Source organism: Equus przewalskii, chromosome 4 (assembly GCF_037783145.1).
Source record: "Equus przewalskii isolate Varuska chromosome 4, EquPr2, whole genome shotgun sequence".
NCBI classification, from domain to species: Eukaryota; Metazoa; Chordata; class Mammalia; order Perissodactyla; family Equidae; genus Equus; species Equus przewalskii.
Window position 1 is genome coordinate 83,970,571 of NC_091834.1, and position 288,358 is coordinate 84,258,928.

General features: G+C 40.7%; 3 protein-coding genes, 3 long non-coding RNA genes and 1 pseudogene across 35 annotated transcripts; 5 read left to right on the plus strand and 2 right to left on the minus strand.

Annotated features, from left to right (window-relative positions):
- Window positions 1-1,066: 1,066 nt before the first annotated feature.
- On the plus strand, window positions 1,067-169,857 carry AHCYL2 (adenosylhomocysteinase like 2). 23 transcript variants are annotated; one of them, XM_070616569.1, is made up of 20 exons: window positions 1,347-1,449; window positions 1,673-2,026; window positions 48,718-48,864; window positions 112,486-112,567; window positions 122,967-123,078; window positions 132,383-132,526; window positions 133,696-133,796; window positions 140,454-140,556; window positions 142,215-142,309; window positions 145,160-145,266; window positions 146,386-146,502; window positions 149,834-149,897; window positions 150,266-150,354; window positions 152,966-153,036; window positions 155,271-155,365; window positions 162,280-162,378; window positions 164,062-164,130; window positions 164,254-164,332; window positions 166,025-166,145; window positions 166,797-169,857. In XM_070616569.1, the coding sequence occupies exons 4-20, from the start codon at window positions 112,511-112,513 to the stop codon at window positions 166,801-166,803; spliced, it is 1,530 nt and encodes a 509-aa protein (XP_070472670.1). In that variant the 5' UTR covers window positions 1,347-1,449; window positions 1,673-2,026; window positions 48,718-48,864; window positions 112,486-112,510; the 3' UTR covers window positions 166,804-169,857. The 23 variants fall into 23 exon arrangements, 22 of the variants coding, with proteins under 22 accessions (XP_070472674.1, XP_070472663.1, XP_070472670.1 ...); XM_070616572.1 differs by lacking the exon at window positions 112,486-112,567 and having other exon boundaries at window positions 1,350-1,449; window positions 122,970-123,078; XM_070616559.1 differs by lacking the exons at window positions 48,718-48,864; window positions 112,486-112,567 and adding an exon at window positions 156,085-156,237 and having other exon boundaries at window positions 1,422-1,449; window positions 122,970-123,078.
- Window positions 157,474-160,802, plus strand: LOC103546479 (ATP synthase subunit g, mitochondrial pseudogene; annotated as a pseudogene).
- Window positions 169,858-173,544: 3,687 nt separating the features above from the next.
- STRIP2 (striatin interacting protein 2) lies at window positions 173,545-217,223 on the plus strand. Of its 4 annotated transcripts, none has more exons than XM_070616579.1 (22): window positions 173,550-173,747; window positions 179,031-179,100; window positions 182,397-182,471; window positions 182,864-182,942; window positions 183,476-183,610; window positions 185,212-185,332; window positions 186,126-186,194; window positions 186,394-186,500; window positions 187,183-187,310; window positions 188,196-188,399; window positions 189,652-189,887; window positions 190,148-190,213; window positions 190,931-190,994; window positions 192,037-192,108; window positions 194,916-194,990; window positions 195,629-195,726; window positions 196,194-196,320; window positions 199,563-199,663; window positions 202,773-202,839; window positions 211,351-211,455; window positions 212,318-212,522; window positions 214,810-217,223. In XM_070616579.1, the coding sequence occupies exons 1-22, from the start codon at window positions 173,668-173,670 to the stop codon at window positions 215,058-215,060; spliced, it is 2,535 nt and encodes an 844-aa protein (XP_070472680.1). In that variant the 5' UTR covers window positions 173,550-173,667; the 3' UTR covers window positions 215,061-217,223. The 4 variants fall into 4 exon arrangements, with proteins under 4 accessions (XP_070472683.1, XP_070472680.1, XP_070472681.1 ...); XM_070616580.1 differs by having other exon boundaries at window positions 188,196-188,288; XM_070616582.1 differs by lacking the exon at window positions 182,864-182,942 and having other exon boundaries at window positions 173,545-173,747.
- LOC139082906 (uncharacterized) lies at window positions 205,497-208,626 on the minus strand. The gene is made up of 3 exons (XR_011539260.1): window positions 208,496-208,626; window positions 207,997-208,061; window positions 205,497-205,634 (listed from the first exon to the last, which is right to left on the minus strand). It is a non-coding gene; the product is annotated as an uncharacterized lncRNA (long non-coding RNA).
- A 3,670-nt stretch (window positions 217,224-220,893) lies between the features above and the next one.
- Window positions 220,894-222,403, plus strand: LOC139082907 (uncharacterized). The gene is made up of 2 exons (XR_011539261.1): window positions 220,894-221,034; window positions 222,239-222,403. It is a non-coding gene; the product is annotated as an uncharacterized lncRNA (long non-coding RNA).
- A 2,321-nt stretch (window positions 222,404-224,724) lies between these two features.
- On the minus strand, window positions 224,725-229,401 carry LOC139082909 (uncharacterized). Of its 3 annotated transcripts, none has more exons than XR_011539262.1 (3): window positions 229,206-229,401; window positions 228,394-228,728; window positions 224,725-226,061 (listed from the first exon to the last, which is right to left on the minus strand). It is a non-coding gene; the product is annotated as an uncharacterized lncRNA (long non-coding RNA). The 3 variants fall into 3 exon arrangements; XR_011539263.1 differs by having other exon boundaries at window positions 228,394-228,662; window positions 229,206-229,381; XR_011539264.1 differs by lacking the exon at window positions 229,206-229,401 and adding an exon at window positions 229,030-229,155 and having other exon boundaries at window positions 228,394-228,662.
- Window positions 227,638-236,100, plus strand: SMKR1 (small lysine rich protein 1). 3 transcript variants are annotated; one of them, XM_070616584.1, is made up of 3 exons: window positions 227,638-227,991; window positions 228,369-228,421; window positions 235,421-235,941. In XM_070616584.1, the coding sequence occupies exons 1-3, from the start codon at window positions 227,650-227,652 to the stop codon at window positions 235,422-235,424; spliced, it is 399 nt and encodes a 132-aa protein (XP_070472685.1). In that variant the 5' UTR covers window positions 227,638-227,649; the 3' UTR covers window positions 235,425-235,941. The 3 variants fall into 3 exon arrangements, with proteins under 3 accessions (XP_070472685.1, XP_070472686.1, XP_070472687.1); XM_070616585.1 differs by lacking the exon at window positions 227,638-227,991 and adding an exon at window positions 228,116-228,254 and having other exon boundaries at window positions 235,417-236,100; XM_070616586.1 differs by lacking the exon at window positions 227,638-227,991 and adding an exon at window positions 228,161-228,271 and having other exon boundaries at window positions 235,417-236,100.
- The last annotated feature ends 52,258 nt before the right edge of the window (window positions 236,101-288,358 follow it).

Genomic DNA, 288,358 nt, shown 5'->3' on the forward strand with positions numbered 1-288,358 from the left:
AGATGTCCAGTGGCCTTCCAGGGTTGTCAGGGCTATCTCTTACTCTCTGAACAACCATAAACTGTTAAGATCCCCTTTGCCTCAGTTTCTCTGAGAATAGAGAAGAAATAACCTACCTAATAATCTGTCCCCTAGAGTCGACTGCATTTTAATGTATTTTTCGCATAAAATCTTATGGAACGTGCAATTTGGTCTCCTGCTTTTTAGCTTGCTATTTTTATCATAAGCATTTATTTCCCTTTATCATTAAAAAAAGTTCTTGGCAAAATTAATTTTTTTTTTTAAAGATTTTTTATTTTTTCCATTTTCTCCCCAAAGCCCCCCAGTACATAGTTGTATATTCTTCGTTGTGGGTTCTTCTAGTTGTGGCATGTGGGACGCTGCCTCAGCGTGGTCTGATGAGCAGTGCCATGTCCGCGCCCAGGATTGGAACCAACGAAACACTGGGCCGCCTGCAGCGGAGCGCGCGAACTTAACCACTCGGCCATGGGGCCAGCCCCTGGCAAAATTAATTTTAAAGGCTGTACCCATTCTCCTACTGTTGGACATTAGTTTCAAATGCCTTTTTGTCATGAAAAATAAAACTGCCATACGTGTCTTCGGACTTACACTTTCTAAAATAAATGTAAAAATTTAAAGTAATACAGAAAAGTACAAAGTAAGTTAAAAAATCACCCCAAATCCCATCACTTAAGGAAATCACTATTCATATTTTAGTTAATATTCCTTTCTGCTGATATATTTATCTGAATTTCATATTATTTCTCTACTAGAATTAATAGGTCAAAAGATTTGGCCTCGCTTAAGGCAACGTGTAATTCCTTAGCCTTGAAATTTAGACCTAGCGATACCTACTTCTTTTTTAGATTTATTTTAATCTTTCAAACCCAGAATATGCCAGAAATCGCCACAGCAGGCAAGGCCGTATTTTATTCCTTCTAAAACCAAAGCCATTAAAGTTGAGAAAGGTGTTACGGTCTCGACTCCACAGAAGCAAAAAAAATAAGCCACTTTAAGCCCGAGGCCGGCGCTCTCCTCACGTGACGCAGGCGCTTTTCCTTTAAACGCCGGCTCACATGATGGCAGAAGCGCACACATGGAGGAAATTCACGCTGTCAGCGTAGAGAGTCATTCCTCCCCGACCTTCCTAACCCTAGGGTTTCTGGCGTCCCCTCTCCGGAAGCCACAATTCCTCTGGAGACTTGTCTTCCTCATCCCCTTCGTCGTGTCACCCATTCTCTCTCCTTTCCTTTCCGTTAGTCGCGGGTCCTAGAGCCCCTTCTCTTCTCCACTAGGACTACATTTCCCAGGAGGCATCGCGGGTCCCGCCCCCGGCAGCGCGCAGTGTAGGTCGGGGGCTGAGGTCCCAGTGTCACCTCGCCGCGTGCGGCGCGGAGCAAGCGCACTACAGGTTCCGTAGCGCCTCGCGCGCGAGCCGGGCCGGACCGGGTAGGTTTGGGGCGGGGCGGAGTGGGGCCGGGAGAGGCCGGGGCTGGCTGGCGGGCGGGCGGGCAGGCGGAGGAAGGGGGTGGGAGCGGAGGCGATGGAGGGGAGGAGTGGGGGAATGGGGGAGGGAAGGGGAAGGGAGGCGGGAGGCGGGGCCGAGCAGGAGCTGGAGCCGGAGCCGGAGTCGGAGCCGGCGGTTGCAGTGGAGGCGGTGATGTCGGTGCAGGTCGTGTCAGCAGCGGCTGACGCGAAGGTGCCTGAGGTGGAGCTGAAGGACCTGAGCCCCTCCGAGGCGCAGCCGCAGCTAGCACTGAGCACGGCGGCCGTGAGCGCCATGGCCCCCGCGGCGGGCGGCGGGGACCCTGAGGCTCCAGCTCCCGCTGGCGAGCGGCCCCCGGCCCCTGGCCCGGGCTCGGGGCCCGCCGCCGCCGCTCTCAGCCCTGCCGCCGGGAAAGTGCCTCAGGCGTCGGCCATGAAGCGCAGCGACCCTCATCACCAGCACCAGCGGCACCGCGACGGCGGCGAGGCCCTGGTCAGCCCCGACGGCACCGTCACCGAGGCGCCGCGCACAGTCAAGAAGGTACTGGGGCCAGGCTGCCTCTCGCGGAGAGGGAGGGAGGGGGACGGCAGATCCTCTCGGCTCGGCGGCACCACCCTCCACGCCCTCCCTTCCGATCGTGGGAGCAGAGAGACCCGTTCTCCCCTCACACCCGGTCTCCGAGAGATGCCCCCACCCGGCCCCAGTGCTGGGGAGCGCAGTGTCCGGGTGGCCCTCCGGTACTTCGCTGTGGATAGCGTGGAGGGAGCGCTCTCCCCTACTACTTGGAATAGGCAGGAGGAGGAGAGGCACCTAATACTACTCCTCCCTACGCCCCCGACATACTCTCGTGTGTTGTTTTTCAGACTATCCGGGGAGAACACCCCGATGGCATAGAAAAACCTTACTGCTTGTGAGAGTTCCCCCAGCAAAAAGCGGGGACAGATCTTTTCTATTTGGAGAACGAGTAAGCAGTAGTTCCCTCGCATTGGAATTCTCAGTTGTCTGGTTTCTGTGCAGATGATGACTTTCTGCCTTTCTGTGGCCACTCGCTTCCATCGAGCAGTACTGATGCTGTGCTCTTCATTCCACGTACTGCAGTATCCTGGCATCTTCTCTGAATGTAGAAGGGTGATGGAGAGATTCTCTTTACTCTTTTCTCTGGGGTTTGTCCTCTCTGCTCAATAGCTGGTCACCAGGATTGTTAGACTGTGTATGAAGAGAATGATTGTTCTATTGGTTCCTTTACTATGATCTCAAAGTGTTAGGAAGAAATGCTTCTACTTTTAGGAAAGGCGAGCCTAGTGGGGCTTTCTGTCTCAGCTGTCACCTTCTTTCAGACATAGTTTTGAAGAGGCAGTAACCTCAGAACACCAAGGAGTAAGAGTGCCTGGATGTGTGATACTCTCATGTTACTCTTACAGTGGCTCTCCCTGGGGTGTCTCTCTTCTCATAAAGCTGAATCAGCACAGAAAAAACGGGCAAATACTGGAAAAGACTGAGATGTGGGTCGTATAAAAAGAGATGATGGCTCTAATTTCCAAGGCACAACATGTTCCGAACACAGTGATTTATGTTTATTGTTGCGAATGATTTTTAATTGCGTTCTCAGAGCAGCAATAAAGTGGTGTAAAGTCTATATGGGTTTTGCTGTAGAACTCGGCTGGATTGGAACCAGCCTAACTTTTGTTTGTAATAGTCTCATGATTAAGGTCTAAAACAGATAACCCTTTCATTCTAATTACCCAAATATAGGTGATAAACAAACGATGTCAGAGGCAGGACTGAAAGAATTTTCTTAATGATGCAAAAGAACAGTGTTCTTGTCATTTGCAATATGAAACTCCTTTGGGAGGAATTATAGGAGGAAAGAGAGGCAGGACAGGCATCAGTGCTGATAGTACCTGGATATGAGTCTGGAAATCTGAAACATATTTCTGACTAGTTGAGTTGCTTTATAACTTTGGCCAGATCTTTTCCCTGTGACTAAGGGTCTTTTTGTATAAAATCTGTAATTTGATTAGATTTCTTGAGGGCAAGAATGTTTAACAAATTACTTTTAGAACATGAGATTTACAGTCAGGCAGACCTGGATTTGAATCCTAGTACCCTCACTAACTAGCTTTTGGGTAATTTCCAAATTCTCTGACTCTAAGTTTCCTCTTCTATAAAATGAGGATGGCAATACCATTGAGGATTAGAAATATTTGTAGAGAGCTTTAGCATTGAACTTGGCACATATAAGTAAGAGCTTAAAAAAGGATAGCTATTATTATTAAGAATTGATTTTATTTTATTTCTCCTCCCATCATAGCTTAAGTGGATGCCACGATGACCTTCTCTGAAAGGTACATACAATTCAATAAATTCTATATAAAGAAGTTAGAAAACCACAGGCCAGTGTATCAATCTGTTTCTCTTACTTCTACATGTACTTCTTGATTATTTTCCTTGTTGTTGAACCACCTCCTTCCTGTTTTTCCTGCATCAAAATGTAAGTTCTATGATTCTAGATTTACTCAGCAGCCTCAAGGCTATGGAAGACAGGGCTAAGCTTGCCTTACAATGTTAATTGCAACCGAAAAAACAACTTCTCTGCTGAAAGTTAAGCAAGTGAAGCTCTGGGCAAGGATGCAGCTGTATGACACAACTAAAGGCATTGCCAAGCTACTTTCTGGGGACAGAGTCTTTTACTTTCTTGATATTGAATTGGCTAAATTATAATAAGTGCGTGAGACTGCCCTTTTTCCCCAAGTTGAAAGTCACCTCACCAAGGGACTGCAATGTGATATTTTTGTTTGTTGAGCCTTTCTTGATTCTTAGATTGTTTATTTAAATAATCATTCTGACCTTGACTCCCTTTTGCTTTTTTTACAGTGTGTGTGGGGGGGTACTAGGGATTTGAAATACCTGCCTTTGGCTGTGTAATTGTTGACTGTTGCTTTTGTTTTGTAACTGTCATACACAAGCTTTTTTATCTTAAGTCACATTTCCATTGATGGTTTCCCTTAATGCATTTATGTGTCTGTCATCAGCTTCCTTAGTTTTCTTACTTTGCTCAGCCACAGAAGGGAAATAAACTTTTTACGAAAGTCGGAATTCCCAAGTACAGTAGTTAGTAAGAATGAACATTTGGTGTGCAGGTTATTCAGTCACATCTTATCTTTGTAACTTGTGGTGCTCTGGGGACTAGATCTTGTCATCATGGCTATGATGTATTTGTATATAGCATCTTTCTTCATAAGCTCACATCAAGTGAACCCAACAAACCAAAAATCTCTGTAAGAAGTGATTTGTGAAATGAGAAGATAAGTTCCACAGTGAATGCAGGAGTAATAGTTGAGAGGATTTCTTCCCTGAATTCTTGAAAATACAGGTTAATAGGAATGTCATAGCACAGCAGGGAAAACAAGGCAGGAGAGGATTTATTTCAGAGAAGTTAAAACTTTCTGAAAATAAGGCTGCGAGCCCAAGAACCGCAACTACTTTGTGCTTACGTCAGTATCAATAATGACTATGTTCAAGCAGATTCTTTATTTTTTCTTGGCACACGTATTAACCTTGCACTGGCTTTGTTGCTGTCAGCAGAGAATGAGTTGAGCCATGTTAGTGCTTTCTTGCCCTGAATTCCTAAGCTCTTGATTTGTTTAATTATAGATTACTCAAATGGAACCTTTTGGGTATAGGCATGGGAATGTGGGAGCAGTATGACTCGTTTTTGCCAGTTAGCAAAGTACTGCCCTGTACTATGTTCAGAAAGGCAATTGGCAGATTGACCCTAATAACAGTTACCATTAATTGGCCTTTTATATGCCAGGAATTGTTTTAGGCATTTTTCTAATCCTGACAACACCACACCAGTATAGGTGGCATTATCTCCATGTTATAGATAAGGAAATGAGGTCCAGAGAGGTAAAGTGCCTTGGCCAAGGTTATACATCTAGAAAGTCGCAGAAGTAGGACTTAAACCTCTGTCTTAAACCTTTGTCTGTTTCCATAGCCCATATTCTTTTCATTATGCCACACCAATTCTTTCTAACTTCTTGGTTGCTGGATTCTGGCTTTCTCCCAGAAGTCTTTCAGAATATTCAGTGAACTCTAAGGTATGTCTGTCTGGAGTAACGCGTTGGTCATCCCCAAACCAAAGTAAGGAGGGTCTGAGTCAGGGCTTTAAGAGGAGGATGGAAAAAAATTGTACAAATGTAGAACCTCAAAGAATTGTAAAATTCTTTGTAAAATTGTAAAAAAGAGGAGAAGAATATCTTATATACAGTTGGACATTGCTTAACGACAAGGATATGTTCTGAGAAATGTGTTGTTAGGCGATATCATGGTTGTGTGAACATCGTAAAGTGTACTTACACAAGCCTAGATGGTATAGCCTACTACACATCTAGACTATATAATACTAATCTTACAGAACCATGGTTGTATATGCAGTCCATCATTGACCAAAATGTTGTTATGTGGTGCATGACTGTATAGAAAAGCATTTCAAGATCTATGATGCTTTTTCACATTAGTAATTTACTGATAATCTGAGAAATTTATTCTTATTTTCAAAGTTATAAATAAATCTGGAGTGCCTGAGGAATATGCTCCTCCTTCCTGTCCAACTAACAGGTTTTCCCTGTTTTTTAAGTCCCACTATCTCTATGAATCAATTAGAGAATTAAACTTTTTGAAAATTAGAGGGGGCAGCATACTGTTATGCATTCCTGCTGTGTACCAGGCATTGTATTAGAGCCTTATATATACTATTTTATTTAGTCCTTTTAAGAACTCTCAGGGATAGGTAGTGTTATCCTTGTTTTATTGAGGAAGCTGAGGGTTGAAGAGATTAAGGAATTTGTCTCAAGGTTATACATTTAGCAATGTGATGGAGCTAACAGAACTCAAATGTGTTGGACTCCAAAGCTCAAACTCTGTTTCTTTTCAGTTGAAGTATTTCTCTGTTCAAAGCTCAGATTGAACCTTTTAAATCTTAGTTAATCTGTTTATTTTTTGTGGATGTTTTTATCTCACTAACAGGTAGTTTCTTTTTATTTATTGAACTTATTTAATGTCTAACCATACATTTACCAAATATTTATGAATTTTCTGAGAAAGCAGCTCTTATTTTATGTTAGCATAATTTGTTTTGTTTTATTTTGTTTTCAAAGGTTTAACTTTATTTATTTCTTTTGAGGAAGATTAGCCCTGAGCTAACATCTGCTAATCCTCCTCTTTTTGCTGAGGAAGACTGGCCCTGAGCTAACATCTGTGCCCATCTTCCTCTACTTTACTTTACTTTACTTCCTCTACTGGCCCCTATATTAGCATAATTTGTGAATTCTGTTCTCCTTGGACCTGGGAGAGATTGAACATTAAGTGTTTTTTTAGGGGGTTGCTCAGTGCTGAAGTTGCAATTGTGTATTTTACGTCTTAAGGAAGACTACTTAGGTCCTTAGTGTCCAGTTAATTCAAGAAATGGATAGTTCATGAAAAAGGGAGGGTGAGTTTATTATATCATTTCCTTGAAAGTGATCCTCTCCCTTACAGTGAAAGAAAAACAAAGGAGAGATTTTTGGAATCTTTATTCAGACTGTTGTCAAGTTGAGTTTATTAAAAATACGTAGTTTCTTTCATGGTAGTTCTTGCTTAAATACTTCAGAGAGGTACAACTGAGGTGAATGGGAGAATAGTCCTGGTAGTTGCCCTGGCCCTCTGCTGTGCCATCACGTTCAGGTGATAGGCACAATTAGAGGAGCTGAAATTCCATTTACCCAATAAGAGTTTAGTAAATTTGATCAGGTTTCTGTAGAATTTGTAGGAGCTTTTTTCTTTCTTCTTTTTTTTTTCCCTTCTTCTCCCCAAAGCCCCCCAATATATAGTTGTATATTCTAGTTGTAAGTCCTTCTGGTTGTGCTATGTGGGACACCGCCTCAGCATGGCCTGATGAGCCGTGCCATGTCTGCGCCCAGGATCCGAACTGGCGAAACCCCATGCTGCCGAAGCAAGCCTGCAGACTTAACCACTCGGCCGTGGGGCTGGCCCACTGTAGGAGCTTTTTATAGTCTAAATGACCTATGGCCTGAGATTCAGTGAAAGCTGAGCAGAGGAGAAAGCGGTGGATTGAAATTTCTTCTGTAACAGTTCTAAGTCTAAAACTATTTTTGATTAAATGACTTAAGACATATCATGTATATGATTTTCAGTCTCCCTCTTCTCCAACTATATTCTACAACAATTCAATTAGCCATTTTCCCCCTTGGACGCTGCATTAATAGCTTGTAATTTCCTATTCTTTTTTTCAAGGGTCTAGCCGTAGAAATGTGTCTGTTTGGGGCACCTGGTTCTTCTTAGCTCAGTACTTATGTTAAGGAAGGGTACACAGGTTTTAGAGCTACTGGTGGAGTTTCTGACTATGTATCAGGCTTTTCCTTAAAGCCCTTCTGAATACTGCAAAGCTGACATTGAAAGTTAACCTGAGACTAAAACTGGCTTCATCTTCCCTGCAAACTTATCTTCTGCAATGCTCTATTGTGAACCCTTTTGATCACTCTAAAAGATCTGATACTGTTGACTACCTTTTCTTGGAAACTCTTCTCTTGACTTCAGTTATAACTCTTCAGTTATGGCTACCGTTTACTGAATACCTACTGTCTGCTAGGCATCTCTCTCTCTCTCATCTCATTTAATCATAACTTTATCAGATGAAAATTATCTTTTTTCACAGATGAGAAAATATAAGCTCAAAGAGGATAATTAATTTGCTTGTGGCTTTGCCAACCTGTGATGCCTTTGGGATTAGTGAGATGAAACACTGCCAATAGCAACAGTGGGAGGCCTTGCTACACTGCCAACCCCCTACTTTTCTGACCAAAATCCCATGTGAAATCTGCTTAAGCTACTGCATGTAGGCTGCTGCTAAGGCCGCTCTGTGCACCCTTTTGGAGGGGAAGACTAAACCACCATACCTCATATCGCTGTTTACCTTGGTCTCTATGTGATGTCCAGTCATCCATTATCTTCCTAATACTCATTCTTTTACTACTCTCTTCATCTTCTCAGCTGATCCAATCCCCCAAAATCTTTTCACCGTCTTCTCTACAACTTGTCCCTCCCTTATCAGCACATGCCTATGCAGCGTCAGCCTCAGGCAGCAAGATCAAGTAACAGAGGCAACATTGGGGGTGCTGTTAGTGTGGCCCCTGTATCCAGAACATAATGGTGCAACCCAAGCTGCAGCATCTCCTGCTTGGCATTTGTAATCATGACATCTGCCAGGCCTGTTCTGTGTATGATTTTGGGTGGTGGTTTTTAGCTGTGTAGCCCTGAAGCAGGTTCTCTGCTCTGAAAGCTACCTCATATCCTTTCTGTAAATTCTTTTTCTGTTAATTCAGCCAGAGTTGACTTCTGCTGTTTGTGGAACTCTGAGTGATGTACTGGTTGAACCCAACCATCTGCCTTCTTAGTTGCTTGCATTGTTGGAGCAGAGAGTTGCTAGAGAAAATCAGAAAACCAGGCAGATTGATGTCACTATAAATTCATAACCATAGCCTCGTATGTGTAATCATCATTGCCTAGCAATGTTATGCATTTCTCTAGTAAGTTCACTTTACCACTCACTGCAAATGACTATTTCATACCATCTCTATTTATTTCTAATCTCACATATATGTATATTTTTTAAGATTGACACCTGAGCTAACCTATGTTGCCAGTCTTTTTCTTTTCCTCCTTCTCCCCAAAGCTCCCCAGTACCTAGTTGTATTTTCTAGTTGCAAGTCCTTCTAGCTGTGCTGTGTGGGACGCTGCCTCAGCATGGCCTGATGAGCCGTGGGAGGCCCACGCCCAGGATCTGAACCGGTGAAACCCTGGGCTGCCGAACTGGAATGTGCAAACTTAGCCACTTGGCCACAGGGCTGGCCCCACATGTGTTCTTTTTAAACCAGTGATATGCTTTATAGTCTATTATAAAAACAGAAACCACCAAAAGGTAATTCGCTCCTTTTTGTACCCCCCAAGTTTTGTATAAACTTAATTGCATCTGGGGCTCATCTTTTTCTCCTTCCCACCTGTTATGTTAGAAGAAGTATCCTTCATTCTATCAAGACCAGTCCCTCCACAGCTGCTCTAATCACATTCTCCTGTCTTCTTAAAGTACTTCCTTTGGTTACTTCCTCTTTCTACTACAGCCTTTCCTACTATTCCAACTTGCTCTAATCTCTCCCATTTGGAAAACTCTGCCTTCTGACCCCTGTATCTTTCTGCTATGATCCTGTCTTTCTACTACTCCCTTTCACAGCTAAGCTTCTTAAAGGAGTTTTCAGTACGTGCTATATACACATTTTTTTCTTTCCCTCAACTCTTTAACCCACTCCTACTCCAATGCTCTGACCCAGACAAAGCCCTCTTGTTAAAGTTGCTAATGTCCATCGGATTGGGAAACATTGCTGTCTTTTTTCCCCCCCAGCCCTCACCATATCAGACCTCTTGGCAGCATTTGACACCAACTTTTTTTTCTTTTGGCACCAACTTTTTACCAAAACACTCCCTTCTCTTGGCTTCCATGACACTGCTCTTTACCAGTTTTCCTCTTATTTCTCTGGCTGCCACTCCTCAGTCTTCTTTGTTGGCTCTTTCTACTTGATCCTGGGCCCTCTGCTCTTTCCATTGTGTTTTCTCCCTAAGTCATTGCTATGCCTTTGAATATCATCTATATACCAGCAACTCCTCAAATTATTTCTTTAGCCAGGATCCCTCTTCTAAATGCCAATCTTGGGCGTGTACAACTGCCTGCTTATAGTTGAACTTCAAAACTAAGATATCCAAAATGGCATTTTTTATCTCCCTGTCCAATCCCCAAAATATGTTCTCCTTGTTTTCTTCATATCAGTAAAATGCATTTATAGTATTTTTCTTTAAAACAATTGTTTTTAATTACAAAAGTAATACTTGAATATATTCTTGTGAAATAATTCAATCTAATAAAGCAGAGTCCTTCCTTGGCCTTTAGCTGGTCTCATTCCCCTCCCTAGAGGTGACCTTTGCTATCAATTTATCTTTTTGACCTTTTTCTCTGACTTTACATTTATATTGATACATAGAGAAATTTATAGATTTATAATAACTTGTACATAAATAAAAACACTATAAATACATTGTTTTACAGGTTGCTTTTTTCACTTAACAGCATGTCTTGGAGCTTTTTACATATCACTACGCATATCTCTATCTCATTCTTTTTAACTGCTGAATTGATTTCCAAAGTCTATACCATTATTATTTATTAAACCATTCTTCTCTTGATGTACACTTAACTTAATTTTTTTCTTTATAAAGTACTGTAGTAACTATCTGCATGCATTCTCTTTGTGTACATGTATAAGTGTTTCTCTAGGATAGATACCTAAAAGTAGAATTTTGGAGTTGAAAGATATCCACGTTTTGAACTTGATATATAATGTCATGTTGCCTTCAAAAATGTAGTACCATTTTACACATCAGCGAACTATATACAAGACAACCCTTTCACAAAACCTTCACCAATAGTGGATATTTTTATTTTTATTTTTATTTATTTATTTATTTATTTATTTGAGGAAGATTGGCCCTGAGCTAACGTCTGTGCCGGTCTTCCTCTATTTTGTACTTGGGATGCTGCCACAGCATAGCTTGATGAGCAGTGTGTAGGTCCGTGCCTGGGATCTGAACCCATACACCCTGGGCCACTGAAGTGGAGTGTGCAAACTTAACCACTACACCACTAGGCTGACCCTGGTGTTTTTATTAGCATTTTTCCCACTTATAATGAGGCTGAGAATATTCATGCATATATTGGCAATTTATTTTCTTTTTCTTGTAATTGCCAGTTCCTTAACAAATATTTATTGAGTGACTACAATGTGCCCAGTGCTGGGGATATAGCAGTGAACAACATAAAGATCCTTGCCCTCCTATTGACTTGTCTTTTTCGTGTCAGCTTGTAGGAATTCTTTGTATGTTCTGGATATCAATTTTTTGTGTATATGTTGCAAATATTTTTTCCTACTCTATTTCTTGTTGACTTATAACTTTATGATTTTAAAAGTTTTTATGTAGTCAGATTGGCCAGTTTTTTCCTTTATGGCTTAAACATTTTGTGTCTTAGAATGGCCTTTCCAACCCCAGGTTTATAAACAAATTCTTTTATATTTTCTTCAACTGTTTTTTTTTCTTTTGAGAAGATTAGGCCTGAGCTAACTGCTGCCAGTCCTCCTCTTTTTGCTGAGGAAGACTGGCCCTGAGCTAACATCCATGCCCATCTTCCTCTACTTTATCTGTGGGGCGCCTACCACAGCATGGCATGCCAAGTGGTGCCATGTCCGTAGCAGGGATCCGAACCAGCGAAACCCGGGCCGCTGAAGCAGAACATGCGCACCTAACCACTGTGCCACCGGGCTGGCCCCTCTTCAACTGTTTTAATGGTTGTGTTTATTCTGTTTTGGTCTTCAATCCATCTGGGATTTATTTTTGTTTGTAGTGTAAGATAGGGGCTATTTGTAATGTAAGAGAACTGGTTGTCCCCAAATAAAATTTAATGTTTTACTTTTTCGGGTTTGTACTCTCTTTCTTTCTCTTTAACTTGTCCTCCTTAACTGTTTTTCTTTCTTAAGTTTTAGCTAGACATGTAGAAGTCACTTTTGATTGAAGACTGTTATCTTTTTTTTTTTTAAAGATTTTTTTTTCCTTTTTCTCCCCAAAGCACCCTGCTACATAGTTGTATATTCTTCGTTGTGGGTCCTTCTAGTTGTGGCATGTGGGATGCTGCCTCAGCGTGGCTTGATGAGCAGTGCCATGTCTGTGCCCAGGATTTGAACCAACGAAACACTGGGCCGCCTGCAGCGGAGTGCGCGAACTTAACTGCTCAGCCATGGGGCCAGCCCCGACTGTTATCTAAGTCAAGAATGACACTAAAATTTGCCATTTTGGTAGTACCAACTTAGTGCTTATAATGAGTTATTCATAGAAGCACTGCTATTTTAGCAAATTCTACTTACTGTTTGTAAGTAAACATAGTTATTATTGTTTAGTGGGTATAGATTATTTTTTGATAGAAATTAGAGGGGCCAGTCTGGTGGCATAGCGGTTAAGTTTGTGTGCTCTGCTTCAGCAGCCCGGGGTTCGCTGGTTCAGATCCTGGGTGCGGACCTATGTACTGCTTATCAAGCCATGCTTTGGCAGGCATCCCACATACAAAATAGAGGAAGATGGGTATAGATGTTAGCTCAGCGCCAGTCTTCCTCAGCAAAAAGAGGAGTATTGATGGCAGATGTTAGCTCAGGGCTAATCTTCCTCACAAAATAAATCAATCAATAAAATTTTTTTAAAAAACATAAAAATCATTAAAAAAAAAGACATTGGAGCCTTAGCGATATCTCAAATATATATCCTGTGCAACAGTGGTCTGCAGAGGAACTTACCTTCTGCAGTTAAATTCTAAGTTGGAAAAATGTAGTACTGTGTGGTCCTTTTGCAAAATGAAATCTGATTTTTTTTTTTAAGACGTTGCCAAGAATTGAGTATGTGTGATGAGACAGTAGTCAGAGAAATTTTTGCCCTGATTAGATAGTTGTGTGTATCTGCCTTTCAAAGTTGACATTGCCTGCTCCAAGTTAAAGAAGGACTTCTTTTCCTGGCAGGTAGATAAAGTGTCTTCTTCAACAAAGCTTTGTTGGATAGAGCTTGACTGAGTTTAGTCTTGAGTCACTTTGCTTTGGGAGACAGAAATGGAACAGGAATTTTTTACTACATTCATGTCTGTTGTTTCTACGAGGGATAGATGCTAATGCTAGTTCCTTTTTAGGGTCTCTGCTGGGCTGTATTATAGAAATAGAGAAGAACTTTACTACTTTTGGATACTTGTCTAATAATCTCTCCTGACACATTGTGAGCTTCCTTTGTGCAAAAACCGTTTATGTGTTGTGTGCTAAACACTGATAAGAGATAGAGTTATTACAGCAGCAGAGTATCATTCTTGCCCTCAAGGAGAGAGTACGGAATGTAGATATGGAAATAAGTAAATACAGTATAGTTTGATATGAGCAATACTGGAAGCAGGAATTGTTGCAGTTTGAAGAGATCAGCATTGAAATCGAGGTGTATCACGTTAGGGAAACTAGTTGGTTGTCCACCCAGGAGGCTTCACAATGTAGTAGAACCTTTGTGAAGTTTCCATGTTCCAGCTTTGCAAATCCAGAAATTCACATTTTTAGTACACCTAGAGATCATTCACCTTTTAGGACTGGCTCGTTCAAGCCAAACTCACAAGAGACTCATATTTAAAACAAAATGATAAATTCTAATTTACGGTCAGGTGTATAACACTCAAGCTGATCTGATACACATGTCAGTAAGAGGATACTTCGGAAAATCTATCATGGGAAATCTAATTATAGGTAGAGGCAGTAGTTTGGAATCTTTTAGATCCTTGCCACTCAAGCTGGTCCATGACCAGAAGCATTGGCAACACCAGGGAGCTTGTTAGAAATGCACAATCTCAGGCAACTCTGGTTCTCTGCTAATGTATACCCACCAGAACCTCAGTTTCTTACTCATTGTTGAATAATGTTGACTTAGCAGTTGGTCTTATTTCATGTTTCTCTTCTATGAAACCTCAGAGTAGAGAAGTAAGAAATTCATTTTAGGGTTTTGTGGAAGGGTAGACATCTATAATAAAACTTATAAAACTTGTAATCAAATACTTGATAGACATAGAGACATAGAAACGCAGACAGGCACAGAGATGTAAAGACAGACACACAGTGATCCCTCACATACAGCAGAACCCCTCACGATCCCTCTATCCAGACCCTTCCCACACACAGAGACACACCCACAGAGACGTCCCACACAGACTCACACAAAAACGTAGAGACCCCACAGAGAGAGAGACACACATACACTAACACCCAATGGGTAATGCTTAAAACTCAAGATTTTCATAGGACTTGAGTAGTGTTCTCCATAGTTATTTTGAGGAGAAGGGACAAGTATACTCTTTAAGGTACTTTTTACTGAGTCAGAAAATAGAGCAAAAACAGATGGGCTGTCATTGGGTCTGCAGAACTTTGATTGCTATAAAGCCAGTTTTATTTGAATTCTTCTCTCTCGAACTGCTTGTTCCTGGGCATCATTTTCAGTTTGATGTACTCATCATGCTTGGATGGAAAGTCATTGTCCCCTTTCTTTCAGGAGCTTGCATCCTAGATTGCTGGTTAAGCAAAGTTCCATGCTCGGTTCTCCTTGGCACTAATTAAGACACTCCCTCAATGCTATCTGAGTCACATAAATCTGCCCAGGATCGGAAGATCCAGAAACACTGTACCTATGTGGAGTACTTGTACTGAGTCCCCATTGGGTGTGTGGGACTGAAGAATATAGGATTGCGAGGGAAAATTATGTTAAAATTAGAGAGAGAGCGAGCCAGGCTGATGATCTAGTGGTTAAGGTTTGGTGCTCTCACTGCTTCAGTGGCCCGGGTTTGTATCCTGGTTGTGGAACCACACCCCCTGTCTGTCATTTGCCATGCTATGGCGGCAGCTCATGTGGAAGAACTAGAAGGACTTACAACTAGGATATACAGACATGCACTGAGGCTTTGGGGAGGAGAAGATAAAGGGAAAGATTGGCAGCAGATGCTAGCTCAGGGCGTATCTTTAAAAAAAAAAACTAGAAAGAGATGTAATTTTGCGTTTTTTAGCTGTTGGCATTTGTAGTCTTAAGTTTTCGTAGAGACTTGTGGTGAAACTTAAGAATGATTTGGGAATAATTTAGTTATAAAAGATTTTTAAACTACGCTGATGTGGGTGGGGGATGGCACACTGATTGTGTTGGTTGATAGATCACTGGTATCCACATAGCCAGGGTTTCTAGTATCTTCAGCATCATTTTATGAAACAGATCTTGTTAGGGAAAAGAAGACTCAACTGTACAGCAGGTTTGTGCCAAAATACTTGAAAGGTTCTATCACACTGAGGGGGTTAGACCCCAGAGAGACATTAGTAGAATAGTTTTACAAATCTTGGTTCCAAAAAGAGATAAATATTTTTCTCTTGCTGCCTGGTACATGTGTGTTCATTTGACCAAAAGCCTGTTTAAAAATGATTTTTTCCAAGCATGTTGAAGAGTACTGAGAAAATTGTACTCACTGCTCAAACTAACAAATGTTAGTATTTTGCTGAATTTTCTGTAGATATTTTTTAAAGATAAAAAGCATTGTAGATAAAATTAAGACCCCTTTGTACCCCTTCTGTGTTCATTCCTTTTCTTCCCTTCTCTTCCTCCCATCACAGAGGTAACTGCTGTCCAAACTTGGCTGTTTATAATTCCCCTTCATATTTTAATACTTTAGCTATATATTGTTTATCAATATGAATTGTATATTGATAAACAATATATAGCATTGTTTTGTATGTTTAAAAACGTAGCATAAATGGTATTATAGAGTAGATGTTATTCTGCAGCCTACTTTTTTCACTCAACTTTATTTTGAGGTTTTTTTTTTTAAAGATTGGCACCTGAGCTAACATCATTTGCCAATCTTTTTTTTTTTCTTTCTCCCCAAATACCCCCGGTACGTAATTGTGTATTTTTAGTTGTGGGTCCTTCTAGTTGTGGCATGTGGGACGCTGCCCCAGCGTGGCTTGATGAGCAGTGCCATATCAGTGCCCAGGATTCGAACCAGTGAAACCCTGGGCCGCTGAAGCGGAGCACGCAAACTTTACCACTTGGCCACGGGGCAGCCTCTATTTTAAGTTTTAACCGGCCTGTGATAACGTGTAGATTTTCTAGTTGATTCATTTTAAGTACTATGGAGTATTTCATTGTATGAATATACCACAGTATACCCATTCTCCTACTAAATTTCTTTTCTTTTCTTTTAGTCTGGAGTGAACACCCTTAATCATGTTTCCTTATGCACGTGTATGATAGTTTCTCTAGGTTATATTCCGATAAGCAGAATTGCTTAAGATATATCAACTTTACCAGATATTCCCAAATTGCTTTGTAAATTGGTTTTATTAATTTCTGTTTTCTGAATCCTTACTAATATGTGCTGTTGTCAGATATTGAACTTTTGTCAGTCTAGTAGTTGTGCATTGATATCTTTGTTGTTTTAATTTGCATTTCCTTGGATATTAGTGAGATTGAGCATCTTTTAATATGTTTATTTTTAATTTTTTTGTTATTTTTCCTTCTTCTTCCCAAAGCCTCCCAGTTCGTAGTTGTATATTTTAGTTGTGGGCCCTTCTAGTTGTGGCATGTGGGATGCCACCTCAGCATCACGCTTAAGAGTGCGTGAACTTAACCACTTAGCCACAGCGCTGGCCCCTTTTAATATGTTTGTAGTACATTTGGATTTCCTTTTTTGTAAGATGTCATCTGTGTTTATGTTCTTTCCCATTTTCCTGTTGGAATTTCATTGGCTTTTCTTATTGATTTGTAAAAGTTCTTGGGATATACTCATTTTAATCTATTATCACATATATGTCTTGCAAGTATCTTCTGGCCTGTGGCTTTCTTTCTTTTTTTTTTTTTTACTTAAATTATGACTTTTATACAGAGGTTATATTTTTTATTTTAAAATTGATCGGGACCGGGGCCGTGGCCAAGTGGTTAAGTTTGTGTACTCGGCTTTGGCGGCCCAGGGTTTCACTGGTTTGGATCCTGGGTATGGACATGGCTCCGTTCGTCAGGCCACACTGAGGCGGCATCCCACATGCCACAACTAGAAGGACCCACAACTAAAATATACAACTATGTACTGGGGGGATTTCAGGAGAAAAAGCAAAAAAAAAGATTGGCAACAGTTGTTAGCTCAGGTGCCAAGCTTTACAAAGAGCCCAAGTTAAAATAAATAAATAAATAAAATTGATCAAGTTTTTTCTGTATATAGTTTGTCCGTTTTGAGTCTTGTTTTACAAACTTTTCCCTGTCTTGAGGTCATGTACTCTTCTATATAGTCTTCTAACGTGTTTAATTTTGTTTTTTCACAATTTGGTCTTTAATATATTTGGAATTTATTTTTGTTTATGGTGTGAGATGATGATCTAGTTTTATTTTATTTTTCCCTATGGATAAACCACTTGTCTCAGTCCTATTTGTTGACTAAGCCTATCCTTTCTCCATTGATATTCAATGCCACTTTCTGTCATATACTCTGTATCCATTGTGTTTCTGGGTTCTCTGTTTTGTTTCATTGATCTCTTTGTCAATCTCTTTACCAATACCACACTTCTAAGTGCTCGAATTTTATGATAACTCTTGAATTTGCTTGGGTAAATTCCTCCTAATGTATTCTTTCTTTATTTTTAACAGCTTTATTGAAGTAAAATTTACATAGGATAAAATTCACCCATTGTAAATTACAGCTCAATGACTGTTAATAAATATATTTGTAGTTTATTCACTGTGGTAAAAGATATATATAATGTAAAATTTACCACTTTAACCTTTATTTATTTATTTATTATAATAGCTATCCTAATGGGTATGAAGTATGTAGAGTTTTAAAAACACCAGTCCAGTTTTAGAACAGTTCTATTTCCACAAAAAGTCCCTTTTTTCCATTTGCAATCCATCCCTGCTCCCACTCTTCACCCCAAGTAATCACTGATTTTCTTTCTTTTTTTTGTTTGCTGAGGAAGATTCACCCTGAGCTAACATCTGTTCCCAATCTTCCTCTTCTTTTTTGCTTGAGGAAGATTTGCTCTGAGCTAACATCTGTACCAGACTTCCTCTCTTTTTGTATGTGGGTTGCTGCCACAGCACGTCTGCTGATGAGTGGTGTAGATCCGTGCCCGGGAACCGAATCTGGGCTGTTGAAGTGGAGCATGCTGAACTTAACTACTAGGCCATGGGGCTGGCCCCAGATTTGCTTGCTTTCTTTATAGATTTGTCTTTTCTGGAGATTTTATATAGGTGAATCATACTATATATAATCTTTTGTGTCCAACTTTTTCACTTAGCATAATGTTTTGAGTTTCATTCATATATCAGTAGTTTTTCTTTTTTATTGTTGAATGGAATTCCATTCTATGGATATACCATATTTTATTTATCAGTTTACTAGATGATGGACATCTTGATTTTTTCCAGCTTTTGGCTATTTTGAATAATGCTGCTATGAACAATCATGTTGGTAAGTCTTTGTGTGTATATATGTTTTAGTTTCTCTTGGGTAGATATCTAGGAGTGGACTTGATGGGTCATGTGTTAGGTTTATGTTTAATTTTTTAAGAAAATGGCAGACTTTCCCAAAGTGTTTGTATGATGTTACAGTCCCGCCAACAATGTATGTGTTTCACTTTCTCTACATCCTTGCTAACACTTGGCATTATCAGTCTTTTTGTTTATAGCCATTTTGGTGGTTGCATAGTGCTATCTTATTATGATTTTAGTTTATATTTCCCGTGACTAGTGCTGTTGAGCATCTTTTCATGTGCTTATTAGCCATTTGTATATGTACTTTGGTGAAATGTCTATTCAGATCATTTGCCCATTTTTAAATTGCGTTGTTTTCTTATTACTAAGTTGTAGGAATTCTTTCTGTATTCTGAATACAAGTCTTTTTTTGGATGTATGATTTCCAAATGTTTTCTTCTAGTCTGTGGCTTGTCTTTTTATTTTCCTAATGATATATTTTGAAGAGCTAATGTTTTTAATTTTGATAAAGTCCAATTTATTACTTTTTTAATAGATTGTACTTTTGGTGTTATGTCTAAAGAATCTTTAACTCAAGTTCACAAAAATGTTCTATGTTTTCTCCTAGCAGTTTTATAGTTTTAGATTTTACGTTGAGGTCTATGATCCATTCTGAGTTGACTTTTGTTTATAGGGTAAGAGAATGGGCCTAATCTTTTGCCCTTCATATAGATATTTAATTGTCCCAGGACTATTTGTTGAAAAGACTGTTATTTTCTTATTGAATTGCCTTGACACCATTGTTGAAAATTAGTTGTCTATAGATGGTGTGGGTCTGTTTCTAGACTCTGTAGTCTGTTCTGATCTGCTTGTTTATCTTGATGCCAATACTATACTCTCTTGATTACTTTAGCTTTATAATAAGTATTGGACTTGGGTAGTGTAACTGCTCCAATTTTGTTCTTCTTTTTTAAAATTATTTTGACTATCTTAAGTCCTTTAAATTTCCATATACATTTTAGGATAAGCTTGTCATTTTCTACAAAAGAGCTTGCCAGGACTTTGATAGGGATTGTGTTGAATCTGTAAGTCATTTTGGGAGAATTTCCATCTTACTGATATTGAGACTTCCAATCCATGAACATGGAACATCTCTCCATTTTTTCAGATGTTCTCTAATTGCTCTTAGCAGTGTTTTGTACTTTATAGTGTACATGCTTAGCACTTTTTTTGTTAAATTTATTTTCAAGTGTTTTATTTTTTTGATACTGTTATAAATGGAATTGTTTTCTTAATTTTTTAAAAAATTTTTTATGTTTTTTTTTGAAGAAGAAGATTAGCTCTGAGCTAACTGCTGCCAATGCTCTTCTTTTCGCTGAGGAAGACTGACCCTGAGCTAACATCTATGCCCATCCTCCTCTACTTTATATGTGGAATGCCTACCACAGCATGGTGTGCCAAGTGGTGCCATGTCTGCACCTGGGATCCGAACCGGTGAACCCTGGGCCACTGAAGCGGAACGTGTACACTTATCTGCTGCGTCACCAGGCTCGCCCCTGTTTTCTTAATTTTATCTTTAGCTTGTTTATTGCTGGTATATAGAAATACAAGTGATTTTTTTTACTGTGGTAAAATATGCATAACATAATATTTATCATTTTAACCATTTTAACATGTTCAAGTCATAGGTATTAAGTACATTCATGGTGTTGTGTAACTGTTGCCATTGTCTATACTCGCAGTTTTTTCATCATCCCCAACAAAAACTCTGTACTCATGAAACAATGACTCCCCTTTCTCTCCTTCTCCCAGCCCCTGGAAACCTCTATTCTACTTTCTGTCTCTGTGACTTTGCCTTTAGATACCTCATATAAGTGGAATCATACAATATTTGTCCTTTTGTATCTGGGTTATTTCACTTAGTATAATGTTTTTAAGGTCCATCCATTTTGTAGCACATATCACAATTTCATTCCTTTTAAGGGTTGACTAATATTCCATTGTATCTATATACCACATTTTGTTTCTCCTTTCCAGTGTTGGACATTTGGTTTGTTTCTACCTTTGGCTATTAGTAATAACGCTGCTATGAACACAGGTGTATAAGTATTTGTGTGAGTTCTCTGTTTTCAATTCTTTTTGATATATACCTGTTAGTGGAATTGATATTTGTATATCGATCTTGTATCTTGCAACTTTGTTAAACTTATTACTCTAGTAGTTTTTTGGAGATTCTTTCTATTTCTCTACATAGAGGTTCATGTCATCTACAAATGACAATTTTACTTCTTATTTTCCAATGTGTATGCCTTTAATTTCTTTTTCTTGCCATATTCAACTGTCTAGAACCTTTAGTACAATGTTGAATAGAAACGGTGAGAAGTGACATCTTCTCCTTGTTCCCAATCTTAAAGGAAAAGTATTCAGTCTTTCACCATTAAGTGTGATAATTAGCTGATAGTTGGTAGGGCAAATTTCTCCTAATACATTCTTTAATGTCTTAATTTTAACTGATTGAGAGACTGGATAAATTGGCCTGTATTAGTGGTATCACCTGCTTGACATTATCTTAGCTATAAAATTGACAGTCCTTTTATCTCTTGTACAATCAGGCAACCTTGATACCCTTTAAGTTTCTACTTTGAGTTATTGTTTTAATCAGTAATCTAAATTGGCAGCTCATAGGCTGCCTGTCCATGTTTAAGTCTGTGGTATCTAGATTGTGACCAAAAAAAGTGAAGCCTTTATATTCCCTGATGCTGTTTTAAAGTTCATTATAGTTTTCCTTCTATGGGGAGAGATTCTGTGATATTTTCTCTTTAATGTAAAAATATATGTGTTTGTGTGTAAACTAAACTACATGTCCAAATAATAAGTGTACTTTATTTTGTAGTCCAATCCTGTTGTTTCAGCTGTTCTCATAAGATCCACAGGCAGCACTCTTCTTCTCGTGGATGGAGACACTGAGGTTTGCATACCTTGATTGATAAGTTTATGTGTGATATTTCAATTAAGTGCCTTATCCCTTAGAGTAAACTCTTCAAGGGCTGAGACCACATCTTTCTCCTTCACTGTATTGTCAGCATCTGGCAGATAGTAAAGGTTTTGAATGAAAGAATGATGAAATCAGTCTGTTTTGTGATACTTGCATAAAGAGGAGTGATTAGTGTAAATTAGCTTGGCTTTAGGGTGAATTTTCATTCTCTAGTCCTCAAAGCATTTCAGAGTACGGATTGTTGTCTATTTAGCTTAAATAGAAAATTTTTCCAGTTTCCTCTTAGTAATTAAGCTAGATATTACTAAGTTTGTTGTTATGCTCTTACATATGTACATTTTAAAAAGTTTGAAACCTATCCCTTTTCCTTTACAGTTTGGTAGATTTCAAAGTAAATCTGTGCTATGGTTCTGGCAATTATTCAAACTATTTTCACATCATTTCTTAGAGATTTTAGGCCTAGCCAGATGTGACTCATTTTGGGTAATTTTGTAGGAACCTGCTTCAATAATTAGCTATAAACCTTTGGGATACCCAATTGTCAGAAAGGAATAGTTATGAATATCATTTGGGAAATTGATATATTTTTAGTAAAATGGCATTGTTCACTCCTAAATCTTTTCCTTTCAAGTTGGGTCAGCATTTATTAGTTGTAATTGATTTATAAATACATTCTGATTTTAACAGCTCACTTGGGTTGCTTGAAATGAAAAATTAATATTTGGGATTTGAGTCTTCTTCTCCATTTCTCTCTGGTTTGTTGACTAGGACCTTGCTACAACATGGAGAACTGTTAGAACTTGAACATCAGGAGGTGAGCTGAAGTTTTTGGCTCCCAGCCATATCCTTTGTCCTTGTGCGTCACTGATGCTTCAGTGAGCTCATTAGCCCATAATTTTTTCATCTGTATTTCTCATGCTGCTTGATAATGTAGAAGAAGGAAAATTCTTTTTCCTGCTACTCTCCTGGGATGGCTGGCTGGGGCCCTATAAATTGGACTGATAAAAGACAGATTAACAAGAGAAAAGCATACAGATTTATTTAAGGTAAGTTTACTTGACATAGGAGCCTTCATAAGGAAATGAAGACCTGAAGAAGTGGTTAAACCTGAGTCTTTTTACATTAGGTTTGATGAGATGTGGAAAGTCATGGGAAAATGTGATAGAACAAAAGGATATGAGCTAAGGGCAGTAAACTGGGGGTAACTTCATGAGGCCTGTTCGTTTGGATTCTTCTCGGCATCCCTCCATCTTTGGAGATAAGGGTGCTCCTTTCCTCCCTCTATAGTTACGTAAGGGCCTTTTGACCTGCTTCAGAGGACAAGGGGAGGTCAGAGAGTCCTTCCTACACCTACCATTTTTCATATCCCTTCAGCTTAAAGTAGTCAATTTGCTAAGGTGCCATATTTGAGGGTAATGTGTTCTGAATGCCATTATTCCCTCTGTCTAAAACTTTTCCCAAAAAGTTTCACAGTCCAGAAACTCGGTTGGTAGATTGTCCCATAACCCACTGAACCAATCTTTCAGTCTTGAGAATAGGTCAGTCCAGTTAAATAGTGGTATCTCATTTTAGGAGGCAGTGGAATAGGTGGGAGTAGGGCACACACCTAAGTTAAGCCTTTATATGGTGTGAGCAATCAGGCATTTAATGATGGGCATTTCTATAAAAACAAAAGAAAAACAAACGTTAATGATTAGAAGAAGCTTTAGGGGCTGGCCCGGTGGCGCAGCAGTTAAGTGCACACGTTCCGCTTCAGTGGCCTGGGGTTTGCTGGCTTGGATCCCAGGTATGGACATGGCACCGCTTGGCAAGCCATGCTGTGGTAGGCGCCCCACATATAAAGTAGAGGAAGATGGGCATGGATGTTAGCTCAGGGCCAGTCTTCCTCAGCAAAAAGAGGAGGATTGGCAGCAGTTAGCTCAGGCTTAATTTTCCTCAAAAAGAAAAAAAAAGAAGAACAAGCTTTAAACTCAATTTTTGAGTCCAGAGCGTAGTCAGTCGAGATTTCTAGATGTTAGTCTCGAAGCATCTTTAGATGATGGAGTGAGGACAAGCATCCAGCGATCTAATGAATTTCCTGGTTTGCGGTTTGAATGTCTCTGATGATGCAGTCGGTTGTTCCAGTAAACTTTATGAGTGATCCACACAGCAGCAGGCACAAAGCTTGTCCATATATGATCCATTGTGGTGATTTCTTTGAATGTTATATCAAGTTGTCCACCTTTGGCTTGCAGGGCTTTGGAAAAAGGGCAGATTTAGTTCTTAGTGGTGCGAAGTCAAGAGGGTGGGAGAGAAATTGAGACTTTTAGTTTGGAGAGTTGTAGATAGATATTTGAGGAAACTAGAAGAATTGAGAACCCACAGGAGTGCACTATATAGTATTCCATTCAACTGTGAAAATTTGTCTCTACAGCCACCCTCCTTGTTCATCAAAGAGAACTGAAGTGAGGTTATTTTTGTTTACGAAATGTCTGGTCTCATTAGATTTGGCCTGGTTATTTACATAAGTGCAACAAGAATGGTAATTGACCACACAGGCCTTTTTAAGTTTTCTAGAAGTTCTCATAAGGAATCTCAGATGAGATTTTTAAAAACCCCTGGAGGTTAGGAAGCCAAACTAAGAACTCAGCACCAGATTTCACTTGCAGCACCTGTAGAGTTGGGTGAATTCCTTTCTTTTTGAGGTCCCCAAGATATCTTAAGGTGACCTTACTCACCAGTGAGGCTGGGAACTCTAAGCTAAGTACCAGGCTGGTTTTTCCAAGAGGGCTTTGTAAGCATTGGCTCCATAAATCAATCTTAGTTCCTTAATCCTGTCTAATCATATCTGATTTTATGCACTGTTCTTAAGTATGATATTCCAGTCAAAGCCTTAGTAATATAACCAGTGTTTCCAGTTATATTCTGTTAACAAGGCGAACAGATTCTTATTGAACTTATTAAAATAACTGTATTGTCATGAAAATAAGAACACTTCATAAGAGTTTCCAAATTCTGGAGAGATCAGGCAGGGAGAAAAGGTAGATGTTCCATTTGTGTTTACCAAGATATAATCTATTAAACTGCAGTAAATTATATATAGCTTAAGAGAAAAGAGAAAGGAGTGCTTTATATGTGGAATATAGAACATTAAAGAACCAGCAAAGTTTCAAACACGAAGGCCGTAAAAAATTATAGTCTTTCTTCGTTGGTTCATTCAGTCCCATTTAATTAATTCCTGTTCTGCCTGATCTTTGGTTAGCAGTTTCGGATGTTTTCAGAGAGGAATCAGAGTAAAACAGAAACTGTCTGTGGATGACAAAAGACATAAAATGATTGAGGCTGCAGATGTGATGAAAATTCATTTGATAAGGAAACTGGGTTATTTCAGGGCACACAACATTTTAACATAATTGGACAATGAGAGTATTAACAAATTTCTGTGAGCCTCATACAATTTCTGGAATACCTACATTAGTAACATTTACCCATAAAAATGTAACCTATGGAAGCTTAAGTATCCCATTTTATCTGATAGTGTTTTCCATGCAATTTAATATATCAAATAAACTGAATTATTATTATTATTTTAACATTTCTCTTTATGAGGTAAAATAACAAATCCTTTGATATTTTCTAGGGCCCTGCTGGGAAATCTCAAGTTACTTTGAGGTTAAAAAGACTTCATTTAGAATTTGAGTTCAAGAAGTTTGTAAAAAATGGCAAAAGGTTTGAACATTTAATAGGGTCAGAGGTCACTATGAAACAATACTTATTCATCTAATGAAAGTGACAGTAAAAGATTTTAAAGGCAAATATAAGAAGTAACATAGCTTTGAAATAAAAACCTTAGCTCCTTCAATACTGGGAAGACTCAGTTTTATTTATTTATTAAAAAAATTTTTTTTTATTTTGAGGAAGATTAGCCCTGAGCCAACTGCTGCCAATCCTCCTCTTTTTGCTGAGGAAGACTGGCCCTAAGCTAACATCCGTGCCCATCTTCCTCCACTTTATATGTGGGACGCCTACCACAGCATGGCCTACCATGCAGTGCCATGTCCACACCCATGATCTAAACTGGGGAATCCCGGGCTGCCGAAGCAGAACGTGCGCATTTAACTGCTGCACCACCAGGCCGGCCCCTCAGTTTTATTTTTTAAGTAATCAAAGACGTGATAAAGGCAACATGAAGTGCAGGAAATTATTATTATTATTATTTTTGTTTTTGAGGAAGATTAGGCCTGAGCTAACATCTGCTGCCAATCTTGCTCTTTTTGCTGAGGAATACTGGCCCTGAGCTAACGTCCGTTTCCATCTTCCTTTACTGTATATGTGGGACACCTACCACAGCGTGGCTTGCCAAGCAGTGCCATGTCTGCACCTGGGATCCAAACTGGTGAACCCCGGGCCGCCGAAGCGCAACGTACAAACTTAACTACTGCGCCACTGGGCCGGCCCAGGAAACTATTTTGATAAGATACAAAATATTTGTTTCTTAGGCAGATTAATTAAAAGGCAAAGAAAAACATTTTTACAATTTCTTGATAAGAGCAGGTCAGTAATCCCTGAAAACTTTGTCATTCTAGTTTTGTGTCAGTATAGTTTTGATAAAGCTCATCATTTTTTTTTAACTTATAAATAAATCCATTCAATCTTAGCAGTTTGAGCACACTTAAAATTTGTTTTCTACAGACCTTGTACAATATTTTTTTACATCTGCTTAGTTTTTTAATTCATCTTTCTTATTTGGACAACCAGTCATTCTACTTTAGGACAGAATTACTCTCTTTTCCCCTGACAAAAATGCATCCTTCATACCTCACACTTTCCTTATTAAAAACACATCTTACTTGCATACAGTTGTTTTTTTCACTCTTATTATTCCTAGTAGCTTCATTTACATATATTTATTATAATTTTTAACCATTAGTAGCGTTTCTTTTACTGAGAAAATTAGGAAGTAGATAATGGTGAATTGCCTGTGACATACCAGTGTCCTGTAACAGATTAGCAAATTTTATGAATATGCCATCTCACATTTTTTATAGGTGTATACTCTTTCCTTATAGTATAATATTTCAATGGGTAAAGGTAAAGGGCATGTTTACTAGTGGACCCAATATCTTTTGTGTTTCTGTAAAAATTAAGAAGCCAAAAATAGGTCAACTTAAATTCAGTGATTAATGTTTCAGTATTTCATCTTATTTGGAGCTGGATCTAGATATTCAAAGGATATTCATTGTTTAATTTAACTTAGTATAGCTTTAAGGTTTCAAGTTACCAAAAAGATTTTGGAAACTATTTTTAAGTAACAGAAAACATATTTGTTGGGGAAAAGTTCACTTATAAACTTTTATCCCACTTACATCTATTTAATTTACTTGTTTTTAATAATTATGCTTACTTATTTTAAGAATAACTTTAAAATTATGAATTTTTATTTATTTATTTTTGGTGAGGATGATTGACCCTGCTCTAACATCTGTTGCCATTCTTCCTCTTTTTGCTTGAGGAAGATTGTTCCTGAGCTAACATCTGTGCCAGTCTTCCTGTATTGTTTATGTGGGATGCCGCCACAGCATGGCTTGACCAGTGGTGCTAGGTCTGTGCTTGGGATCTGAACCGGTGAACCCCAGGCCGCCAAAGTGGAGTGTGGGAACTTAACCACTACACCACCAGGCTGGCCCCAAATTATGAATTTTTTAAACAAAATTTCATGAGACAGAAAGCAAGCTAGCCATCATCATGTTATTTTTTTCTTGTTGACAAATAGGGCAATTATCAAAAAAACAAATCACAGAAGCAAGGAACCTAAAAAATTAAATATATGGCTTTGTTTTTTTTTTTTTACTGCCTTGTTTGACATACAGTAAGAAATTCATTTTTGTTGTACATTGTGTTCTTAGGCTGGATTTATAGTTTTATAATCCTAAACATCTAGTAGAGATAACATAAGCTTGTTGGCTAGTAAATCTAGGCAGAAAAAATTGTCTATCTGCATTGTATTTAATGCTGACAACTCTAAAGATATACCTGTTTTCATTAAACCAAAAATTTTAAAGTCTTTTTTACCAAAGATTATCCCAGATCACAAGAACTTCAAAAGAGCATTCGAATTTGTTTCTGTGTCTCTGAGAGTTTAGGAATACTTATTTTTATATAAGCATTCATTTGTCCCCTAGGCCAATTTGAATAAAACTCCTTTAAAGGATTTTATAAATTAATTTGGTAATGCCATGTGAAGGTAGGAAACGATTACAGATATATAACATACATACGCACATACATGAACATGCAAAAACATACAGACATTTGTAAACAGAGATATTATAACTTTCATTTTACATCTTAGTCATGAGTTAGGTATAAATACATAAGCACACAATTCACTAATTTATGTAAGAGTTGATTCTCATCTTTATTATTATTTTTTAATCCGAATGTGTTTCTGGCGGATGGAACAAGTTAAGGTTACCTGCTCAATGATTGCTAAAGCTCTTTTTTTTTAACCAATATTTGTGGAGAAGACTTAAGATTTGCATTTGTCCTTGATAAATACCCTTATGGAGGCTCTGGACTAAATTTTGGGTGTAGGACTCTGGGGAAACAGGTCAAGTAGCAGTTTGTTTCCATAAAGCCTCTTTCATTTTTTTTCGTTTGAGTTGGGACGGAAGAGTTATCTCCTTGGAAGTTTGCATTTCAGAGAGTTGGCTCTCAGGTCCTAGAGAAGATAGGGTAGAAAATTTACATCTCAAAGACACAGAGAAAGGATGTAAGTTTTCTCAAAGAAGGGATTCAGAAGCATATTTGCTTATTATCAGAAATCTAGGGTAATTATTATTTGTTTCTTTCTCTCTCTCTTTTTTTTTTGAAGTACAAAACAGTTGAATGAATTCTTTGCAGTGGGAGTCCAAAATATTGCAAGGAGCTTAGTCTGGGAAGGCCTGTACATTTTCTGAGCCTTTGCCAAAACTGTTTTCTGGCTATCAGTGTTAACATAAATCTTGAGCCTGCTCTAAGTCTGATCTTGCCTCCTAATCTTGTTAAGGGAATTTTTTTTTTCCTTCGGACCAGCCCAGGCATTTTCCTGTATATTTTCTTTTTCTTTTTTTTCACTCTTATCTTCCTATAGGTACCAATAGGACATTTTATGCTGTCTAAAAATCCTTTTAGAAATAAAAGTCCAAATTTTTAAAAGTATACCTATTTCAATGTCACTCCAGGCCAGTAAACCTTTTTATGGCTTAAATATGGATGCAAAAAGTGTCCCCAAAGAGGTTGCAAAAGATACAGACCCCTCCAAAATCCAGAATTACTTCCAAAGATAGGCTGAGAAAGTAGACTTGCTGTTTTTGCAGGTAGTGTAAAGAACCTCCTATGACAAAGTATACAAAAGACAGAGATACAATGAAGGAAAACAATGACTATTTCTGGGATGCTAAGGATCAATAACCCAAGGGTATCCAAAACCAAATTCATAAGAGTCACAATCCAAAGAACTGATTATTAGAAATGTTTTTCTCCTGCTCATCTGAATTTGGAAAAAAGGGACAAGGAGAAGTTCACCTTTCTCTCTTGAGCAGACACTGCAGACAGAAATCTGGGAGGCTGACTTTGGTAAGAATTCTTACCTTTCACTGGCTTTTGCCAGTTGTCCCAGGATTTTTAACTGTAGCCTCTGGGGTGAGTGGGGTCTCCTGGCTGTCCTTTCATCTTTGCCAAAATTGTAAGGGAGGAAAAATTATTTTTCCTTCTACCTTCCTTGGGTCTCTGCTTGGGACCCTGTAAATTGACCTGACAAATGACAGATTAACAAGAGAAAAGCATAATAAGGCATTTAATATGTTTTACATGAGGTGAGAGCCTTCATAAGGAAATGAAAACTCAAAGAAATGGTTAAACCTGAATATTTTTATACTGGTTTTGATGAAAGGTGAAAAGTTGTTTCAAAATGTGATAGTGATGCAGGGTCGGTGAGCCGAGGAGTCGAAAGAAAGGTTTCTGGGCTCTCAAGGTCTGGCAGTGGTGCTCTTTTATTTAGAGAATAGTACGGAATAGCACGGGGACAGGACCCATGGGCAGTAAAGAGCTGCTGCCTGGGGACAGGAGCCATGGGCAGTGAAGAGCTGCAGGCATGGGGACAGGACCCATGGGCAGTCAGAGCTCCTGCTGCTGCCCTGAGTTGAGGGTTAGGGCTAAATTTATAAGGCATGGGTACATGACTTATTTTTACTGGAAAAAGAAAAGATGATGTAAAAAGTCATTAAATGATTTCAGTGCAGATGGGGTCTGGTTATTGTGCGGTCATATAACTTTAGATACGAATCTGGCCATATAGATCGGCATGTAGGTGAGGATGCCCTGGGCTTCTCTCCCTGGGGCAGCCCTAATTCATACCATAAAAATCCACCAGGTCATATAGTTTGGCATGTAGGCCAGGTCACCTTGGGCTTCTCTAGCTGGGGCAGCCTTAATCCGCATCAATAGGACAAAAGGGTTTGAGCTAAGGGTAGTAAACTGGGGGAAACTTAGCAAGGCCTTAGATATTCAGTGTGCCAAGGTGCCATATTTGGGGGTAGTATGTTCTGAATCCCATTAATAATGATGATAACTCACATAGGTTGATAATGATGATATCCAAAAATAATTATTTCCTGTTTGAGTACACCCATTAATCTGCACAACCAATCCTAAATTCTTTTCCTGTCACACTGTCTTCTGAGTTATTATAATGGCTTACAAATTTTATTGTCTTTAGGATCCTTTGCATATCCCAGAAGTCATTGAGTGAGACTTTTTTCTCCTTCTCTTGGGGTAGTGTCTTTTAATGTCTTCTGTTTGGTTAGCTGACCTTTTTTTCATTAGGTATTGCTGTTGGTGGATCTTTCACAATTTAATGCTAGCACATAATAGGTACTTAATAAATGTTTGTGTTTATAGACCTGAACCCCAGTCATGGACCATTGGTTTATAGCGTACTTCTCTTCCCTTTGCAACTCAATAACCTCTGTCCTTTAAATGAATATAATCCCTGATGCAGTCACACACACAGAAACTTTAGTATTCTTTTCAGCTGTTATATGAATCTTGGTTAGATTCTTTGTCCTGTGGCACTGATAATTAAGCCTTTGGGAAGAGCCCATGGGTTTCCAGGCTCTCTGGCTAGACAGTGACAACAAGAACAGTGTGTAGTACATAGTGACATCATGATACTTGGCAATTCTAAAACAATACTGGTTTTATTCAAGAACATCGTGTTAAATTAGTTAAGACTCCTTTGGCTTAAAATCTACTTTGTAGATTTTACAATTTGATCTACTCTTTTTCTCCAGAATTGTTCTTTAAATATGTAGCAGAGATTATGGTAGATATGTATCTCCACTTGAAGACTGAGAGACTCAGCAGGAGGGCTGTTGGCTTAAAGGGAGCAAAGGTGATGGGTATGTTGGGACTCACAATTAGACTCCTGAAGCTTCTGTCCCAATCTTGGAAGAAAAGGAAGGGCACCCTAGGAATTTTGGATCCTTGCCAAGATGTAGCAGAGTATCAAAGAATACTCTCTTTAGAGCACTTATAAATGTGAATTAGTTTTTACAATAGCACTGTGGTAAGCAATTGTAGTTTACTAATGGAAAGGCCGAATAAAATGAAATTCAATTAATGTTTGTTAAATGCCATTAAGCACTGTACTTAGTACTTGTTCAAGGCTCCAGAGCAGACAGCTGTAAATGCAAAAAACAAATGCTGCATTTTGCCAAAATAGCATCTGAGTTTCTGTATCTGTAAATATAAATAATTCCAGAGTTATAAGATTATAATAAGGAAATACAGTCATGCACCACATGATGACGCATCACTCAACAACGGACCACATTTACAATGGTGGTCCCATAAGATTAGTACTGTATAGCCCAGGTGTGTAGTAGGCTATACCATCAAGGTTTGTATAAGTACTGTAGGGAAGGAAGAAATTTTCCTCTACCCTTCTAGGTTCTTCTGGCTGGTCTAAGAATTATATTGACATGACACAGATTAACAGGAGAAAAACAAAAGTTTATCAACATGTATACATGGGAGAAACCCAGGAAAACCAAGTAATTGGCCAAAATGGCCAAAGCCCTCAGCGTAAATACCATCCTCAGCCAAAGCCAAAAGAAGATGTTGGGGGTAGGGAGAGTCAGGGATTTCAAAGGGAAGGAAGGCAATTTACAGGTAGGTGCAAAGGAGAAAATGTTTAGAAAACAAATATTTGTTTAGCCACGCAGAAACAGAAGAGCTCAGAGGGGAGCCCAACAAACAGGCTTTTCTAGGTTCCTCCCTGTCAGCCACCTAGTTTATATTATGCTAAGGTGATAGCTCACTTCCTGAAGCAGGTTTTTTGTTTTTTTTTTTTTAAAGGTTTTATATTTTATTTTTCCTTTTTCTCCCAAAGCCCCCCGGTACATAGTTGTGTATTTTTAATTGTGGGTCCTTCTAGTTGTGGCATGTGGGACGCCACCTCAGCATGGCTTGATCAGCAGTGCCATTTCCATGCCCAGGATTCAAACTGGTGAATCAGAGCCAAAGCAGAGTGCAAGAACTTAACCACTTGGCCCTGGGGCTGGCCCCCTGAAGCAGGTTTTTAAATCTGAATTCTTTTAGGCAGTTAAGGGGGAGGTAACAAGAAAAACTTTCTAAGTCTTTTGTGTCTTAAAAATAATCAACCTAAAATAATCCTCATTTCTGGGCTGGCCCCGTGGCCGAGTGGTTAAGTTTGTGCGCTCCGCTGCAGGCAGCCCAGTGTTTCGTTGGTTTGAATCCTGGGTGCGGACATGGCACTGCTCATCAAACCACGCTGAGGCAGCGTCCCACATGCCACAACTAGAAGGACCCACAACGAAGAATATACAACTATGTACCGAGGGACTTTGGGGAGAAAAAGGAAAAATAAAAAAATCTTAAAAAAATAAATAAATAAAATAATCCTCATTTCAAAGAGATATATTGTGGGGTGGCAGATTTTGTTCCCCTTCAGTATACTCCATGATGTTCACACAACAATGAAATCTCTTAATGCGTTTCTCAGAACATACCCCCTCATTAAGCGATGCATAACTGTATTCTTGAGCAGAGATTAGAATGCAAGTGTTTCAAAATATACTTATCTAGGTTTTTATGTTTCATGAATTTTCAGAGGGGTAAAAAGTCAGAATTAGAAAAATAAGAAACAAACTTAGTTTATAGTTGTATCTTCTCTGCTTAAATATTATGATTTAGTCAAATCAAACACAAGGTAAAAAACTGAACTTGAGCTCTTGTTCTATAATACTTCAACCAAATGCTTATTTGACAAAAATCACAATATGAGCACTTGGTTAAAGTATTATAGAGTAAGAACTCAAGTTCAGCTCTTTGTCTTGTGTTTGAAATGTTAGGATAACATCTAAATGAAGAGGTCTTATAGATAGTTAGAACTGGAGTCAGAGTGGAAATGGGAGGAAGGAGTCAAGAAATCTTTTGGAAGTTATCATGAAGGTCCTAATCATAATGGTAGCTATACTTCGAAGGATTGAAGAGAGGACAAAGAAGGCTAGTGAGAGAAGCTTGGGTACCAACCATCATTAATGGACAGGATGAAGAATAGTATTGGCAAAATTACATTATTATTCTACAGTATTATAATTTTGCCTTTGTATCGTCCTTTCTATGTTTTAATCCAGTTAAATCCATCATTTTATTTGATAGTGAAATAGAGTTTGAAGTAAACTGACTTCTTAATATAACATTAATTTCAGGGAAGCTATTACTGTTTTTTTCCCTCAAAACTATGAGGAAAAAAACCTAGCTACTTTACATTGAATTATTTTGTGCTTGATTGGTACGTTGTTAATGTTTTTCAAAGAAATAGCAATTTTGTTGAAATTAGAGCCCAAGTCTCTTAATTTTCTATTTGGGTCTCTTTGTTGCACCAAACTACTGTAAAGCCATCAGTGTTCATTAAGCCCTGGGTCACTTTTCATTTAACCTGGCCAAAACAATTTTATCTGCAAGCTTTACTTAAAAGAAAATACAATTTTGTAAATAGACTTGAAAGCAGCATTAAAGCTACCCTTCTGTTTTTCTGAGGCTAGGTCATACATCGGCTGAAGAGGGGAAGAGGAAAAGGATTCAGAGTAAAATAGTGAAAATTTAAAATAGTGTTTTGTGGAGTGTGAGTTAATCAGAAATGCAGCAGAGTTCCCTAATTAATTAGTAAATATGGTAGAATTAAATTTTCTAGTAGCCACATTTTAAAAAGTAAAAAGAAACAGGTAAAATTTTACCAACATATTGTATTTAACCCAGTAAATCCAAGATGTTATCATTTCAACATGTAATCAATGTGAAAATTAAGATAAGTTACTTCTTTTTTCGTACTAAATTTTCGAAATCTGGTGTGGTTTATGTATTGGTAGCACATTTGAATTTGGACTAGCCATGTTTCAAGTGTGGCTAGTGGCTATCTGTTGAAGAGTGTTGTTCAAAAGTAATTACAGATAAATACATTATGAGCTGCATAGATACTATCATCTGTTATTTACATGAATATGTTATTTTTTCTAGCAGTTCTTAGGGATAAAGCAGTTCATTTGATAGACGTGGTTTGCTGAACTCAAAGGAAGTTGATATGAGTAAGAAATAAGGTGAGATCCAGTTAGAAGGAAATACGTTTGAAAGAAGAAGGCAGTGCCAAGACTAAATTTAATGTCATCATCCTGTGTAGACACATCCACCTTGCTGAGTGAAAGCTGCTTTCTTGTTACCCTTGAACTATTTTCGATTTCCTGATTACTTGAAAGAAATACTAATTGGAAGTCAGTGTGTTATAATCAGAATATGGGGGCTAGAAGAAACTTTAGAAGGTAATATAGGTTGTTAGTGTGGTAAATAAATTAAAAATTTTAGGGTGTTGGCCCTGTGGCCGAGTGGTTAAGTTCACCTGCTCCCCTTTGGCTGCTTAGGGTTTCTCTGGTTTGGATCCTGGGCACGGGCATGGCACTGCTCATCAGGCCATGCTGAGGTAGCATCCCACGTAGCACAGCCACAGGCACTCACAACTAGAGTATACAACTATGTACTGGGGGGTTTTGGGGAGAAGAAGAAGAAGAAAAAAAAGAAGATTGGCAACAGATGTTAGCTCAGGAGTCAATCTTTAAAAACACCCAAAATTTTAATAGATTATGCATGTCATGGTATAAAATTCAAAAAGATATAAAAAGATTATATAGCAAAAATAAACCTCTTGTCTTCTAGTCACTTGATTGTCCTCCTTAGAGGCAACCAAAATATTTAATTTCTTTCTTTCTTTCTTTTGAGGAAGATTAACCCTGAGCTAACTACTGCCAATGCTCCTCTTTTTGCTGAGGAAGACTGGCCCTGAACTAACATCTATGCCCATCTTCCTCTATTTTATACGTGGGACACCTACCACAGCATGACTTTTGCCAAGCAGTGCCATGTCTGCACTAAGGATCCAAACCAGCAAACCCTGGGCTGCCGAGAAGTGGAACGTGTGCACTTAACCACTGTGCCACTGGGCCGGCCCCCCTTTTTTGTTTTTTGAGGATGGTTGGCCCTGAGCTAACGTCTGTTGCCATTCTTCCTCTTTTTGCTTAAGGAAGATTGTCACTGAGCTAACATCTGTGCCAATCTTCCTATACTTTGTATGTGGGATGCTGCCACAGCATGGCTTGATGAGTGGTGTCTGGGTCTGCGCCTGGGATCCAAACCCGCAAACTCCGGGCCACTCAAGCAGAGTGTGCAAACCTAACCATTATGCCACCAGGCTGGCCCCAGAATATTTAATTTCTTTTTTCTTTTTTGGATTGGCACCTGAGCTAACATCTGTTGCCAGTCTTTTTTTTGTTTTTTCCTTTTCTTTTCCCCAAAGCCCCCCTAAGTACCTAGTTGTATATTCTGGTTGTAGGTACTTCCTGTTGTGCTATGTGGGATGCTGCCTCAGCAGGCTTGATGAGCAGTGCTAGGTCTGTGCCCAGGATCTGAACTGATAAAACCCTGGGCCACATGGAGTACATGAACTTAACCACTCGGCCACAGGGCCAGCCCCTGTTTAATTTCTTAATTTATCCTTCATGTGTCATCTGTACATATACAAGTGTATGTATCCTTTAAAAAAATACACAAAAGGAGGCCTGCCCTGTGGCGCAGTGGTTAAGTGCACACGTTCTGCTTCAGTAGGCTGGGGTTCGCCAGTTCAGATCCCAGGTGCAGACATGGCATCGCTTGGCAAGCCATGCTGTGGTAGGCGTCCCACATATAAAGTAGAGGAAGATGGAAGTGAATGTTAGCTCAGGGCCAGTCTTCCTTAGCAAAAAGAGGAAGATTGGTGGCAGATGTTAGCTCAGGGCTGATCTTCTTCAAAAAAAATACATACAAAAGTTAGTATACTATAGACACCATTCTGAATCTTGCTTTTTTCCCCACTTTCCAATATATCTTGGAGCCACTTTGTTGTTTTTAAAGTCTATATAATATTCCATTGTATGGATGTACCGTAATTTATATAATCATTTGGGTAGTCATGGTTATTTAAGTTGTGTTCAGTATTTTGCCCTGACAAACAAAGCTGTGATGAATATCTTTGTATATATGTTTTGGACACGTATGTGAATATCTGAAGAATAAATTCTAAAAAGTGGAATTTCTGGTTCAAAAGGTATGTATATATTTTTATTTTATGGTTATCGCCAAACACAATAGAGGTTGTCCCAGTTAACACTCCCAACTGGTAATGTGTGAGTAAACCTTTCCTTAAACAGGACTGATTCACCAAACTGACTCTTAGGAGAAAACAAAATTTATGGATAAAAAGTTTTTATTGTGCTGTTGTAATTGAAGAGGCGTAGGTAACTCCCTTTTATCTTGAGATGATCCTCTTGAGCCACCTCACAGGTGCCCCTAGTGTTCCAGAATATAGACTGAAAACACTGATTGTAATCCAGCTCCCCTTATTTTATGTATGAAGCAAAGAGTTCTGAGAAATGGAGCTTTTCCTCAAAGGCTTCCCAAAAAGTTGAATGAAAATAGACTATAGAATCCTCAGAGAAAAATAGGAATGGCTCTGAAATGGATACAAAAGGAATTTTGTAGTGTTCTCTGTAACCAGTAAACCTCAATTAATGACTTTTTGAGAATTAAACCTTCTTAAAATAAGATTTGCTGAGCTAGCCCTGGTGGCCTAATAGTTAAAATTCGATGCTTTAACTGCTTCCCGGGTTCATTTCCTAGTCGTGGAACCACATCACCTGTCTGTCACTTGCCATGCTTTGGTGGCGGCTCACATAGCAGAACTAGGAATTACAACTAGGATATACAGCCATGCAGCGGGGTGGTGGGGTGGGGCGGGGGAGGAAGATTGGCAACAGATGTTAGCTCGGGGTGACTCTTTCCCTGCCACAAAAAAAAAGTTTCATTTAAAAAAGTAATAAATAAATAATGAAATAACAATTGCTGTTTGATTTTTTCATAAGCTTCGTGATTAGTCGAGGCCTTGGCAGCCTAAGGCATCATTAGAGTAGAATAGGGAATTTGATGGACAGGGAAAAGCAAGGGAGGAAGTCTTGGCTTCATTTTTCTGAAATGGTGACAGCTGATATGAAAAGCAAAAAGGGCAAAGACTATCTGAAAAGGATGAGGTTGTATAGGAGAAAAAGGATTTAGAGTGCCTAGTCCAGTGCCTGGTAAGTAGAGGCTGCTCGGTTACACTAAGTTCCTTGTTGGTGGAAGTGTAGACTGGTCTAACCATTTCGGAGGGTAGTACTTAATCAGACTATAGTATTAGCTATACCCCATGATTCAGCAGTTCTTTTCCTAGCTATACATCTGAAAGAAATGCTTACATGGATCCATAAGTGGTCATTTGTGCTTATGGAAAACAGTCTTGTTGTCCATACTCTTTCCCCAATGATGGATAAATTCTGATAGATTTATACCACAGAGTATTATCTAGCAGTTTGAAGCAATGAACTAGATGTGCACATGGTAACATGGTGGATCTTAAAAACAGTGGTACTGAATAAAAACAGAAACAGACTGAAATATCTAACACAACAGTATTTATATAAATTAAAAAATGTATGTAAGTAAAACACATTACACAGTTTGTGAGAAAACATGTAAACATGTTAAATACATTACAATGATTGCCTAAATTGAGGGTGATGGTAGTGGGGATAAAAGAGAATAAACAAAATAAATATGTAAACGTGACACTTCATTTCTGCAGTAAGGTGCTCTTTGAAGCATCTGTTGGCTGACTAGGAGGTTATCTACAGAGTCACTACCCTTATGTCTCCCAGTTTTGCTACCTTTGGGTTTGGTCTTTATTTCCTTTCTTTACTTTTTCTGTTACTATGTGTTCTGTTTTGTTGTTGTTTTAATACAGAATATACTAGTTTCATTGTTTATGTCTGGTTTAGGTACTCCTTGTATAGTCAGTACTATATGTTGTCATTCTTAGAAGATAATAGTGATGAGTCGTAAGAGAGACTTTTTGTTGTCCTTTTAGATAATGGCCTTTTTAAATTTAAAGCAAGGGAAAAAATATTTGGCATAAAGCAGTCACTCCTTCGATCCATTCCTTATCCTTTACAAAATTTGTTATTTATCTTGCTTTTCTTGCAAGAATCTCTGGTTAGGGCAGATGAAAATACTGACTCCTGGAGTTCCCTGAGGCAGCAGTAGGGTCTTGGGCAGAATAGAGTGTAGAAACAAACAGCCCCTACCTTTCTGCAATTTTTGTTGCTAGAACTACTTTCCTTTTGTAGGTCATGAACTTTTGGGTAGCCTGAGATTTGAGTTAGCGTCAATTGAGGTTTTTGGTTCTTAACTGTACCACCCAGGCTGGTGCTCCAGATTAACAACTGGAGAAAGGAGCTGTGAAGGAATTAAAGTAACCTTGGCAACCATTGTGATGCAAATGAGCCTCCTTGGGAAGGAAGTTGAGAGCGTGGGCATTTGTTAAGGCATTCCTTTACAGCTTTTGCAACTGGAGCTGACTAGCATTTTGCTTTTAAAATCGTGATATAGCTGCTCCTTGGACACAGTCGAGTCCTATGCCACTCCAGCCTTCCTTTAGTTTTCTGAGAAGCTAACAGCATGTTTTAATATGTCTGTAAAACAAAATGAATCTCTGATGTGCTTATCCTCTTTATACACACGAAGACTTCTTTTTCCTTTACTAACATTACCTTTTTCTCACTGCCTTCTGGCACTAACATTGCTGCAGCTCTGCACCAAATCTATGATGCATGAAGGAAGCCACTTATGTTTCCAGAGAAACAGTATGGTGTGTGCCTAGTATACCCTGTTGGCCAAGATTTGGCTTATGGTAGAACTGATAGTGCCAAGTCTACTCTTTAAGCAGCACTAAAGAGACAAATCCTTGGTTTCAATCTTAATTTTTTGTTTTAGCCTTTAAGCTTTAAAAAATAAAATTTTCTATATGTTTAAGACTTTTAATGTAGTCTTACTCTTTGTGGATTTAGCGATTGAATGACTAGAGGGGAGTAATAAAAGTGAAACCAAAATATTACCAAATGGGTTGAGTTTGCTGCGTTAAGTACTGTACTTGTTTACTACCTCCCTAATGAGTCCAGTGGTTTTAACAAAGAGCTTGTGAGTGAAAAGCTTTGGGTTCTTATTCAAGATTAACCATTGTCATGCTGTTGGTGCTAAGCAAATAGCTTCCATCAGCCTCAGTTTTCTCTTTGTAAAGGAAGAGTGAAAACAATGACTCTTTCTGTTGTGGGGAAATATTTACCATAGGAAACAAATATAACTAGTGGTATGGCCAAGAATATCATCTGGTGTAAGACAGAAATTCTAAATTTTAGGATAATATGCCTCAGTTATCCCAGGTTGCCTGCTGCAGTTAAGGCTTTTAAATGTTTTTACTTTTGTTTTTAAGTTTCCTTCTTCCATCCTTACCCTTTTGTTGAATTGTGGTTCAGATCACATCAGATACTCCTGTATAACAACTGTCTTTGTTGGCTTAGCTGTCAACAGGTGAGTTGATCTGGCATTTCAAATATTCAAGCATTTGTTATTTGCAAAACTTGGAACTCTGTGCATAGGGAATGGATATAAAATATTTAAAAGCGTAACTCCTGCCCTTGAGTATAAGAGTCATTCAAATACTTGGAAACAGTTCTGATGTTACTTTTTCTACCTCAGATCTTCTCTGAGGAAATCATTCCTGGTTCTCTTAGTTGTTCTGGATTTATTATCTGTGCTCATTGTCACTTACAAGAAGTCATATTCCAAATTCTCATATTCTGTAATTCTCAGGGAATTGCCTGATCCCAAGTGATTTTCTTCTTTGTTCAGGTCACTGTACCATTATTTTATTAACTGAATTTGTGTAAGCTTTTAAGCTGACACTTCACACTGAAGGCTCATCTCGGGCTTATAGTCAACTAAACTCAACTAATCATCAACTAATATTAAAATTGATTTCTTACTAGTATTCTAGTTGATTTCTTACTAGAAGCCAAGCTTGACATCAACTAGGCAGGAATGTCTAATCCTCCACCAGGGAGGTACAGTGAATATTTTGAATAATAATAGAATCTATTTACATGTATTGAATTTTATTTTTTTGCTTTCTGGGATTACCCTGGAGCTGCTGATGGCTGTGTTCCCAGTAATTTAAAGTAACCTGAGGGAATGAAGCTAGTAGTGTGCAGAAAAATGAGAGACCAGAAAATGTCCTGGCAGCTTTAGTTTTTGCACTCCTTATGCTGCCCTGATTCCTGAAACTTTTTCGTGTCTCTGAGTTGATAGGAGAGTGCCATGATCGGATTCGCATTTTAGATTACTTTGGATGCAGTATGGAGAATGGGGAGAAAGCCTCAGGGTAGAAGCAGGAAGAACAGTTAATACCTTATGCAGAAAAAATGATTACTAATCTCTTTCAGATATGGAAATACAAACTAGAGACCTGGCAGTGGGATTGGAAAAATCTAGATGGACTTTTTAGAGTTTCTCCAGAGGTTGAATTAATTCCTGGTTATTGTGGGGAGGAGTGAAAGAGAGGGAAGAGAGTAATGGCCAGTTGGGACATTTAGGTGGATGGTGGTGCCATTCACCAACATAGGAGGTAAAACAGGTGGTTGGAGAAGATATCTTAATTTTAGGCGTGCTGAGTTTGAGGTGTCTGTGGAATGTCTAAATGGAAATGGCTAGTAGACAAATTGGATATACTGGTTTGGAGCTCAGAGGATGTAAAGAGGGTTATTAAAATGATTCAGGGAGTGTAAGGGTAAGAAATTATGGATAAGAAGGAAAAGGAATAAAGGAAGTGGCTAAGAGATTGAAAGTAAAAGGATCAGTGAGCTAAAGTCAATGTAAGAGCATAGTAGGAGTACTTAAACAAGTAAGCTAAAAATAGAAGTCAGAGAGCAGGATACCCCAAATTAGCCATTTTGGAGATGGAACAATTTCTATGATGATAAGATCTGGGGTGTGGTTGCCTTGGTAGTGGTTAGCTGAGGTGGAATGGAGGAGAACATCATTAGAGATAAGATGAAAGAAATTGAAGGCCAAGGTCTTCACTGGTCACCCATATGCCTTGTTGAAATCACCAAGTGTTGTAGAACTTCTAGTTGCCTACTCAATGCATTTATGATATTTATTATATACTGAAAAGTTATATACATGATTTATTAATTCTAATCAACTGTAACCTTCAGAATGTACGTACTATATTTTATTTATAAAGAAATACATAGGGGCCGGCCCTGTGGCAGAGCGGTTAAGTTCGTGCGCTCTGCTTCGGTGGCCCAGGGTTTTGCCAGTTCAGATCCTGGGCGCGGACATGGCACCGCTCATCAAGCCATGCTGAAGCAGCATCCCACATGCCACAACTAGAAGGATCCACAACTAAAAATACCCAACTATGTACGGGGGTGCTTTGGGGAGAAAGAGGAAAAAATAAAATCTTGAAAGAAAGAAAGAAAGAAAGAAAGAAAGAAAAATACATAGATAAGCCTTACAAGCTTGGTTTGGTAGCTCCACAAAGATTAGGGACCCAGACTCCTGTCATTTTGCTCCATCATTCTTAGTTTGTTGCTTCCGTCCTTAGGGACGCTTTCATGGTTCGAGATGACTGCTGGAGATCAAGGCATTATTTGTGTATTACAACCAGCAAGAAGGAGGAAGAACAAAAGACAAAAAAGGGCTTTCCCAGAAGCCCCACCCAACATCGTCCACTTACCTTTCATCTGATAAACTCAGGTTAATGGTAGAATTTAGGATGACTAGAATCTGAGAGAGAGGAGTTTAATAGATGGCAGTAACATGATTGGAAGAGATGACGTAGTTGAATGGCATGACCTTAAAGGAGCTACTTTTTATAAGAGAGTGAAGAAATAGTTTTCTGGCGGAAAGTATGGCAAGTGCAGAGGTTCTGAGGGGGGAGTATGCTAGTATATTTTAAGGAATAGCAAGGAGGCGAGTGTGGCAGGAGTAGAGTATGAGAGGGGGAGTTGTAGAGATGAGGCCAGTAGGTAACAGGGATACAGATCATCATATATGGTCTTAATAGGCCATATTAAGGATTTTAGGCTTTGGCTTTTACTCTAAATGAGATAGGACACTGTTGGAAGGTTGAGCAGAGTGACATGCTCTGACCTAAGTTTTAACAAGATCATTCTGGCTGCAAGGTTGAGAATAGACCAAAGGAGGTTGGGGTGGTAGCTGAGAGACCACTTGGGGGTTATTGCAATAACTAGATGAAATGCGATGATAGTTTGGACCAGATGATAGCAGTGAAGTTGGAGAAGTGGTTAGATTCTGCATATATTTTGAAAGTGGAGCAAATAGGATATGCTAATGAGTTTGATGAGTGTTTGAAAGAAAGAGAGAAGTTAAGGATGACTTCAAAGGCTTTAGCCAGAACAACTGTAAGGATGAGACCAACAGGAAAAAGTTGTCCAAAATGAGGATAATTGTATTGGCACAGTGACCTAATGTAAGTGTAGTCAATATCTTCCTGTTTCAATGTATTATTGTTTCTTGTCTCTGTATCCTTTTCTTCCTTCTCAGTGCACATTTAACTGGCTTTCAGTACATTCGTTCATTATTTTGCTCAACAAACAAGTGTCTGTCGAGAGCAGTTACAAAATGTCCCAGCCTTTATCAGTCAGGCTTCTTGGTTGCAAATTGACTAAAGCGAAAAAGGAAAGGGATGGGGAGGCAGGGAGGAAGGAGGATACTATAAGGATAATAGGAGTAACTCACAGAATCACAGGAAATGCTGAAGAATCAGACCTTTGAAGAGCCCTGGACTCAAGTGTTATCTCACAGAGGTCTAGGTAGCATGATGGACATAATATTTTTATCAGGGTAACCCTATCTGGATAAATGACTCATATCATTGAGTATCTAATAATGATACTGAGCTAGATGCTGGAATGGGAATGGTGGGGAGGAGGCATCCAAAGCTGAATAAAATATAGTACATACTATAATAGAGTAGAATTAATAAATTATGTAATAATTTATTTAAATTAGGATGTAATAAATACTATAAATGCTATAAAAGGTAGGAAACAAAGATGATTTTGTATTAACAGGGATAGCATAGTTTTACTTTTAGATGTAAATAAAAGTTTTAAAGGAAAGATAAGCAAGAGAATGTGGAAGAGAAATTTTTTTGTAATTTTTAAAGTATGAGAAAGGAGAGAGTGAGAGTGTGTGTAAGCCATCCAGTTTATTGAGTTCACTTGAGCCTTATTAGATTTGAATGTTAGAGTGGATAATATATTGGAAGTGGGGTTGAGGCTAGTGTTGAAGGCAAAGAAAACAGTCAGGCTGTTGTAGTTCAGGAAATAGAGAAAGAGGAGATCTAATAAAAGATGATAGAGTTGATGGAATTTGGTGACATTTCTGTGTTGGGGTGGGTGCTGTTTGTGATATGAGAGAAGGATGAGTTTCTAGTCTTATTAGATGAATGCTAGTACCACCTGTTTATTTCAGTCCCTATGATGTGGGAGAAAAAGCACTGAAAATGTCAAATTATCTGTTTTAAGAAAAAATTGATGAAGGGAAATACCTAGAGAGAGAAGAAAGTGAGAAATAATTTCTTTTGAAGACCTTTTAGAAAAACTTGCTATTTTGATCTACTCCCCTTTTACTCTTAGTTCTAATTTAAACTAATAATTTCGTAGTCTGAATTTAGCAATTAATAGGATGATTTTTAAATCCCTATGCTGTCTTGAGGATCTTTTTTTTATCAGCTAGACCCTAAAGAAGTTCAACTTGGCAGAATAGTGTGATATATAACCAGGTAGAAAGATCTAGGTATGAAAATGCTGCAGTTTTGAAGGAGACATTAGGGAGTTTTGGAGGGTTTGTGCTTTTTTGGAGACAGCATTAATGCTGGGCTTGAATCTTTCCTTTGTTTAAACACACAAACAAAAAAGATCTTGAAGATTTCTTGATGGCTGAATTCCTCTTTCGGTAGAATGTTCTAGCTTTTTGAAAATAAATAGACCTCTTGACTTTTTAAAAGTAGCTTTATTGAGATATAATTTCATACTATAAAGTTCACTCATTTAAGATATACAATTCAGTGGTTTTTTTTGTGTATTTACAGAGTTGTGTGACCGTCAACATAATGTAATTTTAGAACATTTTCAGCATCCCAGGAAGAAACCTTGTAGTAGTCATTCCCTACTCCTTACACCCCACCCCAAGACAACCACTAATCTATTTTCTGTCTCTATAGATTTGTCTGTTCTGGACATTTCATATAAATGGGATCACACAATATGTGTAGACCTCTTGACTTTTAAAGTTTTTCCCTTCCTAAATGATTTTTGTGTGTTCTCTATTTTCAGAGGTCACGTTAAATTTTATAGTGTTTATAACTCTATCTTGCCTGATAAATTTGCTTGATTCTTATTTTGTATTTATATCCTATCATTTAATACAATGCTTTGTACATAGTATATATCAAATAAATAATTTGTATTGTTACATGGATCTATGGACTATTGAAAGATGTTCTTTGTTGATATTGTCCCAGTGTCTGAATTTCATCTACTGTTTCTTATTTGCATTTTCTCCCCTAAACTACTCACTTTCTAGCTAAATAGTGTTTATATTTACACTACTGATGTAAAGTTTTTTTTGTTTTGTTTTTATTTTTTTCCTTTTGCTCCCCAAAGCTCCCCGGTACATAGTGGTATATTCTTAGTTGTGGGTCTTTCTAGTTGTGGCATGTGGGACGCTGCCCCAGCGTGGTTTGATGAGCAGTGCCATGTCTGCGCCCAGCATTCGAACCAACAAAACACTGGGCCGCCTGCAGTGGAGTGCGCGAACTTAACCCCTCGGCCACAGGGACAGCCCCTGATGTAAAGTTTTTTTACTGAGACCCTCTTTATTCCTGCAGATTTATGTAATTAGACAGTAGTTGGTAGGAGAGGGGTCAAAAGTTTACTGAAAAGAAAATGAAGACCATCAGGAGACTGTTAGGTATATCTTAATACTTCATTTCTCAGTTCCTTTAGACCCTTCCTCATTGTATAATCTGGGTCACACTTACTGAAGGATTCTGCCTTCCTAACATAATGTCAGTTTTGTTTAGAACTGCCTTGGTATACCTACTTGATTAGTGTCCTCTTCCATTAGTTACCAAAGAGATTCAGATAGGATGGTAAAGTATGTGCATTCCTTTAGTTAGAGTCAATCTTCTTAGTGCAGATAACCTTGGATCTGAGTACTTTGTCCTGTCTGTGATAAAAGGCAGAAAATTTTTAATTTTTTTCCTCTCTTTGAGTTCCTCTTCCTGTGGCCTTTCGGGTTTTTTTCCTGTCATATGTGTTACATTTGACAAAAGGCAAAAAGGGCACTCAAGATTCCTAGTCAAATGCCAGATAAAATACAATAAATGTTATTTTAAATTTTATAGCTGTGCTTTTAAAAAAAAAGTAAGGAAAATCCTCAGGGGCAAAAAATGAAGAGAGAATTAAAAACCAAAGTGGTGAGTACATAAACTAAAGCTGTGGCTGCCCTGGGTAACTAAGAGGCTTCTGTTTTAACAGCCATAACAGGAACAGGAGACAATCCTGTCTCCCTCTAGAAAGCTAAGTTCCTCAAAAGGTTGCCACATCATTGAATAGATGGTCTAGAAAAACATCTGTCCAGTGACACAGCTGTCAAGGAAGTTTGCCACACTCTGTGAGCTCTAGATGAAACAGTTTTTTCTGAGAATTTATTACCATGTACTTGCTCTCTTGTAACTTTGTTTTAGAATGTTTTTCTTTCTCTGCAGTTCAGGAAACCTAAAACCAAGTAATTAACATATAAAGTGTTCCTGAATCAGCGACACTCCTTTGGCATCAGGCTGAAGTAAACGCAAAACTTCATAGGAATATTCTCAATCTAGGCTACATAGAATTCCTACAGCTAAAGGTGCCCTAAAAATGTTTTTTGAAAAATAGAACTTTAAAAAATATAGTCATTAAAATTTAGAACTCAGTGGACAACATCAATGGTAGAATGGATAAATTGTGGTATATTCATGAAATACTGTAAACAATGGAAATGAATAAATTGCTGCTATGCACAAGATCATGGCTGAATAAAGATAATGATGAGTGAAGGAAGCCAGACACAAAAAGAGCACCTACTATATGATTTCATTTATATAAAGCTGAAAACCCTAACATATGATCTTAGAAGTCATGATAGTAACTTTCTAGAAGAGAGAAGGGATAGTGATGGGGCGGGGGGAGGGTTTCTAGGGTGCTGGTAACATTGGATTTCTTGACTTGGGTGATAGTTACATAACTGTCTCATTTTGTGATAATTCATTGAGCTTATAATTTATATACTTGCTCAATATAATGGAAAGCAGGAAAGGAAAATGGGATAAATATTATAGAAAAGATAGGATAAATAAAAAGCACAGTAAAAGACGGTAGAAATAAATCTGAATGTATCTGTAACCATACTAAAATAAATGAATTACACTTACCAGTTTAAAGACAGATTGTTGTAACACGTTTCCAAGATAGTCAACGTTAGTTCCTTTCCTCTACATGTACACCATCCTCCCACCTGGAGATCGAGTTTATTTCTCTACTTACTTTGAATATCAGCTGGCTTTGGTGACTTGTTTGACCAATAGATAATGCCAGAAGTGACATTTTGGAACTTTCAAGGCTAGGTCATAAGAAGTTTTGTAGCTTCTGTCTAGCCTCTGTGAACATCTTTTTTGGAATGCTCTCCCATGGAACATTCAATCTGGTGACCTAGTTGCTATGCTATGAGAAGCCCAAGCCAGATGGAGAGGCGCAGCTGAGCTTCCAGCCAACAGCCACCATCAACTGCCAGCCATGTGAGTGAGTGAAGGAGTCGTCTTGGACATTCCAGCCCTAGCAGACATCATGTGGAGAAAAACCCAGGCACCAGGCATAGGGACCCAGTCTAGCCATCTTCAGCCATTAGAGCTACCCTACCTGAGGCCCCAGATGTCATAGAGCAGACACAGACCATCCCTGCTCATCCTGCCTGAATTCTTGACCCTCAGAATTATAAACATAATAAAATGGCTGTAGTTTTATGCCATTAAACTTTGGGGTAGTTTGTAGTGACAGATAATTGAAACAGAATTAGGTACCTGGAAGTGAGACACTGCTATAACCTAAAATTTGGACTGGCTTTGGGACTTGGTGGTGGGTGGGAGCTGGAGGGACCTTGAGAAGAGTATTAGTAAAGTGAGAAACACAGTGAGAAAAGTATTACTGGAGGCTGGATACAAGAGAACCTTTGTTAAATAGTGGTATAAGGCTTGTTAGCACTGTCATGTGTGGTAACACGGAAGATAGAAAATGTATCTGATGAATTTGGTTTTCTGATGAATTTGATTTATCTAAAGAAATTTCTAGGCAAAATGTTGAAAAGTGTTACCTGGCTTCTTCTAACTGCCTATGATAAGGTACAACTAGAGAAATGAATGAGCTAAAAAATGAACTATTACATTTTTAAGCAGAACTTGGGAATATTTCTAACGCAGGATCTATTGTGTTAGAAAATGAAACATTTTCTCATCCCCACTTGCTCCAGATGGCTAATGACTTTTAAAGAAATGGCTTCAGAGCAAAGATAAGATTCATGATGCTGCCAATAAAACATGGCCTCAAAGTAAAGATCTCAAGGGTGCAACTCTAAATCCCTTTGTTAAGACTTCAGTAAGATTTAAGGCAGTGCCTCAAGAACCTTTCAACTAGATAAAAAGATGTCTAGGGGCTGGCCCTGTGGCTGAGTGGTTAAGTTCATGCACTCAGCTTTGGTGGCCTGGGATTTTGCTGGTTTGGATCCTGGGCGTGGACGTGGCACTGCTTGTTGGGCTACACTGGGGCGGTGTCCCACATGCCACAACTAGAAAGACCCACAACTAAAATATACACCTATATACTGGGAGGATTTGGGAAGAAAAAGCAGGAAAAAAAAGTTGTCTAAGATCTTAAGGGAATACCTTAGACCCACTCTTTTAAACTATAGGGCTTTTAAGGATCTTGAGGGTGTTTTCTTATAGTAGCCTCACACAGAACTTAAAGTGAGTGTTGCTCTGTCTACTGGAGTGAATCTCTTATAAGATTCATAGGAAATCTAAAGGTTTTAAAAAAATTTTAAGAATAGAGGCAGCTTCAGCTTGGATTAAAAGAAACAGAGACAGTAAAAAATGAAAGTAGGCCTTTGGACTTCCAGCCATCTACAGGCAGGAAGCAGGCTGAGAAGGCAATTCCATTGCAAATACTAACCATCTCTTAATGTAAAAAGAAGTTTGACTCAGAGTGGAGCCAAGAGTTATGGAGAATCACTCTCAGGGAGTAGGACTGGGCTGTAATCGAGGAACTGGTGATTTGTGTCTGCTTAAATTTCAGAATTGCTATGGACCAATAACTGCTATGTGTCTCCTGTTCCTTTTCTGTTTCCTTATATTTTGAATGAGAGTATCTATTGTGGTGATCCTGAGTCAGTCTCACTATTGTATGTTTGTATGTTGGGTGTGTGGGAGCAGATAATTTGTCTCTTTATTCAGATCAAGAGGAACTAAACTCCAGTAGCTGTACCTGAGGAACTACATCTGAGGAGCCTCAATCACAACTGGACCTGAATTAGATATCAAGATTCTGGACATCAAGCTGATGCCATAATGAGATGAGACTTTTGAAGGTCTTAGGAGAGGGTGAGTGTATTTTGCATGTGGGAGGGACTTGTTGGGGCCAGAGGGCGGTATGTGGTAGCTTGTCTCCAAAGTGGCCATCATCAGTTTCTTCCCTTTTTGCTGTTGAGAGGTGGAGTCTATTTCTCTTCTCCCCTTGAATCTGTGCTGGGCTTAGTGACTTGCTTGACTAGTTGAATGTGGCTTTTGGGGACTTCTGGGGCTAGATCATAAAGAAGCCTTATAGCTTCGGCCTAAGCTTCTTGAAATTCTCTCTCTTGGAGTACTTGTTCTTAGAACCCAGCCACCATGCTGTGAGAAGCCGAAGCCAGATGGAGAGGATACATGTAGGCACTGGTTGATAGCCCTAGTGAGGTACCAGCAAACAGCCAGCATCAACTAACTGTCAGCTATGTGAGTGAGTGAAGGAACCATGTTGGACAGTTCAGCCCTAGCAAACACCACCTGGAGATATCCCAGCCATCTTCATCTATTCAAGTCATCCTATTTGAGGTCTGAGACATTGTGGATCAGAGACATGCTGTCTCTGCTGTGCCCTGCTAGAATTTCTGGCCCCCAGAATCATGAGAATAATAAAAATGGTTGTTGTTTACCACTAAGTTTTGAGGTATTTTTTTATGTAGTAATAGATAACTGGAACATTGTCAGATTGAATAGAAAATAATCTAGCTCTATGCAGCTTATAAAGAGACATACCTAATAAAACTTAAGGAATCAGAGAGATTCAAAGTAAAGGTATGAAAAAACTCTCTATAAGAAAGTTAGTATAGCAGAGTAATAGTAGGCAAAATTAACTTGAAGGCATAGTTCATTATTAGAGTTAAACATCATCACAAAAAATTATAAAAGGAATAATTGATCAGGACACTATAATAATTCCAAATCAGTATGTATCCAATAGTGTGGCCTCAAAATATACAGATAGAATACAGGAAGAAAATACATAGATACAGTTAAAGGAAAAAGTTGGTAAATCTACAAAGCAGGAAATTTTAATATCTCTTTCTCAGTAATTGATGGTCAAACCCAAAACATTTGGGAGGACTTGTGCAGACAACCAACAGTCTTGATTTGGTGGGCCTACACAGAGCCCTGTACCTAGTCGGTGAGAACGTACTTTCTTTTTAAGCAGTTTTTAAAAAACTGAACGCATGCTGAATTCATACAGCCAGTCTCAAAAAAACCAATGAATGAGTATTATACAGACTATGTTCTCTTCAAAAGATGATCAAAATAATTCATATATTTGGAAATTTAAAAGCACACTTCTAAGTAACTCATAGGTCAAAGAAGAAATAATAATAGAAATTAGAAATAAAGCTAATTTACTAAAACTGACTCAAGAAGGAATAAAAATATACCTATAATCATTAAATATTGACCTGAATAGACCTATAGTGATTAAGTATATTGAATTAGTAAAAATCTACCCAGTAGGAAGGAGGCACAGATGGAATTTTTAAAAGTTTTATAAAGATGTAATTGACATATGATAAACTGTTCTTTTAAAGTATACAGTTTGAAAAGTTTTGACATAGGTATGGTGCTATGAAACTGTCATCACAATTAGGGTGTAGAACATATTCATTACCTCTAAAGTCTTCTGCCTCTTTCTACCACCTAACCTCTTCCCTAGGCCATCACTGATCCGTGTTATGTTACAGTAGATGAGTTTGCATTTTCTAGAATTTTACATAGATGGAACCATGTAGTATATACTCTTTTTGGGGGGGGCGGGCTTATGCTTCTTTCAGTTAGCATTGTTGATTTGAGATTCATCCACGTAGTTGAGTGGTCAAAGGTTCATTTCTTTTCGTTGCTTAGTAGTATTTGTTTGTGCAGCTAGACCACAGTTTGTTTTTCACCTGTTGACAGGCTTTGGTTTATTTCCAGTTTGGGGCTATTATAAATAATGCTGCTGTGAACATGTGTGTACAAGTATTTGTAGACATACGCTTTTATTCCTCTTTGTTAAATATCTCAGAGTGTAATAGTTGGATCATATAAGTGTATGTTTAACTTTTAAGAAATTGCCAAGCTATTTTCCAAAATGATTTTGCCATTTTACATTCCCACCAGCAGTATAGGAGATTTTGAGTTCCTCTACATCCTTGTCACCATCTGGTATGGGCAGTCTTTATTTTTAGTCATTCTAATAATTGTGTAGTAGTATATAGCTTTTGTTGAGTTTTGCCTTATTAATGCATTTGACAATCGCTGTCTTTCAGTTGACTTGTTTGGACCATTTATATTAAAGTGGTTATTGATATGGTTAGGTTTAAATCTTGCTATTTGTTTTCTGTTTGTGCTATCTGTTCTGGTTCCACTTTTTCTGTCTTTCTGTCTTATTTTGTATTAATCATTTTTTATCATTCTCTTTTATTCCTTTGTTGGCTTATTTGTTTTGTTTTGTTTTGATGGTTGCTTTAGGATTTGTAGTATACATCTTCATTTGTAGTATACAGTTTGCCTTTAAATGATGTTATACCTCTTCACCTATAGTATAAAAAGTTCATGATAAACTAAAAAAAAAAAGTTTACAATAGTTCTTAGACAATAGAAGGAATACTCTTCTTTCTTGCCTCTCAGCCTTTGTGCTATTTTTGTCATACATTTTCTCCTTTTATTATGAACCCCACACCATCTTGTTATTATTTTTGTATCAAGAGTAAACTCTCCTAGAGACTTAAATAATACAGAAAAAAAATCTTAAATAAGTACCCATATAGTTATTCTTTCTGTGGCTCTTTGTTCCTTTGTATAGATTCACATTTTCATCTGGTATTATCCTTCTGCTCAAAGGACTTATTTTAACATTTCTTCTAGTGTGGGCCTGCTGGTAATGAATTCTTCTGTGTATCTGAAAATGTCTTTATTTTACCTTTGTTTTTGAAAGATATGTTTTTGCTGAGTATGGAATTCTGGGTTGACATTTTTCCTTTTTCATTACTTTAAAGCTGTTCCTTCACTGTTAACTTGCTTGCATTGTTTCTGATGAGAAATCTGCTGTCATCCTTATCTTTGCTCCTCTATACATTACGTGTCATTTTTTTCTGGCTGCTTTTAAGATTGTGTTTTTTACAGTGATTTGAACAATTTGATTATTATGTTATTGATGTAGTTTTCCTTGCATTCTTGTTTTGGGGATTCATTGAACATCTTGATCTTGGGCTTATGGGTTTATTGTTTTTATCAAATTTGAAAAAATGTGGCCATTATTTTTTCTACTATTTTTCTGTCCCTCTTATGTCTCCTTCAAGGGACTCAAATTACATATATATGTTAGGCCCCTTAAAATGTTTCCACAACTCACTGATGGTCTTTTATTCCCCCTTTTTTCCTCTGTGGTTCATTTTGGATAGTTTCTTTTGTTGTATCTTCAAGTTTGTTCCATCTCTTATTTAGTTTTGTCTAGTTTGCTGTTAATTCTATCCAGTGTGTTTTTCATCTCAGACGTTGTGCTTTTTATCTCTAGAAGTTTGATTTAGTCCTTTTTATATCTCCCATATTTCTACTTAGTTTTTTAATATAGAATACAGGTATAGTAACTGTTTTAATGCCCTTGTCTGCTAATTCTAACATTTGTGCCAATTCTTTGTTGGTTTCAGCTCATTGATTTTTCCCTTTATAGGTCGTATTTTCCTACTACTTTGCGTGTCTGGTCAATTTGCTTGGATTCCAAACATTGTGAATTTTACCTTGTTGGGTACAGGATCTTTTTCTTTTTCTTTTTTTTATTTTTGTATCACAGTTAAGTTATTGATACGATTTGACCTTTTCTGGTCTTGCCTTTGAGATTTGTTAGGTGGGGCCAGAGCAGTTTTCCACCTGGGGTAATTGTTCCCTAAGACCCTTCTGGCTACTCCACCCTCTCCTCTGTAAATTATGGGGTTTTCCATTGTGGTTGGTAGGAACAGGCATTATTCCTGTTCTATTTGACTGCCAGTTAGTGTTCTCTCTAATCCTTATGTGTAATCACTGATGAGTACTGTGCTGAATACCTGAAGGGTGTCTACCGCGTATCTCCAAAGTGTTCTCTCTGTGCAGCCCTCTCCTCTCCAGCACTCTCTCCTGCAAACTCTGTCTGCCTTCATCTCTTCTAACTCTCAGCTCCATCTCCTCAACTAAGACAATCTGCTGAACTCTACCTGGGTTCCTCATCCCTGACCTGTGCCCTGGTAATGGTCTCAAGGCAGTAAGCTGAGGCATTCACAGGGCTCACCTCACTTGTTTTCCTGTCTCTCAGGGATCACTGTCCTTCATTCATTGCCTGATGAGCAGTGTCTTTAAAACCATTGTTTCATATGTTTTGTTTGGTTTTTTGTTTGTTTCAGGCAGGTAGGTAAATCATGCACCTTTTCCTCCATATTGTCTGGAAATGGAAGCCCCCTTATTTTCTATACATTTTTTTGTGCTTAAAATGTTTCATAATAAATACATAAACCAAACAGGTATATTTGTCAAGGTAAGGTAGAATTAGAAATTAGAATTTTCCAGACTTGAGTTAAACTTGACCTTCTTCAAGAGACTTAAGTTTTATATTTTAAGTGTTTTTTAGGTAATTCTTTTTGCTTTTTTTCTAGTAGGGTTCAGTGATTATCTTTAAAACAAAGAAATTTGTTATGTTCTATGACTGTGTGAATAGAATAATACTTATACTACAGGCTCAGAAACCTGAACTCACTATCACTATCTTGTTTCATATTAGGTTCCAAATATCATCAGGTGGTCATTTTTTACTTTAAAACCAGTCTACTAATCTGGTTTGATTTGCTCTTGTGACCTTGGGGAAGAAACCTCCCAGGAATAGAATAAAGAAACATTTTACATCCTGAGGCTTTAAAAAACAAAATAAAGATCCAAATATTAAAACTATTTTAATATTTTTAAATCCTTCTACAATGGAGTCATTTAAAAAAAAAAAAGATCACTGTCCTCTAGCCTAATGAATTATTTAATTTGAATACTATTGTATTATAAATGATTTATTTCCAAGATTTCCTAGGGTAGGGAGACTGTGTTCTAGCTGAATAGTTTAAGGGAAGTGAGAAGGACATGAATTCTCTTGGTGGAAGTAATAAAGGAAAGACAGATAGGGAGATGGGGTTGATTTTGAGTAGGGAGTGATTTTGAAGTTAAGATGAGAGAGTTCAGCAGTCTTCTCAGAGAGGAAGTAGGATCACCTGACAAGAATGAGGAATAGGAAAATTCAACCTCTAGGTGGGTTAGAAAAAGCTTGAAATCACTGTTGGGGGGCTATCCTGAGGCAGTGTGACCTCTCCAAGGATGAGGAATGAGGATGAGGAATCCTCTTGGAGGATTCTAGATTGTCACTTTCACTCTTGCTTTATCTTTTCTCTCTATGCTCAATATGTAATTGTTAATTAATTGGAAAGGAGCAGGAATGAAATTTTTTAAAAAGAAACTTTTTTCAAAGCAGGAAAGTATATCAAGAAATAGAAAAAGTCAAATGATTAGTTTCTGGAGCTTTATTTTTAGCAAATTGGAATAGTACAGGTTTTTTCTGTCAGTTTATGGAGTTATAGCTCTTAGAAGGTGGGCCATTTTCACATTTCTTCCACATTATTTTTATAAATGTGAAATTCAGTTAAAATGTTTTGGAGTGTAAAAGAATAGAAGATGTGATACAGAAGGGTCCAGTGCTACTCAGGGGTTAGGGAGGATGGGGCAGCCAACTCTAGATGTTTGCATTTATATGTGTGTAAGTATGTATTTATAGCTAGAATTGGCTATGTTTAGTGCTGCATTCTTTTCTTTCTCTCCCATCTGTGGTCTCCTTGTCATTCCTTCAAGAGCTCACCCAAGTTTGTTGAACTGATTTAAACTTCAAGTTTTTGTTAGAAGTACTGGGCAAAGATCAGTTCTTAGAGATTCCTAAAGAAGAATCCACAAGGCAAAGAAATGAACAGTTCTCTGTGTCCTGAGATGACCAGCTTTCCCCAGCCTGACCAGGAAGGATTGTTTTGCCAAAGTCTTCCAGTGGTGTCAGGGAACTGGGATTAAGGACTTCCAGCACTGGCAAGTCTTAATGAAAAAGAAAAAAGATCATAAAAGAAAGAACTTAGGTCCTTGGACTTAATGCCAACCTCCCTCCAAAGGGAAGTGTTCTTCCTGACCTTGTAGAATGCATGTGATTTTTCATATTTTTTATAATTGTGAGCAGTAATCCTCTCTGTTTAAACCAGGACACCCTCCACCCTCCAAATAAATTTTGGGTATATCAAACCAACTAGTTTTAGAGCACAGTGTCCTTTGTAGGGTAAAAATGAAAGAATTGAGGCTATGCAACATAAAAGATAGTGGTAATGTGAGGTGGTATAGTGACAGACATAATCAGACAGAATTGTGTGTATTCTAGTTCTCAACCTTCTTAGTCTGAGAACCCCTTTACACTCTTAAAATTTGAGGATCCCAAAGAGCTTTTGTGTATGTGGGTTATATCTATCAATATTTACTGTATTAGGAATTAAAACTGAGAATTTAAATTTATTTTATTTAAAATAACAATAATAACATTATGTGTTACTATTTATTTAAAACTGAGAAATTTTAAAAATATTTATGTTTTATTTGAAAATAATAAGCCCATTACATGGTAATATAAATGACATTTTCATGAAAAATAATGGTATTTTCCAAACAATAAAACATTTAGTGGGAAGAAAGGCATTGTTTTATGTTTTTGCAAATCTCTTTGATATCTAGCTTTATTAAAAACAGCTTGAAATTTCATATCTGCTTTTTCATTCAGTCTGGTGCATCGCCACACGTCATATATCATCTGGAACACTTCACTGTACACTTATGATATAATGAGACTGAAAAAGGAAAAATATCTTAGTATTATCACAAAAATACTTTTGATCTCAAGCAACTCCTGAGAGTATCTTGTTACCTCCAGGGGTTTCTGGACTACAATTCCCAAACTATTTATGTGTAGGGAAAAAGAAACACAAGAGTTATCACCGTTGGGTAAAGCAAGATTTCCCACGTGTTTAATCAGTACTGGCTGTATAACCTGGTAATTAAGCAGTATGACATCCAGACTCCAGAATTGAAGTGGGTGATATTATAGCCGAAACTCCAAGCACTGGACTGGGAGTCAATCCCAGTTCATGTGTTTTTTAAAAGTAGTAGTTGTTCACTGTTTTTGTAGGCTATTGTGAACCAGTGGGAGAACAAAATTGAGCCAGATCCCTGGGGAAGGACTGAAGAATTTTACAGATAAAAATGACCTTTAAAAATGATCTAGTCATAGAATTTTAGACTTTCAGATTTGAAAAGTACCTGAGAGGTCATCTAGTCCAATCCGTAAGCTTTATAATAGTTATGACTAGTACTTGTGATGCATAGGCTAAGTGCTTTACATACAGTCTCACTTGTGCTCTCTCATCATTTTGATCTTTACTGTTTCTTTTCATTGTTTTTAGTGGTAGAAAATGTCAAACATGTACCACAATTGTTAATTCATGGCCAAATGTTTCATGTATACACGTACCCACTCCACCATTCCTCTGGATTATTGTATGCAAATTCTCAACATTTTATAATTTTATCTATAAACATATCTATGTATATCTCTAAAAGATAAGGGCTTTAAATAAATAACCACAATTTCATTATCACATTTAAAAAATTAACAATAATAGCATCAAGAACCCAGTGAGTGTTTATATACCCCTAATTGTGTCATTCATACATTTTTTTTCAGTGTGTTTGAATTGAGATGCAAATAAATTTTGTACAGTGCAGTAGGTTGATTTGTTTCTTAAGACTCTGGATGTCTTTCTGTCTCTCTCTTATTTTCTTTCATAATTTTTTGTTGTAGAAACTGAGTCATTTGTCTTGTCTGACAAGTCTGAATTTTGCTGATTGTGTCTCTATGGTGTCTTTTAACATGTTCTTTTGTCCTCTACATTTCCTGTAAATTGGTACTTAGATTTAGAAGTTTGCTCAGTTTTCTTCTTGAATGGTAAGTACTTCTGTCAGGAGGTGCATTCCTGTTTCTCTTTTTGTGATGTCAGTAGCTATTAATAATATTGGTTTAGATCAATTAAATCATTAAGAGCTGCAAAATGGTGATGTTTCAGTCTATCATTCTTTATTTATCAGATGGAATACTTCTATAAACAGAAACTTCCCCTTATCTACTATTTGATTACCCAGTGGCATAGTTCATATAGAAAAGTCAGCATGAATGCTTAATTTTTTCCTTTTATTTTCCAATTTTCAAAATAGTGAACTGGTTAACTGGCATTCTCCAAGAGTGACTGGTTAGGGTTTTTGTTTTTTGTTTTGTTTTTGGTGTCATTATTAACTCCTAGGTTTAAACATTTTGTAATATGTTTAATTCATTGCTATTATTATCACACAGTATTCCTTTTCTAGTAATTTTACATATTTTCTTCTAATAGACTAAGCTTGAAGATGTGGACATGTCTTGTCATCTTTGTGTCCCTGATGACTGGTGCATGGCTTTCAATAAATGTTTGTTGAATGAATGAGTGTTCTGAGCAACATTTAAAAATATGAGTTCATTTTAGAGGCATGACAGAGGAACAGTGTCAAGTTTGGCTTCCCTGCTTGATCTGAAAAAAGGTGATATAACAGTGAAAAATATTCTAGGTGAATGTGAAATAAATAGGTGTTTTTTAAAAAGTGAGTGTTATTTAATTGCTATTTGTTAGCAGATATGGAGTTGTTTACTCCATTGTTTCTGGTGAATCTTTTCACAGTATTTTTATTCAAAGGAATAAATCAGGATCTTTGTTTTTACTTCTCTTGCTATAAATAAATAATGTTTAAAAGCATCCCCCCCCCCCCCCCGTTTTTTTCTCCCTTAAGAGAAATGGCAAAGAACATTCATGTCATCATACACATGTTCCCCATGAGTTTATCCAGTTATTTTACAAAACCTAAAAAATTTTCGCAGGAAACTAAAGAAAATTAACTTTACTCATAATATGATAGGCACTGTTCTGAGTACTTTTACATGGATTATGTATATATCATTTATTCTTACCACAGCCTTGTTAAGTAGATAGGATTATTATCATCTTCCATATTTTATTTTATTTTTTTATTTACTTTTTGGTGAGGAAGATTAGCCCTGAGCTAACATCTGTGTCCGTCTTCCTCTGTTTTGTATATGGGATGCTGCCACATCATGGCTTGATGACTGGCACATAGGTCTGCACCTGGGATCTGAACCTGCAAATCCCAGGCCGCTGGAGCAGAATGTGCGAACTTAACTACTACGCCATTGGGCCAGCCCCCCTCCATATTTTATAGATGAAGTAGTTGAGGCGCAGCGATTAGGTAACTTGCCCAAGGTCACACAACTAGTGAATGTTAGAGCCAAGATTCAAATCATGGATTCTTTCTCCAGAGTCTGTGCTGTTAAATTACCTTTAGTAACTTTACTACAGACTCTTTGCAGGATGAGATGGCGTTCATAAAAAGATTTTATGGTCAAGAAATAAAATTACTCATTTATTATTGTATAATGATAAGTAATCATGGCTAAGGCAGTTTTTTTGTTTTCTTTGTGTTTTTTTTTGTTTTTTGTTTTTGTTTTGTTTTTTGCTGAGGAAGATTAGCCCTGAGCTAACATCTGTTGCCAACCTTCTTCGTTTTCTGGGTTTTTTTTGCTTGAGGAAGATTAGCCTTGAGCTAACATCTGTGCCAGTCTTCCTCTACTTTATATGGAGGTTGCCACCACAGCGTGGCTGATGAGTGGTGTAGGTCCACACCCAGGATCCAAACCTGTGAACCTAGGCTGCTGAAGCAGAATGTACCAAACTTAACCACTACGCCACAGGGCCAGCCCCCAGTTGTTTTTTTATAGTGAAACTTTATCCCCAGAAAAATGAATCTTATTTTTTTTTCCCTAGGTCATCATTTCATAGGTAATATTAAGGCAAATAAGTATGAACTATTAAAGAGTAAGTTCTTATGATCCTCTGTCTTATTGTAAAAAAATTAGAATTCATAGAATTTATAAATCTTAAACATTTTTAGAAGGAACGGTGCTTGTAACATAATTTGTTTGCCATCACTTTTCCTTTGATTATGTGATTATAACTTGTTTTTTGTGGTTACTAACATGTTCATGGCATTCTCATATGTGAGCCCTAAAGAGGCAGTTGTCCTAGTTTCCTCATCTCTCCTTGCTTCCTTCATTATTATGAATTTATGCGTGACAAAGAGAAAATAACTCACAAGGACTATAATAATCAGTGAGTGTCACAGCTGAGGCTGTAGCATATATACAGTAGAGTCTTCTGGTTGTGCAATATTCCTTGCAGACTGGCTATATGTCACTCCTTCCTCTCCTGTTCAGTAAAATTGGATGTCATATGAGAATGAAAGTGATGTTAATAGGGAAAGCTTTGAATCTAATTTAATTTATTTGTTAACAGATACTTGAGTTATTACTAGGGATAAATTCTTGGGGAGATAGTTTTACAACTTGAGTTCTAGATTGAGGAACATTACTACTTTTCAAACATCTTGCTTAACCACTTTTCATCAAATTGATACAGCAAACATATCTAGTAGCATTATTTTCTTTCTATCTTTGAAACTTTACTTTTGGTAAGCTCAGTTTTAATGGTTGAGGAAAAGGAATTTTTAAAAAAGAAAACCAAGAAATAACAATGCTAAATTTATTATAATAAGTAATATCTTGCTGATTTCCCAAGACTGAGAGGTAAAAAATACTCTTGCAGTACATGAAAGTTAGATGCAAATATATGTATGCCCCTTCAACTAATATCAGTGTCTGCATATGGCCTTGAAAATGTTCTAGTAGAAGCTGTGGATTGATTATAACCATGGAATAAAGCTTGTCTGGGGGCACTCAACACACACACACAACTTTTTTCAAACAGGAAAACATTAAAGCAGTAACAACAGATGTAAGTTCTTATAGGTCAGGGGCTTAACATGTTGAAGTCATTCAAATATTTATAGCAATTATCTCTTAACAGTCTATTGAAACACAGTATAATCTCAGGAAAGAGGTGGCTTAGTATGGATTTATATATGGTATTGAGAATAAGTCTCAGATGTGATTTATTCTAAACTAGGAAATTCATTTTAGAGACTGTTAATTCACTTTTAGGAAATTATTTCACAGTGAACATGATTATTGATTGATTGTGAAAAGTGCTTTATCCCATTTGGCTTGTTTGGTACTAGTGGAGAAAGATTGTTTAGATTAGTGTTCATACTATTTCTCTTTATATGGATCTAACTAGTTATTTTGTAAGAAAAGTAACGTTAATTCAGCTCTTCTTTGTTGGGAGACGGAATGGTAAATTCCAGCTGGCATTCAAATATATGTTTAGTTGGTAGAACAGTTACTTTGTGTGCCCGTAATAACTGTTATTTATTTGGATACATTTGCCTTTTCCTATTTTTATCTTAATTGGTTTGACTACATCTCTAAAAGCTACTAGTTAGACTACAGCCAATAAAGCTCACGTCTGAGGAAAGTGCCAGGAAAGTGTTAATGCTCTACTTTCCCTACTAATCTCCGTCCTTCAGTTTTTAGGGATCACTGAAATCAGATGAGTTAGACGCTCTCAAGAGGCTAGTGGTCTGTTTAGGACTGTTCCAGAGAAGGAAATTAATATTTGAGTGCCTTTTATGTATCAGGAATTTAACTTGTGCTAACTCATTTAATTCTTAGAATACTGTGAGGTCGGTGGTATACTAATTTTACAGATAAAGAAATCGAGGCCAATTATCAATTTATCCTAAGTCATACACCTTAAGTGGCAAAACTGTCATTTGAACCCATCTCAGTCTCCAAATATCACTCTTTCTACTACAGCACATAAAGCTATATCCAGTACACCACTACATCACCTGAACATGTTAGTAAATGTTTCAGTAAGTTGGGGCAGATAATGGAATTAGTAGACATACGAAGGAGATTGCAAAGATATGTAAGTGTAGGAAATCACAGGATTATCAGATAACATAGGTTAGAATTTTAGATCCACCACCTAACATGTGTATCTTGGACAAGTGATATATGCCTTTGATGCAGTTTCCCAGTGTGTAAAATGAGGATGGTATCTGTTCTGCCTTCCCACTGGGGTGTTGAGAGAGAGAATGAACGAGAGAGAGAGTTTGTATGTTTGTGTGTGTGTAAGCTTTGAAAATTATAAAACTTTACAAATGTAAAGTGTTATGGATTATGGAGAATCATGTAGCTTGGTATCATTCTTTAAACTAAGGAACAATTAGTTGATGTTGGCAGTAGGCCATTGGGACTCAAAGAAATAGCATCTGTCGATCACAGTCATTTCTTGGAAGGAAGAATTAAAAAATGGCACAGCAGTTATTCTCCTTGACCTCTTTCTCTGAAAGAGAATTTGATTAGGCAAGCTGGTTTCATAATAGAGTAGAGCTTCTCTCTTCTCTCCAGGGAATTAAAGCTGAGCAGCCAGACTTGTTCTGTGAAGCTAGAGCAATCTGGTTTTAAAGGATTTAACTAAATTTATTGTGATTAAGGTTCTATGAGGATGTGCACTGCAGAGCAGCAGCTTTAAAAATGTTATATATGAGTCAGTCTTTCCTGAGATTGAGAGCAAAAACTGCAACTAATTTAAGTTCAGAGAGTAGTAGTCCTCAACAATTCCATAGTATTTTAAAGAGAAGCCTAGATTGTGAAAGCAGAAAAATAAGTAATAGGGGGACCAATTGTAGGGATTGAGTCCCTGTTTAGGCATTATTTGGTATTTCTCCAAACCTTTGTTAGTGAGCTGACTCAGGGACATTTTCCATTATATAGAGAAAGAAAATTAAAGCGCAACACTCAACACATGGTAGGTACAAAATAAGTAAGTGTATGAATGTTTAGTAAAAGCAATTAGAATTATGCCTAATTATTTTCTTAAGGTGAAGGCAGCAAATGGCCAGAGAAACGACTTGAAATGAGTTTCTGTAACTACAAGCATCCCTGGAGGGGTTACCACACTCCCTGGTGGAACTCAAATTGCCTCTAACTAAGAAGATCTTGCTTAATCCTTTATTCCAACAAATACTGGTGTTGCTGGGGGTTTGTGTGTATATATGCAGAGATAAAGCCACTGGTTTAAGTAATTTGGCCAAAGTCAGGATAAAAGATTAGTTAGTCTTTCTAAAGGTTGTCTACATTCATACTGTTGCCTTTATTTGCTAAATTGATTTTGGATAAATATATAGCTGATTTTAGACCCTGGAATCCTAGGTACCTTAAGCCAGCCTCTTAGCTCTGCTGCTCTACTCTTGCCCCTCCCGGTGTGTGTTACTTCAAGAAACTGATGGAGACTTCAAAGTGTGGTTATGAGAGTCTCATTTTGGGGAATCGTTTAGGGTTACTCAAAACAGATATTTAGTTGAAAGCATAAAAATCAAGGAAATAATAGGAAGAGGAGAGGAGAGGCTACCTAAAGGGAGTCAATGAAGAACCACTGTATCCCTTAATATACCATCAGCCACAGACTTTCTTTCCAATTAGGTACTTTTTCAAAAGAGCAGAAACATCCAGGGAAGAAAGATAAAATTATTTTGGGGGGCCATGTTGGCTTTGAGTGGATTTAAATATTTTGGCTTCTTAGGGTGGTCCATGCAATTGATAAGGAGTAAATGCCTGTATTAATATGGAAAGATTAGGATGCTTACACCTATATTTCACATGACCTGAAAGGTAAAATAAAAATTTCAGGACCTTCTCATACTAGGTGGTTTAGAACAATACTCAAAAGAAATGGTTTCTGAAAATAGCCTTGTAAAAGAGGTGAATGTATAGTTTGATATTAAACTAAACTTGCTAAATTAGAGTCCTTATGCTTGCCTGAAGAGTCAGAGTTTTTAGAGGCTTTAGTTTGTGTTCTTCTTTCTAAGATTTAGTATAAGATATGTCAACTTTTCTGGAGTAGGTATCCCACTTGTCAAGACTGTGTGTGTGTGTGTGTGTGTGTGTGTGTGTGTGTGGTATCCCTAGCACAACGTGTGACTATAAGTAGGGTGGTTGGAGAGGTGAGACATCACTGTTCATTTATTTCAATTAGAAATTGTCTGTACTGCCTATATCTCCTGGGTAGTGATGGTGGCAGGGCTTGCCTGTGAGCCCTTTGCATTTAGTATGCTTTACTTCAAAATAAGCAACATCTTAAAACCTGGCTGGATTGTGCATACTACTGAAATTAGAGGTACTGACAAAAGTGTAGGATAGACCAATCCCAAAGTGAAGCTCCTGTTGGGAGCTTTGGAAAGCTAGTGAACAGCTCCAAAGCACTAAGTGCTTGGGTAGCAGAAGTGTCAGGAGTTGAGATAGGAAGTTTAGAATGCTTTTGCCTGAGGCCTGATAGAAATAGCCTTCTTCCTCCTGCGTACTGCTAGAAATTGCCTTGTAGCTCTAGACTAGTAGCCCAGAAATTAGAATCATGATTCTGTTCCTATCATTTGCAGTATATAAAAGAAATATATATTTTTTTTTTTTTGGTGAAGGAAGATTAGCCCTGAGCTAACATCTGTGCCAGTCTTCCTCCACTTTGTATGTGTGATGCCTCTACAGTATGGCTGATGAGTGGTGTGAGTCTGTGCCCGGGATCTGAACCTGTGAACCCTGGGCCGCTGAAGTGGAGGGCACTACTCTAACCACTGGGCCACAGGGCCAGCCCCTGAGAAACTTTTTTTTTTTTTAAAGATTTTATTTTTCCTTTTTCTCCCCAAAGCCCCCCAGTACATAGTTGTGTATTTTCAGTTGTGTGTCCTAGTTGTGGCATGTGGGATGCCATCTCAGCATGGCCTGATGAGCAGTGCCATGTCCACGCCCAGGATCCAAACCAGCGAAACCCTGGGCCGCTGAAGCGGAGTGCATGAACTTAACCACTTGGCGATGGGGCTGACCCCCAAGAAACTTTTTTCTTGTTTATGACATGAGAAAAATCTTTGAAAAGGGTATTATATATTTTTTAAAGATTTTATTTTTTCCTTTTTCTCCCCAAAGCCCCCCGGTACATAGTTGTATATTCTTCGTTGTGGGTCCTTCTAGTTGTGGCATGTGGGACGCTGCCTCAGCGTGGTTTGATGAGTAGTGCCATGTCCGTGCCCAGGATTCGAACCAACGAAACACTGGGCCGCCTGCAGCAGAGCACACGAACTTAACCACTCGGCCACAGGGCCAGCCCCGAAAAGGATGTTTTTTTGCGAGTGAAGGTAAATAGTGTTTGATAAGGTGCTTTGGAGCTCTTATCAAAATCGTTACCCACAGAATAGTCAGTTATTCCCAGTTTAAATAATCAAGTAGCTAGAGAGTAGTAGAGAAGGCGTGAGGTTTGATTTTGGAGGAAAGATGGCTAACCTCATTGAGAGTAAATGATCAAAAAATAGTCGTTTTCTATTGGTAAGTGAAGAAAAACCTTGATTTATTCTAGCTGATAAAGTAGGTTTATATTCTATAGGGAATGGAATGTTCAACAACGAGCCTTTCTATTTCTGATCCCTTAGTGAAGTCTGATTTAGGAAGTATGAGGTAGCCTGGTTTTACTGTTGAACTAGGAGAAAAATCACTTTGTCCCATCTAGTTAACTAAACATTTCAAGATAAGGATGGAAGATAGTTTAAATTTCCACTGCAACTCAGTCAAGTTTTGCTCCTCTAGTTTCGTAGTTTGGTTAGAAACTGTCTCCACCTACTGGCCACAATTCACTTGACATTTTATGAGGACACTTGCTTTTTCTGTTTTGTTTTGTTTTCCTGAAACATGGAAATATGACAGCTATGGAAGGTACTTAGGTAGGATTGTAGTGACTAAATACTATACCTTTATGTAGCTTTTCCTAAAAATCCTGGAGGAGTTTTTGAGAGTTCTTACTTAGGGTTGCTTGGGGAATAATTGAAGAGAAGCAGGGAAGGGCTTACAAGAGCTAAACCAAAGATTAACTCTTTTAAGTGGCTCATTTGCAGTAGTATGATTGATATCTGCATTTTACCAATGGAATTAAAACTAATTTACTTATTAAACTGTTTAATCTTTGTTAATTTTGATTGAATAAGGTCATCATTTTTCAAATTGTTTTGTTCAAGCTCTTTTGCCCATTTGGAAACAATTGTCACTGTCATCACTGAGTTATACAATAAAATAAGCCCCTTTTTTTGGTCAGGGCTCAGCAAACTTTTTTCGTAAAGTGTCAGATAGTAAGTATTTTAGGCTTTGCAGTCCACACAGTCTTGTTGCAACTACTCAGCTCTATTGCTGTAGCACAAAGTAGCCATAGACAATATGTAAACCAATAAGCGTGGTTGTGTTCCAATAAAACTTTATTTATGGAAACTGAAGTTTGAATTTTATGTAATTTCCATGTTCCATGATGTATTGTTGTTCTTAAGGTTTTTGTTAATGATTTAAAAATGTAGTAACCATTCTTAGTTCGTGAGCTATACAAAAATAGTCAGTGTGCCAAATTTGGTCTGTGTGCCATAGTTCACTGACCCCTGCTTTCTATTCAGAAACGTTTAAAAAATCCATTTAGAAGCTCTCATATCTCATGGAAGTGATAGTCCAGAAGAGAACTTCCCAACTTTTAGGAGTACTTTCGTGCTCTTATGACTTGTCTGGAGGGTGTTGTACCTGTTCCCCATTATCGCCAACCACATAGTGTAGAAGTATAAAACTTTGTGTGTATAGAAGATAATTTTTTACCCACACATATGGGTAAAAACAGATCTGATCTCTTCTGGTTTTATTATGTTTCTACAGTTTAGAGAATTTAAGTCTGAAACCCCAGAATGATTTTTCTAAAGGATGTTTTAGTACATAATTATATATATATGTTGGAGAGGATTTTTAATGTGAGTTTAAAAGCCAGAAACATTCAGATAATGGAATTATTCTAAAGAGATTTCAAAAAATAAACCGTTATCATGATGAAGAATAATTTGCTGTGATGAGGGGCATGTGGTATTGGTGCTGGGGCACGTAGGCCACATGATTTGAGGGAGACTGGTGTGTATCATTACAGTTTTGCCATGCTTTATGGTCATGTAATGGTTCTAAGTCTGCTACGTTTTGGGAGATAAGTATTTTAAAGCATTGAATTACAAATGCTGGTAGTGACAAATAGTTGATCATTTCAGTTAGTCACCTGTAAATACCTTCAACCTCCTTGGCTCTTATCCTCTACCAGTCCCCAAATTCCTGGATTATACCTATAGTCTGCCTTCTCTGTTTCTGTCTGTGCTTATGTGACTGAGTACTGTGAAGTTATAGAATTGCTGCCTTTCTAAATTCATGTCTCTAAACTTCAGTCTCGTTTTTTAACAGGCAAGAGCTAACAGATTGGGATAAAAAGGTCAAGTTTCCAGAGGTGTTGAGGTCAAAAGAGTAGATATAATGGGAAAAATAGACTGAGAGACTGGCAAAAAGATTAGCAGTTGTCATCAGAGTTAAGATACCATAGTTAATTGATTTTAGAAGTATTTTATTTTCCATTTTAATATCTCTGAGGTTGAAATGTCAGTTTAATTGGTAACACTTTTATCTTATTGGTATGTGAAATAATGGCAAGTCTTCCAATTGGTGGCATCTTAGATTTGATGAAATTTGGTATCTAAATTTTAGATTCCAAAGTGTAGCAGTTATGGGTACTGACAAGGTTAGCAGGGTGTGGCCATTGGAGAGGGTAAAAAGGAATTGAGGTGACGCATCTGATTAGACATGTCATACCCTTGAACTTTGAAGACCCACACTCATGAGCTAGTTGTGAGCTTTCAGCAGGTGAGATGAAGCAACTAGAGGTAGCAGGTGACAATAGAGAGGAAGATAAGAACAGCTTCACCTTTAGGTCATCCTTCAGGTCTCAAATGTCACTTTCTCAAGAGACCTTCCCTTGTGTCTCCTCCCTCAAGTCTAAATTAAGTTCTCCTCTTATACGGCCTCATAATACCATATACTTTTTCTTTTATGATTCTTTATTGCTTTCTAATTATAGATTTTATTATGTGATTATATCACGTCTCTCTTCCACCAGATTGTAAACTCATTGACTGTAGTATTACGTAAAGTGCTAGCACATTTTAGGTACTAGTTTGTATTTCTGAATAAATGAATTGAAATAGAGAAAATGAGGCTGTCTGTAATTAGGTTAAGCATATATTCTGGAATAGTGTTCTGGAAATCACAGTGACAGTACAAAGGATATTTTACTAAATTTGACTCTTTGGTAGTGGTTTATTTGTTGCATTTTTGACCTTTATTTGTTTTCCTGGAGCCCCAGTTTCCTCCTATGTTAGATTAAGATGCTAGTATCAGGGGCTGGCCCTATTGCCAAGTGGTTAAGTTCGCCTGCTCCCTGGTGGCCCAGGGTTTTACCAGTTCGGATCCTGGATGCAGACCTAGCACTGTTCATCAAGCCATGCTGAGGTGGTGTCCTGCATAGCAGAACTAGCAGGACCTACAACTAGAATATACAACTATGTACTGGGGTGCTTTGGGGAGAAGAAGAAGAAAAAAAGAAGATTGGCAACAGATGTTAACTCAGGGCCAATCTTAAAAAAAAAAAAGATGTTAGTATCTGATGCGGGCTCCGTGAGCCAAAGAGTTGAAAGAAGGATTTCTTGGACTCTCAAAGTCTGGTAGTAGTGCTCCTTTATTCAGAGAATAGCATGGGGACAGGACCCATGGGCAGTGAAGAGCTGCAATGTGTTGAGGATTAGGGCTAATTTGTAAGCCATGGGTATGTGACTTATTTTTACTAGGCAAAGGAAAGATGATGTAAAAAGTCATTAAATGGTATGAGTGCAGGTGGGGTCTGGTTATCAGATGGTCGTATAACTTTAGGTATGAATCGGGTCATACAGATTGGCATGTAGGCTAGGACGCCTTAGGCTTCTCTCCCTAGGGCAGACTGGATCCACATCAGTATCTATCTGACAGGGTTATGGTAACCATTAAATGACATAAAACATGGAAAGCACATAATACAGCACCTTGTACATAGTTGATGCTTAGTAAGTTATAGGCTGAAAATAGCTGTCTTGATTTTTTTCCTCCTGAAAATTTTCAAATTTAAAGCCCTTACATCTCACCTGGACTATTGCAGTTAACACCTGACTGATTTTCTTACCTCTGTTCTCCGTCCTTCCGTTTTCTTTTCTACACTTATATTGAGAGATTCTTCTAAAACAGTCTTCTTTTTTTTATATATATATTTCTTTAACCTCTTCTCATTGCTTACATGATTAAGTCCAAACTCGTTTGCTTGGGATTCAAGGCACTTCAGGGTCTAGTACCTTGGTTCTTTTCTAATTCCCTACTTTGATCTCCTGTTATTTCTCCCTTCTCTGCCCTTTATGCTCTGGCAACATCACGCTATTTGTTTCCCAAGCATTTCACACTATTCAACATTCTTTGCCTTTGTTCTGGAATATCTCTCTGACTGGAATGTCCTCCTCCTCCTGGGTCTGATGGATTCCTATTCATTCTTAAAGTTACCACCTTACCTGACCTTTGTAGTTTGTGTAATCTTCCATTATTGCATTATTACACTGTATTATAAATATATATTTACATGTCTTTATTTCAAACAAGATTGTGAGCTTCTTGAAGGCAAAAGCAGTATATTGATCTTTGTCCACAACACCTGTATCTAGTGGGTGCTTAGTAAAAGTTTATTGAAGTAAAGGAACTATGGAGAGTATACAGTCTATTTTGTTTTAACTAAAACAGTTACTAGGAGAAGGATGTAGGTTCAAGTGAAGATTTAACAGGGAAAGAGCTTAGGTAGAACCCAAGAGAGAAACCTCAGTTACGAAAATTATCAATAAGCAATTTCTGCTACTAATGTCAGCCAGAATATGAGCAATATTCATTTGTCTGGGAAATTAGCTTTAGGGCACAATTCTACTCTTGTTTGGGAGGCTGAAGAGGAGATACAAGAGATCAGACAGGAAAAAAAAAAAAGAAACCCCAGAGGGCAAGGAGAGGCTTGACAGGAATGGCAGATAACAAACTTGGTTTGGGTTGAAATGTGATCTGGCAGTCAAAGGAAAGGCACTGCTATTCTAGGCAGCGAACAAAGAATTGTGCCACGGCATGGGGAGTTGGCAAGAGCCCACTGGGAGTATTACATTTAGCACAGTGTCAGCATGATAGAAACAGAAGATGGTGAGCTCTGAGAGCAACTGTAGCACTGAAAAGGATAAATAGATGAATTTATGAAGATCAGCTAAAGATTTTAAGCATACAGGATTGACTGAATTCTAGTAACTACAAGATCCAGGAGAGAAAGAGACACTCCCAAATATCTGAAGGGTGTTAACATTAGAGCAAGGGAGGAATTATTTAGACTGGTTGAAGGAACTTTGTAAGAAGGTGAAACTAAGGGTAGGAGAATTCATATCTCTAAAAGGAATGCCCTGATGTAGTTTTTGGGTGATTGTGTCCCCTTCATCTCTCAGACCTTTTTATAGTGTGAAACTATAAGGCCAAAATGTCAGATTTAAGAAACTCTTTCCCTTGAAAAATTGCTGAGGATTGTTTTGGTCTGATGAATAAGGAGAGTTTTTGTCCTAGAAGGTATGTTTTGGAGGATTGGTTTAGTATTTATTAGCCACACACAGTATGTTGAGGACTGTATACAACAAGGCAACATAATTCTAGAGGTTGTAATGTAAAACCACTGGTCATTATAGGCTTTTGGCATTCTGAATTTATCTCAATAATTTAGAAACTTTGGTGGATTTCATAACGTTGTGCCTTTGGACCAGAATGACGGTAGAAATAAGCTAAATGTGAACTTAAAAAAACTACGAAAGAAATTCTACTTAAACGAATGTTGCCTGTCACAAGATGGCATAACATCTATCCTTGGGTTGAGATTTTCCTTGGTGATGGGGATGAAGAAACCTTGGTCTGATAACATATTTGTTCTTCAGGACATTTTATTTATTTATTTTTTGTTTTTATTAAAGATTGGTGCCTGAGCTAACAACTGTTGCCAATCTTTTTTTTTTTTCCTGCTTTTTCTCCCCCAATCCCCCCAATACATAGTTGTATATTTTAGTTGTGGGTCCTTCTAGTTGCGGCATGTGGGATGCCGCCTCAGCGTGGCCTGATGAGGGGTGCCATGTCCGTGCCCAGTATCTGAACCAGCGAAACCCTGGGCCACTGAAGTGGAGCATGCAAACTTAATCACTCGGCCACGGGGCCAGCCCCCCTTCACGACATTTTAAATGCCTGAGAGTGTTGCTACTGCCTTCATTGCTGGCCAGATCTCTGAGTTATTTCACAGTTCAAGATAGGGCAAAGAAAAGTATGGTGCTTAACTTAGAGACAGCTCTGTTTCCTGAGGCAAATGTATTTGAGTGTTCAAGTGAAATAGCTGAAAGAGCCAACAGTATACTGAGATTAAAAACAAAAAGAAAAACTGACATCTCTTTCCTCATATCTGGGCTCCATAGCTTCCAACTACTTGTCTAGAGAAGCATCCATGATGCAGCTTTAAACATAATGTTGGGTATGAAGAATGTAGAGGCAGGTCTCTTATAAACAAGGAGTTGATTCTTTCCTCAGTTAACTAAATTATCTTATGCTCCTTATGTCAATGTGGATTTTCCAAGAGGCAGATGTCCAGGCAGGCTTAGAAGTGCAAGATTTATTGAGGGAAGCACCTGTGAACTACAAAGGGAAAGAACTTAGGAGTAGGCAGGGAGAGCTTTCAGAATGTGTTGCAGGTCTAAAACCTATAAAGGGAGACAGGGAAAGAAAGATGGATAGGAAAAAACCTCAGACCACAGCACAATACAGAAGATCTCAGCCAGGCAGATGTGCAGTCCCCAAGCAAAAGTTGCCTGGTAGGGTAATCCTATATAGGGCAGAATTACACTCCAGCTATTAACGCTCCTAGAAACCCATCCAAGAAAAATGAAAGCATATGTACATATAAAGACTTGAACGTAAGGCTTTTTCGGTACCTTTTCAGATGATCGTGTGGTTTTTCTTTTTTAGTTTATTAATAAGGTAAATTACATCAATTGATTTTCATATGCCAAAACAACCTTTCATTGTGAGATAAACCCCACTTGGTTGTGATGCATTATTCTTTTTATATAGTGTTGGAATTTATTTTCTAAAAATTTGTTAAGAATTTTTGTATCTGTGTTAGTGAGAAACATTTATCTATAGTTTTCTTCTCTCACTATGCCTTTGTAGAGTTTATGTAGAATTTGTATTATTTCTTCTTTATTATTTGGTGGAATTTATCAGTTAAGCCATCTGGGCCTATTTTTGTTTGTGTGTATGGGAAGATTTTTAACCACAAATTCAATTTCTCTAATAGATATAGGGCTATTCAGGTTTATTTGTTTCTTCTTGAGTGACCTTTGTGTCTTTCAAAGAATTTGTTGAATTTATTAGAAAAAGTTGTTCATAATACTTTCTTATTTTCCTTGTAGTATCTATAGAATTGTAATGATGTCACCTCTCCTATTCCTGATATTGTTCATTTGGATCTTCTCTCTTTTTTCCTCATCAGTCTGAAGGTTTATTTATTTTATGCATCTTCTCAAAGTACCAGCTTTTGGTTTCATTGATCTTCTCTATTACTTTTCTAGTTTCTATTTTATTGATTTCTGCTCTGATATTTATTATTCCTTTCTTCTATTTACTTTGGGTTTTATTAGCTCTTTCTTTTCTAGTTTCTTAAGGTAGAAGCTGAGGTTTCTTACTTGAGGCCTTTCTTTTTTTGTAATAGAAATGTTTAGTGTTATGAATTTTTTTTTTTTTTGAGGAAGATTAGCCCTGAACTAACTGCTGCCACTCCTCCTCTTTTCGCTGAGGAAGACTGGCCCTAAACTAACATCTGTGCCCATCTTCCTCTACTTTATACATGGGACACCTACCACAGCACAGCGTGCCAAGCGGTGCCGTGTTCACACCCGGGATCCAAACCAGCGAACCCCAGGCTGCCAAAGTGGAACATGCGCACTTAACTGCTGCACCACCAGGCCGGCCCCGTGTTATGAATTTCTAAGAGCTGCTTTAACTGCATCCTACAAATTTTGATATGTTGTGGTTTCAGTCTGTTTAAAATATGTCTTAAGGGGCTGGCCCTATGGCTGAGTGGTTAAGTTTGTGTGCTTCGCTTCAGAGGCCCAGGGTCTTGCTGGTTCGGATCCTGGGCACGAACCTAGCACTGTTCATCAAGCCATGCTGAGGTGGCGTCCCACGTAGCAGAACTACAATATACAACTCTGTACTGTGGGGCTTTGGGGAGAAGAAGAAGAAAGAAAAAAGAAAATTGGCAACAGATGTTAGCTCAGGGCCAAATTTAATTTAAAAAAATATGTATATATGTTTTAATTTTTTGTTCTTTTCTTTTACTCATGGGTTATTTAGAAGTGTTATATTTAATTTCCAATTGTTTGGGGGATTTTTCAGACTTTTTTTTTTTTTTTTTTGCTGAGAAATGTTTACCCTGAGCTAACATCTGTGCCAGTCTTCCTCTATTTTGTATGTAGATTGCCACCACAGCATGGCCACCAATAAGTGGTGTAGGTCTGTGCCCAGGAACCAAACCTGGGCCGCCGAAGCAGAGTGTGCCAAACTTAACCACTAGACCCATGGAGTTGGCCCCTCAGATGTCTTTTTGCTACTATTTTCTAGTTTAACTTTACTGTGGTCAGAGAATATACTTTTGTGACTTGGATTGTTTTAAGATTTATTTAGACTTGTTTTATGGCCCCAAATGTTACATTTTGTTAAATGTTCTACGTACACTCGAAAAAAATGTATTTTTTGCTCTTGTTGGGTTGAGTGATAAATGTCAGTTAGGTCAAGTTGGTTGATAGTGTTGTTCAAGTCTTCTATAATCCTTTCTGATCTTCTATTGATTAATAAGAGAGGGGTATTGAAATCTCTGGCTAGAATTGTGGATTTGTCTATTTCTCTTGGCAGTTCTATCAGTGTTTGTTTCATGTATTTTGAAGCTTAGTTATCAGATACAGAACCACTTAGGATTATATCCTCGATGAATTGACCCCTTTATGATTAAGAAATGATATCCTTTATTCCTGGTAATATTCTTTGCTGTGAAATATCTTTACTTGATATTAATATAGCTATTTCAACTTTCTGGAAAGAAGCCATGTTTTAATTTCTAAAAATGCACACTTTTTAAAAAAGCAGCAAAATAGTATTTTGAAACAATCATTTGGTTAAATTTCCTGAGGGAGGGATGTTCTAGTTTCTGTATATGATGAAAACAAGTTAAAATATATAGACTGATAAAAGGAATTTACAACTCTGGGATTTTTCCTCCCAAGAATAATTGCTTAAGGATGGGAGGGGGACACTGTGAGGGGTGCCTTTATCACTTAAGTTTGCTGTTTTCAGGAATTATGTACCACAAGGTTTTGAGGCTGAGAGGCATCCAGTTATACACTAGGTTTAAATGTTGATAAATCATAAAAAAAGACAATTTTTTTTTTTTGAGGAAGATTAGCCCTGAGCTAACAACTGCCAGACCTCCTCTTTTTGCTGAGGAAGAGTGGCCCTGAGCTAACATCCATGCCCATCTTCCTCTGTTTTATACGTGGGACACCTACCACAGCATGGTGTGCCAAGCAGTGCCACGTCCACACCCAGGATCCGAACTGGTGAACCCCGGGCCACTGAGAAGTGGAACGTGTGAACTTAACCCCTGTGTCACTGGGCTGGCCCCAAGACATAATTTATATAGGGGGAAATGCATTCAGTTTCTTTCCCAGAGTAAAGTATGCATAAAACCTGCTTAAATGAGACATAATTTTTAATGACTCAAGCCTTTAATCCTCAGAAATGAACTAAGTGTGATAAATAAGGTGGAAGCTGGTAAATACTGTCTCATCACATCATCAGATTTGAAATCACCTGAGGATATGTATGAAAGGTAGTCATTTCAGCTTTTTTTGGTTAGTATTAGCATAGTATATTTTTTCCATTGTTTTTCTTTTAGTATATTTGTATTTTTAAATTTATTTCAAGTATATTTCTTGTAGGCAGCACATAGGTGTGTTTTGCTTTTATCCAGACAATCTCTGCCTTTTAATTGGAGTGTTTAGACCATTGACATTTGGTGTGATTATTCATATGGGTGGGTGTAAATCTGCCATCTCGCTATTTTTCTGTTTTCCCCATCTATCCTTTGTTCTCCTTTTCTTCTTTCTTTTGTATTAATTGAATATATTTTAATCATTCACGTTTTTTTCCGAACAGGCTTATTAGCTATAACTCTTCTTTCCTTTTTTTTAGTGGTTGTTTTAGGGTTTATAGCGTACATCTTTAACTTAATCAGAGACTATGTTCATATGATATTATGGCACTTCACACATAGTATTTCAATCTTGTAATACTATACTTCCACTTCTCCCCTCCTATCCTTTGTATTGTTATCATACATTTTGTTTGTGCACATATTGTAACCTCCACAGTACCATTTAATTTATTTATTTGCTTTAATAGGCTATAAACTTTTTTCTTATAAGCATCTTTATTACCTGTATTGGTTTTTATTGAAATATATTTGACGTATGACATTATATAAGTTTAAGGTGTACAACATGTTGATTTGGTACATTTGTATATTGTGATATGATTGCCATTGTAGTGTTAGCTAGGACCTCTATCACATCAAATAATTATCATTTCTTTTTTGTGATGGGAATAATGAAGATCTAGTCTCATAGCAAGTGTGATGTTTATAATAAAATATTGTTGTCTATAATCACTATACTATACATTTAATCTCTAGGTCTTATTTATCTACTAGGTGCAAGCTTGTACCTTTAAACAACCTCTCTCGTATTCCCCTACCCCTCTGCCCTGGTAACTACCATTTACTCTGTTTTTACGAGTTTGGCTTTTTGAGATTTCAAATATAAGTGCTACCATACAGTATTTGTCTTTGGCTTATCTCACTTAGCATAATGTCCTCAAGGTTTATCCACATTGTCACAAATTGCAAGACTTCCTTCTTTCTCATGGCGGAATAGTATTCCATTGTATATATATACACCATGTCTTCATTATCCATTCATCTATTGATGGGCACTTGGGTTGTTTCCATATCTTGGCTATTGTGAATAATGCTGCAATAAACATGGAATGCATATATCTCTTTGATATCATCTTTTCATTTCCTTTGGGTATATACCCAGACATGGAATTGCTGGATCACATGGTAACTCTTTTTTAATTTTTTGAGGAACCTTCATCTTGTTTTCCATAGTGACCAAACCAACTTACATTTCCACCAAATGTATACAAGACTTTATTGAAAGAAATTGAAGAAGACACAAACAAATGGAAAGACTGTGTTCATAGGTCAGAAGAATTAATATTGTTGAAATAGCCATACTACCCAAAGCTACCTGTAGATTCAGTGCAATCTCTATCAAAATTCCAATAGCATTTTTCACAGAGTAGAAAAAACAATCCTAAAATTTGTTTGGAAACACGAAAGACCCTGAATAGCCAAGAAATCATGAGAAAGAAGAACAAGGCCAGAGGCATCACATTTCTTGATTTCAAATTATATTACAAAGCTATAGTAATTAAAACTATATGATACTGGCATGAAAATAAGACATATAGACCAATGGAACAGAATAGAGAGCCCAGAATTAAGCCCTTGCATATACAGTCAACCAATAATTTGACAAGGGAGCCAAGAACACCCAATGGGGAAAGGATAGTTTCTTCAACAAATGATGTTGGGAAAACTGGATAAACACATACAGAAAAATGAAATTGGACCCTTATTATACACTACTCACAAAAATTAACTCAAAATGGATCAAAGACTTAAAACATAAGACCTGATACCATAAAACTCCTAGAATAAAACATAGGGAAGAAGCTCCTCAACATTGGTCTTGTCAATGATTTTTTTGCATATGACACCAAAAGCACAAACAATAAAAGCAAAAATAGACAAGTGGGACTACATCAAACTTAAAAGCTTCTGCACAGCAAAAGAAACAATCAACAAAGTGAAAAGGTAGCCTACAGAATGGGAGAAAATATTTGCAAGCCATATGTTGGATAGTGGGTTAATATCCAAAATATATAAAGAACTCATATAATTCAATAACAAAACAACCAAACAATCTGAATTAAAAATAGGCAAAGGGGACCTGGCCCAGTGGTGTAGTGGTTAAGTTCACATGTTCCACTTTGGTGTCCCAAGGTTCACTGGTTCAGATCCTGGTGTAGACCTACACACCACTAATCAAGCCATGCTGTGGTGGCATCCCACATACAAAATAGAGGCAGATTGGCACAGATGTTAACTCAGTGACAATCTTCCTCAAGCAAAAAGAGGAAGTTTGGCAACAGACGTTAGCTCAGGGCCAATCTTCCTCACTAAAAAAAAAATAATTAAAATAAAATAAAAATCGGAGGAACTAAATAGGTATTTTTCCAAAGAAGACTTCCAAATGGCCAACAGGTACATGAGAAAGTACTTAACATCACTAATCATCAAGGAAGTGCAAATCAAAACCACAATGAGATATTACCTCATACCTGTTAGAATGACTATCATCAAAAAGAGAAGAAGAGCTAACCAGTATTGGCAAAGATGTGCACACTATAAAGGTTTAAAGAGATCTATTAAATAATTAGAAAAAATATCTTATATTTACTCACGTAGTTACCATTTTTGTTGCTCTTCATTTTTGTTTAGATCCATCTTTCCATTTTCCTTGTGCCTGAAGGACTTCCTTTAGCATTTCTTGTACTGCTGCATACCTATTTTTCTTCTGTTTTGTCATATTCCCCGTCAGTATTTCAACTTTGAATGTTTACGCTCATATTTTGCTTAGATAATTCACTTTTCACCTTATCTTACCATTTTTTATACATGGAAACAGTCTTTGATTTTTCTTTTTTCTTCCCCAAACCCCTAGTGCATGGTTGTATATCTAGTTGTAAGTCCTTCTAGTTCTTCTACATGAGCTGCTGCCACAGCATGGCTACTCAGAGACAAGAGGTGTGCCTCCACGCCCAGGAGCTGAACCCAGGCTGCTGAAGCAGAACGCACCAAACTTTAACCACTAGGCCACCAGGGCTGGCTCGAGAAAGTCTTTGATTTGAAGGTGGACTTTTTAAAATGAGATATCTGCCTGCTATACCCTTTGGAAAACCTAGGCCAGAGGATTGGGTTCCAGTGATGACCAAAGTTTCATTGTCAGCCCAGTGAGAGAATATCTTGCAGGAGTTGGTCCTAGACCTGCTATTAATGTTTTTCTATTACTTTCTTAGATAGTAGCACATAATTATGATAATCATGTATATAGATATGATATTAAACTGTGGCAGGAATGAAGTCAGTCTTGATTTGTTGAAAGGAGAATGGGATCTTTGGAATCTGTAGATCTGGGTTAAAATTCTAAGTTTTAGCCTTTGCTAGGCTGAGTAGCCTTTGGAAAGTTCTCTAATCTGTTTGTCCTCAGTTTCTCCATTTGTAAAATGGATGGGATGACACTCACCTCGTATGTTTTTTTGTGAAAAACAAATAAGATGTGTAAAGTATAAACGTCTTTACCTACTTTTATTGTTGTTCTATTTCATGTTAGAAGATAGGGACAGAATTTGTTATAATGTTAGTAAATTGGAGAAGGAGCAAAGCAAACAGGGAAATTCAGTAAGAATAGTTCTAAATAAATACAAATAACAATGTAGGGTCAATGAGGTATAAACATTTTTTACTTGGCTGTTCAGAGTCTTGGGGATAGGAAAGCAGTTCTTAAACAAGACTCTGAACAGCCAAGCAAAAAATGTTTATACAAAAAAGAATGCTATAAACAGGGCTGGCCCGATGGTGCAGCGGTTAAGTTCTCACGTTCTGCTTTGGCAGCCCAGGGTTTGCTGATTCGGATTCTGGGTGCAGACATGGTACCGCGTGGCACGCCATGCTGTGGTAGGTGTCCCACATATAAAGTAGAGGAAGATGGGCATGGATGTTAGCTCAGGCCCAGTCTTCCTCAGCGAAAAGAGGAGGATTGGCAGATATTAGCTCAGGGCTGATCTTCCTCAAAAAAACAACAAAAAAAGACTGCCATAAACAATGTTGAAAATTAAGTTACAGACTGGGAGGGAATGTTTGTAATATATATGATAAATATGGATATCCATATTATTACAGTATTTCTACAAACTAGTAAGAAATAGACAAACAATCTAATAGAAAGATGGGCAAAAGATATAAACTAGATTTAGACAGATGAGAAGTTACAAATGGCTACTAAAAATTTGAAAAGATACCCATATTCACTAGTAATCAGAGAAATGTGAATTAAAATGAGATACCATTTCCACCCATGATACTGGAAAAATTAAAAAGATTAATAATATTCAGTCTTGGCAAGGGTATTAGAAATGGCCACATTCATACACAGTTGATAGAAGAATAAATTTATACATCTTCTTTGGAGGACACTTTGGTAGTAGCTATTAAAATAGAAAATGCTCATGCTTTTTTGATGCACCAATTCCATTTTTTAGTATTTACCCTAGAAAAATATTCACATAATCCATAAAGGCCCTAGTACAAGAATTTTTTACCGCAGCATTGTTTGTAATAGTGAAAATTTGGAAATAATAGAGTAACAGAGAATGATTAAATGAATCGTAGTATACTCATACAATGGAATATTATCCAGTGTTTAAAAAGAATGATGTAGATTTATGTATTTGGACATGGAAAGGTCTCCAGGATACTCTGATAAGTTAAAAAAAAAAAAAAAGGAAGTCAGCAAACTGCTTTTTGTAATATGATGGTGTATAACCACATTTATATTTAAAAAAAACAACTGTTGGGGCTGGCCCCGTGGCCGAGTGGTTAAGTTCGCACGCTCTGCTGCAGGCGGCCCAGTGTTTCGTTGGTTCGAATCCTGGGCGCGGACATGGCACTGCTCATCAAACCACGCTGAGGCAGCGTCCCATATGCCACAACTAGAAGGACCCACAACGAAGAATATACAACTATGTACTGGGGGGCTTTGGGGAGAAAAAGGAAAAAATAAAAAATCTTTAAAAAAAAAAAAAAACAACTGTGAATGTGTCTGTTTGTAAATTCATAGGTAAAAGTCTGAAAGGATGAACTTTAATACTAGCAGTCACTGCTGGGAAAGAATGAAAGGTGAATTTCACTTTTAATTCTTTGTATTTGTGCACTGTTTGAATTTTTAATAAACATATGAATGTTTATAAACATGTATATAAACATATAATGATTAGCTTCTACATTTTAAGCATACATAAATAAAACCAGAACTATAACAGTACGAAAGAAGCCGTCAGTGATTATTTTCTAAATAGGACATAAAACCCAGAATTCATTAGAGCAATATATTTGACTACGTAAAAATTAACCTCCAAATAGGGAAAAAACTGGAGCAAGGGAAACTTTCACTTCCAGCAGTTCTGAAACGATGGAATTTTCTGTCAGAATTCTATATTTTAGAATTCTAAGACATAGTTATAAAAAGATGTATAATATTTTTAAAATATTTTTTAATCTCTACATGGATGAAAGGGTGAAGAGATGAACATTTTTATATATGCATATGAGACTATAAATTGGTACAACTTTTCTGGAGGCACTCTGCCATAGAGAACAGTTACTCCTTTTGATTTAGAATTCTACTTCTAGGAATTTAGTTTAAAGAAAAAAATCACAGACATGTAAAAATTTAGATTGTTGCATTGCTATTTGTAATATTATAAATTTAGAAACAAGTTTATTTTGACAATAGGAGATCTTTAATAAACTAGGATACATTTATTCAGTGGAATACTAGCCACTTAATAAAATGCAGAAGTACAAAATTTATGCAACACGTGTTATATGTTGAGTGCTCATTATGTATTAGATTTGTTCTATCTATTATCTATTATTTAATCCTTAGAATAAGCCTGTGAGTTAAGCACTTTCAAGTTCCATTTTATATATTAGGAGACTCAGGCATTGAGAGAGGTTAAATGACTTGTTGAAAATCACACAGTAAGTGGGAGAGCTGGGACCCAGTTATATCTGTCTGACTTCAAAATCCATGTTCTCAATTACAATATTTAATGATTTTATAGACATTAAATATATAATAATATACATTACATGAAAAAAGGTTATCACATGATCTCATTTTTTGCCTAGAAAAATTTACCAGAAGGATGTATTCTAAAATGTCAATAATGATAATAGTTGAATGTTGGGATTGTGGTTGATTTTTGTCTCTTTTTTTGTTATTTTTTCCAGCAATGAACATGAGTAACTTTTATAATTAAAATTTTAAAAGATATTCATTTCATAGCAGAGGGGTGGGGTGGTTTAAAAAAACAATCATTCCCTCTTCCCCTCAGTTTCTGAAGAGAGATATTTCGGAGTTTGGGTGTATCCACTCTTGATGTTGCCTGTAATTTCCTCTTGGCACTAGTTTATAAAAACCAGAAGGTTGAAAGGGCAGTGTTATTCTGAGATCTGAAGATGTGAACAGATGAAAGATCTTTAAATAATAATATTGTAACCATTATTCAGTTTGTTCCCTATATCTGGGACCATGGCCACTAGTAACAGGATTCAGAAACTGGAAACACAGTACTCAAAATTTTACACAGTTAGCAATTCCCCAGCCCCATTCTTTTAGCTTTTCACTAGAAAATCCTTCACCTCTCCTTTCTCCCAATTCTTTTTACCTGGGTGAAAAGAATTTGCACCAGTCATAAACAAATAGCTCTCTTTTGTGCCTGACGTTTTGTGCATTTCTGTTGCCATGTAAACCAAATAAAACTAGAAGAGTAAATTAGCTGCTGCCTGCAGCCTCCCTCCCTAGAGGAGGGAAAGGATGATGAAGGTAATTGGAGAGGACGAGAAGAAAGGGTAGAAATTGAGGGAAGAGAGTATTGTGTTTACATTCCTAGTCTTGATTCTCGCTCTGTTTCTTTAAGTATGAGATTAGAATGTTACCTATAGCTGTTTGTGTTGGTCGTTAGTCATTTCCCAGCAGCTGAGAGATGTAGCTGACTAATAACTTCTTCTCTGTTTGCATGTTGGAAACTGTTGCTATTTGGGGGTAGAATTAATAGATTCCATTTTTCAGGACTGGAAAACCTAGGAAGATGAAAGGTTGTAGGGCAGGGCATAGGGTTTGTGATTTGGGGTTATAAAGGGTTACATTTTGGGGGGTTGGCATAAAAAAGTAGTTCCAAGGTGTCTAATCAAATGGGCACTGGAGCCACTATGAAAGACTATATATAATAGCTGGTCAGTAACTTCCAAGCATTTACAGTTAGAACTGGAGGGACAATAACAGCTGAAGCCTAAAACACATGGCACAGAAACTAGGTAAGTCCTTGGAATCAGGTAATAAGGTGTTTATTTAAATTGTAAATATTGATTAGGGGCTAGGGGAGGTAAACATAGGGTGATGTATGATTGTGGGAAGAGAAAGTGAGTGTGGCTATTACTCATCTATTCCAGATCTGGAGAAAAATCATCTCTTCTCCAATCTGAGGAGACTTTGAAATCAATCAGCATCATTTCCTCCATCCTCAGACCCTATTGTGCCATCCACTGCTAAATTAAGCATTCTCATCCAGATGGTCCTGTTTGTCCTTAAGTTAGGAAAGAGTGGAGTTATTTAAAGTACTATTATAATGACCTTAAGTTACTGGGCAGTAAGGTTGATAATGAACTTACAAGTAAGTAGCCAAAACCTTTTTTTTCATGGCCTTGTCTTCATTTCTTATTATTTCTTTATGTACGTATAAGTAATATATATATATTTATTTATTTATTCTTATCCCCCCTTTTTTACACAAAAGGGTCACATAATATGAACCTCTGTATGAGTATTAAGAAGCTTCCTCTTTTTACAGGTATATAATATTCCATTCTTTGAATGCAATCACAACACTGTTGGTGGACATCTGGCAGGTTTTAAATAGTAAGCTGGAATTTTAGTACCTTTAAATGCCTTTTATTTGCATCTCACTTTGAGGCCACGCTACAGAAGTTAACACATAGAAACCAGTAGAATATAAGTGAAAAGTTACAAATCCAGCTGTAGTTGTAATCTGGGCTATGGGAAGATGTCTGCATAACTTCATAGTCCTGCAACTTCCCTCTACTTTGTTTTTCTTTCCTCACTATGTTTCTCTTGTGCCATTTGTTTTTTTTTTTTTTGTCTTTTAATTTTCTTTTCTCAGTTGCTTTCTAGACCTATCTAATAGACCAGCCTCCCTAACTGCTAGTTAGACATTTGTTAGGAAATTTTTAGACTTGCAGATGACTTTTGCATTTTACAGTCACCAAAGGATAGCAGTTTTTAGTCCAGGTGAGGATGAGATTCTTGCTGTCTTCTTTGCTGAAAGCTCTTTAAGTCTTATTACTCAGATAATGATCTTCTACTATCATTGTTCCCCTGTTACCAAGGTACACTTAGTAACAAATTTGCATTCTATTGGTCATAATCCGTACACACTCACCAACTACTTTGAGGCTGGCGCCTTACATTGCTAGAGGCTCAGCAGGAGTAGAGACAAGCAGGACTGGGAAATGCTCTTTAAATCCTTGAGTGGTAAATAAGCCTAGGCTCTTTGGAGGGAAGCATAAAAGGGTGATCGATTGATATTATTTTGGCTGTCCTGCAACAAGGAAAGAGTGGAATAAAGAAAGGAAGGAGAAGATACAAAGAAGTTTTGGCTAGGAAAAAAAGCACTACATTGAGAATCAGGGTGCATGGGTTTTGATCTATCTTCTATTATTAATTTGGTCTGTGATTTCACTTCCCTGGGCCTAAGTTTCCACACCTATGAAATGAGTGGTTTGGAGTTAAAAAGATGTATATCTCTGAAATTTTAAGGCAAGAATAGAAAAAAATGTAAAGCAAAGATGTCTTCAAGATGCCATATTGATTTCAAATAGTATAAAGCCAGCCCTGGTGGTCTGGTGGTTAAGAGTCTTCGTGCTCTCACCGCTGTGGCCCGGGTTTTTTTCCCGTCAGGGAACCATACTGTCTGTTGGCTGTCCTGTGGCGGCTGCATGTTGCTGTGATGCTGAAAGCTATGCCAACAGTATTTTAAATACTAGCAGGGTCACCCATGGTGGACAGTTTTCAGCCAGAGTCTCCAGACTAAGACTAGGGAGAAGGACCTGGCCACCCACTTCTGAAAAAAATTGGCCACAAAAACCCTCTGTGGAGCATTGTCTGATATAGCGCTGGAAGGTGAGAGGATGGCGCAAAAAGACCAGGCACTCCATGGTAGTAACAACAAAGTATGACGTGGAGAGCTTGTCTACTACTGTGTAATACCTATTACAGTTAGTATTGTTGTATAACGAATGACTGGCAGAATTCAGAGCTTTAAAATAAACATTTAGTTTGCTCACAATTTTGTGGTCAGAATTATGGCAATGGCTCAGCTAGACAGTTTTTACTTGGAGTCTCTCTTTTTTGGCCCTGCCAGTTCATAACTTTTAGTCAATCAAGTAGTAAATTTAAGTAGATATTTATGCTGTATATTTAGTTGTTTCCAGTGGGAGGATAATTCAGTGCATTTAGTACTTTATACTGTTGAACTATAAGTCGCTTTTACAAGTTACCCTTATAGATAGAATTAACTAAAAGCATAGCATATAATTCTTTGGTACCACTTACCAGAGAGAGAAAGGAAGAAAAGAGATACAGGAGGAGGAGAAGTGGGCAGTGGCAGCAGTTGGGGGAGGATGATGGGGCCGATGAGGATGGAAACGGAGGACTGAGTACCTGTAAGTTATTGAGAGCAGTACAAGTGACTACTGTCCTCAAAGCGCTCTTGTGGAATTCTATGAATTTATAGGGTGGGAATGACATACTCATGATTATCATATAAAATGTATTATGGGTAAGATAGTGGAAATAAGAAATATAAAATATGCCTATAATCTTGAGAATTTACTGTGAATTGGGAAGATTTAAGTACTTAAAGGGAAGAATATCAGTGTAAAAGAGCCTGGGCGGCAAGCCAGTTAAATGATACAGGCAATAATTACAACAGAAGTTCAGAAGAAAGGATTATCTCCAAGGATATAAAGGTAAAGCTTTAGATAGAAAGCAGTATGCATTTTGGCATTAGAAGAAAAGTAGGGAAGCAGAATGGAAAGTAAATAGAGTATATAGAAAGGAGACCGAAAAGGCATTTTAGACGGAAGAAATTGTGTAAGTGCAGGGAGAGCCTTATAAAATTCCTTGTCATTGTTAGTGCCATCATTCACCCTATCAGCAGGTAGCAGAGTAGCAGAAACCTCAGAGTCATTTTAGGCTCCTCTTCCCTGATAAGTTAACTCAAAAATAATATCAAGAAGAAACAACATTTTTGGAAGGAGAGGAAGAGTAATAATGACTGAAATTTTGAACTTAAGTTATTAGACTAATAATAGATTTTAAATGTTTTAAAAAAATAGTAGTGAGATAGGGGCCTGCCTGGTGGCACAGCAGTTAAGTTTGCACGTTCCACTTCAGCAGCTGTGGGTTCGCCAGTTCAGATCCCAGGTGCGGACCTACACACCGTTTGTCAAGCCACACTGTGGCAGGTGTCCTACATGTAAAGTGGAGGAAGATGGGCATGGATGTTAGCTCAGGGCCTGTCTTCCTCAGCAAAAAGAGGAGGATTGGCGGCAGATGTTCGCTCAGGGCTCAATCTTCCTCAAAAAAAAAAAAAAAAAAATTAAAAAATACTAAAGAAAAGAGAAGGAGGTAGTTTGAAAGGAGCGATGAGGAGAGAGACCTCTTCCTTTAAAATAGGAAGGATGAAGGAAAAGGTAGGTGAATATACCAAGAAATTTTCATTAAAAGATGAAGAAACTTTCAGTAATCTGTCTTCTAAGTAGAAGGCTCATTGGCTAACTGAGGCTAGGACTCCTCAGAGGTGGAAGTATATATAGAATTAGCAAAAAAAGCTTTGGGACTCAGCAGGAAATTCTTCAAGACCTACTGGAAAATTATGGTATTCCATTTGGAAAAATGACTTTAGAGCTAATAGCAGCTTAAGAGGCTGCTCAAGAATGAGTTTTTCAGAGAGCAGACATTTTGAATTTCCTCCTTCAGATCCTGGAGGCTTTGTGGGGATATGGAAATATTTAAAGGATTAAATTGTTGAGCAAAATTGATATTGAAAAGTACTTTAAATTTATTGTTTTTCTCCTTCTGCATGGTTGAGAATGCTGGAGGTTAATGTAGCTATGTACCCTGTGGGACCTAACAAGAGTTAGTTAATTATAATCAACTGTTGGGAAACAGACTGTTCTGAACAAAGCATTATTCACTTGCTACCCATTTTGGGGGTTCATGGATAAGCATATAAAATTCTGTTTCACTGTTCCAAAATGATTGATGTACATTTTGTTTGTTTGTTTTGTTTTTTTGGTAAGGAAGATTGGTCCTGAGCTAACATCTGTTGCCAATCTTCCTCTATTTCGTATGTGGGGGACTGCCACAGCTTGGCTTGATAAGCAGTGTGTAGGTCCACACCCAGGATCCAAACCCACCAACCTTGGGCTGCCAAAGCAGAGCACACAAACTTAACCACTACACTACTAGACTGGCCCTTGATCTACATTTTTTAAAGAGCATTTATTATATATATTTAAAATATATAAATGTATAAATCCTCCCTTTCTCTCTCTTCACCCCTGGTCCCACAGATAATCATTGTTTTGACAGCTTCTTGTACTCTATTCCAGAAAAATTTGTTGTGTGTTTAATATTAAACATTATTATGTATATATTAACATATGTATCTTGATAGTGTATTTAAACTATATATCTTGAAACCATTTCACTTACATCCTTGTTCAATCAGTTATGTGAAATCATTTCTCTTTTCCTCTGACCTCTGGTCCCCATTTCCTTTGCATAGGGAGTATACTATGGGAATACAAATTTCAAACACCTGTTTGGTTTTTCTAACCAAATAAAATTCTCTGTTTCATTGTATTCGCATTGGATTAAAATAGTGAAGGATTTTAATTTTTATTTGAAGTTTTTTGTTTTAAAAAGAGTGGGGAGAATAAGTGAAAATATTAATCACATTTGTCGGTATTCAGTATTCCTCTCAATAGTGTTCTGTTAGCCTCTCTCTCCCTTGTTTGGCATATTTCTACAGTTTCTCCCCACTAGAGGGCACTAGGATATTGTTTGTTTTTAGTGGCTGTTATTAGTGAATTTAGAATTAAAACTTTCATATTTTTCTTATTTATCCTGCATTGTAATATGAATAAAATCTACATCCTGAGATCGCTCTATGTTTGGCATATATGGACAATTATAGTACCTTCTGTGCTAACAATTTTGACTTTGAATACTATTTTGTGCTAAATGCTTAAAGAAGAAAAGGTGGGGGCCGATTCCGTGGCCGAGTGGTTAAGTTCACGCACTCCGCTCTGGCGTCCCAGGGTTTCACCGGTTCAGATCCTGGGCGCGGAGATGGCACCACTCATCAGGCCACGCTGAGGTGGCGTCCCACATGCCACAACTAGAAGGACCCACTACTAAAATATACAACTATGTACTGGAGGGATTCTGAAAAATTCTGAAAGAAACAAAAATTCTGGAAGAAAAAATTTGAGAGAGTTCTCTAAAATTAACTTCTTTTCAGAAGACACAGTTAAGTAAATAAAAAGGCATGCCACAGAATGGGAGAAAATATTCACAATACATATACCAGACAAAAGTCTAGCATCTAGAATATTTCAAGAACTCTTACAATTCAATAAGATACACAATCCAGTTTTTTAAATGGACAAATGATTTGAACAGACATGCCTCAATAGATACTATATGAATGCCAATAAGCACATAAGTTGTTCAACATCATGAGTCATTAGGGAAATGCACATTAAAACCACAATGAGATACTGCATACCCACTAGATACTTTTAAAATTTAAAAGACTGACAATACCTATTATCGATGTGGATATGGATCGGTTGAAATGGTCATACATTACTGGTAGATGACAGTTTTCCAGTTTGTTATAAATTTAAGATACACTTACCAAATGACCCAGCAATTCTACCCCTACCTATGTTTTTACCCAAGAAAATGAAATCCTATGTTCACGCAAAGACTTGTACACTGTTGTTCTTGGCAGTTTAATTCATAGTGGCCCCAAACTGGAGAAAACATCAAATATCCATCAATAAGTAAATTTATAGTACATCCATATAAAGGAATACTACTTAGTAATAAAAAAGAGTGAACTACACATGGAACAATATGGATGAATCTAAAAAATGTGGATGAAAGAAGCTAGACACAAAAGAGTGTATAGTCTATTATTTCATTTATATGACATTCTATAAAAGGCAAATCTATCTATAGTGATAGAAGGTAGATCAGTGGTTGCGTAGGGCCATTGTGGTGGTGGTGGGGCATCAATGCAGGAGAAATAGACAAGTGAGTTAACCAAAAAATTGCAAATTATGAAGGAAAGAAGGCATAGGCAGCATGTACAAAGGTCCTAAGTTGGAAAAGAAGATTGATTTCTAGAGGAGTATTATGAACAAGAGGGTAAATGGAGGAGATGGATTTGGAGAGATAAGTAAGGGCCAAATCATGTGGAAAGAGTCAGTTCCTTAAGAACTTGAGGGGGCCGGCCCTGTGGCCGAGTGGTTAAGTTCGCATGCTCCGCTGCGTCAGCACAGGGTTTTGCCAGTTCGAATCCTGATTGTGGACATGGTACTGCTCGTCAGGCCATGCTGAGACGGCTTCCCACATGCCACAACTAGAAAGACCCACAACTAGAAGGACCCACAACTAAGAATATACAACTATGTACTGGGGGGCTTTGGGGAGAAAAAAGGAAAAATTAAAATCTTTAAAAAAAAAAAAGAACTTGAGAGGGAATGGACTTTAGAGCACAGGGTGAGACCTTTACTTCAGTGAAATGGGGGAAGAAGGAGAAGCTGGGCAAATGAGTATACCTAGTAGTTGGAATGTGAGAGAGTTTGTATCAGATATTTTCCTGTTTTCTTATATTTACTCTCTTTTTTCTATATAAGGTAAGGCTGTCACTTGAAAGTGAGGGTAGAAGAAGTTTGAGGGGACAAACATGAAGTGTTCTTCCTGAGAGGAGACAAAGGAAGTATGTACTACTTAAGAAACTTCATAAGGTGACGGAGGCACTATTGGTGCTCATTTGAGGTTTGGGAAGATGAATTTAAAGTGAAACCAGTCAGCCTGGTCATGTGGTTTTTCTCTTGCAAAATTTAGATGCTTGGGCCCAAACATGGAATAGATGGATTGGTAGGGGTCATCAGGATTGAGATTTTGCATGGTAAAAATGATGAAGGGAGAGAGGGAGTGAAATTATTTATGAGAGTCATGTTCAAGATGGACAATTTTTTTAATGAGTTGGGCTACATCTGCAAATGAAGTGGTAGGATAGGAGGAAGTAGTCTTAGGATGACTTTGAGGTTTCTGAAATGGACATCCACTTACTGGGATAGGGAATTCAAGAGGAAGAGGATCCGATTCAGGGGTAATATGATGAGTTCAGTTTTGGACACGCTGTATTTGAGGAACCCATGGGATGTCTAAGTGGGGATGGCCAGTGGGTATTTGGATATACAGATCTGAGAGATCTGGGCTATAAATAGAAATTTAAGAGTGATCAACACATAGGTGCTAACTGAAACATGGTGATGGTAGAGATTATGAGAGGGAATTTGTATAATAAGAGAAGGGGAGGGTATGTGGTTTCCTTTTTTCAGAACCAGAATGGTTGTGGTGGTTATTGGTGTTTTGTTTTGTTGCCTTCAGTATTCTGTCTCCTTTTCCAAATGAGTCCTAGCAAATACAACATGGAATGGTGGTAAGAGCAGAGTTTAAGTCCTGGCTTTGCCACTTCCTGCTGTATGCCTTGAGCAGGAAAATTTCTGAGTCTCAATTCTTTTATCTGTTAAAAACATCTGTATCAAGAGAATGAAAAGGCAAGCCACAGACTGGGAGAAAATATTTACAGAAGACACATCTGATAAAGGACTATTGTTCAAAATATACAAAGAACTCTTAAAACTACGTAATAAGAAAACAAACAGCTCGATTAAGAAATGGGCAAAAGAGGGGCCAGCCCAGTGGTTCAGTGGTTAATTTCGCATGTTCCACTTCAGGCGGCCCGGGGTTCGCTGGTTCACATCCTGGATGTGGACATGGCACCACTTGGCAAGCCATGCTGTGGTGGGTGTCCCACATATAAAGTAGAGGAAGACGGGCATGGATGTTAGCTCAGGGCCAGTCTTCCTCAGCAAAAAAAAAGAGGAGGATTGGCAGCTCAGGGCTAATCTTCCTCCAAAAAAAAAAAAAATGGGCAAAAGACTTTGACAGACACCTCACCAAAGAAAATATACAGGTGGCAAATGAACATATAAAAAGATGTCCCACATTATATGTCATCGGGAAATGCAAATTAAAACAACAATGAGATACCACTACATACCTATTAGAGCACAGGACTTTTATTAGGACCTATTAGAGTGACCAAAATCCAGAACACTGACAGCACCAAATGCTGGTGAGGATATGGAGCAACAGGAATTCTCATTCCTTGTTGGTGGGAATGCAAAATGGTACAGCCACTTTGGAGTACAATTTGGCAGTTTATTATAAAACTAAACATATTCAACCATGCAATCCAACAATTGCACTCCTTAGTATTTACCCAAATGAGTTGAAAACATATCCACACATGGATGTTTATAGCAGCTTTATTCATAATTGCCAAGACTTGGAAGCAATCAAGATGTCCTTCACTAAGGGAATGGATAAATAAACTATGGTACATCTAGGCAATGGAATATTATTCAGCACCAAGAAGAAATGAGCTATCAAGCCTTGAAAAGACACAGAAGAATCTTGAATGCGTATTACTAAGTGAAAGAAACCAATCTGAAAAGGCTACATACTGTATGAGTCCAATTATGTGACATTTTCTAAAATGCAGAACTATGGAGACAGTAAAAGATCAGTGTTTGCCAGGGGTAGGAGGGTGGAAGAGATGAATAGGCAGAGCACAGGACTTTTAGGGCAGTGACACTATCCTATATAATAATGTAATGGTGGTGGACACATCATTACACATTTGTCAAATCCATAAAATGCACAACCCCGAGAATGAACCCTAATGTAAACTGTGGACTTTGGGTGATAATAATACGTCAATGTAGGTTCATGCATTGTAACAAATGTGCTACTCTGCTGCAGGATGTTGATAGTGGGGAAGCTGTGTGTCTTGTGGGGCAGGGGATATATGAGAGCTCTCCATACTTTCTACGCAATTTTGTTGTGAACCTGAAAGTGTTCTAAAAAATAAAGTCTATTAAAAAGAAAAACAGCTGTAATAAGAAACTGCTTGGAGACAGGTCAAATATTACAAGACTACTGGTCTAAACTTGAAATCGCTGAGCTAATACTCACTCTAGGCTTCATGGGTCTTTGTTTTCAGTTGTTGTTTGCTGCTGCTTAATGGGAAGATTTTGCTTCCCTTCCTCACCTTCACTACCTCTGTCAAGTTTTTCTTTAAAATTATTGCGAGTGAACAATTACAGTCCTTGGAAAGATATAATTACAGTCTAATGAATGTATAGATATAAATGTCTGGATTTTTATATTGCTGGGGGAGAGATGATGAGGGAAAACATTCAACCCAATTATTTATTAATAAATAATTAAAAGAAATTTATTTCACTAATCTAACAAATATTTGAATCTCCTTTCAGTTGTATTTCTTACCTTGTTTACTTTTACACCCAAGTACCATTTCATACTTGAAAACTTTTCAAATAGATACATTAATCTACTTTGAGTACCAGGGCCTCCTTCCTCTTTGGGGTCCAAAACAATTTCTGAAACAATGGGAAAGGGGTCTTGGGTTATACCCATTATACAGAAAAGCCTGTAAAACTAAGGTGAAGTAATTGGCTAGCTTTTGGCTGGTGGATACTCTCCCTTCATTTCTTATTGCATGCAGATTTGGTGAGGAGGGGATGGCAAAGTCATTTTTTTCCACAAAGGAGAAGAATAATACTTCTGGACATTTATCCTATAGATGTTCTCACACATTTGGAAAATATCATATATAGAAGAATATTCATTATAGCATTATATCATGGTAATAGACAAATAGCAAAAAGAAGGAAATAATCTAAATGTCCATTGGTAGGGGATTGGTTAAATAAATATTGGTATATCTTAAAATAGAATAATGTGCAGAAGTTAAAAAGAGTGAGACAGGTCTATACATACTGATATGGAACAATCTTAAAGACAGTGTTGAGAGGGGGAAGGTATAGAACCGTATGTATGATGTGCTACCATTGGTGTAGAAAAAGAAACAAAGAAACCCATATGCGCTCGTGTGTGTGTGTGTGTGTGTGTGTGAGTGTTTATGCTTTTATGCAAATGATATCTCTAGAAGAATGCACAAGAGAATTTTTCTTTAGAATAATCAAGTGTTGAAGGAGTAGAAAGAGAAACTTAGTTTTCACAATATACTCTTTGTAGCTGTTGAACTTTGTCCTGTGAACCTTTGTTACCTAGTTAAAACAAATGAAGAAATAAAAGAATAAAATCCAGATTTAAAAAACCTATTTTACAGGATTGGCTGAGGATGAAATGAGTCATGTATAAGTCTCCGGCAGTGCTGCCTAGCACATAGTAAGTATATTGTAAATGATAGCCTTTGCTCTTGCCCTTTTCCCTCCAGTTCTGTAATTACTGTTTGGAGGGTTCCCAGGATTTATTTTCTTCACATAGACCAAGATGAATTCGGATTGTCAATCCAAATGGATCTATGAACCCTTTGAAATTGTGTACCAAATTTTGTGTAAGTATGTGCAGATGCCAGACTCTAGATTCTAGTCTGTGACTTTCATCAGATTTTCTAAGGAAATCTGGCCATGGCCCTAATGAGGTAAGACACATTGTTCTAAGCTGCTTTACTATTTTTTTTTTTTTTTGAGGAAGATTAGCCCTGAGCTAACAGCTGCTGCCAATCTTCCTCTTTTTTTTTTTTTTTTTTTGCTGAGCAAGACTGGCCCTGAGCTAACATCCATGCCCATCTTCCTCTACTTTATATGTGGGATACCCACCACAGCATGGCTTGCCAAGCAGTGCCATGTCTGTACCCAGGATTCAAACCGGCGAACCCCTGGCCGCTGAAGCGGAACATGTGTGCTTAACTGCTACGCCACCAGGCTGGCCCCTGCTTTGCTATTTTATGTTTCCTTCCACTAGAAAATACTCTGCTATCAGTTAGTTCTCTTGCTGGTCTTTTTCCCTCATAACTATCTTTTCTGGATCCATGTGTTTTCTAATTATGTCATATTTTGGAAAGTAACTTAAACTCTCTGGATCTCAGTTTCTTAACTGTAAAATGAAGTGATTGATCTGGATAAACTCAGAGCTTCCCTTTATCTTGAAAATGTTATGGTTCTATCTAGATATACTATGTATGGGCTTTAAAAATTAGAACTATTGTCATAAACCAAGAAGAACCCTTATGCTAAGAATAACCCTTAGACAGAGACCAAAATCTGAAACAAGGGTTTTGTGTATACGTGTGTGAGAACCCATGTAGGCTCAATCCCAAACTGAATAGCTATGATTTATTTTCCTACCAGAAGTAAAGCTCCCTTACTAATGAGATAGGGCTGTGTAAGATGCTCTGGTGGCCCTGTGAGGCAGAGGTGATGTCTCTGTATAACTTCTCCCTTCTCAATGACTTCTCTGCTTTGTTTATGGAAAGGGGAGAAAAGTAGATACAACTCTGTGAGTTGTAGTTCTATACTAATAAGAATTTCCTTGAACAGTATTGATCATTATCTGCTACCAACTTTCATAAATTAGAATTATAACCTACTAGTTTGACCTCAACCTGCACACTTTACCTCAGTTGTTCATTTAGTTATTCATACTGTTGCACAACCCAATTCCTCAGAATCTTGTATCCCACATCTTTATGGTGGTCAGCTATGTTTACTTTTGTCTATTGCTTCAAAAGGCTTAAAGAGAGAATGGGATTCTTGACCTACAAGGTAGATCGGGGTTAATAAGAGTTCATTCAACAAGCATATGAGGATAAGGGCATTTCAGATAAAGAGGGCAAAGACACCTGGATTCCAGTCTTAGCTCTGTCTGTTATTTGTGATCTTGAGTCAGTTACTTAACTTAGCCATACTTCAGTTTTCTTAGTTGTGAAATGTGATAAAAGCACCTACCTCATAGGTTAGTATAAGGATGAAATGAGATAATACATGCCAAAATACATAGTATTTGGAATATAGAAAGTATTCAATAAACGTAGTCCCTTTTTTCTTATTATTGATGTTAAAGGCATGGAGATGTGAGGCACCATGACAACTTTGGAGACTTAAAGAGTTAGGTATAACTTTAAGACCCAAATCTAATATTTTTTCCCTAGTGTAGCCTTCCCAGATCCCACAGGTGTTGAGCTGTGGTCCTGCAGCCACTTCTTATTGTAAACTCTCTTTGATACCGAACTGTTAGGACTTCCGTGGTGGAAGCTGCAATTTTCAATGAGTATATATTGAGTATCTGTATGTATCAGGCATTATGCTAGATGAACAATACAGATAAGATCCCTGCCCTCTTGAAGCTTAAATTCTAGAATGGAAAAGCAAAAAAAAAATAATTTCAGATAGTGATAGTTAATTGCAGGAAATAAAATAAGGTAATGGGTTCAGAGTGATGGGGGCAGGGCCAGATAGGATGATCAGGGAAGGTCTTTAAGAGGTAACATTTGAGCTGAGACCTGAGGGATGAATTCCATGGATCATGTGTAACACTTTTTATACCTCAACTTCACCCCCTTACAATCTTGATTGTGTTCATAGTCATTTCTTTCAGGTTGCTTTAGAATGGTGATTGCTGAATTTAGTTTGTATACACATTCTGTATTTGTGTTGGGCTCTAGCTCTTCTGCTTTCCCTCCCTCTCTCCACGAGAGTGAGCTCTTGAGCTGACTTGTTTGAATCCAGCAAGACTTTTCTTCTTTATCTGTCCATGTTTTAATTTGATACACAAGGTTTTATAAACCGAGTACTACCATCCCTAGTCTTTCCTCTTGGGTAAAGGTGCTGTTCATTTCCTCATTACTTTCTCTCAGTAATAAGTTTGAAGCAGTCTTCATTGTAAGCATTAGGGACATATTAGTCACCGTATTAGGTGATCTGGGAATTCTAAACAGTAGTCAATTCAAAAATTTCTCAAATATTATTGACAAAAGGAAAAACTTTCACTGAAGAGAATCTAGCCCTCCCAAAGCTAGGTGGCACCTGGAAAAATGTCGTGCTCTCTTTTTGCCATGTTCTTGGTGGCATAATGATGACCTTCAAATTACTATTCTTTTGAGAGCTAACCTATTCTGTTATCCTACAGTCAGAATATCCTTCATGATTTTGGTGACTGCTTTAAGGAAATGGCCCTCTGTTGCACTTGGTTAGTCAGAGATGTAGGATTCCATTTTCTTGAATTGAAGGCCCTCACTGGAGGAGTAGGTCAGAGTGCACATTTCTATAAAGAGACTAGGTTCCCTGGATTCCACAGTGAGGTGTAGAACAAGTAGATAAGGAGTTGAATAGAGTTGTCAGTTATCAGAATTAAGAGCCATTTCTCTCCCAAGATTACTTTGTTGCATAAATCCCACAGTAATGATGTCTTTCTGAATGCCCATGCCTTCTATTGTTTTCTTGACAATAAAGAAAAAAGAAAAGAAAAGCTGTTCAGAATCAGGTCTCAACCATTGGATCTCTTGGCTTTCAGATTGCACTGGCTGCATTGTTTCTCTGTAGGTTTGGGCTTCCCACCTAGAAGGGTCTCATAGTTTTTGTTTGTTTCTCTCCTTGTTTGGTATCTATCTGAATCACAATTAAAGGAGATTCTTCTTATGTTTAGAAGAACAGTTGGCCGCTTTACTAATTATTTCATCATTTATAACTCCTAGGTAGACTCTACCTCTAATCCTAAAGGTTTATCTTTCTGTTCTATTCAGTTTATTCTGTTCTTTCTGTCTATTCTGTGGTTTTTCTGGGAAGAGTTCAGGATAACTGACATTTAAGAGGTGATTTGGGATCATTTCATCTTTGTATTGAGTCAGTCTTCATGTTCTATTACATATTTTAAAGAGCTCATTATGTTTCTGTTGAAAATATTTAATTCCTTTTTCTTTTTTTTTTAAAGATTGGCACCTGGGCTAACAACTGTTGCCAATCTTTTTTTTTTTTCTGCTTTATCTCCCCAAACCCCTCGTACACAGTTGTATATCTTAGTTGCAGGTCCTTCTAGTTGTGGGATGTGGGACGCCACCTCAACGTGGCCTGACAAGCAGTGCTATGTCCGCACCCAGGATCCGAACCCTGGGCTGCCACAGCGGAGCTCGAGAACTTAACCACTCGGCCATGGAGCTGGCCCCTAATTCCTTTTTCTTAAACTATAAATAATTAGTCTTGGGGCCAGCCCTGTGGTGTAGTGGTTCACACTCTCCACTTTGTTAGCCCAGGGTTCCGTGGTTCAGATCCTGGGCGTGGACTGACACACCACTCATCAAGTCATGCTGTGGTGGCATCCCACGCAGGAGAACTAGAAGGACTTACAATTAAGACATACAACTATGTACTGGGGCTTTGGGGAGAAAAAATAAAGAGGAAGATTGGCAACAGATGTTAGCTCAGGGCCAATCTTCCTCACACACACACACACACACACACACACACACACACACAAAATTAGTCTCAAAATGATGCACCATAATTCTATTCAAAAATATTCTGTTGCATAAGACAAAATAAGATAAATTATGATCAACTTTAATTCTGAGGGAAATATAGATTTCATTATATTTTCATTTTTTATTTACAAATTTTCTCCGGTTCTTTGGCAGTAGATTCTTTATTATTTATTTATTTATTTAGGAAGATTAGCCCTGAGCTCACATCTGCTGCCAATCCTTTTTTTTTTTTTTTTTTTTTTGCTGAGGAAGACTGGCCCTGAGCTAACATCCGTGCCCATCTTTCTCTACTTTATATGTGGGATGCCTACCACAGCATGGCTTGCCAAGTGTGCCATGTCCGCATCCGGAATCTCAATCGGCAAACCCCTGGCTGCCGAAGCGGAATGTGTGCACTTAACCACTGAGCAACAGGGCCAGCCCCTGGCAGTAGATTCTTATATGAGTCAGAGAACTCTTTGATATGTTAGTTACATCTTTTTCAGCATCTTTAGATATAATGATGTGACTGTTGGTTGAAAAAAATGTCTTCTGATCTTCTTCTTAAAAGCAAATAATTCATCCTTAAATGTAAAAAATGTAAATAAATTTTTATTTTAGACTATTAAGTGATTGGAAAATAGAGAATTGGAGAGATAGTGAGCTTAGAAAGCCAAGGAGTTTCACTCTGAAGTTAAGTACAGAGAGCAGTTGCTGAAAGAGGAAGGTGAAGATTTATTTATTTTTGGCTTGGGAGAAACCTGAACATATTCTCTGCTGATGGGAAGAAGTCAGTAGAGGGTGAAAGGTTGAAGAGACACAAGTGAGAGGGGATGGTTGGTAGAGAGCAGTCTCTGAGAAGGTGAGAGAACATTTATTTGATCCAGCACACTGGTTGGAGACGGTGTATTAGTCAGCCCTGGTGGTCTAATGGTTAAGATTTGGAGCTCTCACCACCACTGCCGGGGTTCATTTTCTGTCAGGAACCATACCATTCGTCTGTGGGTTGTCATACTACAGCAGCTCTGTGTTACTGTGATGCTGAAAGCTATGCCACCTATTTTTCAAATACCAGTAGAGTCACCCTTGGTGGACAAATTTCACTGGGGCTTTCAGACTAAGATAGACTAGGAAGAAGGACCTGGCCACCCACTTCTGAAAAAATTGGCCGTGAAAACTGAATGAATAGCTGCAGAGTACTGTCTGATACAGCACTGGAAGATGAGAAGATGGCACAAAAAAGATCGGGCAGGGTTCAGCTCTGCTGTATACGGGGTCGCAGGAGTCAGAATCAACTCGATGGCACTAACAAATTAGTCTACTCAGGCTGCCCAAACAAAATACCACAGACTAAGTGGCTTAAACAACACAAATTTATTTTCTCACAGTTCTGGTGGCTAGTTCTCAAGACCAAGGCGCTATAAGGGTTAGTTTCTGGTGATGCCTCTCTTTCTGATTTATAGATGGTTTATAGATGATTGCCTTCTGCCTGTATGCTCACGTGGCCTTTCCTCTATGTGCTGCAGAGAGTGCTCTCTGGTACCTCTTCCTCTTCTTATAAGGACAGTAATCCCATTGAGATTAGGACCCCACCCTTAGTGAGCTCATTTAACCTTAATTACTTCCCGAAAGGCCCTATTTCCAAATACAGCTGCATTCAGAGTTAGGGCTTCAACATATAAATTTTAGGGACCACAATTTAGTCCATAACAGATGGGAAGAGAGAATCCTCTTCCATTAAAACAGGAGGGAGACAAGATAGATGTGGGTAAAGTTGTAGGCTTTGGTGTCAAGAAGTTGAAAATTTTCTTTCCATCTAATGGTTTTATTTCCTCTGTGAAACAGAAGTATAAGTAATGTACGGAGAATGAGGGTTAGGTGTTATAGTTGGACATTTGAGAAGAGTAGAGAACTTTTGACGGCTGGTATAGAGGTGGGAAAAAGGGGGTGAGTAGGGGAACATGGCAGAATTACTAGGTTGTATTGACCTATCTGTGTGCCTGGGTGGTTTCAGCAGCAGAGTCACCCAAGCATAGCCATGCCTATTTGGTAGTGGTAGTCTTGCATGTCTGAGTATGACCTCTTATGAGTCTTCATTGTGTGAAACCTTCTTTTGCAACCAGGTATAGACTCGTGTTAACACTACACGTCAGTATTGCTTTAAGAAGATTGAATTCTCTTCCACTTTCTCTGTCGCTGCTAGACTTGGCAGAATACTTTGACTGGAGCATTTTTATCTTGTAGAGAGCTGCACTTAGAAGTAAAATTGAGGTGATTTATAGTCCTCAGGAAGTATTTACAACATCTGCAGGCAAGAATTAACTCATAATCTTCAAAAATCAGAGCAAATTTGCCCAGGAATCATCTGGAGCAAGTGAACACAACAGCTCAGTCGATGCCCTTATTCTAGGATTCTGTATTTGCCAATTTGCCTACTTGCTGAAATTTATTTGTAACCCCAAAAATCAATACTTGTGGTGTTTTCAGTGGTCATTCATGGACATGCACAAAGTGGCAAAAAATTTGAAACACCTCACGTATGTTCCCAGCTAAAGTCAAACAAAACAGTGCTCTGCCTTCTTGTTTAAGCTCTCATACTCTCATCCAAGTGTCCTATTTGCGGTCTTAATGTTATGTTTTTTGCATTTTTATGCTTTTTCTTGGTGATTTCACTATTTAGAACATCCCCCAAATGTAGTGCTGAAGTGCTGACTGGTGTTCCTAAGCGCAAAAAAAAAGCTGGATGTGTTTTATAGAGAAAGTATGTGTGTTAGGTAAGCTTCATTCAGCTGTGAGTTATAGGGCCGTTGGCTGTGAGTTCAATATTATTGAATCAACAATATATATTAAATAAGGTGTCTTTAACAGAAACACACATAAAACAACGTTATCTGTTGATCACTTGACAAAAATGTTGTGATCAGAGGCTCACAGGAGCCTAACCCTCTAGTTTCCCATAGGAACATTTCTTCTGGATTGGCTAATTCAGTATTTTTGGTGACTTTACAGAGCATAACTACTATGAATAGTGAGAATTTACTGTATTTTATATATTTTTCCCAAAGACTTTAAAGTATCTTACAGACATCAGCTCATTCATCAACACAACTTCCAAAAATCGGCTGCTAGACGTTAGGTTATTTGTTATGTGGAGGAGGTAGGGGGCAATCCACTTAATAGGTTTTCTTTTTTTTTTTTTTTTAAACGGTCTCTCTTTTTTTTTAAAGATTTTATTATTTCCTTTTTCTCCCCAAAGCCCCCCGGTACACAGTTGTATACTCTTCGCTGTGGGTTCTTCCAGTTGCGGCATGTGGGACGCTGCCCCAGCGTGGTCCGATGAGCAGTGCCATGTCCGCGCCCAGGATTCGAACCAACGAAACACTGGGCCGCCTGCAGCGGAGCGCGCGAACCCAACCACTCGGCCACGGGGCCAGCCCAATAGGTTTTCTTTAATGTTCAGATTCTAGGACAATTTTGCTTCTTATTAGGAATCTTTTAAATATATAATATCCTGCCGTTGGATGTAAAAAATATCTGCTTCCTAATCATGGTTATGGTTGATTGATTTCCATTGGAACTCATTAGAATATTTCCTATTTGACTTTCATGGAGAAAGGTGAAAAGACAAAGGATTTTGGAAAGCAGAACTCTTTGATACAAAAGTGCCAGGTAGGGAAAAATAATCATAACGGTTATTATCACAAACACAAAAGTAGTAATGATGTAAGTAGCTGAATGCGTGAAATTTGAATGTGTTATGTTGAAAATGGCTTCTCATACATATATATATATATAAATAATATGAGCTTTTCTCTCCTTCAACTCTGCATCCAGATCTTTGTCTAGATCCTGCTAGTTCTCCCTTTATTTCTCAAATTTGTCCTTTCTTTTTCATTCATTTAGTTGTAATCTAGAAATCTAGACTTTAACCATCTTCAAGGTTGACCTTAAAGTTGCTACTATTTCTTTCAGCCACATTCTTCTTTGAATGCATCTTTCCTAAGCGTATTTTTGTCATATCATTCTGTAGAGAAGAACTGCCCTACTTAGAAACTTTCAGTGACTGCTAGTTGTCTATTTTTAAATTACTATAAACCATTTCTCTTCACTCTTTTTAATTCTCCTACCGCCCTTCCTCCCCTCCCCACTTAATTGATGTTATGTCATAATTCATTGTTGGGAGGCCTCTTAGATGTTAATTCCCTCATCTTATTACCACCATCTATAAAGCTGCCTATATCTATTCCTTCTTTTTCCTTTCTATATCAAAGAAAGAAGTATTCCTAATCCTAACAAAACAATTTCTCCACTTGTGCCCTGGATCCCCGTCTCGCTTACCTTCTCAGACTTTTCTTCTTGATTTGCTCCTAAGGTTGTCCGACTTGGCAAAAACAACAACAACACAGAACGCAGTTAAATTTGAAGTCAGATAACAGTGAATAATTTTTAGTATAAGCATGTTCCATGCAGTATTTGGGACATACTTATTCTGAAAAATTATTTGTTTATCTGAAACTCTGGGCATCCTGGATTTTTTCTGGCAACTGCATTTACCTCTCTCTCTTTCTCTGTTTACTCCTCTAAACACACACACACACACACACATTTTCATCCTCCCTTCTGTTGGATCATTTCTTTCAGAGTTCAGTCAAGCTGTAGTAACCATCTTGTTAAACAAAAGCACACATGAGCCAGCCCCAGTGGCCTAGTGGTTAAGTTTGGTGCACTCTGCTTTGGTGGCCTGGGTTCGGTTTCCGGGCTTGGACCTACAGCACTCATCTGTCAGTGGCTGTGCTGTGGTGGTGGCTCACATATGTAAAAAAAAGAGGAAGATTGGCAGCAGATGTTAGTGCAGGGTGAATCTTCCTCAGAAAAAAAAAAGCACACATATACAAATAGTCAAAACTTCCTTTGACTTGTAATGTCTCTTTAGTTATTTCCATATCTTTCTGCTCTGCTTCACAGCCCAGTTTTTCAAAAGACTTGTCTGTTCAAACTGTCTATCCTACTTTTAACCACCTAGTCATCCTTCAGTTTTCCCTAATCCTGCTTTCACCCCTATCACTCCCAAGTTACCAAAAACCTCCATGTTGCCAAATCCTAATAATTATTTTCAACTGCCATCTTATTAAACTTCTCAGGAGTGTTTGAAATATCTGACCACTCTTTCCTTCTTGCAATAATCTCTTTTCTTGATTTCAGTGACACTGTTCTCTTTGGATTTTCCTCTTTCTTTTCTGGTGGTTGCTTTTCAAATTTCACTTGCTAGCTTTTCTTCTTCTCCTACCTTGTATAATGGATCAGGGCTCAGACTTGAATCCTGTTTGTTTGTTTGCTTGCTTTTTTCCCCTCTCTTGGCAGTTTTATCTATTCTCATGGTTTTATATATCTGTGTATGCATGGGATTTAAATTATAGAAATGGATGAAATCAGTAACTCCTAATTTTATGTTTTCAGCCTAGACTTTCCTCTGAGCTCCAGACTCTGTATTCAGTTGCTATTTCAATTCCGCTTGCATATCTCTTAGACATCTCAAACTTAACAGGACCAAAACTGAAGTCTTGATATTCTTCCCACATCTATTTTTCCCCTGTTCTCCATTTTAATCAGTGGCATCCCTATTTAACAGTTGCTTGAGCCAGAAACCTGATAGTCATTCTTGACATCTTCCTCACCCTTCACGTTCAATCTATTACCAAGTCCTGTTGAACCAACCACCAGCAAACGTCTTTTTTTTTTCTCCTGCTTGTTCTCCCCAAAATCCCCCCAGTACATAGTTGTATATTTTAGTTGTGGGTCCCTCTAGTTGTGGCATCTGGGACGCCGCCTCAGCATGGCCTGATGAGCGGTGCTAGGTCCACGCCCAGGATCCGAACCAACGAAACCCTGGGCCACCAAAGTGGAACGTGGGAACTCAACCACTCGGCCATGGGGCCAGGCCTCAACATATGTCTTAAATCCTTTCACTACCATTATCCTAATCCAGGCTACTATCACCTCTCATATTTTAATAAGCTAAGTAGTCTTCTCATTTCCATTCATGTTCATTCAGTTTTTTCTCCTTACAGCAGTCACGGTGATCTTCTAAAAACATAAATCTCTAGTAGTTTCCCATTATTCTTAGAATAAAATTAAAACTTTTCTGTGGCCTGCAAACCATATGTGATCAGTCCCTGCCTACCTCTTCAGTCACATCTCTTACCACTCTCTCGTTGACAGTGCTCCAATCATACAGAACAAGGATTTGGTAAAAATGAAATCTTATTCTCAAACACTTTGTAAAATGTTAGTCATTTTATTGTGCAGAGTTTTAAAATTTATGGAAACATTTCCAACCTAACCTGAGCATGCATGAGTAGTTAGCTGAAAATGATTGAGATATTTAAGACCAAACACCTAATCTCCCCACATCTTAAAATTTCAAAGCCTTCTTCTGTTAATTTTCTATAGCTTAAATAACACAAATGTATTAATTTACAGTTCTAGAGGTCAGAAGTCTAAAATGGGTCTCAGTAGACTAAAATCAAGATGTCAACAGTGCTGCATTTCTTTGGGGCTCTAGAGGAGAATCAGTTTCCTTACCTTCTAGATATATTTCTGTTTCCAGCTTCTAGAGGCAGCCGGCATTCCTTGGCTTGTCGCCGGTTCCTCCATCCTCAAAGCCAGCAGTGTAGCATCTTCACATCTCTCTCAAGTTGTTACTCTTCTGCCTCCTTCTTCCAATTATAAGGAACCTTTTGATTACATTGTGCCCACCTGGATAATTTAGGATTATCTCAAGGTCAACCAATTAGCAATCTTAATTCCATCTGCAGCCTTACTTATGCTATGTATTCACAGGCTCTGGAGATTAGGACATGAACATGTCTGGGGGCCATTATTCTGTCTGCTACGCATTTCTTTTCTCTTATTACTAGAGCAATACATCCTCATTTTAGAAAAATTAGAAAATAAACCAGCAATTCAGGAGCTGTTTTGGCGCTGTTAATTTCTTAATGGAAATGGAGAAACTTATTTCGTCTTACTTCATGTTGATTAAGAGGAGATGGTCTCTCAGCATGGGTGGACCTTGAGGGTATTATGCTAAGTAAAATAAGTCAGAGGGAGAAAGGCAAATACCATATGATCTCACTCCTAAATAGAAGATAAAAACAACAAACAAACATAGAGACAGAGATTGGATTGGATTGGTGGTTACCCGAGGGGAAGAAGGGAGGGAGGAGGGCAAAAGGGATGATTAGGCTCATGTGTATGGTGATTGATGGTAATTAGTCTTTGGGTGGTAAATATGATGTCATCTACACAGAAATAGAAACATAATGATGTACATTTGAAATTTATATAATGTTGTAAACCAGTGTTACCTCAATTAAAAAAAAAAGAGAGGGTCTCTGAACACTTAAGGCATTTAAGCACTACAGAAGTCTATCATAATTCACAAACAAGAAAAGTATTACCTTCCAAATGAAATCAATGGGGAAAAGGAGTGCTGTAAGACTTTGGCTAAGTAATTTCTCTAGGTCTTGATTTCTGTATCCTTAAAATAAGAAAATTGAATTAGCTGATCTTTAAAATTATCTCTATTAATATATAAAGTTGGTATTTCTAGTCTACCAAAAATTAATCAAAAGAGATGAATAGATAACATCATCACAAGAAAAAAATTGTAACTTTGTAAGGTGATGGATGTTAACTAAACTTATTGTGGCAATCATCTCACAATAAATACATATACCAAATCATTATATTGTACACCTTAAACTAATACATTATTATATGTCAATTATATTTCAATAAAACTGAGGAGAAAACTGAAAAAAATTAAGAAAAAGAGATGAATAGGTAATACACGTTTGTTTTTTTAGTCTAGTCAATGCACAGCTTTATTGCAGGATTCAATCAACTACCATCGTGAGGGTCATGAAAGACAAGGAAGGGCTGAGGAGCTATCATAAACTGGAGGAGACTAAGGAGACATGACAACTAAATGCAGTGTGGGATCCTAGATTTGATCCTGGAACTAAAAAAGGACATTAGTGGAAAAACCTATGAAATCCAAGTAATGTAGTTTAGTTAATAGTAGTGTACCAGTGTTAATTTCTTAGTTTTGATGATTAATCTGGTTTCACAAGATGTTAACATTAGAGGAAGTTGAGTGAAGTGTATATGGGAACTGTCTGTATTATTTTTGCAAATTATCTTTAAGTCTAAAATGATTTCAAAATAAAAGTATTTTTAAAAGACAACGGTAAGAGTGGAAAAGCAAGCCACAGAGTGGGAGAAGATGTTTGCAAGATTTATAACCACAAAGAACTCATAACCAGAATATCTAAGTAACTCATACAGATCAATAAGGGAAAGATTGACACCCCAACAGAAAAATGAGTAAAAGACTTGAAAGTCCATTTCATATAAGAGGATATCAAATGGCCAGTAAGCATATAAAAATGTGCTTGGCACTACATAAGGGTTCTAGTTTGTCCAAGTTAGAACCCTTGTGCGTTGCTGATGGGGATGTAAAACGCAGCTGTTGTAGAAAACAGTATGATGGTTCCTCAAAAAATTAAAAAGAATTACCATATGATTCAGTAATTCCACTTCTGGGTATATGCCCAAAAGAATTGAAAGTAGAGCCTCGGAGAGATATTTGTACACTCATGCTCATAGCAGCACTATTCACAATAGTCAAAGGTGGAAACAACCCAAATGTCCATGAATGGATGGATGGATAAACAAAAGGGGGTATATACATACAATGGAATATTACTCAACCTTAAAAAGGAATGAAATTCTGATACATGCTACAACATGGATGGACTTCAGAAACATTCTACTGAGTGAAGTAAACCAGACACAAAAGGACAAATATTGTATGATTCCACTTATGTGAAGTACCTGGAATAGTCAAATTCACAGAGACAGAAAGTAGAATAGTGATTACCAGGGGGTAGGGAGGGGGAAATGGAGGGTTATTGTTCAATAGGTATAGAGTTTAAATTTGGGATAATGAAAAAGTTCTAGAGATGGATGGTGGTAATGGTTGCACAGCAATGTGAATGTACTCAATGCCAGTGAACTATACATTTTAAAATGGTTAAAAAGGCAAATCTTATGTATATCTTGCTACACACACAAAAAAATGTTACAGGCCATTATCCCTGATGAACATAGATGCAAAAATCCTCAACAAAATGTTAGCAAACTGAATTCAACAATACATTAAAAAGATCATACACTGTGATCAAGTGGGATTTATTCCAGGGATACAAGGATAGTTCAGCATTCACAAATCCATCAATGTGGTACATCACATTAATAAAATGAAGGATAAAATCATGTGGTCATCTCAGTGGACGCAGAAAAAGCATTTGACAAAATTTAACGTCCATTCATGATAAAAACTGAACAAAGTGAGTATAGAGGAAATGTGCCTCAATACAATAAAATCCATTTTTAAAAAGTGTGCTCAGTTGTGGTCGTGATGGTAGTGGTGGTGGTGAGATGCAGATTAAAATCACAATGTGACACCCTTACCCAGAATGCCTAACATGTAAAAAGACCAAAAATACTAAGCACTGGAAAGGATATGAAGCAACTGGGACAGTGTTATCTTGCTCCTCGGAGTATAAATTAGTGTAAATACTTTGGAAAATTGTTTGACATTGTCAACCTAGCTGAACATCTACATACCTTATAACCCAGCAGTTTAACTGCTAGATATATATCCAACAGAAATATTTTCATATGGGTACCATATGACATATATAAGAACATTCATAGCAACGTTATTTTTTATGGCCCCCAAACTGAAAACAACCTTCAACAGGAGAATGGATTCAATAAATTATGGATATTCCTGCAATGGGATACTTTCCAGCAATGAAAATAAATGAACTTCTGCTAAACGCAACAAACTTAAATAACTTTTAGAAACATATTGAGCAGAAAAAGAACACTTAAAGAATACATCTTTTATGCTATTTATAGCAGGTTCAAAAATAGGCAAAACTGATCAGTGGAGATAGGAATCAAGATAAGGATTATCTTTAGGGAGGAGTGAGGTTAATGACTGAACGGGGACGTGAGGGAAGGTTCTAGGGTGCTAGTAATAGGGTTTTATTTCCTTGTCTAGGTAGTGGATAGGTGTGTTGACTTGAAATTTTATTGAACTGTAACTTTTTGATTTGTGTACTTTTTTTATAGTAGGTTGTGCTTCAATAAAAAATTATTTTTAAGAAAAGAATACAGTGAGAAGCCCACATTCTACATTTATTTAATAGCATTGTGCTTCATTATTTTACCCTATACCCTTCCCACAGCACCCCCCCCCCCCAACTCTATGATAAAATTGAGGGCCCTGAATCAAATTCTCTGCTCTTACTCTGACTGTTTTCAAGTTTAAGCTTGACCTCTCTTTGAGGACAGTTTTAGCTAGAGGCGCTAACTGCAGCAAGCTGAACTCTGACCTAAGTGGAGCTCTATTAGCTGTGTCAGAGATATTGAGGATTTAAGTCCACATTCCACTCCCAGATTCTAGAGGACTTACCAGAGAGTGCAAAATGTGGCTCGGTGCCTGCTTTTAGTGTACTTTAGTCTCCGTATTGCTTAACTGTTTACCTGAGAATTGGATTAGTCTGTGGCAAGGAGGTACATTTAGCTGTACTGGGCATAATTTTGTTATAGTGATGTTTCTATTTATAGTTTTTTCAGTTCTTACTCACACCTGATTCCCTTTTCCTCCCTTTTACCTTTCAGGTGCCTGTCCTATATTTTACTCATTTTTGGCTTTACTCTGAGCTAGCTGTTCTTTGATTAAGTCATTTTTTCGTTCAGCACATATTCATTGGTTGTTTACTACATGCTGGGCATTTGTAACACAGGAATAAGACACATAATCTCTGCCCTCAAATTGCTTGCAGTTCCAGTGTGGAAACAGACAAATGATATAGTATCAACATTGATATGTGCTATGATAGAGATGGGTATGGAGGATTACTCAGTAGCTTGTAGAATTGATTCTTAACCTAGACCAGGAGCTGGAAATGTGTACTAAAGGAAATTACAGCTAAGCTAAATTTTGAAAGATGTGTTTGTGTGTGTGTGTTCAAAATGGGGATGTGGGGAAATTCAGAGAGCTGAGGATCAGGAGGTACGCAGAGGCTAAGTCATGAAGGGTCTTGTGTGTCATGCTAAGGAGTTTGGATTTTATTTTGAAGACAGTGGGGAGCTATTGAGGCATTATGAGCAAGAAAATGATGTGATCAGATTTTAAAGTGATAATGCTAATGATAATCAAGTATAAGTTAAATTTAACAGACTGAAGTAGGCTATTAGAGGGATGGAATTATCTAGGCCCTTGTCAAAGCATAATCCCAGCAGTATTGGCATCCTCTGAGAGCTGTTAAAATGTAGAATCTTGTGACCTGTTCCAGACTTACTAAATCAGAATCAGCATTTTAGTAAGATCTCAAAATAATTTGCATGCACATTCAAGTTAAGAAGCACTGATTTAGGTGAATATGATGATGGTCAGGCCTTAGACAGCTGGTATGAAGAAGGGACAGAATGCAAGAGATCGAGTGCATCTTCTTCTTTTTATTTGGAATCCTCTTCTCAATCCTCCTCCTCACCAAGGTACCCCTTACTCATCCTTGACTTTTCAGCTTACATAGAGCTTCTCTAATGCCACATGACTGGTGCTCTTGCCACATACTCCCATAGTAGCCTGTACTTACATTATCATTTTTCACACTTTTGTTGTAATTATTTAATTGCCTGTCTCTTTGCCTAGACCCTAAGCACCATGAGGACAGGGACTGCCTTTCTGTGCTGCCTGGCACAACAAGATAGGCACCCAGTAAATATTTGTGGTTTGATTGAATGAATGAATTCACCATTCAAGAAGAGAAGATGAATTTGAGTGTGTTGGGGGATGTACATGTTATATGTAATATCAATAATAGTAAATTTTAAATAGCACTGTTCTAAGTATGTATATTAATTTATTTGATCCTCTCTGCAATCCTACAAGATAGATACTCTTAATATCCCCATTTGACAGATGAGAAAACTGAGGCACAGGGAGGATAAGTAATTTGCCTAAGGTTACATAGTTAGTAAGTGGTGAGTCAAGATTTAAACCAGACAGTCTGGTACTACTATGCTGTGTCTAGTTTTGGACAAAATAGCTTCCTGGCACTATGCTAAGTGCTTTATATGTATTTCTATGTATTATTTAATCTTTATAACATCAATGTGAAGAAGTTATTATTCTGTATTTTGCATGAGGAAGTAAAGGCTCAAAAAGTTACATAGCTTACCTAGAGTTACACAGCTAGTAAGTGATGGAGCTAGCCTTCAAACCCAAGCCTATCCAACTCTAAAGCCTGTACTATCCTTTACCGGTAATGATGATATCTCCATGTTGAGTTTGAAATACCTGTGGGATATGAGTCTTAAGATCACTGAGGAACTGAAAGTTAGGATGCCTAATATTAAGGTTGCCGGGTAGGGGGAGGGTTTAACAATTCCAGTTGCTCTGGTAGCATTGGCATTTCAAGATTGAAGGGGAAGGGAAATTTAAGGCCTAGCAATTCCAGCCATCCACATAATCGACCAGATGGAACTTTGAACTCAGGTGATTAGGAACCTTGGCCTCTACAATAAGCTGTAACTTAGGTGACTAAGGAGTAGTTATTGCTTTTTCTTATAACCTCAGAGAATCCAGGTGGATTAGAAAATACTGAATGTCAGAACTAGAAGGAACCAGTTCTAACCTTCCACAGTCCACTCTTACCTACCTCCCCCTCATTTTATAATAAGGAAACTGAAGAAGAGAGTAATTAGGTGACTTGCCAAAGTCTAGTAAAACCAAGTGACAAACCAAGAATATAGAGGACAGGGTGACATTCTTGTGTTTTTTTGCCCTGTGCCTTATGACTCACCAGGTTATAGATTGATCACCTCCTGTTAAAACTGTTTTGCCATTGTAGTTACTTCTTCACCACTGCCTGGTTCTTTTTGACTTTGACCCGTGGAAATATTAACTTCTTTCCTTTCTGCTCTAGCTCCTAGCACGTACTCACGCTGGCAGGTCATCCAGCTTGCCCTCGTTAATGGTGATACTACCATTAAGTCCCCACTGGTAGGGACACGACTGGCACATAGAGCTTCGAGTTGTTCTTCTTCTTGGAGTGAAAAATGAGATTCTTTTGAGCTTTTTACACACTTGGTCAATTCTTGTGAAGCTTAAAGGCTGTAGGAGTGGGTGCAGTTTGTGTAACTTTCTTCAGAAGTTGCAAACTCCTCACTGAAATGTTAAGAGTGACTATTATAGATAATTGTTTGCAGTGGTCTCACTCCTGCCCTTGCCATAGGTATATCTTCTAAGGCACATTATGGTAAAATGAAATTAGATTGAAAACAACACCTATACCTTATTGCTTATACAGTCCCATTCAGTTAATAGACCAAATGTAATAACTGCTGTTTTATTTTTGTTTCAGAGTCATTATAGAAAGATGTAGTGAGATTGCAGTTTTCAAATGAAGTCCATTTTGGTTAAAACCTACATTAAAAAAACCAAAAAAAACATAACACAAGTAAAATGACATTTAGTTTTGCCTGCCAAAATGGTGTATTTTACATGTGTTTATTCTTTTATTCCCATTACTGTCTTCTTTTGAAGTCATTTTCTTCCATGTTTTGACACCACCATGAGGCAAATCATCTTCCATTTATTTAATAAGTGATTGCGTAAAAACATCAACAGGAGCACCAATAATCTAGTGATTTGCTGATCATTGAAATATTTTAAGAGTTGGGCTCCATTCTAGCAGTAAAATAGTCTTTTGGCCTTGATTTATTCCTAAAAGCTTCATTATGATACAGATCATAATGGGTTATAATTGATGCAGATCAAGCAATGGAAAGTGGATTATATATTCCTGCTGACGTAATATTATAATTAAGGATTAAAACCCTACTAAGAACTCACCACAAATAAGTCAGAGTTGTGGTCAGTAATAGATCTAAGCCTCTGTATATATAAAATAATGTTCCAAATCCTATAAAATGGACATAAATATATTGAACACATTGACTATGCAAGTTACCTCCGGAGTACTATAAGGTGTACATACAGCATAGAAAATTTGACAATTTCTTAAGCCTTTACTGTATGCTATGCACTGTAGGCAAATAGAAGCTGGCTCAACCCCTGAAGAGCCTGGAATCTAACATCTGTACACAGTAGCTATAATTTGAGGAGGGGTGAAAATAGTGATGTGACCAAAGAACAATAGTAGAGGAAAGGGACATTCCTGTTTTTAGGTTAGATTCCATGGCAGAATTATCATTTGAGCTGAACCTTGAAGAATTTGAATAAATGAAGATGATGAAAGTGAAGGCAGAACAAATGCATTTCAACATGAGAAGATGGCATGAGCAAAAGCCTTGAGGTAGAAGAGGACACAGCATAATGACATAAGTAAGAGCTACCATTTATGAAGTATTTAGTGTATGCACACTTTTTAAATCCTTGCATCAATCCTGTGAGATGGCTATTATTATTTCCACTGTACAGATTAGAAAATGGGAGGGATAGAGAGGTTAATAACTAAGTGGCAGAGCCAGGATTGTAACCCAGGTCTGTTTTATTCCAAAACCAGTACTCTTTGCTGCTGTGCTGTGTGGTCTTCACGTTCAGGAAATAGGCAGTAATACTGCTTACCTGGGGACAGAGTATATATAAGGATATGTAGCAGAAGATCCTCCTGGAAAGGGTTTATAGAGGATTTTTAGGAGGCAGTGAAAATGGACAGCGAGGGATAGATGAGAGGCTTGGTAGAGGAGGGCTCAAAAATAATTGGCAACTGGTTGTTCTGGGGACGAGGGAAAAGGGGGAAGTCAAAGATGACTGAAGTTTTCTGTCGTTGAGGGAACAGAGGTAGAAAAGTGAGAAGAAACTGTGGTTTGGAGGGTAGGGAGAAAGGAAAGGTGAAGAAATCATTTTGATTTTAGATACGTTGCCTTTAAAACACAGATGAAAGATACCGTTGGAAATTTAGGCAGCAGATATAACTTCTCATTTTATTAGGAAGTTTGGATTAAAAGACCGGAGGACAATAACTGGAGCTTGTTAAGAGCTAAGGCTTTATCAAAATTGGCACCCTGACCTCAGAGGGCCTTATCACCCCTGCATTTCATCAACTTTCTGTGTCTTGTCATCACTCAAAATTGCTTCCCTCCATAGCTCCTCTGTGACCACAGCTTCCTTTATTTCCACCTCTGCTGTTCTCTCTTCTTATTGCATCTGATCTCCACCTGCCCTGTGATCTCTAATCCTTTGATACCTCCACATTCACCTGGTCCAACAGTCCCCTTCTGTTTTCACTTGTCTTTCTCTCTAGTCTAGACTTCCAGGTCAGTCATTTGAATTCTGCCCTCTTGGGCATCTTACAATACCTCTTCCCCTAGACATTACCTCCCTCTCCTCCATTCCACATCCAAAGGACCATTCTCTTAACCAGTGAAGGCAAGGCCCTAAAGGGCAATGAATCTATAATCCTAATTATAATACTATGACTATCAGCTCCAAAGAAATTATCCTCTGCAATGGGAATTAACACTGTTAAGAGTCCTTTGAAGGGGACCAAAGCAGGCATATCTTGTTGGGCTTCTTTTGTTTCTGAAATCTACAGTACTCTAATTGGGTAATATGCTCTAGGAATGAACTAAGCAGGTAAAATAGGTTAGGTCACCTCTTTTTCTAGTTTTGTCTTATTTCCACACTTATTAAGTGTGCAGAGAGGAAGGAGTTGGTATGGGGACATAGAGAGGAAACAGCTTCTGAGGTCCCTTAAGGTGATAGTGTATAGAGCTACTGTGTTGGCATCCTGTTTCTTCCTGAAACTGGACCTATTGAGTAAAAACCAGCATTGGATAGGGACTTTGAGGCAGCACTAGTCTTGATTGAGAAAACCCTGGCTTTCTCTAAACCTACACTGTGGTAGCTCCTGACTAGACTCAGGGAAGCAGCTAATTTACAATTGGCACCTATATTATTTCTGCTGCTTGAAGGCTCTTAGACTTTCATGTACACACAGGGAGCCAGTAGAGGGAGTTGTGGTCCCAGAACTTTCTTCAGATTTTCTAAGAAGTTCTGATTTTGCAAGAGATCTTCCCTGGCTCCATCCAAATCTCCCATGCAATAAAAATTTAACTTGAGATATGCCTTAGTTTGGTGCCAGACCCCTAGTGTGAACAGATGGGGAGTTTCTGCATAGTTGTTTAAACTTGAAAGCCATAAGGAACTTTTGATTTCAAGGAAACGCCTGTTTACTGTACTGATCCAAATCAAGCAACTCTTGAGAAATGGGAGTGCCTTCTTGACCTCCATCCTTATTGATCTTGGTATCAGCACTTCCAGTGACGCATCCTCTGAGGGGCAGGAGAAAAATTAACAAGTGCCTTACACACAGGAAAAGAGAGGAAGCATGACTATTGCTGCTGAAAGTCCCCACTGGGGAAGTGGGGGTAGAGTGTTTGGTTAGTGTTAAAGAGAGTGCCTGGGTGCAGGACCTTGCATCAGCTCTGATTTTGAATCAGAAGCAGAGGTTTGAAGCTGGCCAGTAAGGGACTTGTCAGGCAGTCGACTAATGATGTTGATTTGAATAGGAAACCTCTGTAAAAGGGGATGCAGCTTCTGCTAGGCATTGTGAACTTCTGAATCACTAGGTTTGGTTCTGCTTTTGGGCACTCAAAAAACCCTGGCATTTCCAAACCAGGTTTCCCTTTTGCTTCAGGACATATATTACAGAAGCCTGCACTATGGAGAAGTGGGACAGTAATGAGGGCACCTCAGCTTTTCACGTGCCTGAGTGGATGGTGAGTTCTTTGGTCTCTTTGCTTTTCCTTCTGTTTTCTTGATAATGAGGCAACCATTTCTGACAGGTGACAGGGATCACCTGTGAAAAGTCCCTGCCAAGATCTGTGGCTGGGAAAACAGTTATTACTCTAATTTCTGATGAGTTCTTATGTCCTGGGTCACCCCTGTTTCTTAATTACGAGTGAAGCTGGGGAAGGTCTGAGAGCTGCCTGGCCAGAGGCAGCTTATTGCCTGGTTGTCTGGGCTGGAGCTTCCCTATTGCTGCTGGTGTACTGCCTACATTGTGTTATCCTGTGAGTGCTTTGCAATCTATTTGCAAGCCGATGCTTAGTTTGTTTCTCATGGGGGTAAAGAAAAAGAATAGTGAAAAACCCCCCACAATTTATAGAAATGGTGCTCTTTCAAGTCTCTAAAAAGTGTTTCTCCCCTACCTGCCCTTTTTTTTACCCCCAGTCAAAACTTTCCCCGACTGTTCTTTAGATGTATGTGTCTAAACAGCAGGAACTATAGCTCTTTTGGCACCGTTCTTCAAAATACCATATTTACCTAATAAATACTTTTAATATAATGGTAATAAGGATTTATTTATTGATAAGAACTAGCACATAAAACCTAATTCATCTTATGATGTAAAAACAGCAACGATCCTTCTGTTCCTAACTGTGGTTTCTTCTAGATTTAGCCTGATTTCTTACAGTCTATACTGGTTTGTGTTTTTTGTTTACAGTCATCCCCCCTTATGCATGGGAGACACATCCCAAGAGCACCAGTGGATGAGGGAAACTGCGGATAGTGCTGAACCCTATATGTACTATGTTTCTTCCTTTACATGCATACCTATCTATGATAAAATTTAATTTATAAATTAGGGGCAGTAAGAGATCAACAACAATAGCTAACAATAAAATAGAAAAATTGTAACAATATACTGTAATAAAAGTTACCATAGATCTTAGCAATCTCAGCATAGGATTTTTTTCTTTCCTTATTAAGTTGAGAACTTTCATCTTTTTCACTTAAAAGAAACACTTTACGGCTTCTCTTTGGCATGTCAGAATTGCCAGCATTACTACTCGTGTACTTTGGGGCCATTGTTAAGTAAAATAAGGATTACTTCAACACAAGCACTGTGATACTAACACAATCGATCTGATAACCAAGATGGCTACTAAGTGACTAATGGGCCAGTATCTTATATAGTGTGAGTATCCTGGAGGGAGGGAGTGGGATGGTGCGAGATTTCATCATGCTTCTCAGATTGGCGCACAATTTAAAACATGAATAGTTTATTTCTGGAATTTTTCACTTAATATTTGGACTGCAGTTGACCGCGGGTAACTGAAATCGTGGAAAGTGAAACTGCAGATAAGAGGGGACTAATGTATGTGTATATTTCTCTATGGAAAACTGGTTAGACTATATACAACGCATTCCAAGTTCTTTTCATGTTTATGGAATTATGGATTTAAAGAAATAACCATCAATAATGAGATTGATCCTATAGTAGTCCTAACAAACTGAGGAGCCTACATTTCAACTCTTATCACAACTGTTGTTTATTATTTTCGTTGAGGTTATTGCTGTTGTTGTTCTTAGTGTTGTTTCAGAACTTTTTGATGAGTTTGAAAACATTTGATGGAAAAAAATCCTACCCATCCACAGGTTTATTTCAGAAAATGTAATGTTATAGAATTAACGGAAAGGATTCATATAATAATTCTAGTTGGGTTTTTAAATCTCCAACCACTCACTAATATCAAGAAGTAGGATCAAAAATTTCGGTTTTCTCAGGGGAGGGACTACATTAAGATATTAAACTTTGGTACTTCTATAAAGGAATATTGCAGAAGAATTCCACCGAATATTAGTGTGGTCAACTCAGAATCAATAAGAGTTTATAGTAACGCTTATTCTCATAAGTAGTAGTCCTCACTGTCTTACTTGCTGAGCACATCCTCTCAAGAGGAACTCCTACTGAGCTTTTACCTCCTTACCTTCTTTTTATTTGTGTGAACAAGAAAACTGTCCTAGGGGCTGGCCCAGTGGCATAGTGGTTAAGTTCATGTGCTCCGCTTCGGCGGCCCTGGGTTAGAGGGTTCAGATCCCGGGTATGGACCTACATGCTACTCATCAAGCCATGCTGTGGTGGCATCCCACATACAAAATAGAGGAAGATTGGCATAGATGTTAGCTCAGTAACAAGTTTCTTCACCAAAAAACCCCAACAACGACAACAAAAACAAAACTAAGCAGAAACAAAACAAAAACACAAAAACTGTCCTAAAGGAGTTAGTGTGATGTTGCTTAAGAGATATGACCTAGGACTTCCCAGCTTTTAGAAAACATTCTTTATTAAAGCACAGCTTTGCTTTGTTTTCAATATGGCATTTCTCTTATTTGGTGATTTCTTGGCCCTTCTTTCTCAAAAACCAGGAAAATACCTTTTATCAGTAGATTTTATTTTTTATTTTTCCTTCTTCTCCCCAAAGTCCCCCGGTACATAGGTGTGTATTTTAGTTGTGGGTCCTTTCAGTTGTGGCATGTGGAACGCCACCTTATCATTGCTTGATGAGTGGTGCTAGATCCACACCCAGGATCCAAACCGGTGAATCCCTGGGGTGCCAAAGTGGAGCACATGAAATTAACAACTTGGTCACAGAGCCGGCCCCAGTATATTTTTTAACAGCAGCGAGAACTGTAGGGAAGGCCTTTTCATCTGCTGTCTTTTCCTTGCCAAAGACTAACTCTTGATCCTTTCTTTTAGGTACCACATAAGTCATTGATTTCTGACCTGGTCTGGAAGTGCTTCATTAGGTTGCCATTGATATCCACTTAGCCAGCAAAGAGAGCCACTGAGCACCCTCTAGTGTATTGCCTATAGATTTCCAGATCTTACCTGTGAAATGTTAGTGCATTTTAATTCCCAAGAGCAAACTCTACAGCCAGCTCCCATGTTGGGCCAAAATTTCAATTTAAGAAAGCTTTAGCAAATATCTGACTTATGTTCCAGTTTACATATTAATATAATGAAACTTCCACTGAGACTGTCCTTGCCTCCAGAGGAAATATGAGAAGGCTCTCAGATCTTCTTTCAGGAGGAAAATTTAGCAGGGAAGGTACATTCTAACACTTCCCATTTTGTTAATGATCAGCAAAAATGGACTTGCATACCCCTCAGAGACTAGGACTCAGACCACAGACAGCAGCTGACAGTACTCACATCTCTGATTCCAAGCAGGGAAATAAACCGGATGAAGTCTGAAGAACCCCAATCTCGAGAATTGACAAGGTAGACCTCCAAGTTAATATTCAATCAGTCGCTGGAAAACTTCTGCTGGAGCCTCTGCTCCACAGCTATTTTCATTTGAAGTATTTTCTTAGCCTTGTTTAGGCAGTCTTATTGCTAAAAGGTTGGGGAACACATCCTTTTAAAGATTTTCCTTATTAATAGGTTTTTACTTCCCCTGAGAAATCTTGAGTCCTTACTTGTAGGTGAAATACCTCCTCTTATGTGCGTGGAGATCAGCAGTAACCTTTTTTTAAGTTCCTATATTTTAATATTTCCTCCTCCCACCCAAGCTCTGTGCAGTACTTGGTAATTTTCCACAGGAAATCTGATTGATTTTCTTGAGTACTTAGCCAGCTGGTTACCCGATTTTCTTTTGGCTAGAAGTAATCCTTTTTATAGGTGAAGAATTTGTTCAAGCGGCTCATTTGACTCAGAAGGGAGAGATGTCTCTAAGAATGCTTGAACCATATCTACTTGGAAGTGAGACAGAAACCTTTAAGGTATCTGATAAATGGTGGTAGAGATAGCATGACTATAACTCTGGGTCAGGATTGACACTTAAAGCAGAAACCCATTTGAGAAACTGATGAAGACGATGGGCCCTTTCCCCAGGAAAATAGACTCCTACACAAAATTTTTGCATTCTGTTTTAAGGAGGTCTAGATGTCCATGGACGCTAGATGAAGAACTTTTGACCTTCTAAAAAGAATAGAAGTGTTAGTATTTTATACTTGTGTATTGTTATGTAGTCTTTAAAACCTTTTCACATACATTATTTTCTCAGCACACATTTGAGATAGGCAAAGTAGATATTATTGTCCCCATTTTATAAATGAGGATTACAGATTGTTATGTGATGGAAATGTTAAGAAATAGACATAGGGTCCAGCCCTGGGGTCGAGTGGTTAAGTTCGTGTGCTCCCCTTTGGTGGCCCAGGGTTTTGCTGGTTTGGATCCTGGGCACGGACCTAGCACTGCTCATCAAGCCATGCTGAGGTGGTGTCCCACATAGCAGAACCAGAAGAACCTACAGCTAGGATATACAACTATGTACTGGGAGGCTTTGGGGAGAAGAAGAGGAAAAAAAAAGAAACAGACATACAGAGAGAGAGTACCTCCAATCATCATCCTTTGTTGTACTACTTTATGTACTTGAAAAGGATTTAATTGGTTTCTTTTGGCCTGATCTTCTTTAGGGTAAATAGATCTTCTGTCCTCTCCATGAGTCCAATTTTTCTTAATGTATTAGCCATCTATTCTTAAGAGCCTTAAGTTGTGGAAATCAGAGTTAAACCCAGTTCTCTTTATACTTTGGTTGAGTATAAGAAAGGATCACCTCATCTATTCTCTGACCTTTCAAATAACCTTTTCTTTTCTGCCTGTGAATATACCTCCATGGTTGTAGCCACAGATAGTATAAAATGTTTGGCTAAGGAAAGAGTGGAGAGAATTAGGGCTGCTTTATTCATACTTGAAGAAAGTGTTACATAAGTGGTTCTCAAAGTGCGGTCCCCAGACCACCAGCGTCAGCATCACCTGGGAACTTGTTAGAAATGCAAAATCTTGGGCCCCACCCAGGTTTACTAAATCAGAAACTCTGGGGGTGGGGCCCAGCAATGTGTGATAAGCTCTCCCGATGATTCTGATGCACGTAAAGTTTGATAACTCTTTTATTAGATAAATTTGTTAACTGTTAGGGCTTTTCCTATCAATAATAGTATCCTAAAATGTCTTCTGATTTTATTTGGTACAGACCTGCAGCTCCTTCTGGCTGAGGTCCAGTGACTTAAGCCATTGGACCAAGAAGTTCCTTATCACCTGAGTGAGAAAGACTAGCTGAGAGTGTACAAGGGTGAACATCCTTGGTTAGGAACAGCAGAAGTTTAGAGATTCATCACGCAAGCAGAAAAAGATTAGTCTGTCTCATTTCATGAAATTATGAAGTAAGAGATTAGGATTGTCATGGGTTATAGTGAACATCAATATTTGAGTCCTTTTCAATTTTTGGTAGTGGTATTGGAAAAAGTTGCCAGTTAAAGGGCTGTTAGATTTCTAATTCTTATATAATTAGCCATTTCAGAATTGTGGTTTGATCAGGGGCCCAACATCATCTAGGGTGATGTCATTTCTGAGACCCAACCTGGTAACAAAGTAAATTTAGAGAGTAATTTTAAGTTAAATAAATTAAAGATAAATTAAGAAGAATGAGGTGGGACTAGTGTACCTAAAATTAGGGCAGAGGAGTTTTTGGTCTTCTGATTAATATCATAGGTGTGGTATAGTGGAAAGAGCTTCGGCTCTGACATAAACACAGGCTGGAATTCTAGTGCTGTCACTTATTTGCTGTGAGACCTCAGGCACATTATTTGTCCTTTCAGAGCTGCACTTTCCTCATTTGTCAAATGGGGATAATAATGCCTACTTTTTAAGATTCTTATACTGGTTAATAGAAGCAACGTATACACAGGGCTGTGCATTATAGGCGCTTAATAAATATTAATTCTCCTCCCCTTATTGTGTTCTTCTAGAGACCTTTTCTCTCCAAATAAAGATTATCCTAAAAAAGAATCTAGCATTTTATGTTCTTTCTTGTGCTCAGCAAGCAGTCTCTTTTTTTAGGAAGAATTTGAATCACATTCCCAGCCCTGTCTCTGTAACATATAGTTGAATGTAGCTTTCCTACTCACTGGGTCCCTTTCAGGAATCAATAAATAAATAATTTTATTCTTTGCTCTTTCATTTGACTCATTATTTGATATGTAACAAGGTCCTTGCAATTCTCGGGACTCGTGAGGAACTAGGAAACTCCCCTTTGTAGTCACACTTTCTGCAAAACACAGGTTTTGAAAAACTTTTTTGAAAAAAGCACAGTCACTCAATACCTAGTCAGCAACAATCTTGAGATAGAACTAGAAACGAATATCAAACCTGTATAAAAGATGCACAATTAAGAGTAAAGCAACAGACTAAGTTGATTTCCTTGGTGACAGAGCTGAACCAGTGTCCCCAGTCTGACTAACCCAAGGACACAGAGTGTAGGGTAGGGACTGCGTAAGCACTTGGCACCATTATTTTTTTCTTTTTTTCAGTCTTAATAAATTCCCTCACTGTTGTTGTGACTCTGTAGTTAATTTTTTTCTAATGAGACTAGGTTAACTAAAATCATCTGACAAGGAAAAGGAGGAGGTAAGGTTAAAAAGGAACCTAATTAGCAAGTTAATTATAGCAGGCCAAAAAGTGCACTGGTTATATAAATAAGCTATTGTTATGCGCATGCAAGTTGGGCCTTGTCAAGGGACTTGTTAAGGTTTAGAGGTCAGAGGATCCATGTAATTAGGTGTTTAGGAAAAAAATAATAAAAGCAAAGCAGCCACCAGAATTAGGAATGGCTGATGAGCCACTAACAGAAATGCCTTATTAAACTGGGCTCTGTTGCTGGAGGGGTTGTTGGAGCTGCTTCAGGGATTCCAGGGAAGGGTAGCCTCCCTACCAAAAAAAAAAAAAAAGGAAAGCCAGCTGAAACCAGAGCCAACAGAATTGCTGATGAGGAAAGTTTAAAGGCCTTGCCACAAGGGTCCCTGGACCGGAGAGGTGGCAGTAGGGCTGGTAATGTCACTATGCTGAGCAGCAAGAAGAAATACATTGTCAATGACAACTCTGGGATTAAAGCCCAGGTGAGGCTAAGCTCTTATTTACTAGTCTTGCTGCCCCTGTAGCCATTATTGTAAAAGGCCAGCTGCTTTTTCCCTCCTTTCCTGCTTTCATCCCTCCTTCTGGCATAAGGTGAGCTGCTCCTCTCCGAGCAGTCTCTTTCCCTCCCTTGCCTTGCTGCCTGTTGAGTTAGGCAGTTCTCTCTGAAATGGAAAAGGACGGTTACCTTAAAGGACTCTTTGATTTCAGCCAAAGTAGGAATGTTAGGGATAGAATCTACCAGAGTCCCACAACTGGGGTGCAGGGCGGGGTATGGGTTGGGTAGGTTACTACATAACGAGGTGAACTGTTGAGTGAAGAATGTAATGGCATTTAACGGTTGCAAGGGAGGTGGGTACGAGGGATGACCTGATTAAACCGTGTGTTCTGCTTGTCAGTAAAAGGTGAACATTTATTTCTTGGAAAAATTGTATAACGTTCTATATAAGTGGTTTGTCTCTTTCTAATATTCTTCCGTCTTAAAGAAACTTGAGTTCAGCATCTAACAAGTAAACAAGATTTAGAATCCTATGTCTTTGAGTGGAGAAAGTCTACACAGCCTGGTCTTCTTTAGGAGCCAAAAGATAGCCTAAACTTAACCTAGATGGGAAGAATTACTGTAAATGGAGAAGACTTTATAGAGAAGAGAGCGCAGCCTAGGGAAACTGGTTTGAGATGATGATACATTTAGATAGCTACATGGTTTAGTGTTAGTGGGGTAAATGGGTGTGTACCCACCCATCCCGATCCTACAATCTAGAGAAGTAGAGTGACTGGCCCCCTCTAGTGGTGTGTGTGGTGGTGGTGGTGGGGTGTTGCATATCTAAGGTAGGGTTTATCGTTACTCTTTTTTAAAAGGAGGCAGTGCTGAATTAGTGACTCGTGGTCTTTGGAAAGGCAGTTACTACTGTTTTTCCTACATGGTCCTCTAAAAAAGAATAAAGAAATATCACTGTCTTGAACAAGTTTGGTGAAATGGAAGCCAGAGTTTTGAGCCTGACTGCTGTACCCCTCCCCATCTTCTCACTTACTTTCTCTTTCCCAACTTTTTGTGCCCGTAAGAATTCTTTTAACTTTAGACTTGGCTTATGCTTACCATATTTACTTAATATTCAACCAAGGACAGACAGTGAAGATAGAATAGGCTACTTTAGATTCATGGCTTCAGCACATGATTGCCTACCATGTGTCAAGCATTTGTGCCTAAGGATATAAGAGTGAATAAAGATACACAACTCCTGCCTTTATGGAGCCTGTAGCTTACCCAGGATTCAGGTAGATAGTTATGTTCAGTGTAATAAGTGCTGTGATAGGAGAAGTAAGGTGGATGGTGGAAGTTCATGTACATCCAGTGGGAATGCATAGAAAGGGCACTTTATCTTTTTGGAATAAATTGCTACTTTAGCAAAATAATTTTGTGAAGAACTTTTAATCCAATGAATTTTCCTATTGCTGAAAACAATTTGTAAACTCTGTAAACAACTACACAGGCTTTATTTGTTGTTATAGCTATGGAAATGCTATGAATTCCCCTAAAATGTATGCTAAGCTAATTCAATTTGGCACCGGTCTCCTTATCTCAATACTCAAATGACTCAATAGTTATCTCTAACTGCAGGAAATGTAGCTGTCAGTTGCTGCTTTCATTCTAGTATGTTGTGTCTGCCTTCTGCCCATCAAGGCACTATCTTTTTATCATAAAAGGTAGAATCAGTTGTCAAATCTTTGATCTTTCCTGCCTCTATGCCACGTTGGATCCAGAATAATCTAAGCAATTATGCAAACTTTCAATTAGGGAAAAAGAAAAAAAAGTTATTTGTGTGGTTTTTTTTTTTTTTTGAGGAAGATTAGCCCTGAGCTAACATCTGCTGCCAATCTTCCTCTTTTTGCTGAGAAAGACTGGCCCTGAGCTAACATCCGTGCCCATCTTCCTCTACCTTATATGTGGGACGCCTACCACAGCAAGCCGTGCCATGTCCGCACACAGGATCCGAACTGGCGAACCCTGGGCCGCCGAAGCGGAATGTGCTCACTTAACCTCTGAGCCACCGGGCTGGCCCCAGTTATTTGTTGAATAAATGATATGGGCTTTGATTCGTAAAATGTTATAAAGTATCAGCTGGAACCTCCAACATTAGGTGAAAGAGAGAAAATTCAAGAAAGTCATTATCATATATTGTCCAAAATGCAACCTCCAGTGTATTGAGGTTTATACATACTCAGTCCAGTCATTCACTCCTTCTAGATCTGTTATATTATAGTTAATAAATGATCAATCTTGTGGTTTTTAGGTATTTTATAATACCAACATTAAAAATAATAATGTTTACTATACTTTTTAGTACTGAAAAGCTAATTAATATATTTTAGAAAGGCTTTTAAAAGCTAGAGTGACTACCTGCAAGAGTTATAAGAACACTGAACTGTAGGGGTGGGAGTTGGGGGGTAGATTTATTGAATTTTCTGCTGTGTTTCACAGTTTACCTACATTGTTTCATTTAACTCTCTAAAACTTGTGAGGTAAGTACTTTTATCTTTGTTGTGTTTATGAGAAAATGAGGCTCACAAAATCATCTTCACCAATATCACATAGCTAATGAGTGGCATAGTCAGGATTTGAATGCAGTTCCAGAAAGTTCTGTCCTAATGGAAAGCCTATTTTTTTTCCCCATTATACCATGCCATTTCCTGAGAATCTTAAAACCTCAAGGCAAGTCACTTTACCTTTCTGTACCTTGTAGTTTTCTCATCTAGATATATGAAGATTGAAATAGATAGTCTCAAAGATTCTTTCCAGCTTTAATTTTCAGTTAAACTGCTATAGAAAGCATTTCTGAATATGATTCAACTTTCTAAATTTATTTTATTTTAGCCAGAATTTATTTTAACCAGAACGTCCCATTCTCTCTCTCTCTTTTTTTTTTTTGGTTACAATTTTATTATAAAAGGCATATAGTCAGACAGTAGATCAAAGATTCAAATTTGATAGAAATATAATAGGTACAAAGTGAAAAATCAGGGGCTGACCTGGTGGCGCAGTGGTTAAGTGCGCACGTTCCGCTTCGGCAGCCTGGGGTTTGCCGGTTCAGATCCTGTGTGCGGACATGGCACCGCTTGGCACGCCGTGCTGTGGTAAGCGTCCCACATATAAAGTAGAGGAAGATGGGCACGGATGTTAGCTCAGGGCCAGTCTTCCTCAGCAAAAAGAGGATTGATTGGCAGCAGTTAGCTCAGGGCTAATCTTCCTTAAAAAAAAAGAGTGAAAAATCATTCTCTCCAAGAGTCTTAACATTCCAGATATGGGTAGGCACAGTCAGATCAACTGTGACAGAAGGTAAGACCCTTTAATGCAAGCCTTGAATTGCTGTCTCAGAAATGGAGGTTCTTTTCCTTTATATAACAGGTATTCTTTTTCTTAGCAGATCCAATTTGCTGACCAGAAGCAAGAGTTCAACAAACGTCCCACCAAAATTGGACGTCGCTCTCTGTCTCGTTCCATTTCTCAGTCATCTACTGACAGCTATAGCTCAGGTGAGTATTGAACTGCTATGGAGGCTAATTAAGTATGACCAATGGAACCTGCTGTCTATCCAAGGCCAATTAAGCATGAACAAACCTGTGCTTTGGAATAAACACTTTGACTCTCAGTTGAAATTTAGACCAAAATTCTGGATGAAATCTTTGGATTCCTCTTGGAGATTCGGAGTGGAGCTTAATAGAAGCCTCCTCTTCCAATAAAGGCAGAAGAAAGTGATTAAGGAAACAGTTCTGAGTTATTCAGAGGGCGGAAGTATGTAGCTCACTGATGATCTTCACTGAACAGCATGTGTAAAGACTTCTGTTTTTTTCATTCTTTGGAAATAAAAGAGGGGTTCCCCATCCCTTCATCTGGTACTTGCAAATTAACAGGGAAACCTTAATTGCCCCAAGAAACAATGAAAACATTGTAGCTAGTTCAAGTTTTAAGTCCTTTTCCTTCTCTTCTAAATTGTGACATTGTATTGCTTGTTACTCTTTCCTTCTTTTGCAATGACATTCCTTCAAATATATGGGCCCTGGGGCTGAGTTATCATTTAATGTCAGATGAGCTATTACTGTGTGGAACCCCTTGAAGGCATTGACCATTTGTGCAACAGTGCCCAGTATGTGTCTGATCTAATATGGAGCTATTTTATTTTGCTCTTATGTTGGAATGTGGTAGGAAGCTGAGTGTTTGCTCCAGTTATCTCTTCACATTATAAATAGTAATATTCATTAGAAAATTTTCATTGTGACCTGAAATTTTATTTGTTCCTCACACAAATAGGGAAGTAGTATTTGTTATATAAAGTTGAAGAAAGCTTGTTTCGGAAGCTGTAACTTTGGGTAAATTGGGTAAATTGTTACTTTTTACATTTCTCTTTTTATTCCCCCCTCCCCCCACAATAACTGAAGGATTTAAATAAAGCACATGACATAAACCCCTTTGCATTTTTGTCTAAAGCTACCAAATTTTGTACCTATCTTGTTCTGCTGAAAAAAACCAGTGTTGAAAATTCGTGAACCGGTTAATATAACTCTGGAAACCATAATAATAACTATGGCAAATTTTAACTCAAGCTCAATCTCCTCCCTACATGTTAGATCCACATTTCCAACTGTGTTCCTGCAGAAAAAACAATGCCTGCCTTCCCATCAAACCCCCATATGCAGGGAGGGTACTTACAAAATATCTCTTTACCTAGAAGAGTGTGTTTGATGCCCTTTGTTTCTAAGTGAACGCATAGTGGCCTGGTGTTGCTCATTTGTGAGTGATATTGACTGGTGTTACCTGGAAAACTTGGACCTTTTTGGTCGAACTATATGAAATTGCCTTTTAATTTTTATTTATTTATTTTTTTGAGGAAGATCAGCCCTGAGCTAACATCTGCTGCCAATCCTCCTCTTTTTGCTGAGTAAGACTGGCCCTGAGCTAACATCCGTGCCCATCTTCCTCTACTTTATATGTAGGACGCCTACCACAGCATGCCTTGCCAAGCGGTGCTACGTCTGCACCTGGGATCTGAACCAGCAAACCCCTGGCCGCCGAAGTGGAACATGTGCACTTAACTGCTGTGCCACCGGGCCGGCCCTGTAATTGCCATTTTTATAGTCAAAAATGATCAACCTTATATATCCATTTAAGGATGTTAATTTCAGGATCATGAAGTCAAAATATCCTGTACATGGAAAATAACTTGAAGATCAGTTATTCAGCTTTTCACTGGTTGCTGGAATTGCTTTGATTGCATCCCTGACAAATGGCCATTAGGCCTCTTTGGGAGCATTTTAGATGATAGGGTGACTCTGCTTTATCTAGTTATTTAGCTCCTGATAAGCTCTTACACATTCCCTGAAATTTAAAGATTTTACTGGAATAAAAATCACCATTTTTGGTTGCCTGATTTTTGGAGCATCCCACGTCCTGGTTACCTCATCTGGATATATTCCAGATTAAGTGTCCTTTTAAAAATATTATGCGTATGAATATAATATTCCAGATATGGTCTGAACTAATCTATAGGAAGTACTATCTCCATAAACTCAGTGCTTTTAAAATGAAACCTAAGATTATTTTTGCTTCTTTTGTAACTGTGTCACTCACCCTGTTACCTCATTTTGTTTTGTTCTGTTTTTTCCAAATGAACAATTGTCAAACCCTTTTAAATAAAGTGTGAATGGAGATGCCTGCTGCCTTGAGTCTTGGACTGAGAGTTAGGAGAGACCTAGTTTCTAGGCTTTGATCCATGTGTGATTTGTTGTGTGATCCTGGAAAACTCTGGCAACCCTTGATGTTCATAACAGAGGCAATGGGAAGTTATACGAGGTGATACAGAAAAAACTCCATACCCCTCAAATAAAAAGCCAGGAATAACAGAACTGACTCACAGCTTTCTAAATATGGGAAGATATGCAGATGCATGTCAATAAGAACTTGAAACCCTTTTCAGCATATATTATAATCTAATTGACTGTAGAAATTAACATTGGAGAGCCCCGAAGACGGAACCTTGGACCTCTTCCCTTCTCTGTTTCTCTCTCCCCAGGTGAACTCATTCGGTCTCATAGTTTAAAATACCATGTAGTATTGGCATTTGATTTTAAACTTTAAATCTCTCCACTACACTCTAGATCCATATATTAACTGCCTGCTCAGTCCTTTCACTTGGATGTTTTATAGGCATCTCAAACCTCCCATGTCTTAAAAACTGAGCTCCTGAGTTCCAACCTTGCCCCTCTTCAGTCTGTTCTCAACACTACAGCTAGATTCATTCTTTTAAAATAAGTCAGGTTATATCACTTCTCAGCTCAAAACCCTCCAGTGGCTTCTCACTCTCACTCTGGGTAAAGGCTAGATTAGAAAGTTCTCACAGTGGCTTACAAGGCCCTATTCCATCCAGCCTCCCATTTTATTTCTAATCACATCTCTGCTTTCCCAAACCTCACTCTTCCCCCAGCTGTTTCACTCCAGTCATATTAGCCTCCTTACTGTTACTTTGAAACATGTCAGGCACTCTCCTGCTTTATGGCCTTTGCACTTGCTCTTCCCTCTGCCTGGAATGCTCTAAGCTACCCTGGCTGTGTATCTTACCTCCTTCAGTTCTTAACCAAAGATCACCATCTCATTGGGGCCTACCCTGGTTACTTTTAAAATTGTACAAATACCCCAGCCAACAATCCATATCAAATTTTCCTCCTTTATTTTTCTTCTTGGCACTTATTATCATGTAACATATATTTTACAAATTTGTTGTTGTCTTTCTTCTCATAATTGAATATGAGATCCATGAGAGCAGAGGTTTTGTCTGTTTTGTACTGCTCTATTCCCAGCACTTAGAACTGTGTTTGACACATAAGCAGTGCTCAATAAATAAATATTGGTGAAAGGTGTCCAGAGACATTATTATACTTTACCCCCTTGGTCAGGTCTCTGATACACTCTATGTATGTACACAGCTAGAACAACATTTATGACATTTCAAAAAAAGATACCTTCCAGTTCAAAGTGCATGTTTTGCTGAAGATATGTAGAGGCTTACTTAGGCTGTGGCCTGCTCCCTTCCTAATGATCCTAATACTAAGTTTTGCCATGCTTTCATTTAGGAACCTCTACCAGATTTTCTCAAGTGGGGTTCCTCATCTGAGTCACAGAATGTAGAAAATGATTTGAGAGACTGATTTCTCAGTTCTTCAAAGGATAGTTCATAACTAGTACCCTTCTAGATGCATAGGAGAGAAGTTTATTCATATATTCAGTGGGTGCGTCAAGGCATTAGGGTTTAATTATAGTGAAACCCAGGTTGAAAAAGTCTGCATTAATCTCTGAAATTATTTTATAAAAAACAAAACAAAAACAAAACAGCTCTTTCCCTAAGCATAAACCTCATGAAAACAAATTAATAGAAGAGACTTTTCTTCAAAGTTAGATCATTCTTAGTGATATATTTCTGAAAAGCTTTCTTTGCAGTGAGTTAATTGGTTAGGGATAAGAAAGGAGAACTGAAGTATCTTAGTTCATAATTGGTTCTTATAAAGTTTGAAATATTTTCAGATTTTTGCAAATAACAGAGTTTTGTTTGTTTGTATTTTCGTTGCTAAGATAGCTTCTCACAGATTTCTAGAGTGTCATTCATCAGTAAAATCTGCTGAACATTGACACATAGGGCCCTGTTGTTATTTACATTACCAAAAGAATAGATGGAGCCCAAGAGGAATTGCCTGACTTAAAATAGTCTAGTAGGACTAATTCAACCAGGAGTCTGACTGCTGCTTCTCCTAGCAAGAACCCACAATATCACTGCTGCTAGGAGGTAAGGATCAATCCAGCCTGAGCCACAGAACGTAGGTGTGCATGTTCTGTGGGATAGATTGTGGATTACTGATTCATCGTTATGTTTTATTCTGGGATATCATGAAACAAGAGAACATCCCATGGAGAAATTATATTGTACTTTATATTACTTTTCTACCTAGAAGCTGAACCCTTTTTAGGTATTATTTCATTTATTCATAAGATTTTCTGGTGGTAGTTAGAGGAAAGGGAGAGCATGGGAGAGAGAGGATCAGTTAGACTCTCTATTTTATAGTCAAATAAATTGAAAATTAGTCACTTAACCAATTAGAGGTAAAGCTGCAACTAGGTCTCAGGCCTGTGTGTCAATTGGTTATTGCCTTGGTTATCAAGTGCTCATTTTTGATTAAATTATGACTCTGGGCTTTAGAGTGTGCCAACAATTACAAAAACTTTAGAAACTATTCAAGCATGTGTATACATATGTGTTGAGTTTCTCTAAATTTTCCTAGGAAAAATCTTTAATGCTATGTCAACTATTTTCTTGAATATACTACTTTAAATGTAGTGGCAGAAATGAGTATGGATTAATAAATAAATGTCACGCTGGTTCAGGAATAATCTTTCCACTGGCTTTGCAGAAATAACACTCTCTCGGTCTGGATCTGTCAGCCATTTTGCATTCACATTAATCTAGACAGCTCATACTTTTGATTCTCACATGATAACAGGTCTGTATAAAGGACTCTTTGAAAGCAAATCCATTTGGCTCAAAGAAAAACATTGGTTGAACTAACTATAACCAGTTGACTACTGTAAAAAAAGTAAAATACCATTTTTTCCATTTAGACTAGAGAAGTGGTATAAATAATTTCTTTTCTTTGAGTTGAAAGAGAACAATTCAAGCCAAAACTTGGAGTGTTCTCTTGAGGAGAAATTTTGGGGTTTTTTTTGTTGTCGTCTGTTTTTTCCCTGACTCATCCTTAGAAGCTGAAGAGGCACAGGGGAGGAGAGCTATGCTGAGCCAAGTTAGGACTCCAGTCTCAGCCTTTTTAATCACTGCCAGCCAACCGCCTGCTGCTTGGGTAGATTAGTAGATGACAGAGGTAGGACAAAAAGAAACTGCTACATAATATTGTATGTATGTCATTTCTTTCCTGTTCAAAATCCTAAAGCTGAGTAAGAATCCTTAAGGATGTTGTACTTGATGTTGAATTAAAAATATGTGCAAGAGCCGCTATTAATATCAGGTCTCAGTTACTGAGTGCTCCATTACTTTACACCAAGCATGGCACTAAGCACTCTGCTTACATTGTCTTATTTAATCTTCTCAACAACTTTACTCTGACAAGTCATGTCTGCCTGTTATACACTCTGCTTCATAGCACATGTTACAACCAACTGGAAAGAAAAACTCTAAATAATTAATTTTATAATTAGTTATTTCATGTCTGACTCACCTGCTAGACTGAAAAGTCCATGAAGATAAGGACAATCCATATCTGTCTTGTATCCCCAGCACTTATACTGTGCCTGGTATGTAGTAGATGCGCAATAAAAATTTATTGACTGAACAACTGAATGTGTGAATGAGTGAATAAACAACCCTATTAAACAGGTTCTGGTATCACCTCTACTTTATATACCCAGAAACAGAGACTGAGATTTCAACCAAAGTCTGTCCGACTCTACAACACATAACTACTATGTTTAAATGGCCATTAGGGAGCATAAAAATCATCATGGCTCTGGAAAAGGATTTGAAATTTCAGGATATTCTGAATGTAAGCACTTTCTTTAAAAGGAATTATCCTATAAATTTGGATCAGGACTAGGGATGGCTATTATCTTTCTTTTCTCAAGTGGTAGAAGCATGATTCCCCTAAACCTCCAACTTCTGAGCTATTTCTGAGTATTGGTTAGTGAAACAAATGACTGCCCAGGAAGCTGTTTCTGGCCTCTTGCCAAAGGTGCTTTGAGCTCTCGCTGACCCTAGGAGGGCAAACCACAAACTTTTTGTGCGGATTAGCTCCTTTCAAGAACAAAAGTCCCTTTGGGGATTTATTAATTCCCCCACCTCCCCTGGTGCCCATGTTCATTCTTGTTGTCTCGTGTTAGGACTTTGCTCTAGGGCAGTTTTCCAGCTCCAAGAGAGATACTCAGGCCCCTGCTGCCCAAACATTTTGTAGTGCCATGCCTGATTAACTGGACAAGGTCAGACTTGCCTTTTACAGCCCTCCAAGAGGTAGACCCTTTGCTAAGAAATCCCAGAAATGTCTTAATTCCCTGGATATAAGTAGATCAGAGCACTGTAGACCCTAGAAGCTTTGAGCTTTTGCAGCTTTCTTCCCTCAAAAGTGATGGAAATACTTATTATCTCATTGAGAGATATATAATGCCTTAAAGACAGTGCTTTATGTCTCCCAACCTTCTTCCCCCCAAAACCTTGAGGACTACTTAGGAGGAAACTATGCTCAGAAACTTAAATGTAAATCAAGGAAGGAAATTAATTCAAATCATCCAGCAAATGATTAGCAACTACAAAATATATGAAAACTAAAAAGAACTCAGCTAAACATGGGAATAGCAGCAGCAGCTGCATGTTAGCCACAATGAAAAGTCTTAGACCTTCCACCCTCTAGTGTATATCGCTAAATGGATTAGTCATCAGAGCATTTTATTATACCAGAACAGAATTTATCCACTTCTTTGGGAATCTGAAATGCCTAATGCAGGACCCATTGAGGCCAGCAAGAAGGCAGAGCACACTGAATACTTCATTGTCATGTCTAATTGGGTCTGCAGGCATAGTTCAGCCTCATCAGAGCCAGTCTTAAAAAAGAAAGCTCTGTTATGTCAGACAGACACTTGTTATGTGGTTCTTAATTACTCTCCCATGGGTTCCTTGTTTTCTGGGCCCTATCTGTTCGGTTATTACACTAGAACACAAATTACATCAGACATTTAAGCAGCAGACAGAGATGGGTAGCTAGAATCCCAGAAACCCGTAGGTTAATGACCATGCTCTTGCATTAAGAACTTTAACCTATACTACCATGGTATAACCTCTCTTTTTTTGCATATTCAATGACCTCTGAATGTTCTGAAGATGAAGTTAGCCCAAGTTAATGCTGTCTTGAGGGAATGTCTTTGTCAACCTCTCTGAGCTTTCTTTTTCTGACCTGTGGATAGCACCTTTTTTTTTTAAATTGGCACCTAAGCTAACAAGCGTTGCCAATCTTTGCTTTTCTTTTTTTTTATTGCTTTTTCTCCCCGAATCCCCTCAGTACATGGTTGCATATTTTAGTTGTGGGTCCTTCTAGTTGTGGCATGTGGGACACCACCTCAGCATGGCCTGGATCCAAACTGGTGAAACCCTGGACCTCCAAAGTGGAGCGCGTGAACTCAACCACTTGGCCATGGGCCTGGCCCTGGATAGCACTTTCTATAAGAGATGATTGAGACAGCTCCACAGTTCCATTTAGGTGCTTTCCAGATGTAAATTTGTATGGTGCTGGATGACTAGAGAAGACTCAGTTCACTCCATGATTTGGAGTTTTAGAGGAAGCCGTTTTTTCTGCTGAGGATTTTTTTTTTTTTTAAGTTTTTATTTTGCCTTTTTCTCCCAAAGCCCCCAGTATATAGTTGTGTATTTTTAGTTGTGGCGTGTGGGACACCTCCTCAGCATGGCTTGACAAGCAGTGCCAGGTCCACACCCAGGATTCGAACTGGCGAAACCCTGGGCCGCCAAAGCAGATTGCAAGAACTTAACCACTCAGCCACGGGGCCGGCCCCCTGAGGATTTTTTTAATTGAGGTCATAATAGTTTATAACATTGTGAAATTTCAGTTGTACGTTATTATTTGTCAGTCACCACATATGGGCTCCTTTGCACCTTATGTCCAGCCCCCAACTCCTTCCCCTCTGGTAGCCACTCATCTGTTCTCTTTGTGTATGTATTTGTTTTATCTTCCGCATATGAGTAAAATCATGCAGTGTTTGTCTTTCTTTGTCCGGCTTCTTTCACTTAACATAATACCCTCAAGGTCCATCCTTGTTGTTACAAATGGGACAGTTTTGGGTTTTTTGACTTTAATAACATTTCCAGGTTCTTTTTTTTTTTTCTTTTTTCCTTCTTTTCCCCAAAGGCCCCCAGTACGTAGTTGTATATTCTAGTTGTAGGTCCTTCTGGTTGTGCTATGTTGGATGCCGCCTCAACATGGCCTGATGAGCAGTGCCATGTTCCCCCTTCCCAGGATCTGAACCAGTGAAACCCCGGGCCGCCGAAGCAGAGCGTGTGAACTTAACCACACAGCCATGGGCTGCCCCTGATTTTGTCTTTTTTTAATGGCTGAGTAGTATTCCATTATTATATACCATATCTTCTTTATCCATTCATCAATCGATGGGCATTTTGGTTGCTTCCATGTCTTGGCTATTGTGAATGATGCTGCAATGAACATAGGGGTGCATAAGTCTCTTTGAATTATTGATTTCAAGTTCTTTGGATAAATACCCAGTAGTGAAATAGCTGGGTCTTATGGTATTTCTATTTTTAATTTTTTGAGAAGTCTCCATACTGTTTTCCACAGTGGCTGCACCAGTTTGCATTCCCACCAGCAGTGTATGAGGGTTCCCTTTTCTCCACACCCTCTCCAACATTTGTTGTTTTTTGTCTTGGTAATTATAGCCATTCTAACAGGTATAAGGTGATATCTCATTGTAGTTTTGATTTGCATTTCCCTGATGATTAGTGATGTTGAACATGTTTTCATGTGCCTGTTGGCCATCTGTATATCTTCTTTGGAAAAATGTCTCTTCATATCCTCTGCCCATTTTTTGATCGGGTTGTTTGTTTTTTTGTTGTTGAGTTGTATGAATTCTTTATACATTTTGGAGATTAACTCCCTGTCAGATACATGGTTTGCAAATATTTTCTCCTAGTTGATGGGTTGTCTTTTTGTTTTGTTCATGATTTCCTTTGCCTTGCAGAAGACCTGAGGGTTTTTTATTCTGTTGTTCTAGCTGCTTCATATACAGATAGCTCTGATGATGAGACATCTCCTAGGGACAAGCAGCAAAAGAACTCTAAAGGAAGTGGTGACTTCTGTGTCAAGAACATCAAACAGGCAGAGTTTGGACGAAGAGAAATTGAAATTGCTGAACAAGGTAAAGCAAACAAACACTTTTTCCTTCTTAAGCTGCCTGTGACTTTTTGTCCATGTTAATCCCTTTTTTGTGTCCTGGGGTCTAGTAGCTTGTGAAATTTCAGTGTGTTTTTTTTTTCCTTGCTGAGGAATATCTGCCCTGAGCTAACATCCATTGCCAGTCTTCTTCTTCCTCTATTTTGTATGTGGGTTGCCACCACAGCATGACTGCCGACAAGTGGTATATAGGTCTGCACCCAGGACCTGAACCCAGGCCACTGAAGCAGAGCATGCAGAGCTTATCCACTGGGCCACGGGGCTGGCCCCATCAGTGTGATTTTGAAGAATACTTATAACTAAAGATATCTAAGCTCAGGAAACACTGGGGTTGGGGAGAAAACTCTAGTGGGTCTAGAAGCAACCCCTATACAAGGAAAAGGGAGTGAGACTAGATAAGGAGGACTGGAATATAGGGAGTTAGAATACTGGAGCATTTGCCTCTGAACGTCCCTTATAAAAGACAAATCAGGGGCCGGCCCCGTGGCTGAGTGGTTAAGTTCGCGCACTCCGCGTCGGCGGCCCAGGGTTTCACTGGTTCGGATCCTGGGTGCAGACATGGCACTGTTCATTAGGCCATGCTGAGGCGGCATCCCACATGCCACAACTAGAAGGACTCACAACTGAAATATGCAACTATGTACTGGGGGGATTTGGAGAGAAAAAGCAGAAAAAAAAAAAAAAGATTGGCAACAGTTGTTAGCTCAGGTGCCAATCTAAAAAAAGACAGGCCAGCCCAGTGGCGCAGCAGTTAAGTTTGCACATTCTGCTTCTCGGCGGCCCGGGGTTCGCTGGTTCGGATCCTGGGTGCAGACATGGCACCACTTGGCAAGCTATGCTGTAGTAGATGTCCCACATATAAAGTAGAAGAAGATGAGCACAGATATTAGCTCAGGGCCAGGCCAGTCTTCCTCAGCAAAAAGAGGAGGATTGGCAGATGTTAGCTCAGGGCTAATCTTCCTCAAAAAAAAAAGACAAATCAGGTTTAATGTCTTGATTCCTTGAGAAACCTAATCTAACAGAAAACTGGACCAGGGAAAGGATCTTACCTTAAGGGGGTAAGTTTTTCTGTTTATTCTTTATCTCTCATTCCCTCCTTTCTAATATTGCTGTGTATGTATTGGACCTTTTCAGAAATGCCGGCACTGATGGCTTTGAGGAAGAGAGCTCAAGGAGAAAAACCTTTGGCTGGAGCCAAAATTGTGGGTTGCACACACATCACTGCTCAGACTGCTGTGAGTCCTTTTCTTTTCTCCACATAACAATAGTTAATAATAGCCACAAGCTATGGAGTGCTTGCAACATGCCAAGCACTAGGTTAAGAGCTTAGCAAGTATTAATTCATTAATGCTTATAATGGTCATGTAAAGCAGGTATTCCTGTTTCCATTTTATAGATGAGGAAGCTGAGGCTCAGCGAGTTTAAGTAATTTGTCTAAAGTTATACAGCTAGTAAATCACAGAATCAAGATTTGAACTTCAGTGTATCTGACTACCAAGCTTATGTTTTCTCCACTATACTACACTGCTTCCCCTTATCTTCCCTTCCAGTGTCATTTCTATGAGGCAACTCTGTGTTAGGCTGCTTTCAGCTGCAAATAAGAGAAAACCTGATTCAACCTGGCTTATACATAAAGGAATTTATTATGTGATAGAGCTAGAAGTGCAGAGGTAAGGTGGACTTCAGGTGCAGGATCTCAGGGCTCCAGTTTCATCTGTCTGTGATTCCCTTAGAGCGGCCCCCTCACTGTGCTTACTTCATCTTCAGGCTGATGGCAAGATGGTTACAGCTCTTCAAGCCATCACAAACTGACATGAAGAGGAAGAAGGACCATTTCTTCCTCTCTCCCAAGAGCAAGGAAACCTTCCCTGAAGTCTTCCAGGATGCTCTGTCATGTGTCATTGAGCAGAACTGGAAGACATGCCCATGCCCCACCAGTCCTGGGAATGGCACTGGGATTCCCATGATTGGTTTAGTCCAGTGACTCACCCCAGCAGATTCAATGTCCCCTTTTTATTAAAAAAATAGATATTTTGCAATGCCCCTGTATTATCTTGAAATGAAATTCAGATATAACATATCTACAGGCATATAATTTTTTTAAAAAATCAACATAAAATCTTAACTGAAATATGAAGAAAGAATGAAGGAAAAGTAATTTATAATAAAATACTGTGCATTTCAATATGTAAGTGCTTGGGTAGAAGTATAGTAGAATAGTCAGATATCTGTACTTACTCATAGCATTATTTGAACAGGAGTGCTACAAGTGTATATAGATAAAAATATGTTACTGTTTCCAGAGCATCAGAGCAGTATTGCCAAATTATATGATTTTCTGAAATTGTCAACAAGTTTTTGTAAATTTCTGAAGAACACCAACAACAAAACGTATGCGTTTTCTCTTGATTTTCATAGTTGTTGCATTCTTGGAAAAACTGTTTTGTATTAAAATTACAAAAATGCTTTTTGTTAATATGTGAAGTGGAATAACATTTGAAACTCAGACAATTATAAATAGGTTTCTCACTCATGTGAACTTTTCATTGGAACATTTGAAAATTATACCAGATGTGGCATGGTTTTTCTGTTGTAAGAGACTGTCCTGCTCTTTCAAAATGTCAAAATCCCTGGCCCTGCCCGCTAAATACCAGTAGCTCTCCCTTCCCAGTTATTGTCACAACCAGAAATACCCCACAGTTTTCTAAAGTTCCTCTGTTGAGAACCACTGATTTAGACTCATCATCAAAGATGGAGTAGATACTGAGTTGCCAACCACAGTGAGACCACTACAGGAAATTGGTGTGGTGAGAGATGGTCTGGAATCTTTTATAAGATTTATAAAATCCAGGTCATTTATATGGCCAGATCAACTTTCAAAAGATTGTCTCCTGAAGCACAACATTTATGTGGCCACATTTCCTTATTAAGAACAGCAGAGATTCCTCAAGACACAGACAGCTACTGTTAGCATCTTCACTATGGGACTTTTCTGGGTTATGTGTTCTCTGGGGAAAAGACTACCTTGACAGCCCAAAATTAATATAATAATTTGAAAAGCTATCTCTTTTTGGAGCTACAGACTAATGAATCAAGACAGAATCACTCTTGGAACCCTTTTTGGGCTTCCCCAGTCAGGGACATGAGAATTCAGTATGGTGGCTTAAAATAGTAAGTGCTTCTGTACTGTCTCATGTTGCTAAATTATATCTAGTTTCTTTTTTACCCCCTAGCTCACTGAACATTACCACTCTTCAAAGTTCCTTTCTATTTTTTCCTGAATGTAGTAATCAAAATTAGTTTACCAATTTTATTTTTTTATTTACTTATGTATTTATTTTTTAATTGTTAAAATTTTTTTTGAGGAAGATCAGCCCTGAGTTAACATCTGCTGCCAATCCTCCCTCTACTTTATATGTGGGACGCGTACCAGAGCATGGCTTGCCAAGGGGTACCATGTCTGTACCTGGGATCAGAACCGGAGAACCTTGGGCCGCTGAAGCAGAACGTGCACACTTAACCACTGTGCCACGAGGCCAGCCCCAGTTTACCAATTTTAATATTACGTTATTGTTCCTTCCCCACATTTTTTTCTTTTTCTTTTTTTTTCTTTGCTTTTTCTCACCAAATCCCCCCCATACATAGTTGTATGTTTTAGTTGTGGGTCCTTCTAGTTGTGGCACGTGGGACGCCGCCTCAACGTGGCCTGATAAGTGGTGCCATGTCCGTACCTAGGATCCGAGCTGGCGAAACCCTGAGCCAACGAAGTGGATTGCGCAAACTTAACCACTCAGCCACAGGGCCAGCCCCTTCTTTTTCCTTTAAAAAAAAATTACAAAGGAATTTTGCTTGTTTTATTTTTAATCTCTGTTATTTTTATGATAACAAAAGTAGTTCATGTTCATTTTACAAAATTCAAACATTACTACAATCTATAATATAGAAAGACAAAGTCTCCTGTAAGTCCATGCTCCAGAAATAACTATTATAGTTAACAGTTTTCTGCCCATGTATCTAATACACTTGGATCTATTGATATTTTTAGGTGAGTTTCCATAGTTACTTTTTTTTTTTGCTGAGGAAGATTCACCCTGAGCTAGCATCCGCTGCCAATCTTCCTCTTTTTGTACATGGGCCACCACCACAGCATGGTTATTGACAGACAAGTGGTGTAGGTCCACGCTAGGGAACTGAACCCGGCTGCTGAAGCACCAAACTTAACCACTAAGCTACCAGGGCTGGCCTCATGGTTATTTTTAACCAGATTCCCTAGCTACTCTTTCTAAACGGTAATGATTTAAAGTTGGGTTAAACCAGCTTCTAAGCTCAGTCCTCCTCTCACTCCTACCTGCCATCACTCCTGCTTGAGCCCTAATAGTCAGCAGTCTTGACTTAGTTCTTGGAACAGTTCTTATATTCTTGGTCTCAATTACTTTTCTAGTTAATTTATATTGCTTTGTAGGTAAGTCTCAGTATCATTCTTTAGTTTGACAAATTCAGGAATCCTAGCTGTAGGAATTCAGAAATTGTTTAAGGTGAAAAATAAAACAAAAAAATGAGATCAGGTACTGAAAGGTAGCATCAACTAGAAATTAAGACATATGAATAGTTCTGCTATCAACTTGCTATATGGCCTGGGACAAATTACATGAAGGGGTTAGCCTACATTAGTAGAGTTGTTTGCAAATATTTTTTTTAAATTAGAGCATATTTTTAATTAGAGTTTTTATTTAGTAAATAAATATTAGAAAATGCAAATTTTAAAGAATGAAAATTGTCAGTACTCAGAGTTTATCACTGCCAAGAGGTTTTAATGCAAGCTTTTAAACCAAGGCTTTATCCTTGTTAATACAGCTCTTAATCAGTGCAGTAAGGTGGTACACTACCTTTTTTAAAAGAATCCTATCTCCATCATATATGTTGAAGTAAAAGTAAGTCAGGGTCAAATCAGTGGATTACATTTTTTTAAATATTTTTTTTAAATATTTTTCATAGATTTGTAGAAAAATTGCAAGTACAGTACACATAACTTTTTTCCGGAACCATTTGAGAGTAAATTGCCAACCTGGTGCTCCTTCTACCCACAAATATTTTAGTGCATGTTTTTTTACAAATAAGGACATTCTTCTATACAACCAGTACAAACATTCACAATTAGGAAATTAGCATTGATTCGTTATTACCATCTAATCCTCAGACCCCATTTGAGTTTGACTAGTTGTCCCAGTAATATTTTTTATAGCAAAAGGATCCAGTCCACAGTTACGTGTCCCATTTAATTGTCATCTCTCTTTAGTCTCCTTTAGTGCAGCACAGTTCATCAGTCTTTCTTTAACTTTCATGATCTTGACACTTTACAAGATTATAGACAAATTATTCTGTTGAATGTCCTCAATTTGGGCTTTTCTGATGCTTCCTCATTATTAGATTCACGCTATGCATCTTTAGTTGGAACTGATGCTGCATTTTTTTAATTTAAGCTTATTAGGTATCACATGATTTTGACTTGTCCCATGACTGATGTTCATTTTGATCCCTTGATTGAGGTGGTGTCTGCTAGACTTTTCCATTGTACAAATTATTTTCATCCTTGTAATTAATAAGTATTTTGTGAGGTAGTGATATGAAACTGTAAATATCCCATTCTTCATTCAACTTGTGATTTATTCACTCATTTGTTTATTTTTATTTGTATTGAGTCATTGTTTTCTATTTTGTTTAATGAGTTATAATCCATTACTATCATTCTTTATTATCATGCTCAAATTGTTCCAATTTTGGCCATGCGCAGCCCCTTTAGTCTGGCTAATATGGCTTGTCATTTGACGTAGCCCTCTCATTCTTTGAGCATTTCCTTGCTTCTGGTACAAGATGATCTAAGCTCATCTTGTACATTCCCTGTTCTAGCCCTGTAATTAGCCGTTTCTCCAAGGACTCCTGGTTCCTTTTAGTGGATCTGTACAATAGTGTGCTCTTTGCTATTGAGATGCCATTGTTCCTGAATCCTCTTTCATTAATTTTGGAAAATAATTGCCCATTAACTCTTCATATATTTCTCTTGCCCTATTCTCTCTTCTTCTAGGACTCCAATTACATTTATGTTAGACTGTTTGATGATATCCCATAAATCTTGGATGCTTTGTTCTGATTTCCCCCCACTCTTTTTTCTTTCTGTATTTCAGTTTAGTAATTTCTATTGATCTGTCTTCAAGTTCATTGATTCTATCCTAAGATATGCCCAATCTGATGAAAAGCCTCAAAGAATTCTTAATCTCTGCTACCTTTTATTTTATTTTTTATTTCTGACATTTCAGCTTGTTTTTATAATTTCCATCTTTCTGATGAAATTCTCTTTCGGTTCATAGATGTTGTCCCTCTTTTTCGCTAGACCCTTAACATAAACATATTAATTGTAGTTAAAGTTCCTGTCTGATTAAACATCTATCTCATCTCAGAGTCTGATTCTCTTAAATACTGTATTTCTTGACAGTGGGTTGGGTTCTTTTTCACTTTTTTGTGTGTCTTGAAATTTTATATTGAATGGTAGTATATTAGTTTCCATTATTATCACAAATTGGACTGGATTTCAGTTCTGTACCATAGGCTTCAAATTCCTCCAGCAGTGGACTACTGTTACCTTGTGATTTGAGGTTACCTGAGTGATCCCCTCTGTTTTGGCTTCACCCTCATCTTTCAGCTGCTTCTGCACATGCTTGCCACAGGAGGGCTCTCTCTTCAAGTGCATTCCCTCCCTGCAGCACTAGATGGCTGCCGCTTGTTTCCTGGAGCTAGGCTCATGGTTAGGGCAAGTGGGGTTCTTGAATCTCCTGGTCCAGCCTCAGTCTTAGGCAGGCCTCTGTGAAGGTAGCGCTTTTTTAGTGTTCCCGTCTCTCCGCTCAGTAGTAGCCAAATTTTGCCTTATATCTGTGAAAGGTCTTGAGCAGGCGATATTGTTCTGCCCCTCCTGGAAAGGTAGCAGATCTTTATTTTATTATCAGTGTGGGGTCCTGGGCCCAAGAGGGTTTCGTGCTGTTCCCCCAGGAGCAAAGAATTTTTGCTTCTACCCTCCCCCAGAAGCAGTGGATCTTTGCCTGGTCCCTGGTGGCAGGCATAACTCCTGCTCCACTTCTTACAGCTTAAGATTTTTGCTTCCTATGGGAGAAGATTGTGGGGAAGTGCCCACATTTCATGCTTATCTTTGAGTACAGCCAGTCAGCTCCTTGCCCTCAGTCTTTCTTGTGAGCACTGGGTGGAAACGCCTGGAAAAGTATATGCATGCGCATATGAAATCTCCTTGTGCCTGGGACTACTAGAAATTCCAAACTGACACACTTTCCCACACTCAGCCTTTACTACTTCATTACAATTTTAGCTAATTTTTTCTTACCCTTATGTGTGGCAGCCACCTCTTCCTTCCATGCTCTGCCAAAGGTGAAACAGTGTTCCCTCTCTCCTTCAAGGGATTTGCTACTTTTGGAGTTCAGTTCACTTGGTTGTTTTATGACTTCAGCTCTTTGATGAGTGCAAGAAAAGTAATGGTTTTGTAGATTATTTGGATTTTTCTTGTTGTTAGGGTAGGAGCTTCTTTTGCAACTTTCTACATCCTGAGAAGAAGCAGGACTGTAAATTAGTGGTTTTTAAAAAACGTTTTGGCTCCGAAATCCTTGGTTTAATTGAATCTTACATAGAGTTCAGCTGGAACCTTCCCCATGCCTACCCCCAATACTTGCCCTCTTCTCAAAATACTGAAGCGTTTCTGTAGAGCACAATTTGAAAATCATTGGCCTCAGTTATTCCTGATGTACTTTCTCATTGTCAAATATATAAATTTAATCTCCTTGACCAATTTTTTGGCCCAAGCATGCTCATCTCCTGCTTTCTCTTTAATATAGGTGCTTATGGAAACTCTGGGTGCTCTGGGGGCACAGTGCCGATGGGCTGCCTGCAACATCTATTCCACTCTCAATGAAGTGGCTGCTGCTCTAGCAGAAAGTGGTAAGATCTTTTGCTTGTTCTCTAGTAAGTCTCTGAAAAGTTCCATTGTTTCAAGACAGTCATGCACCACATGACCATGTTTTGGTCAACGACGAACTGCATATACAACGGTGGTCTCATAAGATTAGTACCATATGGCCTAGATGTGTAGTAGGCTATACCATCTAGGTTTGTGTAAGTATGCTCTCTGATGTTTGCACAATGACGAAATCACCTAATGACACATTTCTATGAACATTTCTAGAACGTATCCCTGTTGTTAAGCAACAAATGATTGTTTAAATCTTTAAGGACGATTGACATTAACAAAGCTGTCTTAGAAGAAATGGATCCCTAGTCTTGATGAGATTGCTCTCTTTCTGGGCTTCTGTTGTTAAATACGATCTAGATAACTTTGTTGTTTTACAGTCACAAATATCTTCTTATGTCTAATATTCTATTATTAGTCAGTGCATTGCCTTGACTTGCTAATATTAGAGCACCAGTCAACACCAGTCACTATCTCTAAGGTAATTTGGATTAGAAAAGAAAATGCTTCAGGCATAGTTTTGAGGTCCTGCTGGTTTTTCAGCAGTTTGCTCTGATTTAATGTTTGGTGTTTCTGCTTCAGAAGTTAACAGGAATTGACCTGGCAGATTAATATTTGATCACACTGACACTTGAAGGACAAAAGAAATAGAGAAATTTGGACTTTGTCAGTTTCTTGCTTTCACTCTCTGACAACACAGCACAGATCATGGTACCAAACTCTTGCTTCAGGGCTCTTGAGAAATGCTGGGAAAACCCGATAGTGCATGTATGTCTCTCCTCCTGCTAGCACTTTCAGCATTTCATTGGTTCTTTCATTTACATTTATTCATTTATAAAATTTTTATTAATGTATAAAATATGTATAAAAAAGTGCACAAGTACTAAATATATAGCTCAATGAATTGTACAGATACATTCATTTCTTTTTTCTCCAAAAAATGCTTATTGACCTACTCTAAGAGATACAGGGACAAATAAGACAATGTCTTTGTCCTCAGAATCTTATACCGTAGTTGAGGAGAAGACACATATATAATAATGATAATACAGGGACATAAATGATAAATGCTATGATAGATCATAAGTCCACATTCAGAACAGAAACAAGGGGCTTATTACAGCTCAAATTCCAAGAGAGATCACTTCCAGTTGAGTTGATCACGCTTCATTAGGCACATGGCACTTAACTGGGACATGAAGTGTGACAATATTTTAATAGTTGGAGAAGAGTGTAAGAGTTTTCCTGATGAAGAGGATGGGATGACTAAAGTATAGAAACAAGAAAGATCAAAGTATAGTTGGGAAATGGTGAGAATTCCAGTTGGACTAGATCAAGAAGTACGTATTTCTGGTTTCTTCTTTTTTTCCGTTTAGTCATATTTTTAGCATCTATCATACTTTTGTCCCTTTTCCTTATTCTCTTTGGTCTAACAAGAGCAAAATGACCACCAAAGACAAGGGAGTGGATGAAGGGGCTGAAGACAGTACCAAGCAGTGAAGAAAGTCAATCCAAGGAGTACAGCACAACAAGAGAGTTTGGAGTTGGGGAAAACCAGCATCTTCTTGCCAGAATTTAGGGTCAGCCCTTTTTTCAGGTTTTAATGGTTTCTCTTTGTTCCTTTTCTCAGGTTTTCCTGTCTTTGCCTGGAAAGGAGAATCAGAAGATGACTTTTGGTGGTGCATTGATAGATGTGTGAATGTGGAAGGCTGGCAGCCAAACATGGTGGGTTTGATTTCTGCTAACACAATTCTATAGGGGTTTGGAAGGGAAAGAGGAAGAGGCTGTGGCCTGGGAGAGGGTTTCCCAACAGGAAGGAAGGAAAATGCCTACTTTTCTATCTGATGTACCTAGGCTTCCAGCAGAACTAGATGCTTATGCTTAGGGTGCTACAAGAATATTGAATCTCGTTGTAGCCTCAAAGTGCTGTAATTGTTGGTTCTGATCTTAGAAGCATTCATATTCATCAGCAACACTCAGGTTCACACATGTCTGGTTGAAAAGTAAGATTAATGAGTTACCCTCCCCTACCACTGCTCACCACCCCCAGCAACAACAACAACAACACACACATGTACACACAGCTGCTGTGGTACTTAGTGTTCTCTCTAGAATCATATGCTAAATTTATCGTTAACCTGAAGAGATTCCAAGTTCAAATTTCTTCTCTTTATTCATTCCCCATCTTAAGAAAGATGACTAGGTTTTGGGTTTTTTGTTTTGCTTCATTTGTATTTTTCTTTCATTTTTTAGAAGATCAAGTTCTCGAAGGCTGATAGCATATTAGATTCACAGGGAGAAACAAAAAGCTGCACAAAATATGAGGCACTCCTACTTTGCAGACATTTCTACATATGAGTAAGAGGAGAAATTAGGGAATCAAATGAAAAAAGAATCCTTGAAACTTTAGTCCAACTATTGCTTGCTGCTAAAGACTGTCAAGTAGGCCTCACCTGGTACACAGCAGAGAGAAGCAGCCTATCTTTCTGGATTCTGTGAGCCAGGTCATACTGCACCAAGTGCTGGTTTGAGGAAGCTGGGTTAAAGGCTTCATATCCTGAAAGGGAGGGAGGAGTCAGCTGTAAGATGAGTCAGCTCTTTCTAACAGAGTTTAACAGTGACAGAAGGGAGTATGACTGACAGGCGCTAAAGAAGATATGCCAGGGGCTTTCTACTGGAAATAAAACGTTAATTTTATAGTCATAAACACAGGGAGGACATTGGATTGTACCCAGAGAGCTTTTATAAACTGTAGAGCCAGCACAAACTGCTGGAAAGGTTGATGAAGAAAGTAAGACAAGGATAAAAACAGTTGTTGCTCCAGAAAACAGGACCCATATCTCTTTGGATCCTGTCAAGATCTAGTAATTTTACTTGCTTTCCAACCTCAGGAAGATTCCTTGGAACAAGAATTTTCTACAATAGAATTACCTGGTGAGAATTATGGGCTACATTCATTAATAAATATTAGTGATAGCTACTACCTGCCTGTGTTAGATACCTTTGTTAAAAGAGAAACATGGACAAAAATACAACTGCTCAGTCTTCTGTGTCTGATCTTTTGTGTGCTAGGGATCAGAGGCTGCAAGGGGAAACTCCATGAGGGTTTTCATACATGCAGAAAGAGAGAGAAACTCAGAGGAGCCTTTCCATTTCTTAGGGCATCTGTGCTGAGGGTTTCTACTGGGAGAAAATGGAGCACTAACTTGTAGTATGGAGTGAGTGTAAGAGTTTTAATGAGAGTCCGACCTTGGATCTCTGCTCTCAAATAAGGTTTAGTTGAGTCAGAGAAAATAGATCAACACCAAGAGGAGAAGCAAAAAAGGGATCAAGTGGTAGACGTGAGGTTGGGGATTTTGTGTACCCAGGAATCCAGGATGGCATGTTTGGCACTTGTAGTAGAGTTGATAACTGATGGGACTGCAAAATGGGTGCATGCCAGTAGAGGGCAACTCAGTTCTGTGGGACTTTCCAGGAGGATGGGTATAATTTGAAAAGTCCTGGGTCCGGCCAGGTGGCACAGCGGTTAAGTGTGCATGTTCCGCTTCGACGGCCTCGGGTTCACCGGTTCAGATCCCGGGTGCGGACATGGCACAGCATGCTGTGGTAGGCGTCCCACATATAAAGCAGAGGAAGATGGGCATGGATGTTAGCTCAGGGCCAGTCTTCCTCAACGAAAAGAGGAGGATTGGCAGCAGTTAGCTCAGGGCTAATCTTCCTCAAAAAAAAAAAAATTGAAAAGTCCTGCCAAGCATTTCTCATAGCTAGGTGAAGGGCTGAAGTGCCACAGCCTGGTGCCTAATAGTATGCTAAACAGGTCTTTCTTTAGCTTATTTATAATTCAGAAACTTTCCTCTGCTGGTGAAAGCTTCAGTGGGCACAGCATTGTGTTTATCTTTAATCACAACCTGAAATAGTGATGAGCTGTTCAGAGAAAAGCTTGCACACCTACATGCTGCACAGTTCCCTAGTTATTTTTAATTTGATTTATAGAGAGTGTGAGGTTGTACTAGGCAAAACCATACAGTGCTGCCTGATATTTTGGGTAAGAGAGTGCCTGTACTTTGGGAAAAGTAAAGGATTAACTAATAGAGTTTTATAAACCATTGTTTTGGGAGAGAGAGACTAATTATCTGGATTCATTTAAAGTAAGCTTTGACTGATTATATTTAAAGTCTTGAATTTAACCAATAGAAATATGCTAATAGCAAGTTTAGGCTTTCTGAATATCTACAGTACATTCAAGAACTAGTGGTTTAGATAACCACTTAAGCTGTTAGTCCATAAGAAAATCCTCATGGCATTGCTGTGTATTTTGATCTAGTAGGTGTGTCATGTGGGAAACTCATTTGGCTGTGAGAATTACAATTGCCCTTTTATCCCTCATTGTCTTTTATTAATTAATATCGACTATTTGGGCATTATACTGCCTTTAAGTTACTTTTCATAACCATATAGGAAATTTGAAATATCTGTAAATTGACCATTAGAAATTGTGATACAAGACCCAGAGAAACACTGGAAGCCTTGAGCCTTTAGCAAAATGAATGACATTATTGATGCTTACTATTGCAGATCTTGGATGATGGAGGGGATCTTACTCACTGGATTTATAAGAAGTATCCCAACATGTTTAAGAAAATCAAGGGCATAGTAGAGGAAAGTGTTACTGGAGTCCATAGGTAAGATTTGACATACCTGATTTTATGGACATATATATATATTCTATATATATATATATATATAGACATATATATTCTATATTCACATACCTATGGAATACATTATGTTAAAAATTAGAACCTGCTATGAGGTGATGAGATCTGAGCCTGCACATTTGTTTTTTTAATTAACAACACAAATAACAAACCTAAAATAGTGAGAGAGGGATGGGTAGGAGAAGGAGTGTGGTCCTCATGTTTCCTAGTCATTGTAATGCAATGACTGCTTGTCCTTTTTGGACGAATTCATTTACTCAACAGATATTTATTTATTGAACTTCTGCAATGAGCAAGGAACTGTTCTAGGAACTGTGCCAGTGATCTAGCAGTGGGCAAAACAGACAAAAACCTGGGCCCTCATAGAGCTTACATTCTTAACATGGAGAGCAAGGATTTAGGGTTCTGTTTCCAAATAAGCAATAATTCCATGAGTAAAATTGGAATCATTTCTATTTACTGTTATTCACCCAGAAAGAACTGAAAGTATGAAATAAAAGTTTTAGGGAGGTAATTCTAAATAAGCCACCATCATGGCTTCAATATATTGTGATCTTTTTGAATATACAAAACTATGGGTTATACCATACTTCAGATTCTTAGTAAGGGATGAATTTTGAGTAAAAGACCCAGTTCTAATTTTTAGTTGACTCAATTTAAATAAACTCCTGTATATAGATATACATATTTACAGATATGTGTATGAGACTATAAAATTGAGACTATTTGAAAGTTAAAATCATTGCATTAGAGTAGTAGGATTAAAATAGTACTTAAAGTTACTCTTTTTATAATTAAACAGGAGAATAAAATTAATAAGCAATTTAAAATTTTACATTTTAGTCCTTAAAATTTAGAGGTAAGTCAAAGCTTTTCCCCACATGCCTTTTGACTAAGACCTTTATTTCTAAGCTGTATACAGGCTCTAGAAAGATATTCTTTATTTCTCTATATACAACTAATAGGATGAAACTAGTAGTGTCTCATGCCTACCCAATCAAAATATTTCTGGAATGTGATATGAAACTGACAGTAGATTGCAATATCTCATTGTTTTATGTTCTTGATTTCCTTCATCCTCAGGCTGTACCAGCTATCCAAAGCTGGGAAGCTGTGTGTTCCAGCCATGAATGTCAATGACTCAGTCACCAAACAGAAATTTGACAACCTCTATTGTTGCCGTGAATCAATTCTTGATGGGTAATATTTTGTTATCTTTAGGATGAACTTGAGTTGTTGAATTAAGGTTCTGAGTTTTTTGGTTTTGGTTATTTCTGGAAATGATTCATATAGCCCCTCTGGATTTATCAGCATATCATACTCGATATTTTATGACCCAGAGCTACCATTGCTATCACTATTACAAGCAAATCTATTTTACTTAAAAAGTCAGACTAGCCTATGTCTGCTGGTGGCAGAATTTTTACTTTGTGACCCTATCAGGCCTGTGAGTCAGTAACTAAAGTCATTATAAACAAGTACATATCTTTGATGGTTTGGGAAAAGATCCCTAGTGTTCTCATTCTAGGTCATGTTACCAGTTCTCAAACTCCAACTGTCATGTAATTCTATGGCCATCTGGAAAGTTTTGGTGAGCAAAGAGTCAATTTCCTGAGGCATTTTTAGTTGTTCAAATCTGTAAGAATTGCAAAGCTGACAAAAGCTACTTAGATATTTACCAAATACTATGTTCTTCCGGTAACCAGTTTCTGTTTCTACACTTGTGTTCCAACATTCCTTTATTTTTGCTGGGAAAACTCAATAATTCCCTATGTGAAACCATTAAGTTGTTTTAGAATATTGCCAAACTAAATGGTTTACACCATGTATAGGTCAATGGAAAAGTGAAGAAAGGGCCTGTGGGCCACATTACTAACAAGTCTAGATCCCAGGCAGTTTGTGACACAATAGGCATTGGAGCCAGAACTTTGGTTTGACTATTGGCTCTATCATTTATTAACTATAAGGCCTCAGACTAGTTATTTAACTTCTCTGTGTCTATTTCCTCATCTGTAAAATGGTGAGAGTAAGACCTACCTCATAGAGTTATTGTGAGAATTAAATGAGATAAGGTATGAATCCTCATGTTCAGTGTTCCCTTACTGTTCTTTCTAGAACCCTGTACAATAGATTCTAGGATTGAGTTAGATCGTAGAAGAAACTTTTTGCTTTGAAATCTTTTTTGCAGGAGAATGTTCAATGCAAATTTGAACAATTTTTAATTATTACTCCTATAGAGTCAATAGTATTATCAAATAGATTGGACATTTGAGTGAATTCTCAATCCATCAGTCTGTTAGTACACTGTCCCTAGTTCTGTCCATATATAAGTATTATTGTGATGAATAGCCTTGTGTCTGATAAAATCAATAATAATCTGGGTATATATTCATTAAAATATTTACTCATCTACAACCATCTTTTAGATTTTTCGCGTCCCAAATCTATGAGCCTAAAATCTGCCTGTACTAGGTTCAGTAAAAGATGCATAAAGCTACCTATAGCAGTTCATAAAAATGGACAGAGTTCCTGCTAAGCAGCATATACCCTATGGGTAAGAAAGATTCTTTAATGTCGGAAGTATACAAAAGTGAGAGTAAGATGGAAGCAGTGGAACAGGAGTTAAGGTTAATGAAGAAACAGGAAAACATCGGCTATCCGCCAGAAACCTTCTGAGTAGTAAAAGCTCATTGGCACCTTTAGATGGTGAAAAACTTTCCAACTGTATCATGGGCAGTTGTTCCTCTCAGAGGAATTGAGAGCAGGAGAAGTTAAGGAAGAGGCAAAGTATGTTCCAGGAAAGTCTGCAATGGAAAGGAGAGGACATTCAGGCCAATAGAAAGTCCACATGAGAAAGGTATTAGTGATTAAGCTTCTATAGTTCTGAGCTGGTTACACAATACGCCATAAGCTGTAAGGGAATGGCCCGGCTGACTCCTGGAGGATACTTCTGCAATTGGACTGCAATGCCAAAAAGCAGTGCAAGTGCAGCCTTCTGGAGACTGAGGTTCCACTTGGTAGGAAGAATAAGGATATCCCAGCTATGATTTTCAGATCATAAAATAGATCATATTGTAGGAACTGTTCTAGAGGGTCCTGTGGCTAGAAGAATCAGAGAGAAGTCAGAGACTGGGCATGAATTTTATTTACCACCAGGAAGCTTATTCCCATCCCCCCCAAAAAGTCCTTCCTTGACTGAGGTCTTTTTGTCCTTTATCCTCAAACCCTGAGGCAGATCTGGGTCTCTAAGATCACAAGGAAATCATTACCTGACAAATCCATCCAGGTCTGTCAGCCTATCGTTTGTAGAGAGTAGCAGTGTTGATGAAGTTTCCTTTCCACCACACCATCATTTGTAGTCACACAGAGAGAGTCATCTTCCCTTGGGAAGAGAGGCAGAAAGGCTTGAGGGTAGTCAAAGCAAAGAAGGATCAGAAATATGTTTACTGATTTTTCTTGTTGTCCTAGCCATTCCAGGACCGTTCTTCTAAGCCATGACTTTTGAGTATGGTGGTAACCCAGCCAGACTTACTCTCTTCACTCAATAAGAAATTGCCTCTGCATTTAATTGATATTTATTGACTTTCATTGGGTTCATGGAGTTATACCTGTTGTCAAATCATTAAAAAGACAGGATTCCTACTTTGCCTTTGGGGCATTTATAAGCTCTTTTCAACAGGAGAGGTTAACGGATAGTGAGTAGAAAGATCCACAAATATTTTTAGGAACTATCTATCTCAGAATAGGCTGGTTTTAGTTGAAAACTTTATTCTGCATAGCCAGGGATTCCTAGAGAAGGGAGATGGACTGAACCTATAGAGAAACTAGAAACTGCTCCTACAAGTTCTTCCAAGAGACCCTGAAAATAGTAAGGACCATTATTCTAGCTTCGTAGAAAATCAAAGACAAAGAAGTAGAACATGTCTGAAAAGGAATCAGCCCCAGAAAACTCACTATCTCATGTAGTCAGTGTTGGCATGTTTCAAAGCTCTTCTCCACCTTGTTGCCCATTACCCTCCCTTTTGAATTAATGTGAGACCTATTGGCCATTCTGATACTGTTAAATGTAGTATTCATTTATCAGTGTTATATTTTATGTTTCTAATTCAGTAAGCTAGAATATTTTCATTAAGCCAGAGTTTTGTCACCTCCTAAATAAAAATTACATTATTTTAATTTTCTTCTTTGTATCTTTTATTTCCAAATATTATATAATAAATATATATATTGCTTTTATATTTAAAAGTTACTTTGTGGTCTATAACTGCTTCTCTTCTGCATCATTCCAAAGACAAGGGAAAAAAAGGAAAAAAAACAAACCTCAATATAGGTGAAATTGGTTGGATAGCATGTAGTTGAGAAAATATGTATTTTATTGAAGTTTACTTTCTAGTCGTTAAATAGTTTCTCTAGGATAGAAACCAGGCTTTCTTTCAGAATGGGAAAACAAACATGAAAACAAAGGGGCTCAATCTAATCTCAAGGGAGAAACAAGAGAAGATTTTTCTGACTTAGTATTTTTTCCTCCTAGACTTAAAAGGACAACAGACATGATGTTTGGTGGAAAGCAGGTGGTAGTCTGTGGCTATGGAGAGGTAAGGTTTAACCAGCTTTAGAGCTTAAAGAAAGTACAGTCCTTCTTTTTCCCTTTGCATTTTTGCAGTTTTTTCTTAAGTTGATTTTCTGACTGTTCCAGTGCACTATTTGTGATATTCTTTTAGCTTGTGTTTTGATTATAAATCGTGAGTGTGGGTGTTCTTATTCACATGCATGTGCTAAGCAGGGACTGGGAGTTTGTTTATGAACTGCATTCATTTATTTGTTTTTCTTATTTTTCCCCAAGCATAAATCTATTCAGTGAAATTCTTTTTGGGGCAGAAAGAGGGGTACACTTTACCAGAAGCTTTGAGAAACTGTTTTCTCATTGACTTTCCTTTTTGTGTATACTTTCTCCCCTCTTCAGGTGGGGAAGGGGTGCTGTGCTGCCTTAAAAGCCATGGGCTCCATTGTGTATGTAACTGAGATTGACCCCATCTGTGCTCTTCAAGCCTGGTAAGCATGCAAAAGGAGACTTGCTTTTTCCTCTGCACTGCCATCTAACTGTGATCTTGTAGCTGCCTCCTAAGAATGGCCTGATGAATGCCACATTTTATCTTAGAGGGGCTCAGATCCTGAGAGAGACTGCCATTAACTGTAAGTGCTAGTGTTTCAAAGATCAAGAAGCTTTGCTCTGAGAGAGCAGAGACTATCAGAGAAACTAAAATTTAGAATTCCTGTGGAAATAGTAACAAAGGATGCCTTGAACCAGAGAACAAACAGCCCCTTACCTTTTCTCTCTGTAATGCTTCTCCCTTTGAAAACAGTGATTAAAAAAGAAATAGACTGGCATCAGACCCTTTCTGATGTGGTGCACTGATAAAAGCACTCCTAGAAATTCCCTCCCAAAATGTGTGACCTAAATCTAATCAAGAGGAAACATCAGACAAATCTAAATTAAGAGTAAAATCTGCTGAGTGAAGGGTATATAGGAGTTGTTTGTACTATTCTTATAATTCTTAAGTTTGAAATGATTCCAACATTAAAAGTTAAAAAAAAAAGAATAGTTCCTTTCCCATCTATAAAATGTCGGTAAACTTACCTATGTCAAAGAGTTGTGAAAGTTCAGTAAAATAATTATATAATTATTATGTTTGATTGTATATTATGTAATATATAATTATATAAAGTGTAGAGCTTCTGTCACATAATAAATATTCACTAAATGGTAGCTGTTATTAAAATCGTCTCTCAGCAAGATGGAAATACCACTGTTCCTGAAAACTACTGCAGAGTCCCAGTGTCTGTAGCCTGGATAATCCACTCAGTCTTTACTGTTAACCCTCCAGAGGAAGTAGCCAGGATAGAATGAAGCGTGGCATCAAGATTTTACCCTAACCATTTCCCCGCTATGCTATCGCTCCTCACGCATCCTAGCCATAAACCCAGATTTCCCCAGCAGAATTGTTGGTGTTCTCTGAGTCAGGGCTCTAGCACACAAAGGGATTATCACCATTCTGGTACTTTCAGGGTCTCTTAGAGAAACCTGAACATGTTTTAATACTGATTGAGGTACTGATTCAATTATCTTATAGACGTGAACTGATCACTTACTATATATTTGGTACTGTGCTGTGTGCTAAGGATGAATAAGATGAACAGATAAATGAGACAAGCTCCCTGCTTTTAGAAGCACATAGACAAATAACCACTGTGGAGTATAATAAGTCCTCTGATGAAGATAAACAGCACATGCTTCTGTAGGAACACAAAGGAGAAATATCTAAGCAAGAGGGCAGAGTATAAAGAGGTGTCAGCAAAGCTGGGTCTTGAAACTTGTGTAAGTGATTTCTTAGTTTCCAGTAAATTCCAGGTACAGGGAACAACATGTGCATAGTCACTGAGGAAGGAGACAGCACAGCAAATTTAAGAAGCTGGGTATTTTAATGTAGCTGGCTGATAGGATAAATTTGGGAGAGTGGTAATATCTGAGGTATTTTGCCAATGTAATCATGTATCAATATAAGTATTTGGGTCTTATCCTGAGATCAGGCAATCTCACTGAAGTATTTTAAGCAAGGAAATGACATGATGCAAATTGCATTTAGGGAAATCACTCTGCAAAATGAATTAGAGAGATGTAAACCTCAAAGCAATGAGATTGGGCCAGGGGCTACTGTAGTAATCTAGGCAAGAAATAATAAGATCTGAACATAAGCAATGGCAGCATGTATGGAGAGGAGGGAAGAGATTCAAGAGATTTTAAGAAATTAAGGAAAAAGAATCAACCAGATATGGTGACAACTTCAATTAAGGAGAAGTAGTAGGCTAGGACATTCTGGTTTATTTGGCTCATAAAGTTGAGTGAACAGTAGTGCTATTGATCCAGATAGAAAATATAGAAGAAGAAATAGAGTTGGAGGGTGCAGAGAAGATATTATTTCCAAACGTAGTAAGTTTGGGATCCTTGTGGTACATCCAGGAGGAGCTATCCAGTGGGTAATTTGATCCATGGCTCTGAAGTTTTGGAGAGATCTAAACTGAAGACATATGTGCAAATCAGCCACCTATAAGGAGTCATTTACAGCCAAGAGAAGGGTACGGACAAGTGCTGAAAGAATAGAGAAAAGAGTACTCTACAGAGTACTAACATTTAAAGTTGACTGAGATCAAGAAGAAGTAATCAGAAAAGTAGGAAAACCAGGAGAAAACAATATCAAGGACTTTAAGAAGGCAAATAATGTTTAATGTAGCAGTGGAAATCAAGTAATATAAGAGTCTACGAAAAAATTTTTATTTTTTTTTTTACATTCAAGAGATCATTGATCTTGGGGAGAGCAGTTTCTGTGATGAAATGGCACTTTCTAAAAACTTGGTTGAGGAATTTCATGGTTAACTCTGGTTCATTACTATCAGGAAGAATTAGGTTCCAGTGATGCAAAAGAACCTTTTATTTCTGTATGAAGTAAGGAAATGGTGTGAATTTTTCTCTGCTAGAAATAGTCCGGTTATATCAAGAAGTGACAACGTAGGTACTAAAGTACCTTGGTAATAGCTTTTGACGTTCTGTGGCAAAAGGCTCCCTAGCTGTCTATTTAGGTTAATTGATCATGCTTTATTTCTACAGTATGGATGGATTTCGATTGGTGAAATTAAATGAAGTCATCCGACAAGTGGATATTGTTATTACCTGTACAGGTATGATTATCACATATAAAATGGGGTGGCACTTGGAGATGCTTACATGGAACAAGTGAAAAATGACTGGAAATGTTCTGAACAAAACCAAACTCTAAAAGCCAGAGATAGTAGTCCGCAAAACCAGTCAGTCTTTCACATTCTTCCTGCCTCTTTAGAGCTCTGATCAAAAGTATACCATTAGGTCATCCCCAGGGGAAAATTTCTCTCCATCCCTTTTAACTCTTCTATATTTCCATACATCCTCAGCTGCCAAGGAGATGGCTAAAGATGAGTTTTATTTGGGAAGTCAGATCTTAAACTTGTACATTTGATTTTTTATTTTACCTCCAAAAGTGATGTATATTTCTCTCTAGTCCCTATAATTAAAGCAAGGCTAGAGCAAAATTCTTCATAGTTAGAGAAAGTGGGAATGGTGAGAGGTAGATTTTGAGTTTTAGAGAGGAATATGCAGATATGATTAATTTCCTTGGACTGAGATACTTATTTTGTCTTTATGGTATAACCATAAACCATTGGAATATTGGTTTTCTTTTATAGTTCTATTTTAAAGGAAGAAAATCAGAATATTTGAGAGTAAAAATATATTTGTAGCTTTAGGGAAAGCTGGGGGCAGAGAAGAGAGACCATAAGAAACTGTTCTTGCTTCATATTTTTTAAAGAGCTATTTTTTCAGCCATTTTAAGTGTACAATTCAGTGTTTTCTAGCAGATTCCCAGGATCATACACCCATCACCACAATCCAATTTGTTTTATCAAGATATAATTCCCATACCATAAAATTCAGTCTTTTAAAGTATAAAGTTCAGTGGTTTTAGTAAAGTTGTGCAACGTCCCATTATCTAATTTTAGAACATTTTCATCATCCAAAAAGAAACCCCATACGATTAGCAGTCACTCCTCATTCTACTCTCCACCTTTCCCAAGCCCTAGGCAACTGATAGTTTCTCTGTCTTTAGATTTGCCTGTTCTAGACATTTCATGTAAACGGAATCATGCTTGTGGTCATTTGCGACTGGCTTGTTTTACTTACCATAATGTTTTCAAGGTTCATTCATGTTATAGCATGTATCAATATTTCATTCCTCTTTATTGCTGAATAATATTCCATTTTAAGGTTATAGCACATTTTATTTATCCATTCATCAGGTGATGGACACTTGGGTTGTTTTCACTTCTTGGCTAGTATGAATAATGCTGCTGTGAACATTGTGTACAAGTTTTTCTGTAAACATGTTTTCACTTCTCTTGGGCATATACCTAGAAGTGGAATTGCTGGATCATATGGTAACTCTACTTTTAACTTTTTTTTTGAGGAGGATTAGCCCTGAGCTAACCACTGCCAATCCTCTTCTTTTTGCTGAGGAGGACTGGCCCTGAGCTAACATCCATGCCCATCTTCCTCTACTTTGTATGTGGGAGGCCTACCACAGCATGGCTTGTCAAGCGGTGCCACGTCTGCACCCAGGATCTGAACCTGCGAACCCCGGGCTGCCGAAGCAGAACGTGTGCACTTAACCACTGCACCACCGGGCCACCCCATACTTTTAACATTTTGAGGAATTGCCAAACTTTTCCAAAGTGACTGCGCCATTTTACAATCCCACCAACAATGCATGAGAATTACAATTTCTCAGCATCCTTGGTAACACTTACTATGGTCTGTCTTTTTGATTATATCCGTTCTAGTGGGTGTGAAGTAGTATCTCATTGTGGTTTTGATTTGCATTTCCCTAATGACTAATGATGCTGAGTGTCTTTTCATGTGCATGTTGGCACATCTTCTTTTATATATCTTCTTTTGAGAAATGTCTATTCATATCCTTTACTCATTTTTAAATTGGGTTATTTGTCTTTTTATTGTTGAGTTGTAAGAGTTCTTTATAAATTTTGCATACAAGTCCCTTATCAGATATATGACTTGCAAATATTTTGTCTCATTTTGTGGGTTGTCTTTTCACTTTCTTGGTGATATCATTTGTAACACGAAAGTTTTTAATTTTCATGTAGTCTGGTTTATTTTTTCTTTTGTTGCTTGTGCTTTAGGTATTATATCTAAGAAATCATTGCCTAACCCAAGGTCACAAAGATTTATTCCTATGTTCTGCTAAGATTTTTATAGTTTTAGCTCTTACATTTAGGTGTCTGATCCATTTCAAGTTAAATTTACATATGGTGTGAGGTAGGGGTCCAATTTCATTCCTTTTCATGTGGATATCTCTTCTGTTTTTAAGGTAACAAGAATGTGGTAACCAGAGAGCACTTGGATCGCATGAAGAATAGCTGCATCGTTTGTAACATGGGACATTCCAACACGGAGATTGATGTGGTAAGATCAAGTGACTCATAATGGGGGCTTTTTTCCCTCTCCTTCACAAGAAACATAAACTGGAAGAGGAAAGAGAAGGGTTAGCAGCCATCTTAAACATGACTATTCCGGCAGAGCTGTCCACAGTCTGTTCACTTACTAGCCTTGTGGGCTGTGCTTGTAGATTCTGTAAAGCTTCTTCATCTAAACTTAATTGTTTCAAATGGTTGTTTTCTTCTGCGCAAGCTTGATATCTACTTATACTGTAAGCCATTTTATCTTTCTGTTTAGGATTAAGAGCTGGGTACGCTCAAAGCTACAAAAAGCACACAACAAATGTGAGTCAGTATGGTAGTCAGTATTTTGGGGATGTTTAATTTTACCATAAAGGTGAGAGAAGTAGGTTGGTCCAAGGAAACAAGTCAAAGGAGAGAAATCTATGGGCTATGTTGAGAACATTGCTTAAGATTGACTGTGACTGTCAAATACGGTGGTTTCTGTTTTCTCTCTCTCTTTCACTGGGCTAGGTCTCCCCTTAACATATTTTCTAAACTATAGTAATTGGGTGTGTAGGTGTCACAATTATTTCAATAGCATGTGTTCCTCAAACCTGGAAAATCTATCACTTTGCTTCCTAATTTGATTATATTCACCCTAAAATTTTCCAATCCAGCGTAACACTTGGTCCTACTAAGTTGCCCAAGTAATAGTTAATAGAAGTGTTATTTATTTCTTTTCAGACTTATCAAAGTATCTCTCAGTGTGACTTTCTGGTTTTAAAATTTTATGGCATTTTTCTGGCACAACTGTATTTCTGTCTGGGTAAATGGCTCAAGCAAAGCATGCTTTCATCTCCACTGAGGGCTGCTCTGATTGAGCTTCAGCATTGCCAGGTAAGGATCGGTTGATATACTGAGAACCTATTGGATAATATCTATTTTAAATGGTTTCTCTTTTTAACTCTGTGCTCTATTCTTCTGTTATTAAAAATAGCTGGAAAAACAACCTACCAAAGCCTATTTCTACCCTTGAGGTTTCTGAGTGGCATGACTCCATTATTCTGTCTTACCATGTTTTGCTTATAATGAATAATTTAGTTGGTTCTTTTGTTTTTTTGGTTAAGTTACACTTATTTGCCATACTGCCCCTTTACTAAATGATCAAAGATACTAATATTTCTTAAACTGTCTAGAACATGATTGTCCTTTTATGGATTAATCTGCTTATAGAGCCCCCACATGGGAAAAGCTTAAAGGGAAATAGTCATGCTTTGAGCCCTAAAGAGAAATCTTCTCAGTAAGGGAAAGGGGAAGGAATTTTCCCTCCTAAACCCTCAAGAAACTCTAAAATAAAAATAATTCCAAATGCAATCATGTAATTTTCACATTTTTACTTTATCTCATTTCACCCTCTTGACCACCCCACAAGGCATTACTCTTATTCCTGATTTTCAGTTGGGAAACTAAGAAGTCAAGTACATTGTTCAGTCATATCCATTGATTCAAAAATAAAATTGGAGCACAGAATCCAGGTTTTTTGATTTCTAGTTCGGTTTTTGTTTTGTTTGCCTGTATGTTGTACTATTATCTCCTCATACTTTCTAGATTAACTTCAAATTGTGATGGTAATCTCTCCTCCAAAGGCAGCCCAGACATAAGTAATCTCTCAGGATAAAAGCCAGGAGAGTCTTTACCTTCAATCATAAGTATTTATTGTGTGATTGTTATATGCCAGGTGCAGTTCTGGATGCTTGGCGTCACTGCACAAAACAGGCAAAAATTCCTGCCCTCATGGAGCTTACATTTTAATGAAAAGAAAGACAATAAGCATAATAATAGTAAAATTTACTTCTTTTTTTAGAAGGTGAAAGCACTTTAGCAAAAAGAAGCAGCAGAGCATGGTAAGGGGAATCAAGAGTTCTGGGTTGTAATTTTAAGTAGAGAGATCAAGGTATAAGCTTCATGAAGAAGGTAATGTTTGAGCAGACCTAAAGGAATTAGCCATGTGGATTTTTAGGTAAAGAGCATTTCAAGATGAGAGAACAGCTGGAGCAAATGCTCAAAGGTGGGGGTGTGCCTAGTCCGTTTGAGGATCAACAATGAGGGCAGCGTGGTTGGAGCAGAATGAGCATGGGACAGGGAGGAGTGGAAGATGAGGTCAGAGAGGTAATGGGTCAGATCTTATGTGGCCTCATAGGCCATTGTAAGAACTCCTGATTATGTTCTGAGAAAAATAGGGAGCCTGTGTAGGATTTATAACAATCTAACTTCTGTTTTAAAAGGATAACTTTTATTTTAAAAGGATCACCCTGGCTGCTGTGTTGAGACTAGACCTAGTTTTGCAGGTATTGCTAGATACCCCCAGTATCTGCTGCTGGTACTAGCCAAGAGGCCGTCTCTCAAACGTCTTTGTGTTCTTCTTAGTAGAAGGTATATGACTACACTAAATGGTCCATAAAGGGAGACGCTTAGAAGGGCTTTGGAAAAGTTAAATTACTCAGCCTTTGATGATAGTGTCACAGGGCATGTAAAATGAAATTTAAGGAAATAGCAAACTCAACTAATTATTGAAACCAGAATGTTCATTCACTATTTAGCCTAATTGTATTGAATACTTGCTCTGCTCTGTGCCGAGTACTAATTGGCTGAAGAAAGAGCAGTGAACAATATGCCTGCTCTCCTGAGCTTATATTCGAGTGTGGGAGACAAACAATAACCAAATAGTTATTGTCAGTTAGTGCCTAGTATTGAAGAAAAACAGCAAGGTGAGGACTTGAGGATGTTATTTTAGTTAGGGTGATCAGGGAAGGTGTCTTTGAAGGAGATAACATTTGAACAAAAACCTGAATGAATTGAAGGAGCAAGCCATCTGAGCATTCTATTCAGAGAGAATGGTAAAAGGTAAAAGATCCTAGGTAGAAACGTGCATAATGTGTTTGAGAAACAGAAAAGATGCCATTGTGGCAAGAACAGGATGGGCAAGGGCATGAGGATGAGGCAGCTCAAAGAGGTAGTGGGTTATATAGAGTTTTGTAAGTGATGGTAAGGACTTTAGATTTTATTCTCGATACAGGCAAGCCATTGGAAGGTTTTGAGCATGTGGCTGACAAAATCTGACATATGTTTTAAAAGATTACTCTAGCTGTTGTATAAAGAAGACACTTTTGGAGCTTGAGTAGTCATAAGGACAACAGGAGGCTCTTTCAGTATTTCCAGTGATAGAAGGTGGTAGGTTGGATTAGATGGGTAAGCAATGGAGGTGATAAGAAGTGCTATACTGTATTGTGAAGGTTGTAACTAATGGGATTTGCTCAAAGGATTGGATGCAGAGTGTGAGAAAGAGAGGAGAATCACTATAAGTCTACTCAGTGGAACTGCAAAGGAGAATGATTCCATAAGTTTTTAGCCAGATATTTTAAGTAATCTAAAATTTGGTGGGGTTTTTTGGTAGGAATTTATAGTTTCACCTGACCCTGAGATGTTGACTGCTGCATTTTTAGGAAGGAATAGCTCATCAAAAGAGTTGGTCATTTAGAAAGCTGCATTTTTTTCTGAGAACTATTAATGCTGTGAATACTTAGGGAAGCTGTGATAGGGATTGTGCTCTTAGCTGCCCTTTGGCCATGTCTTTTTCTCACATATTTCCTTTCTCTTGAAAACAGACCTGCTTACCCATATGCATCAGATAGACAGCCTGAATGATTGTAAGCTTCACAATTCAAGTGGTTAAACCATTATGTACACATGCTTTAAAAGTTTTTGCCAGCCAAAGAATTACAACCTGAGACTTGCTATTGACAGTATTTTGCGGGACTGGAACCACAGTTCTTTTCCCTGAAAAAAACTTATGTGCACTGTTCAAAATCAAATAATACCTATTTGTGCAAGTATAATAACTGGCTAATTTACAGTGGGATGTACACCTATTTTGGGAAGGTAACCTGCATAGGGAACCTTTTTCCTGGTAGATTGCTTAGTGCTTGTAAATCCACAGAAAATACAACTGGATGTCTTTAAGAGAAATCCCTGTAAAACTATGCTGGCCATAGGAAACCCTTCTCTTGAGGAGTCTAACTGCCAAAGAGACTTTTTGGGGGGAAGGGGAGTGGGGTGAGGAAGACTGGCCCTGAGCTAACACCTGTTGCCAATCTTCCTCTTTTTGCTTGAAGGAAGAGTGGTCCTGAGCTACCATATGTGCCCTTCTTCCTCTATTCTGCATGTGGGTTGCCACCACGGCATGGCTGATGAGTAGGTGTAAGTCTGTGCCCGGGATCCAAACCCACGTTGCTGAAGTGGAGTGTGTCGAACTCAACCACTACACCACTGGGCTGGCACCTCAAATAGACTTTAATAGGTTATTTGGGCTGCCTGGACAGTGCTAGAGATAATTTAATCGAATTTCTCTTCAAACCTATTTTAAACTGACCCTCAGGTCTTTTGCTTGCATCGTAGCCATTCCAGTGCCCTGGTAAACTGCCTCTCCTAAGCACTGATCATTTTATGATGTTCATAAGAAGTGTCCTTTCCTTGATTCCACCAAATCTTTTTTCCCATGGAATACTTCCTAAGACAGGAGTCTCTTGTTATCATGGTGTTCGCTCTTGACTCCCAATCACCAAGAATCCTTGTCCTCTGGAAGATTAGGCTTGTGAGACACCCAGAACTTCAAATACTTTAAAGTCCCATCATCTCAATAAAAAAAATGCCAGTGTCACCAAGGAGTATCTCTCGACTCTATGTGGTTATTGCCCTCTGTGGTGACATTTCTAAAGTCTTAGGGATTTACCTTCTATATGCTTAACTTCCCAAAATGGTCTGTTTGCTTAAATTCTTTTTAATTCTATTTACAGTAATTATTTATAAAATTTGTTTTTAAAATTTGAATCTTAAAGTAATACTTGCTTAGTTAAAAATTTTAATCAATATAAATGTATTTAAAGTAAGAAGTAAAAAATTTATAAGTCTGCTGTTCAAGGTGACAGACTTTCCATCCTAGAACCGTGACCCAGTTTGTAACCTTTTGGAGAAGGCTACAGCACTGGTAAAATGCTGCTATGACTTACTGATGCCGCCATTTGGCCACATTTTGTCACTATGCCAACGGGAGCGGTTCCTCCAATTCCTGCTGAGATCCCTACAGCTATTCAGAGCTTGAAAAGAATAGTCAGTAGTGCTCAAACTGGTAGCTTTAAAGAGCTCACAGTTAAGGAAGGTCTGCTGAATGTTTTGATGGCTACTGAGGTGTGGTTGTGGTTTTGTGTTGGTGAGATCATAGGGAAATGAGGCATCATTGGCTATAATATTTGAAGACCGATCTTTAACATCTGTTTTTATTGGGTTTATTATTTGAGTGTTCTTGGACCATGTGTGATCATACTGGTATTTGAATAAAATAAGATGATGTGTCAAAAAAATTTACAAAATTGAGGTTATTGTATATTGTTCTGCAACTTGATTTTTTCACTTAACAATAATGATTGGTTTCCACGTTAACACATATAGATCTTTTTTTTAGAGTTGCATAATATTCCATTGTGTGTAATTATCCTAATTTATTTAGCTATTCCCTTGTTGATTTACATTTTTTTGCTGTTACAGATAATGCTGGATTGAACATGCTTGGGCACTTATATTTCTGAGCTTGAGCAAGTGTTTCTATAGGATAGAGCCCTAAAAGTAAAAATGATTGGTCAAAAATTAGGTACATATAAAATTTTGTTAGCTACTTCTAAAATGCCCTCTAGAAAGGTTGAACCAATTTATGAAACTTGACATCTTAAAAAATTTTGTCTTTCCTGTATACCTAATAAAGAAATGGTCCAGACCAATGATACAGTGTGGAATATATGGAAATATAATTATGTCTATATTTCCCATTAGATTGGTAATGAAAAGAAGATACAGTCCTTGTCCATAAAAAGCTCACAGTCTAGTAGAGCAGTCCACAGTCTTATGTATAGCAGTGTTCTTTACTACAATGTCTGGAATATAGTATGTACTTAGTAAATGATTATTGTGTAACTAAAATGTTTCTCTTGATTTGTCTGAAATCTACTATTTGGCAGAACTTCTCAGTTTTACTAACTTGAGCCAATGGGTGGTCTTAGAAGGCAGACTCCCTTTCTATTTTAGGCATTGCCTGTTGGAAGAAGGAAGTTACTGCCTTAAGTCTAAACCCTGTGACTGTTATTTGATTGCTGCTGTTAATAAACTTAACATTTCTTCTCTTGTTCTCGGAATATACAATATACAGAAATGGAAGGAGGGTGAGCCACTGGGAGCTTTACTCTACCGTTAAGCATTCCTCTAAAGACTACCTCACATTTGCACTTAGGTCACAAAGCTTCTGTAACTTTAGGGTGAACCACCATCATTGAGAAGGTGGAACCTGGGACAATGGGACATGAGGGCAGAACCTTGGGCCCCAGCATGCTATGTTTGGGACATTCAGCCTTCTCTAACTAATCTCACTCAGCTCTGCTCCTCCTTTTCTCTGTGTCTTCAGCACTTACGTATTCAGTTTGCACTGTATTAATTTGCACTTATTTGCATGTTGCTTTGTAAGTATTTTAAAGGCTTTTTTTCCCATCACATATGTATTGTTTTGTGTCCCCAACTAAAGTATGAGCTTTTTGAAGGCAGAAACCATGCCTTTGGTTTCTTTTGTATTTCCCATAGCACCTTTTACTGTGCTCAGCAGAGAGTGGGCGTACAGTATATGTTGTGGAATGACAACCTGAGTGATCCCTCCCTGGCTGGGCCTAAGATTAAATTCCCTGAAATGGAACAGTCCTAAACAACCCAGGACAGGTATTCTTATCTGGCATGTTGATTGCTCCTTTCAACTTGCTGTTTGAAATGGCTCCGTTCAACATCTTTCCATCCACAAAGTGGGACTTGGCATGGCTGATGATGTGCTTGCTGTATGTATTCCAGGCGAGTCTACGGACACCAGAACTGACCTGGGAGCGAGTGAGATCCCAGGTTGACCATGTAATATGGCCTGATGGCAAGAGGATAGTATTGCTGGCAGAGGTAAGACCTGAGGCTGGTAAGAGAGATTTACCCCTGACAGGAGAGACCGGAATACCCAAGTCCCTTCCGCCTCATGTCCTCTTATACTTTCAACTCCTCTCGAGCACAAGTTTAAATACTTTTCCAATGGATTTTACATCTAACTGTGAAAGGTTTTTTCATTCAGCAATTAAGAAACTATTTTGGTTCCCCACTTTTCACCAATTATCCTGTCTCTCCATGTCATTCTACAGCTTGAGTCAGATAATGACTATTACTGTGGAAGGAATTAATGGATAGAACCAATGCCATTTTGAGTGATGCTTACAAAGAGATAATGTCATTTGTGGGATGGCTTAATCAGTAAGCACAAAGTAGATATTCCTGACTGTAACTAAGACTATCTTAGGCAAGCTCTAGGAAGGTCATGTCTTTGCTGATAGGTTTCCTGTTTTTGAGTGTCCATTCCCCTGAATTGAGCCAGACATGTAGTAGGTACCTCGCTGTATATTGATTGTGTGGTCGCTATTTCCCCATCCTGGCGTCTTCTAGCTCAGAATTAACTCTTGACTTTCATTCCACTTAGCCTTCCAAGTCAATGTTTAGCCACTTTCCCTTTCTTGAAAGCTTCTCTTCCCTAGCCCTAGATTCCTCACAGCTATAATGATGCCCCCTGTTCTTACCTTGACACTTTCTCTTCTTCAAGAAAAGATACCAAAATAAAAAGGACAATAATAATACTTTTCTGGCGTTTTGATTTTCAGGCAGCTTTCTTTCCTTTTTTTTTTTTTTAATTAAGGAAATATGAAAAGTAAAAGATGTACTGTTCATCTAGGGGCCCTTAAATTTATGTTTGAGTATCTTACTGTTCTCTTCACCTTTCCTCACCTTATCTCACCTTCTCAAGTACTTTAGGGCATCTGTAAAGGAAGTGAATTATTTCTTCACAAGAAAGTAGTGTGTACGAGGAGGGGATGGACACGTTGCTAAATATTCATTAATTGCTTTGATGTCAGCCAGCTATCTGGTGACTTATTTCTAGTTGCCTTGGGAGGTCCCATCTAGTAACACTGGTGAAAAAAGCAAGCACCACAGACCACAGTTGTTTTTGGCTACTATGGTTGAGCAAAAAAGGTAGTCAAGCTTCCTAGAAAACAAAGTAGGAAAGGATGGCATTGGAGATAGTTTCTAGTTCTTGTACTTTCTGAAGCACCCACTAGAAATAAAAGGCTATCCCTGAATTCAGAAGAACCAAATTGAGGAGGAAGCAGAGAAGTCATCACAGCTTCCTAAGTCCAAAAATATCTCCCCTCACAATCTGGAGAGATTGTCCTTGGATTTGACTAGATCCTTGTTTAGGACAGTCTTTCAAAGAAATGCTGATACCTCAGAAGGAAGGTGTTCTGCAGTAGAAAGTATAAAATTGAGGAGAAATATATCCTTCCTTGGCATAAGCCTCAGTATCACATGTCTCTGTTCCTTTTTACATAATCCCAGAGATCTTTTATATTATTACCTTAATCAAATTTTTCAAGAATATATTTTCACTTAAATGTCAATCAATTAATTCCTATTAATTGAACACCTACTTTTCCATCAATGTTAGTTGGAAAGTGTTTGGAAAATGGCAGTTGGGCTCTTCCCTCATTTCTCAAAGGCCAGTCTTTGTCCTAACCCATTTGTGTCTTAACTCTTCCTCTCTAGGGCCGTCTGCTGAACCTAAGCTGCTCCACAGTGCCTACATTTGTGCTCTCAATCACTGCTACTACTCAGGTAAGCCCTCCAGAATGGGAAAGCAGTGGGCTCGAGAGGGTCATTAGACCATCAGGGTTTCACCTGATAATGGGGTAGACTGCTGTGAATGGCATGTCAGCATCCATCTCTCTGCTTTTCTAGGCTCTTGCCTTGATAGAGCTTTACAATGCTCCTGAGGGTCGCTATAAGCAGGATGTCTACCTGTTGCCCAAGAAAATGGGTAAGCATGCATTCTTCCATGACCATCCTTACCAAAGTAGTTCAGAGTTAGAGGCTAAATGAAGTTTAGGGGCATTATATTTCTTATGGAAAGAAAAAGATGTCTTTATCTTGTAAAGTAGTGGCTAAGATTCCTAGGTTCCATTCCCAGTTGATTTATCAAGTTTTCCACATGGGTTGCTTTTGTGAAGTCATGACATTTTGCTGTGATTTAGTTTACCTGCCTGTGAATTTTAAGGATTTTCTCTCTTAAAGTATCTTGTATGCAAGAATCTCAAAGGAGAAAAAAGTCTTCTCCCGACAGACAGGAATCATTTCCTACCTTGTGACATCTAACTCTAGGCTGCTAAATAGCCCCTACCAAACTTTTCTCAGACCAGGCAAGACTGCATCTTCTAACTCTGACCCCATTGTTTCAGGCCAAAGAAAGACTCTGACTAGCTTCTTTTGAAAGTTTAGTTATATGGGTGTTTTGTATAAGAGAAACATTTTGTTGTTAGTGCCATGGAGTAGATTCTGACTCCTAGTGACCCTGTGTACAGCAGAGCAGAACGCTTTTCTCTCTTTTTGCACCATCCTCTCATCTTCCAGTGCTATATCAGATAATGTTCTGCTGCTGTTCATAGCGTTTTCATGGCCAGTTTTTTCAAGTGGGTGGCCAGGGCCTTCTTTCTAGTCTGTCTTAGTCTGGAAACCCCACTGAAACCTGTCTACCATGGGTGACCCTGCTGGTATTTGAAATACCAGCATCATGGCTTCCAGCATCCTAGCAACACACAGCTGCCACAGTACAACAACCGACAGTTGAGTGGTGTGGGTCCCTGCCTGAGAAATGAAATCAGGCCATGGTGATGAGAGCGCCGAATCTGAACCACCACACCACCAGGGCTGGCTGATAAGAGAAACATTAAACTATCTTAAATTTTTAAAGAACCTGCCTCCAGCACCTGAACTGATACAGGGCATTTGTAAACTCCTGAGGCAAAGATCAGGGAATAAATCACCTTCTGATTTTGTTTTGCTTTAGCACTAGATGCATAGCAACTATTAGAAATTGACTTATTTTCCCTTTAATATATCCTTTGGAAGGATGTAAAAGAAATAGAACAGTGCGTATTCTGACTGGATGTATAATGAAGTTAGGGAAAGCAAACAAATACATAGGAAATAACATAAAATTCTGAATAAGTAGTATATATTCAGGTAAGAGAATGTAAACAGAAACCCGTAAGAACTGAGGTACTAAAAGCCAAACAAATGGTGTAATATCCTTGTTAGTCATTTCTTTCAGATTTCCCAAGGTGTTAGTTTTTCTGAGTGACCCCAAGCATAGAGGCCAAGGCAGAACCAATGCTGGAACTTCCCATCTTTTAGTCCTCCTGCTGTCCCATCCTTTCGTTTAGACTCTAAGGCTTATTGCTTCTTTCATTTCTCCCTCACCTTTCTAAAGAGAAGGAAAGGTTCAAGGCTGAAACGGCTTGTGAGGAAGAAATGTTATGGCTTTGAAAAGCACTGGGCTTGAGGCTCAAGCAACCATTCCTCAGAATTGAGGACCAATAGGCAAAAGTTGAGCATTTTTCATTTACCTCCAAGAATTGGATGGCGTCTTCTGACTTTTTAAGGCCTAGCCTGGAAAGAATAGCCAGGCAAGAGGCATGAATGCTTATAGCAGGACTTCTGTGGTCTGTTCCAGATGAGTATGTGGCGAGCCTACACCTGCCCACCTTTGATGCCCACCTGACAGAGCTGACAGATGAACAGGCCAAGTATCTGGGACTCAACAAGAATGGGCCCTTCAAGCCTAATTACTACAGGTGCTTTGGGCTCCTCAGAAAATAGGGAAGGCTGGGTAGTGAAGAGCTTCCTGCACTGGAATTGGTCTTTGCATCCATCACCATATTTACATGAACTCAGAAAACTAAACCCTCTCCCCCTCACTACCACACCCAAAGGACTCCTTGAGACCTTCTCCAGATATTAAGTAGTATTCCCTTCCTGAATTTGCCTTTCTCCATTTCACCCTCTTTTTTTTTTTTTAAAGATTTTATTTTTTTTCCTTTTTCTCCCCAAAGCCCCCCGGTACATAGTTGTATATTCTTCATTGTGGGTCCTTCTAGTTTTGGCATGTGGGACGCTGCCTCGGCGTGGTTTGATGAGCAGTACCATGTCCACGCCCAGGATTCAAACCAACAAAACACTGGGCTGCCTGCAGTGGAGCGCACGAACTTAACCACTCAGCCACGGGGCCAGCCCCTCCATTTCACCCTCTTGATAATGATTATTACCCCTTTATGAAGAAATACTGGCCTTTTTCACTGATGTGAAAAAGCATCACAACTATCTACCCTCACCGTACACTCCAGTAAAGTCCCTGCCTGCCTGTTACACCTTTAGGCAGGCCCTTCGTGTCCCAGCATCCCCACAAGCTGATAACATCACAGTCTCGTCTTTCTTTTTCCCTCCAGGTATTAAGTTCCTGTAACTCAAGCCAGAAGAAGTTTTAAGGAATAGAACTCTCAAGTCTTTTCTCCACTCCTATACGGGAAAGAACCCAGCAAGCTGCTTCTCTAATCAGCTGCCTGCCGTGCTCACTCTATATGTTAGGTTATTTATTTATTAAAATCTAGAATCCTGTGCCTGTCACCTTGGCCCAGAGTGTGGTTACTGCTCTGAGGGCTGTGAGAGCCACAGAGGACAGGCTGAAGAAGGAAAGAAATGGGGTAACAATTCCCAGTGCATCTTTTGCACATTCCCCATTGACTCTGAATCCTCAGCAATGGTCATTTTTCTCTTGTCCAAGCTCAGGAGTTAGTTCAGGGATTCCAGATTCCTTGTTCCTTGGGGTTTTCTGGAATAAATTTTCAGCATCTGCTGCCTTTCTCAGCTTTGGCCCTTCCACAGGTGAGGCCTTTTGGAAGTTACTAAATTTACATGGCCTGGGTTCCCAGCCTTGACCATCACTATCACTGCCTTCTTTATAAAATGGCTAGGAAGGAAGGAGTGTTTTGATTTTGGCAAGCTACACCAAGAACTTGGCTGTGCTTGTGCTTACTGGGAGTCTCTTTCTTTACCCAGGATTCCTTTCTTCTCCTTAAATATTTATGTCTATTTTAACACTTTCTGGTTCCAAGAGGAATTGTGCCTCTGTTGTTTCCTAAGCAGCTCTGGTGTTTGTCAGGCATTTGTTTTGCTGTCTTTCTAACCCAACTAACTTCTACTCAGGAAGTGGGGGCCAACCCCACTTTGGCCCGTAGTTTTACTTCTTTGTCATTTAACTGGATAGTTCCCCAGGAAGCTCCCTCCAGATTGGAACTGCCTCAGAAAAGGAGGACTTATTGTGAAACATTGCTTCCTGAAACTTCCTCTTATTGCCTACAACTACTTCTGAAACTGAGCAGGGAAAGATATACTTTCCAAAGGATTTGGGGCAGTAGGGCTTCGGAAATGGGACAGATCTTTCAGGTCCACAGCTTGACACTCTAAAGAAGAGGAATGTATTTATCTGTCTCCTGGGAAGGGGCTTTGCAGCTTAACTGGCTAAGCTGTACAGAGATGACAGTGTAAACTGTGTCCAGATGATCAAAGCTAGTTTAACTAGTTTGAACCTCATTAGACATTCATTCCTTTGGCCATTGCCATTAATGAAACTCAGATCTAATGTCTCTGCAATTTAGTCTTTGGGCTTTCCTCTCTGCTGGTATATGTTTTTATGTTCTGGCCTCTTCCATCTTAGGATTCTATATTTCACACGTAGTTTCTTAACTCTAACATTATAAAAAGTTAGTAATGTGAGCAGCCTGAAATTTTATGTCCCACCTGAGAGTTGGATTCATTTGGAGACTGACCTGTTAGTCTTAAGGTTTCCATTGTGACCAGATTGACTCTGAGAGTTAGAGTCTGGAATGGCCCTAGGAATCTTGGATGAAATGAGTCCCTTTTCTTCCTGCCAACCCTCTTTAACACTCTCAAGTTTGTTTGTTTTCCCATTTTTTTCGTATGCTGGTCTGCCTCAAAGTGTCAAGACCAAGATGACTCAAGGTAACCACCAGACCACCCAGGATCACTGTAATCTTCCCACTCTGATTCTCCTCCCCTCCAGCCACCTTCTTCAACTTGCCCTGGTCTTCACATATACCCTCAGAGCTAGTCTGGAAGTGACCTTCCTTTTGGAGGTAGTGAGATGGACCTTGGGCAAATGGTTATTTGCCTCATTCAATACAGTATATAGGCTCAGCCCATAGAGTTTGGTTACTCAGAGGCCATATGTTATGTCTTAGCAAATACTGGAAAAGTGCCATATACATGGCTATATGCTTTCATGAAGAAGATCATAAATGCTGAAAATTCTGCTAGGCCACTCAGTTCTTTCTTTTGCCTAACCAGTTCTAATTTTTTTATTAACTAATTGGATTCCTTTAGGAAAAGATTCAGATTTTTGTACCTCATTTTATATCCAGAGCAGAGTCTACTAGGCAGATCTCTAGACTCTAGCCTATTACATTCTTAGGCCAAAAATCATAACCTGCTGCTTCTCAGAAAAGGCTGGCTCTCTATGGAGCTTACTATGTGCTTATCCTGACAGTGCACATTCTGCCTTGCTATAGTGAAGAGACCTATTCCAAATAAAAAAGGAGCCACATTGGGCTTCTAGATTAGATTGCCAGTGTTGCTACCCATGGTGAGGTATTTGCCTCTGAGTTTCAGATGATCTCTCTTCCTTTCTCTCTGGGGGCCCTGTGTCATCAACCATTAAGAACAAGGAGGCCCAGGTCTCCTGAGTATTTGGGTTCTACCTTAGTGTTGGAATTTGGTCATTATTCCCTCTATCCTTGGAATCACAACAAATGTGTCTTCTTTCCTTAAGCTCTCACCTTAGATGCATCCTATGTGTCTAGAAGCATGAGGAAGAAGACTGATTATCTCTTTGTATGTGGCCCTGGCCTGTGAGGATACTTACCATTTTCTCTACAATGAATTTGTGCTAGTTTTCAAGGTCTTTTTGCCTTCTTAATGGAAATACTCAGTTTTCTTTTTCTCAGTAAAAAAAAAAAAAAAAGAGATCTGGTCTACCTTCCTTCTGCCCTCCTACCCTCCCATATGAGCACGGCTCCCCAGGGCCACATACTCCTGCAAAGCTTTTTTGCTGCTTGGCTTTTCTCTGAACAGATCTGAAATTGCTGCTCCTGTGGTTTTTCAAAATTAACTAACTGTGTCATGGTTTTAAAAAAGAAATCAAAATGCATTGTTGCATTAAGCTTTTTTAATAAAGGAAAATTATGGAAAGAAAATAGGCAACACCAGCAAATTATATGTGGACAAGTTCTAAACTATATATATACATACACACACATATATATATATATAAATAAATCTAGTTCTCATTGTCATCTTATTGAAAGGAAATAAAACCTCTAAGGATCACCATTTCTGAGAGGTTCTTGGAAATCTTTATGTCTAAGTGATTGGTTAGATCAGCAATAATGACTATGTAATCTCAAAAGATAAATAAAATATTCTTAAAATGGATTCTTGTCTTGACATTATTCCTTGCTTCTGTTAACTAGGAATCCAGAGATGAGAGAGGTTTCTGGGCAACAGGCCGAAGAGCCTGCTGCAGGGCAAGGATGTGAAAAGCTGAAGTAGTTGCTAATAGGCATGTTTGAGTGGCTTTAGCCTTGAGATCCTTATTCCATGGTGGGCCATTCCACTAATAAATATCCCCCACTCCCCCACCCACCAGTTATGTGGGTAAAGAATCTGCTTTCTCAGAACCACCACCCTGGGGAGTTGAGAAGTATAGGTTTAAGGCAGAGAAACTAAAGCCTGTTTTTAGGTCCCCCAAGCCCTCTGTGTGCTGCCCTTAACTGGAGAGCACAGGAAGCTATGTTTTGCTATCAAAGGACCCAAAACCCAGGGCCTGACTACATCCAACCAAAGAGAAGAAAGAAATGAATTGCAGAGATTTGTCAGGTTTTGCCTGACTAAATCGGTAACCAGAGGATGTGTTCAACTGCCTGTTCCTTCTCAACTACTACGAGAATAGCCATTTTTTAGTAGCTTTCTGATAGCCGCTTTCTTTAGTTGACGACCTGAACTAGTTCTACATCTGTAGGCAAGATGCAACAAAGAAGTGAGACAATTCCTTGTCTCAGTGTAGGGCCCTACAGCCTCCATGGCCTCATTACACACACATGTGCCCTGGATGCAGAGAGAGGGGTATTCTACCCTGTTTGTACTACATTATTCTGGCTGCCCAATATCCTTGAAAACTAGGTATTTTAAGGCTTCCTGCATCTTATTGTTAAGCTGTCTCCATACCAGTTACTATCTACTTAATCATCTATCTGACTGTGGTTTAAGTAGAGTACTTATGGGGGAAAAGGGATGTTCAGTCCTTGTAACTATACCTATTTATACCTCCAGTCCTCTACCAGCAGCTTCAGAATACCTGAGTTTTGGGACAAGGGAAAGTGGTGGTGTAGGTAGTGTAGGCTCAGCACTGGAGCCATCTCTGCAAAATGGAAAAACTTGTAGACCAGCCCTGACTAATCAGCTCCCGGGTATATTTATGGGTGCCTCTGTAGTCAATAGTATTGATGACTGTCACTTCTTGTTTACAAATAAGCTCAAAGAAATTGTGTGCCAACTCCATGGCCTGTAGTTTCAAAGTTTTCAGTTAATCTGTGGTTTATTGTTACATCTTCCAGGAGTTGTTTCCAAGTATCTTCTTCCTTATGACAAGCTCTGAAAGTTGAAGCCTATACTGAGCAGATAGATGTCTGATCTTTACTGTCTCCCATTCTGCTGGGATTGAGATCTCTTCTCATGTTGATTCTTTGCAATCTCCATAACACCAGTTTTTCAAACTGCTTCTCTGAAAGTGAAGCCAGATGGAGCTCTAGGCTCAGCAATTGGCTTTACGTCGAGGCCAGAGAGGACTTGAGAGCTGTCCTCAAGCCTACTCCCAGTTGAAGATCGCTCTGCTCTCTTTGCCCTAGGGATAGGCTGGAAAAGGAACAAAACTGGCCACTCCTGTCTGCCACCACTGTTGGAGAGCCTGATGATTGCCTAGGCTTACAAAAGAAAATATGAATTTCTGGGCCAGTCAATTCTAGGGCTCTGCCTGCTTAGGAGGAGAGGTATTGGGAAGAGGGGAGGTAGAATAATTAATTCTTTTATTAAGAAACCCCAATAGGCTGTGCTGTGGCAGGTTTACCACACTGAAGCAGTGATGAGCTAGGCGTGGGTTGTGAATTTTAAAGTAGAGTATGAATCTTTAAGAGTTTAACAAATTATACCCTGAAAAAAGTTCCAAAATCAAATAGTTTAGGCCTTGAGCCAGGAACTTTCTTGGAAATTCATATCAATTCAATTCTCTTAAAATAGTGGCTCTCAACTCCAGAAGATTTTGCCCCCCCAGGGGACATTTTGCAATATCTGGAGACATTTTTGGTTGTCACAACTAGGGCAAGAGTACTACTGGCATCTGGTGAGGAGAGGCCATGAATTCTACTAAACATCCTACAACACGCAAGACAACCCCCTACAACAAATTATTTTTCAGTCAATAGTACAGAAACTCTGTTTTAAATATATATACATGAAGGTGTACAAAAATGAACAAAACTTGGCCCTGCTTTCAAGGAGCATATTTCCAGGTTGGGTGGTGGGAATGGGAATGGGAGAGGAAAGGGAAAATGGTGGGTGGGTACAATAAGGAGATGTTGGGAATCAGGGAGAGAAAGGAACTCAGAAAGCTTCAAGGAGTGCCCTCTCCCCTTCTCTCTCTCAACTCCGTCTTGATCTGTCACCTACAGACTAGCAGAGGAAAGTGTGAGGGAGAGAGATGGTTAAGAAAGGGACAGAGGTGTTCCTAAGATTTAGAAAGGGGTAGTAATTCCTTTGGGCCTCCAACTTTGGGGATATAGTAGAAAATATAAGAATTTTGGATCCAGGCAGACTTGACATGATGCCAACACACCTTGTGGTTATGGGTTGGGTTGTGGTTGTGGGTTAGGTTGTGGTTGTGGGAGTAGGTTAAGGAGGATCAAAAGGAAGGCTTTCTGGAGGAGGACGTGATGACTAAATATAATCTTTAAGGAAGAACAGAGGTTAGCCAAGAGAAGAACAAAGTTCTCTCCAGAGGGAACTGCATATGCAGACACTGAGAAAAATAGGTGATACCTCGGGAACTGGAAGGAGTAATGAATCTCTGTGCGTCCTGGTTTCCTCTGCAGTAATATTGGATTAGTGAAAACAACCTGTCAGAGAGAGGTATGGTAGGATATCTGGAAAGTGTCTAGTGCAATGCCTGGAACAAAGCAGTTCAACATTATTCCCCCGCTCCTACCCATTTGGTCCCTCACTCCCCTCAGGCTGCTTGTTTGGGGCTTCTATTACCAACCCAGACTGCCTAAATATTTACTGTACACTGTTTTTGAGATAAATTCCGGAGCGGGCAGACCACAGAGGCTCGTTTGCCCCAGGTAACGCTGAGCCCTTAGGAAGGATCTTTAGAGGAATGAAGGAACGGACTGTGGAGCAGGTGGGTTGGGGACTTGCCCTCCATTCAACATTTACTCTCTAGCTCCCACCATGAGGAAGGTGCCCCCCTCCAGCAGAGAAAGGCAGATGACCAGGAGCAGCCCTGAAGGGCACCAGCAGTCTCAGAGAAATAAAAACGCCCCACCCCACCTCTCAGCCCCCAGTCTCCCAGCCAAGCCCTCATTCCGCGAGGGATGAAATCTCTTCAGAAATCACAGCTTTCAGAGACAGCGAGTCCCTCGTTTCCTGCGGTGTGCCTGGCCCCCCGGTGGTGCCATCCCTTCCCTGCAGGAGCGGGGATGGAGGTCTGTGGTAAAGGGGAAACGGAGACTGCAGTGGAGCAGGAGGCCGAGAGAGAGGTCCCCGAAAAGGTCGCTGTTTAGGAGGGGGTGAGGGCTGAGGCACACCGAGTGAGAAGCAAATCGATAACCCGCCTGAGCTCAAAGCCCAGAATTCGGGAGGTGGAGCGGATAGCCAACCCAAGAGGATACTGCTACCAGCAACGCCGCAGTACTTAGAGAAAAAAAAAGGAAAGAAAGAAAGAAAAAAAATCCCTTGAATGAGCCCCACCTCCTCCTAGTCCCGCGCGGAGCGGTCGAACCGCCAATCGCGCCGTGGGGCGGGGCTGCGGGCAGCGGTCGCAGCCAATAGCTGTGGAGGGGGCGGGGCCCGGCTCCCGGCGCGCCGCGGCTGGGTCGCCCGGGACAGAGAGCGCGGAGCGGCTGAGGGCAACGGCTGAGCCGGGCCGCATGGAGGACCCCGCGGCGCCCGGGGCCGGGAGCCCGCCCGCCGATGGCAACGGCAACGGCAAAGGGAAGCAGGCGGCGCCTAAGGGCCGGGAAGCGTTCAGAAGTCAGCGGCGCGAGTCGGAGGTGAGGAGCCCGGAGAGCTTTGGGGGGTGCCGGGAGACGCCCGCGGGCGGGAAGCGGCGGCTGAGGTGATTCGGCCGCGTCCCCCGCCCGGAGCCCCCGGCGCTTCCCGGGCCGCCCCCCGGAGCCGGTCCCTGCGGGGTCCGCCGCAGCCTGGACCTGGGCTCTGCAGCCCGTGCCGCGTCTCCGCCCGTCTCCTGCCGTGGGCCGGGGCTGGCTAGCCCTCTGGCCTCCGCTCTAGGGGCGCGAAGGGAGCGCGAGATCGAGCGTCCCAGATACTTTTCAGATGTTTGCCTCTTAATCGCTGCAGCCCGTTCTAGTGGGGACTCGCGTCTCCGATTTTCAGAGGAGGAAACAGGCGCGGGGAGGTTGAGGCACCGGCCTGAGGGGTGGGAGGCCGGAGCCCGGCCGCGGGGACGAGGCCCGGCGTGGGGGCAGCGCCCGCCCGCGCCCCCCGCGGCCCTCGGGGCATCCGGACGTGCCGCGTGACTCCTGCCCGGCCGGCGCGCCGGTGAGTCGGCCGGTCGTTTCGGGAGCGCCTTCCGCGGCCATCAGGACCCCTACCTGTGCGGGTTCATAGACGGGGTTCGGGCTGGGGCGGTGCAGGCGGGAGTGGATGCGGCTGTGCCAGGATGCAGCCCCGCGGGCGGGAGTGTGAAGGTTCGGGTCGCCGCCTCTTCTTTTGAAAAGAAGTCCTAACAAGGAAGGTGAAGGGGGTGAATTATCACTCCCCCACCCCCGCATCCAGCCCGTTTCCACCAACCAGCCAAGAGTAGATGTGGCTCTGAGCGCGATCAGAACAGACCACAAAATGTCCGGTCTGGAAGGGTCTGTGGAGATCATCTGGTTTTAGCCCTTTCTTTGACAGAAGTAAGAGACGGAGGTAGCTCCCCCGATATCATGCCGCTGGCATGGTGGCCGGGAGCACAAAGCTTTGAGGTCGCTCAGACCGGGTTTTGAGTCACAGGCCTACCTACCATTTGCGCTCTGTGACTTTTGGCAAATTGCCAAATCTCTCTGAGCTCCAGTTTTTTCGTCTGTAAAATGAGGTTAACACTACCTGCCTCAGAAGGTTGGGACAAGGTCAGTGTAAAATATTTAATTCAGTGCAGGCACAGTGCGTGTAATTGGTCAATACCTGGTGGCTGTTAGTTCTGTATCATCATCATCATCATCATCCAGGGGCAGAGCTGGTACTAGAAGGCAGGTCTTAGACTCCCAGTGCACAGTTTACCGTTTGAATACTATTTCACAGTTTCCAAAGGGATCTCGTGTATGCTTGCCATTTTGATACAAACGAGTAGGAATCCATCCCGTTTTTTAAAAGAGGAGAAGTGGAGGAGGTGAAAAGACTGGCCCAAAGTCGCACCACCTTTCAGAGGCAGAGCTCAGCACTCCTGTCATGCTAGCTGAGGGTTCTATTCACTGCCTCACGTCCCTCCCTGCCTCAGTGTGAATCTGGCCTTTTAGGGCACCCTATGCCTTCTTCCCCCATAGGGACGTTGTTCTTGCTCAAATGTTTTTGGGGGCCAGGGGAATGACTGCTTCGTTAATATAACAATTATTGGGTCCTTTCTCTATGCCCGGCACTGTTTTAGGTGCTAGGGGTATAGCAGTGAGCAAGACAAGGTCTTTACCTTGTGGAGGTAACATTCTAGTTAGGGTGGAGAGACAGCGTATATGCGAGTAAATAAAATAATTTCAGAATGATATGTTCTGTAGGGGAATTAAAACTCCAGAAGTAGGAGGCCTTTTCCCTACCTATCAAGTCTTCCTTCAGGAAAAAGCTCTGATTGTACTTTACTTTTGACAGTGAGTTCAGTATCCGGAGGCTCAGAGCTTTCCACCAGCACTGCAGTTTACCTCCTGATTGTCTGCAGCTGCATTTCCTGCTTGGAAATAAATGAACAACTGCAGCGATCCTCTCCATCTGGGCCCATCACCTGCCTAAAGGCTGGCTGGAGAGATTAGCTTCCCTCCACCTTCCTGCAGCAGGAGAGCTGCTTTTACCTGTCAGCACGTCCCCTACCACCATAGCACCCAGGTGCCAGACTCAGATGACTACCTGCTTTTCCTTCCCTCCCTCCCTTTTGCTTTCCTGTGGATGACAGTCCTCAGGGGAGATGATTTTCTTTCCTCTCTACGGCTTCTAAAGAATTACTGGAAGAGAATTACTGTTGGCACAAGTCAAGAGAGCCTCCTCGTACATCACTGTGTTTATAGGGGCTCTGTTGAACTACCCTCTCCCAATGGTTTAGCGTAGTAACTTTCCAGCCTAAAAAGGAAATGAGAGAATAATTGTTTGCTTAATAAAAAGATTCTTACCCTAATGAAAGGATTCACCTCCAGCCTCTTTCAGCCAGATCCCCTGGTTTAATTGGTTCCCAAAGTCCTTGACAAAATTTTAATTGGTTTGTAGCAAAATGAGGAAAATTCTGGGCATTGAAGTGAGTTTTTCATAAAATGTAGTTCAATACATTAAATTTAAAGGATGTATGCGATTTAAAACAGTGTTTTTCAAACTGTAGAGGGTAACCTGTGAGTTGAGATCAACTCTTTTTTTAAGAAGTAGTATAGAAAATATCAGTGCATCGTATATAATAATGGTGAATATTATTTTGTTAAACTTTTTTTCCAGTTTGTGTGTGTGTGTGTGTTGGGACAGGATGTAAACTTTAGATATACTTTGATTTACAGTCAAAAAAGTTTGAAAAGCACTGCTTTTAATGACTTTTTTAATTTCCTTTTTTCTTTTTTTTTGAGCAAGATTAGCCCTGAGCTAACATCTGCTGCCAATCCTCCTCTTTTTGCTGAGGAAGACTGGCCCTGAGCTAACATCCGTGCCCATCTTCCTCTACTTTATCTGTGGGATGCCCACCACAGCATGGCTTGCCACGTGGTGCCATGTCCACACCCGGGATCTGAACAGGCGAACCCCGGGCGGCCGAAGTGGAACATGCAAACTTAACTGCTGTGCCGCTGGGTCAGCCCTGAAATATATTTTTTTTAAAAAAGGTTTTTTAAATCTACTTATCAGAGTAAAACACTAATAACCTTATGTCATTCCCCACCCTCCACCTTTTCTTTTTTCTTACCAGTCTCTGTAATCCAGAAGTTTGAAAATCTTTGCTATAGTGGATTTAAACGTGATTTGCCTTGGTAGTATAAATTGATAAAGTGGTTTTGGAAAACAACTTGTCGTATACAAAGAGCTATGTAAATATTAATAAGATTTGATGCATTAATTCTGTTAATAAGAATCTATCCTTAGAAATGATCCTAAATATTAAAAACTTTTTAAGTGTATTACAGCTTCATGCATACAGTAAAGAAAAATTAAAAACAACGTAAATGTTCAACAGTAGAGAACTGGTTAAGTAAACCAATAGAAATTTGTCCACTTAGTTGTTTAAAGTGATATCATAATAATATAAGAAAATGCCTTTATAATCTAATATTAAAATTGTAAGTTGAGGGCCTGGCCTGGTGGCACAGTGGTTAAGTGTGCATGGTCTGCTTCGGCAGCCCAGGGTTCGCAGGTTTGGATCCCTGATGCGGACATGGCACCGCTTGGCAAGCCATGCTGTGGCAGGCATCCCACAGATAAAGTAGAGGGAGGGGGACACAGATGTTAGCTCAGGGCCAGTCTTCCTCAGTAAAAAGAGGAGGATTGGTGGCTGATGTTAGGTGAGGGCTAATCTTCCTCAAAAAAAAAAAATTGTAAGTAAAATTCTGAGTAACCACCTACATAGTGCTACCAAATGCTGGGTGGTGTGCTAGGTGCTTTTCTTATATTAATTCATTTAGTCCTTACAATGACCGTATGAATTATCCTTATTTTACAGATTAGATAACTGAGCATGTCAACAGTTCGTTAACACCAATTCATTTCGATTCTGACACTACCTGTAGTTAGCACAAACCCCACAAGTTAAGGACTCAGTCCCGCAAGACTGCCCCCTCTTCAACACCAGCCACAAGTGGGGTCCTCAAGCTACTTGCACTTCTGCCTGGCCACTTCAAATTTGGGGGTTACCATGATCCCCACCTCAGGTTCGATAATTCGCTTAGAACAACTCACAGAACTTAGAAAAGTGCTATACTTATGGTTATGATTTTATTATAAAGGATACAACTCAGGAACAACCAGATGAAGAGAGGCATAGGACAAGCTGTGGGGGTGGGGTGGTACAGAGCTTCCATACCCTCTCTGGTTTATCACTCTCCGAGCACGTTGGTCTGCCCAAACCTCATTTTTCAGAGTTTTTATATGAAGTTTCATTACCTAGGCATGGTTGATTACACCATTGGCCACATTATTGAACTCAATCTCCAGCCGCCTCCCTTCCTTGAGTGTGGGGCCAGCCCCCACTTTGAAACTCTAAAGGCTCACACTGTCACCCCATTAGCATAAACTCAAGTATAGTTGAGAGGGACTTATTATGAATAACAGACCCCTGTCACTTAGGAAATTCCAAAGGTTTTAGAAGCTCTGTGCTAGGAAGAAGAGGTATGGGGTGGAGGCAAAGACCAAATATGTTTTTTATACCATACCAAGGCACAGAAAGGTTAAATAACTTGCTCAAGATCACATAATATGTGACAGAGCTGAGATTCAAATTTTTAAAAATAAATATATATTAATATATACTGGTAGAAAATACCCTAAAATGCTTGAAGAGGTTAGGGAGTGGGGTTATACTAAAAATATTTTTTTAATGGGATTATGAATTTATACATACAATATCATAGGAAATCTAGACTTTAATACAACTTAGAGTAGAAATGATACCTTATTTGACAGTCCTAAAGTTGTGAAACATCAGAGCTGAAGGACCTCTTTTTATAGATGAGGAACTAGGATCCACAGAATGAGATTTTCCCAAAATCATACAGTGGGTTAATGACAGAGCTGAAGTTAGAATCCAGTTCACCTCTTTTATTTTTGTCCATCTCATTTTACTAGAGATTAACTAGATGCTTTTCTGGTCTGTGTTTATATAGATCAGATATGGGCATAGATTGTAGCTTTTATGTCTGTTCACCATCCTGGCCCTTTACCCAGAGTTTCTGATTCTATATAGGAATATTCAGTCCTGCCCTGCCCTGAGCCTCAAATTTTGGCTTGGAGGAGGGTACTTCTTGGATGAAAGGCCCAGATGGGACTCTCCTAGCTGCCTCCCTAGTCTAACCTTGGCCTCCAAGAGAGGAAGAGATGAAATGACAGTATAATTTTTTTTTTGTCAACCTTTTTCCCAAGTTACCACAAAGATTTCTCCATTACAGGGCTCTGTGGACTGTCCCACTCTGGAATTTGAGTATGGAGATTCAGATGGGCATGCAGCAGAGTTATCAGGTATGAATGAGGTAGATGCGTCTTTGGAGAGTGGAAGGATGGCCAGGAGGAGAGGGAAGGCAGCTTGTCTGTTCTCCACATTCCTTCTTTTCTCCACTCTCCAGTGGTAAATATCTCTTTGTTTGCTTTGACATTTCTTTCTGTGAACCATCCCTCAGCTGTGGTCTTCTCCATTCTGTCTTTCTGTCACTCTTTTCTGCTTACCCTTCTTTATTCTCTTTTGGTGCACTCTCAAATCTGTTTTCTGTTAACCTTCTCCCCATTTCTCCTCTCTTTCTCTTTTCGTTATTTACCCATATTTTTGCATGCCACCTTCTTTCTGCCACCCTCTCCCTCTCAATCCCATTCCACCTCTCTCTCCTTTTTTCTTCTACCTCCGTCTTGCCCCCTCCCCCTAAAAACCTGCCCCTTATTAAAATCTCAACAATGTCTGGAGAAAACTTATAGACAACTAGCCAGCTGAGCAAGGCTGGACATATCACCTATATCCATCATAGTGGAACTCTGCTTGGATGTTTCTGAGCTGGAGTTAAGTGATCCCATTCTTCTTTCAGTGCTGGGCTGCTTCTCTCTGTCTGGATTTTTAGTTTAGGCTAAACGTGATCTCACATTAAGGGCCTCCATGTTACATGTGCTATGAATACCAGTTATTAATAAACAAACTTTGGGTGGAGATGGTGTGAAAGTTAAATATCCCGTCACATGGAATTGATACTTTGAGATAGGCTTTTTCAGAGAAAAGAGACAAACATTTTTGAAGAAATTCTTGTGAATAAGCACAGGGAATAATTTTTGTGATGAGTGACAGAAATAGAGAGCTGAGTTTAATAACCCACAAAGGATTAGAATCCAGAATATGAATACATATATAGAAAGAGAGAGAAAAGATGAACAATCCAAAAGAGAAGTGATCAAAGAATACAAATAGGAATTCATAGAATAGAAAACCTTCTGGTCAATAAATATATGAAAGATGTTCAACTACATTAGTAAGTGGGGAAAAGCAAATTAAAATAATGAAGTATTATTTCTCATTCATCAGACTGCAAAACTTAAAAGACGGGTTGATGAAGGTGCAGAGAAATGAGTACTTTTATACACTGCTTGGCATGAGGAAGCAGAGTATAAAATTGGAAAGCAGTTTGGTCGTATGTAGCAAAGTTGAAGATGCACACTTATTATGACCCAGCGATTCTAGGTGTACACTTTAAAGAAACACTTGAGCACAAGAAAACATGTACAAAGATGTTTATTGTGGCCATCATGAAAAATTGAAAACAACTTAGTAAGAGAATGGATAAACTGTAGTGTATCACTATAATAGGCTATGTATAGTTGGGTACTGTGGAGCCATTAAGATAATTGATTTATATCAATATGCTTCAGTATCAATAAATATTAAAAACATGTTGATGGGGAGAAAAGAAGTGACAAAATAATATATACATGTATCCAAAAAATGGCTTAAACACACAAGTCTAAAAGTTGTTTCTAGGGGCTGGTCTTGTGGCCTAGTAGTTAAGTTCAGCACACTCTGCTTCAGGGGCCCAGGTTCATGGGTTCAGATGCCAGGCGTGGACCTATACCACTTGTCAATCATGCTGTGGCGGTGACCCACATATAAAAATAGAGGAAGATTGGCATAGATTTTAGCTTAGGGATATCTTCCTCAAGCAAAAAGAGGAGGATTGGCAAAGGATGCTAGCTCAGGGCCAACCTTCCTCACCAAATAAATAAATATATAAATAAATAAAGTTGTTTCTGGCAAGTCTAGTTGCATACTTGATTGCAAACAGTATCAGTTAGGTGAATGGATTTTTTTCTTATGGATATGTTAATGACACTGTTTTTCATGTAAAAAACTATTGAAAGACATAAAAAGCTTCCTAAGAAAAATAATTCATGCAATGTGATACTGCTTGGATAAAAAATTTGAAAACAGAATATCATGTGTTGTTTACAGGCACATACATGTGTAGAAAAAAGTAAAAATAGGCATGTGAAGCATACACACCAATTTCATTATAGTGATTACCTCTACAGAGGGAAATAAGATGGACCAGGGAGGAAGAGGGGACTTTAGATGTCTGAAGCAATATAAGAAGTGTTAACATTTGTTTCATCTGAGTAGAAGATACACAGGTGTCTTATATGTATTCTTTATTTATCTGTATATGAAAATTCATGATCTAAAATTTAAAACAAACAAAGTTCAATACCTAAGAGCCTTGCTCCCTTTTCTTACTGGATTTGTACTCTACTCTTAAAACATATATATCCACACCAACCACTAATGAATGAAAAATTTAAGATGCAGAGATAAGATTTGCTTCTGGTCATTCCAGGATTCTGAAACTCAGGACTCAAAAGCCCTGGCTCCCAGATGAGGTGTTTCTCAACCATTAGACAGTTGGCTGGAACATAAGTGACTTTCTTTTGCTTTGTGAATTATTTGTGACCTAGTTAAATTTCTAGCAAGGGTCTTAGGTAGGAAACAGAGTTTTGAGAAAATCTGTTCTATCACCTGTTGACTTCAATTCTTCATTCTCTGTAAGGTGAGGGTACTGGGATAGTGTTCTGGAGTGTGTGTGTATGCATGTGTATGTGTGTAAAAGGGTATTTTTATTTCTCATAAGCTCTCTGCATTTTGTGTTGAGAGGCTACTGTCAGCAAAGTTAGAATTTCCTGGGCCACAGGCAGCCCTTGGGCAACCATGGCTGCTTCTACATGGTTTGATGCTGCCTCTGCCTCAGTGGCCATGGGCAGGAACCGAAACTTCTATACCCTTTGAGGAAACTCAGCAGGGAAAGAATGAACTGGCTCCAACCCCAAAGAGCCGTCTAACACATACTCCAGCCCTCACCCTGACTCCCTGAATAGCATAAGGATCTTGCCTCTGAATTTCAGGAGTTGTGCTGCCCTCTTATTCCCTAGAGACAGGATAGTCTCAGTATGGGTTGACAAGCAGAAGGGGTTGCAACCCTAAGAAACAAGAGTAATAACATTAAACCCTCTCTGCTCCAACCCTCCTCCTGGCCCTCACCAAATGTTGAAGGCTGCCTTCTCTGCTGTAGCAGCCAGCTGGCAGGCAGAGGACAGGTTTGATGGTTTAATCACCCAGGGACACAAGCGGCTATTTTTAACTGCTCTGAAAGGGAGGAAGCTGGCTCTGGATTGACTTGGACGTAGGAACGTGTTGGAAGCTTTAGCTCTTTCATGCCACCCTCTCCATCCCAGCCCCCTTCTGTAAGGGTCTGCTCAATGTTTATGACTCTGTCCTATCTTTTCTGCAACAGAATTGTATAGCTACACTGAAAACCTGGAATTCACCACTAACAGGAGGTGCTTTGAAGAAGATTTCAAGACCCAAGGTGATCCCAGATCCTTATTCATAAAGACCTACTGTTTCCCTCCATGATACCCCAGCCTGACCTAGAAAGAGCCTAAAACAAAGTATGATCCTTCTTCATCCTCTCCATAACCGTATAACTTCTTAATCCTTTCTTGCATATGGGACACAGAGTTTCCTATATCTCAAGTGGAGAAGCTATGGAGTTTCCTATATCTCAAGCAAGAGAAGCCTGAGCTGGGTCCCTTTCCCTGCTATAAAGGGCCAAGAGAACAGCGGGGTGGGGAGGTGGGGCTGGGCAGGTGTCCTGCTGCCTGGTAGAACCCTGTGCCTAACCTTGTCCTTGACCTTAATGTTCAACCCCTGCCTTCAACTCTGCCTCACTCCCAATAGCATCTAATAATAATTTCATAGGCCAACACTGTGATCCTCTCAGACCTCCGTTTCCTTACTTGGTCAGTGGCAATTCAATTTTCAGCTCAACGAGTGTGTGGTAAGTACCTGCTTTCCACCAGAGATGCAGGAGGCAGGGGTGAAGGTGAATTTGCAATATCTTCAAAGATATTATAGTCTAGTAGCAGAGGGGAGATGTGTACATCACAGACCTAGTTGAGGCTAAGAGGAAAATGGTAAGTGTAATAAGAGAAGTAAAAAGTATCTTGTGGAGACAGAGCTTCTGGCCAGAGCATTAATGGAAAGAGGTAACTTTGTATTGGACCTGTAATGATGAGTAGGAATTGGATATGTAGGGGGACGGGGAACTCCTTGAGAAAAGGCAGAGAGATTGGACAGTACAGTCTGTGTATGGAGTATGGAGGAGATGTAGAGGAAGATGATGCTGCAGAGTGGGTTTGGGCCAAAATATTTTGGGTCCTTTACTTTTTCTGTCCCTTATTCTTTCTCAGCTAAATAAGGAAAGCTTTTCAAGAGAAGAATTTGTTGGGGGCTGACATGAGAGGAGGATATGCTTTTCCAGGAAGGGGAGGCAGCAGCTGACGCTAGATCTGTATGGCCTTCTGTCCCCAGTGCAGGGCAAGGAATGGCTGGAGTTGGAAGAAGATGCCCAGAAGGCCTATGTGATGGGACTCCTGGACCGGCTGGAGGTGGTCAGTAGGGAGCGGCGACTGAAGGTGGCCCGGGCTGTTCTCTACCTGGCCCAAGGTAAGTGACCACCTTTGCCAATTTGAGAGGAGCGGAAACTGGGCAGAGAAATGGTGTTATCAAGACTAGGATGAGGCAAGCCATGCTGGGAAAGCAAGGTCCCTGCCTCTCAAGGACAGATCTTGTTGTGTGCTAGGAGTAACCTCGTACTTATGAGGAAGATGAGGAGATGCTGGTGGGTACGGTTTTGGATCACTTGAAATCGGTCTTTGTCTTACCAGGTATGCAAGGATTTCTTATAGGGTTCTTTTTTTCTTAACCTGGGCTGTAATCATATGTGGAGACTAGCAAGAGGGTCAGTGCGCCAGAGCTGACGATGTACCACCAGCTGAGCATGAAGGCTTCTTCCATCAGCTGTGGCCTGGCCCTGACACTGAGGGGAAGTAGGGGGGTGCCACAGGTTCATACATGGACCCTCTGCATTGTTTCTCATTGGTATTTAGAAGGTTCAAGCCAACAGAACAGCAGGAGTGGATGCTGTGAGTAATTTGGAGATGCTCAGAACTCAATGAGATTAATTGAGGAAAGCTTCCCAGACGAGACCTATTAGCCAAGTGTTGGAAAGAGAAATGAAATTCCTAGCTAGAATAGTAAAAATAACCCCTGAGATCATAACTAAGAGGACTGTTGGTAGAACCAACCAGTTGGGAGCTAAAAAACTGTAAAAGAGGGCCTGGCCCCGTGGCTGAGTGGTTAAGTTCGCGCGCTCCGCTGCAGGCGGCCCAGTGTTTCGTTGGTTTGAATCCTGGGCACGGACATGGCGCTGCTCATCAAACCACGGTGAGGCAGCATCCCACATGCCACAACTAGAAGGACCCACAGCGAGGAATATACAACTATGTACCGGGGGGCTTTGGGGAGAAAAAGGAAAAAAAATTTAAAAATCTTTAAAAAAAAAAAAAGCTGTAAAAGGAAATCATAAATGGAGAGGGAAGAGAGGGGACATTAGGCAAAGGTAAGACTATAGCAAACAAGGCAGTGCCCAACCAACCATATCTCTTGGGCTGGCACACTGACCAACTTCCAACTACCTATACCTTCATCTTTTGTCTGAGGGCTTTCTCTGCAGCCCACATAGGGCAGCCAGGAAGTGCTAGGGAATTAATGTGCTCCCCTGATCCGGCAGCACTCATCAACAATGACAGGAGTTAGTGGATGAGTAGTCCAACTACCTCAACCTTATTGGGTGGCATGATTCTGAGTTGTGTTTAATACTGTTTCCCAGAGCTTCCCACAACCTGGGGTTGAACTCTTGGCTGCCTTTTCTTCCCTGTCTCATTTTCTTACTTCTTTACTGATGGTTCCTGGGATCAATTCCCAAATAAACTACTTGCACTTGCATCTTTTATCTCCTAGATCTGCTTCTCAGGGAACTCAAACTTAAGACAAGCCAGTGATGAGCACATTGGACTTAACCCTGGAGACTGCCTCTCTTCTCCCTCGCCTCATTCTAGGAAGCTCTGGGAGGCCCTTGCCCTACCTTTGTCTGCATAATTGTTGGGCAGGGCGTTGGAAGATAGTTTTAAGATCATGGGACAGGGTGGAAGAAACTGGGATACTCCCCTCCCCCTCAACCCCTATGGCACTGTCTGGTCCTTTAGGCACTTTTGGGGAATGTGATTCAGAGGTCGATGTGCTACACTGGTCCAGGTACAACTGCTTCCTGCTGTATCAGATGGGGACCTTCTCGGCCTTCCTGGAGCTACTTCACATGGAAATCGAGTGAGAAGCCTTAGGGGAGGGCTGGTCTAGACAACCCCCTTCCTTGAAGGGTGCCTCATGTCCTTTGCTGGTTCCCTCACTAGAGATCTCTGTGGGAGCTGTGTCTATTCACACCTCAGTCCAAAGCTCACTGACACTTCCCCTCCATTCAGCCATTCTCTCTGATATTCTGTCCTCTTCCCTGAGGTTGTTCTCACCTGCAGCTTCTGTCCACTTACAGCTTCAATCCTGGGCTTCAGGGGCCTATCCTGCGTGGTTTCCTTTTTTATCCAAACACCTCAGCTCAGTCTAACTCTGGAATCTATGAAGGAAACTGTTCTACCTGAAAACATGACCCAAGAGGGACAGGACCAATTCCTGTCGCTGTGCCCGATTCTTTCCATCATGGGTTATAGCTCTAGAAGTGGCCTTATCTGCTGCTACCACTATAGTGACCCCTCATTTTGTCTCGTGCCTTTCACCCAGGAGTTTTCAATAGGTTGAATTCTGTTTATTACTCATCATGTGTCACTTGGCATCTCTTCTGTGTCTAGCACAGTGTTAGGCACAGTGGGGATTACAAGAGGAGTTTATATCACAGAGTTTATATCACTCTGCACTTGCCTGTCTTCATCACAGATAAGAGTTTGCTGAGGTGACAGGAATTCTATGGGCTCCTTTACCTTAGACCACTTTCTCTATAGCTACCTAGCCAGAGAATGGCAGATACTCATGTTTATGTGTATGATAAGTGGAAACACAGCGAGTAAAGCAAGCTTATGGGTTCCCCTTCTCTCCCTCCTCCCTGTGGCAGCAACAGCCAGGCCTGTAGCAGTGCTCTTCGGAAACCAGCCATCTCCATTGCTGATAGCACAGAGCTCCGGTGAGTGAGGCTGGCCAAGGGATTGGAAGAGGGGATGGTTAGCAGTGGGTCACCCTTTGCCCAAATCCCAAGATGCACCCAGACCACTAGAAGTTGCTAATTCCGCTGGGTTGGGCTCCCACAGAGACCATCCCTGAGGTCTCTGACTACAGGCAGGGAGCTGCCTTGGGAATCTCTTGTGATCCTTCTATAACCCCAGGGTGCTGCTGAGTGTCATGTATCTCATGGTGGAAAATATTCGCCTGGAGCGAGAGACAGACTCCTGCGGGTGGAGGACAGCCCGGGATACCTTCCGCACTGAATTGAGTAAGAAGTGGCACTTGAGGAAGGGTAGGAATGGGATACTGATGGTGGAGGGGAAGTATAGCATCTACCTAGGAGAGACAGACAGCCTTTCTTTTTTTAGAATTAATATCTTTTCTTTTAGGATAGAGATTCTGCGTGGCAGGCATGAGGGCCTGGCTTGATTGCCCTGTGTCTATGAGCTAGGACCAGTCATACGTCTTCTCTATGCCTTGGTTTCCTTGGTTATAAATGAGGATAGCCATCCCTCTCTCATTCCATCACAAATTCCACATGAAAAAATGAGTTGAATCACCTTGAAAATATAAGTTGGTGTTGTCATCAGACAGGGATAAGATACGAAGGCCTATGTGATTTTTAAAAATATATTCATTTATGTGGGGAAGTGAATTGTGATCCACAAAATGTGTTGAGTCCTTCAGCCAGAAAGCAATTTTATTATTTGTGGCTTGTCATCCAGCCCCAAGCTTTGGGAGCTAAGTCATTTTACCTACGTGGCCTCCCTTCCTACCCTTGAGGGGCTTTCCTCTGGGGGCTCTCTAAGCCTCCTTCTAAGAACTAAGTACTCAAATTCTTCAGGGGAGGTGAGTGCCTTTCTCACTGTGTCCGGAATCAGGGTTACAGGGGCAGGGTTTCAGCCACCTCATCCTTACTTTCTCACTTGCCTTTCTCCACACCCCCCTAGGCTTTTCCATGCATAATGAGGAGCCTTTTGCCCTTCTTCTTTTCTCCATGGTTACCAAGTTCTGCAGTGGCCTGGCTCCCCACTTCCCCATAAAAAAGGTTTTGCTTCTGCTCTGGAAGGTGGTCATGGTGAGTGGCTGATTCTCCCCGCTCTTATCTCATCAGATCAGAAGTGCCCTCTGCCACCTCAGTTTCTTCTAATTTCAGGAGGCTTGAGCTAGGCAGAAGAATAGGGCAGCTATTAGCCAATGGAGGGGCAACAAGGCTGCCCTAGAGAAATCAGGTGTTCTGTATCAGCACGGGTTACCTGTTTCTGTTGAACTGGCAGGAGATGCCACTCTATGAGTCGGGGTGTCATTGCACCTTACCCTGATAGAGCTGACATTTCATAGAAAGAGCAATGGCTGAGAGTCTGGCCTCTGCTGACGCTGAGGAACCTTGGACAACTCTCTGTGCCTCAGCTTCTCTACCTGTAAGATGTGGGGTTCAGTGCCTGCCCTCCATCCAGATAAATAGACTTGCTTTAAAAAAACAAAGTCCTTGTGAGTCTGTGGTTGCAGTTGTTACTGATCGTTCAATCTGAACCTTCATCTCTGGCTCCCACCCCACAGGACTGGCTGCCCTCCAGGGCAGACCTCATAGGAGGAACTACCTCTTGACTGCAGAGGAAATTGAGTGACTCTGGGGGTTTGTAGCATGTGGATGTGCTCCTTAAATAGGGGACATGGTTTCCTGTTTTTTCAATGGAGGCTCCCAAGAGTCCCTTTCCTAATTTCTGGTGATGTTTCCAGCCCTGAATCAGTAAATAATGCTTTATCCAGACTCCTGAACCCCTCAGACTGAGGATAGTAAACACATTTGCCCCTTCCTGTTTTATTACTTCCTAATTAAGAATGGGGTCCGAGGGGGCTGGAAGTTGGGGCTCTTCCTCTCTATCCATGTTTCCCTGACCTTACTCTCTCGGACTTCCCTCCTTTCCTCTTTCTTTTTTTCCCTTTTCTTGTTTACCCTTAGTTTACACTCGGTGGATTTGAGCATCTTCAGGCTCTGAAAGTACAGAAGCGGGCAGAATTGGGCCTACCTCCACTGGCTGAGGACAGTATCCAGGTTGTAAAGAGCATGCGTGCTGCCTCTCCACCTTCTTACACTCTTGACCTGGGGGAGTCTCAGCTGGCACCACCACCCTCTAAGCTGCGAGGCCGCCGCGGTTCTCGAAGGGTATGGACTAAAGCAGACAGTGGTGCTGTGACACTGGCCAGAAATCAAGATTCTAAGCTACTCTGGATGTGGTAGGAAAGGGCAGTAAAATGACCCAGCTCATCCTTCCCCTGGTTGGCCCTGTGACCAAACTGAAACCTTAGAGTCTACTCTTTGGCCTCTGTCCCCGAGCCCTAACAGCCCCTGACAGGGCTATCGTGATGTAACATTGTGATATCACATCATAGATCTATATCTTGCTACAGGGTCATTGGCTTAGACCTCAGTGCCTAGAGTTCCCTAGCATCCTGAACAACATTTAGGGTATAATCCTGGGGATAGGGACCCAGGGCACCTGAACAGGGCTCCCAACAAATCCATGTGCCCACAGTGAGGCACTTATCATTTTCTTGGCAGCAAGAAGGTTTACTCTGAGCCAGTCACACTTTTGTCTGGCCCTGGAACCAGAGGCTTACATTTACAAGGTAACTGTTTAGGGTTCTGGGTATAGTCTGCATCCCTGAAAAGGTCAGAATGACAAGTTACACTGAGCTGACCATACTCCTACAAACTTACTTGCCTGATCTGCCTGAATTCACCAACTACAGGTGACAGGACCAAATAGTCACACTTAGTAATCTAGTCTACATAATCTGCAATGTGATTTTTTTAACCTTTATTTTTGTTTTATAAAGTAATGCTTACTCATTGTAGAAAATTTGGAACAAATTAAAAATATGAAGAAGGGAAAAAAAAATCACCCACAAGCTTAACAACCAGAGGCAGTCATGGTTAACTTTTTGGCCTATTTCTGTCCAATCTTTTTTTCTTTCTGTGACAAGATTTAAAATTCTAAACTTGCTTCCTTCTGCCTAGCAGCAAGCTTCTGTCTTCCTCTTCCTCAGTCAGCCAGCTGGTTTATGCTCACAGAAGGCAAACTAATTGAATGTTCACCTAAGCAGAGCATAATTAGGAAGGGAAGTGCTGGCAAAAAAAAGGCATCAGTGTTTTCTCAAAGTTCAGTAACTGACTTTGGGATTATCTACGCTCTGTTCCCTGATCATTGGCGTCTTTGCCTGAGAGCTACTTGTCCTGGAATTGGGCCTGGTGGGGATACTAGGATTGTAGTGGGGAATGAGATAGTCTCACAGGAGCTGCATGGTTGTTGTATGTTTCTTAAGTCTTGCAGCCTGAGGGTAGAGGGTGGCTTCAAACAGGGATGTTCAGGGTGAGATCTCTGTACACCTCTCTGCACCCCCCCACCTCCCCACAGCAACTCCTCACTAAGCAGGACAGCCTGGACATCTACAATGAAAGAGATCTCTTTAAGACTGAGGAACCAGCCACAGAGGAGGAAGAGGAGTCTACTGGCGATGGAGAACGAACTTTGGATGGAGAGTTAGACCTGCTAGAGCAGGACCCTTTGGTGCCACCTCCACCCTCACAGACACTCCTCTCTGCTGAGCGAGTGGCCTTTCCCAAGGGCCTGCCCTGGGCCCCAAAGGTCAGGTAGGTTTGATAATACTGGGGACGCTGAGCTTTGGAGGTATAATTGCTGAAGGCCCAGGGTGGAGTGTTGATGTATTCAAGTCCCAACAAGCTGGGCTTGAAGTCAGAATACCTGGGTTTGAAGTTCCGTCTGTTGGCTGCTGTCTTCGCCCAATGCTTCTAATCCTCCAGTTGGAGGGGTAGGAGCCCGGAAAGATTTTGTCTCTCAAGGTTTGCTTTTCTTTCCTTTTCTGGGATTTGTCTCTCCGCCATCCTCTCAGACAGAAGGACATTGAACACTTCTTAGAGATGAGCAGGAACAAGTTCATTGGATTCACTCTGGGGCAGTAAGTGACTGAATGGTCAGAATTGGCTATAAAGGGGTTCTTAGGAGGCCAGAGTAGTGGGTGGCTTGGAAGGAGAGATATTGCATGGTAGTCATGATGCAACCTAGAGCCATTCGGCCATGGGCAACTCCCAGTGACTACTTTGGGTTCTTGCCATGGAATTTTTTCCTTCCAGTTTCCTAGAAGAACTCTTATGTTCTTAGCCAGGTGTAGGACCTTGAGCAATAAGTCATTTCCCTCTTGGGGTTCAATTTTCTCATGAGAGTTTTGGATTAGATAGTCCCTGGGGGCCCATCCTGCTTTAATGGGCTAGAATTCTGTGAAGAAGCAACACAGTCAGAACAGATCCAATCTTCTCCTATTTCCCCAGCCTCATGAATCCTTCCCTCTGGCCTCTATAAAAGCTGAGATGGCATTGTTACTGGTGTTTTACTGTCAAAAGTGTCATTGGGCTCCATGCCCTTTTAAGTAGGAACCTACCACTCCCAGACAAAGTGAGTCCCCAAAAGACTGTACAAAAATTCTAATTTTCAGGAATACTTCTCTGTACCATTGTTCTTTTTGTGTCCTGAAGCAGTAATGGAGGACCCAGAAGCTTGCATAAAAAGATCTGGGATACCACATGTTGAAAGTGGCATGGTCCATGTAACTCTAGGGGATATCATTTGTTCTCTATACTTTTGACACTTATGATCTGGTGTGTCTTGCATTTCACAGGGACACAGATACCTTGGTTGGATTACCCAGGCCGATCCACGAGAGTGTGAAGACCCTAAAGCAGGTGACCAGGGTGGGCTCTCAGTCTTCAGGGATAGGGAACCCTCAAGGCAATTTAGATTACAAGGATCCTGGGTATTGGCTAGGCCTCTTTTACCAGACACATTCTGAATTATTGTTCTATATCTCCCTTGCAGGCATTTTGGCCAAAGAAGAAAAAATGAGATCTCTCCCTACTTACCCAGTTTCCTACATTCAGATAGATGAAAAAGTTCTCCTTTTTTCCTCTCATTGCTTTTCTCTCCTGCCACTCCTCCCTCTCTCTTCCCACTCCTCACTTCCTTTCACTTCTCTCTCCCTATAGGGCCACTAACTTCCAAAGACCCGAGACTGAATAGCAGTCTGCTCTGTATCCAAAGTGTGTGTGAGCACAAAGAATAAAAGTAGTCATCTCTTGCCCAGATCTTTTTTTTTTTTAGGAAGATTGGCCTTGAGCTAACATCTGTTGCCAGTGCTCCTCTTTTTGCCTGAAGAAGATTGTCCCCGAGCTAACATCTGTGCCAATCTTCCTCTATTTTGTATGTGGGATGCCACCACAGCATGGCTGGATGAGTGTTGTGTGGGTCCACACCCAGGATACAAATCCACAAACTCCAGGCCACTGAAGCAGAGCGTGCAAACTTTACCACTATGCCACCAGGCCAGGCTTCTCACACAGATCTTAAACCCTCCCCAACCCTGTCATCATCACTCTATGCACACATAGCACACACACATGCAGCAAAACTCTCAGGGCAGTGGTCCAGAGGCAAAGGCCTGATTTTGGCTTCCCCTTACACTTTGATTGAAGGTAAATGCTTAGGTTTTTGCTGCTTTTCAACAAATATGGAAACATGGAATAAAAAGAAACACTGTACATGAAACACTTTGCTAAGTGTTAATGATGCAAAAGGGAATAAGACTCCTGCCTTCAAAGAGTTCATGGTCTGTTTAGGGTGACAGACCCATAAACAGGACATTTCCTTGTTATTGGGGAAGTTAATCAAGAGGCTGGTACACATGTGATTGAGGCCCTCAGCCCCTTGTTGATGTCTTATTTTTCCTAGCACAAGTACGTCTCCATCGCAGATGTTCAGATCAAAAATGAGGAGGAGCTGGAGAAGTGCCCCATGTCTTTGGTGAGCCAAGGGGGTCCTGCACAGGAGGAGGGCAGGAGGAAATCTGTCTTCAGTGTTGTCACAGAGCATGCGTGCGTGCCTTTGGGCTCTTACTGTGTACCAGGCAAGGCAAGGTCCCTAATTTCATGATACATTAAAGGTAGAGAAAAAAGATAATGAACAAATAATTAAGAAAACAAGAAGACTATCAGAGAATGGGAGATACAATGAAGAAAATTTTAAAAGGATGATATATTAGGAGCGTCTATCATGTAGTAGACTACTTAGCTTGGGTTGGGCAGTCAAGATAGGTAGACCTCTGAGAAGGTGACAGTTAAGCTAAGATGTGAGGTACAAGAAGGAGCTGCCCATAGGAAGATCAGGGAAAAGAGCATTCTAAACAGAGAATGGCCTTAACAAGGTGAGAGCAGACTCAGAGTATTAGGGATAGTGAACAAAGATCTGTGGCTGGAGCACAGGGGCAAGGGGGTAGGGTTGTATGAGATGGAGTCAGGGAGGAGACCTGGGGCCACTTTACACAGGACCTGTAAGCAAAGATAGGAAGAGTGAAGTTGTTTCACGGTACACAGGTAAGTGTTGGAGATTTTAAGCAGGGGAGTGACCATGATCTGATTTATCTTTTTAGAAACCACTGGCTGCTGTGTAAAGGCTAGACCAGGAAAGAGTAGAAGCAGGGAAGTCAGTTAGGAAACTCTTAAAATAATCAATGTGAGAGCTGCTGGTGACATGGACTGCAGTAGTAATTGTGGAGATAGTGAAAAGTAGATGAATTTAGATTATATTTTGGAGGTGTAGCTGACAAGACTTGCCGTTCAATTGGATGTGGATAGAGAGGCAAAGAAGGGAATTAAGAATAAGTACCATTTGCCAAGATGGGGAGTTCTGTTTTATCAAGAGTTCTGTTTTGGTCATACTCAGTTTTAGATGTTCATTGGACACCCATGCGGAACAGCCAAGCAATTAGATATGTGGGTCTAGAGTTTTGGAGAGAGGACAAGCCTAGAGAAATAAATTTGGGAGCTGTTGACTTATGGACAGTGTTAAAAGCCATAGAACTGGCTGAGGTAACCCAGGGAGAGAGTAGAGATAGAGAAGAGGATAGAACCCAGGACAAAGCCCTGGGGCACACGAATATGTTGAGGGTGGGATGAGTTAGGAAAGGAGCCAGAAAAAAAGAGTAAGAAAAACTCTCAGTAACGTAGGAGGAAATCCAGGAGATTGTGATATGTAAAAGCTAAGAAAAGAAATTCTTTCAAGAAGGGAGTGATCAGCTATGTCAAATGCTGCTGATAAATGGAGCACGATGATACTGGAGGTGCCCATTGGATTTGGCAACATGAAAATAACTAGTGACCTTGCTAAGAACAACCTTAAATGAAGTAGTGGGGCTAGAAGCCTAGTTGGAATGTGTTGAAAAAGGAAAGTAAGGAAAGGAGGTAGACAGTCAACATAGACACCATGGAAGTTTTATTATGAAAAGGATAGAAATGGGATGGTAGCTGAAGGAGGATGTAAGGTCAAGGGAAAGTGTTTTATCTAGGCGATATCAGAGAATGTTTATGTCCTAAAAGATGATCCAGAGGAGAGAAGATAATTACAGAACTGATGCATTTGATAAAGTAGAAGAGTGTGAGATCCCATGCACGAATGAAGGGTTGGCCTTGATAAGAGCACAGGCCGTTCATCCTTCATGTCAAGAAGGAAGGTAGAGACTCTGCTAGAATTGGTGTTGAGAAGATGAGGCTATGCCTTATCTGATTGTTTCTGTTTTCTCCAAGAAGTGTGAGGCTGGGTCAGCAGCTGTTGAGGTGATTGGTTTGAGGAGAGAGGAGAAGGTATGAAATAGGCCTTCTGGAGAGCAAAAAGGCAAACATGCAGGATTGCCAGGGTTTATTAGATGCCCATTTAAGACTTGTGTCCATTTAAGCAGCAGGTGAGTTGTGAGGGATGGAAGGGACCTGATTACTCTTCCTTGCCTTAGGTTCTCATGGCAGTGACCCTTGCCCTAGAACAGAGGGACCTTGGGAGAGGAAGGACTGCATTGGCCAAAGATGACTGTGGCCTGAGCAGGCTCTTGAGCACCGGAGGCCCATGTCTCCCCACTCTGATAAAAGACTTAGAGTCATCAAAATGAGAAAGAGAGTTGTACATGAGGAGTCTGGTCAGAAAGGAGGAAGGGATGTTGTAGGTGTTCATAGAGAAGGAAGGAAAATAGTTTTCACCTAAAACCTTCCTTTCTAATACTCCTTCCTGTCTCAGGCCATAGATTATCCAACTCCCTTATTAATTCTCTCTATTGAGTTACCTACCTCTCTTTCCTGGCTTCAGAGCATTCCAGAGTTCTCAGATGGCCTCAGATTGACACCATGGGAAGTGCCTTTGTGTGAGGCATCTGTTCCAGTGTCTGAGGCATACTTGCAGCCTGATTTACACCCCTCTGTGTTCGTGGTCTGAGCCAACCTCTACATGGGAGTTCTGACTCCTGATTCAGCATGTGACATGGCAAGAAGATTTCTGGATTGATTCCAGATAATAGGAAAACTAAAATCATAGGTTGTCAGGGCTGGAAGAGCCCTCAAAGGTCATCCAGACCAGCCCACTGATCCTATAGAAGAGGAAACTAGGACCCAGAGAGGGAAAATAACTCACCCAAGGTCATACAATGAGTCATTAGCACAGCTAGGATAGGAACCTAGATCTGACTACCAGCTCAGTGCTCTTTTCACTGCCACCCTAGACAACCAAGAAAACGTAGCCTTTGGTCAACTGGAAAATGGCCTGGGCAAACTGTGTGTTTCCTGCCATAGGGGGAAGAGATGGTACCAGAGACACCATGTGAAATCCTCTACCAGGGCATGCTGTATAGCCTTCCCCAATACATGGTAAGAAGACAGCCGAGCCAGAGCTGCCCTTCTCTGCTGCAAGGAACAGACAGCTGAGAGCCATTTCAAGCTGAGCTTTCTATCATTTGAGCTTGATTTCTGAGCTTTAGCCCCTAAGGCAAGGCATTCTCTAACATATTAGAATTCTGAGCTTTCCTCAGGGCTCCTCTGAGAGGAAGGAGGACTTGGCTGTACTCCCAAGTCCTTCTTTGGGAAGGGTGGAGAATAAGGTGGGGTACATGTAGGATGTATTGGGGACCCTCCTCCTACGTAAAACCCTAGTCACTCTGAGGTCTGCTGTGGTCCTAAATAGCCTCAGGCTGAGAATGGTGAGGATGCTGATGATTAGGGTTAGAGGAAGGAAAAGGGTGGGGGAAGTGAGATCTTGCTTATACCTCCCACCTTATTTCTAGGCATTGTCCCTCTTGCTTTGCTCCTTCCATCTTCCTCCTTGGAAGGAGCAGTCTTGAGGCAGGACAGTCTATAAGCTCCTTCTGACTCCTTAGCCTCACAGGTCATTGAGGTAAGAACTTAGAGGAAGGCTTTAAAACACTTCTCATAGGGCTGTTGAAGTATGGGAGAATAGCCTTGTTGAATGGGGTGGACAGGGATGGATTTCCTCATTTTCTACTTCCTAGATTGCTCTGCTTAAGATTCTGCTGGCTGCAGCCCCCACCTCCAAGGCTAAGACAGACTCTATCAATATCCTGGCAGATGTCCTGCCTGAGGAGATGCCGTGAGTGCTTCAGCTGGGGCACCTGCTGAATGTTAGCTGTCTTGTCTGCAGGGTCTCTCTAGTGCCCACCCCACCTTGTTAACACTTACAGGGATTGTCTCCAAAGAGATCGCCCCTCCCCCTCTAGTAGCCCCTTTCCACTGCAGTGCTCTCTGCTATGCTCTTTTTAGCTCTGAATTCAGGGTCTGGAGGGCAACATTAGTACCAGTGACTGGCTGCACAGGTATGTGGGTTGACATTGCCAAGGGATGAGCTTGCCAAAGGAGAGGGAGAAACAAAGAGATCAGAGGAGCTTTTCTCCAGACGGGCTCGTAAGTGGGAACTCCAGAGGTTTTCCTAACACAGAAGTTCAAATTTCCCAAGTTCTGGCTCTCTTGTGTATACTGTATCTGACCCAAATACTTGGGTCCTTGTAAGCCTCTCTCGAAGGCCACCCTCTGTACTGACTCCTCCTCTCCCCATTGTAGTATCACTGTACTTCAGAGCATGAAGCTGGGCATCGATGTGAACAGGCACAAGGAGATCATCGTAAAGAGTATCTCTGCCCTGCTCCTGCTCCTCCTCAAACACTTCAAACTAAACCATATCTACCAGGTGAGCTGCTAGTGTGCTTCTCCACAGATCTCAGGTGTTCTCCAGGCCCTGTCTCCCAAAGGAAGGATACAAGGGCCTTTGTAGTCCAGCTGAGCATCTTTTAGCCCTTTCTTTGTCTCAGTCAGGGAATCCAGATACCTATTGCTCACGGGTGAGGTATGCAGTGGGATGTGGGGAACTGTCCTAGAAAGGTACAGAAGTCTTGTCCTTTTAACACTGTTCGAGGGTTCTGGGTAGGAATCCCTAGCTTCTTGGGAATATGCCTAACCTGATTTGAAGCAATGGAAGACAGGATTCAAGCGTTCCATAAAAAAGGGAGAAAAAACTGTGTTGAGCATACTTTTCTATATGTGAGGCACTTTTCTAACATTTGAGATATAATTCTGAGTAAGGCACGATTCTGGCTCTTAAGGGCTTTGAAGTCTTGTAAAGGATGTGGACATATAAATAGCCAATTATGGAGTGATAAGTGCTGTGATAAAGGTAAGCATTGACTGCTGTGGAAACACCTAATCCAACCTGAGGTGGAGAAGAGGTGCCTTCTAACCTGAGTCCTAAAGAAACAGATGTTAGCCAGGAGATGGGAGTTATCAGGGAAGAAAGACAGGAAGCATTTCAAGCAGAAAAGCTAATTTGTGAAAGTCCCGAGGGGAGAGAGCAAAGTACCTTTGGAAACAAATTAAATGTTGCTGGAGTTCTGCCTGAGGTCAGGGGAGATGGAGAGGTCTGGTGATACATGAAGCTGAAGAGGACAGCAGGGGGCAGATCATAATACATATGATAGCACACAATTATTGGGTACTTATAATGTGCCTGGCACTCTGTTAAGTTCATGTGGGATCTCATTTAATTCTCTCAACCCTACAAGGTAGGTCTTATTTTATCCCTGTTGTGTAGCTGAGGAAACTGAGGCTAAGAAAGGTTAAGAACCTGCTTCCCAGCCCAGAAGCCTTCTGGAGACCATGTATAAATTTAAGTCTGTTTGTAGGTGACAATGGATTGGAGGAGGGAGTGTTCCTTCCTAGGAAACCCCAATGATAAACAACTGATCCTATTAATAAAGTTGCACGTGTTCACTACTAAAAAAAAAAAAAAAAAGTATTTTAAACCATTAGTCCAGGCTCTGAAACCAGACTGACATGGCTGGAATCTCAGCTCTAACACTTACTAGCCACGTAACTTTGGACAAATTGTTGAATCTTTCTAACTCATCTTCCTGTTTTGTAAATTGGGAATAATAATAATGAATGGGGTTGCTGAGAAGATTAAAGAAGTTTAAAGATTTAGAAAAGTGCCCCATATATATAGAGATACTGGCTGTCACTCTGCCAGTTACTGGATACCACCAATCTATTAATTCGTATGCCAGGTAAACTAGTTTCTGTGCCACACTCTTTGGGATGAGAACAAAATCCAAATGCTTCATCATGGTCTACAAGAGAGGTCGGCAGACTTTTTCTGTAAAGGGCCAAGCAGTAAACATTGCAGGCTTTGAGGGCCATGTGGCCTCTACTACTCACCTCTGCCCTTGTGTCCTGGAAGCAGCCACAGGTGACATGGAAATGAATGAGTGTGGCTAGGTGCCAATAAAACTTTATTTATAGAAAAAAAAAAAGAACCTACTTCCCAGGAAGGCATTGTTTGCCATGCTAAGCAGTTTGGTCTTGGTGCTGTGGGCATTTCCAAGATATAGGGGAAGATGGGGGCGCAGTGAATAGATGGTCTCTGTGGTGAGACCATGGGGAGGAGAGCGAGGCTTCTCATTCCTGCCCAGAGGCTGTGCCCCATTTTCCTCCTAAGAAGTCAGAACCGAGCTTGCTGGTAGAAGAGCAGGTCCTCAGAATGCAGGGAGACCCCTGCAAGGTCTGTGCCCATGGCAGGTTTTACTATACAGCCAGGGTGTTTTTTCACAGTAGTTCATTCAAAGACATCTTTGGGTGTGTTAGGGTGTCCTGGGCTCTCATACTTCTGCCACTGTTTGCTGAGCAGCAGCAGGGCTGGGAGGAGTAGGGGTGGGTGAGAGATAGTGTTCCTAGTAGAAAGAACAGAGAGCTGTGGATGTGTGTTTCTGTTTGCTTCTCTTGGTGGGCAGTATGTGGATCAACAGCCAGAGAGGTGGGTGGCTTGATGGGCCTTGCTAGTGTGTGTCAGTGTCAGTGAATCCTGAGAAGGATACAGACACATTTCAAACTGAAAAACATTTTCCATCATCTGATAGTGGATATGTATCAGCTCCTCCTTCTGAGGCTTTGGAAAATACTCTAGGTCAGCTGCCAGGGAGAAAATATTTGAGCAGAAGAGGAAAATGGGCAGCACAAGCTGACTGCCTACCCCTAACCACACACCCAGGGGCAGAGTGCAGCTTAGCTCACTGCCATGGCTACTTCCTGGTGATCAGGAAGAGCTAATGGATTTAAAACACCACAATTTTCTGCTTTTTCAACCCAGTTTCTGTACTGCCCCAGGAGTCTAGATTCTGAATCTAGAGACAAACTGTGTCTGAGTCTCCTCAGTGTATCATGGGCAAAATTCAGGTGATGCAACTCCATGATTCTTGATCACTAGGTCTTTCTGGACACAAACCCCATCCAGATTGAAGAGAGCAAAATGGAACCCCTATGTTCTGGTATTTAGCCCGTCAAAGAGATCTTGGACTTGTTCTCAGTGCAGTGTCTGTTGACTGAAGGGCTACTGTTGATTCATTCATTAAAATACTGATATTCTAAGTATGGGGGGTAATACAGTGAACCAGACAGACTCATGCTGGAGCCCACATTTCAGTGTTTGATTTGGTTACTGTGTGGCCATGTCCATCCTGACTGAGTGATGCCAGCAGTTGCCAGGAGTAAGCTGCACCTGTTCCTCTATATCAATCTCAGTTGAAGCAGTATGAGCCAGAGATTTGGTATGGAAGACAGCTCCCTCAGGGAGCCTTCCTTTCCTGTTGAGCTTAGGAACAAATCTCACAGCAGTTTTTTCTATTTATCTGGAACAGAATTTTCTTTGTGGTTTGTTTATGTTTTGTGCTTTTGGTCAGGCACCTGCAACATACACACACTGCAGATTGTCCCCCTCCGTGTAGGATGGGCTGATGAAGATTATTCTCCCCAGACTGATAACACAAGTGGACAGTGGATAGTCTTAGGAATGGAATTAATTTGTACTTGCCGCCCTTTTTTTCACACATACGTTCTGTTCTCCCCCAAATAAACAGCCCTTTCTGCTTTGATCTTTTAATTTAGTTTGAATATGTATCACAACATTTGGTATTTGCCAACTGCATTCCATTGATCCTGAAGTTCTTCAATCAAAATATCTTGTCCTACATCACTGCCAAAAACAGGTATGGACTCTGGACAGGTTTATTTCAAAGAGCTGGGATGGTTGAGAAAGTTACATCATCTCTGAGCCTGTCAGTTCTCCTGGTGTCCCTAGTCCCTGCTTTCTTAGAGTGGTTGCTGTTAAATTTAATTTCCTTGAAGTGGTAGCTGATGGAGTATATGGTTTTTGCCTCTTCACAGAGGTGTTTGTATTTTAATAGTTTTGAAAACTGACAAATGTCATGACTCAAAGAAATGAAACTGCAACAATGACATTTTCTTCCTATGACAGAAGCATCCAGAAGATGTTTTTTATGAAACAGCCTGCTTGTCCAGCCCTAATCTTAGTATGTCATAAATTGGATCAATTAATTATACTACTTTGTAAACTGTCAAGTGTTTAAAGAATTTGTAAGTGAAGGTAAATAATAGACCCTTACTTAGATAGATCAATTGGTAGTTTAAAAAAATAGTGCTTTCACATCCATTATTTCATTTAATCTCCTCAGCGGTATAAAGAGGTATTACAATAGTTTTATTCTCATTTTACCAATTAGGAAAGATTCAGAGAGGTTAATCGACTTGCTCAAGATTGACATACTAGCGAGACTCATTAAGTAAGCAGCAGAGGCAGGATCAAAACATGAATTGCTTTCTGATCACCACTACTGTGAATACAAATTGATTTCCACTCCTCCAGCCAACTGGGGATTTGAAAGGTTGGAGTAGATCCTTGTTCTTTAGTTTGGTTCTTCCATGACAACTAGAACCATGCTAATCAGAGTTTACCAGAAGTGCTTTACCAAAGGCAAAGTTCCTAAAGTAGAAGAAGGCTAATCTGATCCTTGGGGTGACTGGAGAGGGGCTAGGAGATGTTGCCTCAGCAGTCTGTCAGTACTGCCTGAAATTCTACCATGGAGAGGCAGCCTACTCACATGTAGTTTAAAACGCACGTGGAACCTAAAGTCATGAGACCTGGATTCTGACCTGGATCTGCCATTTCCTAGCTATGTAATCTCAAGTGAGACACTTTGTTTCTCAACAGTACCTCCTCTGATTATATCATAGAGCTTTTGTAAACATCAGTTAAAATAAACATATATGAGAATGCTTTAAATACTTTTCTGGTTTGTGGAAAGCATTGGAGAATGGCTTTTTTTCCTAACTACACAGAGACTTTTGCCCTTTAAAAATGGCACTTAGACATGCTAGTTGGGTTACCAAGGAAAATGAAAATATAGATCAGGCTGGTAAGGGCTCCAGCTTCATGAAGGTACCTGTGTTCATCAGTCAGCCCTCTTTGTTATAAGTAACCGAAACCAGCTGCATCCGAGACCCTCTGCATCCATGGGCCTGAGGGGTGGGGGTGGGGGGCATACAATCCAATAGGTGTCCATTGGGTTCAATTTGGAGTTGGAAGAGTGCCAGACCACCATTTGCTAAGGTTGGCCTGGATGAGATGATCCTCTTGTACACCACCTGTAAGCTTTACTGTTGCATGATCCCTGAGGACTTGGAGCACCCACAGCTCGGTTTGGCTTGGTTTCCTCATGGCTCTTACAGTTTAAATATTCTAGAAAATTATTTTATGCCCCCTTAGGCTAGATTTAAGTTCACTGAGATTGGAACGATTCCATCTTTGATTTCCCTCCCCCGTTTCCTAATCAACAGCATCTACTTTGCCATGGGGCTTTGTCAGTGGGAAGTAGGTAAATAAGTGGATAAGCCAGCCAAGAATGTTTATCCTAATGGGGCAGTGCAGAATTGGCAACCCTGGGAGAATCTAGCAGTCAATTAAAATGATAAGCAACATTATAGGTAGATCCACTGCCCTCTCCTCTCCTACCCTGGTTCCCCTAGGTTATCTTTGTGGGTTTCTTGGATAGAGGTAAGCATTTCTGGCCAAATAAATTGTTAACCTTTTGCTTGGATAGAAGTTTTGACTTTCGAAATGTAGAGACAGATCCAAGGAATCCCATACTCCTCTTTATAGCCCCTGTTTTGCCAACATCCTCTATCCGCTTCCAACTGTTCTAGTTCAGATAGATTGGTGTTTAAAACCTCATGGAGTGTCGGAAACAGAAGGAGCATTAGAGATTAGCTAGTCTAAATTCTGCATTGTACCAGTGAAGAGGGCAGAAGGGGAAAGAGAGAGAGTTGTCATTTTGAGTAACTGTGTCCCTGTCATCATGTGGTGCCTTGTTTCCCCTACTGACTCATGCCTGCTTCCCTGGGCTCACCACAGAGCCTCCAGCTCCCTTGTAGTCCTCCACTGTCAGTTTTGGGTGCAGACACTATTACCATTCTTTTTTTTTTTTTTTGGAGGAAGATTAGCCCTGAGCTAACATCCACTGCCAATCCTCTTTTTGCTGAGGAAGACTGGCCCTGAGCTAACATCCCTGCCCATCTTCCTCTGCTTTATATGTGGGATGCCTACCACAGTATGGTTTGCCAAGTGGTGCCATGTCTGCACCCGGGATCCAAACTGGTGAACTCCAGGCCGCTGAAGCGGAACGTGCACACTTAACTGCTGTGCCACCAGGCCGGCCCCAGCTATTACCATTCTTGAGCTACTAGACAACCCCTACTGTAGAAACCTGCCTCTTTTTCAAGTTTCCTTTAGGAGTGCCTTCTATGATCATTCCCCAGAGCTCCTGGCTTTCAGAAACATCTGGGAAGAGACACAGGAGAGGTCTTTTTTTTCATCCTCACATCTACAGATTGTTATTAAGTGGGATAAGTTTGGGCAACATCTCTGGGAACATAGTTATATTCATGCATACACACAAGCATTCAGTTAAATGCAGAAACAAAAACGCACACAAGTTTACATATTCCTTTGAAGAAGGGAGGAGAAAGTGGCTAAATAGAGGCTCTTTCTGCTCTCTTTTGCATCTGTCAGATAGGGGCCAGCCTGAAAGAACTCTCTTGGTTCCTCTCATGACTATGAGGAGAGGAGATTAGAGCTAGAGTTGCCTGGCACCAGAACCCTCAGTTTCAGCTGAGATCACTAAAGCAATTTGGGAAATAGATGGGGTCTGCTGGAGAGAAATAACTCCTGCCCTTTCAGATAGAGCCGTTTCTTGCCATTGCCATTTACCTAAAGCCTGTCCTTATCTCTGCATCTTGCAGCATCTCAGTCCTGGATTACCCTTGCTGTACCATCCAGGATTTGCCGGAGCTTACTACAGAGAGTCTGGTAAGCAGATGGGGATTTGGTAGCCTTTGAAATTGCCAGGTGGCAGAGGCTGGCATTTGCTCTTCCATTTCTTCTCCAGCCCCATAATGCCCTAGTCTGGGAGTCTTAGATCACTAAAGGCATATTGGCCAGAGCACAGAGGCAGTAGAGATTTAGAGCTGCTGACCCACTTAAGAAAGATTTGGAAAAGCTGAGCATAGCATTTTGCAGAGAAGAGAAAGGGGTCAGTGAAAAACACTCAGGAGGAGAAGGAATTTAGAAAGATAATGGGACTGAAATTAAACGTGAACATCTGTGCTAAATGGCAGGAGAATCTCCTAGTCTATCCCAAACAATCATCTGTCTTCTTTCTTCTGTGCTACAGGCTATTCACTTTCCATTTTCTTATAAATTACAAAACCCAGGAGTGTGTGCTTCAGAAAATACCTTGCCTAAGTCTCCTTGAGGCAAAAGTCAATATAGCCACAGAAAGATGACCCAGAAAGTTCCTCTTCTTGGAAACAGCTCTAGGCAAATCAGAAAGGTCCCTCAGAGTTATTCTGAATTCCATAAAACTGACTAATCAATAGCATGTTGGAGATCAAGTGTCTACTTCATCATGTATTCCCAAAGCTCCTTAGATGTACCTCAGTCCATAGTCTCACTGTGTTGCATTGTAATCATTTATCTGTATCTGTTTCTCATTTGACTAAAAACTCCTTGAATGAAGGAAGAAATGGTATCATGTTCATTTTTATATCCTCAGAGTCTAGCACTATGTTTGGTATGTGGAAGGAGTTCAATAAATGCTGAATGATCAGATCATGGCACCCATGTGTGCCACCACTCTTTGTTCCCCAACATTAGTACCTGCAAAATGTTGTGTCAGAAAAGTATATTATGCAAAAATAGAATAATACTTTCTGTGGTACAAGTTTTATAGAACCATAGAATCCTTGGCTGGAGGGGACCCGATACCCATTTGGCCCAACCCCCTATTTCAAAGATGAGAAACCTGAGGGCCCAGTGGCTGAAGTGACTTGTTATGGTCCACTCCCCATAGATGACACACCCTGAATTAGAGTAAGACCCATGTCCTGAGACACTAAGTCCTAGCACCCTTTTTAGCACCAGGGCAGAGTTTCCTGTCTTATTTAGATGTCATCTCAGCAACCAAGGAAGCTGGGGGCTTCCTCTCTCTACAGAGAGAGGTAATAAGTTGTCCAACCCTGTTTATGTACATGATGTTATTCAACGCTTACAACAACTGTGTGAGGTTGGTAATCCTGTTTTATAGACAGAGAAGTTAAATAATTGCCAAAACCTTACTTTTGAAAGTAGCAGAGCCAGGATGGAGACATGCGTCCCTGCCATTCAGAGTTGGAATGAGCAAGGGACTTTCTCACAGAAACAGTGGTACACAGCATTAAAATTCTGCTATTAGTAGGGTATTTCAAAACATGAAGTCAGCTTTTATGGCTTGAATCTATTTCTTGATACAATGTGTTCTCTTTTCTCAATCTCATATGTAGGAATTGATGAGAACTACACTTTCATATCTTTTCAAATTGACCTTTTGGAATATCAGCATAAAATTATTGAAATAATTGTTATGCTTCTGAGAAGACTTCATTATCATCCAAGATTGGGGGAAAGCGTGTATCTATGCTTAATAAAAAACAAATTCGTGCTAGGTATTCCTGTCCTTTCTCTGAAGCAATAGTGGCACCTGGTGGTTTCATTTGGTAAATGCAGATTTTTTTTCCTTGAACTTAAAATATACCTACTTCCCTGAGCCCAATCATGGGCTTAAGTAACTAGCAAGTTTAGTCCACATAGGTCCTCAATATAATGGTTTGTTTATCTAAACTGATGGCTTCTGTACTCACAAAAGACTAATGTTTGTATAAGTAAAATTTATCTCTTTTTCAGGCTCAGTGAATTAATTGTAAACACAGAAAATGTACTGGTTTTTTGTATAGGGTTTTCTTCAAATAACATTTCAAGTTTTCCTCCTGAATATAAAATTGATATATAGTATTGCAGGAAATTGGAGAAATATAGAAAAATATGGGGAGGAAAATAAAAATACCATAATTATACTACCTACATATAACTGCTATTAATATTTTGCTGCAATTACCATATATATGTATATGTTCATTCATATATATATACACACACACACAAATACATATCATTTAAGAAAATGAGGACTTTATATATGTTTCAGTTCACATAGTAAAATTTAAATGTTCACAATATGATTTTAAACATTCTTGAGAACATAACTTTTAATAGTTACACATAATATTCCACAATTTAATTTTTTAAAACAGTTGTTTTCAGGGCTGGCCCAGTGGCATAGTAGTTAAGTTCACACACTCCACTTTGGTGGCCTGGAGTTTGCAGGTTCAGATCCCAGACACGGACCTAACACCACTTGTCAAGCCATGCTGTGGCGGCATCCCACATAAGATAGAGGAAGATTGGCACAGATGTTAGCCCAGCAACAATCTTCCTCAAGTAAAAGAAGACAAGAAAGAGGAAGATTGGCAACAGATATTAGCTCAGGGCCAAACTTCCTCACAAAAAAACAAAAAAATTATTGTTTTCTACTATTGTTGGGCATTTACTTCAGTTTTCTCTGTATAACTCCAACATGAACATCCTTGCACATGAATCTTTGACCTCATCTCTGATTATTCCCTTAAGATAGATTCCTAGAAGTGGAATTACTTGGCTGAGGTGGTATTGATTCATATTTTCTCGGTTTTCTGAATCTGAACTGAATTCAATTTCATTTGGAACTCCAGCTGTACATATAATGGACATGAAATAAAGACAAAGTTAACAATACATTAACTTCTAAAGTCTTCCCATTTTGTTAAAATGTTTAACTCTACAATAGGCCATCCTTACCTGTGTACTGAACGGTTTCCCCACCCACCTGTGGTGTAGGAGGGCTTACAACTTCTGGATCTCCAAATGTCTATATTCAAATTCAACCCACTAAACTAGGAAAAAATTAAAATTAAATTCTAAACGTAAGGGAAGGATTGTGAATGTATGATTGTGTGGAAGTTAGGTATGGTCTTTGGAAGGAGGTTGCTAGAGAAGGCAGTAGGTATGGCCTCAGCAAGTATTGTAGAATGCTCAGCATCTGGGTGGTTGTTTAGAGCAGTGGTGTGAAAAGTAGGGTGTGCAAGGTGATGCTTTGGAAGATGAAGTATACTACATCTTTTATATGTACTAATATCCTTTTTACTTTCTATATATGTTAGAACACACCTATCGTTATTTAACAATCCATTTATAATTTATAAGTAAACATGCATGTATTTGGGAATATACACAAAAATTATTTATTGAGAGATATATGCAATAAAAAAAAGTTTAGAAACCACTGCTTTAGAGTATGGTGAAATGAGATTAAGGTTGTAGGTCTGTTGTCATTGTGGGCCTGTTGGCTCTAAAGAGAAATCATGCATTCTCCTTTCCTCTCCTATTTATAAAGGTTTGGGCCAAAAAAAGTGGAAAATTCTGTGTAAATCTATTGTCATTCCTGCAAAGCCAACTGCAAAGCAAGTTCAAAATGCTTGTTTTTTTCTACAGAATGTGATTTAATAACAGCAGCATCACATACAAAGGAGGTATATTTTGAACAACGTGGATGCTCAAGTAGTTGTGAAGATTAAAGGTGGAGGAATGAGAAAAAGTAGTATTTGTGGAATCATTAAATACCAGAGCTAGAAGTTTCTTAGTCAGTGTCTTGCTCAGACACACCCTTTACTGATGAGGAAACAGATGAAGTGGTGAAGTGTTGTCCAAAGCCTTATAGCTAGGTAGAATGAAAGTAGTGGGCCAGAATTTACTTGACGTAGCCATTTGCAAAGAAATCTTTGGCATTTCCTTTTATATCTAGGCAAGTGAAACTATTAAGTTAATTTTAAAAAGCTAGTTCCTTGCAAAATTCCTCAAACTTGGGTTTGATTTATATTCAGAAAGACCTATAAAAATATGTTCTGTTACTTAAATTTATATACCTGATGCTTTCATCTATTTTTGTTAAATTTAGTTTTTATGACTTCTTAATCCAGACATCTCAGAAGATTTTTGTTATTATTATTTTGGTTTTATTTTCTTTTTGGGATATAATCATTATGTTCAAGTATTAAGGTCTCTAGCATTCCTTTCAGGCATTATTTAACAATGATTTGTAACCTCTTAAATAAATATAATCTTTGTTCTGACAATTATCATCACTATTTAAAAACCAATAATGCTTTTAGCATTATTAGCATTATTGTTTCTCTATCCTAGATATAATGTGAACACATTATAAGGTATATGTTCAGGGCCTGCCCGGTGGTGCAGTGGTTAAGTTCGCACACTCCACTTTGATGGCCCAGGATTCGCCAGTTTGGATCCCAGGTGCGGACCTACGTACCACTTATCAAGCCATGCTGTGGCAGGCATCCCACATATAAAATAGAGGAAGATGGGCATGGATGTTAGCTCAGGGCCAATCTTCCTCAGCAAAAGAAGAGGAGGATTGGCGATAGATGTTAGCTCAGGGCTAATCTTCCCCCGAAAAAAGGTATATATTCATTTTCCATGGGTATTTATACAGAGGAAGGATCATGGATAAATATTTTTTAGCATTTTATCAATTTTCCTGTTAGTCACCATTTCTGTGATGAATGCTAAAGGAGATTAGAATCTCTGGGGTGATTTTTCAAATCACATGCCCAGGTCTCTCCCCAGGGCACAAGTAGTTTGCTAAAGCTCCCCAAATGATTTTGAGATTTTCCTTTCTCCTTCCTTACCCCTTCATTCCACTTGAGAATCATAACTGTCTTTTATGATATCTAAATCTAGGTCTTTAATTGTCAGAAATCCATATGATAAAGGAATTATTCTATAATGATGTGGAAAAAGAAAATCTAAGCTGAAAGTATGACTTCATTTTTGGTTATGTGAACCATAATAAAGAAATGAATCAAAAGAATCATTTACTGAGAAATGGCTATGTGAATTTTCAACCAGTAACTACTAAAACCTAGCAAATGTTTTTGCATATAATTCCAAATTTTTCCAGAGCTGACATGGCATGGAAAACCTTAAGCCTAGAGCAAAGAAATAGACTAGTTTGTAGTATTGAAAACAGAGACAGACCTGGCTTTGCCACTTCAGCTCAAAGTGATCTGGAGCAGATTTTCTGTAAGCTGTAAAAGTTTCATCTGTAAAAGGAAGAGAGGTTGGACCATTAGATAAGCGTCAACTTCAAGGAAAGTAAAGGACTGTAAAGTTCATTATAAAATAACCAAGTTAATATTAATAATTTTGATTTCTCAGCAAAGAGCTGGTTTTCAATCTGAAAATAATAATCATCACTTAGGGACTTTAATAGGCTATTGAGAACGTTTGAGATAGATTTAACACTTAGCAAGGCTCTTTAAAGGTTCACTCTGATCATAGGCTGACTGAAGTCAGATGCTCCCCTTTAAAGCAGGAAACCTCACTATTTTTTGTTGTTATTTTTCCTGGAAACTGTTATCTTCTGCTTGTTTGAGGTAAGAATTATAATAGGACATAAGAAAGAACTTCTCTTCCGTTAGCTCTTCAAGAAGCTGAGAAAGCAGGGGATCAAACCAATTTTTCTGTCAGGAATCACCTTCTCTGCCTAGGATTCCAGAAGTGCAATGAGAAGATGAACAGTGCGTTAAGATAGAGTATTAGAAGTCAGTGAGTACTGGAGATCTAGGTTCAAGCTCTGGTTGGGGCACTTATCATGTGACCTTGGGCAAGCCTCTTCCCCTCTCTGGCCACAGCTTTTGGTTCTGTGGATGACAGAATTACACTAGAACAGCAAGTCCCCTCTAGTGCTCAGATTCTAACCCATCAGATTTCCTCATACAAAGGAAGAAGCACTCTGTTCTTTCTGCAGTCATCTGAGTTAATTATCCACATAATTGGCGTAAGCCTGGATATTTATTTGGCTTGGCTTACCCAGCTGGGCTATGGATGGATCTTTGAGAACAGAACCCTTGTAGTGCCTTAGAGATGCTCTGAAAGGGTAGGATGTGTTCCCTTAATTGAATCTTTAGACCCAAGGTATATGCAAACAAGTATTTATTTGTGAGAGTGGAACATGGGCAAATGTTTTCTTTTTTAACGTTAGCTTAGAAAGTGAGTAAAGGTCTTCCTTTAGATAGTGTAAAGTACCAGGAACAAGAGAATGTGGCCAAGTGCTGCTGTTCGCAAAATACATCTCTCCACAGAAGTTTATATCTTATTTAATATGCTGAGTCTTGCCAAAAAAAAAAGGAGAGAAAGAAGTTGACCTGCCTTAAAATGAACATAAGCAAAAAGAAAAAAATGCTCCAGTTTGGCAAATCTGAAAAGGCACCTATGGAGCTAAAGGCCTGCTGGGAAAATGATTATGTATCTGTTGTGTTGGAAGAAGGCAGAAAGCTTGAGCAGGGCTCCACGTAGAGCCTGCTGCTGCGAGCAAAGGAGACAACAAGCCTGGGCTCAGCTATCCTGAGAGAGCCAGTGACCAGCACATGTGCTTTCAGTGCCCACTCTAGGCAGCATCTGGTGGTGCAAGAAGTAGGGCTAGTTCTAGTTATCCGGGAAGTGTTATCAGAAAGAAAGGAGAGCAAGGCCCTGGGCAGGTAAGACTGTCTTCAGGAGGGAACTGGGGTGTCGTTCCTAGGACTCTTAAGACTGAACTCTGAGGAAAAAGGAGCCAACATCAGCTTACTCTCACTCAAAACTTCACTTTTGAACCACCTGGAAAATGTTGCAGTAAATCACAGAATTATTGAATGGTCAGAGCTAATTGGATCTTAGAGATTATCGAGTTCAACCTCTTATAGGAAACTGGGAAAAATGACTTGCCTAGGATCATACAGCCAGGGCTAAAGCCATAATCCAGGTGTCCTGATGCCTGCTCCATTGTTTCTTCAACAAGGCCGTGCCTTGACTCACATATTATTAAAGAGGTGCTAGAGAATACAAGGCTTTTTAAGCTGCTGTCATATTAGAAATCAAGATAAAAGAAGCTCACAGTGAAAATATTTGTACCTCTCCCATGTGTTTTTTGTTTCCCTTACTTCTTTTAAAAAAAATAAACATTTAAGTCTGTCTCTTCTTATAGCCACACAAGGTGTAACGTCTATAGGGCCTGCACTGTTTTAGGCAAGCCAAACTAGCTGATGCACTAGTGGAAACTCCCATGGAAGTTTTCCTTAGAAGGAAACAAATGGTCCTCCTAGGACTAGTTCTAAACACAATATTGAACATTTACTACAAGAAGGAAAACATTATTTCTAAATATATTTCTAAAAAGTTTCCCTGAAACTTTTTTTTTAAGATTTTATTTTTCCTTTTTCTCCCCAAAGCCCTCTGGTACATAGTTGCATATTTTTAGTTGTGAGTCCTCCTAGTTGTGGCATGGGGGATACTGCCTCAGCATGGCCGTGTCCACGCCCAGGATCTGAACCGGCAAAACCCTGGGCCGCCAAAGTGGAGCATGCTAACTTAGCCACTTGGCTATGGGGCCGGCCCCTCCCTGAAACTTTTTGACCCTTAGTCTTATTTATTACTTAGAAGAGCCTGATACTTTCAAAAATCTTGGATGTTCATTCCACATTAGATGTATGCCTGTCTTGCTTGCTTCAAATTACTTTGAGAGAGGAGGGATTAATTTTCCATTCATCAGACAGCAGCTCACTTCTACACGTCTCCTACTCCTACATTCTCCTATCACATTGTAGACATGAGGAATTTCCAAGATGTTAGTTTGGCCACCATGTGTGCTCATTGACTTATGTAGCTTCTGATACCAGTATGTATTTACAGCCTGCCAAATCCATAAAGACTCTTATTTTTGTCCCTAAAAGATGTTTCTATGAATAGATACCTGTTTCTAATCTGACCTCCATCTGTTATCTCTAGTCGGGTGTGCACAAGCTATCAAGAAACATACAAGAGAAACATCTGGTTAGAATTAACTATCTGCCATTTTTCCTTCCATGCTGGAGACTTAAGCACTTTACTGCAATATGGTCTGATAAAGGAGGGTGGGGGTTGATTAAAAAAATTCAACCATAATGAATGTCAGATCCATCCAATATAGTTTGAAATCACCAGAAAAACTCCTAGCAGCTACCAACATAGCTTATATAAGTGCAAAGTATGGGGGGTAAAATTCTGTCGTCTCTTTTCTGATCCTAAAGCAGAAAGCTGCACAAGAAACCTTGCTTGAATGAAGTTCCTATGTTCATGTACCATCTTTCTAGTTAGTACTTGCTCTAGGTACAGAGTGTTCCAGGATTGGCAGCTGTGTTTTCAGATGAGGGATATTGCATGCTTGGAGGCCTCAATGTGTTGAGAATAAGATGGTGAAGGGGTAGCATTTCATATAGAAGGCCTCACCTAAACAGACCAACAGTGACTTCCAGCCTTCTGTGGGGATAAAAGCCTTGTAGGTGTTAAGATAATGATGGGCATGCCTTATTACAGGAAGCTGGAGACAACAATCAGTTCTGTTGGAGGAACCTCTTTTCCTGCATCAACCTTCTGAGGCTGCTCAATAAACTGACCAAATGGAAGCATTCCAGAACCATGGTAAGTGGGACTTCAGATCAGGGGGGTATCCATCTGATTGAATTATTTTAATCTTTAGTAAATTTTTATGGACTTTCTGCTTTATGAGCTCTATAGATAGACACTGAATAATGTATAAGATTATACACCTCCTAATTCTGGGTACTTATTCTATGTGAGATAATTATTCACCAGTTCATTTCTTTTCAGGGAGCTGAATATGGACCCTCCCTCAGGGCATCTCTGGTAGAGAAGTTAGCATTGTTATTTGGATTATAGTCACACATCCCAAATGATACAAGTCTAAGATTATTCATTACAGCATTGTTTGTAATCATAAAAGATTGGAAACAATCTAAATGCTCTGCTCATTAATACTGGACTAACTGGTTAAATAATTTATGGTGCATCCTTAGAATATTATACAACCATTAAAAAGAATGAGGCAGTTCTATACTGCTAGGGAATAGTTTTCAAGATATATTGTTAAATGAAAAGCAAGGTATGGAATTATTTGACAGGATATGTAGTTGGCTATCATTTTTGTTAATAAAAGTAACATATGTATACATAGAATTATCTCCAGAAGATACACAAGAAACTGGTAATAGTGGAAATGGCATGTGTGGCTGACAAAACTTTTTGCACTTTATCATGAACTTTGAATATTAGAAACTTTATATTGAGAAATATAAATGGAGTCATTCCTCTATGTTTTTGAAGACTAAATCTAAGTAGAGCCTGGCCCATAGATTCCCAAAAGCTCCCCAGGGTATTCTGAAGACATCCAGGTTTGGCTTATTTTGTCTGTGAGTTAGAAGTTCCAAGAAACTTTAGATCTTTGTCTGCCTTTCTTCACTCCCACCCCTCTTTAAATGGGCAGATGCTGGTGGTGTTTAAGTCTGCTCCAATCTTAAAGCGGGCCCTCAAGGTGAAGCAGGCCATGCTGCAACTTTATGTCCTGAAACTGCTAAAAATACAGACCAAGTACCTGGGGCGCCAGTGGAGGAAAAGCAACATGAAAACCATGTCAGCCATTTACCAGAAAGTACGTCACCGCATGAATGATGACTGGGCTTACGGGAATGGTGAGTACTCTGAGAGCTCTTGACCTCCAGGAGATGCCCGGGGTTTAAACAAAACTAAATAAACATTTATCTATACTCTTTTGGTATGAATTGTTACATATTTTGGATGAGAAAATATGTGATTATAGTCAGGTGCTGATATGACAAACCTTAAACCTTAAGGCACTGCCCCAAATTCCAGCATGTACCCTGTCCTATGTAAACTATGAAAATCCATTTTATAAAACAAGTAAATTGAGGGACAATTACCGCCTTTCCAAGATACTCCCTTAAGCGGCATGTTTCTCCAGACATTTTTAAAATTAAAATAAGCTTTTATTATTACAGAGCAGTTAGAAAATATAAGCAAACATTTTACTATATTACTATATTTATACCATATTTGTATCACCCAAAGATTGCCGGTTAACATCTTATTGTATATTCTTTCAGATCTTTTTCTATATATATATACATATACACACATTTTATTAAAGTGAAAGCAAATTGTACATGCTATTACATAATCTTCTCTTTTCAGTTAACATTATCTCCACCTTTCCATATCAGTCTGTTTTCATTTTATCTAAAAATCAAGTCAATATTCCAATCCCCTAGTTGCCCAAAATGTTATTTAAAGCTATTTCTTTTTTTAAGATTTTAGTTTTTCCTTTTTCTCCCCAAAGCCCCCCGGTACATAGTTGTATATTCTTTGTTGTGGGTCCTTCTAGTTGTGGCATGTGGGACGCTGCCTCAGCGTGGTTTGATGAGCAGTGCTATGTCCGCACCCAGGATTCGAACCAACGAAACACTGGGCCGCCTGCAGCGGAGCGCGCGAACTTAACCACTCAGCCACGGGGCCAGCCCCTTAAAGCTATTTTTTCCAAGTCATAATCCAACCCAAGACCACACATTCAATCTGGTTGTTATATTCTTTTATTCATTTTCAATCTAGTGGTCTTTTTTTATTTTTCCCCCTAACTGACTAATTGAAGGACTAGACCAGTGGTCCTGCAAAATATCTGTCTTCTGGATTTGTCTGCTTGCTTCTTTACGGTGTCATTTACCTTATTCCTCTATCTCTAGTATTACCTGAAAACTGAAAGTTAGATCTAAAGGTTTGGTGAATTCAGTTTGAACCTTTTTAGCTATAGTACATTCTAAGTAATGTTGGGAACTGCATATTGCCTCATATCAGGAGACATTATATTTGGTTGCCCTATCAAGACCTTGTAGATTGACCTGAGAGTTTGGAAGAATTTAGTTTGGAGAGCTTTTTCATTATATTGACACTTTTTGTAGTGAGATTTGACTATTATTTACCTAATTGTATTTAAGAGTTTTTCGTAAAATGACTAATGACTTTGTCTTTGCTGGGATTTGTAACCTGCCTGGATTTTAGAGGATGCTACAGTAAAGAACTCAGAGAACTAAGGGAAGTATATGATTGGCAGATAACAAGCCAACATACTACTTCTACTATAAGACATAAAGCACGATTAACTATTTAAATTCTTATAGATTTTTAAAACATGAAAATGTTTTATCCTGAAAATGGCACATCTGCTGTTGCCTCCATCATGAGCCCAAACCCAAACTGTACTTCCTTATGATAAACCATTGAGTGTGGGACATAAGTGATCTGGGAAATATCTGTCTCTAGCCCTGAAATAAGTGCCAAAGTGGGATAAGTAGAAGCAAAGCAAATTATCCGTTTTCTGTTTTTCTCTCTGTGGAAGTCTTCACCTCATAATCTCAACATAAGCTGACATATTGATTTACCATGTGCTGGGGGAGGTTCAGGAATCAGGAAAGTCTTCAATAATTGGTCTCTTCTGATTCTCCTTGTTGTACCCCTTCCTGCCTCTTCCCATTCCTTGAGAGCTGGTGATTCTATTCAAATGGGAAACTCCCATCCCCTAGGAAAGCTCAATAAAGGCAATTGAGTTGCCATTTTGGAAAATATAATACATGTAACTAGTAAGAAAGTGAAATAATGAAAAGGAAGTACAATAAAAGAAGTCCTCCCTCAGGGCTACTTTTCCTTCTCAGTGGTAATCACCGTTACCATTTTCTAGACTGCCCTTCCAAAGATATTCCTTGCATATATAAGCATATGTATGTGGTCATGTGCGTATTCTTTAAACCAGAGTGGCAGCATGTTATATACTTACTTTGTACATTGCTCTTTACAAAAAAGGAAATTCTGAGCACTTCCATTGTTGGTATCCCATAGACTATGCTCTGTGGTAAGAGGAGCAGTGTCCTGAATTGTAAACATCTTTTTTTTCCTCTCTTCCCAACACAGACATTGATGCCAGGCCATGGGACTTCCAAGCAGAAGAATGCACCTTGAGAGCCAACATTGAGGCTTTTAACAGCCGCCGGTATGACAGACCCCAGGACTCTGAATTTTCACCTGTGGATAACTGTTTGCAGAGTGTGCTGGGGCAGAGGTTGGATCTGCCTGAGGATTTTCACTATTCCTATGAGCTCTGGCTGGAGAGAGAGGTGTTTTCACAGCCCATCTGTTGGGAGGAGCTGCTCCAGAATCACTGACTGAGCTCTTGTCCACAAAGCATCTGATAGATAGTGGTTGGCTCCAATAAATGGTGCTCTGCCTACTCTCCCCATTCAAACTTTGTTTCTAGCTCTAGGACTGTGCTTGTCCAGGGGAGAGCTGGCCTAACCCAAGGACATCCAGTATAGTTCAGGGACATTCTTGGGGCTCTTGGGCCTGGAGATGGTACAAGGCTAGGATCCTGAGTCAGAACAAATTGATCAACTTGCTGTGGGGTCAGTTGGGTGCCCAGTTGGCCTTGGAAATCTCCTACTGGATCAGTCCTGGACAGGCTTTTTTGTGGAACCACTCCCTGCCTAGAACCAGGCTAGCCTTTGCTTGCCCCAAGAATGAGAATAAGTTTATTATGGGATTTGACCCATGGCATTAATCATAGGTGATGGGAGGTGCAGGTGATAAAATAGGGAGAACATTTTCTCTTGCTCACCCTGGATTCCTAGGACTTACCAGAGGTTTGGCAAAACCAACTTTGAAATTGTCTATATTTAAAATTTAAAATTTTGACACTCACCTTTTCCTAAATTCATTAGCTCTAAGATGATTTTAGAGCACCTGCACCTTCTTTGTGAAAGATGATGATTTATTATTACCTAAATACTGCATGTTATAGAAAGGTATGTTGTGTAAAGTGTTTTTTCTTTATTCCCTAAGAGATCTATGTTCAATGTGAAAATTATTCCTTGTGTACTCTGTATAGGGCATGGAGTGCTCAATATGAAACAGTCAGGCCTCCTCTAAGGATCTTTCATGTTTTGCTGAAACTATTTCAGTCTTAAAATGACTGAGTACACTGCAGAAAATTATCCTTTTCATACAATTCATTTTTTAAATGACAAGTTAACTACAGGAGGTTTTATTTATTGAGGTGGTGTGTCCATTTGTGCTCATGATCGATTTATTTTTTAATTGAATAGAACAGCAAGAGCATCACAGCTTACCATTTTTCTTCTTTTATATTGATTGATTTTTTTTTCCCTTTTTACTGCTGGTGGTTTCAAAGTGTCATGTGGAGATTTAACCTAAAAGTACTGCACATTTCTTTGAAAATATAAGAGTTGATGTACCAACCTTTTTAAGCTTTTCTACAGCAGAATCACATACTTCCTGATAGAAGGTTTTTAGAAAAGTTTCTGATTCAATCAGGATCATTTTATTTGTCTTCTGTCCCCACTATTATATCATCCCTATTTTCAAGCTTTTTTACTTTAAATGCCTCCCACAACGTTGACACTACTGAATCTTTTTTATGATAGCACCAGGCCACTTTAGTTGTGCCAGGAGGTCTAGTCCAAAATGGCTTATTTATTCTGTCCTTTGTCAACCACAGTCTCATTTGGAAGTCATGATAGAGTTACTAATGATATCCAAAGGCACTGTAACAAAACTCTAATTAAAGCTTGGATTTCACCTCTTTGTGCTTTAGGGTAGCAGGCTTTCTGTTTTTATAGAAATGTCATGAAGGATTAAGTATGTAATGGATGAAACTTCTCAGAATAATTTGTAAATTTTACCTGAGTAGGACAGCAGTCCTCGTTACAATCAGAATAATTTACTGAGCATATCATCTATGAACCCTATTAATCTATGATTTTAATGTGATTTGAGTGAAAAGACAATTTTCAAGGAAAGAGCAATCATCAACCCATTTCTTTTAAAGCCACACAGTATTTAGTTTGTGTCAAGAATAAGTTGCCTTTTAAAAAATATGCACATGAATGGTTTCTGAGGCATTGAAGTATGCTAAGCTTTAATATTTCATACTTTTTTACAAATCTTCTCTAAAGGAAGATTGATTCTCAGTACATCTGGAGAAACTGAGGCATCAAGAATAAGTAAGTAGTTTCAAATCACATCATTTTTTCACTGACTTGCTGGGACTAGCATTCAGGTATTGCCAGCCAGCCCCGTATGTTAAGGTAACTGGTTTAAATCTCTCAATTTGAGAACCATGTGTGTGGTTAGGAATAAATTCAGATTAACCAGCCTCCAATGGTGATTACTGTTACTACATAGAAGAACATTATTTGAGTGTTTATATTATAGAGGATTTTTATTTGTAAATATTTCAGTAAAGTTTATGTTGATGGTTGATAACATTGTTTATCTACTGAAGCACTTTAATAAAACAAAATTGAACTGGAGTTAGAAATTTGGTCTTTAAATTCTTCAATACAAGAGAATCTTAAAGACATATTAGATATAGAGAGGAAGGATATCATTAAAGAGAATGAATATATAAGATCTCATATTAGTATTCCCTGGGGGTAGACTAACACAAACAGCTGCGAAATCTCAGTTGACTTATGACAAATCTGTCTTTCTTGTTGATGGGCCTGGGGATCAGCTGCAGCTCTCCTCTGCTCAAGTTAACTTGCTAGATTTAGCTCTGCTGCACACGTCGTCTTAATCTGGCACTAGGCTGATGGAATAGTCCTTACCTGGGACATACTGTTCTCATCATGAAGGGCAGGAGCAAGAGACTAAACCGTACGATGCAGCACATTTAAAGCTCCCGCTTGGATGTGACTTAAGTCAAATGGCGAAAAGCCATTCACAGGGACAAGCCTAACACTGGGCCAGAGAAAGCATGTTCTACCCACAGGGAGGCAGGTGCCACCAGGCATACGGATAGATAGTCACAGCAGCTTCCCAGTGAGCTCTTCAGGTTGGTGGTGGGACTGACTTAGAGATTCTTGAGAATTTCAACAGCTTTCCAGAGCATCTGAAACCACCCATTTCAGTGTTTTATGCTGATATTTTCAGTTTTGGCTTTCTTGACATTCCTTGTCCATAGTCCCCCCAGCTCTTCCACCTAACAATAATCATTGTTATATAAAGATAATCCTATAAATGAGTATCTCGATGGTTTCTGTTTCTCCCCCAAGTAGTTGTGGTGAGTTTGAATTCTTTCCTCTAGACCTTATTGAGATGACCCATATATACAATAAAACTAGCTGAGATTAAGATGCAGCTGTGGTTCTGGAACAAAAGTGACACTGGTTCATACAACAATCAAACTCATGACCTTGATCTCATTGACGCTATAATCGATGAGCTAAGTAACCACCTTAACATCCAGGCTAGGTCTGGTATGAACTTTGCAACTTTTTTGGCACTCCAGGAAGCTGGGTACTAAGTGTGTATTGAGGGTACTTTGCAGAGGCTAAGAAAGGCCTGCCCTTATCACAGAAATAATGGGTACAGCCAATTAGCATCTGCTCTACCTATAATTCTAGGCCAGACTTTTCTGTAAAAGTGTGATAAGAGAATGCTTTCTGTAATAAAAGAATGTTTTACAAAATATAGAATTTAGCTATAAATCTTTGTGAAATACCCAGTAGGTTCTATAGCCGCTAGTAGTATTCTTACATGTGTTTAATACTAATAACGTTTTAATACATGTCTTATATGATCCTTTCAACATAAGAAACATCAAAAATACATTTTAGAGTAAATATGCCTACAGCATGTTTTTATTATCTATACATTAACTATAACCTTTGTCTATTATCTATACATTAAATACAACCACTGGGCCTCCTCCTGCTTTCTCATTTTCTGTAAACCAAAAGAATATAGTGATAGTGAAGAGAATAATTTACCTCCCTTATAATCTCACCACTCAACACTGAGCTATTTATATGGTGGCAGTTTAACAATATAAGGGAATTGTAATCTCTAAAATAGGATAGAACAAAGGAAGAGATCAAAGCTCTGTTTATATTTGCAAAGCATTGTACCGACATGCAAATACTTTTGGAAATGTTGGCATGGGTAATTGGTGATTTTTGGAAAACACGTGAGTTATTTTACTTATCTTTCCACTGGTGAATTTTTAGTAGCCTCTGGTATCCCTTCAGAATTCCTGATCTGGAATGTTTATAGAAGGTAAGTTCTGAGTACCTTATACCTTCAAACACCCTTTCCAGGTGAATGAATTTTCTAAATGTTTGGCTGTTCTAATATCCTTAAAATGTTAAACCTCAATATTTGGAAGCAAATTTTTCTATGGAAATACATTCTTGAGTTGAAAGGGATCTGAGATCATCTAAGCCAATCTCCATCCAATGCAAGAATTCCTTTAATAGCACTCTGATGCTTATCTAGCCTCTAATATTTTTCCTGACAAGAACCTCACTACTTCATAGTGAAATGTCTACAACAGAATTAGTTAAGTACTTCAATACAATCACCTTATGGTATTCTTTAGGTCAGAAGAACCATGAATACATTTATGGAATCCAAAAACCTATCTTTAGCTGTTAGTTGCACTTTTTCCCCCACTGTGTACTTCCTATGGCTGCTGTAACAAGTTACCATAAGTTGGGTGGCTTAAAACAAGAGAAATTTATTCTCTCACAGTTCTGAGGGCCAGAAGTCTGTCAGCAGGACTGCACCCCCTCCTGAGGTTCTAGGGGAGAATCCATTCCTTGACTCTTCCAGCTTCTGAGGGCTCCAGGCATTCCTTGGCCTGTGGCACATCACTCTATTTTCTGTCTTCGTGGTCACATTGCTTCCTTCTCTTCTCTCTCAAAAGTCCCTCTGCCCCTCTCTTAAGGATACATCTTATTGAAGTTAGGGCTCATCAGGATAATCCAGAATAAGCTCCTCCTCTCAAGATCAATAACTTAATTACACTTAATTACAACGTAATATTCACAGGTTCTGAAGATAAGGACATATCTTTCTGGGGGCCGCCATCCAACCCACTAACACTCGTCAAACACCTAACAAATAGCAAAACTGATTCATTTACTCTTCCTCTCTATCATTAGAGGTGTAAGGCGAGACTCAGGGGAAGTTACTTTTATTTGAAAAATGCTTATAGCTATTAATGTAGTCAAAGGAGATTCAAGTAAAGAAAGAACTTCAGGCATGGGTAGAGGATAGGACATAAGGAAGCTGGTGTACAATTGAAGACTACATTTAGATATTTATTGGTATTTTTGTTAAGAAGATACATGTAAAAATTTCAAGTAATTTTTCAGAGTACACAATAGAAAATGTAACCTCCCAGCACAGATTCCTACCTTGTTTCCCAGAAGTAATTACTATCAATATTTTTGGTTTTTATCCTTTCAGAAAATTCCCATGGTAACACCCATCTCCTCCCCACCAACATTTTTTTACACATGTGGGAGCACAATATATTCAGTTCTATACTTTTATCATTTATCCTGGAGACCTGTCTTTCCATATTAATATTCTCATATGACTATAAATTTAATATAGTTAATAATTAAATCATTCTTCCCTAGCACTGCTTTAAAATATTTTCAGCTAGGAAGGAAGGATATAGATGGGAAGGATAGTGTGTGTGTGTGTGCATGCATGTGCACATGTGCATGCACACATGCATGCATGCATATGTGTATGTATGTTGTGGTGGGAATGAGGTTAAGGGAGATTCATTCAGTTCCCATAGCAATAGGCAAAGCAATCTGAAACATAATTTCCCAACAGCAGTTCTTCTGACTATTCAGATTCCCAGATCCTGTAAATGTAATGAGATTGTGCCTGAGTGGGCTGTGGGGAGGTGTTCAGGCTGTTTGTTCCTTTAGTAATTAGCCAGATTTAAATTTTAAAAAACAGGATTTTAAATTTTTACTTTTATGTTATAGAAAAGAAAATAACCAAAATCTTTCTAAGGAACTGCAAGAGTACAAAAATCATCCCACCTCTCTGCTCAGACACCTTTGGTGACAGTGACTTCCTTACTAAATAAGAGCACCATCTGTCCCCTTGCCTCCAAGTGGAAACATTACTTTGAACATTCTGTAACTTTTTGTTCAAATGCTTAATGGAGCTGGCAGAACAAAGATCTTCCATGAGGACACCTATGAAAGTATATCTTCACCTCAAGATACAAGATGTATTACCCAGAAAGGCCATACAACATAATGGTTCAGACTGAGGGTGCTGGACCCAACTTGGTGAGTTCTTATATCCTTGGTGAGTTATTATATCAGCTGTGTGATAAGCGACAAGTTATTTCATCTCTCCTTCATTTCATCATGCCTCAGATTCCTCCTCAGTAAACTTGGGATAATAACACCTACCTTTTAGAGTTGTAAGAATTAAATGAGTCAATATGCATATAGTGCTTAGAATAATGCTTGCTAAACATGAGTGTTCAATAATCGCTGGTTATTACTTCCCACTTCAATCCCCTACCTATTAAGGAATCTTCTAGCAAGAATAATAAATAGCATTGTAATTTTCTAGCTCAGGGATTGGCAAACTACAGCCAAAATCTGACCCACCAACAGTTTTTATACAGCCTATGAGCTAAGAAGGGTTTTTACTTTCTTAAATGGTTGGGAAAAAATCCATAGAAGAAAAATATTTTATGGCACATGAAAATTCTATGAAATTCAAATTTCAGTTTCCATAATAGTTTTATTGCAACACAGCCAGGCTCATTCTTTTGTCTGACTATAAATGCTTTCATTCTACGTCAGCAGAGTTGAGTGGTTGCAAGAGGACATAAGGCCTGCAAAGCAAGAGTTTCACTCTCTGAGTTTGCCAACCCCTGCTTTGGATAATTTCTTCTCCTGAGTCTGCCCTAGCTGGTCTTACTGCACCCCAAGGTTCTCTCTGTGAGGACCCCAGTGGCTGACCAGAAGAAATTACCTACAATGAACATTTCATTTTTTCTGTAACTTCCTCTTCAGTATTAGGGCTGTAATGGGTACAGTGAAAGCAGTGCTATACTGTTGAACTTAATGTGATAAAAAGAAAAAGGAAAGAAGGCAAGCACCCACCACCAGAGTAGGGAGGAAATAGGAATTTTTAAATATAACTTCTAAGAATGATAGTGATAGAATATTCTAAGTTTGAATATTCTAAGAATGTATGCTTCCATTCTGGTAATATTATACTTTTTTTAAAGAACAGCACAGTTAGTGTTACTATTTATAAAGAAGGCATAAGGATGTGCACTCATAAACATAAAATTAACTAATGCTGTTCCAATGTGAGTTTGAATAGTTACCTAAATTTAACATCATCTTCCAGTTTACACAGGAAGGTTTGCTCAGTTCTTGCAGAATAAACAAATCTATCTTACATCCTAAACATTAAGTGATTCTTAGGTGGGCAGGTATTTAAGAAAAATGCATATGTTGTCAATGACATTTTCTTTTGATTCTAACAGTGACGTGAGCTCTGAGTTACAACGAAGTCTGCTTTTCAGCCCCACACCTCGGCAGCCCTCCTCGCCTCCCTGCAGGTCAATGCTAAGGCTGCCTCCAGTGCGAAGGCTGGAGATCCACTTGGTCAATGGAAAATGGTGGTGCAAATGAAGTTGTTCTGATTGTCACTAGAGCGTTCATTTTATGTCCCACCTGTCCACTGACAAAGCATACTTTCTTGTGCTTTATATCTTTCTTTTTCAGCTTTCTTGAGGTATAACTGACAAGTAAAATAATAATATATTTAAAGTGTACAATGTGATGATTTGACATACGTTTACACTATGAAAGGATTCCCACAAGTGAGTTAACGCATCTCTCACCTCACATTCCCCCCACTTTTTTTGGTGAGAACATTTTAAGTTCCACTCTCAGCAAATTTTAATTACACAATACAGTATTATCAACTATAGTCACCATGTTATACATTAGATCCTCACACCTTATTCATCTTATAACCAAAAATTGTAGCCTTTTACCCCAACTCTCCCCACCCCATTTCCCCCACCCCCCAACTTTCTATCTTTTAAAGTAAGGCTTACCGGAAATACTTTGAATTCACAAAGCACTTTCACATTCATTCTATCATTATCACCATTATAGTAAACCACAGGAAAAAAGCGAAGCTCAGAGAGTTGCCCAAAATTGCATAACTAGTAAGCAGTGAGGCTGAGCCTTGAACCCATATCTTCTGGTCTCAAGTCCAGGACACCTTCCTGAATGATTTTAGTGTTGAACACCACAGGTTGGACAGACAGACAGAGCTCGCTTTGACTCTGCTTGTGTGAACTTGGGTGAGTTACTCTCTCTGACCTCATGTGCAAATTGGAGAACATAACAGCTCACACTGGTTATAGTGATATGATAATGCCATGATGTGTGCAAGTGCTCAGCAAGGTGGCTGAAATCAGCCCTCCTTCAACGTTAACTATTATTTGCAGTAAGAAATGATGAAGGTCTAGTCTAAAATGATGAGGATGTCAAGGGAAGGCTTGATACAAGAGAATTTCGAGTGGATGCTCAGACCTTGGACTTATTATTCAAGATGGAGAGAAATGAGGCAGAGGTGACAAAGGGCATTAGACTAGACCAGCATTGCCACGGACAGTGGAAACTTAGAGGCTGACATGAAAGTGAGATGGGTTAAGTCCAGGGAATAATGGGACCTGAGGACTGGAGCTCAGATGGAGCCCATTCTTTCACAACAGAGACTGTGTCATCCCAAGAGAGGTAGTCACCGACATTAGATGAGCCATCATGTGAGGAAACACAGGGAGAATGGCAGAGGGCTGAGAACTGAACTTTGAGATCAGCCAACACTTGGAGTACAGCAAGAGGCAGATAGGCATGAGATGACTAAGTGAGGTCAGGATGAGCAAGGAGTATAGTGCACGTCTCCAAAACAAGTGGGGAGACTTAAGAGAAGGAGGGGAGAGGAGCAACCTTAAGTCAGGCTCAGAGGTCAATGAACGAAGAAGTTGCTGGGCTTGGCAGAATGAAGGGGATAATACTTCCTGCTGAATCATGAAAATTATTCCATTAATGTCTCTCATTACTGCCATGTCGTACAAAGATGAGCCTAAAAGAGGTTGCTCACTGTAGAGAAGAGGAAACAAGTAAACATATCTAACTATGGTCCAGATAAGTGCAATGCCAGAGGCCTAGGCTGACTTTAATGGGCACAAAGCATTCGTAGCGATTAATGAGCTCACAGAGATGGTACAGTTTGTGCTGGGCCTTGAAGGTTGAATAGGCTTTTGACGGGCAAGGAGGAAAAGGCATTCCAGATAAAGGACTGTAAAGCAAAGGCTAGAAGGTATGAGATGCAACAAGTCCCAGAGACTGAGGACTTTGGCAAAAAGAAGGTGTGTAGGGCCAGTGAGAGTAAATAAAGCTAGAAATGCAGATTGAGGCAAGATTTTGAAAGGCCATAAATACCATACCAAGTCTTTACCTTGTTGGAAATAGTCATTGAAAGTTTTTTAAAATGAGTGAGACATGATTAAATCTATGCTTTAGAAAGAGAACCAGGATGGAATGCAGAAGCCTGAGAGATAGCAGGGCCGGTACAGACCTGAACATGGGTGGTGTCTGGGGAACAGGAGAATGAGAGGGCGCAAAGGGTGCCTGGACCCAATTCCAGTGCCTGTGTGTGTGTGTGTGCGTGCGCGTGTGTGTACGCGCGCGCGCACACGTGCTTCTCCCTATCAACAAGCAGTTCTTGGAAACCACTAGGGCGTCTGAGAATTCAACTCAATTCTGGCACTATTTACCCAGAGATAGAATCAGATTCCACAGGTAAAGGGCTCAGTCCCACAGAACGCCCTCCAATTCAGATGCCAGTCACAAGCCCAGGTTGTTACCTGTATGTCTGACCCAATGGCTATAAATCAGAGGTTCCCACACCCACTCCCTGGGTTTGATTAAGTCACTAGAATGGCCCACAGAATTCAGGAAAACCCTTTTATTCACTAGATTACCAATGTATTACAAAGGATACGAATTGAAAGCCAGATAAGAGATACATAGGGCGAGGTCTTGAACAAAGTAACTTTTGTTTGTTTGGTGTTTGTGGAGCTTGGGGCCCTGCACAGTGGTACGAGGAAGTGTTCTGGTTCCTCAACATGGAAGGTTTCTGAAAAAGGGCCGAGGAGCTGTCCTTGTGGGTTTTTATGGAGGTTTCATTATGTAGTTATGATTGACTAAGTCATTGGCCACTGACAATTGATTCAACCCCAAGACTCCCTTCTCCTACCTGGAAACCAGGGGGTGGGACTGAAAGTTCTAATCTTCTGATCACAGGGCTATTTCTCCTGGCAACCAGCCCCCTAACTAGGGTGGGGTCCAAACGTCACCTTCATTAATATAACAAAAGTCACCTTTATGGCTCTCCTCATTTAGGAAATTGAAATTCCCAGGGGTTGGGAGCTGTGACACAGGAATTGTGGACAAAGACCAAATATATATGAGAAATATATTTTGGTCATCTGAATGACCAAATATATACTTCTTATAAATCACAATATCACGGAGGGGAAAAGGGCAGTTCTTTAGAGAGATATGGCTTGACAAGGAGTAAAGGAGGGCACACCAGCAGGTTTGAGCCCGGGTGACTGGACACAGGTGATACCATCCACAGACATAACTCAGGAGGCAGCTCAGGTAGGTGTGGGTGAGAGAAAGCTCTGGATCTGAGGAGAGAGGGAGGCATCAAAGGTGACTAGTTTATAGTTGAGTACCTAGATGGCTGCTGATGCCATTATCCAAAACGAAAAGAGATGCACACTGGCTATGAGAAATGTTCGACTTTAGATATGGTAAGGCTGAGGCTGCTAAGAGCTGACATTTTAAAATCAACTTTATGGAGGTATAATTAATGTATAATAAACCATTCATTTGAAGCATATAATGAATTTTGACAAATGCATACACTTGTGCAGGGCCACCTTCACGGGCATGTGACCAGTGGTCACACAGGATGCTACTCTCAGAAGGGCCCTGTGCTTGGAGTTTAATGCTATGAGTTCTCAGTCTTGAAATTCTTAATAATTTTATGTTTGAATTTGTGTTCTGTGAATGAAATCCAGTGGGACAATGGATGATGTCGGGGGGAGGGGCTTGGAGCCTGAGCTCCTGCTGAGTTTCATCTCCCGTCACTCGCACTCCCAAAACGCCAGCACACGGAGAGAGCAACACATGACATCTCAGCCATCAGGATGCAGGTGCTAAGCATCCCCCAGCACAGATGTTTCGCTTCCTCGGAGGTCACTCATGTGGGGTGGCAGCCTGTGGGAAGGGAAGATACCTGAGAAAAGACGTGTCCTTGTTCCCCAAAACAACATTAACTAGCAAATAAAAACAGCATCATAGATAGGTTGATAGAGACCACAGAAAAAGGCAAAAGTTTGATAACTTAGTACCTTTAGTGGCATTTTTTTCTTATTTCCCCATATTTTCATTTTGCATTGAGCCATGCAAATTATGTAGCCAGTACTGTACTGGTGTAACTACCACCACAATCAAGATGCAGAATTTTTCCATCACACCCAAAGTTTCCTCTTAACCCTTTGCAGAGTCACCCCCCAATCACAGGTCTGCTTTTGAGACAGCTGAATTGGAGGTTCAGGACTCTGGACCGCCAATGTGAAATTCAAGAAAAGCAGGGCTAGAACAGATTTGGGAGTGACCTGGATAGGGGTTAACCTGACAGAGTGGTGATGACTGGAAGAAGTCTAAGCAGGAAGTGTGGGCTGCCCCCATCCAGAAATTAAGAGAGGGGCCAGCAGAGGAGAAAGCCCAGGCAGAGGGCAGGAGATTTGCCACATCAAGCGCATATGGACTCATGAAAAAATTACCAAATGAAAAGTAGCTGGAACTTGGGTTTGCTTTGCTGATGAAGGATTAGGGAAAGCATATATATGAGAACCTGGTACGTAAATACTCCGCTTTGGAAGCCAGGTTATCAATCAAAAGAAGGCAAACAAAAAGCACCTTTTCCTTGCTCCGGGAGGCTTTCAGGACCCCATCCCTGCTTCCCCATTTCAGTCTCCTCCTCCTGCCTTGGGTCTGCAATGTCCTGTCCCCTGATCTTGGCATAGTTGACTATCATCCAAATGTCAGTTTAAAGCTCATCAGAGATACCTTCCCCACTCACCAACCTAAAAAGGCACCCAGCCCTCACATCAGTTTAATACACCCAATGTAAGACACCTGTCACACCTATCATTTTTAATGTCTGCCATGTCACCCGTTTTGACACCCCCCCCCAAAAAAAAACAAAACAAAAAGAACGATGAGTTTGTCTTAATCAGAGCTGAATTCCCAAGGCCTAGAACTGAGTGTCAGGCACATGATACATGCTCGATAACCGCTGTATAAAAAGGAATAAGAGGGCCTGGCCGGGTGGCATAATGGTTAAGTCCACCCGCTCCCCTTAGGTGGCCTGGTTGGTAGCCCAGATCCCAGGCGTGGACCTATACACGGCTTATCAAGCCATACTGTGGCGGAGTCCCACATACAGAATAGAGGAAGACTGGCACAGAGCTTAGCTCAGGGCCAATCTTCCTCACCAAAAATAATTAAAAATAAAAAAAGTTATGAGTCTTAAAAAGGAGTGAGAGTCCTGCTCCCACACCGTGTTCTTCCCCTGCAGGGAGGAGGCGGTCAGGACGAACCCGCAAGGCTGGAAGCGGAACTGCACCCACTCTGTCTTTTCTCGCCTAATCCCACGCGGGATATAAGAACTTCTTTCCAGGCCCTTTTACAAAACATTCTGTAAAGTTTGTACCGTTACAGGCTCTTTTACAAACATTTCCCCCCCACGTTATTCTCACTTCAACCCTCAAAGGCTTTATCTCATTTTCAAAAAAAAGTCATGAGGTCTTCTATGACTTCTCCAAGGCCAGCCAGCGAGCGGTCGAGCGCACACCGGGGTCGGCCCGCTCCACGGCCGGCTCCACCCCCGCCGAGCACCGCCCGCCGCCGGCCCTCGCCGGGTCCCGCGCCCGGACGCCCCAACTTGGACGCCCCAGCGCGGAGCGGGGCTCTGCGCTCGCAGCCGGCGGCGGCGGCCTCGGGGAAGCGGCCCAGCCAGCGGCGCGGCCAGCAGGGGGCGAGAAGGACGTTCGCAGGGAGGCAGTGCCGGTGCAAGGGCGCGTGCCGCGGCGGCCCGGCTCGGCCCAACGTCTGGACGCCAGGCGCGGTGTCCCGGCAACGGGTAAACAGTGCGCGGCCCGGCCCGGCGCGCGCCGCCCGGCGTTTGTGCGCGCGGCCCGCCGGCGCCCGCGAGCGCCGAGTTCCGCCGGCCCCGCGGAGTCATCGCCGGGCGGCGCGCAGCCCGCCGCCTGGGGTGCAGCGGCTGCCGGAGCCCCGCGTGGCGGCAGCTCGGTGGCTGGCTGCCCCTGACCCCGCCGGGCTCCGCTGAGCGTCTCGGCCTCCTGGCGCGGCGGCGCGGGAGCCGGTCCTGAGAAGCGTGGCGAGGTCCCGGGCCCGCGGCGGTTCGCGGGCGAGGCGCGGGGAGGAAGCCCGGGGCGCGGCGGGAATGGGCGCCGTCCCCGGGTAATGCGAAGAACTGGGTCTGTCTCCTTGTTTCAGGATTGGGAACCCATGCCACGCTCACCTGCTCAACTGAGAAAGGAGTTACCATGGTAATACGCGTCTTATTTAAGTAGAAGAGGTTCCCGGGCTCTAGTCGAGTTAGTTTCATGCCGTCCTGCCTCGTAGAGGCTCGCTTTACTAGGATTTGGTACCCACGCCTTCATCTCCTCTCGTGGTGGTTGGTGTCCAGCTCAGTGATCCGGACGCTTGGGGTAAAGATGAGGGCGGAGGGGGTTTCCCAGGTGTCCTGCGCACTCCGGCGGGACAGCCGCAGCAGAATCAGGCTAAGCCCTGTTTGTGAGATAGTTGTTTAGTCCGTTGGTTCTGTGAGCCACTTTCACACCCAGAAGATGGTTTCTATGTGGGAAATAAAGAGGCTGGTATATTGATGTGGACTCCAGGGCGCCAGTACCTGCTATGCCGACAGCGACGGGCCCAGGCACTTGGCTACTGCCGCCCTCCCTGGGTCCCGTGCGGGATTCTTTGCGGATTAAGGAGGTAGAAAGTGAGCCCTGAGGCAACCCGCACGGCCCGCCCTGGAGAGTGAGTCTCTCTTCCAACCCCAGTTTGAGGAAAGGCTTTGGAGGAGAGCTTGGGTTCAGGGAGTTCTTGCCTTTTATGCCCAGGAAAGCTCGCAACATCCTTACAGCCATCTCACCTCCAAGTCGCCGGCCAGGTCGCTCTCTGAATCTCATAGCTCCATTCCCAACTTCCCCCACCCCGAGTTTCTCCACCAGAGAGCGTCTTCAAACTGCGTTCAAAAGCTAGCTCTTTTAACCACTACCCTCTCCGCGCTTCCCAATGGCACGTTCATTCTCCTGGCCTCCAACTCACAAGCCTTGCTGTTCCTCAGCCCTCCTCCAGTCTCTGGCAACCTGCTTTCGCCGCCGCTGCTCGGGTCCTGCCCTCCTTTCCACCCGCCTGGCTTCTGGCAGTAGCCCACTACCTCGCTGCCCAGGGGCTGTCCATCTCCTTTGTCCTCCTTCCCTGACAGTTTGATCGTCCAGAATGCCTGTGACCTTGTAACCCCCACCCCAGGTCCTCAGGGACTTTTACTGTGTCAGTACTGCTCTCCTTGAACTTGGGGCTCAGAGTCCTTGGTAAAAGGGCCTCAACCTCTTAAGCTTTATCTACAGTATTCTCTGCTTTTTTTTTTTTTTAAATTGAAGCGTGGTTGATATACCAAATCCTGTTCTCTGCTTAAAAAAAAACAAACCCAAAAACATCCCACCCTAGACCCACATTCTTCTGGAAGCCTCCGGCACCTGCCTCATCTCTACCTTTCTTCAAGATCGACCCAGCTCAGAAGTACTTCCTGCTGCCCTATTGCTCCCCAAGCACCCATAGCCCTCTGCCCTTCGCCGAGCTTTGCCTTACTCCTCACCCCCACTTGACTGCAGTGTAGAAAAGTGTTTGGTAAATCTCTGTGTTCCTTCCGGTTCATTTCCTGTAAAAGCACTAAATGAATCTCTCTTGATATAAAGTGAGAGTCCTGCCGGGGTTACTTCACCTGGTTGATATCGCCATTTCTTTCAGAGCTCAGGGAACTGAAGCAGAATGGCTTAATAAAGCCGTTTAAGTTACTGGCTTCCCACTGCTCCTTGTGTAAAAGGTCAAACACCTTAGCTTCCAAGGCCTGCAGGCCAGAGTTGCACCCTGCCTGTTTTCCAACCTCAGCTCCTCTCACTAACCGCCTTGGTTGCCTATGGGCTGGCCACATTGACCTTTTTTTTGATCCCTTCAACTGTGCATGTTTTCACCAGCCTCAGAGCCTTTGCACATGCTGTTTGCTCTGCATGGGAATTCCCTGCCCCTCAGCCCACAGACCACTCTCAGGAACCCTCTTCCTTCCCATCCCAGACCAGTCTCTCCCTGCCCTTCCTATGTCCTCATAATGCCACGTGCCCTGGGTTCTTCCTTCGCAGCATAGTTGGTGAGTATATGTGTTTGTGATTAGGTAACTAGTATCTTTCTCCCTCACTAGACTGTAAGTCTCATGAGGACAGGAGCCCAGATTTGCTTTGCTCTCCATCTAACACAGGGCTTGGTGCACAGTAGGTATTTTTAAAATATTTGTTGAATGAATGAAGGAGACATCTTAAAATTCAGAAAAGCAGAAATCTATACTTGCTTTCTAAATCCTGGGTCTGCGTTGTAGCTGAGTTGCAATTTATTCACTCAGCAAATATTTATTCATCCCTACTGTGTGCCGGACATTGGTCTAGGTCCTGGGATTTCAGCGGTGAGCTCATAGACAAAACCTCTGGTGAGGGAAACATACAATAAAGACATAAACAAAAAAAATATTGTTAAATAGTGAAGAGTGTTTAGGGTAGGAGGTAGAGAGTGATGCTGCTGGGAGGGTTGTCAGGAGACCATCTATATCTCCTCCACCTTTTGCCTGGGACAGCCCCTGTTTCTGTTTGTTGAAGTGTCTTGGTTTGGGCAATAAATGATATGGTCAGCCTAGTCATAGATAGAATATAGACATGGTGTCTGGGAGGTTTTCTAAAGAGGTGATGCTTGGGCAGTGATCAGCACAAGGAGAAGAAATACGTCGTGTCCCCTGTGAAGGCCTGCAGGAAAAGGAGGCAGCAGGAGGAGCTTGGCAAGTTCGGGGACTGGAAGGCAGGCCTGCGTGGCTGGAGCCAGGGGGTCCTCACTAAGGCCTTTGGCGGGTGTTAAGTCAGGTGCTGCGTGTTCTGAGACCAGGAACAGCCAGGAGCTACGGAGTGGCCTAGAACCAGCCAACTGGCTCCGAAACTGAAAATTTCCACCCTCTTACAATAATTTCTTAATAGATTTATTGAGTTACAATTGATGTATAACAAATTGCACATATTTAAATATACAATTGGATAACTTTGGTGTATGTATGCACCCCTTAAGCCATCACCGCATTTTAGATAATAAACATGTTGATCACCCCCAAAAGTTTCCTTGTGCTTCTCTGTACTCATTCCTTTTCTCTTGCCCCTCCCTGCGCCTCGGCATTCCTCTCCCACACAACCACTGAGCTGTTCTCTGTCTCTGTAGGTTGGTTTGTAATTGCTAGGATTTTATATCTATGGGGTCATACAGTATGTATTTTTTTTTTTTTTTTGGTCTGGCTTCTTCCACTTTTTAATTCTTTTGAAATTCACCTATGTTGTAGCATGTATCAATAGTTAGTCTTTTTCATTGCTGAGTAGTATTCCATTGTGTGGTTAGACCATTTGCCCACTGTTGGTTTATCCATTCACCCACTCACAGACTTTTGGGTTGTTTCCAGTTTTTAGCTATTAAAAGTTAAAGCTACTATGAACATTTGTGTGTAAGTCTTTGAACAGACAGGTGCTTTCATTTCTCTTGGTAAATGCCTAAGAGTGGAATGGCTGGATCATATGGTAGGTGTGTGTTTAATCACTTAAAAAAACTGCCAAACTGTTTTCCGAAGTGGCTCTGTCATCTTAGATTTCTACCAGCAGTGTGTGAGACTTCTATTTCCTCCACATCCTCACCAGCACTTGCTGTGGTCGGTCTTTTTAACTTGAGCCATTCTAAGAAGTATGTGGCCATATCTCATTGTGGTTTTAACTGCGTTTTCCTAATGACTTGATGTTGAGTATCTTTTCATGTGCTTCTTGGCCATCTGTAGATCTTCTCTGGGGAACTGTCTAAATCTTTTGACCATTTTTTATTGGGTTGTTTTCTTACTGTGTTTCAAGAGTTCCTTATTCTGGATATAAAGCCTTTATCAGATAAATGATTTACAAGTATTTTCTCTCAATTTGTGGCTTGGCTTTTCATTCTCTTAACAATATCTTTTTAAGAGCACAAGTTTTTTATTTTTATTATTTTTAAATTTTATTTATTTGTTTATTTATTTTTTGAGAAAGATTAGTCCTCAGCTAACTGCTGCCAATCCTCCTCTGTTTGCTGAGGAAGACTGGCCCTGAGCTAACATCTGTGCCTGTCTTCCTCTACTTTATATGTGGGACGCCTACCACAGCATGGCTTTTACCAAGCAGTGCCATGTCTGCACCCGGGATCCAAACTGGTGAACCCCGGGCTGCCGAGAAGTGGAATGTGCGAACTTAACCGCTGCACCACCGGGCCAGCCCCAAAGTTTTTTATTTTGATGGTGAATTTATCAATTTTTTTCTTTCATGGGTTGTGCTTTTGGTGTCATATCCAAGCAATCTTTGCCTACCCCAGGGTCACAAAGGTTTCCTCCTATATTTTCATCTAGAAGTTTTATCATTTTTGGTTTTATATTTAGGTCTATTTTGAGTTAATTTTTGTATGTGATGTAAGTGTGGATTGAGTTTTCTTTTTTAGCAAATGGATATTCATTATTCCAGCACCATTTGTTATAAAAATTATCCTTGCTCCACTGAATTGCTTTGGCACTTTTGTTGAAAATCAGATGTTCATATATGTGTGTATCTATTTCTGGACTCTTTATTCTGTTCCATTGATCTATTTGTCTATCTTGACACCAATGCCACGATGTCTGGATACTGTAACTTTGTAATAATTCTTGAAATAAAGTAGTATTAGTCCTTCAACTTTGTTCTTCTTTTTCAGTCCTTTGCATTTCATATGAATTTTAGGATCTTCTACAAAAAGATGAGAACTTTGAATAAAAATGTCAAACCTCTATCCTATGTCCTTTGAATTTCCATATGAATTTTAGAATCAGTTTGCCAATTTCTACAAAAAGATGAGAACTTTGAATAAAAATGTCAAACTTTTGTGTGAATTTTAGTTCTCAAACCATTTTAGAGATTAAAACCCACAATTTTTTTTGAGGTTATGGCAGGTAAGTCAAGTGTGGTTGACATGCAAAAAAGTATAAAATTGGAAAGAAAGCCAAGACCCAAATCTTTAAGAGCTTCTGGCAGGGCACACCCCCAGCCCGGGGGCTGTTTCATCAGGAGATGTCCTTATCACATGGGCCTTCCTATTGTTTCTTTTCATTTGGATTTCCTCACAGAAGCCAGACCACTTCTCCTCTTCATTTCTGGGTTTTGTATCTAGGAATTTACTCCGTTTCACTTAACAAAAATGCATGTTAATGTTTTTAACGCATTGACTCTTTCTCTTTGTTTAGCTCGGGACATTTTTAAAGTGAGATGCTATGAACAGGACATCTACTTTATACAAATATTTAGCCTTTGCAGGCGTCCCTGATAAGTTATACATTCCTGTCCCTTTCCTAGAAGAGACACTTTCTAAATAATACGCTTCCGTTGGTTATTTTCCCTGTGGGTGGATCCGAGGACAGAGAGAAGTCACTCAGGTTGTGCAGCTCTAGCAAAGATTCGGAGCCTTTTTATTCCCTGCTCAGGATAACATCAGTTCCTTTCCCCCCCAACCCCCCAGGGCAGTGGCATGGCGGCACAGCTGTGGCAGGAGCACAGGCGATGAGCCTGGTGGATGCTGGTTTGCACTGTGACCTTGCTCTGCCCCTGCTTTTCCATTTTTAAGACGGGAAAAAATACCTACTGACGCAGGGTGGGTGAGCCGAGGAGTCGAAAGAAAGATTTCTTGGACTCTCAAGATCTGGCAGTAGTGCTCTTTTATTTAGAGAATAGTGTAGCATGGGGAAAGGACCCATGGGCAGGCAGAGCTGGTGCGTGGGGACAGGACCCACGGGCAGTCAGAGCTCCTGCTGCTGCCCCGAGTTGAGGGTTAGGGCTAATTTTATAAGGCATGGGTATGTGAATCATCTCTTTACAAGACAAAGGAAAGAACATGAAAAAAAGTTAAAATGGTATCAGTGCAGGTGGGGTCTGGTCATTGGGTGATCCCATGATTTTTAGACAAGAATCAAATCAGATTAAGTAAAGGTTAGAAAGGTTAGAAGCCACCACCCTAAATCAGTTACATGAGATTGCCAGACAGCAATCAACTTAAGTTCTTGCCTTCCCCATTAAGAGTTTCTAGGGACAAGGTCATCTCCCTTCTTCTTCCTGGTACAGAGAGGGAGGCACCTTTTACAGATAGAGATTTACCTTACAAATGTAAATGTGTCCCAACAAAGGGCAAGTTCCATTCCCCAGAGCCTCCTTCCCTGTCCCAGTTTATCGAAAGCAATCAGCCCAAAACAATCCCGATGCCAAAGAGACATATCTTGGGGTGGCCAATTTCAGGTCCCTACAAGGTCATCCCCCCTTCCTTCACAAATGCAAATATCTCTCAAAGAGCAAGCAAATTCCAAACCTAGGAGCTTGCTTCTCATCTGCAGTTTTTTAAAATTAACCAGCCTGAAATCCTCATCACCTACCTTCCTTGAAATACAGCTCTGAGGATTAGCGGTGATAGAGTGATGGCAACAATCCTTTATCGAGTGCTTGCTTCATGTCAGACACTGTGCTAAGCGCCTCACATCCGTGTCTCTGTCCTCATGACTATGAGACCACATAACAAGGGTCAAAATATATATTTGCATCCTGTTTGTCTAATAGGTTTTGAACTGAATTTTTATTATGAAAGTTTCCATACATACACAAAAATAGAATAGTAAAATGAATCCCCATATATCCATTTCTCGGATTCAGAAATTATCAGGATTTTGCCACATTTGCTTCATCTGTGCTTTTTTGGGGGTGGGGAGGGGGAAGCTACAGTATTTTAAAGCAATTCTCAGACCTTCTTTCACTTCATTCCTAGAGATTTTAGTGTGCATCTCTGAAAAGTGTAAACATTTTCTTCCGTTACCCAAGGCCATTATCAGACCTAACAGAATGAATAGTTCCTTGATATTATCAAATTTCCCCAATTGCCTAAACAATGTCTTTACAGCTTGTTTGTTCCAATTAGAATAGAGACAAGGTCCACACATTGCATGAGGTTTGGGTCTCTTTTAATCTGGGGTGCTCGATACACGTGTGTTCAGTTAAATTGCATGTGACTTCTCCTACTCTGTGCAAAAGTTTTTTTGGTGACAATTCTTTCCTTTTAGGAAATTTTTTTTCTTAAGTTCAGTAGGAAATGTTGAAAATTATGTCAAAGTTATAAAAGCTAATTTTCGCCCCATGTATATACTTGTCTTTGAAAGCCAGGTAAAGAGAAGAGAGGAACAGGCCGGGGCAAGTCTCACGGGAAGAAGCAGAAGAAACCTGAGGTGGACATCCTGAGCCCAGCCGCCATGCTCAACCTGTACTACATTGCCCACAACGTCGCCGACTGCCTGCAGCTGCGCGGCTTCCGGTGGCCCGGCGCTCCCAAGGCAAAGAAGGGGAAAGCCAAGACTTAAAGGATGGCATTGCACAGCGTAGCTCTGTTACAAAGAACATAACATGGGGAAGAGAAATCGGGCTATTACAACCACTGCAAGCAAAATAGACTTTCCTGCAGATCACTTGAGATGCAAGCTAAGTGTGCTTTTCTAAGTGTGATAGTTAAGGATAAAGAAATGCACGTTACTTCCTCCGCTAAATCCAGGTATGGTTCGCCACTTTGGTTTTTCAGAAGTCAAGGGGAAAAAAGTCTGAGTAATTCCTACGTGGCGTGGTGGAATTGAGAGGACTCTAAAAACTGATTGTAATTTGGGGTCAGAATTAAACCTTGCTCTCCAGAGGCAGTTCTAGCTTGCATGAGTTGTTTTCTTTTGCCAAAGGGGCTTTGTTATTTAGAGAAGACATGGCAAAAAGCACAGGATTTGCTTATGAACATCTCCCTCGGGAACTGTTTTCTTTCCCCGTCTTTTTCAAGAAAAATAATAAATATCTTGTTTCTGTAATTTTCTTCTCAGCAGTCTGACTCTTGTCTGAATTGAATTCGCCACAGATACCAGTGGCGACTGAGATTGTCGCTGTGCTCTGGCCTTGCTGGGGCGTGTAAACAAGTGAGGCCAAGAGCTGACAGCAGTCAGTGGTTGGGGTGCAGGGGGAAGGGAGCAGGTGAGCGCTCACCCCTCTTCTATTTCACCTGACTCTTCTCCCTCTTCTCGACGTTCTCTACACATCTTCTTCCCACCTTCTGCAGGCTCCCTTTTAAACTTGGCTGACCCTGAGTTATGGACTTGGTGCTAGGAATTTACCATGGGCATTCTGCTGATATTCCAGATCTCCCTCACCTGTGAGGAGGCACCTAAGAGAGAAAACTGCAGTTCTTTCTCCTCGCCCAAAAGGCCCAAACACCCCAAATGTGACACTTGGAGGGAAAGACATTTTTTGGTATAAACACCATCTCTGAATCACTTGGCATCCTGTACCTGCTCCTGCTCTGGCTCCTGGCACGTGTGGTCATCACTTCCCCTCCACACACACACACACTGACACCTGCCCTGTTGTCTCCATTCGCAGCTGTGAGACATTTTTCAGTGTAAACATCATCTCTGAATGACTTGGCATCCCATCCCTGCTCCTGCTCTGGCTCCAGGCACGTGTGGTCATCACTTCCCCTCCACACACACACACTGACACCTGCCCTGTTGTCTCCATTCGCAGCTGTGAGCCCGAAGATGACTCCTGTAGGCAGCACCTGTCCGAGGATGCTCTGGTTTGTCTGACTGACTTATAATGAAGCCGCAAGTTGCCTTGTGCGGATCTCAAAGATTCATGGAGCTTGCTAAGGGAGGCTGCAACCCAGGACTCAGGAATTCATACATAGCAGAGAAAAAAGGAAGTTACGTGAAACTCTGTACTAGAGAAGTGGGGGGACTGGCCCAGTGGTGCAGCAGTTAAGTCCGCATGTTCTGCTTCGGTGGCCTGGGGTCCGCCGGTTCGGATCCCGGCTTGGCATGCCATGCTGTGGTAGGCATCCCACATATAAAGTAGAGGAAGATGGGCACGGATGTTAGCTCAGGGCCAGTCTTCCTCAGCAAAAAGAGGAGGATTGGTGGCAGATGTTAGCTCAGGGCTAATCTTCCTCAAAAAAAAAAAAAGTGGGGTGCTCGTAATGCAGGTGAATTTGTTGGGGATGACACTCGTCTGGCTGGACCGTCTGTGCAGAGTCGGTGTGAGCCCTTGGCTGGTTGCCAGAGGAGCTCTCGCTCCCTTGGGTGAAGGTTGGTGCTTCTCCTAACCTGAAGGGGAGCCTTTCTGTTCTCTGTCTGCAGGCTTTAGAAACAGGGAGCACCTACCCACTCTGCTCAAGGCTGCTGGGCTGGATCCAAGCACTTTCTGTTTGGGAACACACTATCTAGTTCAGTCCTTCTCAAACTTGAGCGTGTATCATGGTCACCTGGAGGACTTGTCAAAGCACGGATTGCTGGACCCCATCCTTAGGAAGGGTGGGGTTCGAGACTCTCCATTTCTGCTAAGCTCCCAGGTTAAGCTGCTGCCACTGGACCACACACTTGGAGAAGCAGTGCTCCGCTTGATGCTGCCTAAGCAGGTGCCAAAAGTGTGGTTGAGTCTTTGAAATTGTAGGATGTCTGAGGCTCTTCTCTGCCCTACTTGGGTTCAGGAGCTCGTATTTCAGCAGTTGTGTTCATTGGGACTTTGGGGAGGTGGCCCCCGCAGAGCATCCTTCTGATCTCATCCACAGCTCCGATAACATCATTTAGGGGACTATGGAGACGTGACAGTCAGCAGACATCTCCAGGAAAAGGAGAGCATCTGGAAGGGGAAATGCTTTCTTCTTCTGAGATGGTTGAGTGATGAGCAGAAAGGACTGTAAGCACTGGAATAGAGGCACTGCTAGTCCAATTCGATGAGGCACGGTGTACTCAGTTTTGCACCCAGTTTTTAGCAGAGTAACTGAAGGCTGTTTTAGCCACATGCTCATTACAACCCTGGGGTTCTGAGAGAAGCCATTAGGAATCCCGAATTAAATAGCTACGGTGGTGTTATAGTATATGACACAAACTATCACATACAAGCTATATAAAAGTTGACGCATTTTACTTTGAGAGAAATTAAGTTTTTTTGGTGAAACACCACATTTAAAACTTTTTTCAACAAAATTATCTCATTTCAACAATTTATTGAGCATCTCTTATGCTTGGCACTGGGAAGATAAGACACAGTTCCTGCCCCCAGGGTTCCGGCCTGGTGAAGGGGGCTGTGGCATAGGTTCCATTGTGATGGAAGGTGGTTAAGTTTCTATTTCACTTTCGATAAAACACATTCATCGTACAACTTAAGAAGGTGATTAAGAGGAGAGCAAGACTAAGAGACCTTTATAGGACATCTGGAGGGCATCCGATGATAAAACAATCCTTGAACACTGCTGTATTTATTTCACCTAAACCCAAATCGGCAAGGATCCTGACTCTTCCTGGGGTGAGGATTCAAATGGGAGCTTGTGAAAGGAGCCGTGATGAGAAAGTCCACACAGGCCGTGCGCTGTCTGTGGGAGGCAAGCCTCCTTGCTGTGAGGCTACGGGCGTTTTCGTGAGAACATGAGGCCTGAAGCAGGGCCCCATGGAGTTCAAAAGTGGGAGGGAAGGGATCGGTGACTATGGGAACATGCAAAACGTGCACTGAGAGGAAGGGAGATTTGCAATAGCATGTGGATAGAGGACACTTTTTAGAATGGAAGTGCCCCTTGCAAAATTGATGACATAATAATCAAAAAGAGAGACAACAGCAAGTGTTGGTGAGGATGTGGAGAAAATGCAACCCTGTATGTTGCTGGTAGAAAGGTAAAATAGTGCAGCTGCTGTAGAAAACAGTTTGGCAGGTCCTCAAAACGTTATAAGTAGAGTTATTGTATACCCAGCAATTCCACTCCTAGGTATATGCCCAAGAGGACTGAAAATATACATTCACACAAAAACTTGTATATGAATATTCATAGCAACATTATTGCCAACTGCCAAAAAGTGAAAACAACCCAAATGTCCATCAACAATGGCTAGACAAAATGTAGTCTGTCCATGCAGTGGAATGTTATTTGGCCATAAAAAGGAATGCAGTTCGGATATGTGCTACAATGTGGATGAACCTTGAAATCATTGTGCTAAGTGAAATAAGCCAGACACAAAAGGTCACATCTTACATAATTCCATGCATATGAACTGTCTCCGATAGGCAAATCCATAGAGACAGAAAGTAGATTACTGATGGCCAGGGGCTAGGAACGAGAAGTAACTGCTAACGGGTGGTTCCTCTCTGGGGTGACGAAAGTGTTCTGGAATTAGATAGTGGTGATGTTTGCACAACCTTGTGAATATAAGAAAATCACTGAATTATACACTTTAAAAGGGTGAGTTTTATGGTACATGAATTATACCTCAGTTTAACAAGCCCATGAAAGCTGACAAAGGTCCAAGAAGACCAGGAGATGCAGGAGGCGAGGGCAAGAACCAAATGCCAGAGCAGGTGCCCCAGACAGAGATGAGGCGGAGAGACCAGGTTCTGGTCAGACACCTATAGCCGGGTGCCTGGGGCAGGCAAAATTGGGAGCTGCGGTCAAAGTGGGGACTTAAGACCCACAGTGTCCACCTTTGCTGCAGGGGAGGAGGCCGCTGGGGTCTGGACTGCCTCATCTTCATTCAAGTTCCAACCACCAGCTCCTTTTCTACCCACCCTCTCCTGACCTCACCCTCAGCAGATAACCTGGTCTCCCTGCCAGGAATGTGTCCCCACCTCACGCGGTATGGAGTAGGAGTCTGGTCCCTCCTCTGCAAGGGCCGGGAAGGGTTCAAAACAGCCAATTTCTTGTTGAAACACTCCAACCTCCTCTCCATAGGCGGTCTTTCCCCCTTTGTCCTTTCCCCTCAGCCCTACAAGGCTCCCAAGGTGCATTTTCTCATAGTGACCGTCCCCTGATCCTGCCCCTTGGTTCCTCCAGCCCTGTGGAGCTGACTGCTGAGACATTTAACCACAGCAAGGGATTAACGGAGGGCCCACTCTGCAAGCACAGACGACACGCACAGCTGCCCCCAAGTCACCCCGTTGTCCCAGGGAAAGTGAGGCCAGAGCCAAGAAAACAGAAGCAGAAGTTAGTGGAACTTTAAGAACCAAGACCTGAATATTTTTATTTTATTTTACACTTGGAAAATTGACTCTTATTATGAACATTTCCAAACTCATGCCAGAGTAGAAAGGAGTACGACAAACCCAGCTTCGACCACTTCGATTGGTTCACCTTATTCATTTCATCTATCCCCTCTTCATTTGTAGCACTTTAAGGCAAATCACATACGCGCCACATCATCCCTGAGCTTGTAGTTTTACAGTCAAACTCCCCCTTCAGGGCGATCCAGCTGTAATTCGAGTTCTCAGTGGTCAGTTGTTAGGTGCCCCTGTGCCGTGAGGGAGGGTTTTCCATCCTTGCTCCACACCCTTCTGCCCTCCTCAAACGTCCTTAAGTCACCTCCATTTCGAAAGCCTTAGCATGACCCTGCCACCCATTCAGCTGCCATTCTGTGCCCCTCTCTTCTTTTCTCTTTTTCTTTATTTGTCGTATTTCCTGAATGTGCAGCCAAGCCTGCATTTCCTCTGAACCACCCCAAACCCCTTGTTATCTGGGATTCTGTTTCTTATCACTTAACCAAACTTTTCTCAAGCCACCAGTGACTTCCTGGTTCCAGGATGCTGGCCGTTTCTCTATCCTCCTTTTATTCTTTGTTTCATCCTTCAACTAAGGTGTTTTCAGCTCCTCCCATGTGGCAGGCACGGGCTCTGGGCTAGAAGACAGAACCGGGCTGCTGTCCCCAGCTGTTTATCTAGCCTCATCCTTCACCCTCCTCTCCCCCTTCACGGGCGATCTGGAAGTTCTCAGGGCTGACGATGTCCCCTCGACCCTCTGCCCCCATCCACCCTCACACCGTCTTCCGGGAGGACTGCAGGGTTTTGGACCTAGTCACTTCCGCTTGGCATCTGAATCCTTCCCCCTCATTTCAGGGCGGGGAGCCCACTTCACTGATCATCCCTTTAATATTGTATACAGGACAACACCTGGGAAAGACAAAAACCATGAAGAAGATAGTTAGACTCACCCAACTCACCCATCTTGAGAGAAGCTCCGCCAACATTTGGCATATTTGGTGTGTACCTGAGCTTTTCTCTACATGGTGACGTGAATCCATCTCCATATACAGGAGAGTGTGGAAAGAAGATGCTTGGAACAGTAAGAATGGCACAGTCAGTCAGTCACTCATTGAATGAATGTTTATCGAGGGCCTGTCGTGTGCCAGGGGCTGGGGTGACAATGATGAGGCCAACAGACGTGCAATCCCGTTATGGAGCTACAGTCTTGAGGGGGAGCGGGGGTGAGTAGTCACTGGATACAGCTATGAGAATATATGCCATATAACACCAGCACGTGTCCAACATGTAGCTGGTGCAGACTGAAGACCTGAATGTTTTATTGATTTAATTGCAATTAATTTAAATTTAAATGACCACATGTAGCTGGTGGCCATTGTGTTGGACAGCACAGAATTACCTATGACAGGATTTGACCCAGTTGGGGAGGGAGAGGGGCAGGCAGATGTTGCCAGGGGAGTGATGTTGGAGTTGAGAGTGAAGAGGAGCAGGCAGGTTACTAAGAAGCTAATGAAGCCCTACCGATTTGTATTCTTGCTGTTGTTTTCTTTTTCAAGAGGGCCTCCAAGCTTTAGGACCCCCAAAACCTGGATCTGCCCCAGGAAAGCATTAACTGGGACTCAACTAGGCAGGGGGCAGAGCGTGTGCAAAGGCAGGAGGGAGCATGGCAGGTCACAGGAACTGAACAAGAGCACAGAGGGCGGGTGGGAGGCATGAGATGAGAACCTTGGGGGTCCTAGTGGACCCCTTGGAGCCAGAGTCCAAGTAGGTGCCAAGGAGCTCGGCAGCAGCGTGGATTCCCACTCCTGTGCCCCTTGCAGAGAGACCACCTATTCTGCAAGCTGCGACACTTTATCCTTCCTCCAGGCTCTACATCTTTTCTCTCCTCCTGAGTTCTGCTTGCTCAGGTTTTCTATGACTCCAGCTCTCCTTCGTGGTCTCTTCCTGTGCTTCGTTGGAGTGTCAGCTTCCTAAGTGCCTTGTCCTCTGGGTCTTCACAGCAGAGAGACGCTGACAGACCCACCTCGTCTTACAATGGACCGGGCTCTGTTGTCGCAGCCAGTGGATGAGCTGTCAGGGTCAGGGACTCCCGCTGGTCCCCTCCCCTGGGCCTGAGGGTGGAACAAGTATCACTGGTCGGGTGTAACTACACATGGACACAGGATGACTCTTGGTGGGGGTGTCGTGTGCGGTTGACAGGAATGCTTTCTTTCCCTCCAGCTGTAATTCATCTCTTTATAGACAGGATCCTGGAAAGAATTTGCTGACACTTTTTTCCTCACTTCCTCACCTTTCTGTCACACATTTCTCCTCTCTTACTCTTTTTTTTTTTACACCTACTTTGTATTATTTTAAATTTCAAGCCTACAGAAGGGTTGAAAGAAAAATATAATGAACACCCAGAGCCTTTACCTAGACCAGGGTTCTTTTTTTTTTTTTTAAAAGATTGGCACCGGGGCTGGCCCCATGGCCGAGTGGTTAAGTTCGCGCGCTCCGCTGCAGGCAGCCCAGTGTTTCGTTGGTTCGAATCCTGGGCGCGGACATGGCACTGCTCATCAGACCACGCTGAGGCAGCGTCCCACATGCCACAACTAGAAGAACCCACAACGAAGAATATACAACTATGTACCGGGGGGCTTTGGGGAGAAAAAGGAAATAATAAAAATCTTTAAAAAAAAAAATTATAAAAAAATAAAAAATAAAAAAATAAAAATAAAAGATTGGCATCGGAGCTAACAACTGTTGCCAATCTTCTTTTTTTTTTTCCCTGCTTTTTCTCCCTAAATACCCCCAGCACATAGTTGTGTATATATATATGTTTTAGTGGTGGGTCCTTCTAGTTGTGGCATGTGGCATGCCACCTCAGCATGGCCTGATGAGCGGTGCCATGTCTGCGCCCAGGATCCGAACCAGCGAAACCCTGGGCCGCCAAAGCACAGCACACGAACTTAAACACTCGGCCACTGGGCTGGCTCAGACCAGGGTTCTTAACCTTGGCACTATTAACATTTGAGGCTGGATAATTCGTCATTGTGGGAGGCTGTCCTGTCTATTGTGGGATGTGGAGCAGCATTCCTGACCTCGACTGACTAGACACTGGTACCACCCCCTTCACAGTTGTTGTTGGTGCCCTCAAGTGGATTCCGACTCCTAGCGACCCTGTCTGCAGCAGAGTGGGAACCCTGCCCAGTCTTTTTGCCCCATCCTGTCACCTTCCGGCCCTGTATCAGACAATGCTCCACTGCGATTCACAGGGTTTTCATGGCCAATTTTTTTGAAAGTGGGTAGCCAGGTCCTTCTTCCTAGTCTGTCTAGTCTGGAAACTCCACTGAAACCCGTCCACCATCTGTGACCCTGCTGGTATCTGAAATACTGGTGGCATAGCTTTCAGCATCACAGCAGCAAGCAGCTGCCACAGTATACAACTGACAGACGGGTGACGTGGTTCCCTGACAGGGAAATGAACCGGGCTGCGGCAGTGAGAGCCCTTCAACTGAGACAACCAAAAATGTCTCCAGACATCACCAAATGTCCCTCGTGAGGCAAAATTTCCCCCAGTTGAGAACCAGTGACCTAGATTCATGAACTAATGTTTTGTCACATTTGCACATGCACACACTCTCTGTGTGTATATATATCTATATGTAATCCATGTATATATTATATACACATATAATACAAACACATACAGGTATATATACATATAAACATATATGTATGTGCACATATATATTTCTTATATATATATACAATCATAGGGAGTCAGCAAATGTGGCAAAATGTTAAATATATATACATATACACACATATATATACACACACATATATATACACATACACATATACACACTTACATATATACACACATACATATGTATACACACATATACATATCTATATACACATGCATATATATACACACACATATGTTTTTCTGAACCATTTCAAAGTAAGTTGCAGACATACTTACCCTTTGCCTCCAAATACTTTAGCTGCTGAGAACAAGGACATTCTCGTATATAACCACAATAAGATTATCGTGGTCAAGAAATTTACATCAATACCATATTTTTATAGCCTGTATTCATTTTTCCTCATTGTTCCAATAATGTTCTTTATGGAGTCTTTGATCAGTGCTGGCTCTGTCATGATGATGTAGCTCTCATGTCTCTATAATCTTCACTAATCTGAAACAATTCCTTCTCTTTTTTTGGTCTTTTATGATGACATTTTTGAAAGTCCAGACCCAGTTGTTTTGTGGAATGTTCTCTCTCTCTTCAACCCACTATGTTCAGACTTCTGCCTCCACTGCTCCAGTGAAATTGCCTGATAACTGTCATTGTTCCATCAACTCTAAAAGTCCACAGATTGCAAACCATACCGTCATTTTATGTGACTCTAAGAAAGAGGGGGGAACCCACCATCAATTAACAATGAAATGCTAGCAGTTGTATGACACATTGTGTCCAAATCTGGAAAAAAAGAGTCTTTGAATGGATGGATTTTGCTAATTGCTGAAGCCAATGCCCTGTTTGCATCCAGTCCCTTTTCCATACTCTCTGCTCTCTTGGCTTCTTTGACACCGTCTCTTCCAGGTCTCCTCCTATCTCTGTGCTTCTCTGTTTTTGCTTCTCCTCTTCATGTCCACGGGGTGTCCATTTACGTATTGGCGTCCACAGGGTTCTCCCCAAGCTGCCCTGGCTGGCTGGGTTCTGTACCACTTCCCTCCTCCTTCCCACTCCGTTGCCCTCTCTCCCCTCATTGCACCCAGGTTGGCCACCTGGCTATAAAACATGAGCTAAGAGAATCAGACCTTCTCCCTGGGAGACGAGAGGCAGCCGTGGAAAATTCAGGGAGATGTGCTGCAGGCACTGGGGGATTTGGGACTGGGGCTCAGAGGGGAGATATTGGCCAGGGGTGTAGGTTTAGACTATTTGATGCAAGCCCATGGTTGGAACTAAGAGCTGGTTGGGATAGTATAGTTAGATGAGAAAGGAGCACCGAGTTAGGAAACTTGGGAACAACCTCCTTCCATGTAAGGGCAGAAGGAAGCCAAGGAACCTCGCAGATGGAGGAGGAAAACAAGAAGGGTGAGGAAACCTGGAAAAAAAGGGAGGTCTGTGGGCTGCATGCGGCAGAGATGTCAGGGCGTGAGGGAATGAGGACAGGGACCATGATCTGCTGGATGAGGGGTCTTCCTTGTCTCAGGCCCCTCTATAAAATACGAGATGAGAGTGAACATAGAAGGGAGGAATGAGGGGCTTCAGCTGGCACATAGACCAAAACCTCCTGGTGTCAGAATCCGGTGGCGCCCCGCCCAGCAGGCTGCAGCCATGCCTCCCATCTCCTCCTGGTGGAGGGAGGATGCAGCATGTGTCCCTGAGCTTCTGTGACCGCCAGCGATGGCCCCCGCTTGAGGCAGGGTCACTGCAGCGGGCACATGCTCGCGGAGGCTGGGCAGACGTCTGGCAGAGCCCCCTGCTGCTGGGTTTGGGGCTCCATCCTGTTTTGTCCTGCCGATCAGAGCCAACTTGGGACTGATTTTCTCCTCACCACATACAATATTGTGCGTGGATATCTCTTACCACACACAAATGCGGTGTTGGCCGCTGCCTTTTAAAAATACAGATAAGATCACATTTGAGGAATTCTGCCTCAAACATTCCCATGATGACCAGTTACTCTCGGGATAAGACCAAACTTCCCACCACGGCCCATAAGCACTGCGTGGTCGGGCCCTGCCTACCTCCTGCCTCCCAGCACTTCCTGGCCCTGTTCTCGGCCCTCCCCAGCTCAAGCTCCCTTCTGCCTCAGGGATTTTGCTCATGTGGTTCCCTCTGCAGGGAACACTGTTCTGCTTTTCGCCTAACTCCTCATCATTCTTTGGATCCCAGTTTTACATCCTCCAGGAGAAGTCTCCCAGGACCCGGACATGGTGAGGTCATTCTGCCGTACACACTCTTCCGGCTCGGTACTTCTCCCTACTTTTACAATTAAATGGTTAATTGTGCAACTCATTGGTTAACGCTGGAACGCAGCTCTCTGATAGCAAGGCTGGCCAGCTCTTTTTTTTTTTTTTTTTTTTTGAGGAAGATCAGCTCTGAGCTAACATCTGCTGCCAATCCTCCTCTTTTTGCTGAGGAAGACTGGCCCTGAGCTAACATCCGTGCCCATCTTCCTCTACTTTATACACGGGACGCCTGCCACAGCATGGCTTGCCAAGCGGTGCCCTGTCCGCACCTGGGATCGAACCGGCGAATCCCGGGCCGCCGAAGCCGAACATGCGCACTTAACCGCTGCGCCACCGGGCCAGACCTGGTCAGCTTGTTGAGGGTTTTCCTATTCCCAACTCTATTGTCCCCACCTTGTCGTGTGGATGTTTGTGGAAGGATTTTTCCTAACAAGCTAGTTATGATACAGTAACAACCCCAAAATCTCAGGGGCTTAAAACAGCAAAGGTTTATTTCTTATTAAGGCCACAGTTCATGGAGGGCTGACTCGAAGGTCTATTTCTCCTTTGGGCTCCACTGAGGGTGGGCTGGGGGCCAGGGACCCGGGTTTACAGAGCAGCCAGCATTTGAGGTGTTGCAGGTTGCAGGGCAGCGGGAAGGAAAGAAAGAGGTGTAAATGGCACACGGACTCAAAGCTCCCACCTGGAAGTGATGCAGGTCACTTCTCTCATTTCATTGGCCAAAGCAAGTCACAAGGCCACCCCTAACTTTAAGGGAGTGGGGAACCGCCACACCACAACACGTCCTGGAGGAGAACCAGAAGTCTTTGTCGGACAGCACTGGTAACCATCTGAGGCACGCGTTACTTTTGTAATAAATAAAAAAGACTCAGAAAACAATAAAAAAGGAAACACAAGGCTGAGAAACAAGTGATATCTGGAGTTGGGTTAGAGAAGAAATGTGTCCCACGATGCTGCCTCTGTGTGCTCCTGTTTGTCTCCCGGGCTGCCCACGTGGTGTCCACAGCCATTAGGAGACCTGCGCAAAGCAGAGCTTTAAAGTCTCAGACACCTCTTACTTTTGACCACATTTTCTTCTGCACCTCCAACTTCTAGAGAGACCATTCAAATAAGATGACTTTTTGTTTTTGAGGAAGATTAGCCCTGCGCCAACTGCTGCCACTCCTCCTCTTTTTGCTGAGGAAGACTGGCCCTGAGCTAATATCCATGCCCATCTTCCTCTACTTTATATGTGGGACGCCTACCCCAGCATGGCTTGCCAAGCGGTGTCACGTCTGCACCCAGGATCCGAACCGAACCGGTGAACCCCGGACTGCCGAAGCAGAATGTGCGCACTTAACCGCTGAGCCACTGGGCCAGGCCCTAAGATGGCTGTTCTTAAATATTTTATTTTGATTAATGTTTAAATTTATCAAAATGAAATTCATAATCCAGCAATTACAGTAGTATTTGTATTGAGAATGTGTGCTTCTGAATTTCCTGTGTAAAAAGAAAAGTGTAAGATTTTGTCAGTTGCAAAAAATCTTCTGAGCTCAACCTTCCCATTTGTTCAAAAACAGAACAACAACGAAAGAATCCCATGAAGTGTCAGCAGCTGCTCTGTGCTGTCTTTTTCCCAGCCTCCAGGGTCATGGAGTCTCAGCAAGGACCCATCACAAACCCCCTCACAAGCTGCACCCGCTGCCCAGGGTGGGCTCCGGCCCTCGGAGCAGCGTTCGCCCGCGGTTGGTCTCCTGGTGGATCTCACCTCGCGCTCCCCGTCTCCCTCCGTGGCTGAAGAAGCGTCTGTCCACTCTGCCACACCACAGCCTTTCACACTCCTGGAGACACTACTTTGTGGATAGGACACCTGTTCTCCTCCAGGCCGAACACTCCAGTCCCTTCGACCACCTTTCACTTGGTCACCCTCTTCTGGGTGCCACCAGTCTGTCATTGCCCATATAGCTAAAATGGGGCACCTACATTTCACAGCCCAGGGAGGCTCTGGCCTCCTGAAACTGGACATTAGACCATCCTCCCAGTACAGGCTGACATGAAGCTTTTGGAAAAGAGTCGTTCTTCATTTAAATAGCTCAAGGCATGGTGTAGCCGCTGTGGAAAACAGTTTGGCGGTTCCTCAAAAGGTTAAACATAGAGTTATCATATGATCCAGCAGTTCCACTTCTAGGTGTATACCCAGGAGAATTGAAAGCAAGGAGCCAAACAGATACTTGTACTCCAATCACCAATGTCCACAGCAGCATTATGCACAATAGCCAAGAAGTGGAAGCAACCCAAGTGTCCATCAACAGGTGAATAGATAAACAAAATGTGGTCTATATATATAACGGAATATTATTCAGACACGAAAAGGAATGAACTACTGACACATGCTACAACATGGATGAACCTTGAAAGCATTATGCTGTGAAATAAGCCAGACACAAAAAAGACAGATATTGTATGATTCACTTACATGAGTCATCTAGAAAAGAGAAATTCACAGAGAGAGAATGTCGCATAGTGGTTACGAGAGGTGGAGGGGAGGACAGAACTGGAAGCTATTGTTTAATGGGTACAGAGTTTCTGTTTGGCATGAGGAAAACGTTCTAAATGGATAGTGGTGATGGTTGTACAAAATTGTGAATGTGTTTAACGCCACTAAACTGTACACTTGGAAATGGTTAAAATGATAACCTTTATGTTCCATATATATTAAACAATAAAAAAAATACAAAATCAATCAAGGCTTTTCCGTCTTTGTTCGAGATCTCTGGTAGAGGTGGGAGGGGAAGGACAGCGTGTGGTGGGGGGGGGGGGGGGGGCGGGGCAGACCTCCCACAAAGGCTTCCTCTCTCCAGTTGGGCAGTGGTGGGTGAGGCAGGTACGAAGGAAGGGAACTTTCTCCAGAGACAGGATCGCCCTCCAGGGCTCCTCCCTCAGCCGGCTCCCTCCCTCTGCACACAGCTTTAGTTCTCCTGTTTTCCTGGAGATGCAGAGAAACTGGTGGCGCTCTCCCTGCCCTCCCGAACAGCTCACCCTCTGGGCCTCTGGGCCACACTGTGTGCCACCAGACCATCACCCCTTTACCTCCTCCCACTTCCTACAGAAAACACTCCACCACTTCACCCCCGCCCTCGCTTGTCTTCCCTGGTTCGGAGTCTCACTTCCTACCCGCTAATTTGCACCTTGGATCTGTTACTCTGTGAACAGCCTTCCCCAGTTATTTCAACCTTGTGTTTTCTCTCCCAGACTAGGATATAACATGCATTACCGAGAAATGAGGCAGAGAAGCTGTGAGAGAGGGCTCAGGCCCGTGGCAGTCTCAGCACGAGGAGAGCGTGCAGGCCGGGCAGACTGAGGCCTGCCAGTTCATCAGCTTCGGGCCGCTGCCCCCACTGGCGTCCCTCGGACTGTGTCTTCTTGGGCTTCCTGATCCCTGGCTTCCTGGGCACCAATCACAGTCGTACTGACCATAGTCATATTTGCCACAAATAGGCCACCAAGAGAGCTATAAACAGCAGTGTCCACCCATCTGGGTCCACTCTTCGGCTATGGGAGTTGAATCGCCCAGTGCCACTTGGTCCCTTCTGTCACCTTGTGTCCTTCAGCCTTGACCTCTTCGGCAGTCTGCTGCCAGGTGTGAGCAGCCCGTGGGCTTCCGTTCCATAAGATTGCTAAGCTCCATCCACACTGCTGAAGTTAGCCTCCCAGAACCCACCGGGCGACAGCGGCAGCCTGCTGCAGCAGTACAGCCTGGCTCTGTGTGCGCCTGCGCACACACACGGGAAGACAGAGTGACCATGGGAGCAGCGGTAGCGGGAAGAATCTCTGCCCAGCTTTGCTTTCTTTGCCAAATCAGCTTAAGTTCCCCTTCTGGTTTCAGCCTCTGGTCAAAATGAAGCAGCCTGTTGACTGCTCCTTCCCCCAGATGACTAGTCTGGCTTACCATGGAGTCCAGTCGGAGCCACCGGGCGTGGTGGAAGTTCGTCTGTCCTCTCTGCTGCTCCAGATCCTGCCTTTTACCCAGATCTCTCCATTCACTGGCCCTACCGTGGTCTCCCACTGCCTCCCTAGAGCCCACAATTTCACCCCAGCCCTTTGTGGGCTCCATGGATGGACAAGGAATGTCAAGATACCTTATGCAGCCCCACTGTGGGACTGCCACCATCACTGCTGGGGTCAGTCCAGCCCAGAATGGTCTTTAGCTGCTATCATGTACGGAGGGCTTTTTTTGGGCAAAACCTGCCTGTTCTGGAGTGAATGTTTTTGTGTCCCATCCCACCGACCCCCAGTTCATATATTGAAGCCCTAGCCCCCAGTGTGACGGTATTTGGAGATGGGGCCTTTGAGAAATAATTAGGGCTAGATGAGGTCATGAAGGGGAGCTCCTGGTCCAATAGGATTGGTATCCTTACAAGAAGAGACACCAGTGAACTCATGCTGTCTCTGCTTGTGCACGAAGAGAGGTCTCATGAGCACACGGCAAGAAGGGGGTGCCTACAAGCCCAGAGAAGAGGCCTCAGAAAGACTCTTACCTGACTGGCACCTTGACCTTGGACTTTCCAGCCTCCAGAACTGGGAGAAATAATTTCCCGCTGTTTAAGCCCCCCATTCTGTCATGGCAGCCCAAGCAGGCTAACATATTGCCCAACCTCCAAATCCAGAAGACATTTAGGACCCACCTTTTAAAAACCATATTAGCATTATTATAACAGCATTAAATTAGTTATCAAAGAAGAGAATTATAACCTGGATTCTCCCAAACTGATATAGCAACTCACTTTTTTTTTTTCATATTTTAGAATTCATCTGAAAATATTGATGGAATGCTTCATATGTGTTAGGTACTGGCTATGGATTGGGGCCCTCAAGATGAATCAGACTTGACCCCTGGTCTTTTTGCATATTTTTTCCAGTCTTTCCACATCCATGGAAAATATAGTCGATTTACTGTTTATATATTTATTAGTGTAATAGCATAAACATATTTTATATTCTGTTGTTCACTTAACATTATAAACACTTTTTTTAAAAGCATCATCATAGTCTTGGGTGAAGGGTAATTTTCAGTGGCTGAACTGAATATGTTTGTGGAATTACAAACATTTTAACCTGTGGTTTCATGGTCTTCACAGCTGTCTGTTAAGAGGTATGTGGTGCTCCATTTAGTTGATGTGCTATAATTTACCTGAAGATCTGAGTGGGACGTTTGTATTGCTTCTAGTTTGTGCTATTACATATAACGCTGAATGAATGCCTTTTTTTGGTGTATAGATTTGTTTTGAACAATTTTCCTAGAATAACTTCTGAAGAGTATAATTACTGGGTCAAAAAGTAAAATCCTGGGGCCGGCCCCATGGCCGAGTGGTTAAGTTCGAGCGCTCCACTTCGGGGGCCCAGGGTTTGCCGGTTCGAATCCTAGGTGCGGACATGGCACCACTCATCAGGCCGTGCTGAGGCGGCGTCCCACATGCCACAACTAGAAGGACCCACAACTAAAAAAAGTACGCAACTATGTACCGGGGGGCTTTGGGGAGAAAAAGGAAAAATAAAATCTTTAAAAGAAAAAAAGTAAAATCCTTTGGGGCTGGCCCAGTGGCGCAGCGGTTAAGTACACATGTTCTGCTTCGGCGGCCCAGGGTTCGCTGGTTTGGATCCCGGGTGGGGACCGGCACTGCTTAGCAAGCCATGCTGTGGCAGGCATCCCACATATAAAGTAGAGGAAGATGGGCATGGATGTTAGCTCAGGGCCGGTCTTCCTCAGCAAAAAGAGGAGGATTGGCAGCAGATATTAGCTCAGTGCTAATCTTCCTCAAAAGAAAAAAAAGGTAAAATCCTTTCATGAGGCCTCTTGCTTTTTTAGGGCCATGTTATTTTCCAGAGGACCAGGAACTGATCTGTGGGGCCACTGACCGTGACTCGATTCTTGCACTTGCAGCTGAGCCAAGTTTGCTTCTCCATGGGGAGGTCGTGGCAAAGCAGAAACTCAGAAAGATAGAATTCAGGGAGTGACCAGTTAAAACACGGTCCCCATGCTGCCATCTGCTGCTCCAGTTTGCACAGATGTACAAAACCCATCCAATTGGACTTGCACTTAGAGTGTCTTTCTAAAATGTAGGTTTACTCAACATGGAGGTCAAACACACAGGCTGTGGAGCAAGATGCTTGTAATCAAATCCCGGCTCCACTGGGCAGTTAGGTGTATGACTTCGGGTCAAGTTGCCTAATATCTATGGCTCTGTTTTCATTTGTAGGATGAAAGATTAAAAACAGAACTTCCCTCATAGGATAATGTGAGAACTAAATGAGATAATACCTGTCACATGTTTAGCCCAGCACCCAGCATGTGGTAGGCACACATGTCAGTTATATCAACAGGACTAATTAAAGAACGTGTTATTGACACAGCCTGCTATTCAGACTGTGGGGTTGGTTTCTTCCTGCCTTCAAGCTTGTTCCCACACACAAATCCTCTGAAATTAACTATTTAAAATTCTCAGCTTAAGCTTGATTCTGCATATCAGAAGGGAAATCTTAAAGTCAAATCAATTAACAAGTAGGACTACGCAGAAAGTTATGAAGAAGTGTGTATGTCTTTGAACCCAAAGAGTTTACATTTTTCAAACATGCAGCTTTGAAAGGAAGAATAAATGCGCAGACCTTGGGTGTGAAATAGCGGGGAGCACCTCGTCAGTGGCACTTCCCCACCGCTAGTGGCTTGCTGGGTCCAACTGAAGGAGCAGAGCAAAGCGCAGCTCAGGAAATGACTACAGCCGTGTGGCAGGAGTGACAAATTTGTTTTCAAGACTGAAGGTAGGAATATGCATTTAAAACTAATCTACTCACTTAAGAGTGACAGTTAATAGAGCAACCGAATCTTAAAAAAAAATACACCTTTTCTTCAAAACAAAATTCAGAGAACAAATAAAGTGAAACTCTCATGGTTTCTAGGTCCCACTGACCAAAGACTTTTCATCATTCGGTTGTTGTTAAGGTCCATGAGCTCTGCTGAGGCTGTCTCTGTGGACGCTGGTTTTGTTTCTCCCAAGACAAAGATAAGCGCCACAAGACCCACTCCTGTTTAAATCTACTCCTGTTCTCATGGTAACTGACGGTCCTTCAGCCCCAAAATACACGGAAGGCACCAGGGCAGCGCGAAGATGTTACTACGACAACTGGAATTTACAGTATACGTTTTTAAAGGAGTGTGGGAGGGTTTCATTTCACTTCACTTTCTTCAAGAAAGCCTGGGTGGGATGAGTCAGACATTTCAGAAAGAAGGGGTGCCCTGGGGCCCGGGATCAGGCCTCACACGGTCACAGTGCCGGCTGGGAGACAGGTGAGAAGGGAGTGTTGGCTACAGAATTCTGTGAAATCACCTCAGCGAGATGTTGCACTCTCACCAGAAATTATACAAAGATGTCTTTGCGTCGGGGCAGGCAGTCTTAAGAAGTGAGCACTAGAGGGGATGAACTCCAGATTTTTAGCTTCATGGAATTTGTAGATAAAAGATGACCAGGAAAAACCAGCTTGCTTTAAACAAATGTCCATTCTTAAATAAATACATACGTAAATGGCCCATTCTCCACCGTTTGGAATGTACAGGAACTTGAAAAGAATATGACATTTCCATCTTCCTCTGAGGATGTGAATTTCACTCTCATTCTGGTCCTAACAGAGCTGACAACAGTGTCTCTGTCGTGTGTTTGCTGAACATCTTTAACTTCAGTATTGGGGCTACAGCAGGTCTGCGGACCCAGCCGAGGGTGCCAGCCCCCTGTGCGTGGCACCAGAAGGAGTTTCTCACCTTCTGGGGCTGGTGTCTGCGTCCCGGGCCCATGTAGCCCACTTCCAGGCCTTCAGTGATGATGGCCCGCCCAGCCTAGCCTTCCCGGTCAAGGGCATCGGTTCCTGCCTGCTTGCCTGGAGTGATTCGACATTGCCCCAGGGTCTCCCTGCAGTTACCTGAAATCCTCCTTAAGACAGTCACTTCTCTTGGTCTTGCTATCTCTCCACAATGTACCGTGAGTCGCCCAGCACTGGCCACATGAAGGTCTAGGTGGAGCCAGGAAATTCACATTTTTTAGCCGGTGGCTCCAGAGGGCTCTCTGAGGCAGGAGGCCTGCAGCTCACAGAGCAAGAAGCCTAAGTAGAGAAGCTTTTGTACTCAGATTTGTTTAATTCTCCCAAGGATACTCTCAGGCTCAGAGGGGTGAAGTAACTTACCCAAGGTCACACAGTAGCAACCAGTGAGGTGAAATTTAAGCTAGGTCTATGTGCCAGACGCCAAAGCCAGAGCTCTGGTCCGCCCTGACTGACCTCTAGGAGAGGGTGAGAGCGGAAGTTTTCACCCGTTGACGAATGGGGTTGTAGACTGACCCCGGTGCCTCCTACTTCCACATCACTGGCTCCCATGCTCTACCTCATTGGGTAGGGTTCATGGGGAGGTTACAGCCTCTGCAAAGACTTGTTGATGCTCTGGTACATTCTGATATTCTGCTTTTCATTTTCTATATTTTCTGATCTTGGGACCTTGCAGACCCGGGGAGGGACTGCCCCTCCCAAGGCTGGCTAATTTCTAGAGAGAGCAAACAACTGGCCTGTGAGCATAACTTTGACATGCAAACCAACCAGTCCTCCCCATCCACCTCCCTTATCAGGTTCCTGCAGTCTGGGACACTATTTCCCTTCCCTAAGTCACCCCAGGGCCGAGTACCAGACGCCTGGGGATCAGCCCTATAGCCGGAGCCCACTGAGGCTATCCATCTATCCCATCCTAAGCCTGCTCAGCTGGCTTACCCTGCCTCTCTTGGTCCTTCCCACAAAAACCACAATAAAGGTCCAGCCCTGGCTTTCCCCTGCCTCCTGACGACCGGTGTCTCCCTGGGAGACCCTGTGTGCATGTGGTGTGCCCCCTCCCCTGGGGGACTATGAGTAACAAAACAGTATCAGTGGCACTCGTCGCCTGATCAGTTGGCCTCACCAGACCTGAATAAATCCAAAATCCTGGGTTCATTTTAAAACACAGGGAAGAGGGGAGAGGAGGGACCCGGACGGCAGCTCTCACTGCAGCCTCCCCTCTTCCACCTGCAGGAAGACCCCTCCTGGGCTTCTCCACTCGCCCCGCTGCTCTCCCGCCTGCCGCTGGCCTTAGGGCTCCTCTCCTCCTCTCTAGTTCCTGCCTCTTCTGCTCTCTCCCCTAAAGCCCAGAGGCCAGGCCCAGGACCAGATCAATGACATCATTTCCTCTCTTCCTTTTCTCTCTCACGTCAGCGCCTGCTTGAATCTACCGAGGCTCTGGAGAGACCACATTTGCCTCCAGAAATTTTTCCAGCCACAGGATGTGAAAACTCCTTCATGGGAAGTTGAATCTCCTGACGTTGTATGTCTGGCAGGCGTGGCAGGGATGACTCAGCTGGGGACGAGGCCCCGGAACACGATGGGGCCCCATTGCTCCCCCATCACCCAGCACCTTCTGAGTTCTCCAGGCCCTCATGGGATGAGCAGGCAGTCGTTCAGCCTGGGGCCACCCGGGCACCAGCAGGCGCCTGTCCTCTCTCTTTCTCTCCCCTGTACAATTAATTTATGTGTCTTGAATCATCAGCTCAGTTTTCTGTATTTTATGGTCTAGCCTTTCTTAGCTAACCATTTACTCTTTGGAATGTTGGTAACAGTAACGATATGATGGCATAGGTGATGGCACCACTGACCAAGATGACAAAGCATGTGACATGGGCTGGTGTTTCAATCATGGAGTCACGGCACAGAGGAACTCGGCTGGAGCAGGAGAGGCAGCAGTGTCGAGGAAAAGGTTGGATGGAAGAGGAGGCTGGAGGAGAGCCTGTGGGCCTGACTGTGGGGGCGTGGAGAGCCAGGCTGAGGGCTCAGTCTTGATTCTGCAGGGTGTGGCTCCCTCCCAAAGGTCTCAGAACAGTGTGGCCAGGTGCGTGTTTGAGGATTTTCACAACGGAGGCCATGTGCACAGGGACAGGAGGAAATGGGAGGAGTCACTGAGAGAGCCCAAGTGGAGGTGGGCATCTGAAGCAGGGCCAGGAGAGCGGAATGAGAGGGACATCGCGGACATCGCAGAGGGAAGAGTGGGCCCTGTCATGTAAGGGTGGTGCTTTTGCAGACCTTCTGGAATCCCCACTTTTAAGGGCATCACTCACCGGGCTGTGGGGCTGCAGGCTGTCTGGCCTCACAGGGTGTGCTGTGGTTTAGTCCTGCTCAGGCTTTGCTGCACCTTCTCCTGTACTCCTGACAACAACCCTACGTGGTGGGTGGTGACCCCATTCCAAATGGCTGGAGGTCACAGACTTTGGAGTTGCTGCAAATACTCACACCCTTGACTATGTAACTTGTGAATGTCCGAAGGCCTCCTGTTTATCAGGAGTTAGTGATTGTTTGAGACACAAACAGGAGGGTTTGCTGTTGGCTGATTTTGAGCCCAGCTAATTAGGAGGACAGAGGCTCAACCCTAAGGGCTCTGAGGACCATCCAAGTGACAATATTTACATGAACAGTTTTAAGAAGGAGCCTCTCTTCTGTGCAAGCCTGATGGGCTGTTCATTCCCAGACATCACATTCTACATGATGGAACATGGAGCAGCTGGCAAAGTGCCCCCCAGATAAAGTGAGAGTTACTTTTCTGGGGTGAAAATTAAGAATCAATGTGTGATAGAAGACATTGTCCAACTAGAGAAGGCAAATAACACAAGGCATTTGTAGCAAGAATGGCTGAAATGTTGGGAACACCCACAAGGCAGTTGAGGTGGCTGGACCAGGACATCAGGCAGGTGTGGGACGAGCTCTGCCCCAGAAAAGGGAACCGGCGAGTCTCCTCCCTTTTCTGGCTGGGTGTCTATGCTCCTTGGGACAGCTGCTGCTTGTCCAGGTGTGAAAGCTTCCTGGCCACTTCCCGCACACCTACCCCCAACCCAGCCTGACCGACAGGCCCCCTGCTTCAGGCAGAGCCGGCCTTTGAATAGACAAATTCCTTCCCACACCGTTGATTCTCTTTCAGCCTCTCCCTGCCTGAATTCTCTCATCCATCTTGTTTGTCCCTCCTCCCTCAATTCTTCATAATTGCTCATTTTCCTTTAGACTTTTCCATTTAAAAGCATTTTTACATTCATTTTCACTTGATCCTACAAAAACCATGTAAGGAAGGCAGATCAGTGGGAGTAGTTTCCTTTTCCAGGTAAGGGAACATAGCCCAGAGGGTCGGGGACTTGCCCAAGGTCACACACGGCAGGACCCATATTTGATCCTAGGTCTTGTGACCCTTTTTCAGTGCCCTTGGCTCCAACATCCATGAGTAAAATTAATGGCATTTTGCCTATTTTAAAGTATCTTCATGCTTATGCCTTTGCCACCCCTGGAATGCCTGCCGCCCCAACCCCCGAATCCGCCTACCGCTCACTCCTCCAACCTCCCAACCTGCTGGAATTCTACTTACCCTTCAAAGCCTCGTTTGAATAGCACCTCCTCAGTAGCGGCTTCTCTCCTTCCTCAGGGAAAAGCAATGGTGTCTTTGTTCAAAGTCCAGGGCATGTGCCCCCGCTCCATGTGTGCCTAGGACATGAGTGTGGACCCAGCCGCAGAGGAGCCTGGGAGAGCCAGTGCCTAGACTCTCAGCTTCTGCAGTGGGAGGCGGGTTCTGCCTACTGCTGAGACCCATAAGACGAGGAATGTCCCCAACCCAGAGAAAAGGTGTTCAGGAGCCGGGTAGCTAGGAGGAATGACAGATGCCCCCCAGAGCCCACGTCTCTGGCTCCTTGGCAGCGACATAAACAGTTCTCCCCATCCTTATACTTCAAAAATGGAAATGCTGTCACCGACACAAGGACCTTATCCCTTGTACAATCAAGAGAATGTGCCTCCCCCACAGAGAGGGGAACCACCCAGAGTCTTATCAGGGCCTCCTTCCACTTCTGGTCCAGGACTTGCGGGTGGAGCCCACCCTCCTCTAGATCCCATCTTAGATCCTCTAACCCAGGGGTCACGCCCTCTTCCACTCCAAGGTCTCTTGGTAAAACGGCTTTTTTGTAACATCCCCTTTACTATCCAGAAAATGAAATTCAGAGGTAAAATATCTTAACTATATAATAATTTTAAAGATGTGTGTGTGTGCGTGTATATATATATATAAAATAAAAAATATTTAGGGGCTGGCCTGGTGGTGCAGTGGTTAAGTTTACATGCTCTGCTTTGACGGCCTGGAGTTCACAGGTTCAGATCCCAGGTGTGGACCTACGCATCCCTTGCCAAGCTATGCTGTGGCAGTTGTCCCACGTGTAAAGTAGAGGATGATGGGAACGGATGTTAGCTCAGGGCCAGTCTTCCTCAGCAAAAAGAGGAAGGTTGGTGGCAGATGTTAGCTCAAGGCTAATCTTCCTCAAAAAAAAAAGAAATATATATATATATATATATATATATTTAAATAAGTAAATGCTCAGGCACAATTCTATGTGTCATAATAAAGGAGTTGGATTCTTGCAGCTATATGAATGCATTCAATCTGTCACCAAACAGCTGGCTTCCACCTTCTGTCCCCCACTCGATAAATGCCAACAGTATACTCAAATGTGGAATTATGTCACCTCTAGGACCCACACAGGTGCACCAAGTTTTGTGCCTCTGAGAGACAGTGCTACAGAGGACCACTGCCACTGAGCTATTAAGGGATGCTGCTGTTTCCCTCCCTAACATACCTCGAGATGCCTTTGTGCCTCTTTCTTTAGTCAGGTCTGTCCCAGCAGTATTGGCATCACTTGGGAGCATGTAGGAAATACAGATCCTCAGGCCCTGCCTCACACCCACTGAATTCAAATCTACTTTTGAATAAGATCCCCAGTTATATGTATGTAAATTAAAGACCGAGAAGCACTGGGCACTCCTGGGGGATATAGTGAGGGAGAGCCCAAGCCAATTGCACATAATAAATCTTCCTCAATATTCCCATCTTGAGGTTCTCTTTACTGGGACTATCCCAGACCAAGGAGGTATTATTACTTCAGGATCTAACCAGGAAAACAGAAGCCATTTAAAGTACTTTTGATAGTGAGAATTTAATGCAGGGAATTGATTACACATGTGACAGAAGCCTTGGGAAGCCAAACAAGCTGGAGATTAGCAACAACAGGAAGCCACTACTGCACCTATGCTGAAGGGGACAAAGAGAGGAGGCAGGGTAACTGGAACCCAAGATCACCCAGTGGAAGCTGATGCCATGGAGGAAACTCATTTGCTGCCAGAGACATCATGTGAGGCAGAGAAGGAGGAGGAGAAATACTCCGACTTCTCCCTGCCTCCTGTCTTCCAGTCTCCCGACAGTGTCTCCTATTGGCTTAACTCAGGCACTGGCCCCACGGAGTAGTGGTTAAGTCTGCACGCTCCGCTGTGGCAGCCTGGGTTCACAGGTTCAGATCCCAGGTGCGCACCTTCCTACACACCGTTCATCAAGCCATGCTGTGGCTGTGTCCCACATACAAACAGAGGAAGATTGGCACAGGTGTTAGCTCAGGGACAATCTTCCTCACCAAAAAAAAAAAGGAGATAACCCTTGGGGCCGGCCCGGTGGCACAGCGGTTAAGTTTGCTCGTTCTGCTTCTCAGTGGCCTGGGGTTTGCCGGTTCAGTTCCCCGGTGCGGACATGGCACTGCTTGGCACGCCATGCTGTGGTAGGCGTCCCACATATAAAAAGTAGAGAAAGATGGGCGTGGATATTAGCTCAGGGCCAGGCTTCCTTAGCAAAAAGAGGAGGACTGGCAGCAGTTAGCTCAGGGCTAATCTTCCTCAAAAAAAAAAAAAAAAAAAAAAGGAGATAACCCATTGGCTTAACCCAGCCAGAAAGCAGCTGACACAGGAGGCTTGGAAACACAGCCTTCAGGGAACAGCCCTTCTATATGGACAGAGCCGAGCAGAAGCAGAGCCAGAAAGGCATTTGATGACAAACAGGCCCAGAATTGGCACATAAGCCAAGAGCCCTTTGTCTAAGGAAGAATAATTACTTGTTGAAAGAGAGAGATTTTTCTTCAGAATCCCAGAGCTTGCCGTATGATTGCCGCAGGCTCCATGAAGGATCCCAGGTAACACTTCAAGAAGTGTTCGATCCCTCGGGTCATATGGGTCCAGTGACAGAGTTGCTCTCCCTGCAGCTACCACCACTGTGACCCTAACCTCTGCACGGTGTCATGGCAGCATCCCCGCCAGTCTCTGTGAACCACACGAGACTCCTCAGCCGGTGTGGTGCCGGACCCTGCAGCAACCTTCTGGGCGCAGTCACTCAGCTGTAGAATGCAGAAACCATCAAAGCCACAGGGACCCCCCAAGGCCCCAGAAAGCCCATCACTGACCTTCAGGATCAGACACCTTCCCTTGGGGGCCCAGGGCTCTCACCTTCACAACCCCACTCTGGCCCCATTTGGAAGTTTCATCCTCTTTACAGCAGACTCTCCTTCCTTTGGTATCTCCTTCTCCTTTTTCCTCTTGCAATTGAATCAGAAAAGCAAAATGGAGAAAAACAGTCTTTTCTCCTCATCCGTCCCCTTGCAACTAGGAAATTTCCCTTAGGTGGCCAGGAATCTTGGACCCTCCTGCCACCCAACGTGGGCAGCAGCTGTTCGGGTTTTACAACCCGCCATGCATCTTTGGCAGACCTGCCTAACTTTTTTTCTACTTATAAAAATAATAAGGCACATTGCGAAAGTATAGAAAAGTAAAAGCAGAAAAAAACCCACCTATAATCCTGCCACCCAGAGGCAGCCCCTATTAACATTTTGATTTATTTCCTTCCTGGATTTTAAATGCATTTTTCTGTAGCTGAGATCATACTCTCTACATAATTTCATGCTCTAATTTTTTTCGCTTGTTCCAATATTTTCCCATATCATTAAAAATTGGTTGAAAACATTAAAATTTTTTCCATATTAGTTTTTTTTAATTAAAAAAGTAATACACAGTCACTGTAAAGAATTAAAATAATTCAGAAGTCTATAAAGGAAAGAGTAAAAATTTCCCTTCACTCCTCTTTCCCCCCCATGCCTCAGAGGTAAGCCACTTTTAACAGTTTAGTTTTTATCCTTGCAGACTTTTCTCTCTACTTATATAAAACAGCTTTTTAATAAATGGTTCTACAACTAGCTTTTTGATGTCATAATATCTCTTGGAGACATTTCCTTGCCGGTACGTAGGGATCCACTGCACTTTAAGAAATCTGGAAAATAGTGCGTCTATAGATGTACCGTCGCTTTTTTTTGCCATTCCCCTGTTAATGGACATTTGCAATGTTTCTAATCACTTGTACAATTGTCTTTGTGTACATGGGTGAGCATTCCTCTTGGATGGTATCCTAGAAGTGGGATTGTGGGACAAATGGTATGTGCATCTTAACATTGTGATAGATGTTGCAAAACTGCCTTCCTTTTAGAAGGTTTTATCCATTGTAGCCCCACCAATAGCGTGCATGGCTGTGAAAACTTACCATGGTTGTGTGACAGTGTGTTGTCTGGTAACCTAGTGGTTGACGCTTGGTTATAGGACCCAACAGTCTTGGGTTCAAATCCCAGCTCTGCCACTAACTAGCTATGTGGTCTTTGGTGAGTGGCTTGATGTCTCTACGTCCTAGTTTTCTCATCTATAAAATGAAATGATAATGACAATAGTCCTCTTCTGTTGGGTTATTTCGAGCATTTAAAAAAAAATGAAATAATGGAAATGAAGCGCTTAGCCTAGTACCTGGTTTAGAGTAAGGTGTGCAATAAATAATAACTCATTATTACTGTAATTTATTTAACCATTCCTCTATTGTGGGACATTTAAATTGCTGCAATTCTTTTTTTTTTTTGAGGAAAATTAGCCCTGGGCTAACATCCGTGCCCATCTTCCTTTACTTTATATGTGGGATGCCAACCACAGCATGGCTTTGTCAAGCGGTGCCATGTCCGTACCTGGGATCCAAACCGAGGAACCCCGGGCCGCCAAAGCGGAACGTGTGAACTTAACCGATGCGCCACTGGGCTGGCTCCAAAATTGCTGAAATTATTGTAACAGGCTTTCTGCAAAGGGCTTTATCAGTTTTTCCCTTTAACTGGGCAGTTTTTAAAGTTTAAATGTTTATCTAATATTTGAACAACTTAACAGTAACTAACACCCATGACCTCTGTCATCTTGATACAATATTTCTTATAACCAAGGACACCCCTTCCGCCATACACCTACACATATACATAGTTATTATGGTAATGTGTACCACCTACATTTGTATACCAACGGCTTTAGGCACAATTACACAGCTGTTTTGGGGCAAAGATGGAGAAGGGTATGACAAAGTTACTTCATAGAGCATCCCCAAGGCCACACAGAATTTGAGACAGCAATATTCATCTGAATGGATGCTATATTGTTTCTTTGCATTTTCAGGAAGTGACTCTGTAGTCCACGACCTAACGGTGATTTCTGTTGCCTTCAGATCTCCCTGATGATTTTCCAAAAGGACGGTCTCCTGGCTCCACCTTGGAAGAGCGGAGAAAATGCCAGCATCTCCAATTATGCAAGTGAGGGCACACGGGTGGCTTTCTGCATGGCAGAGGTTGTTCATGAAGAGTGCAGGATTCTGCCCAGGGAGAGCGAGCCTGGAAACAGAATGTCAGCTTTGGCATTAGGCTGGCCCATAACAAGGAGTAAATCATTTGCCAACATCACACGTGTGAAAAATAACTGAGTTTACAAGCACCCAGATAGCCTGGCCTCTGCCTTCTGGACACGCCTGACCTCAGGCATTTGGGTTATAGGGAACCTGCACACAGATGGTTGGCAGCCGAACCAGGGCTTCTGGAGTTTACAGGAGGACAGAGAAAGCCCCATGAGGTGGAAACATGCAATGAGGAGCCAGGCCAGGGGCTCTACCTAAACATAAAGCTCAAAACAGAAAAAGGCCCCACCTCTCCTTGTCACTCTGTTCAGACTTAGGCCTCCTGGCCCGCTGCTCTGTGGCTGTTCCAGGCCTCACTAAGACGCCCATGAATTCTGTGGCCAACTGAGCAGGTTGCTGCGAGCTCCTCACCAGGTGTTTCTTTCCTTAGTGAGACCACAAAAAGATTTCCCTCAAATCTTTGTCACTCTATATACAGTATGATAGAACATACTTACAGCTTGTGGCCCCAGAATCCAGCATGGTTCCTGGCATGGAGAGATGCCAAAAATGGGTTTTCCAAACCTTAAAGATGCTCAAAAATACCTTCTTTGAAACTGTGTCATGTCATCGCATTCATAGGAAACAACCATATTTTTCTAGCAGGCTCGAGTAAACTGGAGGGGATCTGAGGACATCTGCATGGGGGTTGATGGAAAAAGGAATTATGTTTTCTTTCTATCAAAGAATTATAAAATATATATATAAAGTAATTAGAGAACGTATTAAATAGTGAATTTGTATAAAATTTTCCAAATAAAATATTTTCAAATTTTTAACAAGAAACTTGAGCTTGCTTCCACTAACATAACTTAAACTTTTTTTATTTTATTTAACTTAATATACCCACAATGTTATGATTTCAATATGTCTTCAATATAAAAATTATTAACAAGATACTTCACATTCTTGTTTTCTTACTAAGTCTTCGAAATCTGGGGTGTATTTTCACCCACAGCATGCCTGCATTTGGCACAGTTCGAGCGCTCAGTGGCCACATGTGGCCAGCGGCTGCCTGATTGCACAGCGCTGCTCTGCAGCAAGGATGGTCAATCTAGCCCGAACATAATTCTTTTAAATATTCTTGTTTTATATGTTTTCAATGGTGATAAATAATTGCCAATGAAGATTTTAAAATAATGATCTATCAAGCTCTTAGTAATCACCATCAATGAGAAATTTTGCCCAAGTAGGAGATAAAAAACTTAAAAGCATTTTTACCGCCCTTCAAACTTTTATAGCAGTTGAAATTATCTTTCAAGAGTTTAACGGCTTTTACGGAAATTTCTTATGATAAGGCAAAGGATTTCAAACCCATCAAACTTTTTCGTATCAATCATTTCAAGATAACGCTGATGATCTGGTCAGCAGAACACGGCACTGTCATTAGAGCAATCACACAGCTGGCTTGGCTACCACCCAAAGGGCACGCGGGCCGCAAAATGACAGGTTCCAGACAGGACTTTGGGACCCAGCCCAGCGCTGCCCCTCCAGCAGCAGCCACCTCCCTGCTCTCCATCCCCTGAGCCAGATGCCAGGCTCCCAGGACACTTGCTACCTAAACCCCGGAAGCTCCTAGGCCCTTTCCCCACCCCGTGCACAGCCAATTTGCGGCAGCTCCTGGTGTAACCGTCCACGTGGTGAAGCATTTCAGCATGGGCCTTCCAGTGACGGACGTCACTCATTTTTCTCGCTCCCTCTTATACCACCCCCTCCCCACCCCCACCCTGCTAGGGCCACGATCTGAGAAGCCCAGATGCTGCTGCTCACAGCTGGAAGTGACTGCCCAGAGGGCTTGCCACCCCAGACCCCCCCATTGTCCCCATGGACTGAGGTTATCAGTGACACTGAGCACCCCGGTGTCTGCCACACGCTGTCAGGAGATTCTGGTGTATAGACACCGCACCGCATCCATTGCCTGCTTCTCACTTGCTAATGAGATCCTGCTACTTTGTCCCTCAGTGGTCTTGGGCATCTTATCTCACCAATATAGACTTTAGCTTTCTCTCTCTCTTTTTTTTTTTTTTTTTGAGGAAGATTATCCCTGAGCTAACTACTGCCAATCTTCCTCGTTTCGCTGAGGAAGACTGGCCCTGAGCTATCATCCATGCCCATCTTCCTCCACCCTATCCGTGGGACGCCTACCACAGCATAGCTTTTGCCAAGGGGTGCCGTGTCCGCACTCTGGATCCGAACCAGCGAACCCCGGGCAGCCGAGAAGCGGAACATGCAAACTTAACTGCTGTGCCACGGGGCTGGCCCCTCTCTCTCTCTTTTTAAACAGCTTTATTAAGATAGTTTTCATGTACCATAAAATTCACCCATTTAAAGTGTACAGTTCAGTGGTTTTTAGCATGTATCTTCAGTTTCTTGTCTGTAAAACAGGATAATTGTATATAACCTCCTAAGACTGTTGTGAGAAAGAAATGAGATAATGAATATAAAGCTCTTGGTTCACTGCCTGGCACGTGGTAAACTCTCAATAAGTGGTCATTGTTATTTTGAAGATGATGACAAGGATGACGGATGGAGAGGCAGCAGCCCGGGATTCCTGCCGTGAGGGACTCAGCAGCCGCTCCAGCCTGGGCGTTTGTTGCTCAGCTCCGTGGAATCTGGGCAGCCCCAGCTCTTCCCGCTCCTCCCCCACTGGACACGAAGCCAGCAGCCTTCCCATTAGGTGCCCGCAACCACCTCGGTGTTGGAAGGGACGTGACAGCTGCTCAACAGCTGCACAGGCTGCAGCACGATTTAAAGCCAGAAGTGGAGTGAAATGCCACTTCTTACACAAAAGGGATGGGAAGAGAAATTCAAGTTGGCAGCAAGAAAAGTCACTTCCTTGACTTAAATTTGATCAACTCTTACCTCCTCTCCTCTGGCTAGGGCTTTTTTTTTTTCCCTCAGAAAGTTTTACTCTCAAGATTATTAGAATAAAAATAATGCTTATTATTAACCACTTAGTATAATCCCCTTTCCAGAGGTTGTCGGTGTTAAAATTTTGAACTAAATATCTTTAGACTATACATATATATCATAAATACATATATATTTATTAAATATAAAAATGGTGAAGTGAGATAATACTGCTTTGCAATTTGCTTTTTTCACATAATATATCTTGACTACCATTCTGTGTCAGTGAACAAACTGAGTTTTTCTCTCTTATTTTTTGAGGAAGATTAGCCCTGAGCTAATGTCTGCTGCCAATCCTCCTTTTTTTGCTGAGGAAGACTAGCCCTGAGCTAACATCCACGCCCATATTCCTCTACTTTATATGTGTGATGCCTGCCACAGCCTGGCTTGCCAAGCGGTGCCATGTCCACACCCAGGATCTGAACTGGCGAACCCCAGGCCACTGAAGCAGAACAAGCGAACTTAACCACTGCACTACCCAGACTGGTCCCCAAACTGAGTTTTTAACAACTGCATAGTATTCTTTGGCATGGATGTACTATTATTTGTTTATCAAATTCCCAGTAGATAGGCATTTATGTTGTTTCATACATTTTTTTTTTTTAAGATTTTATTTTTTCCTTTTTCTCCCCAAAGCCCCCCGGTACATAGTTGTATATTCTTCGTTGTGGGTCCTTCTAGTTGTGGCATGTGGGACGCCGCCTCAGCGTGGCTTGATGAGCAGTGTCATGTCCGCACCCAGGATTCGAACCAACGAAACACTGGGCCGCCTGCAGCGGAGCGCGCGAACTTAACCACTCGGCCACAGGGCCAGCCCCGTTTCATACATTTTTATTTATTAATTTACTTATTAATTGAGGTCATGAGAGTTTACTACATTGCGAAATTTCAGTTGTAGTTTATTATTTGTCAGTCATCATATAAATGTGCCCCTTCACCCCTTGTGCCCACCCCCACCCGCCTTCCCCCTGGTAACCACTAAACAGTTCTCTTTGTCCATGTGTTTTATACTTTTTAAAAAATAATTATTGCTGCAATGTCCGCTGTGGTGTGCCACCTGTAACCCCGTTAGGAGGCAGTCGCTCACTCTCCCAGCTGCTGGAGTTCGCTTGCTGATGGCTCACAGCTCTGTCCCTATCCAGCCTTGTCGTCAGCCAAGTGGGCTGTCTGGCATCCGGTGGTCGACCAGTCAACGTGTGTGTGGAGAGGACAGTACAAAGGCCTGGCCCCCTTGCCTCAATGGTGTAACTCCAAAGGGCCATTCCTGTTCCAGAACTTTCCTTGGGACTGGATGAAGACTCTTGTTGCTGCTGCATCGAAGTTGAACCTCTCCCTCTGCTCAGTCCTGCTTCCCTCACTCCTCCCAGGGGCTGTTCTCAAGAGCATGTGCCAGGAGGCCTCCTGCACACATATCTCTGCTCAGAGTCTGCTTTTTGGGGAAGCTGACCTCATCGGATTGCACATGTAAAAGGATTATTTTAAAAAATCCTTTTTTCTGAACAGTTGTTACTGGAACTCCTCTTAGGAAAGGACATATCTTTCGAGGGAAAAACCTTGCTGAGTGTCCTGGGCCTTTAGCGTGAGCCGGGGGAACGGGGTTAGCAGGCAGACGAGGGGAAGCGCTTCTGCATGAAGCAGAGGGAGGGATCACTGGCTTTGCTCCTGAACAGGGAGGAGACCAGTGAAGAAGAGAGAAGAGTGACAGGGACAAGCTAAAGACATGGAGAAGAGCCAGAGGGGTGGTGAGAAGCCGGGACTGGTGAGGAAGGGCAGGACTTCTAGAAAGGCGATGGCACTGTGTGGCTTCCACGTAAACCTCTCTCATCTCCCCTGGAAGTCATCAGCAGACTCACCATGCTAACAGAAGCTCCGTGGGAGTGGTTTGGTGGAAGTCAAAGAAGGAGCCAAATTTCACCTCTGAGACCCCTTGGGTCACTGATAGTACATATTTTAAGGACACAGGCACCCAGGACATGAGGAGGCCACATGAGAGGAGTCCCAGGCTCCCAGATGGCTTGGGACTCAACTGAAATGCAGGTGGCAGAGACTCCTGTGGCCATGGTCGTCTGATCCGAGCAGATGTGACTTCAGTCACACGAGGAGTGTGTTGGTGCAGGCGTGCAGGTCCCAGGGGAACCCAGAACAGCAAAAGTACTACTCTCTGCCTCCTCTGTCCCTTTTGGAACCCAGGACACGAAGGCCCAGATGCTCAAAGTGGCACAGAGCATGATGACAGCTGGAGGGGGAACTGTTACCAGGGAAAGCGGGCAAAAGAGCGCCCTGCTCTGGGCTTCCTTTAACAATTGTGTTTAGAGAGAGCAGCTTCCACTCATTTCACTCAAATTACTCCTTTACCTTGTTCACGTCTTATAGTCACAAGCGGCGTTTTCCCACGGCCTCAGGTTTGACCTGACTGCAATCCTGGAGCGTAGCAGCTTTGTGTGATACTTTTTACCTTCCAGTCTTCAGAGGCAGGATAACAGAGTGGGCTAGAGCTTGGGTCCTGAAGTTAGGTGGGGCTGGGTTTCAGATCGACTCTACCTTACCTTCTAAGGCTTCTGAGCCTCGGTCTCCCATACCTGTAAAAAGGGCTCTTGCTAGGACCTCCCTTATCAGGTTGTTGTAAAGATTAAAGGAGATAATGTACGTACAGCATGCGTGGAGGTGGCAAGCACTCACATAATAATGGTTATTATTATTATTTATCCTTTTTGTCTGCATACATTCCATGGCTTTAATATTCCCTGTTGTTGGCTATTTAGATGGTTTCTAGTTTTTGTCTATTGTAAATAATACTCTCCCACTTTCTTAGGTGGAAATTGTCATATAGGATAATTCAATGCTATATAGACTGTGTGCTCTTTAGCTAATAGCTAATGATAATAACCTCATAATGTGGTTATGAGAATTAAATGGGTGAAGACATAGAAAGTGCTTAGAACAGTGGCTACCACACGGCATGCTTTGTGAAAGTGTGTGGTAGTGTTATTATCGCGTTTATTCTTCCCACCTTCCCCTGGGCTCCTGAGCCTTCCCTCCCCTCCCCCGCTCTCCCAACTGCATTTTAATGAAACGGCGCTGATGCTCTCTTTGCCCTCTGTCAAGAACTTGTCATTTCCTCCAACTCCTGCAGGGAGAGAATCAGATTTGCATCATCTAAAAATTCAGCTAATTCAGAACCCGAAATCAATGAAGGGAACCTCCCGCGGAGAATGTGAGACGCCTCAGAGCTGCCTCTTCAGCTGCAGCCGCCGCTCGTTCGCAGCCGCTCACTGACGTGGGCTTCACGGGTGGGAAACCGAGCGACGGCCCCTCTCCCAGAGCTGCCGGGAGCTGGGGAAGGTCAATTGCGAAGCTGCACTCCGGCAGTCGCTCGCTGCTCCGGGACGAGCGCCAAGCTGGCAGCGGGCAAAATTGAGAGCCTCTAAAGAAAGACCACAATCCCCTCCCAAAGCGGATTCCTTCCATTTCATTTAGCGTTTACCTTATCCCCCGAGACCGCCCAACGGGGCAGAGAGCCACCAGCTTTGAAGGCAGACTCAGTGAGACCTCCCTGAGCTCACACTGGCTCCGAGAAGTGCTAGCTGGGGAATTTGAACAAGTTACTTAATTTCTTGAGCCTCTGTTTCCTCTTCCGAAAAATGGGGACAATACCTTCCATATAAGGTTGTGTTTTTAAAATTCTGGTAAAATACACGTGACAAAATTTACCATCTTACCCATTTTTAAGTGTACAGTTCAAAGGCATTAAACACACAGGGTTGTTTTTGAGGATTAAATGAAATAACCTGTGTAAAGCCTCTAGCACATAAACTCGCGCACAGCGCATGCTCAATGAATGTAAGTTGTCTTCTCTCATAACTTCTCCCACTTCACACGGCCCGCAGCACGGTGAGGCTGAGTCGGAACGCCTCGGTCGGCTTGGATGTAAGTTCAAACCCCATCCCATCCCTTATCACAGCCCCCAGCCTGCCCTCTGTGGCTGCTGCTTATCGCTGAGCTGAGGTGGTTCTGCGCGGACGCTGTGTCTAGTGAGGGAGTCAGGGCAGCTGGCCGTCCCTCTCAGAGAGGGCTTCTTTCCTGAGAGGTCTGCTTCCTGTACCTGAAGACCGTCGTCGGGAGGAGGCAGCAGCTTCCCCGGGTCTTTCTAAAGATTTGACGTAGACCCGTGGCTGACAATTACTGGGAACCAGATTTCAGCTTAATAGAATGAGGTCATCCCCGTCACTGTCTGTGAAACTAGGGCATGGGAGGTCACTCATTGGGGTTTTTGGTGGTTTTTGTTTCCTATGTCGTTTTTTGGTTTTGTCAAAGCAATATGGTGAATGGTTTTTAAAATTACATTATACAAAAAGGCTTGTGACAGTAGACAATGATCTCCTTCCCCACTTCCTTGTCACCCAGCCAGGCTCCTCTTGGAGGCAACCACTGTCAACCCTTTCAGCTATTTCTTTTGGTATTTATCTCTACATTTCCAAATAATATGCTTATTCTTATATTTCTTAATTTTCAAATTTGAGATATTATCCATTGACTTTCTGTTATGGTAAATGAGGATTTGACATGTTTTGGCAAACCTCTATCCTCTTATCACAAGTTTTAGTTAAATCAATATTCAGTGCGTACTTTATTATGATTATGAATCATTCAAGTCTTTGCCATGTCCTACAAAGCCCTTTAGGATCTTGCCCCTGGCTCCCTTTTCCTCCTGCTGTTTCCCTCTCAATCACTGCTCTCCAGCAGCAGTGGCCTCCCTGGTTCCTCAAACATGTGGCCATGCTGAGTGTACTCCTACCTCAGGGCCTTTGTACGTGCTCTTCCCAGTATCAGAATTCTCTCCTCCCTCATGTCTGCCTGACCTGCTTCCTTATTTCATTCAGGAGTCTGCTCAAATATCACCTGATCAGAGAAGTCTTTCCAGACTATCCCATCTAAAAAAAATATCCCCTCATCCATTTTCCGAGCCTTACTTTTCTTCAAAGACTTATCACACACACACCCTGATATTACATTATATACTTATTGATTTAAATACTGATTATATATTTATTGAGAGAAGGGATGTTGTTTACCGATATGTCCCCTAGGGCCTAGCAACAAACCTGGCACAAAGAGGGCTATCAATAAACATCTGAAGTGAACCTATGCTGAGCCTATTGATTTACTGTGCTTTAATTTCATTGTTTGTATGATTCCCTCCCCTTCCCCACAAAGTTAATATTTACCTTGGTTTTTCATTTACTTGGTTTTCTATTTAGCACAACCTCCAATAGCCTTTCAATCCAATTTTTTCAAACAAACATATCAGATAATCTTCTGTGTTTAGAATTTCCCTCTGTCTTAGTCTGTTTGGGCTGCTATAACAGAATACCATTGACTGAGTGGTTTATAAGCAACAGAAATTTATTTCTTACAGTTCTGGAGGCTGGAAAGTCCAAGATCAAGGTGCCAGCAGATTCGGTGTCTGGTGAGAGCTCACTTCCTCATTCATAGACAGCCATCTTTTCTCTGTGTCCTCACACGGTGGAAGGCGCGAGGGAGCTCTCTGGGGTTCCTGTTATAAAGGCACTAATCCCATTCATGAGGCTCCACCTATTATTATTTTTATGACCTAATCACCTCCCAAAGGCCTGCCTTCTAATACCATCACATCGGGGTTAGTTTTCAACATATGAATTTTGGGAGGACACAGTTATTCAGTCCATAGCACCCTCTGAGTGCAGAAGCAATGCAGAAATAGAGATGGGATATCAACATTGTTAGATGAAGGGGATGGGAGAACAGGGCTTAGACCTGTAGCCATACGCTTTCTGCTGGGTCCCTCTCCCCACATCAGACCTACCACTTAGAACTGCAGGCTGCCCCTCCGCAGGCGCAGGGCATGCTCTGAGCTGACCACATGCGGGCCGGGGTCTATCACCCAGAGGAGAAGCCTCTCCAGACAAAAGGGATGCCTCACGTGTTGAGGGCCTTCTCCAGCATCAATCAGTAAGTGCCACCACCTTCCCTGAGGAAAGCGAGGGAGTGGGTTCCTGGGCGGAGGGAAGGGCCAAAGTCACTCTTGCCAACAGTTTGGGATGAAGGTAAGTTCCTATTGTAGTCCAGATAAGAGAGAGGGAAGCACTAGAGGATGCCTCCTTTTCTGTTAGTTCCTTTTTACTACACACACACACACACACACACCACCACCACCACCACCACCACCTCCACACCCCGGAATTTACCCCCTGGAACTCTGCCCACCAGCTGCAGTCTGGGGAGTGCGCCCCTCTAGTCCTACTGTCCTGGGATTTTCCCTCATCGTCACCCTGTGGACTTCCTCACCCCTCTCCTATGTTGGATCCCCTGTTTCCTAGGTTGAGTTGTACTGGAGCACAGGGTGCATGGTACAAAAGTTTTCAATACCTGGTGGACTGAAGACGTCTTCACCACCCCATCTTGATTAATAGTTTGGTTGGGTAACTAATCCAGGTTGGAAATCGTCTTTCCTCCCAATTTTGAAGGCTTTGCTCCAGTGTGTTTTAGCTCTCGTTACTATTCTTAGAAGTTTGATGTCACTCTAATTCCTTGATCTTTTCGTGTGATCTGCTCTTTCTCTCTGAAAATTTTTAGGAGCTGCGTTAGTTTTCTATTGCTGTTATAACAAATCACTACTAAACTCAGCAGCTTAAATCAACACGAATCTATTCCCTTACAGTTCTGTAGACTGTAGATCTGACGGGGATCTCACGGGGCTAAGATCTAAGCGTTGACAGGATGCGTTCCTTTTTGGAGACTCTGAGGGAATGGTTCCTATCTTTTTCCAGCTCCTAGAATCTGTCTGCTTTCCTTGGCTCATGGCCCCTTCCTCCATCATCAAAGCCAGCAGCCTTGGGCCGTGTTCTTCCCATGCTACCATCTCTCTGGTTCTTCCTTTTCTGTCTCCCTCTTCCACTTTTAAGGACCCTCGTGATTACATTGGGCCCATTTGGATAATCCCAGATAATCTCCCTTTTTCAAAGTCAGCTGATTAGCAGCCTAACTCCATCTGCAATCTTAATTGCCCTTTGCCTATCACCTGAATATTCACAGGCTCTGGGGACTGGGGTGTAGACATTTTAGGGGGACTGTTATTCTGCCTACCACTGGATCTTCCTTTTATTTCCGGTGTTCTAAAATTTCATGAAAATATGCCTAAAGAGGAGATTTTTTTTTTTTCTTTTTCATCTGTTCATCGTGCTGGGCAATTGGTGGGCCTTTCATTCTAGAAACTCATATCCTCCAGTACAGGAGGTTTTCTTGTATTTTTTCATTGAAAGTTTGCTCCCTCTATTTTCTCTTTGGCTTTTTGTTTTTTTTCTGCCTGCAACTCTTATTAGTCAGAGATTGAACCTCCTGGTCTGCCTCACTAATTTTTTATTTTCTTCCATATCATCTATTTCTTTCTCTTTTTATTGTATCTTTAATGGAAGATTTCCATAATTTTATCTTCTATTGAGTTTTAAATTTCTGCTGGTAAAATTTAAAAGTTTCCAAAAGCTCTCTCTTGTTTTATGATCATACTTTATCACAGCATCCTATTCTTATTTCATAGATGCAAACTTCTCTTATCTATAAAGATGAGTGGCATACCTAATATGATTGACACCCATAGATATCATGTGACAATTATTTTTAGTAATAATTACAAAAATAAATGAGTAATAATAAGACAGAAAAGAAGTGCAAACAGTGAAAATTTTCAGTTATTGAACTTTGTATAAACAATCATGCCAGTAAAAAAAAGTAAATAACATATTAGAATATAAAAAGTAATGGATTAATTAATTAATTAATTAATGCATTTAACTGCACACAAAAGATACAATTTATGCAACTTCTAAAACTTATCACTGATAGAATATTCTATTTTCCTGTTTTGTCCTTTAGTTTTAAAGCAAACAATAACTTTTATTTTTGAGGTCATAATAGTTTATAACATTTTGAAATTTCAGTTGCACATTATTATTTGTCAGTCACCATATATATGTGCCCCTTTACCCCTTATGCCCACCCCACAACCCCTTTTCCCTCTGGTAACCATTAATCTGTTCTCTTTATACATGTGTTAGTTTATCTTCCACATATGAGTGAAATCATGCAGTGTTTGTCTTTGTCTGGCTTATTTCGCTTAACATAATACCCTCCTGGTCCATCCATGTTGTTGCAAATGGGGTGATTTTGTCCTTTTTTTAATGGCTGAGTATTATTCCATTGTATATATATACCATACCTTCTTTATCCAATCATCAGTCATGGGCACTTGGGTTGCTTCCACGCCTTGACTATTGTGAATAATGCTGCAGTACATAAGTCTCTTTGAATTGTTGATTTCAAGTTCTTTGGATAAATATCCAGTCTTGGGATAGCTGGGTCATACGATATTTCTATTTTTAATTTTTTGAGAAATCTCCATACTGTTTTCCATAGTGGCTGTTTTGATTACTATAGCTTTTTAAACAAACAATAACATTTAAAAAATACTTCAGTTTTAAAGATATTACTTAAATTTGTTAAAATATTTTCTGTATAAACTAAAACTTGCATTTCCCAAACAAAAATATTATATGTTCTTTTTAAAATTTAAAACATAAATAAAAACTCCATGTGGTCACCAAGGATGACGGAATTGAAGTAACTCACGTTTGGCATCTTCATCTTTGCAATCACTAGGCTCTCATTGTCTAGTTTGAATCTACTGTTTAAACAAAGGAATATGCAGCACCCCAGGGCTGGAGACAAAAACTGCACCTGAAATGAACTGGAATTGCTGTGAAAACTACAAACTTATTCTGGACTGCAGATATATTGAGTTCACATATGTAGGGGACTGATGGTACAATTACAAGTTCTCTGAAGTAACTTGCATGTTGAATAAAATATGCTAATTTGAAGTTTTTGTGTGCATCAGTATAACTGAACAGTAGAGGTGTCTGCCTCAGCTGATGAGAGAGTGAGGCAGCCCAGAATCACCTTCCTCACACAAAGAGCTAGAAAACGGAACCAAACACAGCACAGATAGACAAAGGCAGCACAGGACTATGATCTCCGAGAAAAAGGAAACAAACAAAAAAATCACCTCCCTACCGTCACCGGGCTGTCTGCAGGGAGATAATTCTCAGACTGCAGCATAAAGAGAGCAGTTCCAGGAAAGAGGCTGGCAATCTTGCTGAGCTGAGAAGACAGAAATTGATGTTTGGGGAGGCCAAGGCAACTAGAATTTGCAGGGCATACTGAGGGAAGGAGCTACACAAAGAAGAGGTCTACACATCTCATTGGGGTCTAGTTGAGTTTTTGGCTGAATATGAATTTGCATGCATAGGGTGAAACTCCATAAAGCCAGATAGAACAGCTTATGAAAAGAGAATAAGTGCTATTCTAGAGATTTCTTCATCAAGGGGCTCCATCAATTCATCGGTTTCTTTTTTTCCTTCTCTGTCTGAAAGAATTAACATTATTCCAGTGGGATGAATCTTTTCCAGCCTCCCATGAAGCAGATGGGCAGTCGATGTACTGAGCTAGCAAGCTGGTGAGATGTGCGCCTTGGCCAACTCCATCACCTGCTACATTTTCTCACACCCATTTTTGTTCGTGGTCTCTGCAGATGTGGTCCTTGGGGAAATGAGGAAGCTCAACAACAAACTGGAAAATGGAGGCAGGAATAACGGCTATTTCTCCCATGTAGAAGGAGAGCAGTGTGGCTTGGAGTCTGGCACATCTGGTTGGCACTCGGATAGTTACATACTGGATGGGAAAATGACTGACTCCCCCTGAGACTCGACTTCCAAGGTTTAAATCAGATACCAGAGGACAGCTTCTAGCACAGCTAGAAGGATGCGTGGGTATGTAATCAGCACCTCACTAGACATCACTAACGAATCTCCCTGCTCTCCGTCCTCTCTCCTCGCCTCTTTGCCTCCTCAGTGTTTTCCATCCTTCATGAGCCAGCTGAGGTTTGACCCATAGTTGAGAAGACCTTCTGGGCCCTTTCTACCTCTTCCCACTGAAATATCACCCCCCATCCTGGCGTGTGTGCATATGGCACTCAACACTTCCCTGTATTTTAATTGTCTGTTTAATTCCCTGTATTCCCTGCGAAACTATGAAGGCCTTAAAAGCCAGGGCTCTGTCTTTCAAACACTCAATAAATATTTGAAAGATTGAAGGTGATCATAGATGTGAAAATACCTGTTTTACAATTTGGGATATCATTTAAAAAAAAAAGGGGGGGGGAAGCTGGTGGTGTAGTGGTTAAATTCTCTGCTTTGGCGGCCCAAGTTCATGGGTTTGGATCCCAGGCACAGACCTACACATTGCTCATCAAGCCATGCTGTGGTGGCGTCCCACATGCAAAGTAGAGGGAGATTGGCATAGGTGTTAGCTCAGGGCCAATCTTCCTCACCCAACAAACAAACAAAAAACAAAAAACCCTCAAAAACCAAACTGTGTTTTTAATTCTTGGGGAGTAGTGGGGTTTTAAAAACAGAAGTTTTGTTGTTTGTTTTTGTAATTTTTTATTTTGATATAATTTCAAACACAGAAAAGTTGCAATAGTGAAAGGAACTCCTTATACCCTTTACCCAGATGTCTGAGGCAGCTCAAGTTGCTGTAACAGAATATCATACATGGACTGGGTGGCTTAAACAACAACCTATTTCTCACAGTTCTGGAGGGTGGAAGTCTGAGAGGAGGATGTCGGTGTGGCAGGTCCTTTGGTGAAGGTCTTCCAGGTCATGTCCTCGCACCGCATTCCTTGGTGGGAGAATGCAGAGAGAAAAGTTTCGAGTCTCCTCCCCTTTTAATAAGGGTGTTAACCCCATTAGGAGGACCCCACCCTCATGAACTCATCTAACCCTAATCAACTCCCAAAGGCCCCACCTCCAAATATTGAGAAGTAGGGCTTATATGTATATTGAAATATGTGAATTTTAGGGGGCACAAACGTTCAACCCATAGCACCAGATTCACCAGTGGTTGCATTATATTGAATTTGCTTTGTCCCTTTCTCTCTCTATATTTATATAGACACGGTTTTTTCTGAACCATTTGTGAACTGCAGGCACTGTGCTCCTTTCCCATAAATAGCCAGGAACTGGGCTCGCCTGCAGCCCATCACCATGTGGTGTATTCACCAGGTGTACTACACAGGCGTATTTCCTAAGAACAAGGCCACTTTCTTAGAGTACCAATGTTTGTTTTTTTAAGACAGTGAAAAAGCAACCAAAAAAAGAGAAAGAACGAAGGAGACTGAGTGGTCCCAATCTTTCTCTGTGAAAATTCAGCAAAGGCCCAGGTATCACTCAAAGGTCCCAGATGCGTGGAGGATAAAGCATCTGAAAGGATGTAGCTGAGGGTGAGTGCAGACAAGGATGTGCCTCAGGTGCCCAAAGAGGAGGGCAGGGGGAAAAAAGGCAGCACTTCTCGAAGCTGCTTGGCGAGGATGTGAAGAAAACTTCGGCAGAGGGCCTTTGCCAGAAGCTGCTTAGCAGGACGCTGACGGCCCCGGGTCAGCAGAGGGAGCCTAGTTTCTGAAGGACATTTCTGGCCAAGAGGGTTGGGATCCTGAAGGGCTTTGAAAGGAAGTGCTTCTTTCAAGAAATCAAGTTAGGGGCTGGCCCAGTGGTGCAGTGGTTAAGTTTGCACATACCGCTTTGGTGGCCTGGGTTTTGCTGGTTCGGATCCTGGGTGCGGACACGGCGCCGCTTGTCAAGCCATGCTGTGGCAGGCGTCCCACATATAAAGTAGAGGAAGATGGGCACGGATGCTAGCTCAGGGCCAGTCTTCCTCAGCAAAAAGAGGAGGATTGGCAGATGTTAGCTCAGGGCTAATCCTCCTCAAAAAAGTAAATAAATAAAAATAATAATATTAAAAAAAAAAAAAGAAATCAAGTTAACAAAGAGATGAGTCCTCTGGCCTCCAGAGGTATTAGAGGTCAGCTCTGCTCCTTGTAGTCTCTGGGAAAAGACAGTCAGCTAGTAGATACTGCTGCCCAATAAATAAGAGACATGTAAGGCCTTTGACCTTCTAGAAAAGTGCTTGAGTGTGCACATTAAGAAGAAGTGGAACAGCAGAATCTGTAAAACTCTCAAAAAACTGCATGGATAAACAAAATGTGTTATATGCACCCAAGAGAATATTTTCAGCCAAAAAGGAAGGAAATTCTGACACATGCTACCGCATGGATGGACCTGGAGGACATTATGCTAAGTGAAATGAGCCAGACACAAAAGGACAAATACTGCATGATTCCTCTTATTCACAGAGACAGAAAGTAGAAGGGTGGTTGCCAGGGTCTGGGGGGAGGGATAAACGGGGAGTTATTGTTTAAAGGGTACAGTGTCAGCTTTGCAAGATGAAAAGAGGCCTGGAGCTAGACGATGGTGATGGTAGCACAGGATGTCAATGTAATTTATGCCACCAAACTGTACACTTAAAAATGGTTAAGATATAAATTTTACATTATGTGTACCTTGTGAATGTTGGTCCATGTCAATGTACTATCTACTAAAATAAAACACAAAAAACCAAAATAGTCTTGTCTTCTATATGAGTTCTTTTCTGACTACTCTGGGCAAGAGGAAGACCTTTTTCCTCTGGCCTCCTTTCACTGGGTTTGGTATTTTGTGATCTTCCTGGTGGTGCTGATTACCTTTTCCTATGCAAACGTCTGGCTGCCTCCCCAGGCCATATCACCTAAAGGCGAAGGGCTGTATCTCCTGGAGTGTCTGCAATGGGTTCTTGCAGGTGTACTGTTCAATGTTGGATGACTCACCAGTTAAACAAGAAGTGGGTACTAGAAAGGCAAAATCAAAGGAGAGTTGAATGAAGTTGAAGGTAAAGGAAGAACGTGGAGCATCTTATTTAGTAAACTAAAATGTTAAGTTATTTCAAGAACTTGAAGGTGGGGAGTCATGTTAGTTGAGTCTCCTTGGATAGCAGGTCTAGGAAAAAACCTAAAATTAGCATAAGTGAAGAAGAAGAAAAAGAAAGAGGAGGAGGAGGGAGAGGGAGGGGGAGGGAAAAGAAAAAGAGAGGAGAAGGAGGAAACGATGAAGTTGTTCTTGACGCAGGTAACCTCTTGGATTCAGGCAAGGACTCCTGCACGTCATTCTCCATCTCTCGGCTCTGCTTTCCCTGGAGCGGCTGATTCCCAGGTGGCTCTCTCCCTGGGTAGCAGAGAAGGCTGCTCCGGCTGCTCTAGGCTTACTTGATTTTTTTTTTTTAAGATTGGCACCTGAGCTAACATCTGTTGACAATCTTTTTTTCTTCTCCTCCTCCTCCTCCTCCTTCTCCTCCACCTTCTTCTTCTCTTCCTCTCCCCAAAGCCCCCCAGTACATAGTTGTATATTCTAGTTGCAGGTCCTTCTACTTGTGCTATGTGGGACGCCACCTCAGCATGGCTTGATGAGCGGTGCTAGGTCCGAGTCCAGGATCCAAACCAAAGCAGAGTGCAGGAACTTAACTGGGAACTTAACCACTCCACTACGGGGCCAGCCCCTGGGCTCACTTGATTCTTATATGTCATAATGCCAAAGAAAAGAGAGCACTTCCTTTCTGCTCTCTTTAGCAAAAAGCCCAAGGATGCTTTCCTTTCACCTGGCTTGTGATCTCTTTTTAAATTAATCAGTGTAGTCAGGGATGGATGACTCTGTGCCCTGTCTTGGAATTACGAGGATAGGGGTGAGGTTCACCCCACCTGAACCAAAAGACCAAGGGTCGGGGAACAGTGGTACCTCCAAAGAAGGTATACAGGGCAGACCGAAAAAGTGTATGTGCACTCTGGGAGTGAAAAGTGACATAATTAAAGCTCTATAAAGCTGTAGTGGATCTAGGTATGAATTCATGATATCAAAAAGAGAGACAACTAGATACTGTGGGCCCCCAATAGAAGCCCACGCCACCACCACCTATGAAGTAATCTCGCCCCCAAAATATTTTTGAACTAAAATCTAATCAAGCCTGTAGATCTAATTACCAATTTACAGGAAATGCAGAGGATACACATGGGGATGCAATCAGCAGAATCTACATTGTGGGAAACTCTAGAAGACCATTTACCCAGTCTCTTCAACCAAAACTTGCAAGGGAAAATAAGATGAGTGAACTTATAGGTGAAAAGAAATTAAAGATTTAAAAAGAAATTTAACCCCTCATGATATATGGACTTTCTTCGAGTCAGGATTTAAAGAAACAATGAGAAAAAAAATTTTAAAGAGACAATCAGAGGAAAATGAACACTGATGGGATGTATGATGATATTAAGAAATCATTGTTACTTTCTTAGGGTAGGATAAAGCTATTGCGGTTATGTCCCTATATAGATGCATCTGAAAATACTTATAGAGAAATGATAGGAAGTTTGGGATTTGCTTTGAAATAACCCTGAGTTGGGAAAATGTGGATGAAACCAGATTGGCCATAAATGAAGAGTTGAAGCTGGCTGATGGGAGGATCATTATGCAGGTAGCATATTCCATTTATGGATAAAGATTTTATTTTTTTGTGATAAGTAACCATAAAATAAAATCTTATTTAAAAATGATAACATGTAATGTAATTACATATATTTGATTTTATGTACTCTGCATTAAACCAGACAAACAAGTAACCATGATGTGTTAGCAAAGTTCTTGAGAAAAAGGTACCTTCATCTGTTGCTGGTGGGGGTGTAAACTGGAACAACCTCTAAAGGAATTTGTCAGTATCTGGCCAAAGAAACTTTTGACTTGGCAATGCCACTTCTAGAAATGTATCCTACAATTATACTCTCTCACTGGTAAAATGCCATTCATACAAAATTAATCTTTGTGGCTTTTTGTGTGTGTGTGTGGAAGGTTAGCCCTGAGCTAACATCTGCCACCAATCCTCCTCTTTTTGCTGAGGAAGATTGGCCCTGAGCTAACATCTGTGCCCATCTTCCCCTATTTTATACGTGGGACTGCCACACCATGGCTTGTAGGTGTGTAGGTGTGTAGGTCCATGCCTGGGATCCAAATCTGGGCCGCCAAAGTGGAGTGCGCAAACTTAACTGCGACGCCACTGGGTCAGGTCCTGTAGCAATATTTATAATAGCAAAAGAAAAACAAACTAAATGTCCATCACCAGGGTAATTCAATGATGATACATATATATAATAGAACACTATGCAGCTATATAGAAGAATGAGGACTCTCTTGTATTATTATGGAAAGATCTTTAAGATATATTGTTAAGTTGAAAAAAAGCAAGGTGCAAAAGAGTGTATAGACATACTATCATTGTAAAACAGTGAAATATAGATTTTCATGGTGGCTTATATATACATTAAAAATATCTGGGAGAAAAATAAGAAACTAATAGAGATAGTACTTCTTGGGGCAGATGGAAACTAAATAGATGGGGCAATGGAAGTGAAAAGAGACTTTTCATTGTATATCTTTACATACATTTTAATGTCTGAACCACAAGTATGTATTACACATTCAAAAACTTAAATAATTTTTAAAAATTAAGTGGCTGATGCTTCCCTTCAAAGATACTAACCAAAGTTGAATTCCACATCTCATATCCCAGTACGTTTAAACTATGAAATGTGTGCTCCTACTGTTGTTGGAGTCTAGAATTATTTGTATATAAAATGCTTTTTAGATAAACAAGTCTCTAATAAAGCATTTTAACTTTTGCTGGAATAATTTTGAAAGATTATACTCAAAGCTCGGTGCTTTAAACAGTTGGGACAAAGTGGTCCAGTGGAGAACCATCTTGAGGTCTGCTCGGTGTGACCTCAGCATCCCTTCATCCATAATAGTCTATAGAACTAAAATAAAAAAGAAATAAACAAGTGGCTAACAGTTTACATTGCCATTTTGAATGTTTGTTTTTAAAAAGAAAAATGGATAATTTTGAAATTAAAGAAAATTAAAATAATACTAAAGGATTTTAGGGGGCCGGCCCCATGCCCGAGTGGTTAAGTTCCACTGCGGCGGCCCACGGTTTTGCCAGTTCGAGTCCTGGGCGTGGACATGGAACTGCTCATCAAGCCGTGCTGAGGTGGCATCCCACATGCCACAACTAGAAGGACCCACAACTAAAAATATACAACTATGTACCAGGGGGCTTTGGGGAGAAAAAGGAAAAATTTTAAAAATTTTTTAAAAAAAGAATTTCACTATTTATATATGTTTATAATGAATGCCCCTAACCTTTTCTTTTCTCCCTCCAAAAGTTGTTTATGAACTAAAAAATCTGTGAAGTCTAATGGCACAGAATAGAGAGGCCAAAACCAGAAACAAACTCACATCTATCCCATGCCTTGTTTTATGTGGTGGCAATGCAGAACACGAGGGAAAAAACAGTCGTTAATAAATGATGCTCGTCCAGTGGACAACCTCACATTTAAAAACAAAAGCAGTCTGACCTATACTTTACACCATAACACACACATATATTCCATTTAGGTGGTAGATCTAAATATGAAAACAAAATAATATAGTTTTGAGAAGTTAATACAGGAAACTATCGTCATGATCTTAGGGTGGGCAAAGATCTCTTAAACAGGAGACAGAAAACACTAACCACTAAGAAAAAGGTTGATTTTGTTTACAAAATTCACCATGAAGAGAGTGAAATGATAATCACAGAATGGGAGAAGATATTATATTAATATTTTATAACATTACATAAAACCCACAAAAGTCTCACATCCAGAATATACAAACAACTCCTACAAATCAAAGAAAAAGGCAAAATTCAATAGAAAACTGGGCAAAGGTTTCAACAGACATTTCATAAAATAAATTATACAAATGATCAATAAGGATGTGAAAAGGTGCTTAACCTCTTTAGTCAACAAGGAAATGCAAATTGAAACCACCAAGAGATACCACACCCACCCACAAGAATGGTGACAACTAGAGAGACTGAAAATACCAAGTGTTGGCAAAGAATGTCGACCAACTACCACTTTCACACACCGCTGGTGGAAGTGTAAAAACAGCCTTCGCAGAACACTGGGAATATTTACTAAAACTGAACATAACACATAACCGATGATCCAGCTCTTCCACTCCTGGGTATCTACTCAACAGAACTGCTTATGTATATGTGCATCCAGAGACACGCACAAGAAGATACAAGCATTATTAATAATAACACCAAACTGGAGGCCGGCCCCATGGCCAAGTGGTTAAGTCTGCATGCTCCACTTTGGCGGCCTGGGGTTTCTCCGGTTTGGATCCTGGCACTGCTCATCAGGCCATGCTGAGGCGGCGTCCCACACAGCACAACCAGAGGCACTCACAACTAGAATATACAACCATGTACTGGGGGGCTTTGGGGAGAAGAAGAAGAAAACAATAATAATAATAATAATAATAATACCAAACTGGAAACATCTCAAATGTCCAGAAAAGTAGAATAAATTATGGTATATTTGTAAACTGTAGGAAGGACCTACAGCTACATATGATATGGTGAATCTCATAAGCTATGTTGAATGAAAGAAGCAGGACACAAAAGAATTCATACCATAAATTTCCAATTATATAAACTGCAAAAACAAGCAAAACTAGGGACCAACCCAGTGACATAGTGGTTAAGTTTGCACACCCCACTTTGGCAGCCCAGGGTTCGTGGGTTCAGATCCCAGGTGTGGACCTACACACCACTCATCAAGCCATGCTGTGGTGGCATCCCACATACAAAATAGAAGCAGATTGGCAACAGATGTTAGCTCAGGGACAATCTTCCTCACCAAAAAAACCCCTCAAAAAACAAAGCAAAACAATTCTATGGTGTTAGAAGTCAGGCTGATGGTTGCCTTTGGGGAGGACTGGGTGGTAATAACTGAGAGGGGAATGAGGCGGGATTCTGGGGTGCTGGTGATGTCCTAGCTCTCCATCGGGGTGCTTCATACACAGGTGAGGTGACTCTGAAATTTCATTGAGCTCTACACTTTTGATTTTTGCACTTTTATGTTATATGTCATTTAAAAAGTTTATTAAAAACATATTTTTAAGATTTTATTTTTCCTTTTTCTCCCCAAAGCCCCCCGGGTACATAGTTGTATGTTCTAAGTTGTGAGTCCTTCTAGTTGTGGCATGTGGGACGCCACCTCAGTGTGGCTTGATGAGTGGTGCCATGTCCACGCCCAGGATCCGAACCGGGAAACCCCGGGCCGTTGCAGCGGAGCACACGAACTTAACTACTCCGCCATGGGGCTGGCCCCCAATTGGAAACATGTTTTTAAAAAACCAGTGAGGAGACCTTGTATAATAATCACAGTGACTGACAAAATTTTGTCCAGTAGTTTCTGAGTCTTTTTTTCCTACTGTGGAAATTTCAAATGTAACCAAGAGGACAGCTGGAATATTACAGTAGCTTTCCTTTAATTAAGTCTGGTATCATTTGTTTCTGCAAATCTTTCTTCTAAAATCTTGTATTCATTATGAAAATAATGTAATTGTACAAACAAAATCTTGGAAAATAGAAACAAATAAAACACCTAACCTACCTCATTAATTTAAACATAAATTACTTTATAATTTTAATATATGTTCTTCTAATCTTTCTTCTTTCACAAACATTAGGTAGTCTTAAATTTAATGAGATATTTTTTCTCATTCAGAGTTTTAGTCACCTTCTCTATAATTTAAAAATATATTTAAATTTAATATTTACCCAGTATTTAAGGTCAACTCTAAAATACTTAACACTGTAAATATATGTCAAGTAAAAATACAAAGTAAACTTCACTTTGCTGTTCAAAAAACAGCATAATATATCTTGAATTTCAAGTACCTCAAAGCAGTTTATACTCTTGATAGTCTTATTTGCATAAAAGGGGCAACGTTTTATTTTCTCTACTCTTTATGTATGAAAAACATGGCACGTTGTTGATTAATTATGGGGCCACAACTATATCACAAGTTGTCCTACCAAGCTTCTTGCATTACAGTGGGCCTGGTCACCAAAATATCAAATATCCAGCTTAAAGAACTCTACCTCATTTAACTAAAAAGTACTTAATGCTCCTCCATTCCCTGCTCTCCAAATGCATCAGTGATTGGCTATTTAGATAATATAAATATACTAGAGTCTGGCTAAAATGTTGTCTTTAGTTCATGCTTGAAAACACCTTATAGTTGTGATGATTCTTTTTTCCTATTTTCCTCTTTTATGGAAGCAATACATGGTAACGAACATACCTTGATGTACTGGGTTGGGTACCCCTCGAAGCAATCTGTAGGCAAGGATTTGAGTGCAAGTTTTCTATTTGGGAGGTGATCCTGGGAAGCCCTGTGGAAATGGAGAAGTGAGACAGAAGAGAAGAAAGGCAACAGAGGGTGTGTGACAGAGCAGGGTCCTGTCAGGGGCATTGAGGATGGATCCCACCGAAGAACTCTGGGAGACAGTGTAGAACATGCCTCATGTGGTCCCAACCAAGAAGTGAGAAAGCCGGGTTAGTTATTCTCCAGCTCCCATCCGTTAGCTGATGAGGGCCTTTCCTGGGCATCTAACTCCCCAGGATTTCTGGTCTATCCTTAACTGGATTGGGGCCAAGAGAGCCAATATTTACACATTATTATTAATCTTGAGTACTTCTCAGTCATTACAGCTTCAACCATTGCTTCTGTTCCTTTCTCTCTTTCTTCTCCTTCTGGTATTCCCATTAAGTGTTACTACACCTTTTGTAATTGTCCCACAGTTTTGGGGTATTCTGTTCTGTTTTTTCAGTATTTTTTCTCTTTGCATTTCAGTTTTGGAAGTTTTTATTGACGTATCTTCAAGCTCACTGATTCTTTCCTTAGCTGTGTTCAGTCTACTAACTAGTCTACCAAAGCCATTTGTTTTTGTTATAGTGTTTTTGATTTCTAGCATTTCTTTCTGATTCTTTCTTAGAATTTCCATCTCCCCACTTACATTACCTAGCTGTTCTTCCATGTTGTCTACTTTTTCCGTTACAGTCCCTAGCATATTAATGATAGTTGTTTTAAATTCCTGGTCTGATCATTCCGGCATCCCTGCCATATCTGAGTCTGGTTCTGATGCTTGTAGGGGGTTGTAGGGGAAGGGGAAGCATCCTAAAGCCCTATGACTAGGTCTCAGTCCTTTAATGAGGCTGCACCCCTGGGCTGTGGCCGTACAAGTGCTTCTTAATCTTCCCCACTCCTCTTTAGGTAAGATGCTAGAGGGGGCTGGAGTTGGGTATTTTCCTTCCCCCGGGTCAGTTATGTTCTGGTGAAATAGATTCTACTGAGGACAGGCCTTGTTAGGAGAAAAGAATGTTCTGGGCATATTTCAAAATGGCTCTCTCCCCCTCCCCACCACTTAGAAGAGTAAGGGAATTTTTCTGTTTTCAATGTGAGAACCTGGTAGAGGTAAAACGCACAAAAGTGTGGGAGCCCACCTAGTACTGGGCCCCCTGGAGTTTTTAACTCTCAAACTTGTCCACACTGAGCCTCCAGCAATTTGTCAGTTACAATTTGTCAATTTGTCAGTTTAGATTCTCCTACCCCATCTTCACCAGCAATTGATATTGTTAGTTTTTTGGATTTCAGTCGTTCTAATGGGTATGTAGTAGTATCTCATTGTTTTGTGTTTTTTTTTCTTTTTTGAGGAAGATTTGCCATGAGCTAACATCTGCTGCCAATCCTCCTCTTTTTGCTGAGGAAGACTGGCCCTGAGCTAACATCCATGCCCATCTTCCTCCACTTTATATGTGGGACGCCTACCACAGCATGGCTTGCCAAGCGGTGCCATGTCCGCACCCGGGATCCGAACCAGCAAACCCCGGACTGCCAAAGCGGAACATGCGAATTTAACTGCTGTGCCACCAGGTCGGCTCCTCTCATTGTTGTTTTAATTTGCATTTCCCTAATGACAAATGATGTTGAGCATCTTTTCATATGCTTCCCTCTCATTTTAAAACTCATGATAAATATAATTCACTGTGAAAAAAATAGGATAATGTACTGTGATGTTTATAACATATATAGAAGAAAAACCTATGACAAAAATAGCAGAAAGGATAGCTGGACAGAAATGGATTTATACTGTAGTTGAGTTTTTATTTTAAATATGAAGTGATATAATATCAAATGAAGGAAGACTGTGATAAATTAAAGGTGCATATTTGTAAAATCTAGAGCAATCACTAAAAAAATAAACAGAGGTATTACAATAAGCCAATAGCGGAGATGAAGTGGAATCATAAAAGAAAATAAATCCTCAGTCCAAAAGAAGGCAAATACAAAAACAGAACAAGAAACAGATGCAACAAATAGGATACAATTTGCAAGTTGATAAATTTAAAACCAACCATATTGGTAATCACATTAAATGGAAATAGTCTAAATATCCCTATTAAAAAGCAGAGATTTTCAGATTGGATAAAAAAGCAAGTTCTAACTATTTGCTGTCTACAAGAAATACACTTTAAATGTAAAGACACAGAGAGGTTGAAAGAAAAGAATGGAAAATGATACACTAATCAAACATTAACTACAAAATGTCACCTCCTGCTAAAGAAACGAGAATGTGTGTGGAAGCAAATGTCCCTTGTATGTTTGCATGTGCTGATTTTGCAAGAAGAAAATGCCAGAAGCAGAAATAAAAACTAACAAAATGATTACCCATGGGTGAGGGCAAAGGGAAGGCACTAGGCTGAAAGTAAGACTTCTCTGACTCTATTTTGTATTATATTTTCAGTTTTGCAATCATGTAAATGTTTTCTGTATTCAAAAAGAAAACTAAATCAAATCCCGTGATTTTCCACGGCAGGACACAGACACGCAGGCGGCCAAAACACGGTTTTGAACACAGCAGGGATGAACGGGCCTAAGTATATATCACGCTGGTGTCACACAAAGAGAAAAAAATTATTTCAAGTCACTTTAGATCATAGTATTTTGACTATACAGCCTTAGTGGAATATTTTTTTAAAGACACTTAAAGCTGCAAAGAAATCTTAAACTTTATTCAGTAGTCTTACTGTAAATAGTGATATTGGTATTATCACTTTGAAACTATTTTACATACATTATATGATAAAGCAAATAGGTAATTGTCTTCATGTTATTAGGAACTAATATTTTCAGTGTAAGTGAATAGGATACAAGTATAAAATCAGTTAAGTTTAAGTAAACACTTGCAAGATTAAATTTGAATTGGAATTATCAGTATAAACTTTTTGTTCTTTTCAAAAGATACTTATTTCACATCACTGTCCGTTGAAAATGACAACCCAGTAGCAACGATCACTCCCAGTGTCTAGACTGTGCTCTATAAATACCATTACCACTACAAGACGCCTGGGCTGTGTGTGGGAATCAATGATTGCCAGGATGTGGCAGGAGTGAGCCTGAGAAATCTCATTTTTCCCGGCATATCTTCTTGCTATAGAAAGCAAGCAAGACACATAAGACACAATGAATACATAAACAAAACACTGACCTGTACCTTAAAAATGGTTAAGATTGTAAATTCTTTTTTTTTTCTTCTTCTC

Coding starts and splice junctions, on each gene's coding strand:
- SMKR1 (XM_070616584.1), top strand. CDS start 227,650: ATGAGGTCTTCTATGACTTCTCCAAGGCCAGCCAGCGAGCGGTCGAGC. Junction 227,992..228,368: donor GCGCGGTGTCCCGGCAACGG/GTAAACAGTGCG, acceptor TCCTTGTTTCAG/GATTGGGAACCCATGCCACG.
- STRIP2 (XM_070616579.1), top strand. CDS start 173,668: ATGGCAACGGCAACGGCAAAGGGAAGCAGGCGGCGCCTAAGGGCCGGG. Junction 183,611..185,211: donor TGTTCTCTACCTGGCCCAAG/GTAAGTGACCAC, acceptor CTGGTCCTTTAG/GCACTTTTGGGGAATGTGAT. Junction 190,214..190,930: donor ATTGGATTCACTCTGGGGCA/GTAAGTGACTGA, acceptor TGCATTTCACAG/GGACACAGATACCTTGGTTG.
- AHCYL2 (XM_070616555.1), top strand. CDS start 1,661: ATGTCGGTGCAGGTCGTGTCAGCAGCGGCTGACGCGAAGGTGCCTGAG. Junction 142,310..145,159: donor AAGGCTGGCAGCCAAACATG/GTGGGTTTGATT, acceptor TTACTATTGCAG/ATCTTGGATGATGGAGGGGA. Junction 146,503..149,833: donor CGTGAATCAATTCTTGATGG/GTAATATTTTGT, acceptor TTTTCCTCCTAG/ACTTAAAAGGACAACAGACA.